This window comes from Oryza glaberrima, chromosome 3, assembly GCF_000147395.1.
Source record: "Oryza glaberrima chromosome 3, OglaRS2, whole genome shotgun sequence".
NCBI classification, from domain to species: domain Eukaryota; kingdom Viridiplantae; phylum Streptophyta; class Magnoliopsida; order Poales; family Poaceae; genus Oryza; species Oryza glaberrima.
In genome coordinates, this window is record NC_068328.1 from 33,442,236 (window position 1) to 33,713,674 (window position 271,439).

The 271,439-nt window shown below is 43.7% G+C and overlaps 39 protein-coding genes, 5 long non-coding RNA genes, 2 other non-coding genes and 3 pseudogenes across 63 annotated transcripts in view; 25 read left to right on the top strand and 24 right to left on the bottom strand.

Moving 5' to 3' along the window:
- Positions 1 to 4,039, bottom strand: part of LOC127767113 (transcription elongation factor TFIIS-like) — a 6,799-nt gene extending 2,760 nt beyond the window's left edge. The window contains exons 1-5 of the mRNA XM_052292337.1: positions 3,732 to 4,039; positions 3,267 to 3,519; positions 2,826 to 2,907; positions 2,303 to 2,360; positions 1,745 to 1,827 (exon numbers count right to left, since the gene is read on the bottom strand). Coding sequence (XP_052148297.1) covers positions 1,745 to 1,827; positions 2,303 to 2,360; positions 2,826 to 2,907; positions 3,267 to 3,519; positions 3,732 to 4,005 — 750 coding nt within the window. The 5' untranslated portion in view covers positions 4,006 to 4,039. The remainder of the gene's footprint in view (positions 1 to 1,744; positions 1,828 to 2,302; positions 2,361 to 2,825; positions 2,908 to 3,266; positions 3,520 to 3,731) is intronic.
- Positions 4,040 to 4,650: 611 nt separating this feature from the next.
- On the bottom strand, positions 4,651 to 8,477 carry LOC127768449 (serine/threonine/tyrosine-protein kinase HT1). Its single transcript, XM_052294028.1, has 6 exons — positions 7,831 to 8,477; positions 7,074 to 7,206; positions 6,723 to 6,918; positions 6,117 to 6,241; positions 5,686 to 5,844; positions 4,651 to 5,211 (listed from the first exon to the last, which is right to left on the bottom strand). The coding sequence occupies exons 1-6, from the start codon at positions 8,058 to 8,060 to the stop codon at positions 4,903 to 4,905; spliced, it is 1,152 nt and encodes a 383-aa protein (XP_052149988.1). The 5' UTR covers positions 8,061 to 8,477; the 3' UTR covers positions 4,651 to 4,902.
- Positions 8,478 to 16,861: 8,384 nt separating this feature from the next.
- On the top strand, positions 16,862 to 19,567 carry LOC127765635 (uncharacterized). Of its 4 annotated transcripts, none has more exons than XR_008016137.1 (4): positions 16,862 to 16,929; positions 17,018 to 17,129; positions 17,570 to 17,867; positions 19,055 to 19,567. It is a non-coding gene; the product is annotated as an uncharacterized LOC127765635 (long non-coding RNA). The 4 variants fall into 4 exon arrangements; XR_008016136.1 differs by having other exon boundaries at positions 17,570 to 17,874; positions 18,969 to 19,079; XR_008016138.1 differs by lacking the exon at positions 19,055 to 19,567 and adding an exon at positions 18,969 to 18,990.
- A 298-nt stretch (positions 19,568 to 19,865) lies between these two features.
- On the bottom strand, positions 19,866 to 27,074 carry LOC127765634 (uncharacterized). 2 transcript variants are annotated; one of them, XM_052290577.1, is made up of 11 exons: positions 23,603 to 27,074; positions 23,350 to 23,526; positions 23,100 to 23,282; positions 22,853 to 23,035; positions 22,620 to 22,787; positions 20,964 to 22,478; positions 20,825 to 20,878; positions 20,599 to 20,694; positions 20,441 to 20,519; positions 20,297 to 20,334; positions 19,866 to 20,187 (listed from the first exon to the last, which is right to left on the bottom strand). In XM_052290577.1, the coding sequence occupies exons 1-6, from the start codon at positions 27,008 to 27,010 to the stop codon at positions 21,504 to 21,506; spliced, it is 5,094 nt and encodes a 1,697-aa protein (XP_052146537.1). In that variant the 5' UTR covers positions 27,011 to 27,074; the 3' UTR covers positions 19,866 to 20,187; positions 20,297 to 20,334; positions 20,441 to 20,519; positions 20,599 to 20,694; positions 20,825 to 20,878; positions 20,964 to 21,503. The 2 variants fall into 2 exon arrangements, with proteins under 2 accessions (XP_052146537.1, XP_052146536.1); XM_052290576.1 differs by having other exon boundaries at positions 20,825 to 22,478.
- Positions 27,075 to 28,965: 1,891 nt separating this feature from the next.
- On the bottom strand, positions 28,966 to 34,480 carry LOC127765587 (uncharacterized). 2 transcript variants are annotated; one of them, XM_052290523.1, is made up of 11 exons: positions 34,415 to 34,480; positions 32,127 to 33,037; positions 31,473 to 31,591; positions 31,277 to 31,396; positions 31,015 to 31,102; positions 30,682 to 30,773; positions 30,481 to 30,585; positions 29,903 to 30,012; positions 29,598 to 29,685; positions 29,464 to 29,499; positions 28,966 to 29,358 (listed from the first exon to the last, which is right to left on the bottom strand). In XM_052290523.1, exons 2-11 carry the CDS (start codon positions 32,998 to 33,000, stop codon positions 29,275 to 29,277), a joined length of 1,716 nt encoding a protein of 571 aa, XP_052146483.1. In that variant the 5' UTR covers positions 33,001 to 33,037; positions 34,415 to 34,480; the 3' UTR covers positions 28,966 to 29,274. The 2 variants fall into 2 exon arrangements, with proteins under 2 accessions (XP_052146483.1, XP_052146482.1); XM_052290522.1 differs by lacking the exon at positions 34,415 to 34,480 and adding an exon at positions 33,477 to 33,574.
- A 1,271-nt stretch (positions 34,481 to 35,751) lies between these two features.
- On the top strand, positions 35,752 to 36,722 carry LOC127767819 (uncharacterized). The gene is made up of 2 exons (XM_052293269.1): positions 35,752 to 35,908; positions 36,074 to 36,722. Exon 2 carries the CDS (start codon positions 36,122 to 36,124, stop codon positions 36,605 to 36,607), a length of 486 nt encoding a protein of 161 aa, XP_052149229.1. The 5' UTR covers positions 35,752 to 35,908; positions 36,074 to 36,121; the 3' UTR covers positions 36,608 to 36,722.
- A 92-nt stretch (positions 36,723 to 36,814) lies between these two features.
- Positions 36,815 to 39,779, top strand: LOC127767818 (uncharacterized). Its single transcript, XM_052293268.1, has 4 exons — positions 36,815 to 37,010; positions 37,906 to 38,310; positions 38,655 to 38,999; positions 39,264 to 39,779. The coding sequence occupies exons 1-4, from the start codon at positions 36,927 to 36,929 to the stop codon at positions 39,537 to 39,539; spliced, it is 1,110 nt and encodes a 369-aa protein (XP_052149228.1). The 5' UTR covers positions 36,815 to 36,926; the 3' UTR covers positions 39,540 to 39,779.
- A 37-nt stretch (positions 39,780 to 39,816) lies between these two features.
- LOC127767817 (pentatricopeptide repeat-containing protein At2g41080) lies at positions 39,817 to 42,063 on the top strand. The gene has a single exon (XM_052293266.1). It carries the CDS (start codon positions 39,925 to 39,927, stop codon positions 42,061 to 42,063), a length of 2,139 nt encoding a protein of 712 aa, XP_052149226.1. The 5' UTR covers positions 39,817 to 39,924.
- Positions 42,064 to 42,344: 281 nt separating this feature from the next.
- On the top strand, positions 42,345 to 43,308 carry LOC127766448 (uncharacterized; annotated as a pseudogene).
- Positions 43,309 to 43,573: 265 nt separating this feature from the next.
- Positions 43,574 to 44,877, bottom strand: LOC127768462 (protein LURP-one-related 15-like). Its single transcript, XM_052294043.1, has 2 exons — positions 44,306 to 44,877; positions 43,574 to 43,867 (listed from the first exon to the last, which is right to left on the bottom strand). Exons 1-2 carry the CDS (start codon positions 44,864 to 44,866, stop codon positions 43,706 to 43,708), a joined length of 723 nt encoding a protein of 240 aa, XP_052150003.1. The 5' UTR covers positions 44,867 to 44,877; the 3' UTR covers positions 43,574 to 43,705.
- A 1,568-nt stretch (positions 44,878 to 46,445) lies between these two features.
- LOC127767786 (protein LURP-one-related 15-like) lies at positions 46,446 to 47,696 on the bottom strand. Its single transcript, XM_052293230.1, has 3 exons — positions 47,308 to 47,696; positions 46,981 to 47,214; positions 46,446 to 46,870 (listed from the first exon to the last, which is right to left on the bottom strand). Exons 1-3 carry the CDS (start codon positions 47,539 to 47,541, stop codon positions 46,736 to 46,738), a joined length of 603 nt encoding a protein of 200 aa, XP_052149190.1. The 5' UTR covers positions 47,542 to 47,696; the 3' UTR covers positions 46,446 to 46,735.
- Positions 47,697 to 52,575: 4,879 nt separating this feature from the next.
- On the top strand, positions 52,576 to 61,918 carry LOC127768552 (SCAR-like protein 1). Its single transcript, XM_052294158.1, has 11 exons — positions 52,576 to 52,940; positions 54,139 to 54,302; positions 54,409 to 54,532; positions 54,608 to 54,734; positions 55,262 to 55,323; positions 55,413 to 56,464; positions 56,607 to 56,996; positions 57,107 to 61,068; positions 61,150 to 61,236; positions 61,321 to 61,440; positions 61,532 to 61,918. Exons 1-11 carry the CDS (start codon positions 52,792 to 52,794, stop codon positions 61,586 to 61,588), a joined length of 6,294 nt encoding a protein of 2,097 aa, XP_052150118.1. The 5' UTR covers positions 52,576 to 52,791; the 3' UTR covers positions 61,589 to 61,918.
- A 127-nt stretch (positions 61,919 to 62,045) lies between these two features.
- LOC127768553 (CASP-like protein 4B3) lies at positions 62,046 to 63,231 on the bottom strand. The gene is made up of 3 exons (XM_052294159.1): positions 62,886 to 63,231; positions 62,670 to 62,808; positions 62,046 to 62,559 (listed from the first exon to the last, which is right to left on the bottom strand). The coding sequence occupies exons 1-3, from the start codon at positions 63,149 to 63,151 to the stop codon at positions 62,368 to 62,370; spliced, it is 597 nt and encodes a 198-aa protein (XP_052150119.1). The 5' UTR covers positions 63,152 to 63,231; the 3' UTR covers positions 62,046 to 62,367.
- Positions 63,232 to 65,769: 2,538 nt separating this feature from the next.
- Positions 65,770 to 67,665, top strand: LOC127765405 (amino acid transporter ANT1-like). The gene is made up of 3 exons (XM_052290305.1): positions 65,770 to 66,186; positions 66,296 to 66,982; positions 67,067 to 67,665. Exons 1-3 carry the CDS (start codon positions 65,986 to 65,988, stop codon positions 67,436 to 67,438), a joined length of 1,260 nt encoding a protein of 419 aa, XP_052146265.1. The 5' UTR covers positions 65,770 to 65,985; the 3' UTR covers positions 67,439 to 67,665.
- Positions 67,666 to 84,875: 17,210 nt separating this feature from the next.
- Positions 84,876 to 87,960, bottom strand: LOC127768480 (xylan O-acetyltransferase 14). Its single transcript, XM_052294068.1, has 4 exons — positions 87,344 to 87,960; positions 86,494 to 86,665; positions 86,191 to 86,387; positions 84,876 to 85,642 (listed from the first exon to the last, which is right to left on the bottom strand). Exons 1-4 carry the CDS (start codon positions 87,958 to 87,960, stop codon positions 85,078 to 85,080), a joined length of 1,551 nt encoding a protein of 516 aa, XP_052150028.1. The 3' UTR covers positions 84,876 to 85,077.
- Positions 87,961 to 93,673: 5,713 nt separating this feature from the next.
- Positions 93,674 to 95,288, top strand: LOC127768484 (uncharacterized; annotated as a pseudogene).
- A 934-nt stretch (positions 95,289 to 96,222) lies between these two features.
- Positions 96,223 to 99,939, bottom strand: LOC127768490 (uncharacterized). The gene is made up of 4 exons (XR_008016596.1): positions 99,258 to 99,939; positions 98,627 to 98,746; positions 97,824 to 97,920; positions 96,223 to 96,745 (listed from the first exon to the last, which is right to left on the bottom strand). It is a non-coding gene; the product is annotated as an uncharacterized LOC127768490 (long non-coding RNA).
- A 292-nt stretch (positions 99,940 to 100,231) lies between these two features.
- On the top strand, positions 100,232 to 105,220 carry LOC127768488 (uncharacterized). 6 transcript variants are annotated; one of them, XR_008016592.1, is made up of 7 exons: positions 100,232 to 100,977; positions 101,087 to 101,200; positions 101,267 to 101,369; positions 102,440 to 102,642; positions 103,545 to 103,622; positions 104,398 to 104,585; positions 104,722 to 105,220. It is a non-coding gene; the product is annotated as an uncharacterized LOC127768488 (long non-coding RNA). The 6 variants fall into 6 exon arrangements; XR_008016593.1 differs by having other exon boundaries at positions 102,440 to 102,523; positions 102,624 to 103,622; XR_008016594.1 differs by having other exon boundaries at positions 101,267 to 102,282; positions 102,440 to 103,622.
- A 1,190-nt stretch (positions 105,221 to 106,410) lies between these two features.
- Positions 106,411 to 109,974, bottom strand: LOC127768483 (probable xylan O-acetyltransferase 11). The gene is made up of 4 exons (XM_052294073.1): positions 109,775 to 109,974; positions 109,479 to 109,696; positions 107,522 to 107,896; positions 106,411 to 107,163 (listed from the first exon to the last, which is right to left on the bottom strand). The coding sequence occupies exons 1-4, from the start codon at positions 109,853 to 109,855 to the stop codon at positions 106,656 to 106,658; spliced, it is 1,182 nt and encodes a 393-aa protein (XP_052150033.1). The 5' UTR covers positions 109,856 to 109,974; the 3' UTR covers positions 106,411 to 106,655.
- A 5,682-nt stretch (positions 109,975 to 115,656) lies between these two features.
- On the bottom strand, positions 115,657 to 120,492 carry LOC127768482 (probable xylan O-acetyltransferase 10). The gene is made up of 6 exons (XM_052294071.1): positions 119,998 to 120,492; positions 119,687 to 119,910; positions 117,597 to 117,768; positions 117,119 to 117,318; positions 116,548 to 116,706; positions 115,657 to 116,400 (listed from the first exon to the last, which is right to left on the bottom strand). The coding sequence occupies exons 1-6, from the start codon at positions 120,226 to 120,228 to the stop codon at positions 116,061 to 116,063; spliced, it is 1,326 nt and encodes a 441-aa protein (XP_052150031.1). The 5' UTR covers positions 120,229 to 120,492; the 3' UTR covers positions 115,657 to 116,060.
- A 1,877-nt stretch (positions 120,493 to 122,369) lies between these two features.
- Positions 122,370 to 127,872, top strand: LOC127768485 (protein FLX-like 1). The gene is made up of 4 exons (XM_052294074.1): positions 122,370 to 123,029; positions 125,858 to 126,030; positions 126,613 to 126,797; positions 127,429 to 127,872. The coding sequence occupies exons 1-4, from the start codon at positions 122,443 to 122,445 to the stop codon at positions 127,519 to 127,521; spliced, it is 1,038 nt and encodes a 345-aa protein (XP_052150034.1). The 5' UTR covers positions 122,370 to 122,442; the 3' UTR covers positions 127,522 to 127,872.
- A 520-nt stretch (positions 127,873 to 128,392) lies between these two features.
- LOC127769177 (U1 spliceosomal RNA) lies at positions 128,393 to 128,552 on the top strand. The gene has a single exon (XR_008016742.1). It is a non-coding gene; the product is annotated as a U1 spliceosomal RNA (small nuclear RNA).
- A 1,025-nt stretch (positions 128,553 to 129,577) lies between these two features.
- Positions 129,578 to 134,780, top strand: LOC127768479 (uncharacterized). The gene is made up of 11 exons (XM_052294067.1): positions 129,578 to 129,808; positions 129,976 to 130,060; positions 130,377 to 130,676; positions 131,442 to 131,600; positions 132,100 to 132,240; positions 132,326 to 132,382; positions 132,782 to 132,920; positions 133,202 to 133,303; positions 133,404 to 133,621; positions 134,225 to 134,266; positions 134,381 to 134,780. Exons 1-11 carry the CDS (start codon positions 129,669 to 129,671, stop codon positions 134,552 to 134,554), a joined length of 1,557 nt encoding a protein of 518 aa, XP_052150027.1. The 5' UTR covers positions 129,578 to 129,668; the 3' UTR covers positions 134,555 to 134,780.
- A 148-nt stretch (positions 134,781 to 134,928) lies between these two features.
- Positions 134,929 to 138,052, top strand: LOC127768486 (phenylacetaldehyde reductase). The gene is made up of 6 exons (XM_052294075.1): positions 134,929 to 135,312; positions 135,396 to 135,580; positions 135,697 to 135,885; positions 136,562 to 136,724; positions 137,299 to 137,485; positions 137,720 to 138,052. The coding sequence occupies exons 1-6, from the start codon at positions 135,177 to 135,179 to the stop codon at positions 137,862 to 137,864; spliced, it is 1,005 nt and encodes a 334-aa protein (XP_052150035.1). The 5' UTR covers positions 134,929 to 135,176; the 3' UTR covers positions 137,865 to 138,052.
- Positions 138,053 to 138,096: 44 nt separating this feature from the next.
- Positions 138,097 to 142,010, bottom strand: LOC127768481 (PHD finger protein ALFIN-LIKE 3). Of its 2 annotated transcripts, none has more exons than XM_052294069.1 (5): positions 141,357 to 142,010; positions 141,199 to 141,281; positions 140,845 to 141,067; positions 138,672 to 138,792; positions 138,097 to 138,591 (listed from the first exon to the last, which is right to left on the bottom strand). In XM_052294069.1, the coding sequence occupies exons 1-5, from the start codon at positions 141,998 to 142,000 to the stop codon at positions 138,334 to 138,336; spliced, it is 1,329 nt and encodes a 442-aa protein (XP_052150029.1). In that variant the 5' UTR covers positions 142,001 to 142,010; the 3' UTR covers positions 138,097 to 138,333. The 2 variants fall into 2 exon arrangements, with proteins under 2 accessions (XP_052150029.1, XP_052150030.1); XM_052294070.1 differs by having other exon boundaries at positions 141,199 to 141,231; positions 141,357 to 141,582.
- A 146-nt stretch (positions 142,011 to 142,156) lies between these two features.
- Positions 142,157 to 144,246, bottom strand: LOC127768487 (40S ribosomal protein S23). The gene is made up of 4 exons (XM_052294076.1): positions 144,082 to 144,246; positions 142,809 to 142,964; positions 142,606 to 142,732; positions 142,157 to 142,529 (listed from the first exon to the last, which is right to left on the bottom strand). The coding sequence occupies exons 1-4, from the start codon at positions 144,084 to 144,086 to the stop codon at positions 142,389 to 142,391; spliced, it is 429 nt and encodes a 142-aa protein (XP_052150036.1). The 5' UTR covers positions 144,087 to 144,246; the 3' UTR covers positions 142,157 to 142,388.
- Positions 144,247 to 153,106: 8,860 nt separating this feature from the next.
- On the top strand, positions 153,107 to 157,540 carry LOC127768678 (APETALA2-like protein 2). 2 transcript variants are annotated; one of them, XM_052294305.1, is made up of 10 exons: positions 153,107 to 154,065; positions 154,166 to 154,191; positions 154,304 to 154,334; positions 154,467 to 154,554; positions 154,667 to 154,812; positions 155,198 to 155,242; positions 155,348 to 155,439; positions 155,531 to 155,667; positions 155,956 to 156,066; positions 156,760 to 157,540. In XM_052294305.1, exons 1-10 carry the CDS (start codon positions 153,659 to 153,661, stop codon positions 156,967 to 156,969), a joined length of 1,293 nt encoding a protein of 430 aa, XP_052150265.1. In that variant the 5' UTR covers positions 153,107 to 153,658; the 3' UTR covers positions 156,970 to 157,540. The 2 variants fall into 2 exon arrangements, with proteins under 2 accessions (XP_052150265.1, XP_052150264.1); XM_052294304.1 differs by having other exon boundaries at positions 153,108 to 154,065; positions 155,336 to 155,439; positions 156,760 to 157,537.
- A 14,916-nt stretch (positions 157,541 to 172,456) lies between these two features.
- Positions 172,457 to 176,637, top strand: LOC127765399 (leucine aminopeptidase). The gene is made up of 4 exons (XM_052290298.1): positions 172,457 to 173,552; positions 174,029 to 174,262; positions 174,374 to 174,700; positions 176,121 to 176,637. The coding sequence occupies exons 1-4, from the start codon at positions 172,569 to 172,571 to the stop codon at positions 176,409 to 176,411; spliced, it is 1,836 nt and encodes a 611-aa protein (XP_052146258.1). The 5' UTR covers positions 172,457 to 172,568; the 3' UTR covers positions 176,412 to 176,637.
- A 54-nt stretch (positions 176,638 to 176,691) lies between these two features.
- On the bottom strand, positions 176,692 to 176,764 carry TRNAE-CUC (transfer RNA glutamic acid (anticodon CUC)). The gene has a single exon. It is a non-coding gene; the product is annotated as a tRNA-Glu (tRNA).
- Positions 176,765 to 176,982: 218 nt separating this feature from the next.
- On the top strand, positions 176,983 to 178,146 carry LOC127765402 (glycine-rich protein A3-like). Of its 2 annotated transcripts, none has more exons than XM_052290300.1 (3): positions 176,983 to 177,153; positions 177,236 to 177,590; positions 177,818 to 178,146. In XM_052290300.1, exons 2-3 carry the CDS (start codon positions 177,260 to 177,262, stop codon positions 178,042 to 178,044), a joined length of 558 nt encoding a protein of 185 aa, XP_052146260.1. In that variant the 5' UTR covers positions 176,983 to 177,153; positions 177,236 to 177,259; the 3' UTR covers positions 178,045 to 178,146. The 2 variants fall into 2 exon arrangements, with proteins under 2 accessions (XP_052146260.1, XP_052146261.1); XM_052290301.1 differs by having other exon boundaries at positions 176,999 to 177,153; positions 177,833 to 178,146.
- Positions 178,147 to 180,639: 2,493 nt separating this feature from the next.
- LOC127765401 (protein SODIUM POTASSIUM ROOT DEFECTIVE 2-like) lies at positions 180,640 to 182,633 on the bottom strand. Its single transcript, XM_052290299.1, has 3 exons — positions 182,134 to 182,633; positions 181,494 to 181,569; positions 180,640 to 181,168 (listed from the first exon to the last, which is right to left on the bottom strand). Exons 1-3 carry the CDS (start codon positions 182,527 to 182,529, stop codon positions 181,029 to 181,031), a joined length of 612 nt encoding a protein of 203 aa, XP_052146259.1. The 5' UTR covers positions 182,530 to 182,633; the 3' UTR covers positions 180,640 to 181,028.
- Positions 182,634 to 183,669: 1,036 nt separating this feature from the next.
- On the bottom strand, positions 183,670 to 186,580 carry LOC127766449 (uncharacterized). Its single transcript, XM_052291489.1, has 2 exons — positions 186,278 to 186,580; positions 183,670 to 183,693 (listed from the first exon to the last, which is right to left on the bottom strand). Exons 1-2 carry the CDS (start codon positions 186,578 to 186,580, stop codon positions 183,670 to 183,672), a joined length of 327 nt encoding a protein of 108 aa, XP_052147449.1.
- A 303-nt stretch (positions 186,581 to 186,883) lies between these two features.
- On the bottom strand, positions 186,884 to 187,717 carry LOC127766450 (uncharacterized; annotated as a pseudogene).
- A 1,336-nt stretch (positions 187,718 to 189,053) lies between these two features.
- LOC127766109 (chalcone--flavanone isomerase) lies at positions 189,054 to 190,249 on the bottom strand. Its single transcript, XM_052291158.1, has 4 exons — positions 190,036 to 190,249; positions 189,777 to 189,938; positions 189,477 to 189,700; positions 189,054 to 189,395 (listed from the first exon to the last, which is right to left on the bottom strand). Exons 1-4 carry the CDS (start codon positions 190,130 to 190,132, stop codon positions 189,177 to 189,179), a joined length of 702 nt encoding a protein of 233 aa, XP_052147118.1. The 5' UTR covers positions 190,133 to 190,249; the 3' UTR covers positions 189,054 to 189,176.
- A 1,053-nt stretch (positions 190,250 to 191,302) lies between these two features.
- On the bottom strand, positions 191,303 to 195,008 carry LOC127766107 (uncharacterized). Its single transcript, XM_052291157.1, has 5 exons — positions 194,573 to 195,008; positions 193,876 to 193,967; positions 192,934 to 193,749; positions 192,618 to 192,750; positions 191,303 to 192,523 (listed from the first exon to the last, which is right to left on the bottom strand). Exons 1-5 carry the CDS (start codon positions 194,724 to 194,726, stop codon positions 191,865 to 191,867), a joined length of 1,854 nt encoding a protein of 617 aa, XP_052147117.1. The 5' UTR covers positions 194,727 to 195,008; the 3' UTR covers positions 191,303 to 191,864.
- A 2,131-nt stretch (positions 195,009 to 197,139) lies between these two features.
- Positions 197,140 to 200,431, top strand: LOC127766111 (ras-related protein RABE1c). Its single transcript, XM_052291160.1, has 9 exons — positions 197,140 to 197,316; positions 197,398 to 197,494; positions 198,885 to 198,957; positions 199,043 to 199,143; positions 199,229 to 199,294; positions 199,381 to 199,478; positions 199,795 to 199,857; positions 200,003 to 200,095; positions 200,166 to 200,431. Exons 2-9 carry the CDS (start codon positions 197,422 to 197,424, stop codon positions 200,241 to 200,243), a joined length of 645 nt encoding a protein of 214 aa, XP_052147120.1. The 5' UTR covers positions 197,140 to 197,316; positions 197,398 to 197,421; the 3' UTR covers positions 200,244 to 200,431.
- Positions 200,432 to 200,650: 219 nt separating this feature from the next.
- On the bottom strand, positions 200,651 to 201,842 carry LOC127766110 (zinc finger protein ZAT12-like). Its single transcript, XM_052291159.1, has one exon. It carries the CDS (start codon positions 201,562 to 201,564, stop codon positions 200,917 to 200,919), a length of 648 nt encoding a protein of 215 aa, XP_052147119.1. The 5' UTR covers positions 201,565 to 201,842; the 3' UTR covers positions 200,651 to 200,916.
- A 1,072-nt stretch (positions 201,843 to 202,914) lies between these two features.
- Positions 202,915 to 209,212, top strand: LOC127767996 (NEDD8-activating enzyme E1 regulatory subunit AXR1-like). Of its 2 annotated transcripts, none has more exons than XM_052293496.1 (14): positions 202,915 to 203,085; positions 203,714 to 203,886; positions 203,982 to 204,145; positions 204,454 to 204,564; positions 204,755 to 204,834; positions 204,936 to 205,086; positions 205,183 to 205,276; positions 205,866 to 205,954; positions 207,117 to 207,190; positions 207,304 to 207,466; positions 207,888 to 207,973; positions 208,495 to 208,578; positions 208,670 to 208,850; positions 208,934 to 209,212. In XM_052293496.1, the coding sequence occupies exons 1-14, from the start codon at positions 203,024 to 203,026 to the stop codon at positions 209,015 to 209,017; spliced, it is 1,596 nt and encodes a 531-aa protein (XP_052149456.1). In that variant the 5' UTR covers positions 202,915 to 203,023; the 3' UTR covers positions 209,018 to 209,212. The 2 variants fall into 2 exon arrangements, with proteins under 2 accessions (XP_052149456.1, XP_052149457.1); XM_052293497.1 differs by having other exon boundaries at positions 208,694 to 208,850.
- Positions 209,213 to 214,248: 5,036 nt separating this feature from the next.
- LOC127767985 (zinc finger protein ZAT12-like) lies at positions 214,249 to 215,096 on the top strand. The gene has a single exon (XM_052293482.1). It carries the CDS (start codon positions 214,310 to 214,312, stop codon positions 214,817 to 214,819), a length of 510 nt encoding a protein of 169 aa, XP_052149442.1. The 5' UTR covers positions 214,249 to 214,309; the 3' UTR covers positions 214,820 to 215,096.
- Positions 215,097 to 217,634: 2,538 nt separating this feature from the next.
- LOC127768093 (zinc finger protein ZAT12-like) lies at positions 217,635 to 218,325 on the top strand. The gene has a single exon (XM_052293616.1). It carries the CDS (start codon positions 217,752 to 217,754, stop codon positions 218,184 to 218,186), a length of 435 nt encoding a protein of 144 aa, XP_052149576.1. The 5' UTR covers positions 217,635 to 217,751; the 3' UTR covers positions 218,187 to 218,325.
- A 2,034-nt stretch (positions 218,326 to 220,359) lies between these two features.
- LOC127767899 (actin-depolymerizing factor 3) lies at positions 220,360 to 221,304 on the top strand. The gene is made up of 2 exons (XM_052293378.1): positions 220,360 to 220,508; positions 220,673 to 221,304. Exons 1-2 carry the CDS (start codon positions 220,506 to 220,508, stop codon positions 221,120 to 221,122), a joined length of 453 nt encoding a protein of 150 aa, XP_052149338.1. The 5' UTR covers positions 220,360 to 220,505; the 3' UTR covers positions 221,123 to 221,304.
- A 269-nt stretch (positions 221,305 to 221,573) lies between these two features.
- On the top strand, positions 221,574 to 224,128 carry LOC127767900 (actin-depolymerizing factor 4). The gene is made up of 3 exons (XM_052293379.1): positions 221,574 to 221,740; positions 223,394 to 223,659; positions 223,749 to 224,128. The coding sequence occupies exons 1-3, from the start codon at positions 221,738 to 221,740 to the stop codon at positions 223,897 to 223,899; spliced, it is 420 nt and encodes a 139-aa protein (XP_052149339.1). The 5' UTR covers positions 221,574 to 221,737; the 3' UTR covers positions 223,900 to 224,128.
- A 964-nt stretch (positions 224,129 to 225,092) lies between these two features.
- LOC127767897 (zinc finger protein GIS2-like) lies at positions 225,093 to 228,349 on the bottom strand. Its single transcript, XM_052293377.1, has 4 exons — positions 227,969 to 228,349; positions 227,527 to 227,793; positions 226,067 to 226,156; positions 225,093 to 225,866 (listed from the first exon to the last, which is right to left on the bottom strand). The coding sequence occupies exons 2-4, from the start codon at positions 227,751 to 227,753 to the stop codon at positions 225,359 to 225,361; spliced, it is 825 nt and encodes a 274-aa protein (XP_052149337.1). The 5' UTR covers positions 227,754 to 227,793; positions 227,969 to 228,349; the 3' UTR covers positions 225,093 to 225,358.
- Positions 228,350 to 229,287: 938 nt separating this feature from the next.
- Positions 229,288 to 234,333, bottom strand: LOC127767896 (phosphatidylinositol/phosphatidylcholine transfer protein SFH2). Of its 3 annotated transcripts, none has more exons than XM_052293374.1 (7): positions 234,047 to 234,333; positions 232,984 to 233,433; positions 232,002 to 232,147; positions 231,730 to 231,825; positions 231,019 to 231,275; positions 230,482 to 230,702; positions 229,288 to 230,206 (listed from the first exon to the last, which is right to left on the bottom strand). In XM_052293374.1, the coding sequence occupies exons 2-7, from the start codon at positions 233,317 to 233,319 to the stop codon at positions 229,838 to 229,840; spliced, it is 1,425 nt and encodes a 474-aa protein (XP_052149334.1). In that variant the 5' UTR covers positions 233,320 to 233,433; positions 234,047 to 234,333; the 3' UTR covers positions 229,288 to 229,837. The 3 variants fall into 3 exon arrangements, with proteins under 3 accessions (XP_052149334.1, XP_052149335.1, XP_052149336.1); XM_052293375.1 differs by having other exon boundaries at positions 234,043 to 234,333; XM_052293376.1 differs by having other exon boundaries at positions 234,002 to 234,333.
- A 1,917-nt stretch (positions 234,334 to 236,250) lies between these two features.
- LOC127766189 (heat shock cognate 70 kDa protein 2-like) lies at positions 236,251 to 240,712 on the top strand. The gene is made up of 2 exons (XM_052291259.1): positions 236,251 to 236,594; positions 238,674 to 240,712. The coding sequence occupies exons 1-2, from the start codon at positions 236,378 to 236,380 to the stop codon at positions 240,404 to 240,406; spliced, it is 1,950 nt and encodes a 649-aa protein (XP_052147219.1). The 5' UTR covers positions 236,251 to 236,377; the 3' UTR covers positions 240,407 to 240,712.
- Positions 240,713 to 244,192: 3,480 nt separating this feature from the next.
- Positions 244,193 to 247,260, top strand: LOC127765533 (dof zinc finger protein DOF2.4-like). 2 transcript variants are annotated; one of them, XM_052290449.1, is made up of 2 exons: positions 244,193 to 245,049; positions 245,350 to 247,260. In XM_052290449.1, exons 1-2 carry the CDS (start codon positions 244,993 to 244,995, stop codon positions 246,529 to 246,531), a joined length of 1,239 nt encoding a protein of 412 aa, XP_052146409.1. In that variant the 5' UTR covers positions 244,193 to 244,992; the 3' UTR covers positions 246,532 to 247,260. The 2 variants fall into 2 exon arrangements, with proteins under 2 accessions (XP_052146409.1, XP_052146408.1); XM_052290448.1 differs by having other exon boundaries at positions 245,344 to 247,257.
- Positions 247,261 to 253,966: 6,706 nt separating this feature from the next.
- Positions 253,967 to 254,805, top strand: LOC127767719 (uncharacterized). The gene is made up of 2 exons (XR_008016500.1): positions 253,967 to 254,354; positions 254,467 to 254,805. It is a non-coding gene; the product is annotated as an uncharacterized LOC127767719 (long non-coding RNA).
- Positions 254,806 to 259,094: 4,289 nt separating this feature from the next.
- On the bottom strand, positions 259,095 to 262,852 carry LOC127765183 (uncharacterized). The gene is made up of 4 exons (XR_008016083.1): positions 262,752 to 262,852; positions 261,299 to 262,660; positions 259,389 to 259,503; positions 259,095 to 259,236 (listed from the first exon to the last, which is right to left on the bottom strand). It is a non-coding gene; the product is annotated as an uncharacterized LOC127765183 (long non-coding RNA).
- Positions 262,853 to 264,768: 1,916 nt separating this feature from the next.
- Positions 264,769 to 268,409, bottom strand: LOC127768045 (protein phosphatase 2C 35). Its single transcript, XM_052293553.1, has 4 exons — positions 266,863 to 268,409; positions 266,656 to 266,769; positions 265,323 to 265,587; positions 264,769 to 265,185 (listed from the first exon to the last, which is right to left on the bottom strand). The coding sequence occupies exons 1-4, from the start codon at positions 268,285 to 268,287 to the stop codon at positions 265,070 to 265,072; spliced, it is 1,920 nt and encodes a 639-aa protein (XP_052149513.1). The 5' UTR covers positions 268,288 to 268,409; the 3' UTR covers positions 264,769 to 265,069.
- Positions 268,410 to 271,439: the final 3,030 nt, after the last annotated feature.

Here is a 271,439-nt window from a genome sequence, read left to right on the forward strand (position 1 = left end):
CGGCGCGTCGCCGGCGACAAATCAATCAAAACCCTAGTCGCCGCGGGCTCCCCGCCGCCGTCTTCTCCCGTGTGGCGTACGGAGGCGAGCGAGAAAAAGAGAAAAAGAGGTTGGATTTTGGGGGTAGACGAGGCTTTATAGGAGCGGGAGGCTGTCAGAAGCCGACACGGGTGGCCGTTGATTCGGAGGAGGATTCTTCTGGAACGAGTCCGATCGGACGGCTGGGAGGCGCGCCACGTGTCGAGTGTTTGAGCTGTTGTTGGGATCAGGTCCTCTCTGTTTTCTTCAGAAATGGCAGAGTACACGAAGCAGAGGTCAGTATTTGTATGGTACAGAAAGGGAAGGTGTTTTCAGGCTTTCTTTCAGGTGTTCTGATCTCACGTTGCCTATCTCTATCTCGTCACATTGCCTTCAGCTTCCGATGCCTCGCCAAAAATGAGAGGTGTTCCATAATTTTGTAAGGACATTGACGTCACAATGATATACTCCCTCCGTCCCAAAATGTAAGCATTTCTAACTATAAATCGACAACTGTGTGTTCGGATTCATAGCTAAAAGTTATTATATTTTGGAACGGATGTAGCAGAGAACTCATCACAACACAGAAAAAGTTTGTCATTCTTCCCAAAATGTTACTGCTACCAAGATGTGATGTTACCTATAATACTATACAAATATGGACCTAGACCTATCCAGATTTGTACTAGTACTAGTTAATGTCACGTCCTATTTTAGGTAGCAATATTTTTGGATGGATGTAGTAGTACTCTCTCCAATCCAAAATATAACAATTTTTAACCTTCAAAATATATTCCAAAATATAAACTTCACCTATATTCTTTTCACAACCAATCATAATCTTCCACCATTTAAATTATCTACTTACTTTCTTAATACCCGTATCCAGCTCTAAATCTTCTTATCTTTTGCCCTTTTGGGACGGAGGTGTACTAGAAAACCATTGATTAAAAAAGAGAGAACTTTGATGATTATGCTGAGTATAGGGACTATAAGATGGATGTGACATTGGGTTCTTTAATGCTTGACACATGAAACTGGTTTGTAAACAGCCAAATCTTCCTCAGATTCACCCTCTCCTGGTGATAGGGAAAAAAGGGAAGAAAGAAAAGTAATCTGAAGCACCATAGGAGATCCTTGGCAGCTACAAGCACTGTATGATGATCTGCTTTGGTACCTTACAACCAGTTTGCATTCTGGGCATTGTTTGCGACCATAGCAGAGGACTGGCCGCCATCAGTAAACTTAGCCAGAGAACGGTATTGCAACTTCACACTCTCTGCATTGTCTAAGGTCTTCACCACATACCTGGTGTGCAGGTACCGGGTAAGCACGGTGTTTGATATCAACGATGATCATATTAAAACTTGGGAACAAAATGTTTCTAACCATCCATTTAGACACTGTGCTGTCACAACTGCTACGCGTCCCACAAATCGTTCTGGGGTCCTTTTGTTGCCCTGAGAAATTCATTTTGCTTGTAACAAATATGGGGCAAACGGAAACAAAAGCGAGTGTCTACACAGATAAAATACCTTGATTATGACTCGGTCAAAGACAGCAAAAGGAAACTGGACACCTTTACCTCTAAAAATCTCAGTTGGATTTGGTTCATCATTGCCACATTTGTCCTCATTTCAGAGAGAACAGAGTTTAGAACACTAAATAACACACAAGAAGTGTTCAAATCCAAATATTAATAGAATAGATGAGAAAAGTTTGATACCTGCTCAAGGCGCTCTCTTCTTCTTTTTAGAGATTTAGCTGACTCTTCCTCGCGTTTAAATGCCTGAACTGCAAGGCGGAGAGCTGAAAATGTGCAAAATAAAATGATGTTAACAGCACAGAAAGAAGCCAAAATAAAAATCATGGGCATGGAAAAAACCAAAAGTCTGTGTACTTAACTAGCAAGGATAAAAAAAAAGGAAGATGTTGAATGGTACACGTTAGTAGAATGGCATAGATATCTGAACAGCTTGGCATCAACTATTGTTTGTTACCAAAATTTTACAAGAAATAAGAGTATTCAGCCTATGGGATTAAGTTGCAACAATTATGCAAATATCTCAACTTATATCCCCTAGAACAAACTAAGATTAGGAGATGGTAGGAAACTGTTGGTCCCCTTACAACTAAGCAGATGAAATGACAGTGTCGCACAATACCAATTTGGCAATTTGACAATTAAATCAGAATGTCCCCTTATAACTAAGCAGATGAAATGACAATGTCACACAACATCAATTTGGCAATTAAATCAGAATGAAAAAAAAAGGGTACATACCCAAGTTTGGTCGAATAGAGTCCTCGGTAATTGGCTGACCACATTTGCCACAAGCTTTCTGCAGAAACTATTCCATGTCACTTCCACATGCACTTGCAATGTCACATCCCCTCCCCTCCCTCTGTCAGTAGCACTGTAATATCAGGTTTTCCCGTTTCCAGGATTATTTCAGTAATGTTTTGCCTTGAAATTAAATATTAGTTGATGCATTGCTAGTGCAGACAAGATAATGTTCTTGGAACCCTCAGTTGATACATTTTTTTAAAAATCTGATGTCACTACCTTAGAAAAGCAAAGAGTATATGTCATGCTTCTCACTGGACATAAGCCATACCTATGGACATATGAGCAGAGCACAATAAAAAACACTATACTTTAAGACGAACAACCTCTACAAAAATATGAACAAAACAAAATTGGGGTAAGGAAGTCTCAGCACTATCAACGACTATATGCAGCAACAAGCAGGATGCAGATGCCAACACACAAAACACTATCACACGGTAAGGATCCTTTGACAAACCATTCTGTAGATATGCTGCATTCCATTACTTCCATAAGAGTGCCCACACGATAGAATCATTGCATCATCCATGAGTATACCTCTACAAATTAAGCCGCAAACAGTAAATGAATTAAGATGTTCAAATACTTTATCCCAATTTTTTATTTATATATTATCAGACCAAGGCATGATTTTGATGTGACAAACTCAAGTGTTACGCATATCTAGTACTCATAATCAGGATAGAGGCAAAGACTAGCATAGAAGCAAGCTCTTCCAATATAATTTAAAGAGTAACTAATATAGATAGCATGTTATAGCCTCAATCTGTACGCTCCATTGCTCAAGTACTACTACAAACTAATCAAGAAGGTGAAACAATAGCCAGGTAATCCTTGTTAATCAAACATTCAAACACTAAACTTTCCAAGAGAACAACAATCATTCGGAGATACCCACGTCAACGGATCGGAGAGGTGTGCTCTGAGTAGGTCCCAGTAGCTGGATGCAGGACCTCCCTCTCTTCTCCCAATAACTCCATATCCATTCTCCACCCTCATCTCCCTGGGGATGGTGCTGGGTTCATCCTCTCTAGACGAGGCATGCCCATACTGCTCGTTCCCACAGTTGTAGATGTGGCTGTGCTGCCATTGCTGCTCCTCTTCGATTTGCCTCATTCCATTCCCCCTGTTCATCCCTGCCCGCCCGATTCCTGGCGTGTCAATCAGCCAAGAAACAATTGATCAATTTCACATAATAGAAAAAGATTACCGAGATGTTTGTTTGCTCGAATGCCACATGAACCCAGCTCAATCCTGGATATTATTTCTTTTTCACAAATCGAAGCAATTCTACAAGCTTAATTTACGACCTTGCAAGAGCAAAAGCAGCTCGCGCTCGCGCTCGCGCGAACCCTGTGCTCACCTGGAGTGGAGGCGCACCGCTGCTGCGAGCTGCAGGGCGCTCCGTCCGCCAGCTCGGCCTCCTCCTCCTCGTCGTCTTCGTCGTCGTCGCCCTCGTCGACCTCCTCCACGGCGTTGTCGCCGTCGGAGTCGCCGCCGCCGCCGGGGTGGGGTTGCTGCCGGAGGAACGGGGCGGCGGCGCGTGAGGCGAAGTGGGCCGCCGCGGGGAAGGCCGCCGGCGCGAGCGCCCCACTCGAGGAGGCCGCGCGGTGGGCTCCCGGAGGAGGAGACGCCATGGCGGTCAGGGAGATCGAGAGAGAGAGAGAGAGAGAGAGAGAGAGCGCGAGTCTGCAACCACTGTGTTTCCTAGCGTAGTCCAGCTGAAACTGTGATGCATTTTAGCTGAGCTTAAGGAATTTGAATTTCACACAAACGAATTCTCGTAAGCTTTGATCGTTTGCTTGTTTGCTTCTCAGCCATAGCTAAGATTTGAATTTTAAAACTTAATTTTTTTAGAGTTTGTATCGAAGTTTATTTTGCGACATTAGCTTTTATATAGTTAAGAATGTAGATATAAAACTTTTACTTAGAAATTTTTTTTGGCTGCTTCATTTATTAGTCCACGGCTTATAAGCCGAATGTAGTGTTCCTATATTTAAAAATTCAAACGGGCTTGTTCTAACTGACATTACAATTTATTCGTATCTAATTCCATTTCAAAATTCAAATGGACTTGTATAACTGACGTTACAATTTGTTTATATCCAGTTCTAAGTTTAGATAATTCATCTTCAGATTCAAAGCATCCTTTTTACGTTGACAGGATATGAGATCCACCACCAGTGTTTTCAATCCAGGCCACTTTGTGCCTCCATGTTAAACCTGAAGTCAGTGATCAATGATCGGTAATCAACTGAAAATAGATCAAAGAGCACATGAAATAGTGGTAAAGCAGCTGCCAGCTATACATATAGCTTGCATGAGTTGCATTTCAACTTAATTTCCTTTGTGTCATCAATACAACAGCTATCCTACACTGAACAAGATCCCTCTTGTTTTACACATAACCTAAGCTAACTCTTTACAGCACCAAAGGGAAACCGTCTCAGGACATGCATCACATGTCCTCCCATTGCCTGCCTTCTTGAGGCGAAGAGATGGCGGACGACGACTGAGACCTCCGAGAGCTTTGTTTATGTCCTCCCATTCCCAGCCTTCTTTGAGGCAAAGAGATGGCGGACGACCGAGAGCTTGCTTGTCGCGCGAGAAACGATAGAAGAGACAGCAGAGTTCTTGCCATTCAGCGATGACGCTGTTTCTTCCGATTCCGCGTCTTCGTTTGATTCTGAAGGAGGTGGTGGAGGTATTGTCATGAGGAAAGCATCCAGCATGCGGATGATCTGGCTGAAGCTAGGCCTCATGGCAGGATCCTCGACCCAGCATGACTGCACAACGAACACAAGCTCCTGAGGGGTCTCCTCAGGAAGGGGTGGGCGCGCTTGCTGTCATTAGAGACGAGAGGGAAAATATCAGCTCAGTGCATAATGCAAGTGAAAAGATAGTGACCGTCAAGATAGCTAAAGTTCAAAGCACAGGTCAAAATAATTAAAGAAAGGTGATACAGTCATGTATACCAGTTGAATGGTGCTAAAAAAATCTTAAAATTACTTGTGTCAAAAATTGCCATGACCTTCTCTCTTCTGGAAGCCAAAAACGAGTCATTGAACTAAGTTGATAAAAATTCACAACATAAGAAATAGTACCAACTTGTTTAGGGGTTGTAACATTTTAGCCACAAAGGAGACGTTATTAGTAGTAATTTATCACCTGTCTGAACAAGAATGGTTTACAATTAAATAGCATAATTCATGAGGTGTGACAGGTTTATTATACCAGACAATTTTTGAGGCAGTGATATCATTTTTATAGCAAATAATAGTTTCATACCACAGTCTTGACTATTGCTTAACACTTACCTTGAAAGCAGCAGCATATGCAGCTTGTAGATTTGACATTCCTTCAAATGGCATTTTATTAGTCAACAGTTCCCACAGAACAATGCCAAAGCTGTACACATCCACTTTATTTGTGTAATGCTTCTTCTCACCACGTTGAAGAGTAACAGTGCTATATAGCTACAAGATAGAACAAAGAGAGATCTTAAGTCAGGCTTTGTAATCACACAGATCAGTGCTAGCGCAACAACTTTCTGTTTATACAGAAGGTCCTCACGATTTAGAATTACAGAACAGAAATTAAATCATAATAATATAGCCTTAGACTGAATTCTTGACCATTGCCTAGAACACTAAAGGTGTGAAAGTCTTTTTTTTAAAAAAAAAGAAATTGGCTTTAGGCAAAAGTTGTTAATTTAAATTATTTGTTGCATAAATTAATGGTTTACAACCTCTGGGGCCATCCAGCGGTATGTCCCTGTTTCAGCTGTCATCATTTCAGTCACAGTTTCTTCTCGTGCAAGACCAAAATCAGTAAGCTTCAGCTTCTTACGATTTGCAGTGAGCAACAAATTATCTGCACACAATAACTTTTATCAGAAAAGTACAAATAATTTGACTTAATGACTGATATGGAAAGTAAGAACTACTGGAGGAAACTATAAGATTAAGCAAGCAAAGCAGAAGAGTAAAAAACAGAAAATACAGCTGTCTCCATGGACATGGAGAAAGGAAATCAGTTTTTATGCTTATGTAAGTAGGAGAAATGACATTAATGCCCCTTACTAAAAATTTTGAATAATTAACTTGCCAAGATAGCTCTGTTGAAAAACGCAAGTTACCTAGGCCTAAAAGAATACATGATGTTCCAATATCATTGATTTTTACTTCTGAATTGAAAAATGGATCAGAAACACATGTGGAGATGTGTTAAAAAAATCTACATGTAACCATAAAATTTTATGTATATATGCAGAAAATTTGGTCAGAAATTATAACAATAGAACAAAAAAACAAATGAAGCACAAGTGCAAAAATAACAGCCCATGCATGCATACCAGGTTTCAGGTCTCTGTGTATTATTCCATTCGCATGCAAACATTCCATTGCATGAGCTATATCCAGTGCATAGCCAATTGCAGTATGGATATCTAACTGGCTGGGCCGAAGGCTGTTCAAGTAGTTTTTCAGTGACATCCCCGGCAATAACTCGCTGACAATAACCATTAATGGTTCCTTGCAAGCTCCAATAAACTGCACAGGTGTGAAAAAATGTTATGAAAATTTCCACAAAAAATTAATGATTAGCTAGCGATGGGTATGATGCGACTGAATTAAACGGGACAAATTAATGAAAAAAAAAATCAGATTTGTGACAGCAGTGTGTTACCCAAACAAGGATCTATTACCTTCACAAGATTGTCATGTTTCACTTTACACATCATATTTACTTCTCGAATGAAACGAGCTTCAAGGGTTGCCTTTTCCTCCGGAGTGGTGCCATTGTTAAGAACCTTTATTGCTACAATTTGGTCACCATACCTATTTCACAGAACACAAAGAAAGGCAATTAATTGCTGACATGAGATATCACAAGTATCCTAGTTGTACTTATATAATGAAGAGTAAGGCGGCAAAGTTTCCAAGGGACCAACAATATCAACTCAATCTGTAACAGCACAAACAGGCAGCACCAAAGGAAACTGGATTTTCAATTATCATGAGTGAGTTGCATGCTGGCTTGAACAATCTCTACTTGACCACAGCAGGAAATCGAAGATAACTGCAGCAGACTAGTATAGCTAAATTAAGTAAGCATAATTAGGGTATTTGGCAGTATATTGGCATTGATCGTGTGGAGATCCGGATGGATAGGACTGGATTATGAATTTATGACTAACATTTCATCGGGGGGCCAAAGTGAATCGAAGCACAAAATATCCAACCTAACTGATTTAACTTCCTGAACCTACATGGCCCCAGGAACTCATAAATAGAAGGCATAATTCATACCACATGCTCTGTTGATACATAAAACCTAAGTGATTGCACAGCTGCTTAACACTGCGACTAGATCGGAGTATTCGAATTTGGTGCAATTGAAGCCAAAACTAACGAGTTCGAGCACAAACTTAAAACAAAATCTTAAGAGGTTTCTTCACTTACTTCCCCTTGTAGACCTTGCCATGAGCTCCCTCCCCGATTTTGGATCCGATAAACAAATTCTTGGGGTCAACAAGCAGCTTCTTGTCAATCCAAGAAGCCGGCGATGCGGCGGCGTCCGAGCAGCGCGCCGGCTCCACCAAGTCCCCCGCCGCGACCTTGCTCGGCCGCGGCCGCCTGAACTCCTCGCTGCCACCACCATCCCTACACCCGCCATCGCTGCCGCAGCTCATCGCGCGCGCGCCGCCGCGGGGGAGGAAGCCCAGACGCCCGCTGGGGGTGGGTCAAGCGAGCTCGCGCTTGCAGCAGCCGAGGCAAGGGAGGGCGGACGCCTTCAACTCGATCCCCCCACCCGAGACGGGAGCCAGTTGGAAGGAGGTCAAAGCCGCTTCAAGAAACACCCGCTCTCTCCTCGCCGGCGAGGAGGAGGAGGAAGAGGCCGCGCGGCGGGGTAGGATCAGCACTGGGTCAGGGAGAGGGGGGAGGCTTCCCCACGCCGCGCGTTGCGGGGGTTCTCGCCGGCAGGCCGGCCGCCGAGGAGGTCCGGCGAGAGGAGAGCGCGAAGGAGAGAGGGAGGGAGGGTAGAGTAGAGGAGCGGCGAAGGGAGGAGAAGATGGAGGGGAAGGGGAGCAGGCAGCACTAGCAGCATCTTTGCTTCATTCGCCAATTTCTCACCATTTTTTTATTCGAAAGAAAAAATAAAGTAAAATCCCTCCTTTTTAGGGAGGAGAAAAATAAAGTTGGATGAAATTCCTCATGCTCAAAACCACTTACTAAAACGCTCTACCTCGAATAAGGCAAACGACATATTTATAAATAAAAAATAATTTATAAATAAAAATTTTATATACATTTTCTTAGCGATCTAAAACCAAATGATGAAATACAAACTTCGATGAAAAAACCCCAAAATCGACTTTAAATTTAAGATTGAAAATTCAAATTTTAGTTGATAAGTATAAGTATAAGCGAAAAGATGTGGAAGTGCATGAGATAAAAACTTAGGTTGTGTTCTTTAGTCTACTTTCTCAACTATATCTCTCTCGTTTTCTACACGTACATTTCCCAAACAGCTAACGGTACAATTTTTAAAAAATAAATCTATAAAAAAATACTCTTAAAAGCTCATGTAAAACAACCTATTTAAACTTGGAAACATTTTAATAAGAAAAAAAAAGATAAAATGGATTCAACGTGATAAAACTTTTGCGGATACCACTAGTCCACTACACACCTGATGTTGTAAATCCTATTATTACGTACTTATTTTCTACTCAATTCATAGTTAGATTGTAATGCAAATAGGGTCGCAGAGAGCCATACATACGGATATTCTGATGGACTTGTCAATATTGCTTAGATATATAGTATTGAGTTTCAATTTAAAATGTGTATTTTTAAGTTCTTTTTCTCGATATAGGAGTAATGATAAACATATATGTAAAAATTCTAATAAAAATACATATAGTCCTCAAAAGCATTTTAAGATTTTCGGTGAAGAAGATGGTTGGACCGTCGCGTGACCCTCGCGTCGCACTCACGCGGGCGGCTCGGGGGAGAAAACCCTAGCCGCCCGCGCCGCCACCTCGCCGGCCTCTAGCCGCCTCGCCGCCGCCGCCGGAGCCAGCCGCCGGAAACCGCACAGCCGGCCGGGAAGGTGGCGGCGGGGAGAACATCCTCGGGGAGCCCTTCCTCGGCGTTGGAGGTGGAGCATCGTCGACGGAGGCGGCGGTCGATGGAGGTGGCTGCGACGGATCCGGGCACGCCGGAGACGGATCCGACCCCCCCCCCCCGGGCGCGGATGTGGCCGGCGACGGTGCTTTGCGTCCAGCTGCCAGTGGAGGTGGGCAGCGCGTCGGCTGCGGCCGGCGAGCGGAGGTGGTGGCAGCTCGCGGCGACGGCGGCCGACGGAGGCGCGCGGAGGTGGCTTCCGCCGTGCAGCGGCGGAGCTCGTGCGGAGGTGGCTGGCCAGTGACGGCGGAGGCAGGTGGCTGCGGAGGCCAGCACCGTGGTAGAGGCGCTGCGGCGGCCGGCAGCACGCGTACAGCCAGGCGTGTGCGGGGTGGCTACCACCAGCGCTGAGCAATGCGGCTGAGCTCCCTCGTCGCCGTGGTGGCCTATGCATGGCTAGGTGGGCCAAGGAGGCCGGACAAAGGTGGCGCCGGAGCCGGAGCGGCAGCGTTTCCGGCGTCGGCGCAGGCCTAGATGGTAGTGCAAAGGGAGCTGGCGGCAGTGGGTCGTCTTTCTCGTTGCCGGTCGGTACCCTCGCCCTTCTTGGAGCTCCTCCCCTTCTTTGTGGGGAGTTTCTAGGTTGGATTGAGGCGGCAGCTTGTCAACGGGGGAAGCCCAGGTTGCTAAAGCAATGCCACCCAGTCCCAGGTTCTCCTTTGGCCCGATTTGGCGAGGAGACTGGCGGATGGTGGATCGGAAGGGTCCTGGGCCAGCTCTCAGGGATGGAGGTTCGTTGAAGTCAGCCAATGGCAGGGCGTCGGTGCGGTGTGGTGGCAGTCCTGTCGTTGGCAGGACTGGAAGCTGGCCGGCGGAGGGACGTCGGTCAAGTGTGGCGGAAGCCATGTGCCGCCGATGTTTAGATGGTGGTTTCGGATTGGGCGATGGACCACGGCGGTAGGGGGTTCCGAGCGAAAGCTTAGCCCAATTTCTTTGGGCCAACATTGACTTCGCCTTCGGGCGTGGTAACCCTCCTGAGGGCACTGTTGAGGTACCCCTCCTCCCTCGGCAAGGAGCTCGGGTGAAAAACTTGTCCAGTTCCTTGGACGGATGACGACGGCGTCTTTCGGCGTCGCAACCCTCGTGAGGGCGTCGTTTTAGAGTCTTCGTGTCGTGGTGGTGTTGTTGGCCCGGTGGCAATCGGTCTCGCATAGCGATGGCAGGTTCGGTGCTTGGCTTCCCTCTCTGTAGCGTGTGTTTGGGCGGTTGGCACATGGTTCGGGGCGTGTGCTCTGGTGCACATCCTTCCTCGACAGCCAGCTGTCGATGTAAAACTTTTCTTGTAACCTTTTTCTTCCTATCTTAATTACATTAATTACATTGAATGACCTCCTTCGGTCATTCCGGCAAAAAAAAAAAAAAAAGATTTTCAGTGAAGAAATTAGACGCGGTCCAGTTGAACCAACGCGTGAGGGTTTCACCGTGTGGTCGTGGGTCGTCGTCGTGGCGGTCTTGCGAGGGAAGGGGCCAAGGGGGCCAGCTTTTTTATAGGGAGTAGAGAGACTGGACGAAAGCAAAGCGAGAGAGGAGACGGGAAGTGGAAGCTTTTTTTTTTCTTGTTGAGAAAAGCTTCTACTCGTATTGGCTGCATGCCCCCTGCTTTGTACCATGGAATGCTCCCCACTCCCCAGTAGGCAAAAATAATACAGTAGCTTTCATGCTTTTTGCTCGTAGCATCAATAATAGTATATGCTTGTGTGGAATAGAGAGAAAGAAAAGTGAAGAATGTTAATAGTGAGCTATATGCTTGTGTGGAAAATAGAGAGAGAAAAGTGAAGAATGTTGGCTCTCGTGTAAGAGCTAACTCTACACATACTCTAAGAAATATTCATTAAATTCATACTTCATCCGCTTCAAAATGTAAGATTTTCTAGTATTGCCCACATACATCTAGGCACATATATATGTCTAGATTCATTAACATCTATATGAATGTGGGTAATACTAGAAAGTCTTATATTATGAAACGGAGGGATTAGTGAGAAAGAGAAAAGGAAAAAAAATAGAGCTAACCTTACCTCTATAATAAACTTATTGTAAGTAGTGAGTTCTATTATTAAATTTGCTCTCAACAGATTTATTATTATTTTTAGGTTTGGCTGTCCTTAGGTAGGCCAAATTAAATCCGACCAGATTAGTAGTAATGCTACAAGGTGTATACTTGCTTTTAGTGAGATAGGCTAATAGGAAACCAAACCCTAATTAAGAGTCTACATAGTTGCCAATACAGATAAATTGTATGCTCCTTGCTACGACTTAACCTAAGCAGCTAGAGTTGTAACTAATTTTAGCTTAGAAATTAAGCTTATACTACTAATTAACTTGGAGGTTTTTCCTTATTTTCGTCACTCATCAATTGTCAGTTGCTGAAGTGTACACACGTAAAAATATTACCTTATTTTCTGTTTCACTAACAATATATGTTTAGCACATAAGTTGCAACAGAAAAAATATCTTTCAATCAAACACTAGCTTCTTCTCATGTCAACTTTCTCTTGAATTGAGATAACCATGCATCTGTCGCATAGCCGCAGAAGCCGCGGCTCAACAAAAGGCCCAAGCTGGGGACACTTGCACGGTGGACCATTAGCCAAAATCATGCTCTGCAATTAAAATAGTAGTATTATTAAACTCCAGTGCAGTTCCGTTATCTAAAGCAGGCCGAGTGGGCGTATTTGACCGGGTGGAGCAAAATGGGGAGGGGACGTGGGGACCACGATTTCGATAGCAGCAGCACACACGCTCCCCTCACGGAGCTGTGGGGCCCACCATGATCCACGTGGTTTTAATGCTTTTTTCTCCCTCTTATTATATTTTATTAGTATATTGGTTTTTTGCATAATTTTTTTCCTGTATTGGCCTAGGAAAAAAATAGCACACCGTTCACGCGGAATCGTCCACTGGCCGCGATTCTTTATTCCCTCGCCCCCTCGGTTCGTCAGAATTCGTTAAGTGGGACCCACGCAACATTTCCTACTCTCCACTCCACATAGTGCACTAACCTCCCGGGCAGATAATAGAATGATGTTTATAGCATTAAATAAGTTGCCACCTAGGACAAAAAATGATGTGACAAGTGAATAAATGAGGAAAGAGAAGTAAACCATGTCTTGCATGAGACATGGTTTCTACACAACATGCAAGACATCATGTGAGATAAGTAGCATTAAATTGAAGTATGGAACAGTGGTGTTTGCATTGGAAGAGTAGTGTCTAGTACTATTTTCTTAATAATGTGGAGTTTATAAAAACCATGTCTAGTGTTATAGATTGGTACTGCCCTAATGGGGTGTTTGGGAGAGAGGCCCCTCTCACAACACCATAAGTGGACTTACGGTTTTGTCCCAAACACCCCCTAAGCCTTCTAATTTCTCTTCCAAATTCACTATTTAGGGGCAACTTCACTTCCTTGCAAAAATCAATTTTATTAAAATTTTAATGTTACTAATTTTTTTAAGTATTAGTGTTACCTGAACTTTTAGTGTTATGATATTTAACTTGAAGCTTTTTGTAAAATAAAATTGACAGTGTTTTTATGAGAGGAAAATTCTCAAAACTAATATTTTTCGTAAGGTAGCAACGATAATACTCCTTCCATCTACTTTTGATAGTCATATTTTCAAATCTGAAAAATTTATTTTTGATAGGCATATTTCAATCCAACAACTTATCATCTTAATGGCTTTCTTGATTAAATGCGTGACTCTCTATTCTTCCACACAAGATTGGCTACATGAGCATCGAGAAATGTAAATATTAATGAATCGTTTGTTTACGAGTAATGACTTATCCTTGGAAACGTATTTAAATGGATGATAAGTAGAACCACTTATCCTTAGTCTGTGTGCCAAGATGAAATATGACTATCAAAAATAGATGGAGGGAGTATTATGTTTAGTCCATTTCCCAATCAAAATTTGCCTTCCCAAAATTTAAGTAGGATTAATGAAAGTGGTAATAGAACGGACATGCACTTAAACTAAATCAAATCAACAATAAAGATGACACGATATTATAGTATAATTCATTCAATATAAATATACTTCCTCCGGTTATTTTTACAGTTGACTTTAACTATAAAGTTTAATCATTTATCTTATTTAAATATTTTATATGAATGTGCAAAGCTACAAGTTAATTATGCTTAAAGTATTTTAATAATAAAAGCAGTCATAACAAAACCAAAGATATTTACATAATTTTCCAATTAGACCAATTGTCATCAAAGTTAAATGCATCAAAATATTATGACATGAGAGGGTAAGATATTACTAGTAAATTTTATTATAGAAAAGATGAATATATTCTTCTAGTTGTAACTGTATAATAACTGTACTAGTCGATCGTGTTGCAAGATTTCCATGTACCGATGGCCGAACACGTGCCAGTGGTGGGGGCGTAGAGAAAACGATCCATATCCATCCGTCCGCGTGGAGATTTGTCACCTAAATCATGCGACGCTGTCGGTTGTTGCAACTATACATGGCTTTAAACTTCGTGCAGGATTGATCCAGCCATGGAGAAAAATAAAATCTGCATCTTTCTTTTCCAAGGTCCCAAGCGATGACTTCAGTTCATCAGTAGTAGTATAATTAATTAAGCTGTAAGTAATAATGGAGATTAGAGTTGCCGACGTCGACGATCGAATTCGAATCATCATGTACTTTTTAAAAAATTGCATGCTTCCAAACCGTCGTCCCTAAGTTTGTCCCAAGTGCTTGGGTGTGTGATAAAAAGTCTTAACTCTGAACTGAAGAACGCTTGCTGCTATATATACTAGTCTATAATAACAAAAGAAATTAAAAGTCTAACCTATCTTTACCTAACGCTTGAACAACGACCACCGCATCTAGAAACCCTACTACCCTATCAACAAGAAGCCTGATGACGTTCAAAACAAGCCCCTGATTATCATTTACCACTAGTCTATAATTAAGTCTCTTCTTTATTTACTAAGTACTCCAAACTGAGGTTGAATTGAAGTCACCCGGTGAGAATTTTAATTGAACTTATGTGTTCTCAATTTTCAAAAACGGCTAAGATCATTAATTTACACCGTGTACATCCCTAATTTGTGCAAAGGCCTTGTTATTAAAAAAAATGGTCATTATTGCACTATAGTTTGTAGTTGATGCAATGCATAATCAACGGCTCTACATGCACAGCCTACATGTCATTAGGGGATTTGGTAAATGTCCCTAGCTAGCTCAAGTAAGCAAAAATAAAAATTTCAACTCTCAACAAAAGAGGAGAAGAAAAAAAACACCTATCACCTAGCACACATCAGTCCTGTCATACGTACTAGCATATGCTTAATTACTTGTTCATATATACACACATATACATGATGTGAGTGACAAAGATCCAAAGATGCTTTGATGCAATTGCATGGGACCAGACATGACCTCATCACACACACACACACACACAAAAACACACCAAACAAAACCCAATAAGTGTGCTCCAAAAAAGCTTGCAATGAAAGGGAAAAAGAATGTGGAGCTCAAGCTATTGCATCTCCTTTTCTCTCATCGCCATCTTCAGAAACAAACACAACATGCATATGCGTGCACAAAGAGAGGCTCTGCATATATGATCTTTCATGGAATCAGACAAGGATGCCTCTGCATATATGCATTGTGTCTCATTGGCTGATGTGCCTGAACTTTTTCTCTCTTCCTCTGTGTGCTCCCCTTATGGCTTAAAAAAATTTCTTACACGGTGTGCACTCAACACAACAGCCACACGCTTACAAATACATCCTCTAACACTCGTTCAAAGAGACAAAAATCAACGATACATTTCTGATCTTACTAAATTCCTGTTAAAAACTCACTTGTCTATGCAAAGTATTCGTTAATTCGTAGATAATATGATTTGAATCTTAGTGGGTAAGACTAATGCACCAACGACTCCAGCGCCACACCACTAGTGCAGTAGTGCTCGTGCTTCCTCTTATGCCTACAAAATATGAGCATTGATCAATGGCTTTGGTTTCAAAGGGATATCAATGAAGGAAAAAAAAGGGCATTACATGTACTGTGCATGTGTGTTGATTTGTATATATATAAGCTTGTGGTTTAAACTTGCTGTCTGGTAAGAGGTCACTGTCGTTCACCATCTCTCTCTATCTCTATCTCATGGCGATCTTGTGTGTCATGCACTTGTTTTTTCACAGGGTAAGGTGCAAGTGCGACATCCACTGCTGCTCCTTTTTTCTACGAGGAGAGAGAAAAGATGGAGAGAGAGAGAGGGGAAGCTTCTTTGTTTATGTCTTCTGTTTTTTGTTTGAATATATTTCTTTCTGTCTGTCTCTTGTTAGAGTGGAGAGGAGGAAAGAGATTCGTTGATGTGTCAACTATCAAGCAAACATGCATGATGGTTCGGTGAAGGATATTCTTGACCTTTGGGATGATCAAGGCAGTAAATTCAACGTTGTGGTTTAGACTTATCGCTTGTTCGATGGCTGATAAGTCTTGAAAAAAAAAAGAATCAATAATATATATATATATATATATATATATATATATATATATATATATATATAAGTATACAACTTATATATATAGATGTGTTCATAGTGATTTAAAAATAAATTTAAAAAAATTAAATGCGGTGAAAAAGCTTTGAAATCAGCCCTAAATCTAAATTAACCTTTAAACTTTAAAATTTGATGGTTGTTGATAAGCCAATGAGTAAAAGATGGAGCTACATCAATGACAAACTCTCTTATGCTCCAACAAAGTCAAATGACCTAGTGGTGAGGAAGCCTTTTATTCAACCTCTTAGAGCAAGGATAATAATATAGCCTACTTCTTACTATTAGCCCATTCTAAAGACAACACATATAATAGATTAGCTATAAGATTGGCTATATTTTTTTTCTCATATCTCTATCTCTCACTTATACATTTAATGTATTTGTTTTGGAGCTTGTGTTAAGCTAGCTCTTGTATGAGAGCCAACAACATTCTCTTTTGTTTACCTCTCTTCTCCACATAAGCTTATAGTAAGCTTATAGCTTACTATTATACTTGCTCTTAACCCGCTAGGACTTTAATACTGGATTTAGCGTTGGTGTGTCTATGTTAAAAAAAAAAAAGAGTAAAGTCAAAAGAAATGCGAATAATTAACTGGCTAAACTGTTTGGGTGGCCACTGTCCACATGCCCACATCATCTTCAACTGGGCCTACATAGGCTTTACATGGTGCATATATCTCGGCCCATTAACTTGTTAGCCCATCTCGGCCCAATAAGCCCAACACAAGCGCTACAAAATCCCCATCGCTTCATTCTCCGCCGCTATCCCCCATCCCGCCGCCGCCGCCGCCGCTGCAAACCCTTGCTCGCGGCTCGGACCAACGGCAGCCATGGTGAGCTCCTGCAACCCTAGCGACCGACCTCCTCTGTTATTCTCTCCTCGCCGTTGTTGCCTCACTGATCTGGTTTGTTGGTGTGCAGACGTGGAAGCGGAGGAATGGCGGGCGCAACAAGCACGGCCGCGGCCACGTCAAGTAGATCCGCTGCTCCAAGGTGTTCTCCCAGAATCCATTCCTCTGCCACGAATCTAATGGTAATTGCTAGATCGTGTTGCTTCACTAGTAGCCTAAGCAGTGTGCGAGTGTTGAAGTTAATACTAGTATTACCTTGAAAGGGCTAGCTTTTCTCACCTGGGGTGGGGGTAGGCAAGGTGAATAAAAAGCGGTTGTGAAACTGATAATTATCGATGAGAAATGGCGACATTTGTGCCACTTAGATGGAAACGGAGCTCTGGAATGTGTGTTGTCACAATTGCTGTCTGAGATTCTGTGTCACTTTGTGTGGGATTTGTGAGTTCCCTCTAGCTAACGCGGTAGAACTTGTTGCTGTAAGCTTGGCTCGACAATTTCGTGAGCGGCTCAAATCATTCGTAGTTTGGCGGCTCTGTTGTGCTTGTATAAGAGATTCCAGGATAGTGACAGGTGCCTTGATTTTATAGGGTATGCCTAACGTTGAGGTCCCTTGTTTTTACAGGACAAGGCTATCAACCGTTTCTTGGTGAGGAATATTGTTGAGCAGGCTGCAGTCTTGAGATATGCAAGAGGCTTGTGTACATGATGGTTGAACATCTATGGCTATCTTTTTGTTTGATGATTGAATGCTGGTGGATGGTTAAACATGCAATCGTCATGTTTATTTGTCCAGGTCACGTTCTTCCTAAGCTGTATGCAAAGGTGCATCACTGCGTTTCATGGAATGCAATTCATGCTCACATTTTCAGTGTTCGCTCTTGCGAGAACAGGAGGAATTGTGAGCTTCCGCAGCATTTCAGGTGCAGGGTATACAATTGCTAGCGCTTGTTTTTTGAAATATGCACAAAATTTTCTGAAGTTTTTTGTCGAATAAATGTCATAATTAATTCATTTTTTCATTGATGATGGTTGTATCATGTTGAAGTCAACTACTTACTCTTAGTGCCATTTCTACATCGCTTTTATAGGCGTTGCATTCACTGTGTATATACTGCAATGGATGCGTCAACGAAAGCGTAAATGAACATGTGTTGGTGCATTGCAGGCTTAAATGTGATGACTGATGATTACTTCAGTCATTCATGAGTTCCTGTTTGCACACATTTGTGTAGGAAATCCCTAATGCAGATTTACAATGGATAGTAGAATTGGCAACTTTGAGTTTATGTTGTGTTTCAGATGCACTATATAAATCAGTAGCATCTTTTTTTGTCTTCATGTGGTATTTACTTTTTAAAGTTTTTGTTCAATAGATATTTTATAACAAGTAGCGTTCAAACACTTGCAATAATAGTACGTTATTACTGTCGCTTTTATAGGCGTTGCATTCACTGTGTATTGTACTGCAATGGATGCGTCAACGAAAGCATAAATGAACATGTGTTGGTGCATCGCAGGCTTATCTGTGATGACTGATGGTTACTTCAGTCAGTCATGAGTTCCCTGTCTGTACATATTTGTCGAAGAAATCCCTGATGTGCATTTACAACTGATAGTATACTGAATTGGCAATTTTGACTGTATGTTGTGTTTCGGACATAGGTTAAATAAGAAATAGCATATATTTTCTTCATAAGCTAGCTACCTTTTAAAGTTTTTTCTATGCATATTTCATAACAAGTACATTCAGATACTTGCATAATATATACTGTTTCTATCGCTTTTATAGGCGTTGCATTCTCTGTGTATGTTGCAGTGGATGCGTCAACGAAAGCGTAAATTAACATGTGTTGGTGCATTGCTGGCTTATGTGTGATTACTGATGTTAATTCAGTTGGTCATAGGTTCCTGATTGCACTCATTTGTCATAGCGTCTTGACATTCCTGTGCAATATATGCTAGAATTGATAGTTTTTTAGGTCAGATATGCAATATATTAACAATTCATCTTGTTTTTGCAGACCTTCACTGTTATTGGACGACCACCTACCGTTTAAAGAGTTTTTCTTTCAGCACACATAATGCAATTCTTTTGAAATGCATGCAGAACTGTACGGATCAGTCTTTTCGCTGATCATTGTGGATGACATATTTCAGATTGCACTGGAAAATATAGTTCTGCATGCTGTATCTGAGTTGTCCGAGAGCTGAAGCGTTCATCTGATGTTGTATCTTGGAATAACTTGATGTCTCCTTTGGTGGTATCAAAGACAAGCCAAGTATCCAAAAGCATGCTGATTTAACATCTGAAACTTGTGCAGGGAGGTGGTGGTGCGCCTCCTGCACCAGCTGCTGCCCGTGCCGGAGTTTCAGCTCTGCGCACCTTGAGCTTCTCTCCAGTTGTTTTTTGTAGCTGAGTTTAGGATTTTCTTTTTTTTTTTTTTGGGGGGGGGGGGGGTCAATCGATCCATGTTGGACTGTTTTGGTTCTTTTCTGCTGTAATTAGTTGTATTTAAGTTCTCAAATACACAATTTGTTGTTGTGTTTATTAACACAATTGCATTATCCACAATGGGAATAGGAAACTGTTGTTTTTTTACGTCTCAAGTCTGTTGTAGCTGATCGCCTCTAAGTCTCTGGGTTCAAAAAAATCTCAGATTTGTCTTGCACGCTAATATTCCAGAGCTTAGCTATGCTATACTACTCAAATTCAGCGTTGTCTGTTGCCTCGCTTTTACGGAGGTCATGGAACACATAACGTGTCTTTGGGTGTACTGCGTTCTGAAAAAACTGTTGCAATGCTCACCATCCATCCTGATCTAAGGCTAAAGTTGTCACGTTTGTCTTCCACACATCCAAAACTTCTACGCCTAGACCAACATGCCTAATAAGAAAGGACAAATGGGGTCTCCAAAATCCTAGCTCATGCTAGTATGCTACAACTACACGGTCTCAAATTCTAACCTAATTTGCAAACTGCTTAAGGCTAATCCCCAAGTGAAATTATTGTGGTGCGGATTGGAGGATATTTATTCCGCACCTATTGTGACGTGGAATTATTCTCCCTCAATCTCCTTCAATCCTATTCAATCCCCACTAAACTCCCCACTAAACCGAAGAAGGCCTAAGTTGAGAACTCTTCAAATATCCCGAATCTGTAGCCCCCAAACCAAGTTAAACCTGCTTCCAACCACTCCTCAGGTTGCGCACACCATCTCCAGTTTTAGAGCACATCATCATCTACAAAACGTGTCCATTTATATCAGGTAACAATGTAATGCACTTCATCAAAGAGCAAATAGCTCACATAGAACACAGGAGATGCAAATGCAATGATTCAAGAGCTCACCACCGGGTTGACCATTGATTTTTTTTCTTCTTCAGGCTCTGTAAATGAGAGTATATGTGATTCTGTCAGGTAAACAACTCAAGACACAAGAGGGTGCATGAGAGGGAAATATGGAGGGACTAGGGAGAAGAGAACTTCTTGGACCAGATCAGTCTTGTTCAATACAATCTGGTATGGAGTCTTCCATCTGCGGTAGTGTGTTTAGGCGCCTAAGACCTAGTAGCTGCAAAAAAGACAATATTATGTCACCAGAAATGCGGATTACATGGAGAAAGAAGAGTGAGGAGGTAATAGTGTTGTACATTGTCTTCCACATATGAAATGGTTGAGGAACTTGGCTGTATAGCACGAAATTTCTTCAGGTGAACTCTTTTCTGGAACCTTCTCTGTACTGCAAACTAAAAACAGAAGAAAGGAAGTTACAATACAGGAGTAGAAGATTGATGATGAGATGTATTCCTCATGAGACCAAAACTAAAATAAATAAATGCAGGTTAATTGACTCAGAAGTTCATAAAAAGCTCGTACCTTGTGAAGGGAATAAAACGAAAGACAGAGATAGGAAGTTTGTGGTGCTATCCGCTGAAAGAAGAGAGTGCTCCCTTCAACAATCATAGAGCATGTGCCAAGGTACTTAAAAGAGATGACATGAAGTGGCACTTCCCACCTTTAGCAGATGAAATCAAATCACCTACTCAACAGCACAAGAGACGATAACAAGTCATAACAAGCAGCACAGTGCTTCTTCACTTCTCCATCCCAGCGGCTGTTGGAGGCTGCTCTCCAACAGCCAGCTGCAATTGCTCGTTTTCAGTTTCAGTCTTGCAGCATTGAGCAGTCATCATGGCTAGAAAACAGAAGTCACACTGAACTAAGACTCACAACGTGTTAGAATACAGTTGCAAATCATTTATAATATGTCCACAACTTTGAGGAGAACCTGACAGTGCAATGTGGGATAGGTTTGATGTTTTCTATATCTCCTTGATTCTGAATGTAAAAGTTCCCATCATTTCCTAGTGTCGGTACTCTTAACTGAAAAAACAAAAAACATAACATAGGGAAAAGTGAATTCTGGCCTCCATGAATAGTCAACATGAGCAAACTGGCATGCTTTGATTTGATCTCACAAAGGGAGAGCAGTACAATTCTTCACCAAAATTTTGGTACGAAACAAACTCCTAAGCATGTAGAGACTATGGAAAGGTCAATGTCTTTTTGCTCTAGAAATTACATCACCAACACGATCCAAGTTCATCGCTTGTCTCTGCATGCTAGAAACCTGTGCCTTCAGTATTCTGATCTCCATCTCCATCCTAGTTTTCTCTGCAACGCGAGCATTTTGCACGTCTTCTAAAATTTGAAGTGCGTATTGTTCTTGTCGCCATCGAGAAGTCTCTTCTGGTGGACCTGTCACCACTAACTCTGGTCCACGATCTCTTCCAGAGGCCCTTGTACTGTCATACAACGGCACTTTGATTTCCCTGGTGACTGAAACTGGTTCAGGAACGGCATGTCGAGAATAGTACCCTGCACTGTTTATGTGTAATTTGTTTGATGTTTCAGAGCGAGTCCTTCCCTGTGATTCTTTGATGTCTCTCAGATAGATGGATCTGCCACTATGTGTTCTCCTAGACTCTTCCATACCTGGCTTGCCAAATTTGCTGGGCTGCCAAGATGTGTTTACTGGATCAGAAGCATACCTACCATAGGTTTGTACAGATTCTTCAGCCCATCCTTTGTTATTCTCGTCCTGGTCATCCATACCTGAAGGAGCAACGATACGTTCCTCTGTGGAGGTCTCTTGTTCAGATACTTCATCATTCTCTCTACCTATGGATATTTCTATCTTATTCTCCATATTTTCTTCTTTCTCTTCTTCCCGGTCTTCATGCTCTGGTGGAATAGCCCTTTCGGACTCCTTTGGTGCAGTTTGGTTTGATTCAGACACTTCAGCATCTGATTTGTTCTGGTCCTCCCAGGGTACATCGTTCTGCTCATTCTTCGAAGAAAATGTATCTCCTGATGTGCTAACAACTTGCGCTGTAGGAAAAGTCTCATGAGTAGTTTTCAGGGTCCCATGAGGTTCCACCCCACATTCAAACGAATCTGTGTTGACCAAATTTTGGTTTGTGTTCTCATTTTCTGTTCCCTGGTCCTGCTTCTCCTGAACTTCTAGCTCCTGTGAACAAGATTCATGAGATTTCGTTATAGTAAATATATATATATATATATATATATATATATATATATATATATATATATATATATATATATATATATATATATATATATATATATATATCTTCAAAACTACACCAACCTTCTCCGTGTTAAAAGCACACAGGATCTGAGTTCCTTCTGTTGATTCAGCCCCATTAACTACCGCATTAGTTGAATCACCAATATCAAGCGTACTTGCGTCTTCCAAAATCCTCTTCTCATCCACATTTTCAGCTCCATTGTTCAAATTGGTCTCCCCAGCCTGGAACTGTAAAACAACTTTGTCAGATTAAATAATAGTCGATCATATGGATATCCTGAAACTTCACTTGCCTCCTCTGTGCTGCGAATTTCCTGGTTTTGCATTTCTTTAATAGAATTTTCCTCATTAACATCCAAAGCAACACCAATGTTATCCACCCCAACATCACAACCACCAAATGTGTTGGCCTCTTCCAAGGGTCTTTCGTTTCCATATTTAATTTCACAATCTAACCTTCTGTCCATAATCAGTTCCTGCAAAAGAACATGATCAGATCCCATTAATCGAAGCAAAAGTCGCTTCTACAGGTAAACTTACTTCCTTGATGTCCAAATGTTCGTCGTTCTGCGTTCCTGTGGTGAACTCAACCTCATTAACATCTGTGCTATGTGGATCAGTTTGAATTTCACCACAGCTAAATGTACTGGCATCTTCTTCCGGTATTTTCATTTTGTTGTTTTCAATTGTTGTTCCTGGATTCTGTTCTTCCTCCATTTCTTGCTGCAAAAGACCAAATATCAGTATTCGGAAAAGTTATTAAAGGTGGGGATTCTGCAAGTCCATTCACCTTGTCCAATTCCATAGTTTCTTGGTTCTGAATTCCTTCTGTAGCTTGAGTTTCAATCTCCATAATATCGATATCCGATTTCACCCCGCTGTCCAGCTTACAGCCTTCTTGAAACATTTGTGTGTCCTTGTTCTCACATATGCTTCCACAGTCATGCGTATGTTTCCTAGTCGCTTCCTGCAAAAGAGATGGTAATATTAATATTTAATACCATGAAACCTTAACAGACAAAGACATTTGCAACCCCACCCACCTCATTCGTGTCCAAAGTTATGTGGTCATCTGCTCCTTCAAAAACCGTAGCAGCTGCATCAGACAATGAATCCCTCTCATCAATGGACTCAATATCCTGATTGCTTTGCTTCTCCGCCATACCTTTATCAAAAGCTTCCTTCTGCTCTCCTTCTGATTGTATACTAGCTGTACTACAAGGCATCGCACCATTGACTGAAACCTTTGAAGTTTCCATCACACCGTTATCAAATTCATTTTCTTGTTCTTGAGTGATTTCTGCATGCTTTTCCTCAACACCTGTCCTTGTGAGTCTCTCGCTTTGTCCATCCACCTGCTCCACTTCATGTATGCAGCTCTCTGTCAGTGCCTTGTCTTGTCTTTCTATCTGTTCTACTCCAAGAGCATTCTTGGCATTCTCCTCAGTGTCTTTCTCCCTTAAAACCTTGCCTTCATCGGGCTTCTCACCATCACACTGGCCATGTATATTTGGTTCTGCCAAGACTGGCTCTACTTCAGCAACTTCGTTGTGCTCATCTACAACTTCATGTGTTGAAGTAGTAAATTGATCCTGCTGTGAGCCCTCTGCTCCTACAACTTCCTTGGGCATGTCTTCAGAGTCTTTCTTTGCTAGGAACAGACGTTTATCCGTATCTGCATTCTCTGCTTCAGGAACACCTGAAAATACACTAGTCATATTGCTGTCCGAGATGGCATTCTCCAGTGGTTGAGGAATTTTATCATGCTCATCCTCATTGTCATTTTTCATGGGATTAATATCTTCTCCACATTCTACCATGTTAACCTGGTGAGCTTCGTGGGGCTTCTGCTTGCTAGCTTTCTCAACCATCTGGCTGTTTTCTCCTCCAATCTCTTCGATGCAACAGGCCTTCCTCTGTTCCTCAGTGACAAAATCACGACAAGTGGTTTCTCCATCATTTGGCTGCTGAACTGGAAGCACCTCATCAGGTAAAGTCACTGCATCATGAGAAATATTAATAACACCTGTATCGACTTCCTGTTTGCTCCCAGAGGCAACTTCAATAGAACAGATTGATCCCAATGCAGCTGTTCCTACATCTTCTGAAGTTCCATTTCCTTCATCCGCTTCATCAATGGCAACCTTTTCTTCTTTATCTCCTCCAACCGTTGCAGAAACTTCTTCAGGACTGTTTGACACACGACATGATTCATCAACTGAAAGGTTGGCTTCGTTCTCCAACTCCAGCATAATGGTGGTACCTTCTTCTGGCCTATCTGTGGCATCAAGAGACATGTCTAAAGAGACATTAAGCATTTTCTCCTCCGGCATTGCGGTAGCACCTCCTTCAGGTTCACTGGAGACATCTAGAGGTTTATCAACTGTTACAACTTCCTTAATGCTTTCATCATTACAAACAACATCACTCAAATGATATCTGGATTCTTCTTTCTCCATAGCCTCTGAAGGTACAGCCTCTTCATGCCAATTAGGGACATCAGGTGTTCTCCCCCTATCCAGTTCATTAACATTTGCCAAAACAATGCCACTTGATTCACCCTTAGTGATTTCTGTTGATGGGGCTGCTTTTGTCTCCTGACAATATGGTTGGTGCGTTGGATACTCTACATTACATGCCTGCTGGGCTTTTGGCATCTCATCCTTCTCCTCCATTCCAACCGGTGGTGTGGCTTCGAGGCTCCCTCTATCTCCTGTAGCCAGATTCATGTTATCCTTGATCAAATTTACATCAGGAGCTGCTGTCTGCTTCCTGGGCACAAGTAGCACAATATCATCATTGATAGTTTCAACATGAGACAACAAGGTCTTTTCTGATTCCATGTCAGATAATGGCAAGGACCCCCTATCACAGCTGCCAGCACCCTCATCCCTTGCAGCTGCAAGGCAATCTGACAGCTTCGCATCATACAACTCTTGCAGCTTGCGCTTTTTATCATTGTTACTAGGTAAGACTCGAGCCTTCTTCAGCTTCCGCTCCTTCTCCTCCTCGGCCTCAATGGCTACTAGTGTTTTCTTCACCTTACGCTTGGAAACCTTCGATTCCACCACCGTGCTCGCTGCACCAACATCAAGATGAGAATGTGGCAAGGGCTGCCTCCACCACTCTGCGTATCGCGCGGTGACCCCTGGCTCGGACTGGGGGATGAAGAAAGCTACATTCTTCCCCTCCAAATGGTAGGTCTCCCACGCAACCCTGCAATCGTCGTTGGCTCGTTGAACATCCCCGGGCACATCTTGATCCAGTCCAAACTGCATCGCGACACGGTGCGGGAGATACTGCTCAATGCAATCCATCCCCACAAGCTCGCAAGCACGCAAGCAATGTGCGAGTGATGTGAGCTCGTCGTTCCCGGAGACATGGCAGCCACGAACCCAGCCGCACGGCTGCACAGAGATTGTATACGGCTGCCACACAAAGCTGCTCCCGGAGTTGAGCGCCTTGCGGAGCACCGCTGGGTCGATCTTATTGCTGACATCATTCCAGCGAGCGGCCCTAGGCTCGCCGGCCTTGATGGGGTTCGCCTTTGCGGGCCTGATTGCCGGGAATCGCTCCCACGCCCAGAGCTGGAGAAGGTAGAATGGCGCGTAGACTGACAATGGCGAGAGCAATTCGCCGGTGGCGGCGGCGCTGGAGGATGACAGGAAGGCCTTCAGCTCGCGCAGGTCCCGGTAAATGGAGGCGAGCACGGCGGGCGCGAGCGCGACGCGGTCGCCGCGCGCCATGCGGACGGCGAGCGGGAAGAGCGACTGGCGCATGGTGGACTCCGGGTGCCCCGGGAGGACGAAGCGCGTGAGCCAGAGCGAGAGGAAGGCGGCGTGCTCGACGACGGGGTCGGCGGCCGGGCCGGTGAGGAAGTGGCTGATCCAGGCGGAGTGGTGCGCCTTCTTGCAGGCGCTGCGGTTGAAACCGAGGCGGACGGCGTTGAGCGCGGCCTCGTCGGCGCGCCAGTGGCTCGGCAGCGGCGCCGGGACCGGGCCGCCGTTCGCGGGGAGGCCGCCGAGGAGGGCGACGTCGAGGAGCGAGACGGTGGCCTCGCCCCACGGAAAGGCGAAGGAGCTGGTCGCCGGCGACCAGAAGGAGGCGAGGTGGAGGACGAGTGCGGCGTCCCGCTTGAACCTGTAGGTGGAGGCGACGATGGCGTCGAGGATCCCGAGGTGGCGCCAGAGGCGGTCGTGGAGGGGGCGGAGCTTGGCGACCCAGAGGTCCCAGTGGCGGGGGCCGCCGAGCCACCCGCGGAAGGAGACGCGGGCCTCGGCGTTGGAGGCGGCGGCGCGGAGAGGAGGCGGGCGGAAGGGGGGAGGCGGGGGCGGGGCGCCGGCGAGCGGGGGGAGGAGGTGGGCGGGGCGGCACGCGCCGTGGCCTTTGGCCATGTCCATGGGGAGGTAGAGGACGAGGCGGAGCTCGTCGGCGTCGGCGTCGGAGGCCATTGCTCCGGCGATGTCGAGTCGAGGGAGTGAAGGGGAATGGATCGATCCGTCCGATCTTCGTTACTTTTTGGGGTTGGGTTTTAGACGTCACGGTTTACATTTTGTCTAATGGACTGGCTCCGTTCTATACGGAGATTTCGCTGAGGAAAATGGGTTAGTGCAGGATTAATTGTGTATCAATTATTATTATATAGGCCGTGTTTAGTTACAAAATATTTCTTCAAACTTTCAACTTTTCCATCACATCAAAACTTTTCTACACACATAAACTTCCAACTTTTCCGTCATATAGTTCCAATTTCAACCAAACTTTTAATTTTGGTGTGAACTAAACACACCCATATTTAAAAATTAAACTTATCTAGTTTTATATACTCCACCCCTCTCAATTTAAGTGCAGTCATGATTTTACGTGCACAATTTTGATCGTCTGTCTTATTTGAAAAAAATTTAAAAACATAAGTCACGTAAAAATTACTATTCATGTCTTATCATCTCTTAACAATAAAAATATTAACTATAAAAAATTCAAATAAGATGGACGATTAAAGTTGAGCACGGAATTTATGGTTACACTTAAATTGGGACGGAGGGAGTAGAAAACTTTGGTACATAAATTATTTTTGTAGGTAAAATGACGGCCGATCGTTTGGCCAAATACGTATATGGCATATTAGCATAATAATAATAATTTATAGGCAAAAATTTTATATATTTTTTCTTAGCGATTTAAACGTCGATAATAAAAAATAAACTTCGATGAAAAACTTCAAATTTAAGTTGTAAAATTCAAATTTTGGCATTTGCTGATGCTGAATAGAGGAAACGACGGGGCCTGAGACGATGGAGAACGATTAATTACGTATTATTACTATATAATTGAAAAGTATACTTATTTCTTTTATAGAAAACTTTGTATGCTTGTGCAGGTGCATATCCAACTATCCAGTGCATTTTTTTTCCGCAACCAACTATCCGGTGCCTAAATGTCTGCTTGTGCAGGTGTGCCAGAGAATTGCAAATTGTGATGGCCTCATCGGTTGGCTATACGTGGAAAATACACCATTTGGCGTATTAGCGAAAAAAATTATTATTTGTAATTAAAACTTTTATACTTATGTTCGTAGCGACTTAAATAACAATATTGTAAAAAAACTATGATAAAAAAAACTCAAAAAACAACTTTGAAATTAAGTTAAAAATTTAAAAATTTAACATTGGCATATGTTGATTGGGCCAAAAGATGAGAGCCTCACCATTCAACGTTAACAATCCAAGACAGTGTATGCGCCTAAAGACCTAAGCCTGCCCTTAATTTTCACCATCTCCACTGGACTCGCACGTATCGGTGAGGATGCGACCAGGGTAGGGCATGGCCGGTACATGCTGCGACCGCAGGAGACAAATCCAAGATACTCCCTCTGCCTTATAATATAAGGTATTTTGATTTTTTCCTTATACTGTTTGATCACTTGTCTTATTTAAAGAATTTGTATAAATATAAAAAATAAAAAAATTATGCTTAAAATACTAAAGTAAGTCACAAATAAAATAAACAATAATTTTTTAAAAAATTAATAAGACGAATAGTCAAACAGTATATGTAAAAAATCAAAATCGTTTATATTATGGGACGGAGAGAGTACCTAGCTAGGACAAGGGAGAGGAGAGAGAGAAAGCGAAGATGGCCACCGGAGGGAAGAGCGCTGCGTCGCCGTCGCCACCGAGTCGCGCCGCCGCTGCTGCGCTGCGCCGTTGCCTCCTCGGGATTTCCCTTTCTTGTCCTTTTACTGGGCCGATGGCCCGATGAGAGGGGGAAACGCCTGGATGGGCCGGGTTAGCACCCAGACTGGGCTTCTCCTGCGGGCCGGGATTCAATCTCCTCCGGGTCCACGGGGCTCAAAGCCCAGTCCCGGCCTAACCGAACAAGGCCGTGGAAGGAAAACAAAATTTGGCAATGACAACTCTTTGTATTTCTGTGTATTGCGTTCTAAATTCAAATGTACTTCCAGGTTGCAGTGAGCCAGTGATCATGTTTGTCATATTACATCCATCCAAAATACGTAGGCCTAACATGCCATAAATTATGTAGAATCAGGATGTTTTTCTGTCTGCGCGACACAAACGTCTTAGATGGAAGACGCCTCCAAAATCCCAGAAACCTTTTGCTCATGCTACGATATGGCCTCAAGTTCTAAGCTAGCTTGAAAATTGCTTAAGAGCTAAAACTCTCCAAACTCCCCAAACTAATTTGAACCTTCTTGTTATGGTTTGATGAAGCGAGCAATCTTCCCAAGCACCCCTCTCAGGTTGCGCACACCAGCTCCCGTTTTAGAGCTCACCATCATCTGCAAAACGTGTCATTTTTATATCATGTATGATATTGCACATGAGATTCTTTTCAAATAAAGATATAGCACATGAGATATGAAGGAAATGATTCAAGAGCTCACCACCGGTCTGACCACTGACTTGTTCTTTTTCAGGCTCTGTAAAAGAGAGTGCAAGTGATTCTGTTAGGTAAAAACTCAAGAGGGTGCATGAGAAGGAGAGTAAGAGGGAAGGGGGGAACAGGGGGGAAGAGAACCTCTTGGATCTCCACAGCACGGCGAGCAACGTCAATAGGGAAAACCAAATCAGTCTTGGTCAATACAATCTGATATGGCGTCTTGGACCTACAGTGGTTTGATTAGAAACGTTACAGCAGAAACTGAAGTAAACATTACTCAATATATGTGATCAGAGGCCTATGAAATGCTCTGAGAAAATAAAGAATCATCAATGAATTTTCAATGAACTGACAGATGTATTTGCATCAATATCACAAAATGTTAACTAAAAATTTGAAAGAACCGTGAAACTTGAAACTAGGTGGTTTATTTGAAAGCAAACCTTTCCATTAGGTCTACAAGCTCGTAGTCCAATGGTTTCATTCCACGTTTAGTGTGCACAAGAAGGCACACTCTTTCTAGGCCGACCCTGGTTGAAACATACTCCTTCACCTACAAACCACCTTTAAAAGCTTAGTGTTCTAAACAACTCAAAGTATGATGAGAAATTGTGTTCCCATACAGATCCAGTGGGCATATGCAAATAGTACTAGACAGTTACCAGGATATTGTTTGTTTAATGTGCAAAAGTAAAAAAACAATCTGTTCAGTCATAAATGATGGCAATTAGATCCTTGATTTTAAAATTGTCCCCCAGCTGAATAACTAAAGTGGACGTGGATACCAAAGGAATGTACTAGAGGAAGAAAGAGATCAGAAAGTAACTCTCAGAAGGGTTGTGAAGTCTTGAGCTAAGGAAATTTCATCAGTTCTTAGCAAGTAAAATGTACAGAAGTTATTGAGCATATGATATACCAGTATACAATGGACGTGGGTTAGATATCCAATTTCATCAAATTGCACGATGTGAGGTGATATGATTCATTACAAGATTTTTTTTTCATGATTTAGGGTACTTACAAGTTCTTGCCATGAGTCTTTAACTTCATCCTTTGCATAAGCAAAACCATATCCAGGCAGATCGACAAGGCATAGCTTTGATGCAAGCCGGAAGAAATTTATTGTCTGAATAAGGAATAATAAGCATAAACAGATAGACTCGTGGATTGTTTGGATGCCCAAACTAATTACAATAAAACACACAAGCTTCATTCGACAAACCTGAGTAAGTCCTGGCTTATCCGATGTTCGCACAACACCCCATTGCCTTGTAAGTGCATTCAGTAGTGATGATTTCCCAACATTTGATACCCCTAAAATTTCAAAGTTAAGTTATTAGAAGGCAGGAAATAACTTTGTGGAAACACTACGATAGTTGAGAAAAAGATCATGCAGCTTTAAACACTCATCAACCATAATCCCTTCCAGAGAAAAATAAATACCAGCAAAGTCACATACATCAAACCTAAACGGTGTGCACAGGAAGATAATGTGATTAAACTAAATATCAAATTCAAAGATTCACCGTGCCAAACTTCATTTTTCTGATGTTACCTGCAAATGCTATCTCTGGGAGCGTAGGAGGAGGAAATGATGACGAAATTTTTGCTGCAGCAAAGAACTCCAACTTATTTCTGAACACCTGTTAATAGTTTTCTGTGAGATAACAATAAATACAAGTGGATCCCAACAATCTATGCAAAGAGATACTACACAGCTAGAAAAGCAACTCAAATAATGTAGAAACCAGGCATGCCCAGCTAAAACAAAAGCAGAAGAATATTTTCTAGTACTGATCATATTGTATGTTTCTTACATTTTCTTCTATGCGCTCACGTTCAGGGCTGGTTGAGAAGGGAACATTATCCAAAGGGGCAGAGAGCTTAACATTGTAGCCAGCATTTTTTATCTCATTTAGGCGCCTACGACCTAGGAGCTGCAAAAAGACTGCATTATGTCACCAGAAATGCATCCACATGGAGAAATAAGAGTGAGGAGGTAATAAAATGTACATTGTCTTCCACATATGAAATGATTGAGGAACTTGGCTGTATAGCACGGAATTTAGCATTTATAGACGTCTCAGTCTCTTCAGGCGGACTTTTTTCAGGAATCTTCTCTGGACTACAAACTAAAAACAAAAGAAAGGAAGTTACACCAAAAGGGCAGCAAATTGATTATCAAAATTTCCCTCATAAGGCCAAGACTAAAATAAATAAGACGAATTGGATGTGGGTGAGTTGATTCAGAAGTTCATGAACAGATTTTATATTGTTAAGAAAAAAAAAACAGACATAAGAATTTTGTGGTGCTATCTGCTGAAAGAGGAAGTTGTTGCCTTCAACAATCTTTATAATTCACAAAACATGCGCAGATAGTTCCAAGTTCTAATAGGGATAAATTATCTAGCTAAATAAAAACATACCTTGCAAGAGGTTAAAAGCATATGTATTCCTATACATATTTTCTTCCAAATTCCTGGTTCTTTCTTTTAAAAAAGAAAAGGGCCTTTCTTTTTATCATCATTTTCAATCTTAAAGGGGTGAATATCTAGCAATATAGATAGGACACACTACATTTACTTGATTCCTTACTTTTATGTACATAATTCTGTATTACAGAACATTCCAGACTCCTAAGTAAGAAAAGTAAGATAGCATTCGCACCATCCTGTTTGGCAGTAGAATCCTCAAGTCTTTTGTTTGATGTGTCATAGGGATCCAGTTTCATCCGCTTCCTCTTCTTGGGAGGAAGGGTTTCCTCAATGTCAGAAACTGGATCCTTCTTTGCAACCCTAATTTTTTTCCCAGTCTTGTCCAGAACTCGAGTACGACGAGGGCGGGGCTTCTCTTCAGCAATCTGGCCAGAATCATCCGACTTCTTGCTTTCGGCGCCATGATCATCCAAGTTGGCATCTGTAGCAGCCTCTTTTTGGCGACTGACTCTGGCAGGTGTATCAAACTTCTTCCCTTTGGATGATGCTTCTGCATTCCTACTGAACACTGATTGACTCTTTCCCTCTCTAGTTATACCAGAAACCATGCTGTTACTCCTTCCCCCTCTACTTACACTGGAAACCATACTGTTACTCCTTTTCCTTGAATGCAAATCATCCTCATCCAAAGTTTCAGACCTAAATCTATCACCTTTTCTAGCAGAAGCCTTTCCACGGGTCATGGTGGAAGGGCCATTTCTGGTCAGCTTTGATTTAGAATACGGCGTGTCACTGTGATCACCATTCCATGAGTCATGATCACCCTTCCTTTTCCTCCTCACAGCCTGTGATGCGTTCTTCTTCGCATCTGATTGACCATTTGTGTCGCTCCACCTCCTCCTCTGTCCGGCATTTCCCCGTGCCTCCTTGTGCTCTTCTCTCTTCTCACTCTTGTTCCTACCAGTTGTCCTGGTTCCTTTCGTTTTAGCACCTTCTCTTTTGCCACTCTTCTTTCCACCATCAACCCCACCACCACTCCAGTTCCTCCGGGAACTCAACAAACTCGCTATGCTCGTCTTCTCCCTTATGCGAACATGAAGCGGCATTTCCCAATCCCACCTTCAGCAGATGAAATCAAATCACCTACACAACATCACAAGAGACGATAACAAGTTAAGGACTCCTATAACAAGCAGAGCAGGTGCTTATGCATACAATGAACTGCAGAATGATGCGCAGGTAAGCAAGAACGACAAAATGAACTCAGGAAGTCCACCCCAGATGCAAACGCAAGCGATGCGCGCACGGCGGCGCACGCATTGCAAGAGCAACAGAAACGCCCAACACAAGCACACGCAAATGACGCAATGCGTTTGCTCAATCACGATACAGGGCAGGCTACTACTACCAACCCCTCCACGGAAGCGGGGGCGTGCTCGCCACAGCGGAGAAGAGACAAAAACGAAGAAACGCGCGGTAGCTGTTCGACGAAATGCCTCGCTGCGGACACAGGGAACCGCTGGCGATGGCACGGCCGGCGAGTCGAAGGGTGAGGAAAAAGGGGATCACGTCCCTCGCTTACCTGTCCGGCACGGCGGACGGCCGGTGGAGTCGGCGGCGCGCGGCGGCGGCGAGGAAGGAGCCCGAGCGCCGGCGGCGGCAGAGGCTGCGGTGTGCGGGTTGGAGAATGGCCGAACTCAACGAAACGACATGAACAGAATGCTTTGTGGGCCACTCTATTGGGCCGATCTAATGGCCATGGGCTTTCTGGTGCCATGATGGGCTGGGCCGTCAGATTTCTCTTTCCACTCTTGGGCTCTTTATTTTAAGCTGTTCAGATTAATGCCATTTTAAACCATATTTTTTTTAAAGTAAAGTTGCTAAAAATGTACATATATTTAGTTTCTTGCCAAACTTTAGTAAGTAGGCATACTAAAATTTGGTAAGGTTTATTTTAACTACAATCTGAACAGCCCCTTGATGCACAAATAAATGGTAGTAATGTAATAGTATACTGTTGTTTTTTTTTCCCACATGTTAAAAAAATACAACTCCCACCCAAAAATATATTAAACAATAAATTTTGAACCAAAGAAAAATTGTAGCCAACAATTCAATAAGAAAATCTATGGAGAAAGCGAAGGCTACGTGTGGGCAAAGTGAGATCTAACTGAACTATTGCTTTGGTCCTTCATTGATATGCAGTGACCTGTGAACCCCAACAATTCAGCTAGCATCAACCGAGAGGTCTCCTTCTTAATCAGCAGCAAAGTGATACTTATCCAATAGTTTACTACAGTATATATGTATACATCACACCGTCAATCAATCACAGCCGTTAAGAAATGCACATCAACTACTTGATCAACCTAGCAGGTAGCAGGAGGAGGCATGGCCCAGGATTTCTGAATTTTGTGCTGCTGGATTAGTTGGCAGGTTGTCTAGTTGCCTATGTACATATGGTCACACATGTTCCTATAAAGTCAGTACATTTGTTGCTGTTTATGTAACATAATTCACCTTTTTCAGGAACTGGAGCTTTTTGGAGTGGTTGGCTAATGAACTTTTGATCATAGATGCAGGCTTGGATCTGCTTGCTGTATCTGTCCTAAGTAGACCATAATCTTCTTGTCCTTGCTGCAATTCAGGCTTGGAAATTGCAAAGCTTCTCCCTGTCAGAAGGTGCAGTTAAACCTAACCACCAGCAGCAGCATGGACTAGCTTGATTACAGGAGCAAATTAAAATGCATCTTCTGTGTCCTTAAGTAGACAGTAGAACGATCTCAGTCTCGGCTAGGTGAGACGTTTTTGTCGTGGGTCAGTGACCATTGCGGATGGATACAAGCGCAGGCGGACAATTCAATTAATGACCTCCTTGTCTGTCTGAACGTGATCAGACTAGACGATCAGTGGCACCGTAAGAACAGCATATTCAGTAATTTAACATTGTAAAAAAAGGTGTCACGGTAATCAGGATAAGGCGCTGTGATAAGCTTAGCACTTTAGCAGTGATAACTTGTGTTGGGTCTTAGTGCTGACGATGCCGCAAGTTCTTTTTCACCCTCTGTGTTTATTATACCCGTTTTCCTTTAGCTAACTGTGCTGTATATGATTTTTAGTCCGATTTTCCTCGTAAGCAAACTTAACTTTTATTCTTTTAATATAAAACAGAAACTTCATTCCTCCTTGTCGAAGTTTACCTTGAAAAAAATAGTTTGATTAGCAGTCAGAAAGTTTTCTGCTTTTAACTGATTAACCTCTTGATGCAGCCTGTTTCTTTCAAGCTACACAGTGTTTAAGCATCATTAGGGGCAACTAATCTTTCTGCTCGGTATTCAGAAGCAGTAAGCTTCACTAATGCATAGCCACCATATGGCAGGAAATAGAATCACGAGATCATCATCTGTAGTTCTTTTGTTGTGCTTTTCATTTAGGTGAGATGACACTGTCAGAAAGAGATCGTCAGGAAACAACCCAACCACAGAGTCGACGCCTGCCTCGATCGAAGGACGGCTAACCGCGTTGCTCACTTGCTCTGCAGCTCACAGGTCATGGCAAACTAATTAAATTTCTCAACACCTAATTTTCCCAACGAATGCGATGGATTAGAAAAATTAAACCCTCCAATCGAATGCTGAAAAATGGATTAACGAAGCCATCATCCGTACCACGCGAAAGGCAAAAAAATTCAAATCAGTGGGCCAAGAACAACACTAATAGGTCATGTCCATTTCCATCCCATTTCCATTGAAGCCAACATAATTATCAATGCTCTCCATCATCAACTAACTCCTAATTATTCATTGATGCAGGCTTGTAATCGATGATTAAAAGCGAAAGCTTACAACTCACTCTCTCATGCTCTCTCATGTTCCTGCCACAATCTATATAAAAATCTTTTGCATGGCAACTTGACAATGCCATGGACAGAGGCTTAAACTCTGAATCCAGCCAAGCGACAAGTCAAATCCTGACTGGTTATAAAAACCTCATGTTCTGTAGAACAGAACCAAGGTTTGCTCACTTTGTCGCAGCATTTCAAGCTCTCCTAACCTCAGATAAATGATAGCCATTAGAACCCTAGAAGGATCATTATCATTATCCTGAAATAATTCCGGTGAAATTCCTGTGTTCCCAAATAGCAGAGCAAGATTTAATTTCTTGTTAATTATTTTTTAGAAGGAAAGGAGCATTGCGAGTTTTTGGCGCCAAGAAGCAAGAAAGGTCATGGACAGCAGCAAGCAGCAGCTCGCCGTTTGGCCGGTGTCCGCCGCCAAGAAGTACGCCGGCTTCGACGGCAAGGCGGCGGCGGCGAGGGAGCGGTCGGGCCTCGCGAACGCGTCGTTCCGGGTGTACTACAGCCTCCGCGCCGGCGCCGTGCCGTTCCTGTGGGAGTCGTCGCCGGGAACGCCCAAGGCGGCCGCCGTCTCGTCGCCGGCGAGGGAGTCATCATCGGCGGCGCGTGGCGCTCTGCCGCCCATCTCGCCGCCGCCGTCGTACCAGTCGGTCGAGATGAAGAAGGGGGGGAGGTGCCGGCCGAGGTCGTCGTGGCCGGCGGCGGCGGCGGCGGGCGACATCGTGAGGGCGCTGCTCGGCATGCTCGGGCTCGGGAAGTGGCGCCGCCGCCGCCACCACCACCACCGGTCGTCGTCGACGCGACGGCGCTCCGCCTCGGTCTCCGAGCTGCCGCCGTTCGCATCGCTCCCGTATTGACACGTGTACAATCAGATTAATTAATTAATTACAACTTTATTATGGACGGATGATTAATCACGGATGTTGCATGTAAATTACGGAGGCGGATGCCACTTTGCTCTGTGATTATCTCCTAATCTCTCGGGTTTTCGCGTCGTTAATTAGCAGAGTCTGAGTCGGTTTAGCGCACGGTTATAAAACGAGTGGGCACTAATCGATTTGAAACGAGTCGCGTCGCCGCTGCGTTTCCGAAGAGAAGGCGCCGCTCAAGGGAGAAAGCGTAAAGCCGTTTCCCGCTTTAGTTCTCGCATCCGCGCTAACCCTCGCGGCTTCGTCGATGGTCGGCGGCGGCGGCGGCCACGGGGTCAGGACGCCGGCGAACTTCCCCCCGCGGCAGAAGGCTCGCCTCCCTCGCGGACCGGTACGCGCCACCGTGCCCTAGTGTTTTTTTTTTTTTTGAAACCTCCGGGATTTTCTTCTTTCCGATGGATTCCGATTGCAACTGGTCGCGCCGCCACCTTGTTTCCGCCTCTACTAGAGTACTAGACTTGGGTTGCCATGACGCCGGTGCCGTGCTTTAAATTTCCTGAAATCACATATGTAATGCTGTATTGCTATTGTTTGCGGCGATGGTTAGGGTTCGACATTGGATCAGTCGTCAGTTAATGTTTAATTATTCTTTTGGTTTGGTGTGTGTGAAGTAGGAAACCTATAATCGTCTCTTTGGCAACTGGGCAATGGGGAAGTAGTAGATCCATGTGATTGCAAATGATACTGCATTCCTTTCTCTGTTTCTCAGTACATGATTCCTAATCGGGTTTGGTGTAATGATCTCGATAGGTTGAGGAACTGAACCTTATAATGTATATACTTTTACATGACGAGCAGCAGTCCGAAAATGTTCTTCAGGATTCTTGTTACTCTACAGCAGCTTGCCTATGCATATTCTTATTATTGCAATACAATTTGTATTGCTTTCTTGTATGACCTGTGTAGAACTGCAGGCTTCACCATTATTTATTTTTGCTGCCTCGTTTCGATTAGTACATCTACTGTTAGAGATAAAAGGAGATGCACTTGATAGTGCAGTGGCAAGGGGTGTGTGGTTTTAACCCCGATGTCCCGTGTTCAATCCTCAACATGCTCATAATTTCTTCTTTAAAATATTTGGAGTGACGTCTCTCCCTAATCTCCTTTTTTTTTCCTGTTAGAGATAAAAGCTTACACAAACTTGTTGCATGTTAGGTATATTTTAGCTTGTACCTTGTGAGGCCTTTTGTTTGTACTCTGCTTCTGACACACTCTGTGTTTTTCAGGTTCATGAGAAGTCGTTGGAACAGCAAAAGAAGGGGCCAAGTTCATCCTCTCCTTCAGTTAGCAGTAACAAGTCCCCACTCCAATTGGCTGCAGCAATTGTTCAACCACAGAAACCGCTAGAGTCACCACAGCACATGGTTACACCGGTTCGACTGCAAGAATCTCCAGGCCCAAGAACCATTCCATGCAGTTCTGGATCTGTAGGATCTGGTTCAGGAGCTGCCCCATTTGACATATGCATAAAAAGAGATGATAAGTGCTCCATCAAGTTAAGTCGTTCTTTACTGGAAATCAACAGAGAAAAAAGACGAGAAAGGGAGCAACTTTCCAAGGAGGCAGCTCCATTGCAATATTTGAGACCTGGGATGGTTCTGTTGAAAAAGTTCTTAAAGCATGATGATCAGGTATCTCAATATCAAACATGTTGCTCAATTTTACTACAGTTTCTGCCAGCATCAACATTTGTTTCAAAAGTACTATGGATAGCTGTTTTCCATTCATTTTGCTCTTTTTGTGTTGGAATCTGGAATCATGTGCACTCATGATTTTGAAGTTCTATGTCACTACTGTGACTCTCTCATTGGCACAGTTTGCTACAACTTTCGTAGAATTTTCAGAATTCCTCACATTAATATGCACTTTCTCAATTTATTTGATTATTGTGATTTTATTTAGGTTGTATTATAAATTCCCAATGTTTATTTAATTTTGAAAGTATATATCTAATCTCTTTTATCGCACATATCAGGTTGACATTATCAGACGCTGCCAGAAACTTGGTATTGGCTCAGGAGGATTTTATACTCCTGGCTACAGAGATGGTGGTAAATTAAGTTTGCAGATGATGTGCTTAGGGAAGAACTGGGATCCAAATTCACGTTCATATGGAGATACACGTCCATTTGATGGTGCTCAACCACCGAGTATACCAGAAGTATTCAGTAAGATAGTTAAAGATGCCATCCAAGCTTCCAATGAATTTTTGAGACAAAAAGCCAGACCTGCCAATGATGTTGAAGAACTTCCTCCACTGTCACCAGATATCTGCCTTGTTAACTTCTATACCAGCAGTGGGAAGTTAGGTCTTCACCAGGTACGAAAGATCCACAATCTTCAACGTTATACAATTATATTTCAAAGATTAGTATTACAAGTCTTCCTCAATAAATTACTCCAACAAAATCCTCACCTAGGTCAAAGCAGCTTTTCCTATGGTTATTTTCTTCAGAGTTTCTTGTACTTGCATTTGTATAGTATAATGCCTTCAGTTCCTGTGCTTTTCAATTGAAATGTTTATATTGCTGTGATCCTCTTTGGTGATTACTAACTGGACTGTGTGAATGTATCATTTTTACAGGACAAAGATGAAACGAAACCCAGCCTTCATAAGGGATTGCCTGTTGTTTCATTTTCGCTAGGTGACACTGCAGAATTCTTGTATGGTGACGTGAACGATGTGGATAAAGCTTCAAAGGTTGATCTGGAATCTGGTGATGTTCTCATATTTGGTGGTAAATCAAGGCTCATATTCCATGGGGTTTCCAGAATCAAACCAAAAACAGCACCAAATTGGCTGACCGATGAAGCAAAACTTCGACCTGGGCGTCTGAACCTCACATTCAGGCAGCATTAGCTTGCCCCGTATTAGATGTAGAGGGAAACCTTGTTCTGTTCTGTTGTAGTAGCTCAGTACCCACCCTATTAGCATGAGTTAGCTGGTAGTACATTCGATCTAACTACTGTAAAACTCGAGAAGGAGTCAGATCAAACTATGGAACATATATATATTTAGTGCAATTGATTTTCCTGTGATTATTATTTTTAGATATAATGGAAATCAATCCAGATTTGTGTTGTAGTTTGAAGAGGTGGCATTGCCAGATTTGTGTTCTAATGTAAATTCCTATCGTGACCACTCTTTCAAAATTAAAAGACAATATATACCAAGCCAATTTACCAAATCAAGTAAATTCTGTTCTTCAAACTTAATTTTCTGCTCTTTAAACTTCCAGGCATCAATGGCCCAGCCCAGTAGCCCACAGGAGAAGGTGAAGCACTCGCCGTCTCGCTCCCATCTCTTCACTTCGAACCGCACGGCGGCGCTGCGCCGCCGCTGGAGCACCGCTACTGCATTGCATCCGTCCGCCGGAATCTCACCGGCGACTGCGGGAGACGGCCGTGGCGCGGCCCCAGTCCGTGCCCTCTCCCTTCGATCGATGGTTGGACTGGTTGCGTTGTCACTGGACACGGTCGCCACCAAGGACGAGTTCGTCCGCCTCTGCGCCACCGGCCGCCTCAGGGACGCGCTGCGGCGACCCTTCCGCGGCGTGCTCTGGTCGGACGCTGCCCGCCTCTTCTCCCACCTCTTCCGGGCTTGCCGCGCCCTCCGGCCACTGCGCCAGCTCCACGCCTTCGCCGCCACGTCCGGCGCCGCCACCGACCGCTTTACGGCGAACCACCTCATGCTGGCGTATGCTGACCTGGGCGACCTCACCGCCGCCCGCGAACTGTTCGAGAGAATTCCCAGGAGGAACGTCATGTCCTGGAACATTCTGTTCGGGGGTTACATCAAGAATGGCGACCTGGGTGGCGCGCGGAAGCTGTTCGATGAAATGCCTGAGAGGAATGTGGCGACTTGGAATGCCATGGTAGCTGGGCTCACCAACCTAGGATTTGATGAGGAGAGCTTGGGCTTCTTCCTTGATATGAGGAGGGAGGGGATGCATCCTGATGAGTTTGGCCTCGGGAGCGTGTTCCGGTGCTGTGCCGGGCTTAGAGATGTTGTGACTGGGCGGCAGGTCCATGCGTATGTCGTGCGGTCTGGGCTGGACAGAGACATGTGTGTTGGGAGCTCGTTGGCTCACATGTACATGAGATGTGGGTGTCTTCAAGAAGGTGAGGCTGTGCTCCGAATGCTCCCTTCACTTAGCATTGTATCATGCAATACCATAATCGCTGGAAGGACACAGAATGGAGACTCAGAGGGAGCGCTAGAGTATTTCTGCATGATGAGAAGTGTCGGTGTTGCTGCTGATGTGGTCACCTTCGTAAGTGCTATTAGTTCTTGCTCAGATTTGGCAGCTCTTGCTCAAGGGCAGCAAATTCATGGGCAGGTTATGAAAGCTGGAGTTGACAAAGTTGTGCCAGTAATGACTTGTCTTGTGCATATGTATTCTCGTTGCGGGTGCTTAGGTGACTCAGAGAGAGTTTTCTTTGGTTATTGTGGTTCAGATACCTTCCTTCTCAGTGCAATGATCTCAGCTTATGGATTCCACGGGCATGGACAGAAAGCAATCGAGCTGTTCAAACAGATGATGAATGGAGGGGCAGAACCTAGTGATGTTACTTTCTTGGCCTTGCTATATGCTTGCAGCCATAGTGGTCTGAAAGAGGAGGGCATGGATTGCTTTGAGCTTATGACTAAGACTTATGGAATGCAACCAAGTGTGAAACACTACACTTGTGTTGTGGATCTTCTTGGGCGATCAGGTTGTCTGGACGAAGCAGAGGCCCTCATCTTGTCAATGCCTTTAACTCCTGATGGGGTCATATGGAAGACATTGTTGTCTGCTTGTAAGACCCAGAAGAATTTTGACATGGCAGAGCGGATAGCAAAACGTGTCATTGAGTTGGACCCTCATGACTCTGCCTCTTATGTTCTGCTATCAAATATTCGAGCTACCAGCAGGAGATGGGGAGATGTCAGTGAGGTAAGAAAAGCCATGAGAGATAACAATGTGAGGAAGGAGCCTGGTGTCAGCTGGGTGGAGCTTAAGGGTCACATACACCAATTCTGCACTGGAGATGAATCGCATCCAAGACAAAAGGAGATCGATGAATGTTTGGAAGAGATGATGGCCAAGATTAGGCAGTGTGGGTATTCACCGGACATGAGCATGGTGCTCCATGATATGGAGGATGAGGAGAAAGAAGTTAGTTTGTCTCACCACAGTGAGAAGTTGGCAATAGCATTTGCTTTTCTGAGCTTACCTGAAGGAGTTCCTATCCGAGTGATGAAGAATCTACGTGTATGTGATGACTGCCATCTAGCTATCAAGTTAATGTCCCAGGTAACTGGTCGGGAGATTGTGGTCAGAGATGTAAGCCGCTTTCACCATTTTAAAGATGGCAGATGCTCTTGTCGTGATTATTGGTGATTGGGAACAAAGCATGGTAGGAATTTCTTTTGCATCTTCTGAGGGGAACAACATCAACATACCTTACCTGGTTTTTGAACTATCTGAAGCAATCAGCTGCAGTTGATGCCCAGCAGTCATAACTAAGGCTCAACGGGTGCCAGCTGGCGGTGGTACAACTAACAACTCAGATCGGCTAGTATGCACACTTGAATGAACCCTAAGATGCGAATGCTCAATGGTGTTTGGTTTGTACTTGTCTAATGGCCCATGTACATACATGATGGCTTGGTTCCCATGTAATGCAATGCTATGGGAGAATTCATCTGTTTTCACCAGATATCTGCCTTATTAACTTCTAGACCAGCGATGGGAGATTGGGTCTTCACCAGGTACCAAAGAACCATGTTCCGATGTTATATTTCAAACAACAGTATCAATACTTTGCATTCTTGCTGATACCAATCTATTAAATGAACAGAGATACCACAAACTAATCTGGAAAGAGCGCAACTCGAGAATCTTTGAACACAAAGATTGCACTGCAGCGCAAGTTTACAGAGCCATTAGAGATGAAGTGCTGATTTGGAGGGAAGCTGGAGTGTTTAAGCATAGAGAGTAGTGTGTGGGAGTTTTCTCCTGGGTTCCTTGATCCCTAGGAGTTTGTTTTTCTTTTTTTGGGGGGCTTATGCCCTGCGACAGTACAATGTCATTCTGTACCTGGCTCATTTTTCTCTCTTCTTAATACAATTAGGTTGGTCGACAGCAAAGATACCACAAACTAATCCAACAAAATCCTGTTCTGGGAGCAGCTTTAGCCGTGGTGCTTTTCCTCTAGAGAACTTAGACATTTCTAGTATAATGTGTTCAGTTCATTTGCTTTCCAATTGAGATTTTTATAGGGTTGTAATCCTGTTCGGTGATTACTAACTGGGAGTCTGGGACTGTAAAACGTCCCAGTTGCCTGTTCGGTGATTACTAATTGGGACTGTAATCCTGTTCGCTGTTTTTTTCAGGACAAGGATGGTGAAAATAAACCCAAGCCTTAACAGGGATGGCCTGTTGTTGCAGAATTCTTGTACGATGGTGTGAGACAATGACAAGGCTTCAAAGTTGATCACGAATCTGTTGTTCTAATAATTGGTGGTAGAAACATTGTCATATTTCATAGCGTTTCCAGCATCAAGCCCATAAATGCACCGAAATGGCCGACCAATTAGACAAGTATTGAACCTGGCTGTCTGAATTTCACATTGAAATACTGCAACTGTCCCCTGCATCTTTTTTTTGGCTACTTGCAGTACAGTTGGGTGCTCCCGTTTGTTGTATATTCAGTGCTACTACCCTTTTATTTTAGCAAAGTCATCAGAGACGTCCTAATTCGAAGAAATATTTTACCGACCTCTCTTCTCTTGTAAAACTTGAGTTCGTTGTCATGCCCAATCTCTTTTCTCTTTCTTTCTTTTTTTCTGTTTAGCTTAATCGTGTATGCACTGACCGTGTCTTGAAATAAAGATAAAATATCTGGCCACAAGAAACCTCTCTTGACAATTTATTGGACGCAGTTGATTCATAGAAAAATGAGAGACATACATTTACTGATTTACATTTGATGAACCTGTACTGAAAAATAAAAGAAGAAAAAATGTCACAAGTTCAGAGTTCAAAGTCCCCAATTCCTACTACTAGTGTTGCAGTGATGCATCTCGCGCAGAATCACAACGAGAGACAGGATGAACGCCTGGTCTATCCCCGGGTTGATCCTAGCCGTATACACAGACCTCGTCAATCCCACCAATGTACCCGCCAAATTTGGACGAGTGATCTACAGCATCAAATTCAACAAACAAAAATGTTAATAAAATCGGATATGGATTTTCATCCCTCGAGGGGACATCCTTTCATTGTTTGCATGTTACCTAAATAGTTATAAAAAAAATTAAAAAAAATAAAAACATAGATTAATACAGAATATATCACTCCACAAGAAATGCAAGACCAAATTCAATTTCTACAAGTTGCAACAAAAATAACAAACTAAACTGAAAATAGTTATCGCACATTCGCAACTATATTAGTTATTTTTGTTAACTTGTAGAAGTTGAATTCAAACTTGTATGTTTGTGGAGTGATATATTTCATATCAATCTATGTTGCTAATTTTTCATATTGTTTGATGAGGGATGAGGGATGAAATTGCTTTCCCAATAAAATCGATCACCAATGATCTGCTTGATGAATTTTGAGATGTTAATTAGCTCACCTGAGCAATGGCGGCGTCGGCGTCGGAGTCGGAGTTGCCGGCGAAGACAGTGCATGCGCCGCCATAGTAGTTGCCGCCGATGACGAAGTCGGGGACCTGGTCGGCGGAGCGGTAGCCGCCGAGGTAGACGAAGATCTTGGTCCTGACCTGGACGACGGACTCCTTGACGACGCTGAAGAGGACGCTCCGGCGGCTGGTGCTGTCCCCTCTGAAGGCGTGCCACATCGAGCTCATCAGGTAGGTCGAGTCCGTCATGGTGAGCACCGGGCGGCGCGCCGCGTCGAGGAGGAGCGTCCGCTTCCGGAGGCTGAACACGGCGCCCTCCACGCGCATCACCACCGCGCCGGCGGCGTCCGTCACCGCGAAGTCGCGCTCCGTCGTGCCGATCACCCTCGCCACCGCGAACGCCGTCGCCTCCGCCGCGCAGTGCCGCGCGTCCACCACCACCACCGTCGGCGCCGCCGCCGCAGCCATCCTCGTCGTCGGCTTGCGTTCTGCTCGTCGACGCTGCGGAGAACGCGTGCTGAAATACACCTCGATGATGAAACGGGCGACGTCCATGTCGCCGGATGGCTGAATTTATCAAGAAGAGAAAGGAAGGCATGCGACATGATTGACACTCGCCGCCAGTAGGTCGCCGGTTTGACACCGGCGAAGACTGCCGCGTCGACGGCGACCGGTCGTCAACCACGGTCCGCAGCCGACGCAGTCGCCAGCTCGCCGCGGTTTTCTGATGTCAGTCTCAATCTACGTGCTTATCCCACTCGTACTTGCCATGCTTGTCGTGACTGGATTGCCTCACAGATTTTGACAATTTGACCCTTTGCAAAAACTATTTTTACAAATAAACCGTGGCCAAAACTTATTTTAAATCTGACCCTTTTGCTCAACGCCAAATCGTGTGGCGCTGAATTTAGACACCTCAGCACCAAATAGCATGGCACTGAATGTACATTGGCACGCTGACTTAGTCTCCCATTCGCCGTGGCACGGCATTCAGCGCCAGCTGACGTGACGCTGAGGTGTCTAAGTTCAGCGCCATACGATTTGGCGTTGAGCAAAAGGGTCATATTTGAAATAAGTTTTGGCAGCAGTTCATTTGTAAAAATAGTTTTTGCAAAGAGTCAAATTGTCAAAATTTATGGGATTGCCTCGCACTCTTGCAATTTGCGAGTATGTTATAGACTTCGCCTTTCCGTCTGGACTGCAAAATTGGTCTGTCGTCGTAAGTGTAACTTCTTTTTTTAGACAATGGATAAATATCTAACCTCTATATCCACATGTGGATTATACACAGCCAAACGTTGTAAACATGAGTACATAAAATCCACCAAAATTTGGACAAATTGTTTCAACAATAAACCGTGGCAAAAAAACTAAGTTTAGGAATAGAAACGATTCATTCATGAAATTAGTTTTTGATATGGTTTATTCTTAAAATAAGTTTTGTGTGAGGGTCAATTTGTAAAAATTTCTGTAAACTCCAAACCTCACAAATGAGAAACACAACAAAACAAGAAAGAAGACTAGCAAAGAAAACCAGAAGACTAAGCTTCAAATTTTTTCTACGTTTTTTCTTCAATCTTGCTTCATCCTTGCGCAAGTGTAACTTCTTGTTATTGATTTTGCTTGACATTGAAACGGAATTCAGCACGCGCCTATCAATTTTAATTTCGGATGCATTGTTTGATGGACGCAAATTTTGTTACCAAGTTAAACAACAAACGCACCAAAACAAAAATTGAGCAGAAAACCAAGAGAAATGGCATGTTCATTCAACCGTGCTCCCAACAAACATCAGCTGCAAATGCACATTCAGCACAGCATGTGGTAGGGCTGTTTGTACTGAATCTGTTTCATCTCTTGAAAGCGATACTAGTTCTGACAGCACATGAACTCAAATTGTACAGCAGTCAGCGTTTTCCAAACCGCCGGGCCGGGGTTACCGCACCCCTACGGTAAGCACGGTTTACCGCGCGGTAACCGTGAAAAATCGTACAAAACCGTGCAAAATTTATTAAAAATCTAAATTATTTTTTAAATTTATTTGAATTTAAGGAGGTTACCACGGTATTTATATTACCGTACCCCGCGGTAAATCCGGTAACCGCACGGTAAAGTGAACCCTGACAGCAGTACGGCACATTGAAAGCATCAAGTGATGCAACACACTTTCGTATTCCCTCTCCATGCTAAAATATAACAACTTCTAACCCTTAAGATTTATCGTAAAATATAACAACTTTTTCATCAACAATAATCAATTGCAATCATCCACCGTATAATTTTCTGAATTGTTTTCACTTCTCAACCAATTGCAACCTTCCTCTCGTCTATCAAGCCTGTATACAGAGCTAGCAAAACTGAAGGGTAAAAAAATCGTGTCTTTTTGAATCGATGGGAGCAGGGAGAGATTTGGTTTCGATCTTGTCATGGCTGGAAATGCATCTCGTCGAGGACGACGACGAGCGCGACGATGAAGGCGTAGTCGATGCCGGCGTTGACGGTGACGCTGTATGCGTTCTTCCCCAGCAGCGCGCTCGCCACGCTGAACCGCCGGTCGATCTGCGCGCGAAACAGTTTTTGCGTCAGGTCGAGCAGCACGCCCACCAGGTGTTCGATGAAATGACGGAAGTGGTTTGAGCAGGGGGAGAGAGAGGGGTTGCTTTGCTTGCCTTTGCGATGACGGTGTCGGAGTCGCCGAGGGAGACGGCGCAGGCGCCGTCGTGGTAGCTTCCGGTGACGCGGAAGTCGCTGGCCTGCTCGGCGTCGTTGCTGGCGAGGAACACGCTCACCTTGGTCGAACCCCATAGCTGGATCGCCGACGGCTTCACCACGGTGAAGAGCAGGTCACGCCGGCTCGTGCTCTCCCCCCGGAAAACCTTCCACCTCCTGTTCATCACCATCGCCTGCACCCACCGGAGCTCACCACCACCGATCAGATTGGCACGGTGGGGAAGAAGAGAAGAGAGTAGGGGAGGGGAGTCGAGTGTCGCGCGCACCGATTCTTGGACGGTGAGGACGGGGCGGCGGTCGGCGTCGGCGAGGAGGCAGCGGCGGCGGAGGCTGAAGAGCACGCCGTCGACGCGCAGCACGACGGCGCCCGTGGCGGCGTCGGTGACGGTGAAGTCGCTCCCGGACAGGCTCAGCGTCTTCGCCACGGACAGCGCCGCCGCGTCCCCCGCGACGAACCGCGCGTCCACCACCGCCAGCGCCGGCACCGCCTCCATCTCCATCTCCCTCCTCTCCGGCCGCCTCGCCGCCGCTGCGGGTGGGGATCGATCGGCGATGGCTTGGCCGCGCGGCGCACGCGTCTTCCTCCTCTGGCGTCCACGCCCACGCTGAAAGATTTGACCACTACAATGGCAGGAAGGTCGGTGACCGTGATCAGATTTGACAAAAACAAAGTGACGCTTTCAGTTTTATGCTTATGCTTATACTAATTATCAGCTAAAATTTAAATTTTTAACGTTAAATTTAAAGCTGATTTTAAGGTTTTTTCATTAAAGTTTATTTTTAGTTTTTGCTTTTATATCGCTAAGAATACGTAAATAAAAATTTTATTCACAAATACTTTTTATTTGTAAATATATCGTTTCGCTACTATGGCTCCTGTACTAAGCAGGATTCTTCTTGAGATCAGTATTAACGAAAAGGAAAAGAATTCTTCAGGCATAGGCAGTCTGAATGGACGTAAAGAAAATTCAGAAATCGATAAAGGAATCATCTTTAACGCGTATTCACACAATCACAGCTTCAGAGGTAGCTTTTCCCGCGTAAAATTATTTTTTTTCAGAAGTAGAGTGTGCTACGTGGAAACATGAGATTTGTTGTCTCTTCCTTCTTTGATCCTTTTCTACGTGATCACGGCGTGAGCTGCTGAATCATCATCAGCTGGTAGTAGTATAAAATTGCAAAAGAAGAATCCATTAGGCTCCCCTTTTTTTTTTTTAAGAAATCCATTAGGCTCCTAGCCGACGTATAACTGAGTAGTACTCACTCTGATTTACAATGTAAGTCATTCTAGCACTTCCCACGTTTATAATGATGTTAATTTAATATATATCTAGATTCATTAATATTAATATGAATATGGGAAGTGCTAAAATGACTTACATTGTGAAACGGAGGGAGTACTACATTGCTACTCCGTCTGTCCTAAAATGCAAGCATTTTTAGCTATGAATTTAGACAACTGTGTGTCCAATTTATAGCTAAAAGTTGTTATATTTTGAGATGGAGGTAGTATTTGTTACTCTCTTAAAAAAAACTAGGATAAGATGGGATATACTTTAGTATGTCTACCTTCGTTGTGTTAGATTATATTTTATCTCGTTTTATGTTTGGTTTTTTGTTTGATTGCTTCTATGTTTTACCCAGATTGGTTATAATTATATTATGCCTTTTTGAACTGAGACGGTAGGATGGAGGGTGTACGATTTGATCGATCCTTCATGCATTCATTCCTCATCTGGTTTGGTTTTGGTTTTGGTTTGGTTTGACAGTAATCCAATTCCATCAGCATGCCGACCACCGGGGAAGCGAGGTCACCGATCTGAAAAGGACCAGCCGCGATCTCTTCATCTCTTCCCGGTGTCGGTCAGCGACTTGGTACTCTGGAATTAAAGATTCCGTGTCCATCCCAGTGGCCACTGCAACCAGCGCACACGTATAGATCTGTGACCTCAGCTACAGTACCCCGGAATAAGCCAAATAACATATTTATAAACGTAAAATAATTTATTAATAAAACTTTTATATACATGTTCTTAACAATCTAAGAGCAAAGCCTTAAAAAATAAACTACGATGAAAAAACCCCAAAATCAACTCTAAATTTAAAGTTAAATATTCAAATTTTAATTGATAAGTATAAGCATAAGTGAAAAAATAAGACCTACATATCCCAACTCAACTAAGCACTGAAAAAAAAAACATGAAGAATTTACGTGCTAGTATTTGTTTAGCTGCTTGTTGGTTTGCTACCATTTCGAACCTTATAGGAAACAAATTAAACATGACTGATTCAATCGTCTAATTTTCTATTATATATGGTTCTATCACCTTAATATAGTTGTCCAAGTTCAATAAAAAACTTTCTTTATATATAAAAGATGAACATGCATGGATGATTTTCTGTCAGGCTGTTGATTTGCAACGGCTTCACCGGTATCAGGGGTTCAGTATGTATCTAGCCGCCATTTGAGAAAAATGGAAGCAAGCAGCATTGCAAATTTGTACCCCACTTACTAATTGAGGAGAGAAACATTCTACTGTGTAGCTGTTAATTTGGTTCTACTCCACTGTGCATCAGTGGCCAGAGGCGCAAACGCATGTGAGCAGCATGCAATGCAGCATGTGACCAGAATTCAGAGCCGTCAGTTTAAACAATTTACTACAATACTAGTCCTGTTTGGTCTGCAAACACCGGCCGATCTCAATAACGAGACGAGTGGCATCTGATCTGACCAGCTGACCTGTCTGGCTGGCTGTCTATACTCTCTTCTCCATCTGACCATCTCCATGCTGAGCTGAGGCTACTGCGTACTCAATTCCTGGCTAGTGGCTATGAACCGGTTCATTGCCAGGATTTGATTCATTTTTAGGCCTTGTTTAGTTCTAAATTTTTTTTTCAAACTTCTAACTTTTTTTTCACATCAAATCATTCCTACACACATAAACTTCCAATTTTTCCATCACATCGTTCCACTTTCAACTAAACTTTCAATTTTAACGTGAACTAAACACACTCTTAGTCGGAGGAAGTACAAAAGCATAGCAGGTGAAGAATAGATCTCATGTGTCAGCGAACAAAAAAAAATTGCCAGTTAAAATTCTTATATCTATGTCCTCAACCATTTAGAAGCAAATGATAAAAACAAAAGTGAAGTGTACTTTAGACCATGTTTATTGCTAAAACTTCACTTTGGACCATTATATACATAATATTTTTCACTTTGAACTAGGTAACTTTTATCTTTATTGCATAATGGACCATCTTAACTCTATTCACTAATTATGTCTAGCGTTTCCTTAGGCAAAGCTATGACATGCGTATATGTAGGAAAGTTGACCGGTATGTTGTTAACGATGTGCTCGAGATCATTGAAGTACTGAAGATGTGGTTTGAGACGGTCCATTATGCAAGAAAAGTAAAGTTACATAGTAAAATAGTTTTAAAAAAAGGATAAATGATGGTCTAAAATGAAACTTTAACAGCAAAATAAGATCCAAAGTGAAATTAACTCAAAAATCAAACTATGAAGAAGAAAAAAAAACATCAGAATTAATTCTAAAATCAACTTTTAAAATTTAAATGTTTACAACGGCTTAAAAGCTAGTATTCACTTTCGTACAAAGTTTGTTTTTCATGAGACAGGGAGAGTACGTGTAAACGACGGGCCTGGATCGTTCATGGAGTCTGGGGGTGTCGCCTCTTCCGGCGACGGCGTCCGTCGGCGACAAGGAGCTATCGGCCAACCCCATCGGGTGGATTGGCGCGCAATTATTCGGCTGACGCTGAATGCCAGAAATCCTGTGTGTCCTACCCGGCGTCCTCGCCTCTGCTCCCTTCCAACAACGCTCACGAACCCTCTGTAGCTACAGACACACACTGCACACATCTCATGGTCCTAATCTGCTAAAATTAGCTTTTTCTCCACCATTTTTCTCTCCGATTTCAAATCCCCAATGACGTAGGAATGGCCCACTTTTCCGATGTCATCCTGTCAACGTTTCCATAATCCGTGATTTGTTCGCAGGTTCAGCAAAAACTTCAGATAAACAAAATGAAGAGTTCAGAGTTTCAGGAAGTTCAGAGTTTCAGAAATATTTCCACCAGGAGACATGAAAACTTTAAGACCATTTGCAATCTCTGATGGAATGATGCATTGAGTCCATCAAATGGCTAGCTTAGCTAGAGCCTGTGACCGACATTGCCAGGACCAAGCAATGATCCAGTCTCGTGATTAGGGAATCAAGAACAGTTAAGCTCGAGATCCTGTAGTATGTATAGGCATTGCTCCAATAGATGCTGAATTGCTGATTGATATAGATCTCAACCAAAACCTAACTGGAAAGGTACAATACAGCCGTACGGGCCACATTAGTGATAAGAGTATTAGGTAGTACTACCTCTCCTTTAAGTACACTATACTTAGATGAACAGGGCAGCTAATTACTCTACTCCACTGTATGTGGAAAGTACTCCGAATTAGCAGCAAGATTACTCCAAATTAACAAGCCTTGACTGCAACTTATGCTTTGTTTCGTAGATTATAGCAGTATCTCATTGGGTTGTGCAGGGCACACACACCATAGCAAAAAGGTTAAGCAAACTTTAAGCAAAAGCAAAATATAACTTGACCTAGAACTGATAACAATCCCTTGTTTTATTTTTCCACTTCATTTTCGATCTCATGTTCCAAGTGATAGTAACTAGTCGTAATTTGAGAGCTAGTTTTCTTCAAGGGAAGTAAAGATCACCAACGAGACAAGCTAACAACTACTGCTGCTGCACAGCAATTGGTTGATCGGCAACATCAAATTCTAATCACTGAAAAGCTACACAATTAAGCGACAAGTGCAATGGCTAATGACAAATCAATGAACATACACAGATACACTACACATTTGTACAAGGAGTACTGTATTTGCCAATCTCATTCTGAACCCTGATTCGCCTTTACTTTTGGCTAATGATGACGATGTATCAATGTTGGAGCCTCACCAAACGCACTTAACTATGGTTAGTTGCTGCTTGCTTATCTGGTTTTTAAAGAAGTATAAACCAGATGATGAATAATAATAATTTATAAATTCAAGTACAACTATACGTATACGGCTCGCCATCACAAATAGCCTAATGTTTTTGTACTGAACTGAATTAAATATTTACCACCGGACCTGCCAGCTCAGCACGGTTCAACCTGGGACCCCCACCGTCAATGCCTAAACTAACCCCTCGGTTTAACCCCCCTACGATATCTGCACGGATTAATTAATTAATAAATAGCCCTACCATTTCGCTATCATGTTGTACTAGTACGTCACTGAAATCGTGGGCCCACCGTGCGGGTACCTGGTGGGGCTCACGTGGGCAGCGAGTGAGGCTGGTGGTGGGATCTCGAAGTGGGAGCAAATTGAATAATATCTCACGGGTTTGGGAGAGGGGTGTGGGGGGGGCCCACCCGTCAGTGACGCGCGTGATGCGCCGGGGGAAATAAGAATGTGTTCTCTGACGCGTACCCCGTATAAATCTCGTTACTCCCACCTCTCTCCTCCTCGTCTTCCTCACTTCCACTTAGATAGATGAATTTATATTTTATTTTTTTACGCGCTAAATCCACCCGCGAAATCTACCCGCGGATGCGAGCGAGCGGGCGCCGCTGAGGTGGTGGTGGTGGTGGAGGTGGCTCCAATGGCGGAATCGTGAGGGGGTTGAGGAAGGAGGAGGGAGGAGGAGGGAGAGAGAAGGGGGGAGCGGAGATGATACGGTACCAGATACGGAACGAGTACGGGCTGTCGGATCCGGAGCTGTACGCGCCGGGGGAGAAGGATGACCCGGAGGCGCTCCTCGAGGGGGTCGCCATGGCGGGGCTCGTCGGCGTGCTCCGCCAGCTCGGGGATCTCGCGGAGTGAGTACCACTGGCTTTGTTCTTTGTTCTTTTTCCTGTGTGGAGAGATGCTAGGGTTCGTGTTAGCGAATGAGCGAGTGAGTGAGTGGCCTCGCTGTGGAGTTTGCAAGTTTCTGGATGTGTTTTGGACTTATGGTACGGTCGATTGAGATGCGGTGTGTCGGTGTTGAATTTTTTTTTGTGTGTGTTCATCTGCTTTTGGGATGTTTCTATGTACTAGATAACTCGATGGTTTTGGAAACACTTTAATTCAACTTTGTTGCGCTCATTTACTCAATTTCATGGCATCAGTTGGTCTTAGAATTTGCTTCACCTGTTGAATTTGTTACAAATTTTGGGGAGACCACGAGGGATGTATTCTGAGTCCAGTTTGAGCATGTAATTGGATTTCCAAATTTGGGTTGAGTCATGACGTTTTTTTTCCTTCGCAAATGGGGGTTGTGAGTTACATTTGCATCCCTTTCGGGCTAGCAAGATGGGCCACTGCAGATATTGCTTTTTTTAGTCTTCATTGCACGCTTTGCGGATTTCAGGATAGTTCCTTCTTTTTCGTAGTGCAATTGATAGCTGTTTTAGTGAGTGAAGAGATTAGACATTAGACTAGAGGGTAAATTGTTGTATTTGGGAATAGAAGAGAAAATTAACACTGCAGCTAATTTCTGTAATTTGGGAAGGGTATTCAACCTTGTTAATTTTGTCTATTGCGGAGTGTTGGAAATGCTGCATAGTTTGGATTTTGTTAGATGAGGGACAAAGACATTTCATTGTGAACTTCATAATAGAGACGAAAGTTCTAGAGAGTCAGATGAGAGCGCCTTTCATATATATTTTCTTTTGAAGGAATAGTTGTAGTGTTTTCAACTCAATTCGGTCAGTATCTAAGTTCAACACTTCGTAAAATTTAAAGCATTTTGTTTTTTTTGAAAAGTTTCTATTATATACCGTGTCATCATTTGGAACTGGTGATTGCAAAACTTTTGCTGGCTTTTGACAGGCTCTTTGTTGGTGAGGTTTGTCTTATAAGCTTTGTTGTATGACATTTTAGTTGTACTGTCTGCAACAAAGATATGCCTGTTGTTGATTATTGATGTTTTCTTACAGATGTAGTAATATTCCTGTTGAAACATCTTGTAACACAGACCATGCCACTATTCCTCTTTTACTTAAGAACTTATGTATTTCCCTCTTGGAAACAAAGGTTTGCAGCTGAAATATTTCACGACCTGCATGAAGATGTGATGGCCACTGCTTCTAGAGGGCATGGTTTAATGCTTCGGTTGCGACAGTTAGAGGCAGAATTTCCTGCAGTTGAGAAGGCCATTATATCCCAGTCTGACCATTCAAATTACCCACATGATGACGGTTAGTTGAAATTTGAAAAAAAACAGAGACTATATGCCTGCCCTGCTTGTTGTTTTCTTTATGGTATGGTTCTTACTTGAAAAATTCTTGGTACATTCTCTTCTAGGTGTTGAGTGGCACACAAATCTTCAGATTGATCAAAATATGATTACTCAAGGAGATATGCCCCGTTTCATTTTGGATTCATATGAAGAATGCCGTGGCCCACCACGTTTATTCACATTGGATAAGTATGGAAATGCTGTTTTTTCATGAGGATTAACCAAATACGTTGTTGGTACTTACACGCTAGGGTTGTTCTTCAGGTTTGATGTTGCTGGTGCTGGGGCCTCCTTGAAACGATACTCAGACCCATCTTTCTTCAAGACAGAACATTCCTCGGACATGATAGAAACGGATGCTGTGATAGAAAAGAAGCCCCGCAAAATTAAGGTAATAATTAATCCTCTATTCTTGCCTGATTATTTTTCACTTTGCCTGGGAGCCTTCAGGAAGTACACCTAATAGATTCGTGTGCATGAAATGAACGCGATGCTAGCTGATGTTGTTTTGTATTAAATGTAATATTTTTGGTAGTCAGCAGTAATAAATATCTTTGCCTGACAGTATTGGTTTTTGCAATGGTAGGACTTACTAAAACGTTCTTTTTGCATGTCAAATAAAAATCGGGTTCAGTTAAATTGCACATGAAAAAATACAGCAGATGGAAAAGAAAAAGGCATGCTGACCTTATTATTTGAAATGTAAATCCAGACCTGATAAATTTTGGAAGGTTGTCCAAGTTAAAATGCCCATTTGTTTAGTTGCTAATATGTTATTATCACAACTTGCGTGAAATATAAGCCTGTCCTGGGAACACCCCTTGACCATTTGTGTTCATTGTTGTTTCTGAATATATATGGATCTTTGTGGTTTTAGTTTTCTTGGATTTACGAACTTATTGATACCTTTCATTTCAGAAAAAAGCTTTGCGTTGGAGGAAAGGAGAAACACTCGAATCATTGCTTATCGCAAACTCTGAGTAAGTCTAGTGCATTTTGATTGGTCATGTACATAATAATCACAAAAATCATGTAGTGATACAATATCGTTTTGTGTAAAAATCGGCAGATCCCACACTACCTCAAAGGATCGATCATCTAGAAAAGTTCCACCAAGGACAACAAAGTTGAAATACAGGTATCCTCGGGAGTCTGATCATAAGAACATTAGCAGAATATGCAGAGAGCATCTGCAAGAAATAATCTCATCACAACAAAAGATCTTCTCCAACTATTCTTCGAGGTACTACCATCCAAAGTTTAGATTAACTGACTCAAGTGAAACGGCATCCTCATTTGGAGAAATAGATAATTTCAGTGCTCGTGCTCAATCTTCTGCTAAACTTGAACTGACTAAGGTTGTTCCAATAAACGAGTTTGATACCAAGGGGATCGCACCTACACACATTAATGGTTCAGATTGCCTGGAGGCCCTGGAGGCAGATGATAGGCAATTACAGGCTACACAGCATGAACCTGACAAAGTGGAAGACGTCTGTAAGAGGTCTCTTGTGGAACAAAATGCCATGCTCTCCAACTCTGATAGGATGCAGTCAGTGCAGGAAGAGAATCTTCTATCAGCTATGGTCCCTGCTGATCAAAATGATGATCGCTGCAGACCTGATGACACTGGTAGTGATCAGGAGAACTTCGTGGATGCTCTTAATAACATGGAATCAGAGGGTGAAGCACATGCTGAGATGAAAATAAAAAAGGACCCTGGTGCCAAGATGGAATTGGATGAATTGAACTTTCACCGCGATGAAGGTGAAAATGAACGGCACACAGAGTTTTCAGAACTAGGTCATGTAATAGACTCATCACCATGGTTGAATGATTCATACAATGGTGGAGAACCAAACCATGCAATATCTTCTAATACAAATTTCAGTGGTGTTGATTGCACCAATGATGAAGAGCCTTCTAATGATGTTGACCTAATGGAAATGGATGTCAGCTCATCATCCAGTGTATTCTCTGACGACAATGATGTTTTTAGGACCAATGGTAATATGAATGGTTTTCAACAATACCAGGAGGCATCTTTGTCCAATGATCATCATGCTGTGATTGCCCATAGTTCTGATAAACAGTCATCCCAGAAATCTAGTGGCTTGGATGGTAATTCTTACATTCTAAGTATCTAGTTTTTTATACAAAAATATGATCCCTCTGTTGGAGGATGATAAAAACATCATTAGTTTTTTTATTTATTGTTCTTATATTTATTTTTACCTACATAGTTATTGTCATGTGATGTCAGGTTCCTCTATCGAAAGCAATGATTTTATTGAAAAACCATTTCACTCATTGGAGGATGATAAAAACTTTGCACCAGATGGTACTTCTGTGATATTGGGCAGACCTAATGATGTATCACAGTGTGAAGAAGAAATTGAAGTTGGAAATGCTGATGATTCATTGCTGCAACCTACCATTTCCAATCAAGAAGTACATAGGTCCAATAACCAACTTGAAGGCGTGGCTATGCACGCAAGCGTTTCATCTGGAAAAGTTGCATCTTTCCCTGATATGGATCCTGGTATGTGCACAAAGGACTTGGAGTTGGACAATGTTGTAGTTCCTAAAGAAACTGTTGCAAATACACCCCCAACAGGTTTAGGTACTGATCATATCCACGAGCATGTGGACGGTAAGCCATTTGTTTGTTTATCTGTCTTCAACATCTTACATTTTATTATATTTAAATGCTTTATTTAGTTGGGATATTTCATTTCATTAAATGAAACCTTATTATTGCAGAGCTTGATTCGGGAGTTGCACCAATCAATTCAAGCATTCAGAGTGATTCGACATATGAATCAGATGATGATGACATGGCTGAAGATTTGAACTCTCTACCAGAAGATGATCTATATAAGTATGACGTAGAGGACCTATATAAGCATGTTTTAGAGGATGATGGAATAATTGCGCTAGGAAAAGGGCCTTGTTCCACTAGGGCCAACACGCATCAAGAGGACCCTATGGAAATCTCTGATGTGCGTGGGGACTTCTCTAATGGTCAAGAGCTCCCAGTACTCACTGAAACTGCATCTCCTCAAGGAGAATTAGTAGGAGGAGGAGAGCTCCCATTACTCACTGAAACTGCATCTCCTCAAGGAGGAGAAGAAGATCTTGCAGATGAGGTGGTTGTGATTTCTTCTCGTGATCTGAATGATGAGAAGAAGCCATCGTTGGCTGAGGTCCCACTAGCTTGCGGTGATGCCTCTCTGCTTGACAGTAGTGCTTCCTGTTTGGAACATGACGAGTCTACTGAAACAGGAGAAATTGCAAAAAGTGATGAAGTTCTGGTCAATGTTGAGGTTGCAGAAGAATCCATCACTGGCAGGTTTACTGATGACATGACACCTTTTCAAGAGGATCTTCCTGATGGTGCCAAATATAGTGAGGATGCAGAATTTTTGGCTAATCCTAGGGTGGACAACTCTAGGCACGATGTGCAATTACAGTCTAGTTCCCCTTGCAGGGAAGAGTTGGAAACAGTGAAAGCTCCATGTGAAAATCTTTGTGCATTAGATGAATCAAGAGAGCATATATTCGAGAAAAGTGTGTTGCAGATAAACAATCTTCCCCAGCATATTGAAACAAAAAATACAGGTGAAGCATGTAGTGACATTGATGATATTCAACATCTTTCAGCATTGCATTGTCCGAAAAATCCTGTTTGTCAAAAGGAATTACCAGACGAGACCAATCTTAGTGCTGACGTTCAGTATCATTGTGATGTGGAGAAGGGTGGTGCAGTAATCTTGAATAGTAAAATGGTGGAAGAACAACCAGAAAATATTGATTTGGTGAGGGAGCCTCGTGCTCAAGATTCTTTTGGTACAAACCCATTCATGGATCCTGGTTACAAAGTGAATCATGCTCTAGCTGATCCGTGTCCTAGCTATCAACCATGTTTCTCTGAGGAAGAACAGGATTTTATTTCAGAACTATTAATCCCTCATGGTAATATGGGAATCGAAGACCTGAATCCGGTTCCGGTTGCTGATTCCCTCTGGGAACCTGCAACTCCACCTGATGAGGTGCCATTGCCATCAGAAGTTATGACTGAGGAGGACTTCAGATCGTTCTGCCATGAGTACCACGAGATGGATCTGACAGCAACGCCTGAAAGTATTGATGATAAACCAGCCTCAGATTCTAATGTCGTCTCAAGTAGTTTGGTGACCAGTGAGTCGGAGTTCCTCTATTGTGTCTCTGCAGTACGGACAGGAGTGGACCAGGAGGAATCCAGGGATGCTCCAGGTGATACATTGATGCACTTTTCTGCCAAAGCGGATCCTGATGACAAGGCAGCAAATTCTGACTTAAAATCCGATGAGCCCTTCATTGATGAGAAAATTCATGAATTAGGTGTCCCTTCTGTTCCAATGGAACTAGAGGTGGAACAACATGCCTTGCATGAGGTTGATTCTCATGGTGATTCCCAGTTGTTGGATAATGACATGATCGATGAAACATGTAGCTCTCCTTCAGGCAACAGTATTGCAGTGAAAGAAAAACAGGAAACCTGTGCCAATCTTGTTTCACGTGCTTTTATTAATGAAAGGACAGATGAACTAGAAGTTCCTGTGAGTAACTCCGTATTGTTGGAACCATCAGAAGAAGTTCATGACTCGGATGAATATAATTACCAAGATGTTCCATGGTCTTCAACTGATGAGGGGAGAGATGAAGTGGATGCCCATCCGTTGAGCAAACAAATTCAAACCCAGGGATCAGAAGCTCTTGTTTTAGGCGAACTTGATTCTCGAGCTGGTCCATCTTGCTCTGTTAATGAGATGGCAGATCATGTAGATGCCCCTCCTTTGAGTACTGTTCTTGAAGCAGAACAGGAACCAGAAGATTGTATATCAGGAGAGCATAATTCTCAAGTCACCAAATCTTCTTTGGTTGATGAGAAGATAGGTGAACTGGATGATGCCTCTCCATTGAGCAATACTCTCCTAGCGGAAATGGAGAGAGAAGTTTGTGTCCCAGGAAAATCTGCTTCTCAAATCGCTTCATGTTCTCCAACACCAAGTAATGAGAAAATAGATGAACTAAATGCCCCTCCGTTGAGCAGTTCTGGTTTAATAGAACTCGAGTCAGAAGACAGTGTCTCTGGTGATCTTGATTCCCAAATCATTCTGTGCTCTTCACCTAATGATAAGACTAATGAACCAGATGGTGCTACATCAACTCATGTTCTTCCAGTGGAGTTAGAGCAGGAAGTGTGTTCATTCCCAGAATTGGATTCTCTAGTTGCTCCATGTTCCTTGAATGATGATAAGGTTTGTGAGCTAGATGAACCTCCATGCAAGCAATTGGAATCAGAGAACGGATCTTATTGCTTGCCTCAAGTTGATTGCCAAATCGAACCATGTTATTCAGAATCAGTTGTACTATCTGAGGCATCGACAATGTCTTCTGCTAATGCCATGCCAAGTACTGAGGAAACATATCGGTTGTCGTCTCCTGATCCACCACCCAACAAACCGTTTTCAAATGTTTCCTATGAAGATCCTCAAAAACCACCACCTCTCCCTCCTCTTCTATGGAGGCTTGGAAAGCCTCGCTTAGGAATTGCAAGTACAAAAGGCCATATGCTTGAGCCTGAAAGAGGGAAAGGTCCTGTTTTGCATACTTCAGATGCAGGGATGGATAATATGCCAGGTTGCCTAAGTGGAATGACTGAATCAATAGAGCCGGTTTCCTCTCAAGAGATCAAAGAGAGGCATCTAGATCCTATATTAGACAATAATGAGCGAGGAGTAGAGTTCAGAAGATTGGCTACACCTCCGACAGCAAATGATGTTGCAGTGACTGAACATGTTCAGTTATTTTCAGATGCTTGTGAGAACATTAAACATCAGGAGCGTGTGTCTTCATCAGAAACAGAGGCTGAGGAACATCAGAATGGCACTGGGATCACAGATGTAATGGATTCACACCCACCAAAACCATTGTTTCTAGTTCCATCAATCAGCCAGCAGGGCCTTCAGGGGTCCGTTTTTCCTTCGGATACTTCAGACCATGGTGAGCATTCTAGTTATACTTCTCGAGCGGTATCAGAGGATGAAAAAACAGTGGATGACCACAATGCTGCATGTGCCATGGACTTGCACATAACAAGCTCTTCAGCATCAAGTCATGTTTCAGAGAATGGGTGTAACCAGCAATCTCATGGTGAATCGCTCCCAGTGACTTCAGTTGATAAAGTGCATACTTCAGATGCATCATGCGAGGACAACAAACTAAAAAACCATTTTATCACAAGCGAGGTGTGTTCAGACGCAACAAATCTTTCTGCATCAGGCTTGCTGACGGAAGAAGAAAATATCCATAATGTGGAGGATCAGTATGAAGGCCCATTACCTAGTGAAGAATCATCAGGATGTCTAGATTACCCACATGATGACCACAATTCGGAGAAAGAAGACATACACCAGCCAGATGGGTATGCAGCAAGCCCTGGCAATAATAACCACTTTGATAGCTCTCATGAAGGTGGCTATTTACATGCCGAGCAGCCACCAGTCATGGGCTGGACTGTGAGACCCCAGATGCTTCATCCAAATTACGGCATCTCAATGGAAGAGAACCAATTTGAACCAAAGGTTGAAGATCATCTACTAATCAAGAAACCAGTTTCAATTAGAAATATCCCAAGGAATCCACTGGTTGATGCTGTTGCTGCCCATGATAGAAGCACGGTAGGTGCCTTCATTGTGAGCGCCTACGTTTCATATGTTCCTGTATTTTCCCCTAACACCACTTGCTCTTTCTTTTTGTAGATGCGGAAGGTTTCAGAACTTGTGGCCCCAACTGATAAGTCAAAACCTAATGAAAGAAACCTGTTGCTAGAGCAGATAAGGAACAAGGTTGGCAATAAAATGCGCTCTCTCTCTGACCATCCTCTCTCCTCTCCACTCTCTAACTTGTTTGCTGTTTGCTCTCATAATCAGACCTTCAACCTGAAGCCGGTGAGTTCAGCTAAGCAGCCAACAATCAGAACCCCTCCTAGAGCCTCAACAAGGAACTTGAAAGTTGCTGCCATAATAGAGAAAGCGAACGCCATACGACAGGTTGTCCATCTCTGCAGTGAAATTCCATAGTTCCCATCTTGATATTGATATCTTCCATTTACTTATCTGTCATGGCTATCTTATGGAGCAGGCGGTTGGAAGCGACGATGAAGACGGAGATAATTGGAGTGAATCGAGTGACACATGAACGCGCACATTTTGCCCCATTTTTGTGGCTGGAAGGTGCCGAAACATCACGAAGCTCCTGCCTTCCTGGACAGGCTGCACAGCCAATCTCATCTTTTGGATAGCGTTGCTAGTCTTGTGTATAGTATATGCCCATACATCTTGTCTTTTTTTGCATTCTTTTAGCCCGCATTTGTATGTATACTTTCCTCTCCCAGCAGCAAAGGCTGCTGATGGTAGTCATGTTCCGAGGACTGTATTATTCAGGCCTATATGTAAATTATCAATCTGTTTGTTTCAGTTAAAGCTGATTTATCTAACATGACATTCATCTTTGTGTTTAGTTGTGATCTATATGTTGTACCCCTCCGTTTTTTAATAGATAACGTCGTTGACTTTTTCTCACATGTTTGACCATTCGTCTTATTCAAAAAATTTACATAATTATAATTTATTTTGTTATGAGTTGTTTTATTACTCATAGTATTTTAAGTGTGATTTATATCGATTTATATCTTATACATTTGCATAAAATTTTTGAATAAGACGAATAGTTAAACATGTGAGAAAAAGTCAACGGCGTCATCTATTAAAAAACGGAGGTAGTATAAATATTGTGCAGTTGCTTACATTTACAGGATACAGTCATACACCCGTTTGTTAACTGATTCAAAAACTGGGTGTATTCAGACGAATTCAGAACCGTGTTTCCCAAACTAGGTTTGAAATGAATCAAGGAACATGGTACAGTGCTGCAATGTGATGTGACACAGGGAATGGCTATGGAGATATACGCAGAAGCTATACAAGAACTTCCATGGCAAGGTTGTAACCGGAGACGAGAGCGGAAAGGCCGGCGGCCAAGAAGGCGAGGAACGCCATGCTGATGGCCGCCGCCGCGGAGTCGGTGAACAGGTTGTCGGCGGCCTGACGCATGTAGTCCGTCACCGGCGCCGCCGCCGACAACGCCGACATCAACAGGTAAGCGACGACCTGACGATGACATGATCCAAGTTGGTGGCGGTGGTTGGATCGGAGCATTGCAAATTCCAAGTAATAAAAAAAAATGAAGCTGTGCACATGTATATGTACGGTACACCTACCTGATCTCCGGCGAAGTCAACGACGGCCGCCGCCTTCCTCCCCGCGATGACGTCCCGTCCCCAGCTGAGCCGGTGAACGTCGCGCGTGACCTGCGCCGTGGTGTACAGCACGGCGATGATCGAGATGCCGAGGCAGTAGCTGCACGGGAAACGATCGATCGGAGGTTAGGTTGAGAAGACGGCGGAGAAACTGTGGAAATTGCAGGCGGAGAGGACGTGTATTCCGGGTAGTTGTCGAAGTCCTGGGCGCCGCCGTGGCCGTGCTTGTTGGACGCCATGACGACGAGGGCGAGGAGGGAGAAGAGCCACGCGACCGCCCGCAGCAGCAGCCGCGCCCGCGCCGCCGCGGGCTCCATCTTCCACCGCTCCACGATCGACCTCGACACCGGCACGCTGCCGTCGGCGGCGGCTGCGGCGCCGGCTGGTCCCGGACCCGACGCGTCATCACGGCCGTCGCCGGTAGGCGGGCCGGACGACGACATCGGCGTCGGCGACGGGCGGATCGTGTTCGTGTGGCGTACGCGTCGTCTTCCTCGGATGGTGACTTGCCGGCCAAAAGCTCGCCTCGTTGGCGGTGGGGACGCTACGGTTTTGAGCTTAGTTGGCTCAGTGGATGCGGAAGCAGTAGCACAGTGAGATAGGTAATGGGCCGCACCTAGGCATGGGCCATGGGCCACACGGTGAATTCAATGGGCCACGTGAGAGCGTAGAAACTGGGTAGATAACCTGTGAGAGTTTTTTTTTTGGAAAAAGTCTAATTTGACTCCCTTAATTGTACGCCGAATCTAACTCATACCCCTTAACCCGAAAACCAGATAGGACGACTCCCCGAACTAATGAAACTAGTGCAATTTGACTCCCTCAGCGGTTTTGGAGGGCGGTTTTGCTAACGTGGCGCTGACGTGGTAGTGTTGACCCGGTCTTCGTCCCACGTGGCGCTGACGTGGCATTAGAATTGAAAAAAAAAATCAGTGGAACCCATCTGTCATTCACACAAAAAATAATGTGAGACCAACTGACATGTGGGGTCCACATGTCATCTTCTCTCATTCCCTCCTTTCTTCTCCCTCTCTCCCCTCTCTCTTTCTCTCCCCCTCTCTTGGTCGGAGTGGCGACGGCGACGGCGGCATGCGGGCGAGGGCCACAGCGGTGTTGACGGTGGCATGCGGGCAAGGACCAGAGCGGTGGTGACAGCGGCATGTGGGTGAGGACCACAGCGGTGGCGACAGCGGCATGTGGGTGAGGACCACAGCGGTGGCGACAGCGGCATGCGGGCGAGGACCAAAGCGGCGGCGGCGGGCAGGAGGCGGGGGATCCAGACGGCGTTGTTGCTGGAACCACGCCCACGACGGCGTCGCCAGACGAGCACGGGGAGCTTGGCCTCGGCAATGGCGGCAAAGTAGTCGAGGCAGAGGAGCGTAAAGACGTTGGGGGAGATGGCGCGGTCATGGGAGGCGGCGTCGGTGGAGCGCAGCGCCGCCGAGCTCATGTGCGCCCTCCGCGCCATTGTGATACTCCTCTACCTCCATCGCCGCTAACCGAAGCGCCGCCGCCTTCCTAGGCTATCGCCGGTTGTGGAGAAGGGAAAGGGGAGAGGCAGCGCCGCCGAGATCTCGCTCACCCTCCGCCGCCGAGCTCGGGAGCGTCCTCCACGCTATCGAGCTACTCCTCTACCTCCGCCATCACCTGCCGAAGCGCCGCCGCTGTCCGAGAAGGGATAGGCAGCGCAGCGGAAGGGGGGAAGCAGACGCGGACGACGATGACGACATGGATATGGCGAGGTGGAGCTGGAGGGGGTGGTGGACGCTCTAGCGCCCGCCTCCCGTACGCCGCCGATCTGTCTCTAGCCCCGCGCGTATGCCGCCGTCGCCACTCCGGCAGTCCGGCCCCCGCTTGCCGCCGCCATCGATCCCCGCGTGCGTCCGGAGTGGGAGGGGGAGAGAAAAGAGAGAAGGGAGAGAGAGAGGGAGGAGGATGAAGGGAAGGAGAAGGATGACATGTGGGCCCCACAATATATTTTGTGTGAATAACAGATGGGTCGCACTGATTTTTTTTTCAATTCTAAAACCATGTCAGCGCCACGTGGGACGAAGTCCGGGTCAACACTGCCACGTCAGCGCCACGTCAGCAAAACCGCCGAGGGAGTCAAATTGCACTGGTTTCATTAGTTCGGGGAGTCGTTCTATCCGGTTTTCTGGTTAAGGGGTATGAATTAGATTCGGCGTACAATTAAGGGAGTCAAATTGGACTTTTTCCTTTTTTTTTTCTCCTTTCCTTTTTTTAGTAGGGTGTTCACTCATAGAATTTTATTATTTTTAAGAACTTTTTTTTTATTAATGGACCCTTTTAAAACTTATTTTAAAAATTTGAACATTTTGATCATGCTAGCTTGCTTGCGCGTGGTAATTTTATCATGCCACGTCAACCAGAGTGATGTAACAATATTGTTTTGTCATGTCCGGAATAGTCAGATCTTGAAAATAATTATTGGAAAGAATTATTTTTAAATTAAAAAAGTTCAAAAAAAAACCCTCACTCATATGGGTTGCAAGTGAATTAATCGAGAGCATCTCAAAAAAGGAGGAGAAAAGACCAGAAAGCACAGAATAGTTCTCTCCTTTGGCACGATTGGCTGCTGCAGCCAGTTCATCATGGTCGTCGGTGACACGCTGCCAGCAACATGCCAAAACCACAAACCCCAAAAAAGAACGGTGCATCGACCTGTTGCTCTCTATACTTGGCCTACTCATCTACTTCCTCCGTTCTATAATGTAAGTTATTTTAGCATTTTCTATATTAATATTGATGTTAATGAATCTAGATACATATATATGTCTAGATTCATTAATATCAATATAAATATGAAAAATGTTAGAATGACTTACATTATAAAATGGAGAAATGTTAGAATGACTTCCATTATGAAATGGAGAAATGGAGAGAATACTTGACTACTTGTGTCACTCTCCGATCTCCACCAATTCGCCGCGCCCACTCGAAAGCGCACGCCGCCGCCGCCGACGACGATCCTCCCAATCACACAACCCGATCACCAACGACAGTCGACAACAAGACCAGAATAATCCGGTGGAAAAAAAAAACACTTTCTTCGCCACCACACACGTTTTTTTGTCGCTGTCAACAGCATCAGCGTCCCCGCCACCTACCGATCATCATCCTCATCCTCGCGCCAAACCAAAACCTACGTGTCACTCGTCGTCAAGCTCTCCACGATTTTGCAACGTTTTTTTGAGCTCAAAAGATTGGTTGATTGATTGCTTTGGTTGTTGGTTGGGTAGAGTCGTCGCCGGAGTTCATGGGGGCTGAGGCGAAGGCGCCGCTGCTGGAGGGGAGGACGGGCGCGACGCCGGCGCAGACGCTGGGCAACATCGTCGTCTCCATCGTCGGCACCGGCGTGCTCGGCCTCCCCTACGCCTTCCGCACCTCCGGCTGGCTCGCCGGAGCTCTCGGCGTCGCCGGCGCCGGCGCCGCCACCTTCTACTGCATGCTCCTCCTTGTCAGTAATTACTCACACACGCGCTTTCCGCTGCTTAATTAAGTCGCTTCTAATCACGCGATTAAGTGTAATTAATTTTGTGTGTGTGTTTTTTTGGTTCGTTTTGTAGCTGGATTGCAGAGACAAGCTACGGGAGCAAGAAGAGGAGGTGGATCACGACGGCAACTACACCTATGGCGACCTCGGCGAGAAATGCTTCGGCGCCATTGGGAGATACTTCACCGAGGTCACCATCATCCTCTCCCAGACCGGCGGCTCCGTCGCCTACCTCGTCTTCATCGGCCAGAACATCTGCTCCGTCTTCCCCACCACCGCCGCCGGCGGCGAGGAGCCGCCGCGTCGCGTGTCGCCGGCAGCCGTCGTCCTCGCCGTGCTCCTGCCGGCCGAGGCGGCGCTCTCCTTCATCCGCTCGCTGTCGTCGCTGGCGCCGTTCAGCATCCTCGCCGACGCGTGCACCGTCCTCGCCGTGGCCACCGTCGTCAGGGAGGACGTCCAGCTCCTCGCCGGCCGCGGCGGGAGCCCATTCCAGGGGCGGAGCGCGCTCGCGGGGCTCTGGGGCGTCCCGTTCGCCTGCGGCGTCGCCGTGTTCTGCTTCGAGGGGTTCTGCCTGACGCTGGCGCTGGAGGCGTCCATGTCCGACCGGAGGAGGTTCCGCCCCGTGCTCCTCCACGCCATCGCCGGCGTCACCGCCGTCTACGTCTGCTTCGGCGTCTGCGGCTACCTCGCCTACGGCGACGTCACCAGAGACATCGTCACTCTCAATCTCCCCAACAACTGGTCCACCGCCGCCGTCAAGGTCACCACCAAATCAAACATAGATTCTTTTAGAGTTCTTTGATCAAGTTGGCCATCAAGCACGATTTGATTATCCGATTCGCAGATCGTGCTGTGCGTCGCGCTGGCACTCACGTTCCCGGTGATGATGCACCCGATCCACGAGATCGTGGAGGCGCGGCTGTTCCCGTCGGCGGGCGGGTGGGCGCGGAAGCGCGCGGCGGTGCAGGCGAGCCGCGTGGCGGTGGTGGGCGCGGTGACGGCGGTGGCGTGCTTCGTGCCGGCGTTCGGGGAGTTCGCGGCGTTCGTGGGGAGCACGGTGTGCGCGCTGCTCTCCTTCGTGCTCCCGGCGCTGTTCCACCTCCGCCTCGTCGGAGCGGCGGCGAGCGCGTGGCGGCGCGCGGTGGACGGCGGCTTCTTGCTCCTTGGGCTGGCCTTCGCGGCCCATGGGCTTTACACGGTTGTATCGGGCCTCTGAACTGGGCCGTAATGGGCTCTCCTCGCCGTCCAATCCCAATCCAGCAGCTTCTCTCTTCCAGTATATATTTTTCCAGACATTTTTCAAGACGTGTATAATGTACTACACTAGATTAGCATACTAGATTTTTTTTTTCTTCCAATAATGTAAAAGCGTTACACTTGCAGCTAATTTTTCATGTAGGAACACAATTTCCTTATATTTTTTACTACTTTTTCAATAGTTCACTTTTGGTGTCGATTTTTTTTAAAATAAAACAATAGAAATGGTTTAACCTTTTTGTCAATAGACACTGTCACTTTTGGTGTCAGTGATTGCTGCATTGTACGTACAAGACTATAAGGGCTCACGTGCTATAGCTTCGGTTAGCTGCACAAGTTGAGGTAGTGAAATGTGCAGGGCAGAGCATGCCAGGTTTGTTCTCAACTGAAACTTTCAATCGATGATCAGGAGCAGGCACACTGCTGATGATAGATGCATGGTCATATGGGCAGTGTGCACTGGGACACCTGCACATCCATCCATTTGACCTGCTCTGGACAAATAGTTAGATTTACCCCCTTTTTTTTCTACATGATAAACGGATTACTTTTTTTTTATCGATTTTGTCTTTTTTTTTTCTTTTTTGGAGCGTGCAGCAACAGTTTTTCTCTGTTTGGAGCGTGACTCGAGCAAGAGGAAGGATTGGAAAGAAGAACGACTTAGCCGTCTGCGTTCATATAGATAAGTATATGCGTGTTGTGAGTGTTTACGTTTTATTATGTTTCTAAAAAGGAAAGGAGCCGGATATATTTATACTCTAAAATGGGTAGAGTAAATATGAATTTTATGTTCTTCCAAGCAAAAAGGAAAATGATTAATTAATTACTCCGTGGCTTCGTGACGTGCACGGCAGTTTGTATGTAGTGTAAAATTTGTGCTAATTAGCTCGCGCCTCAAGATGATAACGTAGCTAATAAGGGACAGTAATTTGTCGAAGACTGAGAAATTACCATTAAAAAAAGAGCTCTGTCTCTTTTCTAATACTCTACCATATACTGGGCATCTAGTACACATAGCCTGTACAGATGTACTCTCTGCGCTATATTTACTGCGCAACATATCCTATGCACACAGGCCCTCACGTGTACACACGTGTACACCAACTAAAAAATGTCACTAAAAAATCTAGAAAAAATCATACACATACTTTCAATTGTATTACACTTAGGGTTAAAATCTTAACGTCAAATTCATTATATTTTAGCCGTAACAAAAAAAACAAAAAATCTGACAGTTTTAAGGTTGCAATTTTGTCAGAATTTTATCTTTTTTTTTATTCTCTATGTAGAATGAATTTGAAGATGCGACTTTGCACGTAGATGTAATACTATTGAAAGTATATGTATGAATTTTCCTAGAATTTTTTGTGATAATTTTTATTTGGTGTACACGGTGTGTACATGTGAGGGCCTGTGTGCATAGGATACGCTCCCTATTTACTGATACAACAAAAATATGTAGAAAAATATAGTACTAGTACCTGTACTCTATAAAGGTACGTAGTGTACAAACTTGCCATAGAAAAAAAGACGAAAAGAAAGAATCAGACGCTCCTCTGCTGTGCAGTGTACTGCATCTAGTTACAATAACTACTGTAGAAATTTTTCATGAGAAAAACCAATGGAAAACAGGGAGATCTTGGTACGTTATACTGCCCCAATAGTACACACTACGGTATGTATACTTGCCTACGTGGCGCATTCTGGGCCATTGAGTTATCAGCCATAGAGGATCGGACGGACCACCTGAAGTGGCAGCTAGCCATCAAATGCGCGCACAGGTAAATGAATGATAGGCCTTTTTTACAACCAATTTTGCAGGGAGAGGCAGCTATAGCTGTTGCATCATGTGCTAGCTCGTATGGGTCTCATCCTGCATTACACCCATCACTCGTAGCTGCACCTTCCCTGCAACTCAACTGAATATATGGAGTACACTTGTTGCAGAACTGAAACATGCACGCAAAGTTGCACAGACAATCACGCAAACCAGAGAACAACAACAACAACAATAATAACAATAAAAGTATGTGGTTTAGCGTCTGTGTTTATAATGTATATAAAAAAAATTTATGTGCGCATTTATTTTTAAAATCTAACTTATGAAAAAAGAGTTCAAAAGAAGTATTTGGCAGACTGCAGGATTATTGATATTTTGCATTATCATGGAACATGCTCATGAATTGGTTAGGTCAGCATTTACTTCGTTCTTGTAGGGTAGCAAGTTAAGGCCATGCCCATAACCTATCAATCAACGACATGCATGCATGCTGGTTCATGAATGAATACATTTATACATGCATGGTTTCATGCACATAGATGCATGGAGTATACAGTAAGCTAACCGAGAGAAGTCAGAAGAAGCAAAAGCTATAGTTAGCACCATGGCATGACCAGGTGCAAGAAAAGCAAAGAGGTAATCAAGCTAAGCTAGCTATAGAGTGCATGCCCATCTCATGGACAGAGTAGAACAGACAGCTATATGCAAATAGCTCACCTTTCGGTACTGAACTGTGGCAAGCAATGAAAACTTCAGAGGTGTGCGTGGAGACTGCAGATTTAATTGGTCGTGTGGTAAGAACAAACCATGGAGCTCAGGATAGATAGCGCCTAGTTTGATTTCGAGGCGCTATCCCTCCTGAGCTTCAAGGATTGTTCCATACCCTTCCTCAAAACATCTCTCCCTTTGAACGCCTAAAAGAGTCCTCACCTCCCTCGACAAGAGGTGGATGAAGAAGTGGAGAAGAAGAAGAAGAAGAAACAAAGGCCATGGGATCCTTCATGCATGGTGAAGAGAAGTGAGCTAGCTAGAGAAGTAATGAAGGTGTTGATGAGTGAGGTGATGATAGGGGAAGAAGTGAGGATGGATTGGCCCAGTGGTGCCTCTTGCTCTATTTATAGTGAGAGAATAATACTAGTAGCTGGAGTAGTATCAATCTCTCTCTCTCTCTCTCTTCTCTTCTCTTCTCTTCTCTTCTCTCTCTCTCATGTTTTTGTGAAATGTGAAAGGAGACAACTGTCACATTTCTTGAGGTATGGGGGAGGGAGAGGGGGAGGAGGAGGGGGAAGAGGGTCTTCTCTTTGATCTGTGTGTAAGTTCTCTCCATCTCCAGCTAGCTCTTGCTTTTAATTGAAGCAATGCATTGCAATTGCAAGCTGCCTATACTTACTGTTACTGCAATATATGCCAATACATGGGTGCCCATGGCCATCTATGCATGATGCATCATCAGATCAACTACTTGGATGGATCCTGCCCTAATAAAAGTGGCTAGTGTCACCACTTGGTACCACAACTCCAGGCCTCATTTCATCTTTCTCCATCCATGTACCATTTTTGATCCCGTATCAAGGACAAGGTGACAAATGCTAGAGACAAGGGCATTGGCCATATGCATCAAATGAAAAATCTGGTACAGTTGCTAGCTAGAGCTAGCTAGCATGCATGCAAAGATATCTGACACTAAATCATTCTCATCAATGTAATCCCTGTGACCTATCACCAACATGCATATATATACATACTTGTATATATAAACTCTTGTACTGACTGAATACATCAGTTGAATATTTTGCAAATTTCGGCCAAGTCTACGTCAAATTAACTGCTGCACTATATAGCAGTATACATCGAACAGTATGTGGCTATGTGCTACTGTGTTATCCAACATATCTAGTCAACATATATACTAGAAGCGATGTGCGTCCTTCAATTCATAGAAAAAAGAAAAAAGAAACTTCCAACAAGCAGGGAACTGTTCAAAAGAAACTGTACTGTATTATATACTAGTATTTCTGATTCTGAAAGTCTGAAACGCATTTGTAAAACCAGAAACTGTTTCTTTTTGTTTGTTTGTTTTCTCTGCTGCTTTTATTTGATGATTTGAATGGAGCTACCGCTATCCAGCTTTTCTTCTACAGAATCGTTTATCTCTACTCTGTGAGATTAGACAAGTGAGATAGCTTTTTGGTCAGGTATCATGGATCTAGCTTTTGGTTACTCTAAAAAAGGGATCTAGCTTTCGGTTGATTTGTCCATGATGTGAGATGGCCCTTGACCAATATAGATAGTCAATTGCCAATATAAGACAAGCAATGTACACACATTGCATATCCATTCCATGCTCAAATGATTATCCCATCATTACCTTCCTATAGCAACAGGTAAAAGGAAACAAGAAGCAAACATAAAATTCTTAAGCTCAGTTTGATTTTAGAGGAAGAGAATGTATGCTATGCATGAACTATATATACAGTATGTGTACTGCTTGTGCACTAGGCTCAACACACAACTCGTCCAATGTACATAGCTGTACACTGCTGGTAGCTTCTACAGGGAATCAACGGCTAGATGGAATTAAGAAGATTAAATTTATCATACATGCTTGGCAGGGAAAAACACATCAATCGATCGATCGACAGGGCATTTAAAACAATACATGGATGTGCCTAAATCATGTTCATCAATGTAGCATTCACGAACAATCCAGTGGATGTTTGTAGTACAGTCATAAAAAGAGACTGGCTCCCACAGCTGGAACTGCATGCCTTTAGAACATCATCGATCGTGCATTATGTACATATACGTGTTTCTTTTTCTTTATTGCCAAATGGTAGTACAGTACACATTGAGTAGCTTGTTGTGTGGCTTAAAATATCACTCAAATATTGAAATTTTACAATAGATACTTTGCAACCCTGGCCATGTGACTAACGATAGAGGTTACACTGGGAATGTAAATTCATTTATATTATCTAAATAGATGTTTTAAGGAGGTCTCCATTTATTGAATCCATCTAAGCATTTCTAAGCGTTAAATTTTCTAGTGTAATGGATCATATGTATATTACCACCTTAACTACTGGCAGTGGCGAAGCTATACTGTTCTTGGGGGGTGCACATGAACCCCCCAAATTTCTAATTTCTCACTCAAAAACAGTAGAATGTACAGTGTTGTTCTGAAATTTTCTAGATTCTCAATGGTAGTGCACCCCTCTTGTTTTGATGCTAGCTTCGCCCCTGTAGTAGCGAAGCTATACTGTTCTTGGGGGGTGCACATGAACCCCCCAAATTTCTAATTTCTCACTCAAAAACAGTAGAATGTATAGTGTTGTTTTGAAATTTTCTAGATTCTCAATGGTAGTGCACCCCTCTTGTTTTGATGCTAGCTTCACCCTTGACTACTGGTAGCTATATATATATATGGTACTCCCTCCGTACTCGTAAAGGAAGTCGTTTAGGATAATGTTTAAATCAAACCTTGGGAATATAAATCATGAATAACTCTAAAGTTGTTGAGTTTGAGAATGTAAAAATTATATGAATAGATTTGTCTTGAAAAATATTTTCATAAAAGTATACATATATTATTTTTTAATAAATATTTTTATAGAAACAAGAAGTCAATGTTATATTTTGGAGATCGTGTCACTGTCCAAAACGACTTCCTTTACGAGTACGGAGGGAGTACAATAAATTAACGATTCAGATAACTTGTACTCGTAATAATACCGACGTAGAATATAGACCACCACAAAGGTACCCTATCTAACAGAATTGCGGAAACATTGGTTTATACACCTATCTACGAGTCAATTATTAGAAAAAGAAAATGTGTTATGATGCTACACACATGAAGATCGAGATCAATCACAAATGCATTGTTAGCGCTAGGGTATGGCCACAGAGGTATGGATTCGCAAGAGATCTGATCTGAGTGGTTGGTACAAGATATCTCCTGATCAGGGGCACCTCTTCATGGCAAATGTCAGATGACGATCTCCAGCTTTCCGTGGGGAATTAAAGCTGGCTAACTGGCTGGCTATGGTGCATCCATCGTTGTTGGCTTCTTTTACTCGGCATCCATCTCATTCAAGGTATCCATCGTCGTACATACACTGCCTTAAGCCCAATGCTCAACCACACCTTGCATATATCTTCTGCATATTAATTACCTAGCTCTAGCAACAAGCTAGGTTAATTCATGTGTAGTTGTGGATTAATGTTCTTCACAGATTATCTGAATCCACGCAATGGCACCCTACCATATATACTTTGAAGCTACCCTGATGATAAAATGTATTTTTCTGACGGTTTCACACCCGCTGAGAAATTTGATGATCCTTGATAAAGTATTTGAAGATATTAAGATTTTACACTAAAAATTTTGATATCTCGAGATACTAAATTTTACACTAGAAAATATGGTACATCACGGTACTTCTCAAGATGATAAAATCACCCTAGCTCTTAAGTCCGATAGTGGTACATTAGCACGTACTAGCATGTAGAGTTTAGTTCCATTCACAGACGATCGATATAGATTTAATCTTTGATTAAGCTACTAGGGGATTAAGATTTGAGAGTATCATGTTTTGATCCGATGCATGCATGGAATTGGGAGGAGTCAACACAAAAGAAAGCACTACACTACTTTACTGGATGGTCCAGATTGGACATAAATTACACCCATGTGACATTTAAACACAGGGGATGGCCGGCCTCATGCATGTCCAGGTAGTACAAGCTCATACTCTCACTCACTACTCCCCCTCCTCATCACAGCAGCATTGCAGTCTTGCTTGCGCGCGCGCGCGCGCACACACAGAGAGAGAGAGAGAGAGAGAGTGCAGTAATAGAAAAGGCTGCACAGAGAGAGGGTGATGAGCTGAGCTGGTGTGGGGAGAATTCTCTGTCACTGAAAGCTCATTCCTGAATCCATCCATAAATAAATAGTGGGGGTATTGTTTATGCCCAACTCTGACTACCTACTGCTACCCAAGGCAGAGGCAGCCAGCCAGCGCCCCCCCCCCCCCCCCCCCCCCCTCCACGTACGGTTCTGGACTATACACTCGTACTGTGGTTAAAAAAACCTACTTTCTTCCCCGAAAAAAAAAACCCTACTTTCTTCCCTGCAAAAAAAAACCCTACTTTCTCCATTCCGTAATATACCAACCTACTCTGTCCCACAAAAAAATCTATTCCTATTATCACAAGATAGAATTATTAGAGAGTGAGAATGACTAAAATGTTCTTTATCATTGAAAAAAGTAGTAAGAGTGATAGGTAGATATATAAAGGGTATTGAAGGGATAAAACTTCTCGTTTTACGTGTTGATGATGGGTAGGATGATAGAAGTTGGTTTTTTGGAACAAAATTCAAATTCTAGAAGTTGATTTTGTTTGGGACGGAAGGAGTATACTATTATAGAATGGGACACCAAGGCATCATCTTTTCGCTTATGCTTATGCTTATCAGTCAACATTTGAATTTTCAACCTTAAATTTGGAGTTGATTTTGAGGGTTTTTTCATCGAAGTTTATTTTTCAGTCTTTGCTTTTAGATGGCTAAAAACACGTATATAAAAGTTTTATTTACAAATTACTTTTCGTTTGCAAATATGTCGTTTAGTTTATTCTACGAATAAGCGAAACGATGGCCATGGCAGTACTTTCCTCTCTCTCCGTTCACAAATACTACATGGGTACTACAGGATGGAACACATCCAGTACTATGTCTATTCTAAAAATACAAGAAGTTTTAGAGTTAAACATGGTATTAAAAAAGTTGATGAAATTTAATATTATAAAATAGAGTTTACGGGTGACAAATTTACTGTCACCACTATTGCTATATTTTATAAGATTATATGTACCACTATTATTTTCTTTTATAAGAGTATATATTCCACTATTCATCAGTCATTGACTAGACAAATATCCTATAAAAAATTAGTACTTGGTCATACCACACATGATAAGCTAGGCTGATAAAGTTTTGAACAATATATTGACTCTGATGAGAAATGAAGTTAAAGGATATTGTCACACTGTGGTTGATGACGATAACCTGCAAAGACTAATGGAGTCAGATGCGTGTTTTAGGTCATTCTTGGAGAGATGATCAGTACTTCCCTCACTGTGATGGCTCCATAACTCACTGTACCTTAGCAATGCTTCCTTTTTCAAGCCTGCTGTCAGTTCGGTAGATCGTGTTTTACTTTCGACTGGTACATTAACACACAATAAATTTTTGGATTTGCTAATATCATGCGACTGAAAATATTCAAAAAATGATCAAATCCTTATGGTTTTGTTGCCTTCGACTTTGCTTCACGATTCATGCTCCACAATCATCCCCTCTGGCTCCAGTAACCTAAATGCAGGGTGAGGAAGATGGGGAGAGGGTTGAGATGAAGGGACGCGAGGGCATTTGGGTAAATGGTTAGGTGATGAGAGACGTCAAGAAAAATAGTGACATAGAGAAATCTCCTTAGAGTGATACGGAAGCAGAAAAAGATGGGATAGCGCCATGACCATTTTTGTTGTGGCAACGATAGCCATGGCGGTCGCCAGCAACCTCGCGTGCGGACGTTGAGGGAGGAGGCGCATGCATACATGCAAAACAAACTAGGTAATCCCTTAGCCTTATAAAAAACCAACCTAGTACGAGATATATATAATACATTCTAATACTATAATTTTAAACCAATCTGTTCAGATTCGTAGTATTAAGGTGTGTCACATCCGATACTATGTTAAGTTTTTATGGGACAGAGGGAGTACGTTGCTCACGTGAGATGTGAAAGTGGTTGGGTGGGAGGTGGGGAGGAGTTGGGATTAATGTGTAGGAGTATATTGGAAGTGAGGTTAGATGTAACTTTTAACTAGAATTAGTGGCGGATCTAGAAAGAAATAGTAATGTGGTCTGAGCAATCTAGATAGAGTTACAGTCCCTCTTCCCATCTACATATGGTAAAAATTTTTAGTGGGAGCTCTCATAGTCTTTACGCTAATAGTGGGGGCTCGATACCCCGCCGCCTCTATGTTGGATCCACCCCACACCAGATGGATGGGAAAACGGCTAAAATAGATGGCAATCCTATGTTTTTTCTCGTTTATGCAAAAATGCTAATGAGATTGCATTTTACATTTGAAAATCCTCATTCAACTTCACTTCTCGTTCAATTCAGACGAAAAACTTTAAGTGTTTATATTTTTCGATCCAGAGAGAGTAGTTAGGAATTTATTACCCAACAACTTTAGGAGAAAGAAACTGTATATAGTATGTAAAATTAGTTTTATTATATTTTTTTAAGAAAATAAGGGATTTCTTTTGACTTTTCAAGGATTACAATCGTGGCCCTTTGTGCGGGGCACAGAAGGCTAGCTGGATCTGACGGCCGGGATACCATACGTGCATGCATGGAGATGGAGTACTCCTAGTACGTGACAGTGGGGTGATGGGCTTTTTGGGCCGCCGGACATGGGAACTTGCGCCTAGGTGGCCACTACTTCATGGGCTTCCGCGCCGCATCCCCCCATGCAACGCACGCACACCACTGACACCGTACCAGAGCAATTTCAATAGTATAGCCAACTACTAACTCTAATTCATCTATAGTCAATTTAATAGCTTATTCATACAATAGTTACATACTACACTATTAATACTTAGTCCCACCTATCATAGACACACTGCGTCTTGGAGTCCGTGCTACAGCTGGCTACAAATCTGTAGCCCGCTGCTCTTCTCTCTTCTGATTTATCTTCTTAAAATATGTTTGCAGCTGGCTTAGGGCAAGTACTATAATATCTCATATGTTGCCCCTAAGAATGCCACATTGAATTGGGTGATGAGGTGGAGGAGAGAAGTGGAGAGAGAGAAGATGAGTCACCCCTAAATCAAGAGGCAATCTCCACATAAATTTCAAGAAGTGTGTGAGAGTATTAGAGATATTGGTATTTGTGTGTTAGAGGTGATGCATTGTATGGGTTGACTCTTAGTTCATAAGTGAATAAAATAGATAAATCTGGAGGTGTTAGTCAGATCTACCATAACACTTGCCCTTATAGCATGCTATTGTTCCTGCTCCTATGGAGTTGTAGCTGCTGCCACCTCCGTTGACCACCTGTCCTAGTAAACCAGCCAGCTGTTTTCTTTTTTACTCCACAGCTAGTACGAGCAGTACACTGATAAAAGCATTAGCCAGCTAGTAGCAGTACTAGCTGCTGTACACCTGAACTGTTGAACAGCTCTCCATATGAAAAAATGGCTTCACTACAAATTTGTTTTAACGAATTTGCTGCTCCTATAGTTCTCAGCATCTCAGTTGACTAAGGGGTTGTTTTGTTCACATAGTAATATTGCCAAGGGTTAGTATAGTTTTTTTTTTCGGCTTGTCTAAGGTTAGGCGAACAAATTCGATACACTTTGGCTAGCAATCCACAACCTTGTCACACTTTCCTAAGACAATGATGTGTGAGACCAAAGTGCTAGAAAAAAAATCTCACCGCAAGTGTAGGAATGAACCAAATGCATAGCTAACTTAGTTAGAGCTACCTAAGTTGAGGTGTGGCAAAGCATAGCAACGTGTGGTTACGAACCAAACAACCCCTAAAGTTGCCATGTCTAAGGTAAGATAGTTACCGTATTTGTGACGGAACGCTATAAAATTTGGGGAAAAAAAAGACACAACGAGCATGCAGAAACATGCATATCAAGTTATAGCAAGCCTATGGTTAGTAGAAAAGCAAACTCCAAGTAACCTAAGTACTCGTTGTATGCCTAAGCTTAGGTTGGTAAAACGTGGCCAAGAACCAAACAAGCCCTAAGATCTCCAAAAATCTCGCTCACCTGCTCTCTAACCGTCAAGAAGTCATCTTTAAGCTCCAGCAAAAGAGACCATAGAAGGCAATAGATCTTTAAGCTCTAGAGAGAAAAGAGAGGGAAGGTCGGCCAGGACTTATAGTGACAATGTCTTCTCCGGTGATGGCGCAATAGGTGACTGCCGCACTAGGTTTAGAATTTAGGGTCTGAGGGTGGACGTCGGGGTGAGAGGAGGGCTAGGGGAGGGGGAGGGCGGCACCGGATCGTTTGAGCTCTCCCGCGCGAGCGGGAATGAGGGGAGGAGAAAAACAAATGAGCATATAAGGTTCACTCTTCACGTGTGAATCTCGATTTCGACCGTCTAAAAAGTGACTTAAATTTTAGGGGTTTTACTAGACTGAAAACTAGAAATTAACCCCCTTTTGTTTTTCTTTACTGAATTTTTGCTATCTACTCCCTCATCCTAATATATCGCTACTTGTACCTAATTTTGTTTTAAAATTGGCTACTTCTATAATAGCAATGTTTATAGGTAAAACGATCTCTTTTAAGAGTAGGGGGCCGGAGTACTTACGGGTTATTTGTTCGGTATTTTTTAGCACACTTATTATACTAGTAATGATGAGGTATTTCACGTAAATGCTTTCTATATTCTTTGTTCTCTAAAGAAATAAAGAAACATCCACTAGTCAATATCGTTTTACAAGGCACAAATAATAAGCATCAAAGCTCTCCATGGCGATCGATCACAGATTGCACTGCGAGCCTCGTCGGTAGGGAGGATGGATCGATTGGTTTTTCTTCTTGGCGTGGCATGGGATGGCCGCCTGGCTTGCTGCGCTGCTATGGCTAGTAGCTGCAGGATGCCTAGGTTCAGGGTACGCACTACGCAGGCTAGCTAGGGTAGGGTACCTGGCCGCCTTTACTGCACGCGAGATTGAGCCCTGCACTCGCAGTACCACTACTATGCGCCACGAGCACAGTCGATCGTCAGTCGGAGACGGAGACGGAGACGGATGGATCGATCGCCATGGCTGCTTTCAACTCCACCACTCTCTGCAATACCTGCAGCTGCAGCTGCGTGTGCGTGCTTGTCAGTCACTCGACTCTCCAGATCATATCTCCTCTTTCTTTCTGTGTGTTTGTGTGTGTGTGTGTGTAAAGGCATGGCAGTACAGGATCATTAGTTAAGCAGCCTGACATAGGGTCTCCCAAAGGCAGGACAAGGCAGCCGCCCAGGGTGGACGACGACGACGACGACGGACGGCCAGGTTGGTTGGTTTCTCTGCCAAAAGTTCCATTGCCTCGATGATCTCGCTTCCTATAGCTAGCTACTCCTAGACTACTCTCTCCCACACACTACTCCTCGACTTGAACAGTGTACTACTCCGGGCTCCGGCCACACACACGATCAAATGCAACGACGAAATAGACTTGGGCTAGCTAGCTCCGGCTACGTGTTGCAAAGTCTGATGGATGGATGGATGGATGCCTCTCCTGGAGCGGCCAAACTCGTCAGGTTTACTGATTCCTAGGGCCTCAACTTGCGAGTTTCTAGTGCATGCACGACTGATTCATTGCACATGCCACTAAATTTAGTTATTTGAGTGTAAAGGTTTTAAAGTATACGGATATACATTTGAAGTATTAAACGTAGACTAATAACAAAACAAATTACAAATTCCGCTTGTAAATTGCGAGACAAATCTATTAAGCCTAATTAATCCATCATTAGTACATGTTTACTGTAACACTATATTGTCAAATCATGGTGTAAATAGCTTTACATGCAAACTGTTTACTGTTTACTGTTTGGAGTAAACATTTGCTAATGATAGATTAATTAGATTTAATAAATTTGTCTCGCAGTTTATGAGCGGAATATGTAATTTGTTTTGTTATTACTGTGCGTTTAATACTTTAAATGTGTGTCCGTATACTTCAAAAACTGTACACCCAAAGAACTAAACACACTGTAATACTACTCCTAACACTATTACGTGTATACTACTCTACTCCCTCCGTCCCATAAAAAACGAATCTAGGACCGGATGTGACATATTATAGTACAATGAATCTATTGGACTATAATATGTCACATCCGGTCTTAGATTCGTTTTTTATGGGATGGAGGGAGTATCAGGTAAATTAACAGTCCAAATCAAGAAGTTCAACATCATGTTTGGTTTGAGAATAATATTGGTTGTATTGGACTCATCCCTTTTTTTGAGATAAGATAGTCTTGTCTATCCATTTAACATGAGAGATATGATGGCCGCATGTCACCCCGAAAGAAAATCAGGTTGGATTACTCCGATAGTGATACTAGTTTTTTAGGATCGGTCTAAACTAGATCTTAGAGTAATATTCCCTAACAAGAACCATCCCATTTCATCTACTCCCTCTGTCCCGAATATAATAAGTTTTAGAGTTAGACACGGTTATTAAGAAAATCGATAGAAGTGAATGATAGAGGGTTGTGATTGGATGAGTTATGAAGTTAGGTGGGAAAAATAAATGGTGGAGGGTTGTGATTGGTTGGGAAGAGAACGTAGACGAAGAAGTTATTATATTCTGGGACAAATCCTAAGAGCTAAAAATTGCTATATTTTAGGACGGAGGGTGTATGTCTAAACTAATTAAACATTGAAAAATAAGTTCGATCTAATCCAATTCATTCCATCCCTTTAACCAAATACACATCTAGAGTACTACTCCTATTCACAAAAGGTTTTTTTTTTTTTTGAACCAGTCACTGTCATGTGTTTTTTTGTGTGTGTTTCAGGCGTGCATAAACTACGGTGAGTCCCAAGAAGAAGAAGAGATCAGGCGTGACAATATCGCACGTGATAACTTGGCTCTTAATTTTGATGGATAAACATCCACGCACAAAAACCTGATAAAAATAGATAATGCAGCCGTCGAGATCAGTTCATTAACATTGACACATTGTGAAAAGAATATTATCTGAAACACTAGTTTGAAGTGCAAGCAATGGATGGAGGGATTGCATGCCTTGTATTCTAAGCTGCATCAATCTATATATTAGTTCTTGTTTACTCGCATCTAAAAGTAGGTACAATAGCCGGCCATAAGCCAACTATAAACATATTTTAAGATGATAAAAGATGAGAGAGAAAAGCAGTGACCTATAGATTTGTAGCCAGCTACAGTACGGACTCTAAAAGTACAATGTGAGTATGATAGGTGGGACCAGATATTAATATGTTTATAGGTAACTATTGTATGAATTGTCTATTAGATTGACTATAGATGATTTGGAGCTAATAGTTGGCTGGCAACATATCCTATGCACATAGGCCCTCACGTGTACACACGTGCACACCAACTAAAAAATGTCACCAAAAAATCTAGAAAAAATCATACACATACTTTCAATTGTATTACACTTAGGGTTAAAATCTTAACGTCAAATTCATTATATTTTAGCCGTAACAAAAAAAACAAAAAATCTGACAGTTTTAAGGTTGTAATTTTGTCAGAATTTTATCTTTTTTGTTATTCTCTATGTAGAATGAATTTGAAGATGCGACTTTGCACGTAGATGTAATACTATTGAAAGTACATGTATGAATTTTCCTAGAATTTTTTATGATAATTTTTAGTTGGTGTACATAGTGTGTACACGCGAGTGCCTGTGTGCATAGGATACGCTCCCTAGTTGGCTATCCTATTAAACTTGTTCTAGCCTCACCTCCAACTCTCATCAATGCAGGCTCCTCGAAAACAAAAGTCTGTTTCTATAGATCGAAGTGGTCGTTTCCACTAATCCGCAGTGATAGATTAATAATTACTGCAACTCGTACAGTTGACTACTGAACAGATCGAGAACGAGAAATTTAAGTGTACTCGCTCCTCAAAGGACACGTGATTAATTTCAAATGCGTACTGTACTATTTTCAAATCTTTGAATCTGCGCCGTACGTACCTGACTCGGAAAAAAAGTTGGATCAAATTTCATCTTCTTTTTATTGTGCTTGCTGGGTTGTACAGGATATATTGAGGGAATAAGTTCATATGAGGTCCCTTAACTTTACACCGAGTCCGATTTTCGTCCCTGAATCACAATACCAGATACCATGGGTCTCTTAACTGTCAAAACCGATGTAGATGAGGACCCTCAGCGGTTTAGATGGCGGTTTTGACTGATGTGGCGCTGATGTGGCTAGTTTGACTTAGTCCTCATCGTATGTGGCGGTGATGTGGCACTTGGAAGCAAAATAAAAGGTCGGACCCACGTGTCAGTCATTAAAAATAGTGGGACCCACCCTGCTCTCTATCTCCCCCGCGCCGTCGTCCTTGTCCCTTCTCCCTCCCGGCCATTCTTCATCCTTCCTCGAACTCCCTAGCCGGCCGGCGAGCGCGCGCGGAGAGGGAGAAGGGCGCCAGCCATCGGGTGGGGAGGCCGGCGAGCGTGCGTAGAGAGGGAGTAGGCGGGGAGGCCAACGAGCGAAACGGGTAGGCCGGCGAGCGCGCGGCGGCAGGCGAGAGAGCGGCGGCTGGAGCTGCACGACCTCGCCCCCCCTCCTTCGGCGCCGCCGCCTCGATCTGCACGAGTTGCGGCGACGGCGAGCTCACAGCCACGGGACACGGCCAGCGTGGCGCTGACGGGGCCCGGGACTCGAGCTCGCAGTCACAGCCGCCGCTGCCCACTTCCCCAATCCCCTCCATATAAGTCAAAGTTTTTGATATTCATGGCGTTCTGCTCTTGTTCTGGTGGATTGATTGATTGGTGTGCTTGTGCGGATGATTTGTGCGAAGGCGACGCGAAGAACGCCCACCTAATGTCTCTGGACGTTGCCGCGGAGAGGCTGCGGCTGTTCAAGGCCGACCTGCTCGACTACGGTAGCGTGGCGGCGGCCATCGTCGGCTACGACGACGTCTTCCATGTGGCCTGCCCCGTGTCCTCTCCGCCCCTAACCCAGGGGCACACATTTCTCTTTTTTCAGCAAAATAATTCCTTTTCTTCTCCATTGACTGGTTCAAACTGTAGACTGCAGTTACTGAAAATCGACAAAAATCAACAGTTTCTACTAAAAATGATTCGTCGAAAGTGTTGATTTCTCAACAACCAGTAGTAGCTGAAGTCTGCAGAGTTGTAATTAAATCGTCATGTTCTTGTAGCTAAATGAATTGATGTTGCTGTAGGTTCATACACTTGCTGCTGCTGTAACGGGAACGACGAATGTGCGGAAGGCTTGTTCAGAAGCAAGGTTGGGACTTGGGAGGGTTGTGGTGGTGTCATATGTCTCTGCTGCGATGGTAAATCCTAACTGGCCTGAAGGCAAGGCTGTAGATGAAGATTGCAACTCGTGCAGATCGATGCGGCGGCGCAGCAGGAGTCTTCGTCGGCGGCGAGGCCGAGGTCGTGCAGCTCTGGCCGCCGCTCCTTCCTCTCCTGTCGTGCGCACGCCGGCCTACCCTCCCCGCCCGATGGCTGGCGCCCTCCGCACTTCTCCCCACCGGCGCCCTTCTCCCTCTCCGCGCGCTCGTCGGCCGGCGAGGGAGCTCGAGGAAGGATGAAGAATGGCTGGGAGGGAGAAGGGAAAGGACGACGGCACGGTGGAGATAGAGAGCAGGGTGGGCCCACTGACATGTGGGTCCACTATTTTTTAGACTGACACATGGGTCCCACCTTTTATTTTGCTTCCAAGTACCACGTCACTGCCACATAGGACTAAGACTAAGTCAAACTAGCCACGTCAGCGCCACATCAGTTAAAACCGCCATCTAAACCGCTGAGGGACCTCATCTACACCGGTTTTGACAGTTGAGGGACCTATTATATCTGGTATTGTGATTCAGGGACGAATATCGAACTCAGTGTAAAGTTAAGGGACCTTAGATGAACTTATTCCTATATTGAGTGGCGATCTGCTTTGTGGCAGATCACCTACCTGGTCCAAGCGTGTGACCTCCATTCGGGCCTCAGGCCCATTCAAGACTGAAACCTTCAGTTTTGTCAGTGCTTATTACTACTCCGGTCACACAAATGCAGAATGATTCAGTGAATTTTGGGTATGTACGTGGTACTACCTCAGTTTCAAAATATAAACATTTCGATCTAGAATTCAAAATTGTATCAGAATATAAGCATTTGTAGGACATTGATTTCAATACACATAAATCTATACATTTTCCAACCAACCGGATGCTTGGGAGGAAAATGTAAGCAATTTAGAATTCAAATAATGTTTGACCACTTTGCGAAAAGGTTAACCCTTTTATACAAACTACATTTTGCACAAAGGAAAGAAATACGAATGTTGGTGAATTTTCAAGTCAAGCCTAAGGCTCTCCGCGCTAGAAAAAAATTAACTTCTAATTATAAATCTAGATATGGGAAACACTTCTAATCGCCTAGGTGGACATCCACCCATTTGTTGCATGTCAACTAAATGGGTATGAAAAAAATTCAAAAAATTTGACAAGATAGAATCATATGTAATATATCACCCCCACAAACATGCAAGTTCAAATTCGACTTCTACAAGTTGTAACAAAAATAAAAAATCAAACTCTGATTAGCATACGTATATTCGCAATTAATTTTGTTATTTTTGTTACAACTTATAAAAGTTGAATTTTAAGTTGCATGTTTGTGTAGTGATATATTATATATCAATCTATCTTGTAAATTTTTTTGAATTTTTTTCATGATCATTTAGTTGACATGCACTTAATGAGTGGACATCCACTTGAGTGTTTAGAATCCACCTTCGTCTAGATATATCTATTTCCAGATTTCGTGACTAAAAGTTGTTTTTTTTTCAGGGCAAAGAGATTACTATTAATTATTTTTTTTCTTAACCTTAGTAGTACTATACTAAACAATCTAGAAATGTTTATGTTTTGAAAGTGACGGAGTACTTATCAATTGTTGGAGGATTTACATTTGTTTTTTCGAAAGCATACAAGAAGAGAAAAAAATATATCAAAAAGGAGATGCGATATGAGGTCTCATGGCTCATGAGACGATGTGTGCGTAGAGGAGCTGGTTCCAGACGTCGGGGACGCCGGGGAGGCACCAGTGGATGCAGTCGGCGTAGCTGCTGGGGTTGCGCCGCTGCTCGTCGGTGACGGGGTCCCAGTACCGGCGGTGCACCGACGGGTGCGCGTCCTTGCGCCGCTCCGACAGCCGCGTCACGTTGATCAGCCGCACCGCCACGCCGCGCTCCCCGAGCCGCCGCGCCTCCGCCTCCACCGCCCTCGCGAACGCCATGTCCGTCCCGCTTGTCCCCCTGTACTCCTCCCACGCGATCGGCTCCGTCTCGCCGTAGCACCCGTGGTTTCCGCCGGCGGCGGCGGCGGCGGCGTCCTCCCACTCGTCGGAGCGGAGGTGCGTCGGCGACATGGTCATGAAGAAGAGCTGGGTGCGGGCGCGGTCGACGTGGAACTCCATCCAGTCGGCCCACGTCCTCACCGCCAGCTCGTACGCGCGCAGGCTGTCAATCACCTTGGACACCGCGTACTCGTCCCCTTCCTCCGCCGCCGCCGCCACCACCGCCGCCGGATTGTCAAACGACCCCCACCTGCAGCAAGAACGCGTCCGTCAGCGAGAGCGAGGTGATCAACTGCATCCATGGATCGATGCAAGCTTGCTACTAGCTACTCTCTCCCTTTCGTGTATGTAAAGTTTGACTAACTCTATAAAAAAAGTAGTACTCCCTCTGTTCTCTAATATAAGGGATTTTGATATTTTGATTGTACTGTTTGACCATTCATCTTATTAAAAAAATTTAGAATTATTATTTATTTTTTTACTTATTTTATTATCCAAAGTGCTTTAAGCACAATTTTTTATTTTTTATATTTATACAATTTTTTTAACCATATGAGTGGTCAAACATTACAAATAAAATGTCAAAATCTCTTATATTATAGGACGGATGAAGTAATATTTACAACACCAGCATAGTTTCATTAAATCTATAATTAAATAAATTTTCATAATATATTAGTTTTGGGTTAAAATTATTACTAGTTTTTTCTACAAAATTAGTTAAAATTAGAGTAGTTTAACTTTGACCAAAGACAAAACGTCTTATAATTTGAAACGGAGAGAGTAGCTAAAACTCACAGGACTTTCATGGCGGGACGCTGCCACCAGAGGTAGGAGTTGAAGACGAGGACGTCGGCGTTGGTCCAGTGGGCGGCGTGCTTGTTGATGGAGGCGGCGCGGACGGTCCGGTCGGCGACGCGGTGGCGCAGCGGGTGGTCGGAGTTGGACTCCACCAGCAACGGCGACCAGTAGAAATCCACCGACGCGTTGTACTCCTGCACGCGCGCCATTGTATTTTATCGTCTCAAATCACGCATATGAAACTCGTACATAATATGGGCAAAATTCAGTAGTATTTTGGAATCGTTCAGTTATATTTACGTGAATTTTGAAGGTGGTGAGAGATCGGGAGGAGTTGATTGAGGTGTGGAGTTCAGGGGCGCCGGTGTCGATGAGGCAGAGCATGGAAGCCCACTGGTTGCGGTTCAGCGAGTCGCCCACGAACACCAGCCGCTTGTTCCTTAGCTTCCCCAGAAACTTCTCCGCGTCAAACCTATAAGTTGAGTACGTATAATGCAGTTTAAGTCCAGTCTGTTTAAGATTTATATTTGGACACACACAGTAGTAAAAAAATGAATTCGGTCATAATTATCCAAACATGAAAATGATAGTTCTTGAGTAGTACTAGGACTGTAGGGGTTTCAGATTATTTCTACTGACTCACTAGTCATTACACAACCAATTAAACTAGTACTGCTACTATCTCCGTTCCAGATTAATAGTCGCTTTGACTTTTTTCTTGTAGCGTTTGACCATTCGTTTTATTTGAAAAATTAGAGCAAATATAAAAATGGAGAAGTGATACTTAAAGTACTTTTTTTAATAAAGCAAATCATAAAAAAATAAATAATAATTTCATAATTTCTTGAATAAGACGAAAGATCAAAATTATAAAAAAAACTCAAAGTGACAAGTATTCTGGGAAGTATATTTTAAGTTACGTGTATTTTAATTTACCCCAAATGAGCATCATCTCGATCTCTACGTACGTAATTAAATTTGAGTTGTTAGGAAACTGCAGTGTGCTTCTAGCTACCAACATGCATCTACATGATCCAGTTGATGAACAACCGGCAGACTATTTTTGTTCATCACGCCAAGATCTACTACAATGTACACACTACGTACGTATACGTACGATGTGTGCAACGTATAGTATACGTATACGTACCTAGGAAGGTCGCAGCCATGGGGTTGCCACCTCCAATGCTGGTACCGGAGGTCCGTCCTCCCGTACTTCTCGCACGCCGACTGCTCCGACATCACCCTGCACGCGCTCTCCCTGTACAGCGGGTACGCCGCCTCGTCGTACACCCACCTCCCGGAGAAGAGGTCGCACTCGCCGCCGCCGGACGACGACGACGACGGGAGCTTTATTGACGCCGGCGGTGGAAGCGGCGGCGCGTGAGGCGTCTCGGCGGGGTCGCCGTTCTTGGTGGTGGCGGAGACGGCGAGGGCGACGAGGAGGAGCAGCAGGAGCAGCACGAGCGAGCTGAAGTGGCTCCGGAGGCTGACGCTGACGCCCCACGCCCTCGTCGCCTTCTTCGCAGCTGCAGCCTCGCCCGCCGCCCGCCACGCGTACTCCTCGAGGCTCCCCCCCTCGCCGCCGGTGACATTGCTCCGGTTCTTCCGCGGCGGAGTGCTCCCGGTCGTCGTCATCGACGACGACGAGGACGAAGAAGAAACTAATTCAGTCGTGAATTCGATCGGTGGCGCGCGCGAACGGTTTGTTTGCTCACTGGCACGCGAGATCGCGATCAAATACAAATAGCTCGCGTGCAGCTGCATGCATGGGAGAGTGGGGGGTAGGTTCAGCTCAGTGGTCAGTGCAGTGTTTCAGCGTGCTGTCCATCGCTTACAGCACAAGTATCCCTTTGATTAGGTGAGAGAGTACGTTCTTGCTGCCTATACAACTGGCCTCGTTTTGGTGCACCTAAACTTCGTCAACGAATCAAATCAACGTAGAAATAGTTGCTATTGGGCATTGGCACATGGCATATTTGCACATTTGAAGAAATTATAGTACTAATATCGTACTGATGGAGAAGACCTGAGAAGTGATTCTGACGAATAAACAACTAGTGGATTGGATGGAGCCGGGAAACGATCGGAAAGCTAATTACTATTGGCACATCGCATATTTGTACATTTGAAGAAATTATAGTACTAATATCGTAGTGATGGAGAATAGCTGAGAAGTGATTCTGACGACTAAACAACTAGCGGATTGGATGGAGTCGGGATGAAAACGGTAGGAAACGATTGGAAAATCGTCTCAACCTTTTTTTTTTTGGAAATGGAATTAAAAATGGTAAAGTTAGAAACGAAAATAAAATCGGAAATATAAAAAAGGGAAAACAGAATAATATGAACGGAAACATGTCGGTACAAATCGAAAACTGGTAACAAATACGAAAACATTAAACTATAAAAAATATATTTAACTTTGTGTAACTATGTAATACATATAAATAACTTCAAGTTTATACTATATAAATTACAAATTAACTCTATTTTAACCATGCACTCAAGTTATGGATTTAATTAAAGAGTCAATTTGTCTCTAAATTGCGGGTAAAATAGCGACATACTCTATAATATCGACATATTTAGAAATACGGTAATTACTATATTATAAGAAACGGTAATCTCCACAAGAATACAGTAAATATGGAAATGATCGGTACAACAACAAAACCATTTTAATTTTTATTTATATTTTTTTACCATTTCTATTTTTATTTCGGTCGATTACCATTTCCATATGGCTCGGTTGGTACAAAATCAGAAACGAATATCGGTCGACCGAAAATTTTCATTACTGTTTTGGAATTCACATTACCGTTTTCACCCTTGGATGGAGGGTATTTAGCTTTCTGTCTGAAGAAAATCTGTTGATTACTACTACTGGTGTTGTACTTGATTTGTAAAGTGAAAATTAATTTCTTGATGTCTTGCAAGTAAAGGTTTTTGCGGGAATTGGGGCAAGTAGGAGTAGTACATATGTGGAGCAGATGACCAATTACCAACATCGTTTGGTGAAGGTTCCATGATTCTAACAAAGGTCAATAGTACACATACTTGCCCTACAAACTAGTGCTAACTACAGAGATTGATTAGATTAATAGAGCTACTAATGAAACTTTAAGTTTGGTTTTCAGGGATTATGTCTGTGGAGTGTCATATCCGACTAGTTAGAGGAACAGTTGGTCATGCCTTTTGTCAGGTACACACTAGTACCCTGAAAATGTGCTCTTTCAGTTCTTTCTTTCTTATCACTTTTGTAAGTTACTTTCATTAGCAAAACTGACAGTCTAATTTCAAATACTCCTTACGTATTTCTCTCTTCTGTTGATGTTGCTTAAAACTCTGAAGTTCCAAAGAAGTGTACGCATGTCAGCCTGAGTGCCCGATAGTCTGCACTTGGAACATTTTTTTTCTCAGAATGGATGACACCAATATGTTTCAATCTACCAGACTACCAGGCCTTATCTGTATTAATTCCGAGTTCTCAAGCAAAATTTTCAAGGTTGAACTTATGATAACTGATAGCACAAAACTTTTGGTATTGATCAGCACTAAAGCAAGCATGACAAATAGGCAACTCTTGCTTGACGATAGAACTGAAACCTTAATCAAATCAAACAATTTGATGTCTTACTTCGCTTCTAAGTCTGAGGAAAGAAAAACTTAACGAACACAAAAGTTCACGAGATGATATTGACCATCAAACCCATAGAGAGAGGGTGTATAACCTACCCGTTGCATAACATAGACCTGAACAGTTGTTCTTGTCTGCTGAAATCGACATTACTTGGGACTTGGACACTTGGTAGCAGATAGCACATAACTGTCGAATACTCAACTGAATTTCATGAGATAGAAGTTCCTTCTCCAGCCTGTAAGGTCATCTTTCTGCATACTACTAATTCTCGAAAAGTGATAGGAGCAGAGAATCAGACTCTTGAAACAGCCAGATATAGGTGTTTGTAAGTTGCAACTCCTTTTAGTTGTCCAGCACATAGTACTAAATTAAGGTTGGAAAAATGAAGCATAATACTTTTATCTGATTGAGGAAAAAAATGAGATAAATTTAACCTCCAAATCCAAGAATGAGCGTCTTAAACATTAACTGCATTTCAAAACGGCCCAAATAAAATCTATAGATTTGGGCCTCACAAAACCTATTTCATGAGCACACTATCCTCGCTTGACCTTACTGAAATCTAATTGGGTTTTCCTTTTCTGATAGCAATCCCTGGATTGCATTTGTTTAATTTACTTTAATTTCAGTAGCAAAACTCTGATCTGTTGGTGTTTGCTTAAACTCTGATGAATAAATTTGTCTTATCTGAAGGACTAACTATGGAGTTCTGAACTGGTATATCTGTATGCCAGCCTGACAGACTACGGTTGGAACAGGTTGTTTTCAGAATGGATGAATATGTTTTGGCCTATCTGTATTCCGACTTCTCAAGCAAATTTGTCAAGGTTGTACTTATGACATTGATCAGCACTAGAGCAAGCGCCCCACAAACAAACAATTCTAACTTGACTGCACAACTGAAACCTGAATCAAATAGAATAGATGGATATCTTCCTTTTCCTTCTAAATGGAGGCCAGAAAAACTTGCTGAACACAAAAGCTCAGAAGAAGGCATCCCGTTGTTCATATCATATCGATCTACTATACTCGATCTTAACTGAATCACATCACGAAATGATGGTGACAGTCAAACCCATAGAGAGGAGATGTAACCTACTACCGTTCATGCCATCGACCTAAACAGTTCTTGTTGTCTGCCCGAAGTCGGCATCAGTTTGGACTTTGGAGAAGAGATCATATAACTGTCGAATATCCGACTGAACAGCTTAAAATTCAGTGTCTTCATATAACCAGATAGGTGTCTGTAACTCATATAATTTGATGAGTTTTTTCCATCTCAAAAAACGAACATCTTTATCTGACGATACACTGAAGCAGCCACTAGACAACTGATTATATTTGCATCCGAGTAAAAAAAATATAGCGTGCATCCGAAGAAATTTGCATACTCTAGTGGCCTGCATGCACATCCGAAGAAAATTGACGTCGTTTGGAAAAAACGCCGATTGGGGGTTCGGAGTTTTATTTCATCCAACCCCTTGACAATGTATTCCAGCTGGGCCGAGTAAAAGAAGGGCCAACAAAATCACGGAAGGAATAAGTTCACATTCATCCCTCAACTTTACATCGAGTTGAGTTTAATTGACATTACTTATCCCCAATATCAAAAATCTTCACCATTAAACTATACAAAACTGTGTAATTTGGGGATTCTACAGTGATTACTAAACACATGGTAATTCTTGTGCTTCAGGTTTCCACAGTTCATGGTAATTCAGAACATTGAAAATTTTAGGGTTAATAGCCAAAGTGGTCCTCCAAGTTTTATCTGAGGCTTAGTTTAGTCCTTAAAGTTTCAATCTGTCCATATTAGTCCTTCAAGTTTTTATTTTAGTTCAAACTTACCCTTGAACCTACTTAGAAGTCACATGGCTAAATATAACCAACAACTTCTCTTGATAAATGAAACTTATACCCCTTATTCACATATATATGAAAAAAATGCGTGCAATGAATTTTTTTTATGAATAATGCATACTAATTTATGTAAAACGAAAATAAATTATATATTTTCAAGTATATACAATAGCCATTAGGCTCAAGTTTCATGTGCACATGTTGAAATAACAGGAAGTATATTTGCAATGTTGTTTATTCATCTTGGTTTCTCTTTTCTAGTGTATAATTGTATATAAATTAAAGGTAAAAAGGGAAATTTTTCTAACATAAATGTTGACTAGAAATACCCATATGGCATATTAAATAGGCCCAAGGATGATTTTAAGCCAAAACATATATTTAGAGGACATATATGGACAAAATAAAACTTGAAGTATCAAATTAAGCCTTGAGTAAAACTTGAGAGACTAAATTAACTATCCACCCAAAATTTTAACCAGACTCACTAGTGTTCAGATGTTTCTATAGTACTACTACTTGAGCAGATTTCAGATTAGTGAAATTTAGCACAAATTAATGGCACTTTCCCAGTCACCAAGAAAGATAAACGCAGAAGATGGAGCACTTTCACCAAGAAAGACAAATTAATTGAGCACGACGAGGGAGCCACTCTGGCGCCGTCGTCGGGGACGGTGGAGGAGACGGCGAATTTGCGAAAGTATTGCGAATTCGTTAGCCCACTCGTCTACCTTGACCTTTCATGTAATCTTAGGCAGTGTTCGGAATCCCCTTTCCTAACTCTCTACTCTCATTTTTCACGCGCATGCTTTTCAAACGGTTAAACGGTGTGTTTTTTTACAAAAAGTTTACATACAAAAGTTGCTTAAAAACATATTGATCCATTTTTTAAAAAAATAGCAAATACTTAATTAATTACGTGCTAATAGACCGTTTCGTTTTTCGTGCCCAAACTTGCAAACAAAGCCTTAGGCTTTTCTTTTTCTAATTTCGGCCCACTAAAATGCAACCTCCAATTCCTGGATCAGATCCAAAGTTCGCAAATACAAACTGCAACTCCAGGTTCTTGCTGAACAGAGTGATCCTGAACAGGTGATCACTTTGGTACTCAACAATCCAAGATTGATTTTCTCAAGATCACAGGATTTTAGTTAATCTTGATGCAGTTAGAAGCGCTTGCTATACACTACTCCTTTATGACACTACTATACTAGTGTCCGAATGCACCAAGCCACCGCCGCCAACCTCCCTCCCTGGCCTCCTCCGCCGGCGCCATGTCCGCCAACGTCTCCTCCCCGATCTGGCCGCGGGGGGCCTAGATCCGGCGACGGGAGAGAGGGATGTGATGGGCGGCGACGAGAGAGAGAGAGGGAGGTGGCCCTACTCATCGTCCTCGCGGCCACAGGCGACAGAGAGGCGATTGACGGCAGCGGTGAGAGGGAGAGAGAGAGAGGCGAAGAAAAAGAGAAGTGGAGGGGCGGCGGCGAAAAAAGAGAGATTTTGTGCGGGAGGGAGAGATTAGGGGTAGGGTAGTAAAAATATACATGGGTTTTGTGGCCTAGGATACCCGTTGTAGGCTGGAGTATCTCTTCCAACTTACTCTAGATTTTGAGGAGTCCATCTGGAGTGTCCGCCATTAAGAGATGAGTTTTCCGGAGATCATCCTCAATTAGCGTGAACACTCTAATTTAGTTTTGATTGTAGATGTCCTTAGGAGTATTTATTTTCTCCCAGTCCTATTCTGATTCCGTCGGCAGGGAACTCAAACAGAGAGTCGGAATCCACTGCGGAACGGATTGGCGGCCGCCACGCTGATGTCGGTGAGGGAGCGATGATGTCGATAAAATAGAGTGAACTTTTTTCAGGCGATAATCTGCCACGTCCTTCTTGGTTGATCTCTGCATCTCCCGTACCAAAGCATTTTCGCCGTCTCCACCACCCTTTGGCCGTCTCCACCGATTCATCAGGGCAGGGCAGATGGAATCAGGCGGCGCCAAGCGAGCAGCAGCGTAAGAAGAGCAAGGGGAGGAGGAGAAATCGCATATTTTTCGTGGTGGATGAGAAGAGGCTGGATACTGGTGGCAACGGCATATACTTCGTCTTCACCCTAAATCTCAAGCCCATGTTCGCCGACGCCGGCGACGACGACGATTGGGCAACGATGAGGGCCTTACCTCCTCCAATCGCGCGGTTCGATTCGCTGGAGCGGTGCGCCGAGCGCCTCGACTTCGCCCTCGTCGGATCCAACGTCGTCGCTGTCAGCACGCAGAAGCGCACCCTCCTCTACGACACCGCCGCCGCCGTGGTGTCGAACGGTCCGGAGCTCCGGCACGCGACGATCGGCGGCACGGCCCTCATCCCGCTGGGGACCCGACTGTACGCCACGGACAACCGCCCGTGCGAGCCCGACCCCTGCTTCCAGGTCCTCCTCCCGCCCGCCACCCCTGTCGCCGGGTCCGGCGGCCGGCGCCGGCGCCATTGGTCGTGGCGCGCGCTGCCCGATCCACCGGCCGACTTCTCCATGGTCCGTCCGGCCCCCGCGATGATCTTCTGCAACACCACGGCCTTCGTGGCCGCCGGCGCGCGCATCTGGGTGTCCGCGCCGGACAGGGGCACCTACTCCTTCGACACCACCGCCCATGGGAATGCCATGGCGTGGCGCAAGGTAGGCGACTGGGAGCTTCCATGGGTGCGGCGCGCCGTGTTCGTGCCCGAACTCAACCTTTGCTTCGCCATGTGCCGGACAAGGTACTGCCTCTGCGCCTTCGACGTCCCCTCCGCCGAGCCGGCGGCGGCGGCGCCGGTGACCAGGTACGCGTGGGTGGAGGAGACGTACCCTCGCGAGTGCCTGGAGCGGGGATATTTCCCGCATGGGCCGGCGAGCCTGGCCTACCTGGGAGATGGCAGGTTATGCATCGGCTGGACCATCATCGTCGAGTTCGGCGAGCAATACGGCTATTCTAATATGCCCACGCGCTTCGCCCTCCTCCTCATGGCTGTCCAAGTCGTCGCCGTCGCCGGAGAAGAAGGACAGCTGCGCCTTGTGAAGCACAAGGCGCGCTGCTACCTCATGTCAAACCGAGCACAAGAGATCTTCCTCCTCCAGCCCTCTTTGTGAGAAGAAGCTGCTGCTGCTGCTGCTTATTCTTCTTCTTGTGTTATTTATCTGCTGCTACTAGTATTTGTTCACCCATGATATCTCTTACTATTATGTTTGGTGTTGAAATGTACTCCTTCCATTACATGTCGTTTTCATATTGGTCAAATGTCTTGTTTAGTTTACGAAAAAAAATAGATGTCACATCAAATATTTAGACGCCTAGGAGAACTCGATGGTGACGTGGTAGTCCTTGGCCCTGAAGATGCTGAGCGAGTCCTGACCCCGGAGCAGCGAGTCTACTGCCCTAGGCCGCCGCGCCCGCGAGAGGAGGTAGGGAGCCCCGCCATCGTCATCATTGCGTCCCCGGCTTTGCTGGCGGCCGCTCGAGTGGCAGCAAGATGGAGGGGAGGAGAGGAAGAGGTTGGCGGTGGCGCGCTCGCCTGGTCGCCGCCCTGGGGATGAGCGGCACGAGGGCCAGCCCTCCGATTCGACCAGTTCTTCTTGTCTGTTGAAGTCGGCATCAATTTGGAGTAGAGATCATATAACTGTCAAATACCCGGCTGAACAGCTTAAACATCAGAGTCTTCAGATAACCAAGATAGGCGTCTGTAACTCCTCTAATTTCATGATATTTTTCCAGCATTAGTTCAGGAAACAAACATGTTTATCTCACTATCTGACGAGACACTGCAGCAGCCACTAGACAGTAGTAAGGTGGAGACTAGAGAGGGTAGCAGGGAGCTTGAATTGTTGTGTTGCCATCCTGACTCACTGACTATAATTTGGTGCTCAGTAGCTGTTGCAAGTAATAGTACTATTCTTCAGAAAAGATTTGCCGGTTATCAACATGTAATGCCAGATAAACTGGATAAAAAATCATCATAAATCTACCCTATAGTTCAACAAATGGTTTCACTCATCACTAGTAATATACCCGTGCTAACGCTACGTTGTCATAATTTTTTTTTAATAAATTGTTAAAATTTCATGTTTGAGAAAATAACTTTTCTAGAATCCATCCAATTAAGTTTTAATTCCATTCAGATCATATATAAATATATTTAAGGCACAACACAATACTATGATATCGAGGGCATCGACCATTATATCCAATCACTTTAATATACTCCCTCCGTTTTTAAATATTTGATGCCGTTGACTTTTTTAAATATGTTTAACCGTTCGTCTTATTCAAAAAATTTAAGTAACTATTAATCATTTTTCTATCATTTAATTCATTGTTAAATATACTTATATGTATACATATAGTTTTACATATTTCACAAAAGTTTTTGTATAAGATGAACGGTCAAACATGTACTATGAAATCAACGGTGTCAAATATGTAGAAATGGAGGGGGTACAATATAGAACAATATATGTCCACACACAAAAAATGAATGATAGAGTTATTCCATTAATTTGTTGTGGCTGTAAAACAAGTTCAAAAATAATATTGACTGTATGGCATATCTTAGTAACTTATTTCATTTGCTATAAAAATGGAAAGTAGGGATAGAGGAAAAAATCATCAAGATATATACTAACAAATGACCAGCAGCTTCCAGCTGGAAGTATTTCTATATTAGAAAAAGGGGAGCAGTTTTGCCTAGTCTGAATTTTATGCCTTTGGGTTTTCCTAACAGGGTTATACCCAAATAATATGGCCATACTAACTTTTTATTATACATATGGAGTAAGAAAAATTCAATCAAGGGAATATTCATTAAGCCTCCCTCTATTACTGTGACCTTGGCTCCTATCAGGTAACCAATTAATGGTAAGCAGAAGATTAAAAAATCTTTGACCATCTCATAGAGCTTGTTCAAAGCCAAAGGCGATCTGATGGATGACATTGTTATTCATTCTGATCACTCCATCTCCAGCATATTTATTTACAGGTTGTACAATCAAATGATGGTAGATTTTTGGCATGCCTACGTACCAACCTGCAAACAGAGAAGGAATGAATTCATAAAGTATGCAAATAAGATTACAGTTATGTCGTAGACTTTTATACTGGTCAAGCTTTGTGATAGCGGCCAGGGAGTAAGAAATGTGCACACTTAGAACATGCAAACTGGATGTACGATGTATCCCAATTCCAAATTGGTAGGATTACACCATTGATCAAAAGAAAACATTGGGATGATTAATTTTAGAATACTGTAGAACGTTGGTATTATACATGGCTGTTGAGATTCACTCTATTTTGACCAGGGGAAGAAACCTTTTAGCTGTTGCACTTGAATCTTGAATCATGTACAGAGGTAAATCAATTTGTTGCATTTATAACTTCTTATTGAGTTGTTATTTACTTATTTTTCATTCAGAGTGCAAATGAAATAATAACTCTGCTGTTTTCACCCTATGCTCATTTCTTTTCCAAATTAACTCGCGGTAACATATGAACAATCAATTCATCTTATAAACACACAAATAGGTACTAATCCACAGGTCAGGATCTACCTGCTTATTCAACAACTGAATTCCTTTATTAAGCTTAACAGCTCTTAAGTCTTTACCTGATGGTTCCAGCTAAGTACAAATTTCATGTGTAATGCACTGACGCACCTTCCACCTCAGGGGATGGAATCTGTCTTTTTTTCACCATTTTTTAATTTCACGTTGTTTCACAGAAGGAAAAAAAATGATGTGAGAAATTACAAAGTTAGTATTTTAATCCTCAAAGTCTGAGCAACTCCGGGATCTGTCCTGTTGGGATTGTGTGGCAAAATGGAATAATGGTTCTATCTTTCTGTTAACCGATATAATTGGAGAGAAGGTAGTATGGCTACAGCTCTTGCAAATTCCTTCCCTTGTATATGAGAGACAACCAAACGAGTCAGGATAGAAAACAGACATTATTCCCCTTTGCAAGGAATATATAGAAGTCAAAGTCTCAAGGGTATTTCAGATGAGTAAATCCACATGCACAGATGCAAAAGAAAAAAAAGAAAAAGAATATTTGCTCATATCAATCACTCAAGGAAAACAGGAAAAAAAAAGAGAAGAAACTGCTTTTACCTTCAATTAAGGTAATGATGAACTGAGGATGTCGATGGGAAACAGCAGGATATGGGCACAGGAGGTCTCCGATAGGCAAGTCACGCACGACGATCTCCTGAACTTGTGAAAATTAGCGAAATTTCTGAGAATTGAAAAGAAGCTAAAACATCTATTTTCAGTTATTTACTCAGAGGGTAAGAAGGAGAATGCAAATAAAAAATATATGAGCCTAGCATTTCATCCCAAAATATATAAACCTAAAATGTTCAAGACTTTGCCAATAAGAAGTCTAAAATGGATACCACTGAATCTTGTCTAGTAATTTGTTTTCTCAACCTTCTCCAATCCATGGCATTATTAAATGAAATTTATTTTCCAAAAAAAATATTGATCAGTAGTTAATTGGGCCGGCTTGTTAACATGATGAAGTATGCAGATTCATTGCCTTACTATTGAAACTAGGAATAAAATGATATGATTGGTGAAATGATCCATTTCCTATATGGCATTTCTCAAGAATACTAATCTATAATATGGCTGCTATTGCGATTAACCTTGCACGAATTAAGTCATATCCTACTTAGATAGCTCACAGATTATACTCGCTTAATCGCTGCATCTAAAAACTAACGTATAGCATTCCAAGAAAACAGAAGCACGTGGAGCCATTTATTTGTGAGGAGGAATTCTCATTGTGTAACACTATGTCACAATATATCTGAAAAACAAAATTTGGTTGAATCTGCCTAAGTGTGCAATTATGTGGAAGAAAGGGGAATAACAATCAAAGGAGTGGAGCAGGCAGCGGATTGGGATCAGACCTGAGTGGAGCACTGGGTGTCGATGGGAAACAGCAGATATGGGCACAGGATGTCTCTAATCGGCGGGGTCACGCACGGCAGATCACTGCTGCCGATGTCGCATAAATGTTGTTTTTTATCCTAACAAAGCAAGTTAATGTCTTATTGTAATTTTTCCTAACAAAGCAAGGCAATGTCTTACTGTAAATTTATAAAGAAATATTGAAATGTGTGAAGATAGTCTTTAATCGTCTCATATGCTTGACCCTCAAATATTATAATTGAGTTGAAGCTGCAAGATAATGAATCATCAAAATGTATATAGTGTACTATGCATATTATATGATTTGAAATTATAGTCTGTACAGGTTGTGGTCTATATTACATTGCATTATATTTGAATATTAGGACAATAAACTATACAATCAAAACAACTGTAAATTCCAATCGTGAGCCAGTCAGCAAAATGTAGACTCCTTGGATCAAGGAAAATTCTCAGAATATGGTACGGAGTCGGTGTTCCTTTTGTGTCGACAACTTTTGTGTTGCCAATTGTTGTCACAGACATTTGAAATATGTGTATATATAACAGCACTTGACATCACAGAATGAAGAAAAAGATATACTAAAAAAGAAGGGAGAAGTGTCTTACGTTGAGTGCTGTGATCTAAACAGCGAGCGCTTTTCGCCGTGATCTGGAGAGGATCGGTGCATTCAACTGCAGACAGAGTGATGGAGGATCAGCGTAGATGCTTTTGACTGCGGGGTTCTGGAGACAGGGGATCAGCGACGAGGCAGGAGCTTGGACTGGGGGTCGTCCGTGGACTGGCGGCGCTAGCCCGATGGAGATCTTGGCGGCGGCGCTGGGGACCGGGGAGACGCTGCGTCGGCCACGAATTCGGGCGGCGGCAACGGCCGGAGGACACCGCGAGGATGCGCAATGGTCGACAACCATCCGGTTGTGGGGAATCGACGACGGCGCCATTATAATTTTGAGCAATAAGCGGCTAGGTTTTGGAATGGGAGGGGGTGGAGAGGGGCTGAGGCACCAATACGTCGGCGACGGAGGAGAGATGGTTGAAGAGGTGGACAGCTGATGGCGGAGCGATTTCCGCCTTTCCGGCGTCAACGCGTGCAGGCGACGGGAGGACTTCGTGCGCCGGGGATCGGTGGAGCAGAACGGCGTGGAAGGCGTCAGCGGCGACGTGAATCCTGGCGGAGGACAGGCGATGGGGATCGGTGGAGGGCGAGCCGGCGGCGGTGGCAGATCGGTGAGGCAGAGGACGGCGCGACGGCTGATAGGGAGGGGAGCGCTGATGGCGGAGCGGTTTCCGGCGTCGCGCGTGCGGGAGCGGAATTTGTGAGAGGCGCGGGTGCGAGTGGGAGAGCGAGAGAGAGGGAGACGGACCGTGCGGCGCGAGGGAGGGGGCGTACGGGCACGGCGATTGAGGGAGGTGGGATCGATCTCGATCGTTGAGATTTCACCAAGATGATATGAACCGTTACACTCATTCTTTCATTTCTCATGGAACGGTCCAGATTAACTCGGTGAAATCCGAACGGCTGAGATCGATCCCACCTCCCACTTCCCTCAATCGCGGCGCACCCCTCCCCTCTCTCTCTCTCTCGCTCTCCCACTCGCACCTGCGCCAGCGCCGCATCCCCAATCCCGCTCCCGCACGCGCTGACGCCGGAAACTGCTCCGCCATCAGCGCTCCCCTCCCCAACAGCATCGCCGATCTGCCCCGCACGTCGTCAAGGGTGCCGGCTCGCCGCAGTCTACATCGCCGCCCACTCCGTCGTCATCGAATCCGTCCTCGGGCAGGAATCACGTCGCCGCCGATGCCCTCTGCGCCGATCTGTTCCTCACCGTCACCGATCCCCGCTGCCGGCTCGCCCTCCACCGACCCCCCGCCGGAAGCCCTTTTGTCGCCAGGTCTCCGCCAATGCATTCCACACCGAGCTGCTCCTCGCCGCCACCGATCCCTGCTGCCAGGTCGCTGCCGACGCCTTCCGCACCGAGCTGCTCCTCGCCGCGCCGCCACGACGACGACGATAGACTCCTCAGCAAGTCGCTCCTGCCGACCACCTAGCTAGCTAGCTAACGTCTTGACGATGTGTTTGTGGCTAGCTAGAGCTCTAATGCGGCAGCTTGTATGGTGTGGCTGGGAGACGACGACGCAGCGTGTGCGAGAGGATGGGAGTCACGAGCTCCAGCCTTAAGGGAGGGGAAGGAGCATAAAAAAAATTGAGGGATGGAAAGAGAAATAAAAAGTTAAAAACAGAGAGAAGACAAAATAGAAAAAAATTTGGAAGGTTGGAAGAGAGGTTCAGAAAATTTAATTCAGTGGCTCATGACCGTTGTTCTAAAGGTAAATAAGCATGATTTTCTACTTGTATATTGCAATTGTTAATCGGTTGATGAAAAGACTCCAAAATCTCAGTAGAAAGTTATACTAATAGCATCGCTGCATTTCAAAGGTCATGATCATGTAGATAGGCCTGCAGTTCGCTGCCGAGGTGCAGGATAGCTAGGAAGGAGATAACTGGAGCAGTACTTGTGTCATAGACTGATAGACAGTGCCGATCGACGAGGTGAGCTCTTAATTTGTAGTTTCATATGTAACTGCATTATCTGATTATTGTCAGTTCGTCATACAGTTGCATCGAGAACACTGGGCTTTTGGTCCCATAGCTTCAAACAAAAAGACTGCTTTGTAGTTTCAATCTGGAAATCCATTTTCGTTGGTCCCATGCAGTGATGGTAAAGACAGTTTGACCTATTGTTTCTGCTATTGTTAATATGTACAAGGTGTGCTATCGGTGTTTATATGAACATATGCTATCAGTCATGCATATCAACTATCTGTTTATTTTCGCTTTCCCAAATGGTGAATACTATATGTTCCATGGCATTTTACAGGCCACTTTTTGGGGAAACCATAGTAATACACTTGTATGTTTATTATTGTGGGTTAACTGCATAATTTACGTTCGGACTTGTTCCCTGTAAAGCCAACATAGCTGGACTTTGTATTCGAAATACCGATAGCCATCTAAAACTGGGCCAACATTGTTTCAGATTTATGGGCCAAATATTTTTCCATTTTTTCCAGCATTTGGTTGTTTCTTGTTGTTATTTGAGATTTATAGGACTGGTCTTGATCTGGGTGAAATGCTTAATTGATGTAAAATTTGACCTTAAATTGCAGCCATTATCCAGTCAATCTTACACAGAAGTACTGGCAGTACTGTTGAGCTATAAAATACAGCTCATAAGAAGTTTATTTTTTTTCACATTTCTCATAACTTTGTCGATTTGCTCAGTAATTGTGCATAAGACTGAAGACCCTTTCCCAGTAACTGGTCTACATGAACCTTTGTCAAAGCTGCTAAGCCTTTTCAACAAGTTGGATCTGCAAACTGATAATCATCTGAGAAAATATTAGGCACAATTATTAGACTCAAATAAGAGTGTCTCAGTTACCCATATTTGTTTATATGATTCAAGAATTCAAAATATTTGCAGCCACTGAATCCTTATTAATACTTTTCTATTCTTCTATGTAGACTTTACATATATATACTAACCCTCTACTGACTGGACGGGTGATTTGATCTTTGCATATAATGGCCCTGCACTGATTTGATTTGGACTAGCATAATTAGTATAAATGGTAATACTGTTCTAGCATATTTATATGCCTTTTCGCATGAAAATGTTGTGTTTTTTATTTAGGAGCTCCATAGCATTGGTGCTCTGAGCACTTAAATGCCAGCATAGAACTCAATTCAAGTACTTGAGTGATTTGATTGTATCTTGAATCTTATTAGAAAATTGGGCTCCACACTGCGCCGGCAACCCCGGCGGGCAACCTCTGCACCGCCACCTCCCCTGTCGTCTGGTTTCCACCGCCGGTAAGAAATTGCAGAACCCCACGTTTAATTTAATTAAAGATCTTTTCTGTTCAGAGCTGCAGATTAGGTGTTTAATTTCTTCATGGCACCCTTTGTGCAGAAGGAATTGCTCAAATCAGGTATGTCTCTATTCCTATTATTACCTACTCATGTACTCCTGTTCATATCTTCTGGCTGAATTCAGAATGTATTATCAGATCAATTACTTCAGTAAATTTTATGTTACATAACGAATTGAATGAAGTTTGTATCCATGTGGTGGAACCTGGGTTGTTCCAAGATGAATGACTGGGTTACTCGCTCAGAAAATTATCAACTGAAATTCTCACCAAACCACCATACTTAACATGGAGAAGCAAAATATTTTAATGCAGGCGGAATTTACATGCTTCACATTAATCTCTTCTGGTCAATGTGTTGTTGCAACCTATGCTGAAAATAATGTCCCTTCCCACCTTGATTCCTTTACTATATTGGGTTATTATTGCAAGGTGTACAACTTAAGGGGTCCAATCTGTATTGTGTCTTGTACATGTCATAAATTAGTAGGTTACAGCTTCCTGCAAATAGTCCTTTTCAATGGATGTTCCTGATAAATGCACTTAGTGATTCTCCTTAATAATTGAATGTGAGAGGTTTTTTATTTATTTAATGTGAAAATAGATTTATTTCCCATGTGACCTATTAACTGTGACAGTTTCAATGTTGAGACAAATTGCTGACTTTCTCAAAACAGCTATGCGATAGTAAGCTAAACACACGCATGGAGTATTGTTCTTTGTACATTTAGCTAGGATAGCAACCGATGCTAGCAGCTCTTACTCAAATCTGATATAACTTTCAGTATACTGTTAAACTTTGAGTCATTTATTTGCGTGGAGTGCAAACTTAAGTTTATTATTTATATGCCCTGGAGCGTATACTGAAATTTATTGTTTATATGCCCTTGCTTTTATATTCAGCCATCACGTTTTACTAATAATTGTTTTATATCCTTACTCGTACTGTTGGCTCATATCAGACACAAGTGAAGTTATTTGAGGGATCACTAGCTGTACCAATTTCTTTCCAGTCACATTGGTGAATAAAATTGGTATAGGTACTGCAACTGGATCAGTCGCACAGAACTTTCTCTAAATTGGATTGGCCTCATTCCTGATGACTACATAAACATCATGGAAAAAATTGTATGCGATGTGTGTTTGATCCTAGGAAGTATGTGATGTGGATTTGGGTGATCTTACCGTCTTGTTGGCTTTTACATGGCATGATTGACAGTGTGTAAATAAAATCATTTAGTGCTCTGTAAAAATATATGTTGCTTGTTGATGTCTTAATGGGCATGGATAACATTGTCATCTTACATAAATGCTATGATTTTTTTTTCACTAGTCTCTGGACAAATTTATATTCAGCAGCACAACATGCACACTTAAGTTCCACTTGAGCATATAGTTCTCTTTAATCCTTCTGGCACATCAATCTCATGGTCTGCTCTGTTTCATACTATATGTTAACACTTGTGTCTAAATATGTACTTTTGCCATTGGTAAATTTTAGTAGTCGTCCCGTGTAGATATTGAAGAAGATGTTAACGCGATGACCAACAATTGTTATATACATTATGAAACTATTACTTTGATATTTGTATCATATCAAACTGTTATTTGGATTTATATTCACGCCCTTATGTTATGTTCTCAATAGGCTGCGGTCGACGTGTGCCTTGTGTGACAAATTGAATTGCACCGTAGCGTTTAGCACGGGCATATTATATAAGCTGACATTACTGGTGCTATCTAAAATGATTTGTTGGCAACGTTCTCTTTGTTTGACCACTAAATTTGTCCTCACCTTACGCTTTGATTGATCAGGGCGGCGTATGAAGTTAGATATCATAATACTCCGAAGGAAGGATGAGATCCAAACACAACTGCAAGTTTGCAACTCCTGGTTCTTGTTCAATAGAATGATCCTGAATTTGTGCATTGATGATCACAATGGTGCTCAAGAACGATTACAAGATTTAATCAACCTTGATGCAAAATGATGCCTTTGTCAGGTATACACTAGTCCAAACGTCGAGTTACCTAGGAGCATGGGTGGCGATCTAGTCTACGGATTGATAGTCACTAATATCTATGTTTTCTGATGGGGTTTTTGTTTTGTCCTTTTATGGCTGTGTGCATTTTATGCAGAGGTCAGGGGTGAGCTCAGTTGGAATGTGTCGTCTTGGTGTATTTGATTGAGTCTTAATAAAGTTTCCATTATTTAAAAAGGTATACACTAGTACCTGAAACTGTGCCTTTCACATTTCCATCTGAAGAAAAATGCAAATAAAAGGAGGAAAAGAAAACGCCTTTGGAGGTTCGGAGTTCCCTTGACCTCAAGGCCTGATGTGATTAAACACTAAATAAATTTCGAAACGGCCCAATAATTTGAGCCCAACGAAAAGCCATTCCTGGATGAGATCCAACCACAACTGAACTCCATGTTGTTGCTCAACAGAGTGACGGTGATCAATTGGTACTCAATATCGTGTTGGAGAATAAAACTTGTGCAAAACTTTCACTAGCAAATCCTGGATTGTGATTGTTTAAGTTTCTTTCTGTAGCGAAACTTGACTGCCAACCTCCAAAGTACTCCTTACTACTCTCATCTGTTGATTTTGATTAAACTCTGATGAATAAAACTGTGCTATCAGAAGGAAGGACTAACTATGAAGTTATGAACTGGTCCCTCAAAAAAGGAAAAGAAAAAGAAGTTATGAACCAATATATGCATGTCAGCCTGTCAGTCTATGGTTGGAACATGGAACATGTTGTTTTCAGAATGGCTGAGGGTGTGTTTAGTTCACGCCAAAATTAGAAGTTTGATTGAAATTAGAACGATATGATGAAAAAGTTAAAAGTTTGTGTGTACGAAAGTTTTGATGTGATGGAAAAGTTGGAAGTTCGAATAAAAAGTTGGGAACTAAACCAGGCCTGAATATCTACTACCAGGCCTTATCTTTGTTCCGACTTCTCAAGAAAATTTGTCAAGGTTGTACTTATGAGTTATGACATTGATAAGCACTAGAGCAAGCGCCACAAACAAGCAATTCTAACTTGACAGCACAACTGAAACCTGAATCAAATAGATCTTCCTTTCCTTCCAAGACTGAGGCGAGAAAAGCTTGCTGAACACAAAAGTTCAGAAGAATGCATCCCGTTGTTCATATCATCAGTCTACTATATTCGATCTTAACCGAATCACATCACGAAATGATGGTGACAATAAAACCAACGGAGAGGAGGTGTAAACCTACTACCGTTCATGCCATCGACATGAACAGTTCTTCTTATCTGCTGAAGTCAGCATCAGTTTGGAGTAGAGATCATATAACTGTCGAATACCCGGCTGAACAGCTTAGAAATCAGAGTCTTCAGATAACCAGATAGGCGTCTGTAACTCCTCTAATTTCATGATATTTTTTTCCAGCATTAAACATGTTTATCTCATTATCTGACGAGACACTGCAGCAGCCACTAGACAGTAAGGTGGAGACTAGAGAGAGTTGGTGAGTTCTACCATGAATTGACCAGAGTTCTTGCTTCCCGCAATTAAGAAGCAACTGATAACAATTATTCCAAACAAAAAAAGTATGGCGTGAATAAAAAAAATTGCATCGATATAGTGGCACGCGCATTCGAAGAAAATTGACCTCGTTTATTAGGGATTCGGATTTTTAGTTTCCGACCCCTCCCGTTATGGCCCAAATAATCTCTATAATTGGGCCTCATAAGCCCGCCTTGTTTTTGTAATTTCGGCCCATCAAAAGGCAACCTCCAATTCTGGATGTGAGATCCAAAAACATCTGTGCAACTCCAGGTTCTTGCTCAACAGAGTGATCCTGAATTGGTGATCACATTAGTTAATCTTGATGCAAGATCGTGGATTTTGTACACATGCAAGCAAATAATGCTAGCTTCTGTATTTTCACTTCGTTCAAAAAGAGAAGAGAGAAGAGGAGCAAGTATAGAGAGATTTGATTACATCGATCGCCAAGAAAAGAAATGGCGGGAACGGAGCAGATTACACCGATTAGTGACGACGACGACGACGACGATGGCGGCGGCGTGACGTCATGAGGTCAGATCGCCTCGTCGCGCGCGGGGAAGAAGAGCTTCCAGTAGAGCAGCTCGTTCCACGCGTCGGGGACGCCGGGGAGGCACCAGTGGGTGCAGTCGGCGTAGCTCCTCGGGTCGGCGGCGAGCTGCTCCGCCGTCGGCTTCGCCCACCGCTGCTCCCTGTACACTTGCGTGTGCGCGTCGCGGCGGAGCTCCGACATCCGGGTGACGTTCACCACCCCGACGGGCACCCTCGACGCCGCCAGCACCTCGCCGGCGACCTGCACCATCCGCCGGCTCGTGCTCCCGCGGTACGACGCCGCGTCGGCCGCGCCCACCGGCGTCGTCTGGTCGTAGCACTCGCCGCCGGCGCCGGCGTGCGACGGCGACGCCGTGACGAAGAACACCCGCGCGCTCTTGGGGTCCACGTTGCCCTCCAGCCACCGCGTCACCTGGTGCAGCACCAGCCTGTACGCCTCCGCCGCCTCCATCTCCACGATGTCCTTGCTCATGTCCTCGTCCGCGCCTCTCCTGCCAACCAGATCACACAAACAATCTCACAAACGAATCCATCGATCGTTCACGCCATGGATGAATCCGTATTTGCTAGCTACTCCCTCCGTTTTATAGGTTATAATACGTTTTTTCCTTTAGTCAAAATCAAGCTACTTTAAATTCAATCATTTTTTTAAAAAAAGTAGTAACATTTTCAACCTAAGATAAATTTATTATAAAAATATATTCAATCATTGATTTGATGAAACTAATTTAATATTATAAATATTACTATATTTATCTATAAACTTAATCAAATTTAAAACAATTTGTTTTGACCAAAGTCAAAACGTTTTATAACCTGAAACCTGCAATGGAGGGAGTAGCAGCTTACAGGATCTGGATCTTGTCGCCGGTCATCCACCAGAGGTAGGAGTTGAAGACGAGGACGTCGGCGCCCTTCCAGAAGGAGGAGTGCTTGTTCATGGGGGCGCCGCGGATGAGGCGGTCGTCGGGGACGGCGGCGCCGTCGGAGTTGGACTCGGCGAGCATGGGCGCCCAGTAGAACTCGATGGTGGCGTCGTAGTCCTTGGCCCTGAAGATGCTGAGCGAGTCCACCGTCTCGAAGGATCTGGACCCGCCGCCGCCGCCGGGAGCGCTGCGGTGGAGGAGGCAGAGAAGCGACGTGTACTGCCCCCGGAGCAGCGAGTCCCCGACGAACAGCATCCGCTTCCCCCGCAGCATCTCCAGCATCCCCGTCGCGTTGAAGCTGCAAAAAAGTGCAGAGTGATCAGATCAGATGATGTTTTTTTCTTTCCCATGGAAACTTGAATTCAGATGACTCTTTGTAAAAAGAAATACTCTCTTCTATAATAATTTCATTCTTTTTTCATCAAAAAATAATTTCATTCTTTTTAGCTCTTTTCTAGCTCTTTTCATTTGTCTCAAAATAAATTTATTTTTAAGTAATCGTTACATCGAAGTTTGTGGAAGCAGGAAATAAATGTATTGTGAGTAAATAAAGTGGGAAATAATTGTATTGAGATTTAATAAAATAGGAGTATTCTATTTTTTATTTTTATTGGTATGCATGTGATGGGTAAAATTTAAATTTATTTTAAGACGGAATGAATACTTTTTTATAATGAAATTTGTTTGTACTAGCAGTCCACATAGCGGTTGAGAAAGACAAAAGGAAAACAATAAAAAAAACAAATCTTTGCATTGGAATTTTGCATCTGGTAACATGTTTACGTCTTTTTTAAAGATGATTATACAAAATTTGTGGTCAATTTTTAGTCCTTTTTTTTAGTGTTCTGACTCGACAAGGCTGGAGTCCACTGCATGATGGATACCTGACCGGCTGACCCACCAAAACAACCAATATCTGGCACGTATGAGGACCACACGGTGCATGTTTGTCTACTTCCTTCACTGAAACCTCCATTTTGAAACCAAACTTTCCAAGAGTGAATCATCACAAAATGAAATCTTTCCTCTAAAGAGAGGCATACGATGTGCAGACGCCAAGACATGCAGATAAAATAATCACCACGGGGAGAGTTGGTAGCATGGGTCATCTGCCTAATCTGCTAGAGCTAATGAAACTCATTTCATTTATGTGATTCTATTACTCCCTCCGTCTCTCTAATATAAGGGATTTTGATATTTTACTTATACGATTTAACCACTCGTCTTATTCAATAAAATTTGTGCAAATATGGGAAACGAAAAGTTATGCTTAAAATACTTTAGATAATAGAGTAAGTCATAAATAAAATAATAATAATTTTTAAATTATTTAAGGTACGGAGGGAGTATCAGTTACTGCAAATGTGCACTGATCATTGAGTGAGTGCAGTGAGTGCATGGATCTTGGAATGCTCACACCTATATGAACTGAAAATTGTACTCCTCCTCCTGTTGTTACTGCTAGTACTAGGAGGAAGTAAATTTACTTTTACAATTGTCATGGACATGACCAAACCTACCAGCTGTCCTTCCATGCAAGGCCCTACTACTGCACAATGCATTATTGGCGTCCTTCCTGGATGTCATCACAAACTAGCACGGCAGTCGAGATGCAGCCCATCTCCTTTCCTATACCACGGTTAAACCCGTTCTCTTTTTAACCCCTTTGTAAAAAAAAAAAAGCATAATTAAATCCCAGTAATAACTGCCCCTTCCCCCCTGCATCTCGTTGCAGTTGAGCAAAGCAAAGTCACAGTCACGGCCTGCTTCTTTGGGTAAAGCCGCGCATTGGATTCTATCCTTGTTCACGGAGCAAGCGAGGTGGTGGTCGCCGGCGGCGACAATGGCTGGCCGGAGGAGGAGGAGGTGGATGAGCTTACCTTGGGAGGGAGCAGTCGCGCGGCTGCCAGCGCCAGCGCTGGTAGGCGGCGTCGGGGCGGCCGTGAGCCTGGCAGGTGAGGTCGGGCTGGATGTAGGGGCACTCCTCCTCGGCGTACCACGGCCGCGCCGCCTCGTCGAACACCCACTCCCCTTCCCCGACGTCGCACCCCTCCGGCGCCGCCCCCACCGCGAACGGCAGCAACTCCGGCGACTCCCCCTGCATTGTTGCCCAAAGCATCAGCATGCATGCGTCCGGGAAAAGAACGTACACGAAGTTGACACTACGCGTGCGTACCTGGGCGGCGGCGATGGCGGCTGCGGCGGCGAGGAGGGCGACGACGGCGAGAGCCCGCTGCATTGTGGCTGGTTGGTGCATTGGGATCTGGGTGCGAGGTGAGCTGAGCTGAGCCGAGCTCGCGAGTGAGGGTGGTAGAGAAGGCTAGTGAAGGAGATGGAGGGTTGGTTCAGATATAACGCAGGGACAGCGGCTCTAACTCTGTCTATCCCCCAACAACCGCACCGTAGGGACGACGACATTGGACACACCTTCTCCTGCCCTACGAATTCAGGCCACCATTTTTAATTTCAAATCCAAAACTTTTACAAAACAAACAACATTTTTTTTCCTCCACAATTTACTGCTGCAGACCTGCAGTGTTCATCACTGTTCACTGTGCTAGCACCGTACGGCAGATGCGTCTTTTTTTCTTGACAACTTTTACGTTTTACTGCTGCTAGACTGAAGATTTGGTTAGAGTTAGCTAGACAGGATTCTCTTGGTTGGAATTCTGTTTTTGTGTGGATTAATTTTGTAAGCCAGGACGATTAATCCATCTTTTTCACGTCATGCCTGAAAATCTGGAGAGAATTTTTTAGCTGTTGTTACTTGTGACTACCTTTAAACTTCTTTTAGGTGAGGGTCGTTTACTCGTTTACTCCACGGTTCATATTGCCAGCATTTGGTGCACCTAAATTCTATCCACTAATTAAATCATCACTTTCAAGCATGTTCTCTAAAAGTGATAGACCAAACATACAGCAAATAGTTTTTTGTTTTACAATATTGTAGGACATGGTGTACTGAAAGCAATATCGTAAAGCAGAAAACATGTACTACCAACAAATTGAAAAGGAGACGTTTTTTTTTCTGTAGAGTCTAAGCAAAGGCTAAAGGGAAAGAATGAGGATTTGGACAGGCAAAAGGAGCAGGTGGCCAGTGAACAGGGACGGTACGTAGTGCTTGCCGTTTGGTGAGGTTTGGTGTTTCTGAAACAGGCAATGCAAGTAGATAGAGCAGCCGACGCTACTGAAAATCGGCTGAAAAAACAAATAGAAAAGGCTCTCAAATTCGTAAATACAACTAGCTTTTCTTTGTTTCTTCATAATAAGTTGATTTCAGGCCGTTATCTGAACTGCTTCTGAATTTCTGACAGGCCTTGGTTCAGAAATTTACAAGCATGCATCTCGGATCAAATTCAAAGGGGTTCGGAGATTAAAACTCCGAACCCCCTGACCTCTACAAAGATAATTCAGCCTTTGGTTTAGACTTCAGATCAAGCCCGTGGGAAACCATGGCCGTGATGATAATAAGAAGTGTCTAATCAGATCAAGCCCTAGGGGAAAATATTCGGGGTAAACATCTGTTGTTTCTGAGATCTTTGGACAGATGACAGCGGGAATTGCATGCATCTCTTCTTGCCACCAGATCGAGTGCAACGGGTTCCGAACCTACCTCGCTCGGGAGCAGACTGAAAGGAAAATACACTACCTTCGGAGACTACAACTCCGACCCCCCTTGACCTCGGTTCAGAACAAAACAGAATTGGTAATTCAGCTTCATGCGCTTCTGAAGAAGTGCAGCTGAATTACTGGAAGATTATAATTGAGGTTGCCTTTATCTTGCTAGCCGGAATCAAGCGGAAAGAAAATATATCCAACTTATTTTTTCTTCGTAATAAGTTGATTTCAGACCATTACCTGAAAACGCTTATGAATTTCGTAAATAAAGGCCGGTTCAGAAATTTATCTGAAACTGAATTACCATTTTGGCCGTTATCTCTTTTTGGCGACGAGACCAAATGCAAAGGGGCTCGGAGATTAAAACTCCAAACCTCCATGACCTCTGTTAAGAAGCACAAAGATAATTCAGGCTTTGGTTCAGACTTCAGATAAGTTGTTTCTGAAATGTTAATATAGTAGACACCATGGCCTCATGCATTTCTAACAGGCTTTGGTTCAGATGATTTGTTTCTGATTATCTAAAAAAGGAAGGTTTGTTTCTGAAATTTTTGGTCATTGACAGCGGTAATCGCATGCATCTCTTCTTGGCAACCAGATCAAGTTCAAGTGAGTCGGGGATTAAATTAAATTGCCGTCTCATGGGGGTTGGAGATTATAACTCCGAACCCCCTGACCTCGCTTGGAGAGAGACGGAAGCAAAATACACTACCTTTGAGGGTTTGGAGACTAAAACTCCGACCCCCCTTACCTCGGTTAATAAGAAAGCCAAAATGGGAATTCAGCTTCATGCACCTCTGAAGAAGTGCAGCTGGATTATAAATGGAAGATTATTCTTTAGTTTGCCTGTATCTTGGTCACCAAATACATACAGCTTTTTTTCCTCTTCGTAATAAGTTGATTTCAGGCAATTATCTGAAAAAATGCTTCTGAATTTCTGTCGTACTTAAGTAGGTTACATGTTGCTTCTGAAATGTGCCATCAGATCAAGCATTCAATCCCAAGGAAAAAAACATTCAGACATGATCTGCAGCCTGCAGGTGCATCCTCTCCTTTTATTAATATCAGGATCAGGCTCCACCCCAAAACGTGCAGATTTAGCAACGTTGATGAACGAACATCTCTCACCAGATCACCCAGACTGTGCAGGTCAAAAGCACTTGAAAAAACACACACACATGTACTACACTGCAAGATGCTTGCCGACTAGTAGCTATAGCTAACAGCCACACTTTGAGACCTGCAGAAACAGCAGAAGCAGTTAGGTAGCACGGCCCGGCCGGAGAGACACACATGACCGCCGGTGAGGGTGAGTGCATGCGGGCGTTACGCTGTCACTCGCCACCGGCCGTACGTAGGGTAGGGACGAAATGGCAAAAATTGTCTTGGTTTATTCATTCTCCTTTTGACAATGGAGTGCTCGAGGTCCAGATCGAGCTGATCTTATCTCATCTTTCCAAGAATCGGGTGGTGTCACCTGCTACACCACCAAACACAAGGATTTCACCACTGTTAGACACCACCTAACCACGAGTGATTTTATCATCTTTGAGAAGAGGCAACATACAGACTCGATGTACTTCTTTTCATTACAAATTTTACTGCCATTAAAAAGATACGTGTATAACATTTTCTAATATAAAGTTTGATATATCATAATACCCTAAGGCATCGAGAGGTATCAAAATTGTACCCTATCTCGGTGGACGATTTTGTCTTGCTTCATTTTGGATGCATGAGATTTTCACGATTTCATTGGGAGATTTTTTACCTTTTTTTTGCGAGGAAGAATTTTACACTGTTATTACGAAATTTTCATACGTTCTAGAACAGGATCCATTGCCTTTGGATGGATCTAGTACGGTCACGTACTCACCACGATGGAACAGTCTGAACTGCAACAGGTAGATCCGTATATCAGCATCAGCTCACTACTGTAGCTAATACTTCGTAGCATCGTACAGTGCCATTCAAAATTCAGATAGCCGAACCACCGGTTCAGACAGCAACCGCACCCAACAATCCAATTCTTTCTTTCTCGTGCAATTTTGGTCGTCCCAAAATGCTTCGATCCAGCAATGGTTCTCGGTAAACGCAGCGTCAACATCCTGTTTAAAGTGACTACTAATTTGTACGAGTTGCTACTGATAATCCTGCACCCTGCAAGTGTTTTTAGAGGGAGAAAATATGATGTCTTTGCAGACTTAATTACTACTAGTAGTAGTAGCAATTAAGCATCGATCTGCCTGCAGCACCAGCAGTGTAGTAGCAACCTCTCTTTTTCTTCTTTTATTGGTGGCGATCAAATCGGTGGTTTGGATTGGACGCGACGATAAGAGACGCGCACCAAACGGATTAGTAGTAAAAAAGCAACCAACGCAATTATGCTTGTGTTGCAATCAAAGCAAATAATCCTAGCTGGAATACCAGTTAGTTGATGTGCTGAATTAAATAATGGAGCAGCAGATTCGTTAATGATCTGAAACTTTTTGCACTGATGTGATGCATCTGAAATTCAGAAAACATGAAACTTTTTCTTTAACCCGAAAGGCTGAGAAACATGAAACTTAACTGCTACCTTTTCTTGTGAACACAAAGTATATTCATGCAATTATAAATTCATTTCATTCTCACATTAACTTTATTCTTTTATGTTTTGCTGCATAAATCAGGGTTAACAAAACTGTCACTCGTTTTTTTTTTAATCTTCAACCTGACATTTTATTACCGAGTTGGATCAGTTGTATCACAATCCACTAGAAGTTGAAAACTGTCGCTCGGTTTTCATGAAACCGTTGATGGTCAGTTTGTAAAAACTAAACAGTTTTAGCAGGTTTTGAACTTTTGATATGGATTTAACCATAAGATGCTGGTTTTTATCGACTAATTGCTCTGTCTTGGGTAAACCGGTGAGAGCTATTTTCACTTAAAACGGGAAGGTAAACCCTAACACCAATCACCTTGAGTAGGACTAGAAGCACTCCCTCCGTACTTAAAAAAATCTAACCTATTATAGAATAAGACATAATCTAGATTTGTTCCAATCTTATACTAGGTTGATTTTTTTAGAGAGTAATTATGAAATATCCCTCCATCCGAAAAAAATCTACTACTCCATCCGTCCCAAAATATAGCAATCTAGGATGGGATGAGACACATCGTCATGTCCAGATTCGTTGTTCTAGGATGTGTCTTATCCTGCCTCATGTCTAGATTCGTTGTTCTAGCATGTGTCTCATCCTGTCTTATGTCCAGATTTGTTGTTCTAGGATGTGTCTCGTCCCGCCTCATGCTGCCTCATGCTCAGATTCGTTGTTTTAGGATATGTCTCATCTCATTTTAGATTGTTATATTTTAAGACGGATGGACCAGTGACTCAATATTAGTGGCCATGCATCTTAAGGAGAGAGTAAGTGCTCCTACTACTCTTTCTCAATGCTTGCAGGAAATCTGTCTTTCAGGACAGGTAGGTTGGTGCCGAGTCGTGTCCTGTCCCAAGCTGAAAAGGAGTACTCCTACAACTACATGCCTGCACGGTAGGAGACGACGACTCGACGAGATACGCACACAGGCACGCAGTACTGTAGTAGTATAGGCACTGGTACCAGGCTAATATCAGCAAGAGAACAAAAGTCACACGAGATGCCTGTCGGTAGCCGTAGCGGGTAGTTTAAAACTTTTAATACTGCAAGAATCAAAAGTCAACCTACGAGTACTAGTACGATCTTTGTGTTGTCCACCGCTCTCATCTTCCAAGAAAGCTTTGCCTTTATCAACTCTTCTCCATGCATAATTAATTCAGTTCCATCTAGCAACATGCCAGTACAAAATGCAGGTGTTTGTTGATCCTGCCATTCATAGACCAAGTCTGATGATTGTTTATGCATAGATCAATCATACTATATAGTAGGCTCGTTAGATCAATCTTATACGGTTAGCAACTTTATAGCAGCAAAATCAAACCAAGTTTTGTTTAAAACAGGTTCTGTTGCTTCTGGGTTCAAAATAAGTTATGAGCTGGCCTAATCTTTTTCAGTCACTGTGTACCTCGTGCCCCCAGTGTCGGTGCTTACCAGTGTTGGGCACTTGGCTTTTTTGAGAAAAGCCACATGTTCTTTTTTTTTTCTATTTTATGTTCTTTTTTTTCTCTTTTATGAAAATACGATGACATGGACGATGACATGTACAAGGCATTTTCGTCTTTTCGACAAGGAAGAAAGAGAAAAAACAAGAAGAAGGGAGAAAAAAATAAAAAGATTCCATGTCATCATCCACATGGCGTGTCACATAGGTAAGACCATGGTCAAACGCGGCTTTGGACCGGGATGATACAATAAACCAAGTTTAAGGACCTCAATGTGTGCTTTGCAAGTTCGTGGATCTAAGTGAAACCTCCTGACAAGTTTAAGAACTGCCGGTGCATTTTACTCAAAAAAAGAATGTGCAGCAAAATCAACAGCATGTGATTAGCTTCCATTAACTCGGAAAGGCCACATAATATTCTCCATGCGACTGCAAGAATATTGTCGCCTCGATATTCATGTCCAACAAAATCAACAGCCATGTGATTAGTACAGTATGAGCATGTGGCTTTTCAACGAGCTCAGCATTTTCCATGATATTTCCATCTAGTGCTCCTTGTATATTTATGATTCAATCGTAATCTTCAGAATGTTTGGACCTATATGATGTTAAGACTGACTGACTCTCCTCCAGAAGGTCAGAAACTCCCCAGGTGATCTGATATACTCACAACTTGGACGTGGCATTCAGCAAAATTCTCTTCAGAGTTCAGACATAGGGATCAGTGCTCCAAACTCAAATATCAGAAACTGTTCTTTTGCTCAAGGAAAGAACAGCTTGGAGTAGAGCAGCTCATTCCATGTGTCCTGGAGACCTGGGAGGCACCAATGCGTGCAATCCGCGTAGCTCTTCGGGTTCGCGATCTGCTCCGGGGTTAGCGGGTTCCACTGCTTCTTGTATATCTGAGTGTGAGCATCTTTGCGGTACTCGGAAAGCTGGGTGATGTTGACGATCCCCACAGGGACCTTAGATGTGCTGAACACTTCTCCAATGACGCGCATCAAGCCCTTGCTAGTTCCTGGACCCCAGTATGACAAATCTCTGATCGGAGTAGTTTGGTTGTAGCAATTTCCATCCGAATCATCACCCCAATCTTTGCTCCTGAGGGCAAAAGATAGAAATACAACTCAAAACTTTGATATATAATCAGATACCTGTGCGGTTTCAGCATAGGATGATTCCAGTCTGGTGTAACTTGACAACTTAACTGTATAATCATGTTTTGTGTACGTGCATATGATGTTTTACCTGGTATGAGTGGGTGACATTGTGATGAAAAAGACCCTTGAATTTCTGGGGTTCATGTTGTTCTCCACCCACTTCACGACCGCATTCAGTACCATCCCATAGGCTTCCTCTGTTTCCATTTCTACAATATCCTTACTCTTATCTTCAAAAGAACCTTGCCTGGAAGTAATGTGTTCAGAATTAACATTAGTATCTGATCAACTCCAGCTTAAATAAGTAATCTTGTGGTCTAGACAATCTACAACTTCTGCATTTCATGAATTCAATAATCATGCACCTCTGAATTTAAATAAATCAATTAGCAATGCAATGCTGGTCTGGAAAAAAGCAATGCAATGTTCAACAAAATATGATCTTCTCTGCTGAAAATTTCCACATCCTCTCAAATTTTATCTATCCAAAGACAGTGCATTTGAAGTGTAGGAGAACAAGAAATATGAGAAATGTTCTGAACCATACCACATATAATGATATAAATGGAAGGATAAATGAATATTAATGTGCTCTTCAAATATAATGTAAGCTTTAGCCTTCATGTGAGTAATAACTTGTAACAATAGAAGATACTTACAGAATTTTCATCTTTTGTCCAGTCATCCACCAAAGGTAGCTGTTGAATACCAAGATGTCAGCTCCCTTCCAAAACCTGGCATGCTTTTCAAGGGCTGTCCCCCTTACAATTCTATCCGCAATACGGTGAACAACAGCATCATCAGAATTTGATTCAGCTAGAAAGGGAGCCCAGTAGAACTCAATGGTGGCATTATAGTTCTAGCAAAAAGAGAAAAACCAAAAGCATATTCAGTGTGAATGAGACTATTCAGCAAGCTATTAGGATGGAAAACTCATTATATAATTAAAAAATAGATGTAAAATATTTCTAAATTTGGATCCTGTTGCTCTCTTTGTGTCTGCTCTAGCAATGTTTTGAGAAACATTTTTAAATTTCGCAGTAGGTTCAGTAATCATGAACACATTTTAAGTTACAATTTGTCCTGTAAGCTTCCATTAGAAAAAGAAAACCATAAAACAAAACAAACAAGGGATACCTTTGCTCTGAAAACCGTAAGCGAGTCAAAAGTTTCCATGGACTTTGAGCTCTCAGGGATGGACCGGTGTAGGAGGCACACCAATGACACATACTGTCCACGGTTCAGAGAATCTCCAACAAACATCATGCGCTTCCCCCGCAGCATCTCCAACATAAGAGTTGCATTAAAGCTGCAATGCATGCCATTATTAGGCATTAGAATGGGATAAGCAGAACCAACTGAAGAGCTTGATCAACAATTTAGCATTTCGGTTGTGGTTCAACTGCCGCTTTCATGTACAGCACTAAACTGCTACCATGTTGAGATTCGTTTAACTATTTAAGAGCACCTGATATTCTTTCATAAATATTTTTTTCAACATTATTTAAGAGCTGTCTAGCGAGTTCAGTGCCACATAGTATCTGTCCAGGCCCAGATGGTGACCCAAGACCTGGGCCAGCTGCCAGCCCATTGCATTTTGTGCTGGGCCATGTCAATTACATGGTGGAAAAAAAGCACATTAAAGTGGGCTTTGAATCCCAGGCCTTGGGCCATGGCCCGTAGTATGACCCACATATGAGCCAAAATTTTTTGAGGAGCTGTGCACAAGGAAAAAATTACAAACAAGTTGGTAAGTTCAGGCAGGCAGTTGGGGGAAAGAATCCATCTACATGCATATCTGGATGCTCATGCACCATGGCATATATTTAAAGCGCACTACAATTTGTGCTTAGAACTTAGAAGAATAGGGCATTTGTTTTGTTTAAATTTGAAAACTTGTAGCAACCTCAAGGTACATTAAATGGACAAAATGGTGCATGAACATCCAGTCCTCCATATGTGTACAGACTATAGATGCGCCAAAACTGCATGAATTATCAAATGCACATTTAAATTGAACCAAATGATAGTCTAAGGCAAAGATTAGGATGAGGCCAGACAGCAACAGTACACCAACCGGCCCCCCCTCATCATCAGAACTATCGCTGAATCAAGACCAGATCCGCAGAAAGAGAAGTATAATAAAGGAACCCCCCCAAACCTTGCAAGATGGAGATGGGTCCATGCCTCCATGCCATTGCATTAACATTAAGCCAATGCAGAGCACACGCAAAGGAGTTCCCTTGCCATGGCCGGCCGGCCCTCATCCTCCTCTCCCTCAAACCCCCATGCTCTCCCATGTGACACCTGCTCCCTCAATGTCACACAGCTGCGACAAACTGGAGCCCTCATGTGATTATGCAAATGCAGCGAGATGCCCACGTGAGTTTGGCACTTTCACTTGTTTCACCGTGACCCAGTGAGTATGGTTGAACCAGTCAGCAGCCACGGCTGGCTGCCAGCGGCGAACGGCTGCACGGTGCACGGTGCTCCGTCGGCCGGGCCGGCCATGGCTGTACCGGTTCAACGAGGCTGGCCTGTTCTACAGTAGACGCCATGTTAGGCAAGGCCCGCCATTGCAGCCAAGAAGAGCAGCAAGAATCATCAATGCGCATTGCTACGCGGCTACACCAGGTTGCTGCCGCGCGTCGAGCCGTGGCGCCCTCGCCGCACGAACACGTCTCGCTGTCTCGCACCAAGCCCACCGCCCACCGCCCACCGCCACCCATGCCGTACCGCTCACCTCACCTCACCTACACCCACCCACCCGCCTGAGCCGACACCCGACAGCCCGAGACACGCGCCGCGCTACTCGGCCGCTCGCCCACGCAACGCGCGGTCAGGTCTCCCGGCAAAATCTCGCCGGAGTTTCTACCGTTTCGCGGCGATTCCGCCTGAACGGCTGAACCTGAAACCATGGCCAGGCAGGAGACCCACGTGACACGTCGATTTTTATTCAGGGATAATATTGAGTAGTAACTAATCTACTCAACATCAAATCTTTTTTTTGGAACATGCGTGCTCTCTTCGCTCGATCTAGTTGGTGCGCGTTCAACAACTCGATTTCTTTACCAAATGTTCTTCTTCTTCTTCTTCTTTTTACAGTTCTTTAATGCAAAAGATCGAACTAAATCAGGAGGGAATTTACTGCCATTGTTCGCGACGCCGACGCCGACGAGAAGGTGACCGGAGAAGGAAAGAAGGGGGGGGGGGGGGGGGGGGGTTACCTGGGGAGCGAGCAGCCGCGCGGCTGCCACCGCCAGTGCTGGTACGCCGTGTCGGGGCGGCCGTGCGCCTGGCACGTCAGCTGCGGCTGGATGTAGGGGCACTCCTCCTCCTCGTACCACGGCCGCGCCGCCTCGTCGTACACCCACTCCCCCACCCCGACGTCGCACCCCGCCGCCGCCGCCGCCCCCACCGCGAACGGCGGCACCACATCGCCGCCACCGGACTGGGCAAAGAACCCGAGTTATCAGCACGCATTGGCAGATAGAGGATTGATACACTGATACAGAGGGAGCTAGCTAGCGAAGCTTACGCTGCTGCCGCCGCCATGGTGGTGGCTCGGGGCGCGGGGGCGGGCGATCTGGCGGCGGTGGGGAGGAGGGCGGGTGAGGAAGGGTTGGTGGAGCGTGGAGGAGAAGTCCTTGAAGTAGAGGACGGAGACGAAGGTGATGAAGGCGAGCGTGAGCGCGTACGACGTCAGGAAGGGGCTCCTCGTCCTTCCTCCTCCATGCCCCGCCATGCCGCCGTGCTGCGGCTTCATCATCTCCTCCCCGCCGCCGCCGCCCCGCGCATCGAGCTACCTCCTCTTGCTCTGATCTGATGATCTCGGTGAGGATCTGATGGGATCTGGAGCAATGGGAGAAGGAGAAGATGGATGTGTTCTTGGCTCTGCAGTCTGCACTGAGAGGAGAGGAGGAGAGGCTTTTGGTGATGGGGCCTCCCCCTTTCTTGCACTTTGGTGGAGTAGGCTTGAAAATGGTTGAATGGCGTGGCCGACTACTGGTTACTGGTAGTGGGTAGAGAAGTGCAGAAGTGGGTGGCTCCAGCTGAAAACCTCAAAGTAGTAGTAGATGAGAGAATTGGAACAATTAACAAATACTCCTCCTCTACTTTTTTTTTTCGGTTAGAGGAAACAAATTGGATATTTATTAATTGTATTATAATGATTTGATAATGAACTGGAGTAATTGGATGGTCATTTATTGTATTGTAATCATCTGATAATAACAGCTGTCACTATGAAGAGAAAACCACCAAGTTAAAATAACCCTCTACCTTTTCAGTTAACAAATTGGTTGTTCATTAATTGTATTATAATTATCTGATAATAACAGCTCTCTCTGTCAAGAGAAAATCACCAAGCTAAAATAACACTCTACCTTTTTGTTAACAACTTAACAAATTGGATGTCATTAATTGTATTGTAGTTACCTCCTAACAACAGTTGTATCTGTGAAGAGAAAATCACCAAGATGAAATACTCCTATACCTTTTTTCAGTTAACAAACTGGATGGTCATTAATAGTATTATAATTATCTGATAAGAACACTCCTACCTCTTAAGTTAGGAAATTGGAATCTCTCTAATTGTATTATAATCATCTGATAGTAACAGCTGACTCGAATTGAAAACCACCAAGTTAAGGTAACTGCTAGCAAGAGGTAATCTTGATATCATTTGCTACTTGCAACTAGTAGTACAAAAATACTCGAGATTCATTTTTTTTGTACGGAAGTGGTTTTGTCTGAACAATGGTCGTTTTCAGAGGTTGCTAAACACCTGTTTAATAGTACTAGTACTTCTACTTGTGTAGCCAAGCAACATCATCCTGCCCTCCTTGGCACGGAGAGCTTCCCTTCCACGTGTTCTGGGTAGCTAGGGCCACATCAGACGAAAAACAATATCCTGAATTTGCTGGTCCATTGCTCTGGACCATTTGGTTGGTCCTTTCAGTTTATGAGAACGATTCTTTGCAAAGTTGCAAGAAGATTGATGGTGATTAATGAAGTATAGCACTAGTGATTGGAACAATATTAATTTCAGAAACATTGCTGCTTTTATGTCCCCAACGCCCCAACTACTATCGGTTGCAGTATCTTCATACTCCAAAATAGTTGTGGTGGGGTAGTGAGCAATAACATTTTTCATAATTCAGATCAGAAAGCCTAGCGTTTTATCAAAATAGCTGTGTTTCTTGAACACAAGTTCGTCAGTTCTCACAATCTCACTTGCATGTGAAAATTCAGACAATCTTTTCCTTTCTGCTTGTGCAGAATGCATGGAGGCTAATTTCATTTGACTACTGACGACCTAAATTTGATGGATATGTCTGAACTTTTTTGGCTGATGAATCATTTGCTGAGTTCTAATCATTCAGGCAGATGCCTCTTTCAGTCTTGTAGTTGCTGACACGCCTCACTCAACAGCGTCGTAGCTTAGCCACTGCATGTCTGTTAGTACTAATAATAATTTGTTTTCTAACACCAAATGGCACATTGGCACCACATGATTGGTCAGAAAACGAAGTTGAAATTCCCCAAACCTGATGCCTACTTGTTCCAAAAATATTCAGACACTCCCGGGCTCTGGCGGAGGGACGACCAATGTCAACGCGCTGCGCTAATCACGCGCGGTCAGACGTTGACTACCATGAAAATGCCACGCCAGCTGACACGTCACCCACAGGCAAGTAGGCCCACTGGACTTTATCAGTGGGCCGAGATATGGGCCTTCGTCGACCGACAGAGAGATAGTGGGCCAAGAAAAAGTAAGTAGCCAGAGTTATGGGCTTAATGGAATTATGGGCCGTGTAGGCGATGAGGCCCACTAGAGCCCAAAAAAGCCCAAGAGGAAGGCCCCGTGTCCCCGTCTCGTCTTCCCCTTCCTTCCTCTCGTTCCCCTTCGCTTTGCCCTCGTGCGACCCAACCAATCAGGCGGCGCTAATCCTCGCCGCCGCCGCCGCCGCCGCCGCCTGCCATGGCCGCCCGCCGCGGCCCGCACGTAATCAAGCTGCACGACTCCGCCCCGGCGCTGCTCGGCCGCGCGCCGATGCCGCCGCCGCCTGGCGCCCGAGACGAGCTCCCGCCGCCGTCGGCCGTACTGGTCCACCACCCGCGAGGGGGGCTCGCGCCCCACCCCGCCGTCGCGGCGCTCGAGGACCGGCTCGCCGTCCGCGACCGCGACATCCAGGAGCTCCTCGTCGACAACCAGCGGTTCGCGGCCACCCACGTCGCGCTCCAGCAGCAGCTCATCGCGGCCCAGCACGAGCTCCGGGCGGTGTCCATCGCCGCCACGAGGGCGCGTGCCGAGCGCGAGGATGAGGTCCGCGCCCTTGCGGAGCAGGCCGCGCGCATAGAGGCCGAGGCTCGGGCCGCCGTCGCCGCGCGCGCGGAGGTCGACCAGGTCCACGCGGACGTTCAGGTGCTCGCCGGCGCGCGCACTGAACTCGTGGACCGGTTGCAGGACCTCCGCGGGCAGCTCGCGCGCTTCCAGGCCGAGGCGGGTAAGACTGAGTCCGTCCGTGCCCAGGTTGAAACCATGCGCCGGGAGATCCAGAAGGGCAGGTATTCTGTTGGTTTATCTCAACCCCCAGTTTTAATGCTACCATTTCAACACTAAATGTCTGCTTGGATTATTCGTGATTTCGTGTTTACATTTTGTGAATGCACATGAGTGTTCCATCTCATGCATTAAGGAAGAAATTGTGCACTTCATAGCTTAACTTTAGGCCTGATGAGGATAATGTTTCACAGAGTTGGCGTGAGCCCGTGACTTGAGCACATTGCTTAAGCGAGTTGTGTTCTTTGTTAGTCAATCGAGCTGCTTAGAGCTTCTACATTTTAGCAAGTCAGTTTGTGTTTAGTTAGAGTAGGTTGATGATGCCTCAGAATTTCACTTAGACATGTAGCCTGTTTAGATGCTAGTATATTTGATCAATCTGGTTTTCCAGAACCTTTCGATTTCTGCTTGCTTATGTTTGTATGAGTCCAAACCTGTGGCCTATACATGATCACAGTACTGTGTTTCTTTGTCCAGCAAATTGCTAGCTCTATATGGCACTGTTGTCGTTTTAAGCATAATTGAAGTGTATTAGATAGGATGTCCAGGGTGAGTTGTTGAACATGCTTTGCTCATGATTTAGCTGGAGACTAGGAATCACTTCTATTTCGCATGTTATCAGCAGTAGTTATTTTCACAAAAAATATTCACATATACCTGACTAAGTCCAGATAGTCTAGGCCTAGGAATAGGATTCTTGCTAAGGGTGTTAATTCTGATAAGCCTAGTTTCCATGGATATGCCACTGCATCGGCGCTTCCACTCACAATTCTTAACTCTTAGTCACAACACTTTCAAGTTCGAAATTACTAAAATGAGCTTTGCTCATCATAAGGCATAAATTATAATATTGTATGCTGGCAGATGATTCTTTGATGATTGGAGTGGTAATGTACTGCCCTTGAAAGATGAAGGTGGTGAGAACTACCTATTGCTTTCAAGCACTCCCAGCTAGTGTTCTAAAAAGTGGTCGTGCAGCCGCTTAAATATGGATGGCCATATCCCATCCATGCATGACCATGAACCAAACACACCCTAAGTGTACAAGGTTGCCAAACCTTTCTGAGTATTGTAACCGCTTCGTTTTCAAGGCTTATGATGTTAAGTGGGCAGCACATGCGGATATGCAACCCATTTACCGCATACAAGGCCGATTAAGGATGTATTTGGTTGGAGGGAATAGAGTGTATAGGATGCGATAGTACATGATACAACTCAGTTATTTGCTTAGAGGTATGGAAACGTACAACAGTTTGTCTGGTTACTTGTATGATATGGGATGGTATCGTACGGGAATTCGTTTGGTAGGATGAATGAATTTGATTTGGTAATACAAATTAACCCCATACAGTAATGAGCTCCATCTTTTGCCTTTCAGCTTATTAGCCGTTGCCAAAATTTGAATTTTAAAACTTAATTTGAGAGTTTATTTTGAGGTTTTTTCATCGTAGTTTATTTTTCAGCATTGGTTTTAAATCGCTAAGGACACACATATAAAAGTTTTACCCACAAAATTATTTTTGATTGCTGATAAGCCATTATGGCTTATAATCAGCATATGCCAAACGATGGGACTGATTATTTCCTTTTCATCTATCTTGTCATTGCATTTTTTTTCCTTTTTTTTCTTAAGCTTCAGAGATCAGCTATTAATGATGTGTTGGGTTTTCACTTTTGATTAGTCCAGATGTCTGCCTCCTCCTCCTAGGCAATGCAGCTAGTCCACCAGCGAATGTTTGGGTGAACACTGTCCCGTACGGCATTATTTTTGATTTTTTGTCGAACAAGACCATCCAGGATTTTGAGATAATATTCTCTAAAGTTGGATCCTACCATCCCAGACGGATTGATTTGGTTAATCCAACCAAACACTGCGATCAGCCGAATCCTTGATTGATCCTATCCATCTTGACCTTCACGTATCAAATGGCCCATGTACTTTTGTATGACTTTCATCCTATAAACCTATGTTCATTGTTCACACAGAAAGATGGGTTAGATGGTAATATTGTATTGTATTAGTGTATAAAAATGCATATGTATGTTCAATATATGTGTGTGTATATACTTCACATTTTAGATTAAAAAAACCCTTAAAACCGCTTACAAGGTCGCTTTCCGCTTAAGCACTACAAGTTGTAGTGACCGCACCACACCGCTTACCGCTTTTAGAACCTTTCTCCCAGCTGATGCAGAATTCTGGTGTAGGGTTGTTGGATCATTTAGGACGTGTCTTGAGCCCCAATTCTGGTACTACCTTTTCACACATTCACAAAGCTCACCAGTCAGCAAGCTTTCTCTGAGATATTTTATGTCATTTGAACAATGCCAATGCATTCTGATGGTTCTCAAATAAATACACCGGAAGTTCTGAGTTTAAGAAAAGAAAAAGAAAACCCTCTAGTCTAGATAATTTCCCAAATGGCCTCGGTTAGGGGATTTCCAGGTAAGGATCATAGTGTGTAGCTGAGGCTGGTGGGATGGGAGGGAGGGAGTCCTGCTCTCAAGCTTGTGGAGAAGCCATGATGGCTGGCACACCAGCCGTGTGGGGCACACCCTTTGCTGTGCGCCTACCACTGTAGGTGTGGACCCACATGACGCAAATATAGATATATCATATTAATCAGCGACTACATCTGCACATGTGCAAATAAGGCAGTACTTTACCAAAAGATCCCAATTAACACATACAGGTCTATATAAATCCACCCACAAATTATCCTAATTGACTGGCATAGAATGCGCCATCACCACCACCAACTCCTTTTTAAGCAGTACAGGTCCAGATCTATGGATAAGCTATTTTCTCTAAGGATCTTTTAAATTTTGGCAGGGCTGCGGTTGAATTTGAAAAGAAGGCACATGCTGATAACCTTGAACAAAGTAAAGCAATGGAGAAAAATATGATTGCTGTAGCCAGTGAGATTGAGAAGCTAAGAGGAGATCTTGCAAATGCTGAAAAGCGGGCCACTGCTGTCACCGCAACAGCACCTGTAGCTAATCCTGGTATTGCACTGGATCTCAGGAGTCTATTGTCACTTCCCTTTTCTGTGTAATCGGGGTGGGTAGCCTTAAATTATTATATTCCCAGTTTTTTGCATAGCCTTTTTTAATAGATTACAATTACTGAACCCAATGGCAAATGTGAAAGTTTCGTTCATAAAATTGCTAGTTAGGGAGACATCATGGGATTGCAGCATTTGCTTTTAGTAGTCAATTAGTCAATTTGCAGTTGATGCCCTCCATTCTGAAATATAGGTACTTAGTTACTTGTGGGAATCTATACCCAGTCCAATTAGACAATTTCCTGCCATGGCTAACAAAGCTCCTTTCAACCATATAGAAACCTGTAAAGGCATTGGTATTTGGTAAGAGTGTTAACTTGCAAGGGTGACTGGTTGGGAGAGGTTTAGAAGCATAGCATAAAAGCCACTATCCATGTCTCTTAGCTTCTTTCAATAGGTAGGCTTGAACTTCTCAAAAAGTTGTATGGAGATATTTGGCTGGACACTATTGAATTGTCACTCTGAATTGCATTGATTTGATTGTATCATTATTTTGAATTGGTCCTTTCATATCCTATTTCAGGGTTCCCTACAACGTATGGCAATTCTGAGGCAACATATCCAGCACCTGCAGCATATGGTAACTCTGAGACAACATATGCACCAACGTATGGTAATACTGAGGCAGCATATGCATCAACATATGGAAGTTCTGAGGCAGCATATGCAGCAGCATATGGAAATTCTGATGCTTATAGCACTAATCAGGTTGGTTACATTCCCTTATCATTGTTCTCTTGTTTCATTTCTGGTGTCAAGTATATCTTTTTGCTTTCATTGTTATGCATGTCAAAGGATACACACTCAAGGACTGAAATCCATTATTACTTGAACAGATGTATTTTAGTTAGTAGTTTGAATATTTGCTCCTCTTTTTATTTCACTGTTGGTCTTGAAATGATTCGTTGTGCCATGTATTGTTTCTGAAGTTTTCCACCCCTCCATAAGGAATTCAACGAAATATGTCTTTTTAGTGAAGGAAAACATGGATGGTAGCCCATTGTATTCTATAACCTATAGGTGTAACTCTTTTACATCTTCCCCTGTCAACGTCAACAGCATTAGGTATTTACAAGCTAAATTTTGTGGTCTATGCTATAGGTTAATTAGTATGGGTACCACTTGCTCTAAACTGTAAAGTGTAAACATATGCTCTGTTCTATTAGGGACTAATAGTTCCTGGTGAGGGAAAACCATTAAAGCTTCTCTCCCTTAATTGTTGGATCATGGGTGTATTTTGAATTTGGTTTCTGTTCCAGGCTTGAAAATACCAAATTATGCTCCAACTTCCTAGTGCCTCTATATATTATTAGTGATTGCTGTGTCTTCTTTATCACAGGCTCATACCCGCACCGATGGCAATCCTCATTACATGGCTCCACCTGTTCATTATGCGCAGTATGACAGCCAGCACACCAATGTGCAAAGATGAATGATGAGTCAGGGTAGCTTTGACCTTGGGTGTAATCCTGGCATTTGTCAATGTAGTTGCAGGGTTCACCAAATTTAAGGTTATCTGCAGGAATTCATTCCATGGAAGTGATGGATACACTGTTTTTCCCCTATCTTTTCATTAACCAGTTCCGGAATGCTCGAGCCAGTTGCCTGAAGTCAAAATCTTTCTGCAAATTGTCGATGTATCACCCTGATGAACCATGGATTAGTGAGACCGCAGCTCAGTCTTTTTAGTCAGGGATTGTGATTATTCGCAAATGTAGTGCTGCAGCATTTTCCTTTGTAAATATATAGTGGATAATGGTCCAATGGTAACAAGCCGTTCTCATGCATGATGCGTTACATTTTGTTTGCCTATGAAATATGCAAACCTGTTCATGCTCTGAAGTCTGAACAAGAGTAGTTGCCTATCTATTTGATTAGATGGTTTACTGATTACTGGAATTCTGCCAATTCAAAAGCTTATCAACTGGAGTAGTGTTTTTGCACGAACGTTGTAAATTATTTGTCGCAATAAAAGGGCAGATGATTATCAGGGAAATGATATCTGGCTCAAAATAAATAAATAAACAACCAATAACACCATGACCGGCCCAGTGGCCCGCCCAATAGACTAGGCCCCTTCTTCGATGGCCCATTACCACCTCCTTGCTTGTCAGCCCATGAGGCTGAAAGCTAGCCCAACCAACGACCGTCACGAACTCCAACTCTGAGTCAGAGTCAGAGAGCGGGGAAGCAGAGCGAAGGGGAAGGACTCCGCTCCCTCGGTTTAGTACCACCTCGCGGAGTCGAGGAGGTGCGGGTGGGAGAGATGGGTATAAGTAGAGAGCCCCGTGCAACGTTGCTCCATACTTACCTGGACGGGGTCAACGGGCGATCAAGAAGGCTCGTGGCCTAGGCCAATGGCCCACATTGCACTTGGTGGGCGCGTTGGCTTACCATCTCCCCAAGTGGGAGAGTGGACGTCATAATTTGTGGTAGAGGGGGTACGCGTCCGCGCGGCCCCTGCCAAGTTTCAAAATTAAATTTTGGTACTTTGCTAGCGTTGGCTTGCAATTGGAAAATTATGTAGTCAAGTCCCTGCTAAAATTGATATTGTCGCTTCTTGAACTCTTAATAGGAAGTAGTAATAAATTTCTGAAACTTTACTCAATTTTCTGACTGAAAAATTGTGTGGTGTTTAGATTAAGTTTTCAAAAAAAATATGTGGTGGTTTTTGTCCTTCTAACAATTATTAGTAAGTCCAACAAAAATAAACGTTCAAAAGTGAATTTAAATGTGTCCTTCCTATAAACATTCTAGTCCTCCAAATACATTTTAGTGTCCAAAGCTAAATTTAAATTTCTGTCCTCCTTAAAGTATTTATGTCCAAACCTATAATTAAAATTTTGTCCTACTTAAGCCCTCCATAATTATTTTATTGTGCGATGCTGTGCTGTTTTTCAAATCAGGGGACTCTTGGGGACTCTTAAGGTTTTCTAAAAATCAGGAGAGGCTTAGGGCCCATTTGAATCGTAGGGTAGAAAAAACGGAGGAATAGGAAAAACACAGGATTCTGACAGGAATTGAAGTGAAGTGTAAAACAAAGGATTGCAAAACACAGAAAAAACACAAGAATGATCGTTTGATTGGAGCGCAGGAAAAACGCAGGAATTAGATGAGAGAGATAGACTCAAAGGAAATTTTCCAAGAGGTTGGAGCTCTTGCTAAATTTCCTCCAAAATCCACATGCAATATGCCAATCCATAGGAATTTCATAAGATTTGGAAAGCTTCAATCCTTTGAATCAAAAGGCCAAATAGAAAAATTTCCTATAAGATTTAAATCCTATGAAATTTCTAAATAAATCCTTTGACTCAAATGGGCCCTTAGATTTCGTTGGTCGGTTTGAGCCGTTTCAAATCTGGCCGTCCAGCGCGACGCTGCCCGCCTCGCCATCGACCTCCACGTGGCGGGGTGACGTGTCACTCCGACCCTTTATCAAAAGTCGCCATCCGATATTTCCGATGTACTATCAAAACTCGAATCGTCTCTTCCCACTTCGCACCCACACAAGTAAAGCTCCCAAAATCAAATTAAATTAAAGAGAAAAAAAAAAAGAAGAGAAGGGCAAATCGATTCGCCATGGCTGCTCCCCGCACGCCTCTCCCCCTCGTCCTCCTCCTTGTCTCCGCCGCGCTCCTCGCGGCGGCTCCCCTCTCGCCGGCGGCCGAGACCGGTGCCGCCGCGTTCGACGTCCGCCGCCACCTCTCCACCGTCACCAGGTACGCAGCTGCTTCGATCGCTGATCTGAGCATTTGTCATGTGGTGGTGGTGGGATTTTTGTTAGTTTTGGATGATACGGTGTTTGCATCCTTTTACTGAGTCTGGGACCGTGGAGCTAGGGTTTGGCGGGGATGGAAAAGGGTTTAATCCCTTTGTGATTTTGCAGGTACGATGTGGCGAGGGGATCCAATAGTGTGTCCTCCGCGCCGTCTATGTCGGATGAGTGCCGCGTGATCCACCTCAATCTCGTGGTAATTACCATTCCTGCATTTTTCATTTTGCTTTCGCCACACAGTTTTAGTAAATTCACCCATGTTAGTTCAGTGTTGTGTGAAGGAGATAGAGATTGCAGTAATAGCCATCATGAACGGTTCTAAGGGCTTAACTTAGTTTGCCAGAATTTCTCTGAACGATTAGCAGTCCAAAAACTAATTTAAATAGAACAATGTGCACTGCTGTATATGTTTAGTCTTTTCACTGTTGGTTACATTTCCTCTCCAAAATGCTGAAATGTACTTCAGCCATGATAAAAAAATGGCAGTTGATTTGGTGATTTTTGTTCTCCAGGCAAGACATGGGACTCGCGCACCTACCAAAAAGAGAATCAAAGAGCTGGATAGACTGGCGGTTCGGTTGAAGGCTCTTATCGATGAAGCAAAACAAGGGCCTGAAAGTGACTCCCTGAAAAAAATTCCTTCATGGATGAAAGGGTGGGAGTCACCCTGGAAAGGTAGGGTGAAAGGTGGTGAGCTGGTCAGTGAAGGGGAGGAAGAGCTATACAACCTTGCTATCAGAGTCAAGGAGAGGTTTCAAGGCCTATTTGATGAGGAATATCACCCTGATGTGTATTCAATAAGAGCAACTCAGGTCAGCTCAATGAGGTTTATTGCATTTGCTTAATAAATTATTATTTTTCAAAATACTAAGGAATCATGGGTTCATGGCTTTACAATCTTATCATCAGACAAAATACCACGAAATATGGAGCCTTAGTATAAGCCCAGTTTACTGTGAGTCAGATGTGGCTGGAACATAGTAACTTTTAATCCCAGCTTTGCTATGCGATTAATCATAGTTAAACAATTTTGTTTACTTTTACATCTACTCGCGCTACACTTTCTTTTGACAACTCCTCTGCTCTCTGCCGCCATTATCTGCTTTAGAACTTGGAACAAGAAAGCTGAAAACCAGTAAAACTAAAAGCCTCTCCTGCAGCTATTTTGTCTTCTTTATTGTGTACACTGAACTATCTTATTTAAATTAATTTTAATCATGATTTGTGGGGCCTCTTCTTGTATAATGCCTTAAATTGATGCTATACCCCAGTTTTCAGAAGCTCCCAACTTCACATGCGATGGCTTTGGGCTATAATACACACATTTTTTGCACACTTGAGCCAAAATGCCTACATTAGAGGGCTATTTTGGCTTGCTGTTTTTTATTTATTTTAGAAAGTAAACATAATATGGTTGATCTTCATAAGAGTGAATCCTACTGCCTGAAATGCACATATAGTTTCAACATGTAGCACAATTCTCTGTTGACTTTGTTTAATGATCTTAAGCTGATAAATGCTGTTAAAACTACTTCAGTGCAGTACGGTTAACTATTGCTCTCTGTTTGAGAATGCAGGTTCCTCGGGCATCAGCTAGTGCAGTAGCATTTGGTTTGGGTCTACTTTCTGGGAAAGGGAAGCTTGGACCTGTGAAAAACCGTGCCTTTTCTGTTCTGAGTGAGAGTCGTGCAAGTGATATTTGTCTGCGATTCTTTGATAGCTGTGAAACATACAAGGTACTATTGATGAACTATGGTAACACTGAGATAAAATAATAAACATATTTGGAGAAGAATAATGTGATCTTGTATCTCGACATATTTGTTCCCTTCTCTTTGGATGCAGACATTTTATATTTATATGACATGCAAATGTTGGATGGATATCTTAATTACCAATTTTGAACAGATCTGTTCAGCTAATCAAACATACTGCTACATGCACTTGTGTGATCACTCTGTACTCTATACTCTGTACTCTGTACTCTGTACATGCATTTGACGGGTTTTTCATGTACTGTTTTATGCATGGTGCATTCATACTTCTGCTTATGTCTGTTGGCTATTCTCTCTGGACTTCTTGTTTTGCCATGTGATTATCAATCTCTATTCAGTCAGTGATAGTAAAATGTTCTTTTTAGTTCGATATGCTGTATAAGATAACTTTCCTCTGTTCATACAACTGCTATTGAATTGTTACTTTGACAAAGGATTGTAACTACAATACTATTTTCAGGACTACAGGAAAAGAAAGGAGCCTGATGTTGAAAAGCAAAAGGAACCAATTTTAGAACACGTCACATCGGCATTAGTTAACCGTTATCATCTCAATTTTACACCAAAAGATGTTTCTTCCCTCTGGTTCCTTTGCAAGCAGGTAACAACTTGCCTGAGGACACTAGTGTTCGATTCAGTAATACCTATGGATATTCAATAAGTTGAATTAATGGTTCATTTTGCAGGAAGCATCTTTAATGAATATAACCAATCAAGCTTGTCAACTTTTTAATGAAGCTGAGGTAGGTTGCTTTTGGATTTCAGTTTTTCTCAATTATACCACTATTGATGACTATACTTAACTAGCTTGTGTCCAGTAATATGAAAATGTTATGAGCCTGACATGCTATGCCTCCTTAGCAGTTATCAGTTCAGTGATAAGATTACTCAGACAGACCTATTTCTCAACTGCACTATGTACTTTCTGTTCTCTGGTTGTTGTAGAACAGTAGTATTTACACTGGATAACATCTGGAAACTATATACACTGCACATGAATGCTTCTAGAGCATTAATCATCATAATACTTTTTAGCTCGTAGGTAGCTCGTAGGTTCTTTTTGGATAATTGTGTGCAAGTTACCAAAACATTAGTGTGCCTCGACTGATTTTGATTAATGACTAACACATTTGTTTGGTCAGGTTTATTTTCTAGAGTGGACAGATGATCTGGAGGGCTTTGTGCTAAAAGGTTATGGTGAGTCAATAAACTATCGGATGGGACTGCCATTGCTCAAGGACGTTGTCCAGTCAATGGAAGAAGCAATCGTTGCTAAAGAAGGTAGTGGTTCCTCCCAAGTTTAAGTTTATCAAATAAGTTCGTTGATACTACCGCCTCTGCCTTCCTACATTCTATGCCTTTGTCTTCAACTGATATTGAAATTCTTGTCGTATCAGATGATTATTTGCATGACGGTTTCCTTAGCGTGTGCTAAATGTTTAGTTAGAGCTTGCAAATTTGCAATGCCAAATTGTAAACAGTACTTGAGATATACAGCCTTATTACAGGTAACATTGAGGTGTAAAATCTAAAATCGACATTTTCAATTCTTGAAATTGTAGAACACCCTGATGGTACATATGAGAAGGCAAGGCTCCGATTTGCACATGCTGAAACTGTTGTCCCTTTCTCATGTCTTCTTGGTCTTTTTCTTGAAGGATCAGGTATCTTTCGTTATTGAGAAAATTCCATTCACACATAATCATTCTCCATGAATAATGTAGCATGTAACTAATTGCCCATTTCCTTGTCTTTCATATGTAGATTTTGCGAAGATACAACGGGAGGAATCATTGGACATACCTCCTGTGCCACCACAGGGAAGAAATTGGAAGGGCAGTGTTGTTGCACCTTTTGCTGGTAACAATATGTTGGCTTTATACCAGTGCCCAGGAAAAACTGATGGTGGTAAGATTTCTCGGGATCAGAAGAGCTCATACTTCGTGCAGGTTATACACAATGAAGCTCCAGTTTCAATGCCGGTAAGATTATAGCTTCTAATTTGTGGTTTATTTTTATGTGTTCTTCCCAATTTCTGGGGACTGGTCACTCGGACAACATCCTGCATTATTACACCCCTTTTATGCCCAAAATCGTTGGATTTGTTTGATGATATAAGATTACAAGTTCTGTAGTTCATGTTATGCCCAAAATGCTCTTGTGAGCCCTTTGCTTGAGCTTGAACCCTCATAATTTTGGGCTTTGATACTTTCTTAGTTCATGCCGTGGTAACAGAATAAATGGCTCAAGGAGAATTCACGTCTAATATCTTTTGGCATCGGACAGGCTTTATTAACTTTAAGGACTTTATCCAACAATTGTTCCTTTCCATTTTTAATGTAGTAATTTATATAACAACAAAAACAAACTGACATTATCGCATAGTAAGTGCCATTAACAAACACTTTCAAAAAGTTGTGTATAGGTTTTACATATAACTTGTTTTTGCCTGGCCGGCCAAAGAGTAGGTCGGCCAAATTTCATTAAGAAAGAGTATTTATAAGCATGCCGGCATAGTCATCTGAGTTTTTTTGTAAGCTAATTTATGAAGAACCTCCTAATCAGGCTTTTTTTTTTTCCTCCAGGGATGCGGGAACAAAGATTTCTGCCCATTTGAAGAGTTCAAGGTAAATAAAATTGCCTGGTGCTAATGTTCAGGCATCGTATTCAAGAAACAAACATGAATCCCCTTAGCAGTTACCTGCTGAGCATCTCTCGTTAACGCCAGTCTACATTTACAGGAGAAGATAGTTGAACCCCACCTGAAGCATGACTACGACGCCCTATGCAAGATAAGGCCGGTGGCAAGAGAGGAGCCTTCCTCCTTCAGTTCCAGGATGTCCAATTTCTTCCTAGGTTTGTTCTCGCAGAAAGGATACCGTGTTAGTGCTCAGGATGTGAAGTCGGAGCTGTAGGTTTATACTAGGCAGATGGTGCATCTTCTACCTTTCGCACTAAGCTGCTACTATCCATCTACCATGGATAACCAAGGGACTGACTCGTGGACTAACCTACGGTGTTTCTGTACTTGCAACCCTCAGTTTGATGAGCGAGTCCAATGTGTAACAACACGCTATCACTGGTGCCCCTCTTCTTTCAGATAGAAGACGTTTGTTGATCAATGTAATCTTTGTTTTAATCTGGACTTTCTCTAGTGCTCAACTGCTGACTCTGTTGAGATCAAACTGAAAGTACTAGCACACGGTTGTGATTGTGGCCCTTGTGGTAGGTTGAGATCATGTACTACTACTTGGACAATCCGTTTCAAGCTTTCAGCTCAATCAATCCAGATTCGGGAGATCCCCAATTCGAGATGAATCATGACAAATCATCCGTGTGACTGTCACTTGTGAGGCTGTGAAAGATCCAAAAAGTTGGCTGCTTCTGCATCTGCTTCTGCTTCTGTCAGTCAAGCTTTGTACTGTACTGTGCTACAGTGCTACTAGTAGGTACCAGCCACATCGACAATAAAAGCTCCAGGCTCACAAGCCACAGCTCTCTCACACGAGAGCTCGAGTCTCACTCTCGTCGGCGACAATGGCGAGCGGCGGCGGCGGAGGAGGGGAGGGGGAGACGGTGCTGGTCACCGGCGCGAGCGGCTTCATCGGCTCGTGTCTCGTTCGCCGCCTCCTCGCCCGCGGCTACTCCGTCCACGCCGCCGTCCTCAACCCCGGTCAGTGCGAAGCCGCCATTACTGCTGCTTGTTTGCTTGCAAGGCGGAGGAGGTGATGAAGACAATGGTGTTGTGCTGTGCAGATGACAAGGCCGAGACGGACCACCTCCACGCGCTCGCCGCCGCCGCCGGCGGCGAGGGCCGCCGCCTCCGCGTGTTCCCGGGCGACCTCCTCGACGGCGCCGCCCTCCTCGCCGCCGCGCGGGGCTGCTCCGGCGTCTTCCACCTCGCCTCCCCCTGCATCGTGGACCGCGTCCTCGACCCCCAGGTACACCGGCCGGCGACTCTTCTCCTCTCGACGTCCGTACCGGCCTCGTCGGCGTCGGCGTCGGCGTCGGCGGGCTCCAGGCTCACCGCCTCCGGCCGTGTTCCCGTTGTTTGCAGGCGCAGCTGATGGTGCCGGCGGTGGAGGGGACGCTGAACGTGCTGCGCGCGGCCAAGGACGCCGGCGGAGTGCGGCGGGTGGTGGTGACCTCGTCCATCTCCGCCATCGTGCCCAGCCCCGGCTGGCCGGCCGGCGAGGTGCGCGACGAGCGCTGCTGGACTGACCTTGACTACTGCGAGAAGAACGGGGTGAGCAGTCTTGTGTCTTGGCATCTCCATTTTTCTTCCATTCTCATTGGAATTATTTGACAGTGTGCGAAGTGCAAATTGATGATGATATTATAACGAGTAAATTTCACAAAACTGCAACTGTTTGGTTAAAACTATCATTTTGCTGGGACTTTAGCAACGTGTTTCACAAAACTGCAATAATAGCAAACATTTTTAGCATAATGCTACAACTTTATCCCCTCGTGTGTGTATGGCATGCGGGTCTAAAATTGTCGAGCAAATAAAGTTATAGTTCTATGATAAAATCGGACACTATTGTTGCAGTTCTCTGAAATGCTTAGCTAAAATTAAAATTGTAGCAAATTGATACTTTTGACAAAATAGTTGTAGTTTTCTGAAATTTACTCTATTATTATTATCAGTTTAGAGGGGGGAAATAAGTTTCTAGCAAGACAAGAAAAGGCTGCACTCTCCATGCATGCCAGTGCTGTTTGGTGAGATGAAAATGATATCAATAATTTCTTTTACATGTTGCTTTCTGCATTTGATTCTCCTAGACCCAATGGGAACAAAATTCAGTCAATGATAACATGGAAAAGGACTGCAGAATTTACATCATGCAGCCCACACATCGCTGCAATTATATGAACCTTTTCGCTGGTTTCTGAGGCACGCTTTGGTTGGTTGTGCATAGGTTTGGTACCCTGCTTCAAAAACATTGGCAGAGAAGGCAGCATGGAAGTTTGCAGAGGAGAATGGATTGGATGTGGTTGTGGTTAACCCAGGAACTGTCATGGGCCTGGTAATCCCACCGACGATCAATGCTAGCATGGCCATGCTTGTTCGCCTACTCGAAGGTATGCATTTTGGATCAATCATGTAGCTGATCTTAACCATAGTTAAGTCTGAATAGTACTATTCTAGGACAAGTGATATTGTTTCCAATCAATGTGATTAATGTGTGGAAGAGGGAAGCTGATTCATGTGCTTGCACAAACTAGGAACTTATAACCCTCAGAAAGTATCAAGTATGTTAAGATTGATTGCTCTAGGTAAATTACCACAAATACTTGTTCCAAAAAAAAAATTACCACAAATACTGAGAATACTAGGAAGCTGATAGTGCTGCACTGAATATGTCACAGTGATTAGTATCACCAGAGAGTGAAACCGCATGTTTTGCTATCCCTCAACACTTGATGTAATGACATGAAAAATAGGCTTCTTCAGTTCAGTTGGCATAAAAGAGAACCGTTGATTCCTAAATGACCATGCATGTGCTACTCAAAAACTTCTCTTGTTTGATTCAGTGTGAGGGATAGAATGGCAATTTTGTGTGCCTAGAAATTCTTGATTGAATGGTTGCCTCTTCCAGCTGTGATTGCTACTGCAAGGAAACACCTAAACATGCTCACCATTGTGACAATGCAGGTTGCACAGAGGAGTATGCGGATTTTTACATGGGGCCAGTCCATGTGGAAGACGTTGCTCTTGCCCATATTCTGCTGTACGAGAACCCATCTGCATCCGGGAGGCACCTCTGCGTGCAGTCCATTGCTCACTGGAGCGATTTCGCTTCCAAAGTCGCCGAGCTCTACCCCGAGTACAAAGTGCCAAAGTGAGTTTAGTGGACTGTAGGGCCTGTTTGGTTCGCAGCCAAAGGTTGCCACGCCAAACCTTAGACGTACCTTCTTAATACATTCGGATGGCCTCCTTCGGCCTTCCCGGCAAAAACCTTAGACGTACCACATAAATCTCCAAATGCTTCCATGACTATATCAAACTGTGAATGATGCAGCTGCAATTGCAAATATCACTAACTGATAAATTATTTTTGGTTTTTGTGTGGCAGATTACCCAAGGAAACGCAGCCTGGGCTGGTGAGAGCAGAGGCTGCGTCGAAGAAGCTGATCGCGCTGGGTTTGCAGTTCAGTCCCATGGAGAAGATCATCAGGGATTCAGTGGAAAGCCTCAAGAGCAGAGGCTTCATCTCTTGATCCTTCTATGCATTAATCCTTCTGCCTGAGTAGATTACTCGTGTGTTAATGTGTTATTATGCCATTTTCAGCAAGCACTCTGTGTTTATGAATAATGGAAATGTGCAGAGACGCTATGATTGGGAATGCTCCAGTTGTTGAGCACTTGACAAATATATCATGAAATGCATGCAGCTACAATACAACAACGATACCCATGCTCTGAAGTCTGAAAAAACCCAAAGCACATCGGTGACAATGAAGAAAACATTTATAAAACAAAGCTAAAGATCGAATACGTTTTTCCCGTCTTTTCAGTTCACTCTTTTGCCTCATCTACAACACAGCACAATGTCTAGATGACTTCACATCTAGCTAAGCTACGACATTGGACCGAAGAACAGCTTCACCATCTTTTTTTTCCTAGTGGCAGGACAGATTGTCGTTTGATCAGATTGGTCAGAGGAGATTGCACACACCACAATTTAACCTATAGCCTGGTTTTCTTGGAGGAGCTGCTGCTGCAGTCAGGGCACTTGTAGTGCTTGATGTGCTCCGCCTTAGCCGGGGTTATCCTGACGCATTTGCCGTGGAACCACCGCTCACAGATGTCGCACCCGATCCAGAACTCGTTCGCGTTGTAGAGGCCACCGCAAGTTCCGCAGAATGTCTCGTTGTGTTCTTCGTCGTCGTCCTCGTACTCCTCTGCGACAACCCTGGAGCGCTTTACCTGCCCTTCGCCTGTTCTCTGTGTATTGTAGCTTAGGTTACAAAATCTGAAGTAACTGCATTTGAAGTTTCTGAATTTTGGGGGAGGGAAATACTAACCTTTGTTGAATGTTTGGATTTTCCGCTGCTATCGACACCAGACCTATCCCTGACGTGCTTCCTGTCAACCAATGCTTCATATACAGTAGGTAGATCATTGATCATGTTGAAGAGCCGCTTCCTGAGAAACAAAAGGAGCAATATTGTAACTCCCTCCAAGCGCATGGTCTCCAAAAAGTAACTTTAGCAACTATTTTCTATTATAATATATATAGAAATATCAACAAATATATAATTTTATTGAAGTATTTTTTAAGACTAATCTACACATATATTTCCATATTTTTAAGATAAATATTTTAGATAGTCAAAGATTTTAAAGTTTGACTTTACCCTTGTTCAAAATGACTAATATTATTAGCCCGGGAGAGTATTCAGTAACAGCCTAAAGTCAACATACAGTCAGCAGCAAAGAAACTACTCGTAAGCATTGCGGAACTTTTTTTTTTTTTGGCAAACATTGAATTTTAAGGTGATGGGGCAGATACATGTACATGAGAATAGTAACACACCATCATGGATAGCATGCCAAAGACGAGACTAAGTGACTAACATGTAGTATAATAGAGTAGCTCAGTAGCATAAACAGAAATACTATACATCATTTCTTCAGTTAAAATACACATCTAATCCTGAAAAATAAGAAGAAAAAAATGAATAACATAAAACTAAACTAGTACAGAGAAATACATTGATGTGGAAAACACGAGATTCTGGATTACGACCCTAATAGCATACCAGGACATAGCATACGCAGACTTCTTAAACTAAGAAGAAACAAGTTATCGCTTTTATCAACAGAACACCTCTGCCACAAACTATATGCGCAGAGTTGAACAATAAGTAAAGCCTAAATATGTTGCCTAATCCCTTTGATTGCATTGTCGACATACCAGCAGTAGACTATATTGGAATAAAAGTGGTAGGATTATGTCTAGCAGAAAATGTCATTATGTGCTCCTAAGTTCTAGATATAACATCCCATACCCGCAATTAGCTACAACTGTCTGTAGACAAATGAACAACGATGGGATGAACAAGAAAGCTGAAATAAGGGGCATTTTGATGCTTAACATCGATGCGAGCATCAAGTACTCCTTTTGTCATGACCTCATTGATTTATTCACCTTAGTAAAGAAAATTTAACTTCAGCACAGATACATCATGAAGTACATAAGTAGATGGAAAGCATATTTTTCTGGCATGCATTGTGTGCTAAACTCCACTTCTAATCTAAAATTTCTGGTAACAAATGCTACGAAAATCTTAGAATAATTTGGTCATATATGATATATCATGCCAGCTAAAATGCCAAAAGCTCTAAGAGGAGAATAATAGAGACCTACTTGCATAGCACTTGACCAAGGAATCAAGTAATGGCTTGCTACCTCTGTCCCAAAATAAGTGTCTAGATTTATGTATAAAAGTGAACTTATTTTAAGACGGGAATAGTACTATGTAGGCATATACACGTATTGTCATATTTGCTCCGTATACACATTACTCCTATATCAACTAGTACTAGTAAATGTACACCTTCTCCAACCACAATGAAATGGAGTAAGTTATGGCGCAGTTGACATGCCAGAAAAATGCAGAAATGAATGGCCCTTCATTTAATATAAGAGTCTTGTAGGTGCTACTTCAATCTTTAAAGCCTGCATTTGCTAGACTCTGCGACTCATTAAATCAAGTTCTGGAAAAGTTTTTCAATTCAAAAACTAAAATGGGATAGGATAGGCACTAAATTCTTACGAGCAGCTACCATGAATCAATATGAACCCTAGAGTATGAATTGATAATTCTATCATGAAAGAAGGGTAAGGATGTAAAACTCACATAGAACGGGCAGTACACTACAGCCAGCACATCCAGACGCATGACTCCAATTCACTCAAAGCAAAGAAAGGAAACAAAAAGAAGAGCACGGGATACATGTGCACATGCAGACACATGCGCCAACTGAAACAAAAATTAGACCATGAAATCGATCACGCGAATCCTCCTTCACCTAACAATCAAGCAAACTACTGTACCGAAAGGCAGCTTTGAACTGCACAAATCTTTCTGTCAGGAAAGAGACACTGAAAATTTTACTGACTTTCTTTTTTTTCCAGCCAAGAAATTGAATTCGGGGAAGGTATGCGGAATTGCGGATGCGAGCGAGTAGTACCGTTCGTTTCCGTTGAGCCGCGCGGCGAAGAAGAAGGCGACGGAGACGAGCCACGAGTCGGAGTGGACGGCGACGAGGGAGAGCCAGTCCCGGCGGTTCATCCCGTCGCGGGCGAAGTTGATGCCGAGCGCCGGCTCGGGCAGCTCCGGCGGCACCTCCTCCGCCGGCAGCGCCACCTCCCAGCTCCCGTTGGCGAGGCCGTACAGGCACAAATTCTCCTTATCTACAAAAGGCAAATCCGATCCGCTCAGTCCCCCCACCACCACCACCACCCGGATCCACCGCCGCCCACACGCACCCGGACGAACACCTCGCCGCGAGCGGAAATCGAATCCACCCCCTCACTCAACTCACCTGGGTCGCAGAGCCCGAAGAACTCGTCCACATCTGCACGGCAGCACACGAGAGACAGACAGACGCGAAGCCTAGCGTTAGATCTGCGCAGGGAGTCAGTGCCGCACGAACTGGAGGAGGCGGAGGCGGACGCGGACGCGGACGCGGGGAGACCTTACCTGAGGTGAGCGCGCGGACGAGCGCGCCGCGCCGCGCCGAGTAATCCTTGAAGATGTCCTCCACCGTCCGCGGGTTCGACGCCACCTGCGCCGCGGGGGCCATTTCCATCAAACCGCACCGACAAGCACTCTATCCCTCCTCCGGCGGCGAGCGGCGGCGGAGGAGCGCCGGTGAGCGGCGACGGTGCGAGGCGTCGCCGACGAGCCGAGCCGGACACAGAAAACTGGATTCCGGCTGCTTCCTTCGCTTCTTTATTACACCGGGCCGATGTAAAAGGGGCCCGGTTTTGTTTGGTCCCGACTCGCGGCTCTACCCGGCAGGCGAGATGAGGCTGACATGGTGGGCCCACAACCTGCGGCGAGTCATGGGACCCACGTGGAAGTGGGTGGGGTTGGGTAAAAGTATTGGTGTGAGTTGATGGGTAGGGGGAGCTATGTCCTATGCGTGTGGGCCCGGATAGGCTGCTGACCTGGCACAGATCGGGATGGCCCGTGGGGTTTTCAACCGGGTCCAATGGGGACGGAGGCCCGGGTTTATCCGGTTCGTTGCGGCCGCGAGGCCTTTCTTGGGCCGTCCGATCTCGCCGCCAACGGCTCAGATGAACCCGCACGTGGATCAGATCAGATCCGTTCCGTTTCAGCATAGAGGGAGAGATTTCAAAATGACGACTTCATTCAAGATTCAAACCGCGCCACAAGAAAACAACAAAATAGGCTGCTTGCAACTTGCAGAGATTCACAAGCATATGATGATACTACTTCACTCCACGACATTCCAGGTTTGAATTTTAAAATCGCGCTGAAGGAAACCAAATCCGCTGCTACTTCTATATGGAATTTGAATTCAGGTGATTAGGGGGGGTAAAAATACGATTGACATGTTCACCACAACATCGAGTCTGAATTTCAGAGAGAGATTAGCTGCCAGAAGCAGAAAAGGAAGGCCCCAGAATTCATTAGCTGAATGTAGCTAATTGTACTCCTTATAGCCGCCATGCCGCTCCAGCTGCTTGCAATGGAGGGGAATAGGATTTAAGATCTTGGCTTCTCCTTCTTCTCCTTGAAGAGGGCGAGGAGAGAGACGCCGGAGACCTTCACCACCTTGAAACGGACACCGGGAATGTCTCCCACAGCATGTCCCTTACGACCAAACCCAGCGATGAGCACCTCGTCCTGCATATCCCGAACGGAAAATGGTAAGAACATGATAAGCAACAAGAAAGCTCTGTATGGCAGCAGTTGAACATACATTTTCCTCGATGAAGTTCAAGCAACCATCGTTCGGCACAAAGGCAGCTATCTTCTTCCCATTCTTCACCAACTGAACACGAGCACACTTACGGATAGCAGAGTTTGGCTGCTTAGCTTCAATGCCACTGCAGATAAAGTAATGCATGTTGGTTATTGAATGTTCTTCAGAGCAAATAATTGCTCTACGTTTATTGCACTTACATCTTTTCAAGGACAATGCCCTTTGCATGAGATGAACCAGCAAAGGGTTTCTTCCATTCATTGCCAAGATGGCTCTTCTTGTATGCTTTGTCGGCCCACCTCTGGTTTCTCCTGTGGGTCTTGAGCTTGCGCCCAGCTCCCATACCACGTGTCTTACTGCAATTGCATCCAAGAAATATATGTAAACACCAAGTGCATCAATAAAGTTCTAAAGCTATACGTCAAACAGTTTCAACATGAGCATCAAAGGAACTAGAAATATTAGCACAGTGGTATATTAAGATGAGTGTAATTGCTTTTGTTCTAAAAGTACATAGGTACAACTCTGTCTGACAGATCACTCCATTGAAGAAGATTCAACTACCCAAAAGTATGAGACGAATTTTGAGGACTCAACAACCAGTTTACTGCAAGCATCACTCATGAACAACCAATTTGCTAAAGGGAAAGCAGGAAAAGAGATTCGACAGTGCAATTTAAGTTCGATCAGGCTAAGGGCAAACGCAAATGTCCCACCACCTCTAATAGTCGCCTCCAATTGGAAAACATTTCCCAAGGGAAACACTATGCGTCTAATATGCATCCACTATGCAATACTCCTACAAGGCAATAGCATAACAAACAGATGTATGCAACTAGATATGGTTGTGGTGACTACTACTTAAATCAGTAGAGCACAATCCAGCAGACAGAAAATGTTAACAAGCCTGCTATATTTACACTCCAGTGGAGTCTAGCCATGGAAATATTGAATTAGGGGTGAATGCTATGCTGATTGCTTAAGCCAGTGAATTGAGAGCATTTCATCAGAAAGAGTTACTACACCCATGAGATTATGATCCATATTTCAGCATATAGTGTACACTGCCGTAGCAAAACGTAAAAATGTATAGATTGCTAATGACTAGGGAGACCTGGAGGGTAATTCATAATTTCGAACAGCAACTAAATCAGCTCCAGCCACAAGAGGCATCTTATAGCTCATGGACACTATATCTCTCAATATGCCACTAAATTATTTGAAACTACATCAAACAAAGTCTCTGGAATGGAATCAGACAAGTAAAATCACAACAGCACATCGTTAGATGAACGAAATAGAATAAAACAGAAGGAAAAATCCGTTCTGGTTGGACAAATTGGATGGGACTCCTAACTTCGCGCTTGTAGACCTGAATACCCCAAAACACTATTCCTACAGATCTGACGAACGCTAGAAATCGCAAGGGATAGAGCGACGGCGATTAGATGCAGAGAATAGAGGATCCATTACCCCATGTTGGATCGGCGACGGCGGTGACGGGCCTGGAGCGGGAGTAGGGCGGCCGGCGGCGAGCGCGCTGGAGCAGGCGACGGCGACGGCGGCGGCGGAAGGGTTTGGGGGAGGAGGGGGCGGAGGGTTTTATATCCCTCCTGCTCGTTGATGCGGGCTTGCGACGACCGGTGGATTTTCCTTACGATACGTGCTCAAGTATAAGTGGCTTAGCTTAGGAGAGAATCTTATGGACCTGTTTTTTATGAGCTAAATGACCAGATATTTTCGGAATAAGTCCACTTGGACTCCCTTAAAAGTGACCCGAATCTAATCCATAACCCTAAACCGCAAAACCAGATATTTCGACGCCCGAACTATTGAAACCGGTGCAGTTTGACTCCCTTCGTGGTTTTGAAGGGCGGTTTCACTGACGTGGCGCTGACATGGCGGTGTTGACCTAGTATGTTTAGTTAACGTAGCGCTTAGGTGGCATTTGAATTAAAAACATATACGTGGGATCCGTGTCATTCACACACATTAAAACATTGTGGGACACACTGACATGTGGCCTCACATGTCATCATCTCTTTCTTCTTCCCCAACATGATCTCGTAGTTCTTGGTCTGTGAAGATGCGTTGTTAGGTGCTATATTTTCCCATCGAGGACGAACCTCAACCTGTGCTCGAGAGATAGCTCTCCATACATTGATAAGGGATGTATGGATTCTCGAGAAGAGAGGAGCCGTAGTGCCCCCGGACCGCCCGGATCCCACGAGTGAATAGAAAGTTAGATCTACATGGGATCTCACCTGAATTGCCCCATCTATCCTCCTGAGGAGAAGTTTGTTTGGTTTCAAACTCCGATTCAAACAGGAGGAGTACGCCATGCTAATGTGCCTTGGATGATCCACATATTCGTGTCGGGCACTGATGAGCACATTGAACTATCCATGTGGCTGAGAGCCCTCACAGCCATGGCACAACGACGCAATTATCAGGGGCGCGCTCTACCACTGAGCTAATAGCCCGTCGCGCAGGCCTCCCATCCCCTCTTCCTCCCTTCTCTCTTTCTTTCTCTTTCTCAGTCCTTCGGCCGGCTGCGGGGAGCCAGGGAGCACGGGCAGGAGCTGAAGCGGCAGCGGCGGCGGGAGCTAAAGTGGCGATGGCGAGTATGAGACGTCCACATCGCTAATCACCCACGCCGCCATTAGAGCAGCTCGAGGAAGGAGGAGGAGGAAATCATTTGGATATGGGGGTGGAAGCAGAGTGTGATAGAATAAAGGGGCCATGAAGTCCCGAGGAGGATGAGGCGCTGTGGCGGCTAGTGGAGCGGCATGGGGCGAGGGATTGGACAACGAGGAATTGGACGGTGACCGCCTCGGCAACTGGTGGGCCACCATCATGTGGCTCCTCCCCGGCCGCACCAACAACACCGTCAAGAATCACTAGAACTCCTCCCTCAAGCGGAAGCTCGCCACTGCCACCACCATGGAGGTCGGTGCCCACGTCGACGGCGGCGAGATCAACCAACCGTGCAAGTACGTGAGCCCCGGGCCCGAGAGCCCAACGGGATTGAACCGTAGCGAGCTCAGCCATGGCAGCTGCGGAAGCAGCGGGCAGGTGTTCCGTCCCGTGCCATGCCCCGGTGGTTTCAATGCCATCAGCGCCGCATGTCAGTGGCAGGGAGAAGAAGTATGACATGTGGGGCCCACATGTCTGTGGGCCCCACAATTTTTTATGTGTGTGAATGACAAACGGGTCCCACGTATACGTTTTTAACTCAAATGCCACCTAAGCGCCACGTCAACCCCGAAGACTAGATCAACACCACCACATAAGCGTCACGTCAGCTAAACCGCCCTCCAAAACCACCAAAGGAGTCAAATTGCACCGGTTTCAACAGTTTGGGTGGTCAAGACATCCGGTTTTGCAGTTTAGGGTTATGAATTAGATTTTGCAGTTTAGGGTTATGAATTAGATTCGGGTCACTTTTAAAGGTGGACTTATTCTGATATTTTCTTATGTTTTGAGGCCATAAGCATTAGGCCCAGTAAGACACTTCGATTGTGTGGACTGGCAGCCCATATACATGGGCCTTTTGCTGCCCAAAAAAGGCCCATAAACCATCCCTTCCATATAAGGCAGTTGCTTTCCAATCGGATTATGTAGGCATGACCGATTTTAAAAAGGAAAAAGTACAGCCCAGGTCCCTCAACTTGTCATCGAGATACAAAATCGTCCCCCAATTGCAAAACCAGATATCGGGCGTCCCTCAACTAACAAAACCGTTCGCATTAGGTCCCTCGGTGGTTTTGACCCCGGTTTTGTCTGACGTGGCGGCTGAGTCAGCGTGGGACCCACGTGGGCCCCACATGTCAAACAATCCACATCAGCCTCCTTTCTCTTCCCCCTTCTCTCTCTCCCCTCCTCTTTCTCACCCTTCTCTGCCTCTGACTAGGCCGGCCGGTGGGCGCGAGGCGAGAGAGGAGGAGGGCGGCGCCGTGGCGGCGGCAGCGACGGGGGCGGTGACGGGGGAGAAGGGAGGGCGTCGGCATCAGCGGCGGCGGCGACGTGGGAGAAGGAGAGGGCGTCGTCGTGCGGGCGAGGTCGAGGACGGAGACACCGGCAGCAGCCCGGCGGAGCGTCGGCGGTGACGAAGATGGGCCCGGGGAGGCGTAGCGAGGCGGGAACGACGTGGGCGTGCAGCGGCCGGGCGCGTGCGTCGTGGGCGAGCGCTGGGTGGCGGAGCTCGAGGAAGGCGAGGGCGCACCCGCCACCGCCTCGTCGCCCGGCGCCACGTCGCCGGGCGCCGGATCTCCTCTCCCGCCTCGCAGCCACCGCCGCCACCCGCCACCGCCTTTGCCTCCTCTTCCGCCTCGCCGCTTCCACATCGTCGACCTCCTCCGCTGGGACCTCGGCCTGTATGATTGTGTACTTGGATGCATCCAAGAATCCATGATTGGCAGACTGCGCAACTGATGGATAAACAAATTGAGTAAATGTCAATGGCGAACTTCAGACTAAGATAGCATAGCAAGTACCAAACGTCCATGTACCCAGTCGCCCTCATCTGCTCCCGCCGCTCCTATGATGGTGCCCGCGATGACGGTACCAATTCCAGAAGGTTGTCGCCGGCGGCAGCGACGACGGAGACGCACCGACGCGCTACAGCCGCCGCCGCCGACGGAGCTGCTCCAGGGTAGACGCGCTACCCCCGCCGCCACCGACGCGCGGACGCGCTATAGTCGTCGCCGCCGACGGAGCTCTCCTAGTCAGACGTGCTACCTCCACCGCCACCGACACGCAGACGCGCTACAGTTGTCGCTGCCGACGGAGCCGCTCCTAGTCAAACGTGCTACCGCCACCGCCGCCGCCGCCGATGCTCCGCCGGGCTGCCGCCAGGGTCTCCGTCCTCGACCTCGCCCGCACGGCGACGCCCTCTCCTTCTCCCACGTCGCCGTCATCACCGCCGCCGATGCCGACGCCCTCCCTTCTCTCCTGTCACCGCCCCCGCCGCTGCCGTCGCCGCCAACCGTCGCCGCTGTGCCGCCTTCCTCCTCTCTCGCCTCGCGCCCACTGACCAGCCTAGTCAGAGGCAGAGAAGGGTGAGAAAGAGGAGGAACTGAGGAGGGGAGAGAAAGAGAGGAGGGGAAGAGAGAGGAGGCTGACGTGGATTGTCTGACATGTGGAGTTCACGTGGGGCCCACGCTGACTCAACCACCATGTCGGACAAAACCAGGATCAAAACCACCGAGGGACCTAAAACGAATGGTTTTGTTAGTTGGGGAACGCCCAGTATCTGGTTTTGTGATTGAGGGACGATTTTGTATCTCGATAACAAGTTGAGGGACCTTGGGTGTACTTTTTCCTTTTAAAAAACACTCGTCTCCGTCGATAAAAAAAGAGAGCAAATTTTCTATATTATAAAGAGAGTCAGAGGGCAACTCAATGATAACACTAAGGGCCTGTTTGGCACAGCTCTAGCTCCAGCTCCATCCCTCCTGGAGCTGGAGCTCAGCCAAACAGTTTTAGCTCCACTAAAATTAGGAATGGAGCTGGGTGGAGCTCTCTCACAAAATGAACTAGAGTTGTGGAGCTGAGTTTAGACAGCTCCACAACTCCACTCCAGACCCAACTCCTGGAGCTAAATTTAGGAGTTAGAGCTCTACCAAACAAGCCGTAAGCTAATGATAAATTTGGTATTAAACACAAACTTAAAAATTCACTATTTTATATAATCAGCGTGCAACTGGTAATAATACCGAGCTAATTACAAATTTTGTAGCAAACACAACGTTGCAAATTTAAAACAAGATTTGGAGGGAGACACATCCCTCCAAACTTTTCTAAAAAGAAATTGTGAGAGCTCCAAACTTTTTTAAGAAGAAATTATAAGCATGTTAGGGATTGAACATAAACCTCAGGATTAAAACCATGCACCGTTTGCTATTGCACTCTGAAGTTTATCTCCGACCTTGCAAATTAACTATTATTTTATTGAGTGATAGTCATAGTGCAGTTGAATGGATAATACTAAGGTAATGACACATTTGGCTGCAAATCCTTCTTTCCATTGGTGCACGGCACCACAACTTCGACAGCAAAATTGACTTGAAAAACCGGGACTATTGGCACACATGGAGCACGCTAAAAATAGTATATGTGGTACGCTAACATGTACTCTAACATGAGTAACAGCGAACCAAACACTTGTTTAAAAACAGTACTTCCTCGTAATATAAGTCATTTTAGTATTGTCCATATACATATAGATATTAATAAATCGATACATATATTTATATCTAGATTTATTAATATATATATATATGAATATAAGCAATGCTAAAATGACTTACATTATGAAATGATATATCGACGTGTGGCCACGAACCAAGTACTAGTGCTATTCATGAATGATAATGGTCATTAGCTAATCCCGAACAGTTGTCCATTCTTTTTCGAGGACCAGGATAAGGTGGTTGAATAGCAATCCCCACAGTGAACTAGACCACGACGTCGTAAGGACGATGGCGATGGCCAGTGGTGGAGAAACCTTCTTTATTCCTGGTTGGTAACCCCTTTTAATCCCGGATTTTTAACCGGGAGTAGTAATTCGGGACTAAAGATAGGTATCTTTAGTCCCGGTTGATAACAACAACCGGGAGTAAAAAAGAGGGATCTTTAGTCCCGGTTGTTCTTATCAACCAGGACTAAAGAGAGAGTAGCGGGCAGTCCAGATGGTCCCTTTTCTTTTATTTTCTTTTTTATTTTCTCCCGAATCGAGTGGCATGCACATCCCCAAATCCCCAAATCAAATAACATCTCAACTCCACATCACAAATCTTAAAGTTACTCATACACACAAATCAAATACATCCTAAATCCTAAACAATACAAAAGAAATCAAATACATCACAGATTATACATCTCAAATCTATACAAATGTCCAATGAATCACAAAATTATACATCTCAATAATCACAGATTATAAAAAAAAAACGGCCGCTCGCTGCCGCCGGGCACGGCCCAACCGGCCGTCGACCGCCTGCCCGCCGCCGCGGGGCGCCGCCGCCGGGAGGCGTGGCCCCGCCGGCCGCCTGCCCGTCGCCGCGGGGCATGGCCCCGCCGGCCGCCGCCGCCGCGCGCGGCCCCCTACCCGCGAGGCCGCCCGGGCCGCCGCGCCGCTGCACCGCCTAGCGCCGTGCTGCCCGAGAGGCTGCCCGGGCCGCTGTGCCGCCGCACCGCCTAGCGCCACACCGCCCGCGAGGCCGCCCGGGCCTCCGCGCCGGCACGCCGCCGGCCACAAGGCCCTCCGCCCGTCGGCGCTCGTAGAGGAGAAAGAGGAAAAGGAGGAGAGAAGTTAGAGGAGAGAAGTTAAAAGGAGAGGAGGAAGAGGAAGAGATATGGAGGAGGAAGAGATAAGGCCAGGGAGGAGATAGAATATATTAACTGCTCCTCCTCCTCTTCGATCTGGCCTCGTACTCTCCGCCGCCCATGTTGCGCATGCCGATCTTTTATTCCGGTTGGTGTTATCAACCGGGACTATAAATAGATCTTTAGTGCTGGTTGGTAACACCAACCGGGACTAAAGATCCCGGGGAGGCCTGACAAGCCCTGACAACATTTGAACTGGGACTAAAGATGATCTTTAATCCCGGTTGGTGTTACCAACTGGGACTAAAGATCAAATATACCTGTTACCCTTTTTAACCGGGACTAAAGATCATCTTTAGTCTCGGTTTTTATTGCAACCGAGACTATTGTGGAAATAGCCCGACCGACGAAAGATGGTTTCTCCACCAGTGGGCAATTTTAACCATGGGATCTTATTAAAATTTTCTGTCATATATTTATTAGAAGAGGGATATAATTTTATATAGTTTATTTAAGCCCTCTTATTTATTAATTAAACCTTTCTAGATCCGTCCCTGTTTAAGTTTATATGTAATTATTAAGTTGACGTCGACTAAAGTGATTAAAAGAGTTTCACGCGCGAGTCGTTCGTGCGCACGGCACAAAACGCCGCTTATCCAGCTACCGAGCTACGTATTCGCTCACTTCTCACGTCAAACCTGTACATACGCTATACGGGTCGCCCTACGCCAATAAAAGCTTTTTCTAGAAACGAATAGCGTTTCCCCGCTTGGATCGATCGATCGATCGTGCACGTACGGCGGCCTCTGCACTGTCCAGGATCGGAGAGCCGGTACACCGTACGGCCATGGCACGCCATGGGCCGGCCGGGTACATAGCATAATTTTCGCCCATGTACACAGCTATACACGGGCCCAGTTATTAGACTATAGTAACAGTTGGCCTAACGTGTTGAGTTCATCAACGCGACGTAAACTTAGCCGATCGATCCATATCGTACACACATCCATCGATCTGTTACGAGTTACTACGAGTTATAATTTCGGCGCCGCAAAGCAGCATGCGCCGCGCGGCCGCGGTGAAACGAAGAAACGTGCGCCGTGCGCGCCGCGAGACCGCGCGCGGCGTAACCGAGGCCAGCGTACAGCCAGCCACGCGCCGCGCGCCGCGCGCGGCGACGGCACGAGCGGGCGGCTGCGCGGTGGCGCACGGGCGGTTTGACCTCCACGCTCGCGGCGCGGGCAGCGACTGCCACTGCACGGCCCGCCGCGGCTAAGTCCACTCACCGTGCCGTGCGTGATGGATGGATATACTCCACTTTGCCTGTACAAATGCGGCTAAGGCCATTCTCAACCCATGACACTAGAGATAATTTCTGTAAACTCCACATCATCAAGAAACTACTATTCCAATGTAAACATCACTAATCCATACTTCAATTAATGCTACTTATCTCACATGATGTCTTGAATGTTGTGTAGAAACCATGTCTCATGCAAGACATGTTTTCCTTCTCTTTCCTCATTTATTCACTTGCCACATCATTTTTCATCCTAGGTGATAGCTTATTTAATGCTATGGACACCATTCTAGTCATTGAGTTGAGAATGGCCTAAGGCCTTGTTTAGGGCCTGTTTAGTTTATGAAAAGAAAAATTTTGGATGTCACATCGGATGTCTGAAGGGTTTTTTCGGACACGAATGAAAAAAAAATAATTTCATAACTTGCATGGAAACCGCGAAACGAATCTTTTGAGCCTAATTAATCCGTTATTAGCACATGTGGGTTACTATAGCACTTATAGCTAATCATGGACTAATTAGGCTCAAAATATTCGTCTCGCGATTTCCTCCCTAACTATGCAATTAATTTTTTTATTTATCTATATTTAATGCTTCATGCATGTGTTCAAAGATTCGATGTGATGTTTTTGGGAAAAAATTTTGGGGAACTAAACAGGGCCTTAGTTCCAAACTTTTTCTTCAAACTTTCAACTTTTTCATCACATCAAAACTTTTCTACACACGTAAACTTTTAACTTTTCCATCACATCGTTTCAATTTTAACCAAACTTTCAATTTTTACGTCAACTGAACACATCCGAAATCGGCTGCGCCCGAGGCTGTACGGCGTTCGGCGCTTTCAGCGTGTTGGATGCCACAGGAGTTTTGATGCTGCCTGCCATTATGGCTGTCGCGCGCGGTGCCGTGAAAAATGAAAAAAAGTTGAAGTGGAGGGAAATGGAATTGTCTGGTGCACGCCAGTGTGCATGCAATGCACATATGGTTCGTTGCTGATTGGCCACTGGTGTAACGTAGCCTAACTAATCTTACCCGGTGCACTTTTCCGCGTTGTTGTTGCTGTTGTTGATTCCTGATTGTGGCTGTCAAATCCAACGTGCACGGTCTGGACCGTGCTCCCTCTCCCGGCTGCGCGCTTGGCTGGTGGCCTCAAATGGCTAAACTATCCAACAAGAGGGTACGGTTGTTCCCTTTTTTACGATAAAGAAAACCTGTTCTGCGATGAAGATATTTATAAGTTTATTTGGTTTTAGCTACTAGTACGATAAGATATGAATGGCCATGTGTCCCATACACTATACACTGTCTGTTTTAGGAATACATCTTATAATACTTATTATATGGTGTTAAATATTGCTATGTATATTATAAAAAGGTTTCATTATTGTTCAATAGACTTATACTTTGACTTTTTTTATATGGTTCACTTTACTTTACCCTACCACCATGTAATAACATATCGGAAGCTCTAAAGAACGTTTAGAATATTCCACATGTAGTCTTTGGTTTACATGATTTGTAAATCACATCACTCACTTATACTTTTATACTTTTATAGTACATTCACGAATAAAGTAATATCGCACGAGTCATATAACCACCTTGACAACGTCCTTCATTTTATAATAACAATTCACCTGACACAACTAGTACACAACAAATCTAGCCTATGACTATATATAAAGTAACGTCTTAAAAAAAAACTCAACCCAAAGCCTAACTATCATCCGGATTATTAATATGCTATAATTAACGTCAGAATCTGCCGACTTTGAATAAACTAACACCCATGTGGTGTCCTATTTGTCGCATACAAAATCGCCCCAATTGGGTACAGTAGTTCTTTATCGAGTATAAGCGCCTAGAAAAACCCACGCAAATGCAAGCCCGCTCATCATCGTCTCTCTCCCAAAGGACCAGAGGTTGGGGACTTGGGAGTGGAGACCGGCCATCTCCGGCGAGCCGATCGCCGTGCGACACGTTAGCCACCGCCGCCGTCCCTACCACCGGAGGCGTCCGCTGCGCGTGTGGCCGTAGCGAAATTCTAATCCCCTGTGCGATAGTTTCTCATCTCCTCCCTGAGATACCCTCCTCCGCCACTTCGACGTCCCATCCATCTCTCTCTATTTCCTTTTCTCCCACTGCTCCCCACCTCTCTCTCTCCTCCTCCTCTTCTTCTTCATCCAACCCCCCATGGCGACCACCACCTGGTGCTGTGGTTGCTGCTGCTCCTGCCTCGCCACCGCTCGAAGCCGGTGAGTGAGTCGTCGTCAGTCGAGGCGCCAACGATCGAGCTGAGCTATAGCCAGGGTGAAGCAGAAGGCGAGGAGAGTTGGTGGTGAGTTGAACTCGATCGAAGTCGGAAGAGCGAGAGAGGGTGGAAGTGTTTGGTTGGGTTGCCGGTGTGGTGAGGATTGGAGATGGTGTTGGATCTCAATGTGGAGTCGCCGGAACGGTCCGGCACGTCGAGCTCCTCGGTGCTAAACTCCGGGGACGCCGGAGGCGGCGGTGGCGGTGGCGGTGGCGGAGGATTATTCCGGTTCGACCTCCTTGCGAGCAGCCCCGACGACGACGAGTGCTCCGGGGAGCAGCATCAGTTGCCGGCCGCCTCGGGGATCGTGACGCGTCAGCTCCTCCCGCCTCCGCCTCCCGCGGCGCCGTCGCCGGCGCCGGCGTGGCAGCCGCCGCGCCGCGCGGCGGAGGATGCCGCCCTCGCGCAGCGGCCGGTGGTCGCGAAGAAGACGCGGCGCGGGCCGAGGTCGCGGAGCTCGCAGTACAGGGGCGTCACCTTCTACAGGAGGACCGGCCGCTGGGAGTCGCACATATGGTAATTAATCAATCAACTAATCATCAACTGATTAATCCACATCCGTGTCTAGCTGATTACCGCCATTAATCCCTCGCTTTCTTCCTCCTAATCTCTGCAGGGATTGCGGGAAGCAAGTCTACCTAGGTGATGAGCAATTCAACTAATTATCAGTTTCATTAGTTGCTGTGAATTCGATTGCTGGCTATATCTCTCTATCTTGTAGTATTGTGCTAACGCTGATGAAATTTATCATCAGGTGGTTTCGACACGGCGCACGCGGCAGCAAGGTGATGTATTAATTAAGCTCGATCGCGTGAATGGAATTAATTAACCTTGTTGGATTAACTGGTAATCATATTGATTCATCGAGGTTGATGTACTTGTTGCTAAATTTGCATCGATCGATCATGTTTACGCAGGGCTTACGATCGCGCTGCGATCAAGTTCCGGGGCCTGGAGGCTGACATCAACTTCAACCTGAGCGACTACGAAGACGATCTGAAGCAGGTGATCTAGATATATGATTACATACTAATCGTAGTATGATACTCCATGCTAGCTAGCTAGCTCGTCTCGACCTTTCGATCTCATGTGAGTGAACTGAGCTGGGTTGCTGCAGATGAGGAACTGGACCAAGGAGGAGTTCGTGCACATACTCCGGCGACAGAGCACGGGATTCGCGAGGGGGAGCTCCAAGTTCCGCGGCGTCACGCTGCACAAGTGCGGCCGCTGGGAGGCACGCATGGGCCAACTTCTTGGCAAGAAGTAAGCTTAATTAGCTAGCTAGCTAGTGATCCCCCTTCATCAATACTTCAATTTCACAACCGTATAATTAGGAGTGACAAACGAAAGTACAGATGTGAGATGTTCAGGTTAGGAATGATAATGAGTTTAAGCTAATTAATTGAGTCCATGGCCATGCTAGTGTGACACAAGTTGTTTCCGGTTGGGGCGTCTTAATATGATTCGGGTGAGAGGTCCACATCTCCAATTCTCAGTGCATCAATTCGCAGCCAATATTGGGGAAAACACATGTACTTTCTCAGCTGGAGAGACAGTATTGTCATCAAAGAGTCTAGCTAGCAGTTAGGCATGTACTACGCTTTTCTGATCTGAAGTGGTCTCAGAATTCAGAAATATCTTCTTGCAGGTACATATACCTTGGGCTCTTTGACACCGAAGTTGAAGCTGCAAGGTACTATTCCTTTGATGAAGTGACATGCATGACGAGTCATGAACTTCCTGGTTTCTCGCTCACTTTCGATTCATGTCTGGTTGAATTTGGTAGAGCATATGACAGGGCAGCTATTCGCTTCAATGGGAGGGAAGCTGTTACCAACTTCGAGCCTGCATCCTACAATGTGGATGCTTTACCAGACGCCGGAAATGAGGGTACTACAATCAGTCTCACCATCGAATTTTCCGTTTCAGCTGAAGCACACCAAACACCATTTCTCATAGCCATCACTGTTTTTTTCTTTAGCAATTGTTGATGGCGATCTTGATTTGGATTTGCGGATTTCGCAACCTAATGCGCGTGACTCCAAAAGCGATGTCGCCACAACTGGCCTCCAGTTAACTTGTGATTCCCCTGAATCTTCAAATATTACAGTCCACCAGGTAATGCCGTAATGCTTATAGAAAGTAATAAATTCTCAATTCTGTTTTTAGTTTCAATTTTTTTTCCTGTTTTTATGATTTTCTCTGCAAGTATATATCTGTCGAAAAAAAGTGCATGCAAAAAAAAAAAATGGTAGTAGAATGGAAACAACTGTAGCTTTCTCTTATCCATGTAACCTCCTATAAAGATGGACTGTACTTCTTGTTTTTATCGGTACGTTGTCGATGATCCAAGTTCTGAAAGACCGGATATTATAACGTTTGTTTAACCTTTTGGCGTTGCTGTAGCCAATGGGCTCGTCTCCCCAATGGACTGTGCATCACCAAAGCACACCACTGCCCCCTCAGCATCAACGTTTGTACCCATCTCATTGTCTTGGCTTCCTCCCGAACCTACAGGTATTATTATCAACACCCCTTGCTTACCAATTCTAATGGGTTTGTCAAATAAATTATCGTTAACGAGCTTAGGATTCTATAACTGAATACTATGCTTTCTGCCTTAAGAACAGTCATCTAGCAAGTTCAAACATTACTTTTTACTACCTTTGTTAGTACTTCTACCTCGAGTACAGGTATTTATCTGCAGCTATTAGTTGTTAGATACCGTTTCCCTTGTGAATTCTGATGGGTAGATAAATACCTGAGTATTTCGTCAGGTGGTTCTGTCAGCATGATTTTTTCTTTGAAAAAGCATTCCAGTATTACAGTTCTGATATAACTTCAAGTTAGTACACTGATCACCTGGCGCAGCTTTTAACCCTCAAGATGCTCTAGATTCAGATACTGTTTAAAAGCTTGCACGGCTCTGAGTGATCTACTATATCTTGCTTTTCCATCCTTTATATTGCTGGCTGCTGGCACACTGCACGCATGCATAACTAAGGTTAATGTAACGAACAACCAATCAATTGTGCCATCTGTTCCTTTTGAAATTTTTATTTAGTTAGAATATGTACTGTTCCAACTGCAGGAGAAGCATTATAGCATTAAGAATCCTATGCTGTGATAGCATGAAAGATACAGTGCAATGTGAAAAAAAAAAAGCTCATATAGATGATTGCTCTGTTGCAAATTGCAATGGAACTGCAGGAGAGGCCAATGGACAGAAGGCCTGAGCTGGGTCCCATGCCGTTCCCAACACAGGCTTGGCAAATGCAGGCCCCTTCTCACTTGCCATTGCTCCACGCTGCAGCATCATCAGGATTCTCTGCCGGCGCCGGCGCCGGCGTCGCCGCCGCCACCCGCCGGCAGCCGCCGTTCCCGGCGGATCACCCCTTCTACTTCCCGCCAACCGCCTGACAGACCATCGCGGTTCACGTGTTTGCACGGCGTTCGACTTCGGATCGATCGCCTTGCCGGTGAAACACCATTAACTGTTCTTGCAAATTTATATACAGTATTAAGGCAGTGAGGTAGTACTAGCCAGGTGCATTGACACCCACAGCTCATTGATCTCTCTGTCTTCTCCGTGTTAATACTGCTGCTACTGTACGTATCGTGCCATGAATATAATTAATGAATTCATCATGGGCATGGAGCTTGACAAGTTGTGCTCATTCATGTGTGACTGACATGTTTGGCCGGGTGAAACCGAGTACTCCGTCGGTCCCAGAATATAATAAATTTTAGAATTAGACATGGTTATTAAGAAAATAGATAAAAGTAAGTGGTGGAGGATTATGATTGGATGGGTAGTGGAGGTAGGTGAGAAAAGTGAATGGTTGAAGGTTGTGATTGGATGGGAATATAATGTTGGTAGAGAAATTATTATATTTCAGGACAAATTTTAAGATTTAAAAGTTACTCTCTTCGTCCCATAATATAAGGGATTTTGAGTTTTTGTTTGCAACGTTTGACTACTTGTCTTATTCAAGTTTTTTTGAAATTATTATTTATTCTATTTGTGACTTACTTTATTATCTACAGTATTTTAAGCATAAATTTTTGTTTTGTATATTTATAAAAAAATTGAATAAGATGAGTGGTCAAATATTACAAACAAAAATTTAAAATCCCTTATATTATAGGACGGAGGGAGTAGTTGTTATATTTTGACACGTACAGAGCACTCTCCAGCTACCAGCTGACGGAGATTGTTTGGTTTAGGGGAGAAAGGAGAAAGAACTCTGATTGATGGGGCTGTGAAACGCAGCGCTACTGTCAGAGTTAAGTCAGCACAGTGCAGTGAAAGCTCTTCGGGTATCATCGTCGTCTTGCGCAGCTAGCACTAGGAGCCTAGGACAGCGCTGTTGCATCGTCGCCGCTGGCAATGGCCTATACTCGGCCTACTAGACGCCTACTGACTGGTAGTGTAGCACACGGTGCGTTCTCCGCAACTCCCTCATTTTTTAATGAACATGTTTTCGTGCGTTTTCTAATATATTCTCTCCCTTTTTTTAATGTTTTTAAGTTTCTTAAAAAAGAAATCAAATAAATCTGTTTTTCAAGTTTAATCATATTTCTCGTACTGCGGTGGTAAAAGAGCAAAAGTTAAATGAGATATCAAAACGGAGCATAAGCATGTGTTATTTGGATACCTTTCCTAACTTCACTCACTCGTCTTTTGAGCATAGGTTTTCCAAATTATTAAATATTTTTCTATAAAAAATTATATATATATTTTAAAATAATCGTATTAATTTATTTTTCAAGTTTTTTAAAATTAATATTTAATTAATCGTGTGCTAATAAGGTATGTGGAAAATAATCAGTTCCCAACAAAAAAAACGAACACAACTAAGGTGTGTTCTATGTTGGAAATTTTCTCTCTTATTTTTATTTTTAAAAAGAAAATCTTTTATAAAAAAAGTACTTGTAAAAATTATATTTATCCATTCTCTTATTTTTATGACTAATATTTAATCAAACATGCGTTAATAAAACCATCCCATGCATGCTGCTCTCGCTCGCCGCTGCTTTTATCGGCCAATGACTGGGGAGAGCACCACAGTACTGCGGCCAGCCGGCGTCGACGTCGGCGCCCTCCTCCCCGGCCGGCTTTCTCTTCGGCATATGCTCCGGCCTCCGGCTACGCGTGCATGCATGCATGGGATTCCCGCACTACTCCTACTCGGTCCCGACTTCCGAGGCGCGCGACAATGGCGAGGGCTAGTAGCTGGGCGTCCAGTCCAACGGCGAGCTCAGCTGCAGGAGACGTGTACCACTCTGCTGGCAAATCCACCTCTTTTGGTGATCCGTGCATATGCTACTACTACCACTACATTACTCTGCTAGTACTTCTACCAGGGGTGTTTTGACGCAGGAGTGTAAAGATTTATCGTGTCACATAAAATATTATATAAGATGTCATATAAGAGTATTTGGGTATTAATAAAAAAATAATTATAGAATCCGTCAGTAAACCGAGACGAATTTATTAAGCCTAATTAATATATCATTAGCAAATATTTACTGTAGCACCACATTATCAAATCTTGGAGCAATTAGGCTTAAAAGATTCGTCTCGTAAATTAGTCGTAATCTGTACAATTAGTTATTTTTTTAACCTATATTTAATACTTTAGGTGTTCAATAATTCAAACGTTTGATATGATATGATGAAAAATTTTAGGTGGTATTTAAACAGGGCCGAACTCCATATGCTTGTTTGGAGTGGCAAGTGACTGACAGTGTGAGTGACACAGACTGATGACAGAGTGAGAGAGTGACAGACGGTGGTGGTGTCCATATGGCTGATGGCTCACCGGCCGGCAACCTTTTCCGCGGCTGTCTGTCCGGGTCGATCCCCTGCCTTGCCGCTGGATGGGTGTGGTGGGTAAAGGTGGCTCTCACGGCCGCTGTTCCAACTGCAGTCGATCGACGGCCGGCCGGGGCCCTCCCGCCGCTAGCAGCAGCATATGCCCAAGCAGCATTTGACCATGACCACCATGCAGTCATACCTCGATCGATCCGGTGCCTTTTCATCGACGACGACGACGACGACTTTTGTGTTTTTTCGCTGCAACGAATGTTTCATCGGATCGGCAGGGGAATCAGATGCTGTGCTGGGATGCTTGCTTTGTTGCTCAGCAGTGCTGTCTCTCCATGCTGATCCCGGCCTCTGGATTCACTCCCAATATACCCCCAAAATCTCGAACCCTAGCATGTCAAAGTAATATGAAGGAGAGAAAAAAACCCCCACAATATCCTTATTTAATGTAAATATTGTATGCTAGTATTAGTTGGTACGTAAGGGATATTGAAGTAATAAATTTTCTCGACTTACGAAGGTAAGAGTTAATTTATTTTCGGATGGATAGAGTGAGGGCCTGTTTAGTTCCCAAACAAAATTTTCTGTCACATCGAATGTTTGGACACATGCATAGAGTATTAAATGTAGACAAAAAAAAATAATTACACAATTCACCAGGAAATTGCGAGACAAATCTTTTAAGTCTAATTGTGTCATGATTTGATAATATGGTGCTACAGTAAACATTTGCTAATGATGGATTAATTATACTTAATTTGTTTTGTTATTAGACTATGTTTAATATTTTAAATGTGCGTCCGTATATCCGATGTGACATGCAACGGTAATTTTTTTTCCAACTAAACGAGCCCTGACTTTCTCCTTTTGACCCCCTTAATTGTACTCCTAATCCAACGATTTCCATGCATGACTATACAGCCTATACTATACTGTAGCTGTTGATTTGTGGTGGAAGTGGTACACTGGTACTGTACCATTTTGGTCGTTGGCCGGCATGACATCCAGTGCTGTAGCACGAGTACTAGTAGCGTTAGCTATTGGAGGAGTAGTACTGTACCATTTTGCTCATTGCTGGTCCTACTACTCGTACCAGCAGCAACACAACAGGTGACAGTTCGTTTCAGTGCATATATTATTGCCATGGATCGATTGGAGTTGGAGAGGGGAGATGAGTAGTAGTACGTGGAGCCACCTTATTCATTCCGAGGACGACATGTGCATGTAGGAGTAAAACTCAAGACAAACGTGCTAGATCGATGGATCGATCGATGTGTGCTCGATGATCACCTCTCCTAGGATAGGAGGACCATACTCCATGCCTAGCTGACCATGCATCTAGCTACTCCTATGCTAGTTCTGGTTTGGCGATTCGTCCCGTGCACTGTACCATCATAGTGCCAATTTGCACATGTAGTAATTCTATACCAGGACACATACTTTATACTAGTACCATGCTGCTAGGTAGTACTGTAGTAGTACTAGTACTACTACTAGTAGTGAGAATTCCTATATGTGCAGCGTCAATGGAAAGGATTTTAACCGGGGAATAACTAGCTGATCAATAGCATCAACAACTCGAGCGACCATCGCGGCAAGAGGGAAAACATATGTTGAGGTGAGACCGTGAGAGTGAGACCAGTAGCTTTGATCTGGTTTTGGGCACAGTGAGAGAGGCAGGAAGAGTGGAGGCCGTGGCCCGTGGCCCTCGCGAGCACAGTACCAGTCAAACTCGGCTTTTGAGACCAAGCCCACCGCCAGTAAAAAATTTGCCCATGAACATACGCGGCCCGTCCCATGGCACTGGCTCCGATCCGGAGCACCTCCTATCCGGTGTGCCGCGATGACGGCGGCAGCGGTTGTGGTTGGAGAAAGCAACGCATCGGACGTCTCCGGACGATGTTTCACTGTATGTTGAATGAACGTTGCAATGTTTTATCGTTCAAAAAAAATGTTTCAACATAAAATCTCTAGACAATGTTTCATAGTATGTTGAATGAATGTTGCAATGTTTCACCGCTCGGAAAAAATGTTTCAACAAAAATTGTTTCTTGATATTTCATCTTTCATTGAATGTTTCACCGCTCGAAAAAAAAATGTTTCACCACTTTATCGAAGATGTTTCAATCGAATGCAACACTCGATAACGTTGTCTGCAACAAAAAAAACCAATATATGTAACATCCGAAGAAACCAAATGCAACATCCACTACCGATTTAAGAAACATCAGAAAAAACGGATTGCAACATTAGGAATACACTATGTGCAACAAAAAACATGTAGTGTGCAGCCTCCTCACCTTCGTCGCCGAGCTCAGAACCCTCTCAGGTGATGGCGTCTCAAGCATTTCCGTCGTGCTGCCCCGTTGCCGCCAACGTGGTTGCCGGCGCTCACCGCATCCCGCCGCCGGAACTGCTGCACCGGCCACCGCTCGAGCGCATGGTAGTCCTCGCTGGCGACGAGCACCACCCCACGCTTCCTCTTCCATCCGTCGTCGGGGAGAAGGTGAAGAACAGCGGCGCGCGGTCGTCGCCGTTCGCCGCCGCCCGGCGCCTCCATTACCAGTGCCGCCCGGAACATGGCCACCGCGCCTGCCACACGACGCCGCTGACGAACGTCGCCGGCGGCGCCAGAATCCGGCCATCCGCGACGGCAGCCCCGCCGTCTGCGGCGGCGGTGGCGGCACCGGCACCGGCTGATGACGCCGCGGCCGCGTGTGCAGCATGGAGACGATGAGAAGAAGTTGAACGAGAGGTTGGGGATGAGAAGGAAGAGGATAAGATGGGGGAAAGGTGGGCCCCATTGACCGTCCGGAGTTTGTCTCGTATCGGACACTCGATACGAAGCGTTTTCATTGTGGTTGTGGTCTGAAATGCTTTGCCTTGCTTCGTGTGCTTTCGACTTCCGAGATGCCAACGAATAGCCTCGTCTTTTCCTTTACCTTATACTCCCTCCGTCCTACTTCCTCCGTTTCACAATGTAAGATTTTTTAGCATTACCCATAATCATATAGATGTTAATGAATCTAAACGCATATATGTGTTTAGATTCATTAACATCTACATGAATATGGGTCATGCTAGAAAGTCTTACATTGTGAAACGGAGAGAGTAGAATATAACACCCTAGAACCGGATGGGACGTATCATATTACTACGAATCTGGACAGGGGACATGTCTAGCTTTGTAGTATTAGGATATATCCCATCTGGTTCTAGATTGCTATATTCTGGGACGGAGGGAGTACTTAGGCCCTATTTAGTTCCAAAAACTTTTTCCTAAAAACATCATATCGAATCTTTAGACACATACATGGAGTATTAAATATAGATAAATTAAAAAAAATAATTTCATAGTTGTTGACAGAAAACACGAGGCCTGGGAGATCTGCTTAACTCCAATGCAGGTCCAAAGCTCACCTTCGAATGTATGAGCGTGCCAGTTGATTTGATCCTATAATCAACAAGAAATAGGGACAAAGAATTCGTGGTTAAATCTATAAATGATAGCCGATCGGCTAGGTGCCGATGACATATCATTTATCTTTGAGCTGATGTCATATATGAATCGATCGGCGGTTATAAATAGATAGTAAGGAACTAAATCTATTCGATCGGCTGTAGATATTAACGATATATATTTCTTATATTAATATATACTTAAATCAAGTGATTGGGATAGATCGGTCACCATGCCGAGACAGTATAAATCACTTAGATCGAAATATATATTAATAACAGGATTATATATGTTTATAGCATAGCCGATCAGATAGATCTAGCATGTATCGGCTAATACTCCAACACTACTTTATATAAAGATATCAAAACAAATATAATATACCAAACAAAAGCTTAATATACTTAAATGCAATAAGATCCTAACATAAAGGGCGGATTTATCATGTCATTGAAGCATATAGATCGAATATGGTTAAATCAGATAAGATCGGCTGAAACTCCGATACTACCCTAATCGGCAACTAGAGGACAGGGTAGAGATTGATGTTCTAAGCACGACTTAATAGATCAAACTCAACTGATGCAGCATTAAGTATGAAAAGAAGAACAATATCTAGACAATCAAGCCGTTGGGTGTTTCATAAAGTGGTAGATATCTTATATAATCTAGGACAACGTCGCTATTTAACCTAATTGGCTGCCTTCTATTAACAGATGTTAGCCGATTGTAGGTTAGATGACGATATTGCCAAAGATTATGTAGGATATATGATAACTTGATGAATTATATAGACAAGATTAGAGTGTTATAAAGATGGAAGCACTAATTTCGAGAACACAAGTCGTCATAACAAGTTTTACCTCTTGTTGAAGATCGAAACCGATGCAGCTCAACCCGAAAGCAAGAACTCGTCGAAACAAAACTAAAGCAAAAAGGTGGCGATGCGCCGAAATTATATTGAACGTGTGTGTTCTAAAATTACATAGGGCTCGGGGTCTATTTATACCCGAGAATTACAAGATATGTCCATACCGGACACGACCACTATCTCTAACAAACTCTAAGATACCATAAGTCTTTGCGGCAGACTTTTGCCCAAACATATCTCTAAGGAAGTTACATAAAACATCCTAATTAATAGATACAATTGTCTTCTCAGGACTCTATCCATGTGCGGCAATCATCTTGAAGCACCTCAATTCAACCCAATGTCATACACCAAATTATACTGTCAGAATCAGCCGCATCGGCTCACCTAGTCCGACTCAGACCCAGCCGATCCTAATCGTAGCCGATCTGGACTTCAGCCGATTCTTGCTCAGTTCTCGGATCAATCTCCGCCTTCGACTCCACCTTGATCTAATCTCCTTTTCCGATGCTGATATTACCAAATTTGGTCGTTAACAATAGTTAGAGGAGAAATCGCGAGACGAATATTTTGAGCCTAATTAGTCCATAATTAGCCATAAGTGCTATAGTAACCCATATGTGCTAATGACGGATTAATTAAGCTCAAAAGATTCGTCTCGGGTTTCCAGACAAGTTATGAAATTAGTTTTTTCTTTCGTGTACGAAAACTCCTTTCGACATCCGGTCAAATGTCCGACGTGACACCCAAAAATTTCCTTTTCGCGAACTAAACAGACCCTTATTAGCTAAATTTTAATTTTTTTAGTCCTAAATTTAAATTTAAGTTGATTTTAAACTTTTTTTATTGTAGTTTATTTTTAACCTTTGCTTTTAGTATATTGGAGGAAAAAACGAAATAGCATATTTAAAAATAAAAAATAAAATTCTTACATACATGTTCTAACAATCTAATGGTTCTTGTCCGCTAATGGTTGTCGTGCCGGTTCTTGTTTGTGGTCAGATACGAGGTTCTGGATGAAGCTAGGTGGAAACCCCAAAATTTTAGAGATTAAAAGGTTTGAGTATTAACCGTGATATGCATATGAGAACAAAGGAAACATATAAGATTTTTTAAATAATTTGAATCCAGTAGAAAAAAATCCCTATGATTTACTTTGAAACAAAGGATCGAGTCACTATAATTCCTTTAAAAATTATATGGAATTATATGTTTCATAGAAATTTTGAACGATTCCTATTGTCAGCTAAAACGCTAAATTTTTTTCCTTCGTGTATAGCTTTTTCTTCTAAAAATCTTGTGTTTTTTCTATGCTCCAACCAACTGTTTCATGTGAGATTTTCATTTCCGTACGTGTTTTCAAAAATCCCGCTGCCCAAACTTAGCATTAGCTAGAAAATGTAATCCTGGAAAAGCAAACTATCAAGAGGGAGCAAGTTATCAGTGCAGTGAGTTAGTGTACGATCCATCTCTAAGAATATATGAGCAAAATAACATCTTGGATCAAATTCATCAAACCAAATCTGAGTCGATATCTTGGGAAACAGGGTGCTGGATGAAGAAATTCGCAGCTTGACACTTTCGTTCTTCTTCTGAAGGAGCTGTTTTTTCACTGGACAAATGTGTTGAAGTCTGCACGAGACAGGAAAACAAAACCAGAAGAGTACCATTCGACGAGAGGAAAGGTACATCTTGTTTGGCCTTCGGTTGTGCGTATAAAACAAATCTAACCCATGTCATGAACAACTTTTCGGAAAGATAACGCTCGGGGGACCTTGAAGATGAAGCTGACCCCCCTAGTGGCCTAGTATTTTTTCTTTAACAAGTGAAGGACAAAAGATAGCATCTTCTAAGAAAGAGATAATATAGAGCAATTTGATTTGAACTCAAAGGAGTGCATCTCATAATTAAGAGATTAAATAGATCAATTTGATTGTTTGACGACAAAGAGAACATTGCTTTGGACCGGAAGGAGAGCACCCCATAATGATAAAACACTAAAACAGGGAAATGCGTGTACACTCTCATCTTTTTTTTTAAAAAAAATATAAATACATATGTCAGGGTTATGGATACCACATACCTAATAGTAGTTAACTAAATCTCAGCAGGACCCACCACATACCATGTCCTATACGGAAATTGACTTTGGATATGGAGGGAGTTCCGAATAAGGAAAGACAACCAGAGTTCTACATGGAAACGACAAGGACTACTCGGATTGTATCCATATTGGTTTCCCTAGTTCTACTTGGACAAGAGGACACCTATGGATATAAATACAAGACCCCCTAGGAGGAGAGGGGAGGACACACACGACCACACAATCAACACCCACCACAATCAACAGACAACAGGGACAATACACACCCATCACAATCAACATACACGGAATATAGATCAACATACAAGCCAACATACGCCAAGACAAGACGCCGAATATCGACTTCAGGGATAAGCACGGCTAGTCCCCTACGGTGTCTCCGGATACTGTCAGGAGAGACGAAAGCATTATCTCTGATCTTGCCGGGCACGAACTCGAGGAGGAAGACTACCCTGTTGTCGACTACGAGTCAGACCTTCAGACCACCATGTCGACAACAGTTAGATAGGTTACCCCAAATATTGTACTGGTGTGATTATGGTGAATAAGAGCAATACCGGCTTCGGCCAACAGGATGTAGGGTTATTACCTGACAATTGAGGGGCCCGAACCTGTATAAAAATCCCCGTCTTTGTCACTTTTACCTTAGTCTCGCGTATACCCTAGTACCAACGATTCACATACTATGCAAATACCGGAATCGCGACATCAAACATCGACAGTGGCGCGCCAGGTAGGGGACTTTGGGGCTCTAGGATTTCAACGAGATGGGTTCAAAAGATAGATTCTTCGACAACAAGATACTCGACGACTTCGCTGTGGGAAGATCTAACCTGACCGGAGTATGTCCCCCGACGAGATCGGAATCATTGTCATCAACAATTTGATCTACCGAGATCATCCAAGCTTCAAGACGTCAACGCCACGGAGAATCAACTGGCAAGACCTCCGCCTACGACATCAGTTGGTATGGCTGCTGCGCAAGCACCGGCTGACCGAGTCCAGATCCAACATGCCACCATGTCCAAGCCGAGCACAATGCAACGCCGCACCGCCGGGATTCATCCGAGTACCAGTGCAGTTGTGCTATCACGTGTTTTGCCTGGAGATGGTCAACAAAGCATATTGGCCTAGACATGTCACGTGCACAAACACACACGTGTAAGCATATGACAGGTCGGCATGTTTTTCAGGACCAACAAAGTAATCACGTCCAACTCTACTGCATGCTTGTCGACTGTAGCAGGCATAAACAAAGGTAATTAGGAGATTGATTTTTTAAATTGATCTACTAATTTCGTAGATACATCCGGCATGTATATACAAAGGTACGTAATATTTTATACGCAATTTATCGTACCTATTCAGATCATACAGCATTGTCAGATCTATAATTTATTATGTTTACCTAGAGCATGTTTTTTATACAATATCTATTGCGCGAATGTTTCCGACGTAAAACCGACTACGCTCTGTTCTCTTCTGTATAAATCATGCTTGTTTACGGTTTACATAATGCCTGATATTTACATCTGCTTGTTATATCCTGATAATACTAGAAGATCCATGCAGTTTTTTGAGTACATACTCGATATTCTCTGCTATATATCTTGCCTTCTAGAAAATATTTTTCAGGAACAATTGAGCACTCGATTAGGTCGTGGTCGAGTACACTGCATTATCGAGAACGATCTCGACAAATGCAGAGTCGTCGCGCCGAACCTATCAACGAAGACCGACGACCTATCTCATAGCACCGGCCGTGGCTGGACTACTCGAGAAAAGGTTGTTAACGGATAATTCCTCGCGAACGCCGTCGGCTTGATCACCCGACATGATCGCGAACGGACATCCGGATATGCTACAAGTTGGGTGTGCGAGTCATGCTGGCCACATGAGACGCACATGTAATAAACCAACTCTAGCACCTCCATTGGTTTTCAAGAGATAATTCTACACGTTCGCTGGTCCTCGAACCAGTGCGTAGCAATCTCTTGCACCGCAACCTCCATTGGTGTCCGAGAGATAATTCTACTCGCTCGCTGGTTCTCGAACTAGTACGTAGCAATCTCTCGCACCGCAAACTTCCATTGGTGTTCGAGAGATGATTCTACTCGCTCGCTGGTTCCCGAACTAGTACGTAGCAATCTCTCGCACTGCAACACCTCTATTGGTGTCCGAGAGATAATTCTACACGTTCGCTGGTCCTCGAACCAGTGCGTAGAAATCTCTCGCACCGCAACCTCCATTGGTGTTCGAGAGATAATTCTGCTCGCTCGCTGGTTCTCGAACCAGTACGTAGCAATCTCTCACACCAAAACTTCCATTGGTGTTCGAGAGATAATTCTGCTCGCTCGCTGGTTCCCGAACCAGTACGTAGCAATCTCTCGCACCACAGCTTCCATTGGTGTTCGAGAGATAATTCTACTCGCTCGCTGGTTCCCGAACCAGTACGTAGCAATCTCTCGCACCGCAGCTTCCATTGGTGTTCGAGAGATAATTCTGCTCGCTCGCTGGTTCTCGAACTAGTACGTAGCAATCTCTCGCACCACAGCACCTCTATTGGTGTCCGAGAGATAATTCTACACGTTCGCTGGTCCTCGAACCAGTACATAGCAATCTCTCACACCGCAGCACCTCTATTGGTGTCCGAGAGATAATTCTACACGTTCACTGGTCCTCGAACTAGTACGTAGCAATCTCTCGCACCGCAGCACCTCTATTGGTGTCCGAGAGATAATTCTACACATTCGTTGATCCTCGAACCAGTGCGTAGCAATCTCTCGCACCGCGACCTCCATTGGTGTCCGAGAGATAATTCGACTCGCTCGCTGGTTCCCGAACCAGTACGTAGCAATCTCTCGCACCGCAGCTTTCATTGGTGTTCGAGAGATAATTCTGCTCGCTCGCTGGTTCCCGAACCTGTACGTAGCAATCTCTCGCACCGCAGCTTCCAATGGTGTTCGAGAGATAATTTTGCTCGCTCGCTGGTTCCCGAACCAGTACATAGCAATCTCTCGCACCGTAACTCCCATTGGCGTTCGAGAGATAATTCAACTCGCTGGTTCCCGAACCATTCGACAGCAGCAATCTCTCACACCGCAACTTCCATTGGCGTTCGAGAGATAATTCTATTCGCTCACTGGTTCTCAAACCAGTAAATCATAGCAATCTCTCGCGCCTTAACTTCAGATGGTCGAGGTATGACTATGACTGGTCTTTGATCGGCAGCAGAGTAGCGGTCCTAGCACCACGATTTCAGATGACTTTAGACGGTTGAGGTACGACTATGACTGGTCTTCGACCAGCAGAGTAGCGGTCCTTGCACTATGACTTCAGACGACTTCAAATGATCGAGAGACACCTACTCACTAGTTCTCAACCAGTCAATCGTAGCGATCTCTCGTACAATTACTTCTAGTGGTCGAGTTTAGACTACACCAGGTTCTCGACCAGCGGTGTAGCGATTCTCCCACTACCCTTACTTCTAGTGGTCGGGTTTAGACTACACCAGGTCCTCGACCAGCGGTGTAGCGATTCTCCCACTATTTCCACTTCAAGTGGTTGAGTTACGACTACTACCTAGTCCCCGACCAGAGGTGTAGCGATTCTCCCATTACCTCTACTCCAACAAAGTTGATATCAGGTACACAAGATCGCCAAGTGTTTTACCCAGAGATCCCTTACCACGATGACACCTAGCGTTGAAACCTATCCTACTGTCCCTTGACGCCGTCTTGACAAGGCCTCCGAGGAACCTAAGGGAACTTCGGCTGGGGACGCCCAGAGCCGATAAGGCCTTGTCGGATCCTGTAGAGATAAAAGACCATGTAAGATCTGGTCGTGTAAGAGTTCTCGCCGTGCGTATTAACCAAGCCGTGTAATCGGAAATTGAGTTTTCCAACTTCACGGCTGGGGGCTAGGATTAGTGCTTGTTCAACCGAGGCAGGTCAAAGGTCCAAGAGCCTTATCATCCGAGAACGATTCTCCAACGACAAGGCTAGGGGCTAGGGAGAGTGTATGACTCTACAAACTGACTGATCGGAGTCAGTAAGAGAGAAGACGCTCATATACAAAACACTGGTCTGTCCATTCAATTCACTAGTCTGTCATATTATAACATGTCACCCTTTGAGCATTCGCTCGGGGGCTATTTCTATCTAATATTCTTTTCTGAGTATTGATTTCAGGAAAATTCTATTCGACATTATCGAAGACTCCATGTCTCTATGGTTCCACACCAAGATCGACTAAGGCGAGTATGACAAATGTTGACAAGGCTCCGTCGCAGACTCTACGCCTTCTCGATCACTCGAGAATGGTTTGGTGGATCTCGACAAGGAATACGGAATGAAGAGATGGTGTACCCGCCGAGATAAAATTTCTTGACTTCAATCCAAATTCTCGATTACAGCAAGACGTGAGACTTAGTCGTATGTTCTGTACTTTCTTGGTTGACGTCGAAGATTGACTCAGACAAACCCTTTAGGTGCCCGCACGAGGCTGATAAAGGAAGTCTAACGTTATCTCTGAACTCACCGAGAACGGTCACTTGAGCTCGATAACAGTTACTCCATGGTCTGCGGTCGAGAATATGAATTCGTTCATTTGCATTGAAGTCGGGGGCTACTGTCAAGGTTATGGATACCACATACCTAATAGTATTTGACTAAATCTCGGCAGGACCCACCATATACCATATCCTATACGGAAACTGACTTCAAACGTCGACAATATATGCTTATCACCCAACACTACATACGCTCAAACTTAGACATTTTCTATTAATAAATCTTGAGATAGTTGAAAATATATCCTATTTACCAAAACATGCTATCTTAGTTTTAAAATAGATGAGACGTTGCCTTTTTTTAATATGATGTTTGATTATTCGTCTTATTTAAAAAAATTAAGTGTTCCGTATATCGATCACCACATAAAATAGGGGTATCAAGATCAAGGAGAACAAATAACTTCCCATTATTGAAGGAACTACAAGGTTGTACTCACTCGCACGATTATGGGTTGCTCATATCGACATCATTTCAAACCATCCTATTTTTAAAAAAGTTGTTAAATGTATGCAAACATTTAGTTTTTTTTATCAAACTTTGATAAATACATAAGAAATCTTGGTAAAACCTAGCAATATTATTAAATTACTAAAATTTTGACAATCTTGTAGTAATTTTGACTAAAATTACTACAATGTGAACAATCTCTATGCCCAAGCACATTGCATCCTATTGAGAAAAAAAGGCCTCTCAACGTTACACGCCGATCATTTTCCCTTTTGTTTCTTTTTTGGTGATCAAATTTGGATTACGAAAGTATCACTTATTTCTTTTTGACTTAGTGCGAGTATGTGTTGTATGATCTCGGACCTACACGTAGGAAAAACGTGTACACATTACTTATGTCGACGTTTGATGTCGCGATTCCGGTATTTGCATAGTACGGGGATCGTTGGTACTAGGATATATGCGAGACTTAGGTAAAAGAGATGGAAACGAGGATTTTTATACAAGTTCGGGCCCCTGAATTGTCAGGTAATAACCCTACATCCTGTTGGCCGAAGCCGTCATTGCTCTTATTCACCATAATCACACCAGTATAATATTTGGGATAGCCTATCTAACTGTTGTCGACATGGCGGTCTGAAGGTTTGACTCGTAGTCGACAACAGGGTAGTCTTTCTCCTCGAATCCGCATCCGGCAAGATCAGAGACAACGCTATATCTCTCCTGACAGTAGCCATAGGCACCGTAGGGGATCAGCCATGCCTATCTCTGAAGTCGATATCCGGCGTCTTGTCCTGACGTATGTTGGCTTGTATGTTGATCTTGTGTCTTGATCTATTGTTCTGTCTCCCCCTTCCTCCTAGGGGGCCTTGTATTTATACCCATAGGTGTACCCTTGTCCAAGTAGAACTAGGGAAACCAATATGGATACAATCCGAGTAGTCCTTGTCGTTTCCATGTATAACTCTATTCATCCTTCCTTATGCGGAACTCCTCCTATATCTGAAGGTTGTTTCCGTATAAGACATGGTATGTGGTGGGTCTTGTCGAGATTTAGTCAACTACTATTAGGTATGTGGTATCCATAACCCTGACAACTTACGATCAATCTATTAGTATATTGTTTTGACTTAGTGCGAGTATAGGATATGTTGTATGATCTCGGACCGACACGTAGGAAAAACGTATACACATTATTTACGATCAATCTACTAGTATATTAAAGAAACTAATAATGTACTATATATAGATATAGTGTGAGTATATAATTTAAAAGTTAATAATGTACTTCCTCCATTCTAAAATATAATAACTTTTAGCATTTTTAATTTGTCCTAAAATATAACAACTTCTTCACTAACATTTTTTTCTTAACCAATCACAACCCTCCACCATTTAATTTCCCCACCTACCTTCACTTCTCAACCAATCACAATCTTTTACCATTTAATTATTCATACTTTCTTAATAGCCGTGTCAACTCTAAATCTTCTTATATTCTGGACGGATGGAGTACTGTATTCTTTTTTTTAAAAAAAAAAAGTTAAGCATGTGATTTGCTTCTTTCAATTCGAAGTTTGAAGCTCCTTTTCCCTGAAGAGGTGTTGCATTGCTTCTTTCAATCCTGTCTCGATTCGAGTTCGACCAAACCCACACAGGCCAAAGCCAAACCCTGTCCCTCCCTCCCTACCCTCCACTCCGATCTCCTCCTCCTCCGCCGCTGCAGCTCAGCCATGCCGCCGGTGGATCCCCACTCGTACACCGATGGCGACCACCCGGTCACCGCCAAGGCCGCCCTCGCCTTCTACCTCGACTTCGCCGCCTCCACCATCCACGCCTCCGCGCTGCTCACCCTCTCCGCCCCGCACTCCGGCGACCTCCTTCTCGACACCCGCGCCCTCGCCGTCCACTCCGCCTCCACCGCCTCCGACCCGCCCTCCCCCATCCCCTTCTCCCTCGCCGACGCCGCCGACCCCGTCCTCGGCTCCGCCCTCACGCTCACCCTGCCCCCCGACACCACCTCCTTCCTCCTCACCTTCTCCACCTCCCCCTCCGCCTCCGCGCTGCAGTGGCTCTCGCCGCAGCAGACCGCCTCCTCGCTCCCCTTCGTCTTCTCCCAGTGCCAGTCCATCCACGCCCGCTCCGTCTTCCCCTGCCACGACACCCCCGCCGCGCGCATCACCTTCGACCTCCTCCTCAACGTCCCCACCCAGCTCTCCGCGGTCGCCGCCGCGCGCCACGTCTCCCGCCGCGACCCCCTGCCCTCCGACCACCGGGGCGCCTGCGACGACGCGCTGTGGTGCGCGCCGGGCCGCATCGTGGAGGAGTTCCAGATGGAGCAGTCCGTGCCGCCCTACCTCTTCGCGTTCGCCGCAGGCGGGATCGGGTTCAGGGACCTCGGCCCGAGGACGCGGGTGTATGCCGAGGGAGGGGACAAGGTTCTCGACGAGGCGGCGAGGGAGTTCGCCGGCGTCGAGGAGATGGTCAAGGTTGGGGAGTCGCTTTTTGGGCCGTATGAGTGGGAGAGGTTTGATCTGCTGGTGTTGCCGCCCAGTTTCCCCTACGGTGGCATGGAGAACCCTAGAATGGTGTTCCTCACGCCCACGGTGATCAAGGGGGACGCTGCTGGGGCGCAGGTGGTGGCGCATGAGCTCGCGCACAGCTGGACTGGCAACCTGATCACTAACAAGACCAATGAAGATTTCTGGCTAAATGAGGTGAAGTGATGAACCCTCCATTTGTTCTAGTTGTCGTCTAGATGTGCTTTTAGGTACTTAGATGATTGTTAAAGCCGGTGAAATTTGAAATTGTGTCTATGTACTTTGCATTCACATGCCAATTTAACAATAGGGTAGAACAAATATTTGGAACGAACTCTGTCACTACTACCTGTTAACCTGTGCATAAACCCTGGGGGTACACTTTGCATGGTCAAAGGTCTCAAGGATTAGTATAAAACATCAATTAGAAAAAAAAAGGCACCAAGCTACAATGCCAACTATTACTTAGGGTGAATGCCTTAAGCGATATAACTTTCAGTTACATCAGATTACCTCACTTGCAATTTCATTCAGCTAAAAGTGTTTTATAATAGTTTGACATCCTCTTTGTCCCAACTGTTAGAAATGAGGCACACGCGTTCAGCTAAAACTCTCTTGCTGTCATGTAACCATACTATTGTTTTCGCGCACAGGGTTTCACAACATATGCGGAGCGGAGGATTGTTGAGGTGGTGCAAGGGGAGGAGCGGGCAGCCTTAAACATGGGAATTGGATGGCGGGGTTTGAACAGAATGATGGAGAGGTTTAAAGATAACATGGAGTTTACTAAGCTGAAGCCAAAGATGGCAGGGATTGACCCTGATGATGTGTACTCAGAAGTTCCCTATGAGAAAGGCTTCCAATTCCTTTGGCGCATTGAGCGTCAGGTGAGTGCAAAATTGCGACTATTTGTTTCAACTGTTTTGCAACGTTCTTTAATCAAAATCAATGAGTTTTTCATGACTTGTCGTGATGTTTCATTCTTTTTCCCCTGTTAGATTGGTCGACCTGCATTTGATGAATTCCTGAAGAATTACATATCCACATTTAAGTTCAAGTCGATAGACACAGAGACATTCCTTGAATTCCTGAAAACCAATGTATCTGGAATAGAAAACCAAATTGACCTTCAACTGTGGATCGAGGGGACTGGTATCCCTCCGGATGCCATGGAACCAGAGTCAGCTATTTATAAAAAGATTTGCTCCCTAGCTGCAGAGTTTAAGTCTGGAAAACTTCCAAGTGAAGATGAGGTAGCAGACTGGAGTGGACAGGAATGGGAACTTTACTTGGAAAACTTACCCACAGATGTTGAAGCTTCACAGGTATGAATTCTCGTCTATTCTCAGTTCTCACACTTCTTTTTCATACCTCCAGTCTATAATTGTTGATTTGTTCCATGTTCGTATAAGCTTACTGCATATTTTTACTTACCCACTGTTTAGTTCTGGTTTTGTGGTTTCTAGATCAGCTAAGCTGAAACTGAAATTGGTTGCCTGTCATGTAGACTTATACATTGAATTTTCTCTGTTCCCTTTGATGGTTTAGTTCAGCACCAGTGATTTGTAGGTTGCAATTTGCTATTTCACCCAATCACAAATCTCAAGCATAGCAGAATGTTGCATCACCCGTGCTGATCAGTTTAGATGGTTGGGTTTTCTGCTTCCATGTGTTTGTAAAATAAGGACTATCCTTACATTCTGCTGTGATTTTGTCTTTATATTATTATTATACTATTACATATATGGATCAGGCCAATAGTATTAAGCAATACTTCTACGGACGTATAATCCATGTTTAATTTACCAGTCTTTATATGATCTTAGTTCTGTTGCATGAAGTTTGGTTAGGTGCATCTGGCCTGAGACCAATGATGGTGTATCCATTGTCAAATTATGAATTCCCCTACATGTCATAGTCATGCTTTTTAAGAAATGCTGGCCACAAAAAAAAAATTAAATCTGGAGACTTTTGTTTACCGAGGAAAGTGGACCCTGAATCAGATGTAAATTACACTGTACAAAGTGGCAAAAGTGTGCAGTCATAATCTTAAGTGCATTATGCTTCACTCATGAACGATACTAGAACCAGGTTCTGCTTATTAGTTGGATTTGAAATGAATTGAATGGATTTATCGCATAGTCAATTAGTCTCTAGCTCAAACATCACTTGTTCGGAGGGGGACATTATATGGACGTGGTGGACACTTTTTGCCATCATAGAAGGGTGGGGCAGACTAGCAGTAGTTTGGACATTCTCCTATCTGCAGGTACAGATCAGTATTGCATTTACAGCCCTAGTACATTTCAGTGTACTTTGCAACCCAATATTTCAGTGTTCATATGATAACCATGGGCCTTGTCAGAAGAGATGGTGACATACATGAAAATCATCTTTGGACTCAATAATCAGTTAATCACTAATTAGTAACACATCGCTGCTTTTCCTGATTGAGCATCTACAATGAAAGATGGGCTATCATTTGTGGCTGTCATCTTTGGAGTACAAATGAAAGTTGAAAACTGTCTACTGACTATAAGATGTTGAAAGGAAATCTGTAGCTATTTATGCTTGGGAGTTGTTCAGGGCTATTAGCCGATCATTTGTAGTTTTCAATCAACACTGTTTGTGGTCAGTATTTGCCATTTTTGTTATTACATGGTATACTGTGGGAGCTTGGTGTGTAACACATTTGTATGTCTTTAACTTAACTGCTTCCATGGCCATTCATTGTTCCTTATACAGGTCACTTCTCTCGATGAGCGGTACAAGCTATCAGAAAGCCGTGACTACGAGGTCAAAGTCGCGTTTCTCCAGCTTGCAATTCCCACCGGCTGCAGATGCTACTTCAACGAGGTTGAGAAATGCTTGAAGCAAGTGGGGAGGATGAAGTACCTTCGCCCACTCTACAGCTCGCTGGCTCGATGCTCCGGGGAGGAGAAGATGCTTGCCCATAGGATCTTCTCAGAGGCGCATGAATTCTATCATCCCATCGCTCGTAGCGTCGCAGAGAGCATCCTCTCGAAGCATGGCTAAGCCGAAACCTATCCTTTTATATATCCTATATATTGCTGAACCTAAAGTAGGAAGAACATTTGATGTTTGTCGACTTGTTGCTCACTAGTAGTTTCATAAATTATCGCTCTCTGGAGTAACCCTGGGAAAAACTGGGAGCTCAAAACTGTGTCCTGACGGTATACAATTGTGAATTGTGACTGCGCATCAAAATTTCCTGGTCCTATGAGTTGTTGTGCCTTCCCAATGCAATTTTCTGTGTACATCTATGTGTAAAAATGAAAGTGCTAGGAAAAAAATTTTCCGTTGCCAGGACTTGAACCCGGGTCTCTCCGGTGAGAGCCGAGTATCCTAACCAGCTAGACTACAACGGATTTTGCTAGGTATATTTCTTAGACATTTATTGATTATATTTTGCTGTGTGTTATGGAGCTTATTTAGCCCAAAATTACAAATGACCATGCAAAGAACCGAAGGGTGCGGGGGCCGGGAAGAAGAAGCCTTTCCTATCTTCATGTACAACCACACCAAACAAATAGCTTAGCACTTCTAAACATAGCAGCTCGTGGTAATCTGGTTTTGGTAGGAGGCTTGCTTTAGTGTCCACCTCATGTGTGTATGTATACAAGCCCATGGCATGAGAGGAGAAGCCATAGGTCAACTTGAATCTTGTTCAAAAATTCTTTTCAAGTCTTAGGTAGGTCACTGTTGGTGCCACCTTCTTGAGAAGTTTATGATCTGCATGTTCACCTAAGATATCCAGGTACTCTCTGTCTCTGCAAATCTTATATATATTTTGCACGACAAAATGGTCATGGTGTAATCTTGATTTCCCTATGTTTCAGTCAAGTGCTAAAAAGGTCACAAAAATGGGAGGCGGAAAGGACAATCATGACTCCTCAAATGCCGACAAAGGGTTCCATGGAGCGTATCCAAGCGGTTACCCTGGTACATATCCCCTAATGCAAGGATACCCTAATTCACCTGGACAATATCCGACTCCTGGTGGATACCCTAGTGCACCACCGGGACAATACCCACCAGCCGGTGGGTACCCTGGTGCACAATATCCACCAGGCGGTTACCCTCCATCACAAGGTGGGTACCCTCCAGGAGCGTATCCACCATCAGGGTATCCACAACAACCAGGCTACCCGCCAGCTGGTTACCCAGGTCATGGCCATGGTCCACCCATGCAAGGTATGCTCTCTCGCATTTCCTGTGTAACTATCATGTATCCTGGTGAATGATGCAAAGCACTACTCCCTCCATTCAAAAAAAACTCAACCTTACGAATTTGGACTATCATTTGTCCAAATTCATTGTACTAGGAGATATCACATCCCTCTTCTAGGTTGAGTTTTTTTTAGACGGAGGGAGTATATGCAATTGAATTTATCCCACTTCCAAGTTCCATATTGTAATAGGTGGTGGTATGTTAGGAGGTGGGCATGGTGCAGGCGCATCTGGCTATGGAGCGCTGCTCGCCGGAGGCGCCGCGGTGGCGGCTGCAGCGGTGGGAGCTCACATGGTACGACCCGGCGGCGGTGGCGGCCACGGGATGTTCGGCCACCATGGTGGCAAGTTCAAGAAAGGAAAGTTCAAGCATGGCAAGTACGGCAAGCACAAGAAGTTTGGGCGCAAGTGGAAGTGATAAGCAAACTAAATTGCACTGCAGTTTGCCTCCGGTTTCTTGTTTGGTTGAAGTGCTATAGCATGATGGGATTAGTAGTGTCCATTTATCATATATATATATATATATATATATATATATATATATATATATATATATATATATATATATATATATATATATATATATATATATATATATATATATATATATATATATATATATATATATATATATATATATATATATATATATTCATCGAAATATAACCATACGAGATCTTATTTTAAAGATAATTGTAATAAATATAATGGTGTAATGGATCATAAATTGGAAAAAAGGTTTAGGAGAAAAAACATTTTAAGCTTGCTAACAGAAAATTAAACCCACCATAAGCAATCAGAATAGGCCACATGTGAATGGCTATATCCGGTTAAATCCGCCGAATCCAATCATCGAACTCTTATTTCCCACAAACCAAACTCATCCAGCCTCATGCACCTAACTAATCACATCCATCCTTAGACGATGCATGCCTGTGGACATTCTTGCCAAAACCAACAATTAGCCGTGAGAGCCCAAACAACTGAGTACTCCAGCCTACGATTGTCAAGATATTTTCTCATCTAACTTATTCTAGTATTAGGAGTTATGAAGATATGAAAAGCCATTTTAGTTCAGAAAATTGTACGATAAATCATGTAACCTGTTTCTGAAATGGAAATAAAATATGAGAAAAAGGTACTATCAACAACTGCAGGCCTGGCTCTGAGGCAGGGCAAAGAGGGCGATGGCCTAGGGCCCGTCCTGGCTAGGGGCTATGTCTAAATATGTATGAGTACTGTATGAGCTAAAGTGGTATTTAAGACTAGTGAATAATTCCGTACTATCTACTACTCCTGGCTTATCTACTAGTATCTACATAATATTCCCTCCATTCCAAATTGATCTGCATATAGTTTTTTTGAGGTTATTCTTCCTAAATGATATATATATTTGTGTTTATTCATTAATTCTATTCGTTATTTGTGCATTGGAGTAAATGGACATTGATGCATGCATCCATGCATACAAGTATTTATAACCCACATGCAATATCTTGATTTACTATTGGCTAGGAAATAGTGGGGATGGTGCATGCATTGAGTTTGTTGTTAGAGTAAATATAGTATGAGAGAGCTATTAGCTTTTCTTGATCTTGGTGTACCTATAAAATATGTAGATAAATTTGGAACGGAGGGAGTAGTGATTAGTGAATTAATAAAGATTGTAGATTCAATAATCAAAATTGTATGTATAGATAGATTCTTGTTGATAATATATATTTCCTCTATAATTTTAGGTACTGAAAAGTTGTAATTTTACTCCAGAAGCCTTTTTTTCGCTAAGTAAAGGGGAAAATAAATAAGGTCAGTTTAAGTGTCGATTTTTTTTCTATTTCTAACAACATATATATGAAATGTTATATATGTTCATTTCTTTCATGATTAGATTTGAAAACACACTTTAAAAATGAAAGGGGTTGTTCAGATTGTAACCAAAATAAATTTTACCAAATTTTGACAATTTAGTCATATTGTCAAGTTTTGGCAGGATTTCTTATATATTTACTAAAGTTTGGTAAAAAAACTAAATGAATATACATCTTTGACAATTTTACTAAAAATTGGTATGGTTTGAAATGACATCAATCTGAACAACTCTAAAAAGTGTGAATATGTATATAACACGTCTCTCCGTAGGGGAGAGCGTGTTAAGGGTCATGCTGTCAAGTTTGCCCTAGAGCCCTCAAAATTATAGAACCGGCCCTGACAACACAACTACATCGTCCCGGGCTCCCGGCCCGCGTCGAGCTTTAGCTCCGTGAACCCCATTACATCATTCAGGCTTAGCTTCGTCTGCAGCCGCGGGCAGCACGCCGACGACAGGAGGCGGCCTAAGGAGGTCACCACCACTGCCTGTATATGCCGGAGCGAAGGATCCATTAGCGAATTGAATTCTACGGTTGTTGGGAGCTTGAGGGTGGCACAGTTTAGTGGCAAGATCGTTGAGGCTCATCCAAAATCAGTTCGCGAAAACACTCTCCTACCACTATCATGTTTAAGGGCCAACTCAAATGGGCTATATGCAAGTCACTATCCCGTTCAGACCTCATTTAAATGGGCCGCATCTCCCAAGTCAGATGTGTCGTTGGAGTCCTCTCCGACGGCATCGATCTTCAGAGTTCAGAAGGCTGTTACTTCGGCATATGTGTTCATCATCTCCCGGTTGGCTCAAAGTTTCTTCCAGCAGTACACATACAAGCATTTTATTGTACTAGGGATAAATCATTATTTTCCATTTGAGAGTTCTGCTACTACATGTTATTGATCTAAAAAATGTTATTGACCTTGCAAGCAAATTAAGCTGATGCTGCTGTTTACTCACCACCTCAACGGATCATGTTCCTCTACCTTCAAATGTACATGTCTTTATTGACATATGAACTGACATGTAAACTCGATGAATCATAGGTTCACCTTTCAGTGATAAAAGTATGGTGTTTTGAAGGCAGAGGATCTCGATCCCACCTCAACCTACGCGATCACCACCTACAGTTGCAGTACGACACAACAATAATGCAGTATTGCAGACTTGCAGTGAAACGTTTATATTACAGAAAGAGCATGCAAAAGAACACCACCACCACTTACACTTAGAGCAGATATATAGTCACAAACACTCTCATCAGTCTACGGAAGAAGAAGCACAGTGACGGGCATGTAGCTCAGCATGGTGCCAACCACAAGAAACCAAAAGGATCACACTAAGAAGCAAAGCTGCATCTGCATGCTTTGCTTCAGGATCAGTCAGGACGACGCACACACACACGCATGCTCTCATCGATCTAGGAGACACCACCACCACCATCACACAGACAGCAGAGCGAGCTGGTCCAGCATCAGTGACCCACATGCTTCCGCACCTAATTAACCAGAGAGGATCCTATGCGTTTTCATCTCTCATCAGGCGGCTATCGCCGGCGGCGCCGCCCAGAACTGGGCGTTCTTCACCTTGGACACGCTGTTCAGCACCCCCAGCGGCGTCACGTCGCCGACCACCGTCACCTTCTTCGCCGCGAAGTCTATGTTGAAAGATGTCACTCCTATTCATGCATACATATAAAAGACGCAGATATTAGTACTCTATATCCAGATTCGGAGTAATAGGATGTGTCACATTCAACCAAAATATCTTATATTATGTGACGGAGAGAGTAATTATAAAGGGTGAGGCTTTGAATCCAGATCGTCTAGCCCATCCCGTTGTAGAGCTAGTCAGAAAACCTCTAGGGGTTTCTCTGTTCATGCATACATATTACAATGGGCATCTTTAATTTATCTTCAGTGTTTCTGAAGAGAAAGCGTCAGATCTTGATTTCTGTGTGTTTGGTTGCTCCGAGATACTAGCAGATAGATAGATAGGCTCACCTTCCATCTTGGCGAGGTGCTTCTTCACTTTGCCCGCGCACGCTTTGCAGTGCAGTGATACCTTCAGTACAACCACCTGAAAAAGATACCCAATGCAAATGCCGGTGGTTAATTAATTCAAAGCAACTATGTGTTGGCTTTTTGAAATTTAAAACAGAAACGATGCAGATGTGCAGTGCTGTCATGTTTGTAGCAAGTTGTCATGTTGTAGTCTTAAAATACTGTCATGTTCTGAATCTCTCTTTGTTTAAGGGATACGTGCTGAATCTCCTCTTTTTTCTATGGATTGGTCTGAATCTCTCATGCTTAGTTACGAGCCTACGAGTCAGTTATCCAGCAATTTTAATATACGTACAAATCTCACTGAAATCAAGAAGGTAGCATGTATGTCAATTCGTCATCATGATATTTGCCTTTCTTTAGGTGGAAGTTCCACAGTATCTAATAGAAAATCATAGCATACAAATCCTGATATGAGTACTAATGATTTGCATCATCTATTGAGTAGTACTTTTGTACAACTTAATTTATCTTCTCCTTTTATGAACAAAACTTGGTATCTTCGCAAAAGGAAAAGAAAATGAAGTGCATATTAAACCTTGAAAAATCAAAACACAAACTCTGTGTAGTAATTACTCACCTGCTCCTGCGTCAGAGTGTTCTTCACATCACTACCAGCTTGCTCTTCCCTGACCACCTTGGCATCGACGGCCGGAGCAGCCGAAGCCTCCACCTCCTGGATCTCCTCGGCGGCGGCGGCGCGGCTGCTGAGCAGGTACCTGGATGAGCCGGCGGGGCTGACGAGCTCGCCGCCATTCGCGGCAGCCGCCTTGTGCTGATGCTGCTGCCCTCTCCTGCAGTCTTGCCTGTGAACCGTTCTTGGCTCACCGGGGACCTGGCAGAGAGGGCTCGCAGCAATGGCGCCGCCCTTGTGTGGCCGGACCATCGGCTGCCGCTCCAAGCTCGGGCATATCGCCGTGGACGCCGGCGACGAGCACGAGAGGCTCTTCATGTCCTTGAACAGCAAAGGCGCCATGCTGCAACTGCAGTGAGTGGTGAGTTCTAGCTCAGCTAGTGTGAGTGGTAAACTGGCTGAGCTTGTGTTGGGTGGTGTAATACTGATGGAGCAAGGAAGAGTGGAAGAGTATCTTAGCTTATATAGGAGAAGACAACTTTGCTATCCATGGTTAGCACTACGGTAGGGTAGAAGCTGTGCTAACTGCTAAAAAATGCTCTTATTTTCGGGGCTTTTAACTATTTGCCACTCTTACAAATGGTGCTTAACGATTTGGCACTAAACCCACATGTCACAGACACATGAGGGCCCACATATCATTGACAGGGGTTGGCAAATCGTTAATTGCCATGTCACAAGAGTGGCAAATAGTTAAATTTCCCCTTATTTTCCCATTTAGCGCTTGTTTAGTTACTACTCCCTCTGTTTCACAATGTAAAACTTTCTAGCATTATTCATATTCATATATATGTGAATGAATATAGACGCATATATGTGTCTAGATTCATTAACATCAATATAAATATGAGCGATGCTAAAAAGTCTTACATTGTGAAACGGAGGAAATAGTAACTTTTTCTTCAAACTTTCAACTTTTCCATCATATTAAAATTTTCCTATACACATAAACTTTCAACTTTTTTTTCTTCAAACTTTTAATTTTAGTTAAATTTCTAGTGTTGGTGTGAAACTAAACACACCCTTGCTACCAAGAGAAACAAAAACATATGGAGGCTAAAATAAACAAGAAGTCATGAATGCGGTTTCTGGGCAAAGTTAGGCATAATGCGGTTTCAAAAAAAAAAAAGTTAGGCATAATAGCTAGGGTGTGTACGATTTTTTATATCACAAGAAAAAAAAAAGAAGAGTTGGTACACATGTTGGCTTCAGAGAAACGGCTCGTTTTTAGCTTTACTGCTAAGTTGCCAGATTACCGTGATGGTCCTGGCGTGTTCAGGCTTTCCTGGTTTCAGCCACGTTGTCGTATGGTTCACTTCTTCAGTTGCTTATCTCTAGCTGCATGATGACTCTTGTGTTTCCACCACAGAAAGCCCTGTCAAGAAATTAATATAGTAGTTGAGATTGATGTAACAAGCACTAATGGATTACTTCCTCCGTCGTCTTAAAATGTTGCTACCTAATAAATCTGGTTTGATGGATTTAACACATCCTAGAATAACGAATCTGAACAGAACACCGAATCATCAAACAGGTTCAGATTTTATAGTACTAATCGTAGCATCAAACAGGTTATCTGATCCTCAGTTAAGCTAGTGGTTCAAGTTGAAGAAACATGGATTGTTCCAATCTTTCTTCTAGATATATCCTCCTTGCTCTTTCATGAACAGCTTCTAAAAGTGTAGAAGGATTCTCCATTTCTTTTCCTCGACAAAGGATGAGGCAGGATTGCTAAGGTGGCTGAAACGGTACAACTCCGAATAATTCAAGGAATGTCTACACGTCCAAAAGAAAAATAAAGCCTTGGACGAAAGCTAGCTATCCGATAGCAATCCATGGCCAGGAGTATCAAAACCTGTCAAGAAACCAGCATATTGGTAGACAGAACAAAGGCATGCCGAATTTCTTAATGATGAAGAGTCAACAGTTTTCCTTTCACAATAATTCGAACGGAAATCAGGAGGACATGGAGAGTGAGACGGTTGCAGCGCAATGTTTGCAAGTTACTGTACTTGTTGTTCTCGTTTGAATCCATGAATCATCATTTTGCATGGCTAGAGTCTACCACAGATGTACACAAATCATGGTAGTACCTTCTTGTCTCTGGTAATAAGAAAGCATTCAGCAGCTGTATGTACCATGCATGTATGATTGTAAATGTGGCCTAAAGCGAGGAGTATCTGTGTGTGCGCGCGCACAGCCACAGACACAGTGGCCGGCCTCTCGCGATCGATCGCCTGCACGCGCAAAGCAGCATCAGATTCTTCTCCCAACTTCTCCACCCCTTTTCACCGGGGGGGAACAGTTGCCGAGTCGGCGTCACGGATTCCGCCCGCGAGAGCGAGCGAGACGCACGTACGCCGAGAGAGAGCCGCGAGACGCCGTGATTTTTAGCGATAGATGAGGCAGGTTTTGACGCGGTCGCGCGCGCGAGCACAAGCACAAGTGCACAACCGGCTTTGGCTTGGCTCGCGAGGTGAAAACCGTGAAACCACTCGGCTACTTGGATTTGGCTACTGGACGAGATGGCGGCAGCAGCGAGCGAGCCGTTGCTAGCGGTGCGTGCGTGTCAGTGGCGCGCACGTGATGGGAGGGCTCGTCGTGTTGTACGTGAGTGGCGCTGGCCGTGTCGGGGTAAAAACCGCGGGTGCCGCCTGCGCGAGCTGCTCGTCCCAAACTGTGCGTCCCGTACGCCACCAACGGCTCGTTGCAGTAACCTCACGAGAAGATCCAAGGGTCCCAGGTAAAACTGGGTCGCAGTCGCGAAGGTAAGGTATTAAATGCCGGTGAGTGAGTCAGGAGATCTCTCTATACGGCACATAATCTTCCGTGCAAGCCGAACAACAACTAGTTCTGCCCATCTGAATGGCTGGATGCAGCGGTAACATGAAGCCTAGAACGTTTTTTTTTCTATTTCTTCCAACGAAAGAGTGTGCTCCGATTGGAATGTGTACTGTATACAGGGCAGTTTGTAGTGTATTGGGCAGTTTATGTTGTTTTATTGGTGACCAATCATCAACGAATAAGATCATGTTTAGATGGGACTAAAACTTTTAAGTCCCTATCACATCGAATGTTTAGACACTAATTATAAATATTAAACGTAGACTATTAATAAAACCCATTCATAATCTTGGACTAATTCGCGAGACGAATCTATTGAGCCTAATTAATCTATGATTAGCCTATGTGATGCTACAGTAAACATTATCTAATTATAGATTAATTATGTTTAAAAAATTTGTCTCGCGAATTAGCTTTTATTTATGTAATTAGTTTTGTAAGCAGTATATATTTAATACTCAAAATGCAGGGACTAAGTTCATGGATCCAAACACCACGTAAGTACAGCTCGGTTCAGGCATGCAGCATCCAGCATACAGGAATTTGGACAGCAGAGGATGAAACCCATGGGACATGGACTCAAAGGCTTACCTGAGCTTCGTTTTGGAAGAAGTACACCGAAGGTCCCTCAACTTGTTATCGAGTTACAAAATCGTCCCTCAACCGCAAAACCAGATACCGGACGTCCCTCAACTAATAAAACCGTTCAATTTAGATCCTCCGGTGATTTTGACCTCGATTTTATCTGAGGTGACGGCTGAGTTAGCGTGAAACCCACGTGGACCCCGTATATCAGAATGACATGTCATCTCTCCCTCCTCTTCTCTCCCTTCCTCATCTCTCCCTCTCATTTCTCTCCTCTCTGCAGGGCCGCTGGCGGGTAGGGAGGAGGTCCGGCAGCCGGCGGCGGCGCATGCGACCTCGGGGTCGGACCGTCGGAGAGGCCCGGGAGGCGGCGGCGGCGGCGACGACGACGACACGGGATAAGGGAGGCGGCGGCGGCGGCGACGCTTGAGAAGGGAGAGGCGGCCGGTGGCGCCGGCGCGGGAAGAAGCTGTCTTCGGCGTCGTGCCCGCTCTGCCCCCGCCTGCTTTGCCCACCGCTGCCCCGCGCTCACACACTCCCGCCGGCGACGCCGCTGACGGCGCGGGCGCGAGAACTGCGGCCATGGATGACGACGGCGGCGACGTCCTCGCTCCCCCCGCCCCGCTCCCCGTCGGCGCCCTCTTCCTCTCCCGCAGCGCGCCTGCCCGCCGCTCGTCTGCTCCGTCGGCCGGCCGCTCCCCGCGCAGTCGGCGGTGGCGAAGGTGACCGTGCCGGCGTCGAGGTCGTAGCCGACGTGGATGTTCTGCTGCGCCAGGTTCCCGAGGATGGACACCGGCTGCTGCTTCGTCGTCGCCACGATTACCAGGCACAGCGTCCCCTCCTGCACCGTCACGGACGCGTTCTCCGGCTTCAGCGCCACCGCCGCGCGGCCGCCGCCGCCGCCGAACTCCAGCGTCAAGTCCGGACTCGCCTGTTCGGTTTGCTTCCTGCTGGATGTACACATGAGGTCATTCAAGATCAGTAACTTATACTCTATTCTAGCAAGCTGGCTGTTAGTGAGAATTCTGAATTCTCATTGCATCGCCCAACGAAGATAGAAGATCGGAGTGTTATACATCAATCAATTTCTTAGCTGGGAGTGTTACTCCTGCATTGCTCTACAATTTATGGGTCATGTAATTTGATCTCTCACAGAATCTATAGCGAGGTAAGAAAGCGAAACCGGCGCCACAAAATATCTTGAAATTCTGCTTGTTCATATACTGTTCTTCTGATTAAAGAACAACTTAGCTTGAGATTGTTTTGTTCACTTGCAATTTGCAGGAGTAACAAAGCTTATTTTTGCATTGCCGGAGTCCACGATGATGCGGGAGCTCGCCGCCGATGCACCGTCTTGTTGCCGACCTTGACAAAGTCGAGGACCACGGTGTAGTACGTGTCCACGTCCCCGGCGACGAGCGGCGTGCTCGCTGCGCCGAGCTCGGTGACGTTGGCGAGGGTGCCGAAGTTGAACGCCGACGATGTGTTGACGGAGTGCGGGACGAGGCAGTAGGAGAATCTCCGGCCGAGCGACGCCTCGCCGCGGAGCTGCGTCACGAGGGAGACCGCGTCGCCGCTGAGCCAGACCAGCCCGTCGGCCGGGAACGAGCCGGCCGTCGTGGTGGAGCAGCCGAACTTGACGCTGCACACGCCGCCTCGTGGTCGTGGGCCTCGTGGGTGGCGGCCGGGGGGGAGCCCGCGCGCCGCTCCTACCCCCGCCGCCCCTCCACCGCCCGCAGGTCCTCCCCCCACTGCTGCTGCGTCGCCCGTCGCCGCCACCACCGCAGCCGCGTCGCCATCAAATCGGGGAGAAGTCAGATAGACATGAGGAAAGGAGAGAAGAGGGGAGGAGAGAGATGAACTGGCATTCTGAGACGTGGGGCCCACGTGGGTCCCACGCTGACTCAACCGCCAGCCACACAAAACCGGGATAAAAACCACCGAAGGATCTAAAGTGAACGGTTTTGTTAGTTGAGGGACGTCAGTATCTGGTTTTATGGTTGAGGGACGATCTTGTAACTCGATGATAAGTTAAGGGACCTTCGGTGTACTTTTTCCCTTCGTTTTCGGCACCGGTGTAAAGGTCGGCCCAAGCAGACATCCTCCCTTGCCTTGCCCACACTGCTCCAGTTGGGCCGGACCATATTAGCAGAAACAGTGCCCGCTTTCGCTTCGGAAAGGCTAAGGGGCGATTGATCGCCCCCAGCGATCGCCCCGGCGCGCTCCCCCTTCTCTTCATATGGTTTCCTTTTTCGGCACCAAATTACTTTCCTATTTTATTAAATTTATACACCTAAATTTTATACACATCAAGTTTACACATATAAAGTTTAGAGACCCAAAGTTTATAAGTCAAAAGTTTATATATCCGATTCAAATTTAAATTTGAATTCAAATATTTTTTATATATAGTATTTCTATACATCTAAAGTTTATACACCTAAAGTTTGTAGACCCAAAGTTTATAAGTCAAAAGTTTATATACCCGATTTCAAATTTGAATTTGAATTATATTTCAAATTCAAATTTGAATTTGAATTCAAATATTTTTTATATATAGTATTTCTATGCATGTAAAGTTTATACACCTAAAGTTTATAGACCCAAAGTTTATAGGTCAAAAGTTTACATACAGTTTCAAATTTGAATTTGAATTCAAATATTTTTTATACATAGTATTTCTATACATAAATTTTTACAATTTTGTTTTTTTATTTTTTAAAAAATATATAGTGTAGTAGGAAGAGAAGAGGGGAGGAGGAAGTGAGAGAGTAGCTTATCACCCGCCCATTAGCTGCCCCCCTTTCGCTTGCTTCGTGTAACTGCATAGTCGTTCACATCTGCCATAGTCATGTGTCTTCATTTTGTAGACATTATGAAACCCTACAAAGAGCATTAGTTGAGGGTGGAAGATGGACTTCTTACGGTTTCAGCACCGTTGTTAATGCCGGCCCAACCAAAGATCCTCCCTTGACTGGCCCACCCTATCTACTTACGCCAATTGGGCCGGGCCCCATTAACGGAAAGCCGTGTTTCGCATTCGCTCGCTTCGCATAATTGCGTGGCCACTCACATCAGCCATTCGCGTCTACCTAATCGCAGAAAATATCCCGTACTCACCGGTCGTATAAGTGAAAACGATCTGAATTGGTAGCATATTTTGAAAACGACGTTCGATCAGGATAATTAACCATATTTATTATTTAAACTACTTAATGTTTATATTAATTAATACTATAATATATAAAAAATTATAAATAGCTAAAAATAATTTGATGTTTATATTAATTAATACTATAATGTATAAAAAATTATAAATAGCTAAAAATAATAAGATCGAAAACAGTACCCATTATACAGAAATGGCGTCGATCGAGAATTTTCGTAACCATTTTCACCCCTACCGTGGCGAGCCGTGCACAGGCAATTCAGAGATGGAACGGAAGAACAGCCGCGATTTCTCCTTTCCTTTTATTTCATTGTCAAACACGAGGGCAGTAGAAGTGTACAAGAAGTGTAGGAGGAGCTCTTCGATGCGCGGTTAATTCGCAGCTCGATTTTCACGCGGACACCGGCGCGGGCTCCGCCGCCGCCACGTCGCCGGTGGATTCCGCCTTCAGGAGCTGCGAGACGCGGGCCGCTATGCTCCGCTTCGCCGCCGGCGAGACCCCGTGCTCGCCGATGATGGAATCCAGCACCGCCTCGCAGAGCGCCCTGTTCTCGATCGCCGCCGCCGCCACGGCGCCCTCTGGCACCGACGAGTCCTTGGAGAACGCGACCTGCAAATCGAATCAAACGGAGTCCAAATCACGAAGCAAATCACGCATCGGAGTAATCGGCAACAACGGATTGGTGCTCACGGTGAGGACGCCGGGCGGGGAGTGGGTGAAGAGGATGGACGCGCCCGGAGGGAAGCTGTGGGGCTTGAAGGCCTCCTTGAACTTGTCCGCGGCCGCGCCCTCGGCGTCCGTGTACACGCCGGCGGCCTTCCACACCGCGACGCAGTTCTCCGTCACCTTGTCCGAGTACTGCTCGCCGGTGAGCGGCAGGATCATCGTCACCCTCGTGAACTTCTCGAAATCGCCTGCAACGCGAGACGACGCCCATGTCATGTCGCGCCGCCCGTCGACACGAGCAACAAATTTAGCGAGATGAGTTACCGGTGACGACGTCGCGGAAGAAGGCGGCGTCGGCGGCGAGCTCGTCGGCGGACTTGCCGGCCCACTTCTTGGCCAGCGCCGGCACGGCCGCGCCCTCCTCCAGGTACACGCCGATGGCCGTGAACTTGATGAAGTTGCCGGCGATCTCCACTCCCCTCACACCTGCACGACGGATCGATCAAACCAGCAAGCAAGTTCGCTTGCACGGCATTTCCACTTCTCCACTGACACGGAACACACAACGCAAACACAAACAAACCTGCGCCGGCGAGGAAGTGGGCGTGGCCGGAGCCCGGCGGGCGGGCCACCGGCGGGAACACGACGCCGTCGACCTCCACCTCCGACACGGCCGCCATGGATACAGGATCGGGTGAGCAACTAACTATCCAAGAAAACGTGGAGACAAATTTTGTATATAGACAAATTTGTAGTTGCAAATATCAAGGCGCGGGGGTAGTTGAATCCAAGGGCCACGAGCGCACGAGATGGTGTTAGCTGGGTGGCTATAATGAATAGTTGTGGTGGTGACATCGCAGCTGCTAAATTGATGGGATGGGCAACAACACCGCCACACCGGTCCGTAATTGCAACGCTGCCACTGATCGTTGCTGCGTTCTTTTGTGCTGCTGGTGAACGGGGATGTCTTGTCTCTATCTCTGGCCTGCAAGCCTTCTTGCACTTTTACAAGCAATGTTTTGTTTAGAATTTTACAGGTAAGAATGATTCTAATGTCGACTGTGAGAAATCGGTGATGTTTGTTCATTTTGATGATATCTTTGGCCAAGATGATGCTATCACTGTGTAGTCGGAGCTGCCGTGCTGTTTGGTGGCAAGTTTGACAACAACAACATGTGTTCGTGAAATTAGAGCTATCATGCCACTTTTATGTCAAGTTGATTTTTGCGTTGGACTCTGTTACTGTTTATTGTTACTACTATATCCATCCCAAAATAAATGTAGCCGAGGGTATCTGTATCCAACGTTTGACCGTCTGTCTTATTTAAAAAAAATTTATAAAAAAATTTAAAAATATTAGTCACACATAAAATACTATTTATAATTTATCATCTAATAACAATAAAAATACTAATCATAAAAAAATTTAATTAAGATGAAATGTTAAACATTAGATAAGAACAGTGCGAAATTACATTTGTTTTGGAACGGAGGAGTAGTTGGCTAGAGTTGAGTATTGTTTTGTGTGCTATAAGAAGGTACTGGTATTTTCCTTGAGATTCTTGGCGAGTGTCTTCACTTTGGAAGGCTGTTTTTTTTTTATTACGGTCCACACGAAGCATGGTTAGGATGGTTGGGAGCAATTGGGATGTGGAAATTAGTCATTTTATAAGGTGGATTTATACAAAAGCTTCCTTTTAGTATATCACAAATTAAGTCAAACATAATTAATTATTCCTACAGGTTAGGCTTGTGGAAATGACGAGTGATAGCATTCAATCAGTAAAGATTCTACGACACCACACAATTCATTCAACAACCAGAGGAATTAGGGATGCAGCCATGCAGGATCTATTTTTCAATAGAGACATGCCCATCATCTAAACAGCTCTATGTTACATATACTAAACTACAATAATCACATTCAAGCAGACTATTTTTTACTCTTACCCGATATGTTTCTCTCAACCAAAACTCAGAAGTACACACTTCATTTATTCTCCAATGAACAATACAAATGTTGGCAGGGTAATATTTCCCCGATTTACAGACTTAAATGCCTTCAACTGAGAAAATCCAACAAATAGAGAGCGACTATACTCCTTATACATTCCGCCAAAGACTTACAACCTATGGGATGCCCTTTCTCGTTCTAAAAGAATTTAATCTACGGACCTGATCTAAACTAACAAAATTTACAACTTGCTCTATACCTCAAGCACGGCGACTCAACTAAAAAACTCGTCAACCACTGCTTCAACAAACCAAAAAAAAAAAAAAAACTTTTGACCTTATGAACCAACGAAGAAACATTACAAGCTGAGAAGTACCTAAGAAAAATCAAAAACTAAATAAGGGGGAAGCAAGTGTATTGTGCCATGGAAACCTGAAACTCTGAAAGCAGCCAACAGCCTAACTGAACAGATCCAAAAGCATCTCTTCCAAAAGATCATCTTTTATCATGTCCTCCACATCCCTCCCTACCCTGTCAATGCAATCCGATAAATCTGGCCACTTCCGATCTAACGCTTTCTTCTCAGGCTTAGTCTTACTTAGCCCAAGTTCTTCCCGTCTCTGAACCAACATCTGCAAAATCTTCTCCAGGAGACCCTCTGAACCCCATACTGGTGCCATTTTTCTAGCAGATTTCACCCACGGGTGCATGTCCAAACATGGTGCAAGAATTTCTGATAATATGGTGTTAACCATATCAAAGATAAGCTTCCTGTCTGATCTTGACCATTCAGCAACTTTCATGTACTTCTTTTCAAGCTTCTCAAACACATCATAGCCTGCGGGACAATCAAGAGATTGGCATACCTTGTACAGCTGATCCTCCGCGGTGCCATGAATGCCAGAAACAATCAGTATATCCAGCACGTAAGAAAATTCTCTTTCCTCTTCATCTCCAAATTCTTCAAAGATATCTTCAACAAGCTGTATTGCTTCACCGTTCAGACTAGCATCTAGTCCATCCACCCCCAAAGCATAATCACTGATTCCAATTTCTCCTACCTCAGCTGTACTCTCAACAGATGGACATCTAACAAGTTCACTTTCTGGATGGAGATCTGCAATACAGAGGTAGAAAATAAAGTTAACTACAATAAAAGGAAAGTGTAACATAGGAAGTGAACAGTATCAGATCAAGAGGATCTTCTGTACCTAGCTTGATGCTTTTAGTGACAGAGAAATCCTCATCTGGAATTTCAAGAACAGATACTGGACTTGGCTGCTCTAGCTCCTTGTGGTTAGTGACATACATAGAGTCTAAATTTGCAGCAAGGGCACAGTGTACCTGACACATAACATTTGAGAAGCTCAACATAACTAGCAGATTTGAAGGAAAGCAATAATAAAAGCTAAATAAATATGGCTATTTGAATAGAGAAGACAAATACAAATACTAGCTAAACTTTTCCTGTCGAGAATGTTATCACAATTGGAGAGTTCTTCTAAAAGAACATTTTCCAATATTTACCTTCTTAAAAGTCATCTTCCATCGATCATTTACTGATAGGCACGAAGATGACATAGAGTGGTCACTTGAGTCACTGGTGTCAGTTGAAACCGATGCATGCAAATCAGCAATGCTGCCACTGGAGGAAAAGCACACAGCCTTCTCAGACTCACTGTCTGTAGAGCTCCATGATTGTTCAGTTGATTCTTCATTGCGTGGCTCTGAACAGTACAATTTATTCTGTCGGATTAATGAGTTATCCAATAAAGTCTGCCAATGTCTTCCCTCTGATGGGGTGGCCTTCTTATGAACCTCATTTTTCAAAAGCTTGTTGATTGCTCCTCCAAAATGTGCAATATTATGACGCCTCTTTAAAGCACCAACAGTGAAGTTTCCATTCTGATGACTGCTACTATTAGGTGGTTTTAGTAAGTGTGACATTTTCTCTGATAGGGAATATTTTGCATTCTTTGGACTTTCAGCACTTCTAACCAATTGATAACTGAAATTACTCATCAGTGCGGAGTTCTTTAATGGTGGAGGTGGCTTCGGATTAGTACTGTGTTTGCTGAGGTTGAACATAGGATGACAGGGTGATCCATAACTTGAGGTAGTACTACTTCCATGAAGCGATTTCCAATTGTAAGAGAATTTGCTCCGTCTTGAACTCGAAAAGGAAGTTTCTGCCTTTGCTGTATCAAAATGCATTAATTCTGCCAACACAGAAGGCTGTGAATGACAACTTCCCATTCCATTTTTCAGTTGTTCACTGGCAGAACATCTTGTAGAAGTGCCACTAGAATTTCTGTAATTGAATACCCTAGAGTCTGAACAGATCTGTAGCAACAAATATGTTTCAGAAACAAGAAACGGCATAGAAAATTTCCAAGTTTGTAGTGTACTAATAGTATTAATATTTCTCATAGGAGATCACTGAACGATTTGAAGTTATGAATAACTTACATAATCATTTTCGGTTGTGGATCCAGTGTTGCTACTGAAATTTGATACTCCACGGATACATCGTTGTTTGCCCACAAGCGAAAGTCCTGTTCCTGATAACAAGAAATGGCAGCACAGGAAATAAGTCAACCCCAAAGCAAATAGTCCTCTTTTTCAGTTCCATAACAAGAACCATTCAAAGATGCTATAAGCCTATAAGATGTAACATTAACGACGTCACAAATTCACAAAGCTTCCATAAATATAGTTTGTTCTATAGGACACTTGAGAATTCGAAACACTAATCTCACCCGCAACGCATAGCAGGACACCCCGTTTTGTTTTGATTTTCATGATTTTTCTACCCTTTTGTGTTCATAGGAGTTTCTGTCTCTCGGATAAACACAGAAACAAAACGGAAAGGAGCTTCGATTTTCACTATTTGCATTATTTCAAACTAATTTTGTTCCTGCAAGCAACCCAACAAAATGCAAGGAAGACGTAAGCAAAGCCCCTCGCTTCAACGATCCTAATTCCTACTAACAAACTTCCATTCCTGGAAGCAAGCACTAACCCACCATGCGAAATCAGCCGCGAAATCGACGGAAAACGTGAACACGCGGTCGCAACTCCCAAGCAGTGAAATCAACCACATAACCATGAACAAATTCAAACGCCACGCCAAAAACAACCATAGTAACGAGCAACTGGCGCTAACCTTCCGCACGCCGCGGGACTGCGGCCGCGGCCGTGGCCCCTTGCTCCTTCGCCAGCGCCGCCACCGTCCGCCTGACGACCCCGCCCCCTCCCGTACGGCAGGGCCGCTGCGTCCACCTCCGCCCGCCGCCCCCGCCCGCGCCCTGCCCGCCCATCCAAGCCCTCCGACTCCGCCGCGGTAACCGCCCAAAACAAGCCTCGGATGATGATGATTCTCCGAGCGCCGAGCGGGATTGCGCGCGAAATCAGCCGAGCAGATATAGGCGGGCAGGGGGGCTGGATCGGCCGCGGCGAGAGCGGCGCGGGCGTCGCGTCGCGTCGCCTCGGCGCGAGGAGGCGGGGGGGCGCGTTCGGTGGCGGCGCTTGCGCTGCGCGGCAGCGGCCGCGTGGGATTCGGCGCCTGCCTTTTCAACCCACCACCCTGCCTGCCTGCCTTCTTGGCTGCTTGCTTGCGTTGCCTCCGTGGAATTGCACTTGCGTTTCAGTTTCGTTTTATTTATTTATTTTCGCATGTTTCTGTCTGTTCTCAGAAAGATGCGTATAGTAGTTTCGTACATTTATTTATATTATGGCCGCGTATATTTGAATATTTTTGGCGAAGAAGTGTGCTGTTTGACCGATATATTGACTGAATTAAAACTTGTGATACGTGTTCACTTAAACGGATAATTATTAATGTGTGTGTACGCGCTTAACTGAACAAGCAATGTATTGGTTGGTCCGGCGCGCAATAAACAAGAAATAAATTAGTACTCCCTCCCTCTTACTCGTAAAAAAAATCGTTTAGAATAATGTTTAAGTTAATTCTTGAGAATATAAATCACAAATATCTCTAAAGTTGTTGAGTTTAAAAATGTAAAAATTATATGAATAGATTTGTCTTGAAAAATGTTTTCATGAAAGTATATATATATATATATATATAATATTTTAATAAATATTTTTATAGAAACAAAAAGTCAAAGTTGTATTTTAGAGACCGCGTCGCTGTACTAAACGACTTACTTTACGAGTAAAGATTTTACAGCTGAGATTTAATGTATAATCTTGTGTGCGAACTATAGCTTGTCAGCGTCAATGTTAGTACTAGTAGTGTGTATGTGCTGGATTTGTACCATTGTGGTGTAATATTTAGGCTATCTGAAGCAACGGCGGTCGTGCAATGCAAGTATCAACTAGCATCCGATTATCAAAATCGTGCCGGGTCGTCGTGGAAGGTGGTCGGAAAAAAATTGTTAGATGACATATACTCCAGTATTTAATATGGTACTATTGGATAGTGTGGAGTTAAAATTGAACATATTGATAAGTACAGTACTAAAGGACATCGGAAACGAGCAATCAGTGCAGTAAAAACCAAATCATGCGGTACGGTATTATTTAGTATACTCCATGTTAGTATTTTCATGGATCATGGATCATGGAGTATTTTCATGTGTGTGGTTAAATTGATCCAAGTACCGCTACGTACGTGCGGTTGAGTGCTTAGCACGGTTAATCCTTGTGATCGATGTCAGCAGAACAATGATAATTATTACTAGAAGTAGTTGGGCAGGCCGGCAACGTACGCATGTTGGGCACGCACATTAATTATGTCCATGGAGGAGGCGAGCTTGCATAAACAAATTGAGCTAGTTTGATTAGGACCAAATGATTTGGTTTTTTCCTAATTATTACTCCCTCCGTCTCACGATATAAGGGATTTTGAGTTTTGGCTTGTAACGTTTGACCACTCGTCTTATTCAAATTCTTTTTGTAAATACAAAAAATGAAAAGTTGTGCTTAAAGTACGGTAGATAATAAAGTAAATCACAAATAAAATAAATAATAATTTTAAAAAAAAATTTAAATAAGACAAGTGGTCGAACATTGAAAAAAAACTTAAAATCCCATATATTATGGTACTGAGGGAGTATACGGACTAAATAGACTGTCATTCAATAGTTGGCGCGTGTATGTAGGCAAGCAAGCATGAAAGACAACACACCGAATATGCTAGATATTTGTTGGTTAGCTGCATTTGCACCGAAAAATGCGCGGGACAGACATCAAAACTGTAAGTCTAAATATTTCGAAATTCGAATTGCAAATGGCGTAATCGAGAAGACTTGAAATTTCGTGTTGTGGTTCACTAGGATAAAGACAGTGCTTACGCAAAGCGCGCAACGTTTGCTGATAAGCAAATTAAGTCGACTATCGACCGCGACCGCAGACCTACTCGCGCGCCGCGAAATTTAAATAGTTTCGGCCCCCCTGACAAGTGGAGATTTTCTATGTCTAAAATGTTTATTTGCTCAAATCCACACATGGTTTGGCATTTAGTTAAACAAAAAATCCGAATTCATTTTTGAAATAAAAAAACTAAAATCCATCATGTTTCATCGGGCCAGACAGCCCACACAGCATTCAGGCCTCGTTCTTCGCACTGGGCCCTTATCCTAATGGGCCTGAATGGGCCGGGCCTAGGACCCAGTCGGGCGCACGCGCGCGACACCTGTGAAAAGTCAGACGAGTGGACCGGTTCCACCACGACGCTTCCGACCGAGCCAACCCAACCCAAGTAGACGACCACCCAACCCAGGCTGGCGCGGTGCTTCGATCCCCCTCTCCGCCTCGCGAATCTCCTCCCCTCCCCCACGCAACTCGCCGCCTGCGCTGCCGCTGCTCGTGAGGGGGAGACGACGCCGGAGGAGATCGCCGCCGCCGCCTCGGACGGCCGCGCCCCCCCGCCGCGCGTGTACCACGGTATTGCGGCTCGCCATTGCTCGTTTTCGGCTTGCTGTTTCGTTGCTTGATCCGATCTGATCGATGTTGATTGTGTGTTAGGGCTTGGGGGATTGATTGGTAGCGATGGCGGCGCCGCCGGCTAGGGCTCGGGCCGACTACGATTATCTCATCAAGCTACTCCTCATTGGCGACAGCGGTGAGTAGCCGCGGGCCCCTCCTCTCTCTCTCACTCCCTCGATCTACGCGCGCGAGATCTGGTTCCTCCGGCGTGAAGTGTGTTGTTTCGTTTGATCCGAGGATTCGAGCGGGATCTGTTATCTGGATCAGTTTGTGGGGATTTTTTTTTTTGTGTGTGTGTGAAACTTGAATGGGTGAATGAATCGAAGCATGCGAAACCGTTGGCAACAATTGTTTCAGTTTTCTACGCATAAGTGTTTTGTAATAGCGATTCTGTTCCTGCTTGCGACAATCATGTGATTATGACCTGATATATTCTCAAACTGAGACACACATTAAAATGCTGGTATTGTTAGATTGATCGCCATATGAAGTCATGAATAGTTTATTGGTGAAACTAACGCCTGTAAGTAGCTGTTGTGGTTACTTTTGTTTGTTGTAAGGGTTCTCATTAAGTCATTATAAGAGAACTGACAATGGTTTCAACACTTTCACCTGATGACCTGACGTGCACTGTTGGAACCTCGCTCTGTGTTTTTTTTAGCCGTTGAGGCAAGCCAAGTTCAAGGCTGTGGTTCGTCTCAGGCCTGGGAGCTGCTGAGATTCATATGTTTTAGAATTTTGCGCAGGCTTAGGCTCCAAGTATATTCTATGATATTTTCACCCAGCCCAGCCCTCCCACCACAGTATTTTGAGGCTCGAATAATATTTGTACCACATAAAAGTTTACTAAAGGGTTTCTGTAATCATGCTGTTTGTTTTCTACTATGTGAAAGCATTGTTCATTTTCATCCTTGAAAGAGTAAATATTTGAGGATATGTGTAAAAATCATACAATAACATTTCCTTCCCACTCACTAGCAGCTTTGCAAGCAGAGTTCAACTAAACTATCTTCCTTGTGCTTATGTGGCCTGGTCCATATTTACGGTATGGTGGTCTTCTAGTTTGACAATAAAATGAAACTGGTACCTCCATTTCATAATATAAGTCACTTTGATTTTCTTTTCCTAGTCAAACTTAATTAAGTTTGGCCAAGTTTATAGAAAAATATAACAACATTTTCAATACAAAACAAACATACTATCAAAATATATTTAATTTTAGTTCTGATGAAACTAATTTGGTGCAGTAGATATTGTTAAATTTTTCTATAGACTTGGTCAAACTTAAGGAAGTTTGGCTAGAAAAAAAGTCAAAGCGACTTATAATATGAAGCGGAGGGAGTAAATAGCATCTGTCTGGTTCTGTGTACCTAGGGGAGCCCTTTAACTCATGTTGATTTTGTTTCCACATCAATGTTTTTTCTTGTATTTGTATTTCCTTTTGTGGCCTTACTTGATATTCATACTATGTTTCAGTGTTTAGTGGCACGTACATTCTATTTAAAAGGTTTATATACATTATACAGGTGTAGGAAAAAGTTGTCTCCTCCTACGGTTCTCAGATGGCTCTTTCACGACTAGTTTCATTACCACAATTGGGTATGTCCTGTAAAAAGTCCCCAAAGGAAACATCTGAATGATAGCATCACCTTATATATTGTCCTCACTGAATTCTCTGAAACAGTATTGACTTCAAGATAAGGACCGTTGAGTTGGATGGTAAACGGATTAAATTGCAAATCTGGGATACTGCTGGCCAAGAACGCTTTCGAACTATTACCACTGGTATGTTTGTTTACTTTCAGCAAAGCTAAGTTTGCTTCTGGCAATTGCATTGATCAAGCTTCTGAAATGGGCTTCATTGTTTCAGCTTACTACAGGGGAGCAATGGGCATTTTACTCGTTTATGATGTCACCGATGAGTCTTCATTCAACAGTATTGACCACTTTACTTCAGATGCTTTGTTTGATAGTACTTAAGCTCAAAAATTTCTGAATATTTCCATTGTTGCTGGATTTCAGACATAAGAAATTGGATCAGAAACATCGAACAACATGCCTCTGATAATGTGAACAAAATTTTGGTGGGGAACAAAGCTGATATGGATGAAAGCAAAAGGGTATAATCTACTTGGCTTAGCTGTTTCCACATGTTTATTCTGTCATCTCATTTTTATTTCATGCTCTGGAATGGTTAGTTTCATATGCAGTATGAAAAACATTTCGTGAATAAGATTTGCATCCTGTGGTGTTACTCTGATCCATCTAGCATGGTCATCACTAGATATATTTATGTTGTGTCAAAGCGTAAACATAATAGAAAACATGTTTGACATTATGCACCTACCATTACAGTTCCCAATGACCTTCTCAAATTGTATATTTGGAATATTTCTTAGCTCTCTTATTCATATCGGCTGAATTTCATTCGTGCAGGCTGTACCCACTTCAAAGGGACAGGCTCTTGCTGATGAATACGGAATCAAGTTCTTTGAAACGGTTAGTGCGAAGTCACAACTTCTGTTCTGGTATTCCTTCATCGTAACTTGTTGGTGACAATAAATGTTGCTTTCTCCTAAGCATTGATGCCCGAACCTCTGTAGCCAATCCCATGCATAATTTCGTTTCATTATGACTACTGCAGAGTGCAAAGACAAACCTGAATGTTGAGCAGGTTTTCTTTTCTATAGCAAGAGATATCAAACAAAGACTCTCAGAGACTGATTCCAAGCCTGAGGTATGAATTAACTGGTTTGACATACTTTTTTTCAATAACGCCTTTCCTTATTGTGTTCTTTTGATTGCAGGACCGAACCATCAAGATCAAATCGGAAGGGGAAGCCGAGGCAGCGGCGGCTCAGAAATCAGCTTGCTGTGGATCTTAGAAGGGTTCTCACTACATGGATAAAATGGTGGTGAAATGGTGCTTGTAATTTTTATCATTTCATTCTTTGTCAGCTACTCTCTTTGTGCGTTATTTAACTTATTGCAATTGTCTTGATTTGGACAAATGGGTGTTAAGTGAGAACAATTACTTTGAATATTGGTGGAAAGTAACTCTTGCTCTTGATAATGATGAGCGCATATAGAATTGGGTTGGCTGTGCTGATGTTGAGGCTACAGCCAGTAGATAACATAGAAGTATGCAAATTTTTTTATGTAGTTAATTGCGTTTCTGCAGTGTTCAACTACAGTTACTTGCGACACTGGGTTACTGATCACGTAGAACGTAGAAGAAATCGAAGACCACGACCTATAACATAATCAACTCCAGAATTTGTCTATTGGCCGATGCCCGCTGCAAGCCCAGTATCACCCATAGTATTTATTTTATTTTATTTTATTACAAAGAAAGAATGATCTTGCACGATTCATGCAAGAAAGGCAAACTACAATTCTGTAATTACAAGTCTGTAATCAAATCGTATTCATGTTGTATTTTGAACTATTGATCCTACTGTTTTTTTGGAGAACAGCTGCCAATTTTTCAAATTTACAAAACCAAAAAAAACGATAAAAAGAAGAAACGATCACATGGTTAGGTAGTGCAGAATGCCATTACAGGCAGTCTACCAGCAGGAGGCCTGTGTCGTCGGCGGGAGCAGCGTTCAGGTCCAAGCCAACCACACCCCTCGCCTCGCGTGGATTCCGCTCGGGCGCCGGCTCGCCGCCGCGGGCGCTCACCGCCTCGTCGGCCTCGGCGCCGGCGACGCGGTGCCGCCGCATGTGGCCGCCGAGCGCCTGCCCGAGCGCGAACTCCACGCCGCACACCGCGCACCCGTGCGCGCGTGAGGCCTTCACGGCCGGCGTCCCCGCCGCGAGCGAGAGCGCGACACCCGCCTCCCCCTCGCCCGCCGCCGCGGCGACGGCGGCGGCCGCGCCACCACCGCCACCACCCCGCGGCCGCTTGTGGCTCGCGCGGTGGCCGCCGAGCGCCTGGAACGACGGGAACCGGCGCCTGCACGTCTTGCACTCGAAGACGCGCGGAGCCTCGCCGCCGTGGCCGACGACATAGCCGGCGCCGCCGCCGCCGCTCCGCTCGAGGAGCAGCATGACCTCCTGAGCTATGCTTGCGCTGTCCACCATCTCCGGCTCCGCGCCGAATGTCAGCCTCTTCATCGTGCCGCGCCTCGAGACGAAATGCTTCAATTCGTTGCGATCGTGGGAGAGGTAGGTGTTCCATCTATTTATATAAGATTCTTCCATGGCCAATGAGATTTCGGTGATGACCAAGCTCGCAAAAATGGATTTCTTGGGTGCGAAGAGAACGAAGAGTGGTGTTCGACTTTGGCTGTGCGCTACTAGTTGACTTGCTGCTTCATCTAGTTGTACTAATAATAAACTAGGTACAAGTAGACTTCTGTTACTGGTTGTTCGATTAAAATTTCAGAAAGATGGACTTTTAAACTAGAGAAAAGCTGGTTTGCTAGCCATGAAATCTAAGTCGAGCTCACGTGTACATTGACAACGATTAGTTGATTACGCTAGTGCTAATTAAGTTCTGTTTCAATCTCAGTTTGTTGAAGAGCATTAGCGTGTAACCGCGGCATTCCGGGGGTTGATGTATTTTTCTTTCAGCAAGGAAATCAAATTTGTCTTTAATTACTAGCTATGTTGCTGTTTAGTAAAATATTGGTGTTTATCTTATCTAGTTAGGAGTAGTTATTAGTCGGATAAACTTCATCATAGAGCAATGAATTGTTAATTTTGCAAGCTGAACTTCTCATGTTTGGTCGAGGTGGATTATTTTATATCGTTTGACTCACTAATTTCCGAATTGGTACTGTCTAACAATTCTGACTTTTGAGTTTGGACTCGCATAATTAACATTTAACAAGCGCTGAAATCCGTTTTTCAACTATAAGCATCTGCAACCACCTCATTGATCCAGTTTAATAAACAAGAAATGGCGAAAAAAAGATCACCTTAATGGCTGAACCGATCAACCTTAACTGTAAGCCATAATCGAGCAGTTAGTTCAAATTGAAAACCAGGTTAAGTTTATGCACTGTTTATTAAAAAGAAAAGGAGTGCTGAGAAAGAAAGGACAGCACGTAAATGTTCGACTCAATCGATCGTAAGCCATGACTAATTAGCTCAAATTAAAATTCAAAAGCGGAGCTATTATGTGTAGTTTTCTCCTTGCGTGGAACCAATCAGAGCAAGAGCTCCAATTGCGTATATCTTCAATATCCAGCAACGCTTATTCAGTAGTATCGTGCTGTACTGCTGTCTGGTAATGGCCCAATTGGTACAATGAATCTAGCCATGTCTGGTCGTCTCCCCCAACGACTAACGAACCTTCCTAATCCTTAATTATCTTCCACTAATAACACTTTAAGTCAAACAAGTAAGATCATGTCGCTAATCCCACTTGTTTATGGCAAGTGCAGTTGTTTAGTTGGTGTAGAGATGGTAGATGCTAACTAAACTGGATCGGCCCAATAGGCCCAAGTAGCTACAATATTGGGCCGTACGATTAGGCCCATGTCATTGGCCTCCAAAGCCCACGATCCCCTTCTCCTTGCTCCGCCTCCACTTAGCTTGAGACCGCTTTATTCCTCGCTCAGGGAGGAGAAGGCGAAGGCGAAGCAAAGCAAAACCTCGGAAGAGCGGCAGAGCCCACTCCACACGCGGAGAGGAGACCACGCCGCCGCCGGAAGCCATGGCCGCCGCCACCGCCGCCGCCTTCGCGGAGCCCAAGACCAAGTACGATCGCCAGCTCAGGTAACGCAACCGGCGCGCATCTGCGCTCTCCCATCTCCGACGGGTAGATTCCGGGCGCTTGCCGTTCGATCCTAGGGTTTAGCGCTCTTCGCGGTGGTGGAATTCCGGCACCGCTGTTCGGGTGCGGTTCGAGTGGGCGCGGTCTCTGATCTAGGGTTTTGGAGCTCCTTCTGTTCGGGTGACGGGTGGTCAAGAGCTGGAGGGATTTTCTCTGACAGAAATTGTTTCGAACGCTGCCGGTCATGCATTGGAGCTTGGTTGGTTGAAATATTGTTTACGTTGTTCACATGTAGTTGGGGATACCGACTGATAGCACTTTGCTGATTACTAAGACCCTAGTGGATTATGTTAGGGGTCCATAATTGGTGTTGGTGGTCTAGTCTGTGGCTTAATTGGGTGTTTTCTTATGTGCATCTGATTATCTGAGCTGTAGTTGTGCTTCACATGGGTAGTTCAGTTGCATATATAAATAGCACAGTTCAGTTTTACTTTATAAAATTTGACCTTCATTTTTCCAGCCTGCGACTTGTGTATTCTTCTTATTCTCTGCTTATTTTGCATCCGAGTAGGAAGAAGCAACCCATATACTAAAAACTACCTGTTATGATTCTGTTAATGCAAAGTACAGGATATGGGGTGATCAAGGACAGGCTGCACTGGAGAAGGCTAGCATATGCTTGCTTACCTGTGGCCCTACAGGAACTGAAGCGATGAAGAACCTTGTGCTTGGAGGAGTAGGGAGTGTTACTGTTGTTGATGGTTCCAAAGTTGAACAATCTGACATGGGAAACAATTTCCTGTGTAATTTCTGTGCTCCGCGTTTATTCCTGTTCCATTTCAATAAATTTCCAGTAAAGCAATGGAACTCATGTTCCGAGTACTCTGTTTATGTTCAGTGGATGCAGAATGCTTGGGGCAATCAAGAGCAAAATCTGTATGTTCGTTCCTGCAAGAGCTGAATGATGCTGTAAATGCCAAGTTTGTCGAGGAGTCTCCTCTGGCTCTCATAGACACAAACCCTTCATTCTTTTCCCAATTTACCGTAGTCATTGCTACTCAGGTGTGTGTTTACTCTTATGGTAAGATGCAAAATCAGTGATTGATTTTCTTGACTTCTCTGCGTAGCCAGAACATTTAACAAGAAGATTTAAAAGTCAAGGAAATGAGAATTGGCAAGTTTTTATAATCGCACAGGCGCATTAGATATTCATAGATATACTCCCTCTAGTAAGAGATACTTTTTTAGTGTGGACAGTCAAACTTTTATTATTTTAGCTATTTACTACACATGGATTGTTAGGAACAATGTGCACGTAGTTTTTCCTCTCGCGGCCAAATTTTGCTGATACCCAGTTTTTTCTACTGCAGCTTCCAGAGAGATCTTTACTGAAACTAGATGATATCTGCAGGAAAGCAAATATTGTGTTGGTTGCTGCACGTTCATATGGTCTAACTGGTCTAGTCAGGATCAGCGTTAAGGTACCTTTATTGATCTGTGCAAGAGTTTCTGAGTTGTTCTTTATTTGACTTTTAGCGGTGGACTGCATCTTGTTTCCTGACCTCATTATTTAGGACTTATTAATGTTGCTTGGCGGTTTTCATTTCCACAGTAGTCATGAGCCAAAGCATTTTCACCAGACTGAAAACTGTTTCCCTAACTATTGAGCAGGAGCACAATGTTATAGAATCAAAACCGGACCACTTCCTGGATGATTTACGCCTTCACAATCCATGGGTTGAACTCAAGCAGTAAGAGTTATTTGTACCTACATTGTTGGCATAGCAAGTTGCATGATCCTTTTCTCATTCTAGATGAAATCACTGTTGATCTTAATGCTTATGTTTTTCAGATTTGCAAAGTCAATTGATATAAATGATAAAGATCCTGTTGTGCACAAGCACACTCCCTACATTGTTATCCTTGTGAGGCTTGCAGAAAAATGGGCAGATGCACATGATGGGCGCTTACCTTCGACTAGGCAAGAGAAAAATGAATTCAAGGTACGTGTTTTGGGTTGTTGCCCCAATCAGTAAAAAGTGGTTGCTAATGTGTTTTGGGGACTGTCAGGTTATTGACTAATCTAATATCTTCTTCAGGCACTGATTCGAGAACATATGCTTAATTTAGATGAAGAAAACTACAAAGAAGCAGTGGAGTCCTCGTATAAAGTCTCTGTTACTCCAGGGATCAGTAAGTTTATTTTTAAATGTTCTTCTATCAGTATAATTTTACTTGCAGACATAATTTTGTGTGCTTGACTATTTCCTTTCTTAAATACCACTAGTAAAAACTACTTGAATTAACTTGAAGTTGTCACTCTAGTTTACATAATGAATGAATGTGGCCTATGTGTTAACAAACACCTCCTGGGTCTTGTACTTACATGTAGGCTGTGTTCTAACATCAGGGTTGGGAACACTTATCCTGCGCACGGAAAACGGAATGGTCCATTAACACATGATTAATTAAGTATTATGTAATTTTTTTTTCAAAAATGGATTAATATGATTTTTTAAGCAACTTTCGTATAGAAGCTTTTTTTAAAAAAAGCATGGTTTAGCAGTTTGAAAAGCGTGCGTGCGGAACACGAGGAAGAGGTGTTGGGAACTAAGGATACCGAACACAGCCGTAGTCTCTTTTTGAACCCATAAATATTTAACTTATTTATAAATATCTGTTGTATTCTTGTTGTATGTTCCTGCAGCCATGCACGTGTACACAATATAACATAGCTTCTGTGCAGAACTGCAAGTTCTAATTAGTGGTTAATTTCTTCTAGGTGATGAGATCCGTCAGATAATTGATGATAGCTCCGCTGAAGTGAATTCATCTTCTTCAGATTTCTGGGTTTTAGTGGCTGCTTTGAAGGTAGTTATAATTGTGATTTACAATTATGGAATGCCAACTTCTATTGTCTGATATGCCATACCACTGAGCTGTTATCTGAGGTTCCAGGCACTCTTGATAAAGTTTGTTGTTGAAACCAAATTGGAAAGTATCATACGTTGTTGAGGTGTCAGCAATATTCAATGATACTTTTCTTTTTTAAAAAAGTGTATCATACGTTGTTGAGGTCTCTCGGCGCTATTCAATGATTCTTTGTTTTAAAAAAGTGAATCATATGTTAGTTGAGGTGTCTCTGCGATATTCAATGAACCTGCATGATCTAGACACCCAGTTCTAGTTTTATTTTTTGGGCTAAAAAAACAAGTCAGATCCAAAAGGTTAATCTTCTCTCTAGCCAGATGCCTCATATAACCTGAAGCAAATGTCAGGTAGCTTTGGAATTTTGATACTTATGCTAAAGCTGCATATGAGTTCTCTCCCTGGAGAATGCTCATTTAGAACAAAAAAGCTCTAGAAGCTTTGTGTGTCTGAAGCTGCTTTCATAATGAATGTATATTAAAAAGCCTGAAATAATGTGTTGTTTATGAACTATCTTCACACTTACCATCTGTAAAGTTGCACCATATATCCCTTTAGGAATGTTTCCATTTTACATCCCTCAGCTTAGCAAGAAGTCTACTAAACGCACCTCAACTTCTCAGGAAATATATCGAACACTGACAAGTACAAAATTGATTATCGAGCACCAAAAATTTAGTAAACCTGGTAAATTTTCAACCCAAAGTGTTTTTGGAGGAGCCGCAGTTGCTGGCATGAATCCAACTCAAGGTGTTCTTTCTGATTAAAAAAAACTCTGTTCTTTTGCTATATCGACAGTAACATCATGGGTATAATTCAAAAGGTTAGCTTGCTTAGTTGTCTAAACCATCCAAACAAGAAAAAGAAATACAGCATTGACATTTCCAATGGTAGTGAGTCTGACTCTTGAGTGCCACCGGAAGAAAGCGTATATAGCTTCTGAATATATGATATTATTTTGGAGGGTATTAAATTTCTTTGAGAGTTCAGGGGTGTAACATGGACTTACTCATACTTTATGCTTTCTTTTTTTGGTTGAAATTATTGTTTTTTATTAGCATTCATGTCTCAATTTGGATTTCTTTCTCTCACTTGCTACTTACAGGAATTTATTGCAAATGAGGGCAACGGTGAGCTACCTCTTGAGGGGACGATACCTGATATGACTTCACTTACTGAGTTAGTGCCCTGCAGTCATCTAGCTTTGCAATGATCTCAGATTCAGTCAACTTCTGCCGAACTATTTTCTTCTATCACATGAATGCAGCTGTTTCTCTTTTATAACCTTACAGGTACTATGTTAGCCTGCAAAAGATTTACCAAGCTAAGGCTGAATCTGACTGCCTTGCCTTGGAGCATCATGTAAAGGATATCTTGAAGCGAATTGATAGAGACCCTGATTCTATTTCACGGGCATACATAAAAACATTTTGCAAAAATGCTAGAAAACTCAGAGTAAGCTGCTTTCTTTAAATATACATTGTAACACCTGTTTGGGATGGCTACAATGATGTGCTTGATAATCATTTGATCTAACTAGTTTTAATTGAGAAGAACCTTGTAGTATTTTGTACCCTATCCATATTCCATATATTTGATAAAGACAAAGCTGATTGTATGTGTATGGTATACTAGCTACTAGCTAGTACTGATCATTGCTTTTGCACTTGTTTCAAAAGAATTAAATTGTACAAGAGGTGCAATTGTCCCTTTTAAACTATGCCACTCCTGATTTATTTTCCTCCACTGGAATGCATGTGTTCAATTTTCTATTTGATATAACATGCTAATTCTTATCTCACTTTAAATATCATGATTGATAAATATTGTTGAACTATACCTGATAGTTATTGAGTAAGTGATATCTGCTGTCTAGGTCTGTAGGTACCGCAGTATGGAGGAAGAGTTTAGCTCTCCTGTTCTTTCTGAAGTTCAAAAATACTTCACCGATGAAGACTACTGGTCAGTACCTTTTACTCCTTTGTGCTTGTCATTTTTTTAATGTTATGGAACTTTCTCTGTTCATATACTTTGGCATCTTTACTTTAGTTTTCAAGCTCCATGCAGCTGTTACAAAGGTAGTACTGCTGTTGCTGCATCCTAGAATATCAGCCTATCCTAAATCATAGAAATTGAAAATACCTGTTAAACTGAATTGTAATGCAATACCAGGATTACAAGATGCCTTGATTGAACCTATTGAAGACTTTTTCTGCTTCGAATTGTGGTTTCATCGTCTTGTTGCAAACACAAGTTTTCTTTCAAACCAATAGTTGGTCACACTGTAGCATGCAGTGCAACTTTGGAGTAGGTGGAGAAGTCAGCTATTGTTTCTTCCTTTGCTTTGTATGTTGCCGGAACTGTTGTTAGAATGACTAGCCATTGTTATCTATTCTCCTATTTTCTATCTCCATGAATTCTCAACCGGTTATTGTTCTTATTGATTTATTTGTTATTCAAATGACAAGCAAATTTGGCTGCAGCTTTGCAATGAACTTCTATGTTCTGCTACGTGCTGTTGATCGACTTGCAGCCAACTATAACAGATTCCCTGGAATCTTTGAAAGGTAAGCATGAGTAAAATGTTCATTCACTTTCGGTGAACATTATAACATCGTACATGTATTTATAATACTAATAATACACTGGATTCGGTAGTGAGATTGATGAGGATGTGCCTAGGCTGAAGACAGCTGCTGTTTCAGTAATGAGTGAGATGGGTATGAACGGGGCACCTTTGTCTGAAGACCTGATTACTGAAATGTGCCGGTTTGGGGGTGCAGAGATTCATCCCGTGGCTGCCTTCATTGGCGGAGTAGCATCCCAAGAAGTAATTAAGGTGTGTTTTGATCTCGTGACGGTAATTTGTGGACAACCATTTATTGTTCTTTCATCGCACTAACTACTCATTCCCTTTTCCAGCTGGTCACCAAACAGTTTGTGCCTTTGCTGGGAACATTTATATTCAACGGGATTGATCACAAATCTCAAGTTTTGGCGTTATAACATCAATCTGGTATAGAGCTTTTCGGAACCTCACCCAATTAATTACATTAGAGTTGCCCCAGATTTTGTATTATGGCCTTCCGGTGCAATGAAAATCACTTGTCCATATAAATGATCATTGTCAGATTTGGAATTATCATCGTATTTACATGGGAAAAGGTCCAAATACCCCTTGAAACAGTATGAATTTTGTGAGATCTCCGTGTTCTTCTCTACCAATATAGCGTGCTGTGTTTCTGTAGGTAGATTTAGGTCCTAATAGAGAAGAAATTTCTTGTTCGATGCTGTTTTTAATTTTGCCAGGAACTTATTAAACAATCAAAAATTGACCGTCTGCCTAGAGAAATGTTTTGATCAGGGGAGCCTTAAACCAGGCTAGGCAGTTTGTGGCTTTCAAGAGTGAGTGAAATGAGGAAAAGTATCCCAAGGAGCTGATGATGGCATGACGCATCTTCAAGGTGCGGTAGGAGCTTGCATCTGAAACGTAGTCATGTGTTATTCTGTTCGGACGAACACCAGTAAATAACGTAGTCAAACCCTGCAAGGCACGCGGATTATGAATTTTGATTGTTTACAGTGGATTAACCTGTCATCAGGCTGACGAAAACGTGTACTGCTTCAGGTTGTTTGCCTCTAATAAAAGTACGACACGTAACGTGAAGCATGTCGGCTGAGCTCTATCTCTTCGTGTACAGGAGAACACGTCATCACCGACGTCGTTTTCATGGGACAAAACGTCAGTACGCTGTGAGCTCAACCGTGTATGCTAACCGACTAAAAGCCAGATGGCCGCAATGGAAGTATGCTAAGCAGTCTGGAGTCTGCGTTAGAGCAGGTACAATACTATTAGCCAGCTATAAACATATTTTAATAAGATAAAAGATGAGAGAAAAGCAGCGGGCTACAAATCTGTAGCCAGCTGCAGCATGGACTTCAAGACACAATGTGTGTATAACAGGTGAGACCATATGTTAATAGTATAGTAAGCAACTATTGTATGAATTGGCTATTAGATCGGCTATAGATAAATTAGAGCTAGTAGTACACTATACTATTGAACTTGCTCTTAGCATACCAAAATCACCGGACTAACAACAGTGGACAGCAGTTGGTCGGTGTCCTTTCTATTTGTGGCTCACTTATTATCGTCAGATTTTTCTAACAATCAGTTTCTTCGTTGCTATAAATTGTAATGTTTATTAGCAGCTTAAAAATAATTTATGAGTAAAAACTTATATATATTTGTTCCTAGCTACTTAAGAGTTAACGTAAAAAAAAATCTCGGATAAAACAAACATAAAAAATCCACTACTACAAAATTAAGTGTTAAAATTTAAATTTAACCATGGTTGATAAGCTAGATTAAAGATAAATGGGTTGACGCGCAGCCAGTTATGGAGTAAATAAGTGTATACGATTACCCACTCCTTGAGTTCGTCGATCGACCCTGCTGAACTAACAAAACGGAGTAAAATACAAGTATAGCTTCTGGTTCCTATTAACCTAACGACACAAATAGCCATGTTTGTGATATTATTATTTTTCTAGATAATATTTAGATGCAAGTAACACGCTCACACCGCATATACGTACACGGTACACACGTATACACGTCGTTCTTATCACTACAAGTTTCATGTTACAATCATGTCCTGACTCCATATCAATTGTCAGCCTATGTACTGCAGGGATATTAAGTGCAACGCGTTTTCAAGTTTTGGTTTTTAAGGGTGTGTTTAGTTCTTCAGATGTAAAAACTTTGAGGTATATAGACACACATGTGAAGTATTAAACGTAGACTAATAATAAAATAAATTACATATTTCACCTGTAAACTGCGAGACGAATTTATTAAGCCTAATTAATCTATCATTAGCAAATGTTTACTGTAGTATCACATTGTCAAATCATGGCGTAATTAGGCTTAAAAAGATTTGTCTTATAATTTACATACAAACTGTTCAATTGGTTTTTTCCCTATATTTAAAGCTCCAAGCCTGTGACCAAATATTTGATGTGATGTTTTTGGCTAAAGTTTTTTGAATCTATACAAGGCCTTAACTCAGGCCCTGTTTCTTTCAACTTAAGATTATTATAATGTAGATTATTGAGTCAGATTACTGTAAGCTAGATTATTATAATCTGTAGTAGAATAAGCGGTTAGTTGTTTCTTTCCTAGATTATTAGAGTCTAAATTATTGGGTTTGCAAGTCTAAAGAAGGAGTGGGGTGGCATGGTGGGTAATTTTTCACCTAATAATCTAGAAAAAGCTCACCTAAATGAGCTTATCAGATTATAATAAGCTAGGCTCTATATTATAATAAGCTACTTCAATAAGTTGTCTGTTTTTTAGCTTACTTCTAATAATCTGGATTATAATAATCTTAGGCTGAAATAAACAGGGCCTCAGTAGGCAGGGAAGCTGTTGATGTCGGCAACCCAAGTAGGAGTATACATGATTGATCCACCATATATACAGCTCACAGGCTCACAGCAGTAAGCTAGCTCACTGTTCACACGAAGAACAGAGGCGCATGTAGAAACCTATTGCAGGTGATCAGCTCAAGCTGTCACGCAGCAAGCGGCGCCCGGTAAGGAACTTCAGATTTAAGGAAAACACGCCGCCTAATTTGCACCGTACCATATGGAGCTCAATCAACGAAACTCATGCGAAATCCATCCAAGAACTACCGTCCAAGTATGGGTCAGGACTCGTTCAGGACTACTCCGTACTGCACTACTCGTCTCTGATTCGACGACCAGGTATCATGTCGTCGATGACATGTATATATACTCCCTCCGTTTTATATTATAAGTCGTTTAACTTTTTTTTCTAATAAAATATTTTTAAATTTAATTAAATTTATAAAAAATAATATTCAACACAAAATAAATATATTATTAAAATATATTTAATGAAACTAATTAGATATTCAACTTGATGAAGTTCTACTGCAAAGAATATCAAGCGACTTATAATATAAAACGGAGTATGGAGGGAGTAGAAATTATTAGCCTTTTGCGCAAGAACAGACCGACCTGCTTAACCGCGTAGACACTTGACGATGTAAGAGCAAGTTCAATAGCATAGCCAACTACTAGCTCCAATTTATCTATAGCCAATCTAATAGCTCATTCATACAATAGTTACATACTACACTATTAATACATAGTCCCACATGTCATAAATACACCGCGTCTTAGAGTCCGTGCTATAGCTGGCTACAAATCTGTAGCCCGCTACTATTCTCTCTTCTGATTTATCTTTTTAAAATATGTTTGTAGTTGGTTTATAGTCTGTTACTGTACTGCTCAATGGACAGATAGAGACGCCGATGCTGATCCATGTGATGTCCTTATCCATTTATCTAGTTTCTGTAGTTACGATCATGAAGCTCATGTCCGGCACCTAAGAATTTTTAGTACGCGTTCAGACTCCTGCCCACTTGGGGCACACGTAAATTTGAGCAAAAGAAAGCACTAACAACCGTTGCCATGACATCACTGCAAATCTAATGCTCCCTCTAGAGGTTGTTGCCGGTTCGTTCTTCGAAGTACTGTTGACCAAGGCAGGCGGCCTCCCGGAACCAGCATAAACAAAACCAGAGATCGATGTCCTGTATTCCCAGAAAAAAAAAGAAAAAAAGGCCAGGTTCTCCGTACCCAACCCCCAACTCTCTAGAAATTCAATGCAGGGAAAAAAAAGATAAAAAGTCGTGGCATCAGATACGAACCAACATGATGCAACCGAGTAGTACTGGTAGCCAGTAGGACCAAACTCCGCTGACTAGTACGAGCAGTTTCCACTAGCAAGCGGCAACACCGGTTACACATCATCGCGCAACGCGCACGCGACGCAACGACAGGAACCACCGCTCCTTGCGCGCGAGGCAAACGGAAGCCGCGCGCCCGTGCGGCTTGGACTAGTACGCTTGTGGGGAAAATGGAGAACGTGAGAATATCGCGGTAGATTCTGCCATTTTTCCTCACGATTCGGCCGTGCTGCCAATCTCATCGCCGCGTCGCAGCGCGCCGCGCTGGGGTTAAGCCGGCCTGATGCCCGCCTGCCGTTGATGGGCGTAAGCCGCTAGCTGTCACCGACCGGGGGCGTACGTAATTACGTGCGTGCGTGGAGTGGAGCGCGCGGCGGCCGGCCTCCGCGAAAGGCGCGGCTCGGTTAATCGCACGCGCCCTCCCGTTCCGACTTCCCGTACGTGTGTGGCGGGACGGAATGCACATCACGGTCACAGGTCATACGTACAGTTTCTACACAGCTCTACAGGTCTGAGAGGAAATCGAGACTGTACATGCATCGCGATGTATATACGTTTGACTATCCCCGGCCGCACAAAACGGAGACAGGTTTACAACTGTGTCTATGGTCTGGATTCACGGTTCACCGTAACAAATAGCAAAACCAATACTAGTACTCCATAAAAGTACTGCAGTAGACCGGGTTCAAATGTTCTGGATGGTCACGGTCGATTGACCACTATAGTTGCTTTAATTAATTAGGGCAGGTTTGGTTTGTGACCTAAATTGGTCTTACCAATTTTCGTCGATACTAAATTTTAGCAAGTTTTGGCATGGTTAGGTCTGGATTAGAGCCAAAATAGCCTAAGTTAACTATTAAAATGAACTATTTTCTTAGGTATACCCAAATTTGGTTTCAAACAAAATAAACAGTAAACACTATTAAAATTGATAAATGTTAGTAAGGCTAATTTAGACCTCAAACCAAACCAGCCCTTAATCCCACCATCATAGACACAATCCATCGCTCAGCAAATCGAGCTCGAGAACGTTCTAGGCCCTTCCAGCAACCCCAAGCAGGGCCCAACTAGTGCTAATATAATCGATCGGAATAAATAATTGAGTGGATTATCCGCCGCGGGCGGTGGCGGCGCGGGCGACGACGTTGCCCCCGCGGCTAAGCAACCAGCAGCCGCCACGCGCCATGGTTTGCCTTGCCGTGCCAGCTGATGAGGTCACTGCCCACCCACACGTCCGTCTCGCCCGCATCCCACTCCCCCCGACCCCATCCAAATCCAAGCCGTCCACCTCGCCGCTCGTCGCGTTGGCCGCACGCGATTGGCGCAGCCACGCCACCTCGCCACTATGTCGGTCGCTTCCCCCTCACCTCCTTGGCAAACACGTAAGCCCCCACCGCCTCGTCTCCAAAACCTATATATAAGCGCGGCGCGCGCCACCAACCCATCCATCGATCTCCCCCCAACCAAAAATCTCTCTCAATCCATCGATCCATTAATTCACAAGCTTATCGAATCGGAGATGAAGCACCCGAGGCAGGAGGAGGTGTCGCTGGCGCTGGCGCTGAGCACGGACTGCTCGTCGACGGCGTCGGACTCGTCGGCGGCGGCGGCGGGCGGCGCGGCGAGGAGGAAGAGGGCGCGGCGGAGGAGCGTGGTGGCGACGTCGGGGGAAGGGGAGTTCGTGTGCAAGACTTGCAGCCGCGCGTTCCCGACCTTCCAGGCGCTCGGGGGCCACCGGACCAGCCACCTCCGCGGCCGGAGCAACGGGCTTGACCTCGGCGCCATCGGCGACAAGGCGATCAGGCTGCACAGGGCGGCCGACAAGGAGCACATGGACAAGCACGAGTGCCACATCTGCGGCCTCGGCTTCGAGATGGGCCAGGCGCTCGGCGGACACATGCGGCGCCACCGCGAGGAGATGGCCGCCGCCGGCGGTGGATCCTCCGCCGACGACTGGGTCTGGCGCTGCGACGCGCGGCCGGAGGGGATCGCCGCCGAGCCACCGGTGTTGCTGGAGTTGTTCGCCTAGTTACCGCTGGTCTCCATTAGTTTCGTCCAAGTTTTAACTGACGCAGTGTGTGTCACCATTAATTAGTTCATGTACATGTCTAGAAAAAAAAAAGTCAGGTTCATCGATCTTGTAACTATGATAGGGGTTTAATTTTTTTTTTCATTAGCGTTTGGGTTGTTCGGTTTTGAATCGGTCAGTTTTTGAACCGTTTGGTGGAGATTTGTTGAGTTCAGATGTATATACACACACAGATGTAATATAATTCTTTCATTCATAGCTATACCTCTTGTAAATATATGCAACATTTATGTTTGTGCCAGAAATAAATTCAGCGCGCTGTTCCTCCTGATCATTATTTCCGAAATTTTATCCCCAGATTATTCTTCAAGCAAAAAAGATATTTAAATTTCCCAGTCCCTGATTGCAAATTTGCAGTCCAAGTTCAACTGAGCTTCGATATGCGTAATAACAGTGTTGCACTGTTGCGTGCAGAATCTGACGGAGACACACATATATCTGTGAATTTGTTCCTTATACGTGTAGCCACGTCATATCCCTTTCAACCTCTAAATGTGATCTGACTAGATCCTTACTGGGTGGACATATCTGATACTTCGTCCTAGTAAAATTGACGTTTTAAGGTTAGCATCCAAAATTAGCTGTTGTGCAAAATTACCAAATTGTCCCCATGATTTGATTCAGCTGTCATTTCCAGCATTTATACATGCATTCCGAATATTCTAGAGAATGTTTCCAGCAGTAATGAAGTAACCACAACTCACTACCACGTGTTACGGGGAGTACACAAATTGGCGCCTTGGCCACACGTTTGATAAAGGGGCAAAGCCATCATTAACATATTTAAAAATTTGGATCAACAATTAAACTTGCTTTGGCGTCTAGGAGTGCCTCTTCTCTGTGTAGCGACACATTTTTTGGGACAAGCCTGGGGCGTTGAAACGTCAATTTTACTGGGACGGAGGAAGTATGTACATATATCCACTCTCTGTTAATTTACCTCAAGTACTCCGAAATTACATAATACAGGCTAGACAAATCTCGCCCTTGTTCTTAAGAAAAAAAAAAGAAATCAAGATTAGCCACCACTGTATAGGTACGATCATGTGTGATTCTTCCATACTCTCATCCATTAATTAAGTGCCTACCCAAACATTTGAGAGAAAACAACAGAAAATTGTCCCTAGCTAGCTGGATAGAAACTATAATGCAATTGATCTCATCCACGAGGGACATTTGTCAAACAGAGAGAAACTGCTTCAGCAATATTAGCATAGGGCAACACTTGGCAGAAAACAACACTCTCTTTGAATTATCATTTTTCTTCAATTATTGACGCTAGTTGGGGGAAATTAACACATTTGGACCTCTTCAAGCTGATCAAGGAGAAGGATTTCAGGGATTTACGACCGAAGACGCGCCCGTCAGTTCACTAATTAATTGATTCCCTAGCAAACAGATCACCGACTAAACGATCACATAGTAGATATTAATTTACACAGTTTTTGAGCACATGCTTGTAGACGTAGTCACAGCAGGAGCAAGCACACACACATGCATACATATGCATGTCCATCGAAAGGAGCTGTAAATTAAACTAATCAAGCTAGAGCTAATCAATCCCCTTCGGATACTTCGCAGTATTAGTATTACTATATACTAGTATAATTGTTTCGTAAGGATGGAACAGGGAAAGTGACAGGAAGCTAGGACCGAACCTGAAACTGAAACGAGTCTTTGTTCGTAAGAAACAGCAAGCCAATATTCAGCACTTCTCTTCAGGTATGAATTGAATGGTCTCACATAGGAGTACCGAGTACGGGTGAATAATCTTGAGCGCGTTAGTTGCTTATATGTGCTACGTATACTTCACGGGAAAGTACGTAGTATCATACAATTGACAGCACAAACACCTTACATGTTCCGTTTGTTTTATCCACAATCTTGTTTGGAGAACACGCGCGGATCCAAATCTGGAAGTGGTAGGTTGCTAGTACCTGATATTTCCTGCCAAGTACTTCTACTACTAGTACTGACCTCACGTGAGTACGCATGACGATATCAATCCAACGCGAAGGCACCAAATAACGGAAATTTACTCACGTTCTTCTTCGGGTGCAAGACTAGCACTCTGACCGGTCAAAACCAAACGTTGTTCAAACTTTAGTACTTTTCCATCACATCAATCTGTAATACACATACAACTTTTCAGTCACATCATCTCTAATTTCAACCAAAATCTAAACTTTACGCTGAACTAAACACAACCTTCGTCCCAATTTGAGTGATACAAGTTTCCGTGTCAAATATTTTACCATCCGTTTTATTTAAAAAATTTATAAAAAATTTTAAAAATTAGTGATATATAAAGTATTATTTATATTTTATCATCTAATAAAAATACTAATTATAAAAAATTTAAATAAGATAGACAGTTAAACGTTGGATGTAAACAATATAAAACTACACTCTTTTTTATACGGAGTTCTAACGTAACCCCCACCGTTTATGTTAACGCCCACTTGACTATTTCGTGGACCCTTCCTGTCTTGTCCGCGGGCCGCGCGGTCGGTGTGAGGCCAGCGCACACGCACATCTGAGCCAAGCCAAGCCAGCCGGCCCAAGGTAGTAAACGCGTCCCACCCAAAGCGTACGTACAGAAGGTTCCGACGTTTCAGACGATTCGCCGACTGCGACCGACGCGCTCGCCATGGCGTCCTCCACCGCGCCTGCGCCGTGGCGTGCACGTGACAATCTCATCTCCTTTCGTACCGTATATAAGAGCCACCCCATGCATAACACCCGGTCCCAACACCAGCACAGCAATATTAACCATTCTCTCGATCGAGTCAGAAGCTAGCTAGCTAAAACTCGTCTCGTCGATCATCTTGTGTTCGATCGATCTCCAGTTCGTTCGGTTTCTTTCTTGACCATGACCAAGCATCCGAGGGACGGCGAGGTGATCAGCCTCTCGCTGTCGCTCATGCTCGGCGCTGCCGCGGATAGCGGCGAGCGGAAGAAGCCGCGGCGCGGGTCGTCGCCGGCGGCGTCCGGGAGTGGGGACTTCGTCTGCAAGACGTGCAGCCGCGCGTTCCCGTCGTTCCAGGCGCTGGGCGGCCACCGGACCAGCCACCTGCGCGGCCGCCACGGGCTCGCGCTCGGCCTCGCCGCCGCCACGGCCAAGGAGACCACCAAGAAGGTGCAGGAGAAGCCGGCGGCGGCGGCGACCCACGAGTGCCACATCTGCGGCCAAGGCTTCGAGATGGGCCAGGCGCTCGGCGGCCACATGCGCCGCCACCGCGAGGAGGCCGCCGCCGCCGCCGCGGCGGTGCACGCGCCGCCCGTTCTGCTCGAGCTCTTCGTTTAGATTCGTGCGATTGCTGCCTGTACATATTGGTGCACGATTGTGGCTATTGCATTCATTATTTTTCTTTTTTCAGATAGAGATTTTACCATTGTAGGAATTGCTTTACGCTGGATATACTAATTCATTCATTCATTCATTCATTCATTAGTCAATTCTCCAATCGAATTTTATCTGTGTCAGACTGTTCGATCGAATCGGCTGTGTTCTACGTCCATTGTTCCCTGTTTTCAAATATTGATTTATATATGTACCACACATGTACATGCCAGAATAATTTAGATAACAGAGATCTTACTCACATGATGGAAGCGTAGTTTGTTTTGTGTACGTACACATAATCTACACCATACCACTGTTATAGAAAGCACCATCGGTGTCTATTGCGAAATCCCCATAGGTGCCGAATTTTTCAACCGGGATTACGGGTGGCGTAGATGACTCCGAGTCATTGGTGCCAGTTCCATAACCAGCACATTTAAGGCTCAATTGAGAAATCGAGCTGATACATTGAGTTACTCGTTACCCCAAATCCAATTCAAATCTCAAATCCAAATTAGATCGTCACCAAGATCGATTGAAAATCACATAACGTGGGCATACACATAATCAAAAACAACAAATTTTTTTTCGCAAATCAGCAAATTAAACCCGTCGACCATTCACTTCACGACGTCTAAGGAAGGCCGTTGGCCACCGAGCATCGACCGAGGCAAGGCGGTTGTCGAGGAAAGATTGCTATTGAGGTCATCGAGAGCAGATCTGGTGGAGGGCACCGCGCGGGGCCTAATCTGGAGGTCTTCGAGCTCGGACATGTTAGATCTGGCATTGGAGCCACCACCCATGCCGTCACTGAAGAATCCGACACAAGAGGGTTGGGGATAGACGGGGCCTCTAGCTGCCAAACACTAGAGGGGGGGTGCGAGGCCGACCACTGGTCGCTGGGGAGAGGCGCGGATGGAGAGAGAGAGAAGAGAGCTGGAGCGGGAGAAGCTGAGGATAAGGGCATAAGGAGAACCTAATATATTTGGCTCCCACGCCACACGTCGTTTTTTCCCCCACGTGGCACGCTTAGCTTGTAGTGATGACATCTATGATATATTATAAGTATCATATTTTAAAAAATGTATTAATATTATAGGCAGACTTTTATCTAAAATTGGTACCTCTATGTGCTTAAAAATATAGTCTTTTTTTTTCCTCAGTGGAGGTGGGAAATGGTTAATAAGTGCCGTTTTTAATTTTTTTCGCCCTGGGAATTACAGTTCTTGTGTACGTTTGAGGTGCTGAACAAAAATGACCGTCCGTTATTAGCTAATCCGATGGTTCCCATTCCATTCTATGGTCTGTCAGACATCACAGGCTCACAGCTAGTAACGCCTAACAGCGGTGAATTGACCGTACATGATATTACCACTTTACCAGGCGTCACACATCAGAAAAGCTCATATACGCAAGCTATCAGAAGGAAACGCGGCTAGTCGTTCGAGTCTGTGTACGTGGCACTGTCAAGCCAGTGCATAGTACAGACATGCCAAGCTGGGGGCATTTCAGTTGAGTTTCTTCCCTTGATAAAAAGAAAACACGGTGGCGACGAGCAACTGGTGCGCCGGTGCCGTCCTGGAAAGTCACCGGACGGCCGATTTGTTTCGGTGGATTTGGTCCATTCGCACAGCAAAGTGTGACGGGGCAGCTACCTTGCACAGGTCAGACGATTAGTGCGCAACAGCTGCGAATTCTGAAGCTTTTTCAGTTGTTTACTGTCATGGTGTCATATTTCTCGCATCGATCCTCAACATATGCATGACAACGTGGACTCATCATGAATTCGCTGTAACGGTATTAGAGCTAATTATTATCATTTCTGATCGCATATGGAAAGCTTCAACGTCATGACTAGTTCAGTCAGCAAGACGTAGCTGATTTGAATTAAGAGAAGCTTGTGAGAGAAACGACGCACAAGCGGAATTTGGAGTTTTGTAGTTTCAGTTTTGGCTGGGAGAGTGTTTGTGGCTTGAGTTAGGCTTCCTGCTGCCACGTCAAGACACCATCTGGAAGACTGGAACCATCTATCCCAGAGCAAAACTAACAAAGCCACAGTATGCTCACACGTGTACACATCTCCCTCTAAATTATTTCTTCGAAAAGGACTCGGACATCCTATTAAAGGATCCAATATTCTGATAAAACACTCACAAGCTACTGAGTGCAAATCTTCAATTGCAACTACTTTCTGCGAACTTCTGATCGACCATTGCAGAATCCAATTAATTGTTTCTTCAGACTTCTTCAGAGCATTCTCCAGGACACTTCGAACGAAACATGGTAAGCATGATAAAGCTGCTCACTGCTTCAGAATTCAGGTTGTTGTCTTGCCAACTGAATTTGCCAAGAATTCAGTGATCAGTTCTTCACTGATTTGGTCATAATTCAGTGATCAGTTTGTTCGAAGTTTCAGAATTCAGAACTTTATGCGTGTGTTTGTGCAGGCGAACGCGACGTCGGGTGTGGCGGTGAGCGAGGAGTGCAAGGCGAGGTTCCAGGAGCTGAGGGCGGGGCGGGCCCACAGGTTCGTGGTGTTCAAGATCGACGACGCGATGCGGCAGGTGGTGGTCGACAGGGTGGGCCCACGCGACGCCGGCTTCGACGAGCTCACCGCCAGCCTCCCCGCCGACGGCTGCCGCTACGCTGTGTACGACCACGACTTCACCGTCAGCGACGCCACGGCCACGGCGGCCGCCGGCGAGGGCGGCGAGGCGCCGCGCAGCAAGATCTTCTTCGTGTCGTGGTCGCCGGCGGCGGCGGACGTGAGGAGCAAGATGGTGTACGCGAGCTCCAACGAAGGGTTCAAGAAGGAGCTCGACGGCGTCCAGATCGACCTGCAGGCCACCGACCCCAGCGAGCTCACCCTCGACGTGCTAAAGGACCACACCTCCTAATTAATCACGCCATTAATTACCTCGATTTTCAAGTAATTACGTTGGCATTGCAGCCCATGTGTATGTGTGGTTTGTACGGCTTGCTTGGTGTTTGGATTGTGTACGTGTGTGGTTAATTTACATTACGCGAATAATAAAGAGACGATTAAACCGGTGATCGGTCGATCGCGCTTGCACCTTAATTTCGTCCATGGAACAGATCAGCACAAGCATATAACGACGTGTCCTCTATAAAAGGGTAAAATAAAATATAAAAATAAATAAATAAAATACGGGGGAAAAAATCTCGCTTGTAGCAAGGGCATTTCGCCTGGACAACTTTTCTCGGCAGCAATGATAGTCCGTCACGCCTCATCTCAGCCGTCCATCCGGGAATCCGACGACCGCGGAGGCGTGTAGAGGTAGGCCAACCACTTGGGTTGGGAACTTGGGAGCAGTGGACGCCGCGGCGACTCCATCAAACACAGCACAAAGACACGAGAACAAAAGCCCGAGCTCGCTGCAGTAGCAGAAGCGTCTCGCTTTCCCCTTTGCTGCTGCTGCTGCTGCTGCGCCGCCGCCTCCGCCGCCGCCGCCGCCGATTCCGCTCCCCTCCCTTCCCCTCCGAGCTCAGCAATGGTACGTACGCCTTCCTTCTCCTCTTCCTCCTCCTCCCCCTCCCCCGTGTGTCTGCGATGTTTTGCGTCGGTTTCGGTAGATGTGTTTCAGATCGGTTCCGGGGTTCGTGGCTGTGTTCCTTTGGTTGATTTTTGGTGGAGTTTGGGGGCGTGTAGAAGCGGGATAGTAGGTGTGGTGGTCGTGAATCGAGGTGGATCGAGGGGGATTTGGGGCCCTTCCGGTTGTGGATCGGCTGTTCCTTTATGTTGCGGCGGGGTAAGGCGGGGTAAGGTTTGATGTTTTTCTCATCGCCGCCGACTGGATCGTGAGGAATTTTGGATGTTGTCTTCTCGTCGATCGGTGAGGTCTTCGCTTGGGTTGTTGGAGTGACACTGTCCGGTCTTGAGATTAGCGGAACCAAGTCAAAGCACACATGCGGGGGCGGTGTGATGAGATTCGCGTGGATGTAGATTTAAGCCTGGGAATCTGGCAGCTTCTAGCTGATGAGCTCCAGATTGTTAGATTCAGATCGTCAGACGTCGAGTAGTCGTGGAATTTAAGTTGATCTGTATCTGGATCACATGCTGACTGAGGTTAGACCGCTGCAATATGTCCAGATATGATGAGATAGCTGCCAGCTAGCCTTTCTGGAATTAGCAGCGAAAAGAGTGTGTTGCTGCATGTTGTTTCTCATCAGGATTCTTCAGTTTATTCAGATCCCACTGATTCTATTGATCTTATGGGGATATCTCTGGTATAAGACAGCTAAATGTGGTTTAATGCGATCCCTATGGACGTGTGCCATTAACAAGGGAATGGTTAGTGCAATGACTACACCTTCCAATTGGCACTGATGAAACCACCAGCAACAAGTGACCGTGCACAAAACGTAGACTATATGATACAGTACGTCAGCATCCATACTTTTGTAGTCCATATCCTTGCATGATAGTCATAGCTTGTAAAAATTATTTCATACAATCCTTTTTATGTGCTTTTGCTGCCAATTTGCAACTTTGTATGTGGCACTTGGTGTAATATCTGTTGCAAAAATAACAGTGAATGTGCATGAAAAGGATTGCATAGAACAGGATTCACCTTTGAATCGAACATCTTCATGCACACTGTATCACTCGATCTTTTTTTTCTGTTGTGACCTTCGCCTGCAGATATGGATACTGGAGTGTGTGTTGATGGTTTAGATATTATCATTTGGTCTCATATGGCACACACCTCTTTGCCTATTACTGGCTGGATATTTTCTCATTGGTCTTTTCGACCATGCCAATTGAATTGCATAGTGTTTAATGAACATTCCTATTAATCCCTAAATTGTTTAATTTGGGGGCACATCTGTTGAGGTAGCAGTAGCACGGTAGCACCACCAGTCTAGTTTTATATTGAGACTCCCCATCAGGTTTGAGAGAACAAATAACTACAGCGGATTAACTAATTAAAAACGATAAAGCTCTACCTGAATAAACTGAAGAACAGTCTGATTTTAGGATGTAAATTATAATTGGCAACGCTATAAGAGGTGAAGCAACTGCATGCATATGTTGAATGCTAAGTTCACACGAGTTTATATTGTTTGAAGGAAAAGGTCAAGGTTGAATTACTCGAGTAACTATGAACTGACATAGATTTCCTTACATGATGTTACATTACACACAGGCAAATTCATCATCTGGAGTTGCAATTCATGATGATTGCAAGCTGAAGTTCAATGAGCTACAGTCCAAAAGGATGCACCGCTTCATAACTTTCATGATGGATAACAAGGGGAAAGAGATCATTGTGGACAAGATTGGGGATCGCACAACAAGCTATGAGGATTTCACTAGCAGCCTGCCTGAAGGGGACTGCCGGTTTGCAATCTATGACTTTGACTTCCTTACTGCAGAGGATGTGCCAAAGAGCAGGATATTCTATATCTTATGGTATTGCTTCTGTGCCCCATCTATTCCATAGTTACTTTACTGTAGGCCTACCCTTACCGCTTATGAGATATGTTGTGATTGAATTGAAGGTCCCCAGACAATGCAAAAGTGAGGAGCAAGATGCTTTATGCTAGCTCCAACGAAAGATTCAAGAAGGAGCTGAATGGCATTCAGTTGGAAGTGCAGGCTACTGACGCCGGCGAAATCAGTCTCGATGCGCTCAAAGATCGTGTGAAATAAGCATTGCCATGCCTTTCATGATCTTGCAATATGGACTTGTCTATTATGGATTTGTGTGTCACTATAAATTTGGTAGTGTGAGACTGCTTGATGGTTTGTGGGTTTGTTCATGGAACCATGGAGATATGGCTCTATCCTGTATTTCGTTGTTGCGCTCAGAATGTATGGGCCTGTGATGCACTGTTCCAAGTTTAATTGAGATGTGTCAATGTTCAAGTTACAGAATAAATTGCTGATATGTTCTCAGTTCTCATGGACACCTTGGGAGGATTGTATGGTTCTGACTACTCATGGAGGTTGAGTAATGCAGCGTTTCCGTTCGTTTGCTCTTTATTTGATAAAAGTATAAAATGCTTCGGGAGGATTGTGTGGTTTATGTTAGCTCATCGAGGTTAAGCAATACAGCATTTCAGTTCGTTTGCTCTTTATTTTGATAAATATCAAATGTTTTGGATGATTTGTGTGGTTCTATGTTATTCATCAAGGTTGAGTGATGTAGCGTTTCGGTTCGTTTGCTTCTTTGTTGGATAAAATATGAAACTGCGGTTTGGGCAAATGCACTTGTGGGACAAAATTAAAAGATAAAGATAGTTCCCCTCTTTTTGTTGGATACAACGTGACTTTGGCTTTGGCCAAATGCACTTGTGGGACTAAATTAAAAGATAACCTCTTTGGGCAAATTCACTTGTGGGAAAATATGGTGTGATTTTGGGAAAATGCGCTTGTGGGACAAAATAAAAACATAATCAAAATATGAAGTGCTAATTTTCTTTGGCAAAATGCAGAAAATAATAATAATCTAAATATGAAGTGTAAATTTTCTTTGGGCAAATGCATAAAAATTGGGAAAAGACAAAAAAATAAAACATAATCAAAATATGAACTGGAAAAGGTTTAAAAAAAATACAAAACACATAATCAAAATATGCAAATATGAACTATAAATTTTCTTTGGGCAAACGCAATGTTTTTAGGAAGATGTGAGCTTTTTTTCCCTAACCAAATCAGCCTAAAGGCAAAGACCATCAGAGAACTGTCATAATCTGATTATCCTGATCTCACTCGTCAACTTATCTTCCAGGAAGATAATATGAGAATACAGAACAATGAGGACAACTCGACGCAACAGTCAGGGGGGAGGAGCAAGCTTGGAGGAGTCAAATAGCTCAAACAGTCATGCACAATACTTGATATGGCCTGGTCTACCAAAGCAGTTTTTCTGGATGTCTCTCTTGGGAAGATACATCATTTTGTTCCCCCACGAAAGGCTACAACACCCTGATTAACACAAGCAAAAGTTTCACCCAAATACATCCTACAGAATCATTCCTCAACTCCCAGAGAGCAAAAGGTATAAAAGAACCGTTTCGGTATAGTCAAGCAAGCTATCTAAGCAGAATCAATGGAACAATGCGAAATTCCGAGCATCAGAACCAGCAGTGCGTATGGATGGCTGTCATCAGAACCTGCGGAGCCCACGATCAAACATCCTTGCAGATGGGCACTCATATGACATATGACCCCTCCCACCGCAGGTGCCACAGATCATGGTTGTCATGCAGTTGCGACTGATGTGCCCTGGCTTGCCACACAAGCGGCAGGTAATGTCACGGAAAGGGCCGCCCTGTATCTCTGAAGAAATGGTCGTTTTTCGACAGTTCCGAGCAAGATGCCCAGAGACATTGCACAGGTTGCAAACAGGCTCGTTCGTGCACTCCCGAGCTATGTGCCCAGGCTGACGACAGTTGTTGCAAGCCCGCTCGTTGGTGCAGTCAACAGCAATGTGGCCTGGCTTAAAACATTTGTTGCATAGCTTACTAGATCCTGAACTTGGGCAATCACGTGCCAGATGACCTGTCTTGCTGCAGGTGTGACACAGGGCGTCATTCTTGCATTCGGTAGCAATGTGGCCAGACTGCTTGCAGTTCCAACAAACAGTTTCAGAAGTGCATTCTGCTGCGAAGTGTCTGTTTAAAATAACGCCCAAAAAGAAGTTAGCGCACTTTCTTCAATATATTTCCAAGACTAAAAGATGGCAGCAGAAAATGGAACACAAGAGCAAGTTAACAGTACTAGGCCCGAAACACTTAATGATAACAACATCTAGATTCCCCCCAAAATGAAGCAGATGCAGCTACATTAAGTGAGTGTTTCATCTCATTTTTACCCTGGAAGATTGCATCTGTTGCATGTAGCAGTAGATTGGCAATCCCTAGCAAAGTGACCAGGCCTCCTGCAATTCTTGCATATAAGATCCCTGGAAAATCATTCATATTAACATGGTTATTCCCTTGAGGGTTCGACAGATTGTACTCCAATATACAGAAAAAAAAACACATTTGGCATAACTAGATTCAAAGGGCATGTGTCTTCTTAATTGAGAGCATAGATTTATAAATGACACGAGTAATTGACACTTTCTAGTGGATATACATGGTGTATCTGCACTAAGTAAATTTGTGCTCAGGTCTTTAATGTGATTGGAATTTGAAAAGTGGATCATGGATTACAAATGCACACCATTATACATAATACATGTAGTGGGACAACTGCCAAGGGCTCATACTGATGGGGGAAAACATCATTGCATTTGCTTCAGAATAGCATTGTCTGATTTGAAATACTTTCAATAATGTGCTAGTTATCACAAATATAACACAGTTCAGTGAGGGCGCTGTTAAGGCATTGTAACAGAGTTGCGGTTATTACATTCCATACTTCCTGATACTGAGTTAGCCTTGTTTCTCAAATTTGTACCAGAGAACTACAGATGACAACGTCAGGCCCTGATGAATAATAGTTTTTTTTCTTAAAATTTCTCAACATTTATCCCACTAGTTAAGCCCTACCATTTAGATTTTTTTTTCATGCTATATTTGTTGATGGAAACAGTAAAGGCCCCTCCAGAATCCATACCACAGATTCTAAAAACTGGTTACATGACCAATTCAACGTCTAATAGGTCTGAATAATGGTTGGATCATTGAACCAGCAGTTCAAAGATATTATGCTTTAATAAGTTTAAACTTACTTCATAGTTATAGCTTAATAGGACTGAACCCTGAAACAAGCTTTATAATACCTTGGGGGTTGAGGTGGGTCAAGTCTGGGGGATTGGCAGAACAACTAAATAAATTAACATATTTCTCTTTCTTCCTCTGGGCTTTTCGCCAACCCTACCATACATTTGCCATGCAATTATCCTGACACCTCCGTGACCAGTTGACCACAAGCCAAATTTTGGTTAACAATCCATTTCCCTCAATGGAGCTAACGTATGTCCATGACCAAAATGTAGTGAAGAGCAGACAATGAACACAATAATGGAGGCAAACAAAAATTGTGTCAACTCAATGTTATTATTGGATGTACCATTCAGGTAATATAAACACCCCGTGCAGGGGCGGAGCCAGATTTAGCTCTCACCTAGGGCTGGGCTAGTATAATTTTACACAAGTGGGCTTTTAGTTCCTAATTTTTTAGAACTTAGCAGGGTAATCTACATGGTATTTGAGCTTCGCAATAGAGATGAAGCCTTTAGCTACCCTACTCCGGCATCTGCTCCTAGAACTACGCAAATATACAACTCAATGTAGCATCACTTGCAAGCAAGATTTGGAGACACACCTGTGGCCGCGATGTTCTCTTCTACGAATTGGGCTACGGCTACGGCTATGGCTGCGGCTGCGGCTGCGACGTGATACACGCTCACTACGCAGCCTTTCTCGCCGAGGGCTTCGGCTTCGGCTCCTGCTCCTGCTGCGACTCCTGCTCTTGCTCTTGCTCTTGCTCTTGCTCCTGCTTCTGCTTCTGCTTCTGCTCCTGCTGTTGCTCCTGCTCCTTGATGGACTCATTGTAACAGCGGCAGACCTAAAGTGAGGCTTGGGGATTCAGCTGAACCACAAATAAATAAATAAAATGGAAACGAATTGCTATTAGTAAATCAAATCGGGACGAAACTGGATGAATTAATTCGACAGGAGAAACATCAATCGAATTCCAAATGGATCCCTAATCTGTCCATGCCGGCTCATGAAATGGATTACAATTTTTTGGGTTCGAAACTGACCTGCTCCATTTCATACTGGTCGACGCAGCGAGGGTGCTGGGCGACATCGCCGGCGCGCCGTAGACCTTCCGGGCTGCTCCGCCGGCGGCCGGCCACCAGCAAATCAGGATCGAGGAACAGCGGCGGCCGGGGAAGAGGACAAGAGGCGGCGGCGGGGGCGGATGCGGATCTCGAAGAGGACGCGGTGTGGGGGCCCGGGGGTTGGAGGTCGACGCGGTGGGCGCTCGGGGAGGGGAGGGGAGGGGAGGGAGGCCGACGCGGTGGCGCCGGGGAGGAGGACGCCCGGCGGCGCTATCGAGCCGCGGTCATGCGGCGGGTGACCGCGTGAGATTGCGAGGTGACTGGCGTCTGCTGCTGCTGCTGCTGGGGTGGGGAATGGCGTTAGGGTAGGGTTCGAGGAAATTGCTCCTTTGCCACTTTCACTCAACCCAAGTTTAAAGTTGGTTTGGATTTGTCTGTGGTACAATGGGTGAAAAAACCTTTCACTACATATACTGTATGGGAGTAGTAGAGTAAAATCCCTCTACTTTTATTACAGAGTAAGTGGGCTATAATATCATTTCAAATAAAAAATAATTACTTATTTCGTTTTTAAATATATGACTATGTTGACTTTTAAGCATTGGGAGGTTCGGCGGTGCTTTCTTGTACATTTTCTACACCGGACAACCTAGCCGTTCAATTGGAGTGTGTTAGATTGAGCAAATAATACCAATTAAAAGAAAATGCTACCGCGGGAAACTATACCTTACCATTGGCTTGCTCACACAATCCATCGACAGCGAACATTCCTACGTTGTTATCCATATACCTAGTTTCATCACCGACTGTTTGACTTCGACTGTATCAATTTTTACAACTGCCCAGCTATATTGCGAGAAATGATATGCGTCTCATTTTATTTATGTAAGTTATCAAACAGGTTCTTAAAAAGTTTGGATATATGATAAAGTACAGTGTTTATATTTTTATACTCTCCTTCCTAAAATATTTTTCCGGATCCTAAATATTTGACATTTTAGAACAAAATTCGATCAAAAACTTTGATGATAAGGACACTGGCGAGTTATACAAGAGACTATACGACTACTTCCTCCGTCCTAAAATAAACCAACGGAACCTTAAGCTTCTTGGTAATCGTGACCAAATAAACCAACGGAACCTTAAGCTTCTTGGTAATCGTGACCGTCCACACATGATCTGACGGCCGTGTTCTTGAGCTGAATATCTGAATAGCCCAAGGATACGTGATAATTATTTAAGGTACAAATAAACAAATAACTATTATAATGTTAAAAATAGATTTAGAACAGATTACAAGAAAATCATATGTAGAAAGATTTTATTTAAAAAAGATATTATTTAGGAGTTCGACAAGCACGTGCATTAATTCATTAGTAGTTCAGCACCAGACTGGATTCTCCATTCACCCATACATAGCACAGGGACCTGGCTTCTCAGATGAGAAATTCCAGTTTTCAAGTAGCGTTCGTAGAATTTTCCAGAGTATTAAGTGTAAGAACCATCTTCTAGATACTATATAGCCACCCACGATAAACTGACAAGTCGGCAAACTTACAGACAAACTAATACTACTATATATACTAAGATGGCACCAAAACAAAACAAGGAATTGTCTTGTTCTAACTGACTATTTCAAGGTAATGCTGAATCGCACACCTCATATGACCTCCCAGTGAGCGACTCGAAGATACTCTTTTGATGCTTTAGCATGTGGCGCACATAGTACAGACCACGAAAATCTGCTATGAAAAACGCCTCTAGCAACCACAGATGCAAATGGAAGACAACTGACAGCTCAGGTGGTTCTGTGGATCCTGATTGACATGGCAAAAAATGCAAGGCGCTTTAGGGGGCATGGGACGAGATGGACTCTGGGTCGTTCATCCCAGCGAGAAATGCAATGAAGACCCACAGCATTAGAACACCAATGATGGCAGCCCTTATGGCATTCTCGCAGCTATAAGGAGATGGAAGCTCCGCCTCATCAAAGTTCATGCTTGCGACAGGTGATCCATCATCAATGGTTATCTGGCGAGGTTGGCTCTTGCTGCCTTCCCCTGCCTGTATTACTGAAATATTACGCGGCTTCTCACATTGCGGGCAGCTGCATTTGCCACCAAGAAAAGTTGGCACAATCTGCAAGAACTCAGCTAATGTCTTCTTATATGATTCTCCCTCAAAACGCAACTTCTGCTTTGTGGATGGTTTCAGAACCTAGGTAGATTAGAAAGAACATATAAGTAACATTAGATGTGGTGAGGAAGCAGGACACAATTGTTTGTCATCTCACAGTCATAACTAATGCTAGTTCTGATTTGTAGCCATCCTTGTTTAGGCAGATAGTCCAAGTAGTCAAAACTCAAGCAATTGTGCTCATGAATGAACTATGCCCCCCCTAACAAATGTCTGTGGGGCATGCTCTTGTTCATTTGTGGTCAGTGGGGACAGTTAAATAGTTATTGAGATGACATGTAGGTGGAGAAAGTTACCTGAATAAGAGTCTGCGCAATTACTCTGACAACAGGAGGAAGACGCACAATAAATAGTACCCCAAGACGATTTGGATAGTTTTCTTGAACTATAGTGATAAACGACCTCATCATTTGCATTGGAAATCTGAATGGAGAAATCCCATGACAATCCAGCAAAACAGTTATTCTCGGATCTTCTTTGTTGGTCAAGTATACAGTACCATTGTCGATTTGAGAAACTGAAAAGAAAATGTTAGTGATTACTATTAGTGATCCTCTTGGTAAATCAGCCGGACAGAATCCTATTATCTGCTCAAAACTTGGATAGACAATGTTGTTAAAGAAAGATGGCCTTCTTTCTGTCAAACTAACTGCTGATGGACAGTATCTTGCTAGATGAACCATATTTATTGAAAAAGAAAATATCTTACTGCAAGCAACAAAGCAATTTCCCACACTATATGTTCCTTCCCAGTTCAAAGATGATAAAAACTATCACATGAAGACAATCTAGGACATAAATGAATGGGTGTATAGAGCAGGCTGAGAAGTTACCTACTGCTTGCCCAAACCGAGGTCTATCAGAAGGGGCTAGACTAGAGCATGCAAGACCAAGACGGACTATTAAACAGGGCCGAAGCATAGTATCGAATCCATGCCAAAAAACTAAATGGGACCACTTCTCGAGTTCGTGCAATGTAAGTATATGGAAGGTTTCCCTCCAACGAATTGTCTTCTTAACTGAAGAGAGCAAACTTGAAAAGTCACCATTGGCTGCAATGTAAAATCTGCGTAGTTCATCCTCATTGAACCTGAAATGTCCATAAGGTAAATTCTCTCAGCTATATGTCATTTTTGCAGCTCAGGGCACTGGTGTGTATATACAACTATAACAAGACTTCAGAATCGCACAGAAAGACATGTTTGAACACTAAGCTCAATGCAAATAAGCTCAACACCAGCTCATACACCAAACTAGGCTTACATAGCCTGAAACCCTCAGCTATACCCACAAGATACAACTCATGAAATTCAAAATATATAAAGCTTTATTTGACCTATATCACACTTCTGTACACATCTGTGCACTTCCCACTCTTATATGTAAGTTGGCACTTTTAGTACTGGATACATCACAATAACAAGAGCTGCATTAGAAAATCCATTTCAAGATGTTGTATTTTTTTAATCCTGCACCCTGGATGGGAATAATTGATACATATAGAAATGTATCGTTCATAAAAACAAACAAACTTTTAGATTTACCTTTCAGGCAAAGTGATGCCTTGTTTCTCAAGTTCCTTGAACAGTGATATGAGCCAGTTCTCTGGCTCGGTATCCTTTGTGCCATCAGCAACATCCCTAAAACAAGAAATAAAACACTAGATGAAAATTTAGCCCTCTTTCCGTAAGTTTATTTCATTATTGTGATGTGATATGGTCAGAACTAGAACGCTATGATTCAATGAAAAGAAGCTAGCAACACATTCCTCAGCTAAGAGATACTTCTAGTATTTCTTTCTTTAGTCTTAACCAACCTTATACCAGAAGTTGATGCTGTTTCATCTGATTCAGAAGGTACATCAGGAGCTTCTGTATTGCTACCCAATTCATCATTGCGCTTAGAGGACCGGTCACATAATGTTGTTGTGACAGAAAGAAACAACAGTGGTGTCGATAATTTCTGTATAGGAGAAAAATATTCAGAAAGAAATTATTAAAGAAACAAGTGAAACAGCATAGCAGAAGTGTCACAGTGCACCAATTCATCAAACTAGTAAAAACCCACAACCATGTTCAAAACGAGGATTGAAGCAGGTTTAGTCTAGCATAGATGGACATATCCATCATATTATTCACATGAATTGATCTGGGATTCACTATGTTAACTCAGTAAGTAGCTAACATACGTCGCAAGAAATTGTAAGACATGGTCATTTCTAGTTTCTTAATCTTTAACTAAGTGGAAGCCCAGAACATGCTTCAAAAAGCCCAACATGCATGATAAATAGATAGCCTATGCCAAAACAAACTCCAAGCCAAATGGAATCGTTCATATGTAAAAACCTGTAATACAATGGTCTAGTGTTGCTGTCAGCAAAGAATATAGTAATGGTGAAAAGAAAATTATAGCAGCCTAAAAGCCTATGTGAAGAATAATAGTGCTGGACCTATATTCATTTCTCCGTGAAAATTTAAGTCCAGGTTGAGCATGATTAAGTGGACAGAGTGTGTGGCTTGCATCTGAACCTGGTGCATGTTATGGTTGCAACCAGAAGTGTCAAAAGTGGAATATAAAATGCTACAATCAACATAAGTGACAGTTCTTCTTGGTAATTGCTACTTAGTTGAGAGGCAACAAGAGAAATATATCTCATTTAAGCAAGCAATTTTCAAAAGCACAAGCTGATAGAAGAAAAAGAATTGTGTGTATCGAGGAAATCAAGAGAATCAAGGTCTTTACTTCCATTATCTAAAAAAAGAGAGTTAAGGCCTTGAAGGACCGAGAGGTAAAACAACCTGAATGCCTTGCACAATAAATTTGAGTGGCGCCCACTGTTGAATCCACCTAAATGGAGGGTACCCAAGAACTTGCAATGCTTGAATAGAATTCCATATAAAAGGGCATCTTGCTTTTGAAAATCTTCTTACTACTTCCAAGGCAATAACCTTTACCAAAAAAGATGCCAGATGACTTGTAGACTCCCCGCTCAAGATTAAATGTTTTCCTGGCACGATCTGCTTGACTGTCTTGGGTGAAATGGCTTTTGCTGGAGAAGCAACCAATGCACCCTGGTACTTCCTGTCACTGCCTGGTTTGCTTGATGACTGGAAGTTTTTGCTTGAACTGGCCATCGTTATGATTTATGAAGCATAGGCATAAACAGAATCTAATCCCTGGTTTTGAAATGTATCACCACATCAATCAACAGTTACAAAGCAGTTGCATCGAACCAGCAGGAAATGGAGCTGAAAAAACAAACAAGAAGTGAATCCCATCAGCATGAGGTGTTAGAAAAGTAAACAAAAAAAATACTGATACTAACTTTTTAAGAATCAAACCAGCAAACAGAACAGTCTTCATTGACTATTCCTAACTATATGGTGAAATGAGATATGGATATATTGTCTGATATGAATGTCACTTCTCTTGGTTCTATAACTGATCTTTATCTAGCTACAATGGAAGCATACGGTCCAGCACTATCATACATATAAATCTCCCAGCAAAAACAATAATAATACTAAAAATGATCCAAGCACATAGGGGGACTCTAATTATCCAGTTCTCCCAATTTATGACGAAAAATCTCCATCTATACTACCACCAAGTCCAAACAATATGGCACCTAGCTACTAATCAAACACAATCAGAGTATCTCCCACTAATCGTCGGAAACCCGACCCAAAGCAGGTTATGTACTTTCCCCCAAAATTTTGGGAAACAAGCTGGTATGAGAGCAATCCAACAAAACCCACAAATAGCAGGATGGATTGGACAGGACAAATTAGATTGGTTGCTCAAACAACAAATTACCCTACGAGCAATCCAAGCATGCTGCATTAGGGCTTCCGTACCAACCACAAATGAAATCACGCTGCAGAATCCATCCCCCGCCTGTCAACTCCTTCGAGGTGGTGGTGGTGGAGCCGCTCCTCCTCCGTCGCCGGTTAGGGTTCGATCTTGCCTTCCACCTTGCGCATCCAGGGATGGGAGGGAGATCGATGGTGGAGACGGATCTAGGCAGAGGTGGGTGGGTGCGGGGCGGTGGCGGTGGGCAAGAGAAGGGAAGGGAGCGAGGCGAGATGGGGAGAAGGGAAGGGGCAGAGGACACGCGCACGGCGCACACGCCTCTCGCGGTCTCGCACGACCTCCTCCTTGTCTCTGTCTCTGCCTGTCAACTGACGGGGAAAATAATCGAGAGCACCCAATAAGTAAATTAAATTTTTTAAATTTGATTTCGTAGTTGATTTTTAGATATTTTTAACCTATTTTTATTAGTATTGATGGATAGATATATAAAAGTTTTACTTCTAAAATGATTTTTATTCTTGATAAGCCGTTTTGATTTATTAGTGAATATGGGCAACCGATGAGGCTCCGAGACATTAGATGCTAACTGTAGCGTGATTCACCGGTGAAAAGTATTTGCTTTTGTCCTATTTTTAGGAATAGGGAGATATAATTTTTTTGAAATTTTTTAAAACATAAATGAATTTGAATTTTTTTTCTCATAAACATAAACTAATATCTATTATAAATCGGTCGAAAATTTTTCAAAAAAAATCTCACAATTCCAAAAAAAATGCCAATGTACCAAACACTAACTTGGTCCAACCCAAATAATATAGCCTAGATATGTGATATGTAGTTGTACCTGCACGAACGATCGTCAAACCACCATCTTAACAAATAAAAGGAAAGTGAGTACATTTCATTTTAGTTACTTTATTATCATTGTCTTGTTTTGATAATTATTTAACCAATATTTTACCTTTCGCACTTCAAAAACCACTCTAATTTATACATGAAGAAAATGAGCACACAATACAGTTGAAAATATTGGCGTCACGAATCCCAAGACATCAATGCATTAAACTTCCCTACTTCCAACTCTTGCTAGTATCGTCCGTATCATTGGTAGCCTCTAATAACCAGTCACGAGACACGACACTAGTCAAAGGGTTTCATCGATTACGCAGAAGGTGACTATAAGCCACAACGTCTATTAAAAAACAAAACTGCATGTAAAACTTTTTTATATGCATTCTTAGCGATTTAAAAGATACTCCATCCTTTTCAGTTTTTAAGACGTTTTGACTTCAGTCAAAGACAAACTATTTCAAGTTTGACTAAGTTTGTAGACAAATATAGTAATATTTATAATACTAACTTAGTTTCATCAAATCAATAATTGAATATATTTTCATAGTAAATTTGTCTTGGATTAAAAATGTTACTACTTTTTTCTACAAATTTAGTCAAATTTAAAGCAGTTTGACTTTGACTAAATCAAAACATAAATAACCTGAAACGGAGGGAGTATGTTGAAAAAGAAACTATGTTAAAAAGATCTTAAAATTTAAATTTAAAATTTAACTTTGGCTTATTCTTTTTAGGGCAGCTGATGGGTCCGAAGACCTTTGGAACTTTGACTGTAACCCCAACATAGCTTATTGGATGATCCATACCAGCATTGTTCAGTTGTTGTGTGATAACTCAAGCTGCGTGAGTCGTCCGGTTAATCCAAACCCTTCGATCGCGATCAAATGGTTTTAGCGACATCAAAGAGTGCTTCATGCGCATATTACTGATCCTGTCCACAAAAAAGCCCCTGTCCGTAGAAACTTCTTCCCCAAATATTGGCACCCACTCCCTGACCAAACGACTCGTTCCCACAAGTCCGCCACACGTAACGAAAGCTCACCTCTCAGAGGCTGTACGTGGGACCCACTGGTGTACACGAATGTTCGGGACCCCACCTGCAGTGAGAAACCATGCTCGATACGCGTGAAAAATACCCCTACTACATCGACACTTGACCTGTGGGAGCCCAACTGGGACCCCACCTGCAGAGAGAGAAACTATGCTCGATACGCGTGAAAAATGGAGTACTCCTACTCCTACTACATGGACATTTGACCTGTGGGGGCCCAACTTGCAGTAACAATAGTTTAATGTACGAACTGGGCCTGGATGGGCCACGCCCCCGCGATTCCGGGAGGGGAAGAGGCCGACCGTGCCCGCCACTATAAAAGCACCGCCTCGCCGCCGCACACGGAGGCCGCAGCCGCACTCGCCTCCTCTCCTCCACTCCTCCTCCCGCATCCGCGGAAACCCTAGCCTCCTCTCTCTCTCTCCTCGTTCACTCGTTCCTCGCGCCGCCGCCGCGACCCGCGAGCGGGAGGAGCCATGGCGCCGACCAAGGGGGAGGGGCCAGCGATCGGCATCGACCTCGGAACGACCTACTCATGCGTGGGGGTGTGGCAGCACGACCGCGTCGAGATCATCGCCAACGACCAGGGGAACCGCACCACCCCCTCCTACGTCGGGTTCACGGACACCGAGCGCCTCATCGGGGATGCCGCCAAGAACCAGGTCGCCATGAACCCCATCAACACCGTCTTCGGTGAGTAACGCCACGACGCTTTTGCCCTGTTTCTGATTCGATCTGTGTACTGTTGCGACTGGATGTGTGATCTGTGTTTCGCGTAATGTGATGCCCGATTTGCTAGATCCGTCAAGTCTAGTACATGTTTAGCACTGCTCCAATGCGAGAGACGCAATGCTTGATGTGCTAGCCGGTAGGCGGAATAAGATCTGCATTATGATATTGTAGGTGAAAATAGGCGATGTTTTTAACAGAAAACGACTGGTGATTTGGTATCACAGTTTTTTCGTTGGGCTGGGGAAGAGCACGCGCTGAAATTTTTTAAGATTACACACTGATTTTATCACCATCATTATTATATAATTTCATAGTGACGTCTGAATATATTCAGTACAAGGTAGATCTATATAGCAGGAGCATAGTCGATTAATTTCTATGGCTCTGTGTTGTTGATTTGTTGGCCACGTAGGAACTTGCCGGTAGAAAATAATCACTCTAGTTTCAATCAGAACTGTTGGATAGAAGAATCAGTTGTTTGTAATCATGTACAGTTCTTTCATGTACGGTTCTTTCTTTGTCTCCCTATAAAATTGTGCTGTCACTTTTGGACTGAACTGCTATTTGCATATGTTGATGTTATGGAAGGGAAAGATTGAATCAGTCGGCGTGTGGCAACTTGCACTTATTTTTACATTGCATTGCTATGGTGCTGTTAGGGCCTAGTGTGAATTAGAATTAATGAAACAGAGAGGCCTTTACATGAAAGTGCTTTCTGAATCATGCTTAGGATGTCAAAAAAATGGAACTAAAGTTGGCTGTTATTCCTGATAAATGAGAGTCAAACTTTCCTTTTGTGACTGAAAAGCTGCATGTCAATTATCTTAGTAATCCATTCTGTATTAGGTGTGCAACTCGTCATATTCAATAGTTCTCTTCATGCTTTATTGAATGGTTTGCTATGCTCAGTTGCTCACTACCAACAGCCAGCCACTTGGAATGGATCCAGCCGCTTGGAATGTATCTGTTTTTTCTTTGTTTAAATTGATTATTGCACAGCTATAAATTATATTAGATTATTTTTTGCTGCTCTGTTTCTCATTGCTCTTGATTATACTTTCTTTTCTCATGTAAGTAGGCTATATATACATTTTAGTTTCTGCATATGCTGAAGATTGTTATTCAACAGGTTTATTTCCCAAAAGTAACTGACGCCATTGCACAACCTGTTTTGATCCACAGGAATTTAGTTAGTAGATTACTTGCAAATGTCCGGGCATTAAATATAATTAAGTTTCACCCATACACCTTAAGCTATATTATGTGTTTGTAAAAGCGCCAATAAACGTTGTATATTTTCGCATTTATGCTTATACCCTCAATTTTCAACGTTTTATTGCTCATAAATTAGAATTGTTATGAAAGCAGGCTGGTGTATTGAAAGTAAATACTGTTCTTGAGAAATAATTTAGGATATCTGCTTTTGTTTGTATTGTTTGGTTATTTGCTTTTGTTGGTATTATTTAATTTTTTTATTTGTTGTTTTAATGCTCTATTTTAAGGTACCTGCTGATTAAAGTAGGCTACTATTACCATGAAAACCAGGATAGTCACAATGGGCTTATTTTTAATTTATCTATAAAGTTTTAAACTAGACTTTTTATTGAATTCAGATAATGTTATCTTGCATGTTGTTAGATTTAAAACTATTCCACCAACACTTTTTACTTGACGATTTCTTGTTTGCGAGCTGTAATTGTTATGATCATTGCAGCTTCATTCAGCATCTGTGATGTTCTTGAACTTGTGCTTCGTTCCTGTTTTGAAAAAAATCTAGCTGATATGTGGCAGGTGGCTCTTCTTAGCTTATAAATGCAAAACCTTTGTGATGAACAATAAGATTAGCAGTCTCTTTCGTCCGCTACTATAATGGTTCACTATCTTTTCTCGTGCAACTCAAAGCAAGGACATGAATAATATTTTGCAATCATCTTTATTATCTTAACTTCTTTATCTTTTATTCATGTTAACAATTACCTTTTCTTGATTAATGCCAATATATCCAATTTGAGATTTCTGAATACATCTTTCACTTTGCAGATGCCAAGCGTCTTATTGGCAGACGGTTTTCTGATGCCTCTGTCCAGAGCGATATCAAGATGTGGCCTTACAAGGTTATTCCTGGCCCAGGGGATAAGCCTATGATTGTAGTGCAGTACAAGGGTGAGGAGAAGCAATTCTCTGCCGAAGAAATTTCATCCATGGTTCTTATCAAGATGCGTGAGATCGCTGAAGCTTACCTAGGGTCAACTGTGAAGAATGCTGTTGTCACTGTTCCTGCATACTTCAATGATTCCCAGAGGCAGGCAACTAAAGATGCAGGTGTTATTGCGGGTCTTAATGTTATGCGTATCATCAATGAGCCAACAGCTGCTGCAATTGCTTATGGTCTTGACAAGAAGGCGACTAGTGTTGGTGAGAAGAACGTGCTCATTTTTGACCTTGGTGGTGGTACTTTTGATGTCTCCCTCCTTACCATTGAGGAGGGTATTTTTGAGGTGAAAGCAACAGCTGGTGACACTCACCTTGGTGGGGAGGACTTTGACAACCGCCTGGTGAACCACTTTGTCCAAGAGTTCAAGAGAAAGCATAAGAAGGATATCAGCGGGAACCCCAGGGCTTTGAGGAGGCTCAGAACATCATGTGAAAGGGCAAAGAGGACCCTCTCCTCCACTGCCCAAACTACTATTGAAATTGATTCCCTCTTTGAGGGTGTTGATTTCTATTCCACCATCACCAGAGCCAGGTTTGAGGAGCTTAACATGGACCTCTTCAGGAAATGTATGGAGCCTGTGGAGAAGTGCCTGAGGGATGCAAAGATGGACAAGAGCACTGTCCATGATGTTGTCCTTGTTGGTGGTTCAACTAGAATCCCTAGGGTTCAGCAGCTTCTGCAGGATTTCTTCAATGGGAAGGAACTCTGCAAGAGCATTAACCCTGATGAAGCTGTGGCATACGGTGCTGCCGTCCAGGCTGCTATCCTTAGTGGAGAGGGGAACGAGAAGGTGCAGGATCTTCTTCTCCTTGATGTGACTCCACTGTCTCTTGGTCTCGAGACAGCGGGAGGTGTGATGACAGTGCTCATCCCAAGGAACACCACCATTCCTACCAAGAAGGAGCAGGTCTTCTCCACCTACTCCGATAACCAGCCTGGTGTGTTGATTCAGGTCTATGAGGGTGAGAGGACACGGACCAGGGACAACAATCTCCTTGGCAAATTTGAGCTGTCTGGAATCCCTCCTGCCCCTAGGGGAGTCCCTCAGATCACTGTCTGCTTTGACATTGACGCCAACGGTATCCTGAATGTGTCTGCCGAAGACAAGACAACTGGCCAGAAGAACAAGATAACCATCACAAATGACAAGGGAAGGCTGAGCAAAGAGGAGATAGAGAAGATGGTTCAGGACGCCGAGAAGTACAAGTCCGAGGATGAAGAGCACAAAAAGAAAGTTGACGCCAAGAATTCCCTGGAGAACTATGCTTACAACATGAGGAACACTATCCAAGACGAGAAGATTGCTTCCAAGCTGCCAGCTGACGACAAGAAAAAGATTGAGGACGCGGTCGAGCAGGCGATCCAGTGGCTGGACAACAACCAGCTCGCCGAGGTTGAAGAGTTCGAAGACAAGATGAAGGAGCTGGAGGGCCTGTGCAACCCAATTATTGCCAAGATGTACCAGGGTGCTGGTGCCGACATGGGTGGTGGAATGGATGATGATGCTCCGGCTGCTGCTGGGAGTGGTGCTGGCCCTAAGATTGAGGAGGTCGACTAAATCAATACACCTTCGTATATGTGATGAGAAAAATATTGATCATACACCTTTTGTTTTCAAATCCCAGTTGGCAATCATACCACTTGGGCTACTCGTACTTTCTGTTAACTAAAGACTTATTATCACCTGATGCTTGAGTTTGGACTTCTAGTCTCAGATTCGAACAGACATTCAGTAATGTGATGATGTTTCAGTTTTTACCAGGTGGCCGCGGCAGAATTACCCCTTTTGTTTTACTGCTGTATTACAATTGCAATTGATTATGCTAGGTGGGTTTGGCCCCCGGTTACTTAAATATGTTTTAAATGTTTAATATGCTTATGTTTTGTTAGTGAAACAGCATTATTTGCTGATCTGTTGATGAGAATGTTGCACTGTCCAGTTTATCTTGAACCGGGGTGGAAACACATGTAATAGCTAGACCAGGCCTGTGCTTTTCATAATGCTGCTAGCTAATGCTATCCTTGATAGTCCTATATGTCTTGTTACTTAGTGCCGTGCCGCTGTGATTAATTAACCCCTGGCTCCAAACATGCTGCCCCCGTTGCTGTTGCGATGCAATTATCATCGTCGTCAGTCGTCACGCACTCACGCAGGTAGGTTAAGCTGTGTACTCAGCTTAGCTCGACCGACGATAAACCTAAAGGTGCTCGGATTAGTCCGACGATAAAGCTCTTACTAGTACATGTGTTGCATGTCCCGGAATCTCGCTCACATCCTGCGATGTCGGGAGAAGAAAAGGAAAGTCACACACAATGTGATCTCGCTGGGGACATACACACTACGAGGGACTATACTGCTGCGTCTTTCGCTTTAATCAGCAGGCCCAATGAGTCATAAGCAATAATAATGCAGGCCAAAGCGACCACTCCCTGGTCCTACCCGCCCAAAGAACCCACACCCAGTATCTCTGCCTTAATCATCATTACGTGCATCACCTCACCTCTTTAATCCTGTGTTCCCAACACATGATTTGCTCAGGTGATCTCTGGCTTGTACTACCAGGAGCAAGTTAGAAAGTTAATACTAAACATCACTGTACATTCATGATGACCATCATATCAGCCAGGTACAAAGCCAGAAATTACCAAAGCCTAATGCTCACCTGGAGCTCTGCTAATAAATTGTAGGTTTTTTTCTATTTTTCAGTGGTGAATTCAGAGGATATAAACATGGTTATAGAGGAAGCCTGCGTCTAAAGCCCTAGCTGCGTTAGGCTTGTATCTGCCCTGATATCAGCCGGTGTAGAGGCTTAGATGCCTTCATTGATGAGCGAAAACTTCTATTATCCTAAAGAATATTACCAATTCGCTACACAATCTAACTGCTCAATATTGATTTCATCTGCAATTCAGCACCAGTAGTAATACTGCACTTGTTCTGCAGACTGCAGCAGAGAACAGTGTGATGGACTGTCAGTATTAAAAAGGAGAAAATAAAGGAAACAAAAGCAGGGCGAGCGTTTATCACTTTATCGGCATTCTGGGGTTGCGCTTTTCACCAGCAGTTGGAAATCCAGTCCTGACGTATGCCTGATTGACGTAAAATTCCTCCATTTTGAGCACTTGCTGATCAGCCCATCAGCCTGTGCCTCAATCACTTGTATGTGTGTTCTAGAGTTCCACATGTTCGACATGGATGGCAGGATGGCTAGCTGCTCATGCAAACCGGCAAGATCGACTTTGAGATTGAGATATATATTTTTTATAATAAAAATGATTTACATCTTCGACATATGCTGTGTATACACAGTCAAGTAAGATGAAATTACAATTCCTTTTCTTTACATAGAGTTTCGGTGATTCTAACGAGCTTACATGTTCGTGAGCTAATTAAGTTAGTTAATTACCTGCCACTGATGATTCCATGATACTATCTAGAATTCCTTCTAAATTAATACCTCAAGGGTCATGTTTTTAACAAAAGGTGATGCTGTTCTCTCGGTCCAAGAGGAATCCAGACCTTATCTAATGGGTTAATTATTTTGTCAGTGTTGAGGCTTCACTGCGCCACGTACAATCTCCAAAGCAGAAATGAGCAGTTGCAGTAGTGCGCACACAATGATACAAATTATCAGAGGAAGCAAAAGCGGAGCAGAATCTTAACTGCTAAAGCAATTCGCCACAAAGTCGAATGATGAAAGATTACTTGAGTATAGCCAAGCAACATCGCCCATCTGAACTTTCCTGTCGACATTTTGAACATAAACAGCATAAGAACCTTATAGCATAAATATACAGCTGCAGGTGTGGCACCTTCAAAATATATGCAGTTTACTATACTAGTTAATCCGGATTGAATATACATGCATGAACAATGAAGGGTTTGCAGACATGATTGAGAAATTTGACTCCATAGATCAGCAAATTTAATATAAAATAATTTGACACCCTAGTTTATCAGGTAGCGAGCAAGGACACACAGATATCTAGCTAGCAGTGTGTATACTGTAAATGGGGCAGCACTAGATGGTAGCCGCTTATACATCATGCTCCAATCAGCTGCACTCTGGAACGCATTACCTGAATCTTTTGGAGTCCTCCATGTCTGATCGATCAATCACTTGTACAACTACGTACTACTCTATCTAGCTAGTTAATTTGTCTCTGTATCTGATTTCTCATCGATCCCCATATGACTGAATGTCTGAATGAGAGCTCATCGGTACATGAGCTGGGCACACTTGTTAGATCCTATTGTTAATCAAAATTGTTATCTTCTGTCCAATCTCTCTAATCAGTCATGGACAAGGAAAAGTGGGGTCTATTCTGCTCGATTAAGTTAACCGGTAGCTAGCTACCTATCTAAACTAGGGAGAATAATAATAACCTAATTATAAGCGCTAATGAGCACTGATCCTAGCTAGCTTGCATTTGTTCTCTCATCATTTGCAGAAAAATAATCAGTATATGTGATATTGTGGTGGCAAAAGCAGAATATTTGACAGGAAAGATTCTGCCCATGTATTATATTAAGAGAATGCCATGCATGAAAGTCAGTTAAATTTTAGTTATCGGACGACCAGAACAGAATAAGAATATGGACTGTGATCTTTTCAGATCTTGCACAATTCAAATGTGTAAAGCTTTACGATCGTTAGTGTATTCAAATGCCATGTTTGCTTAGTTTGTACAATGTGGAGGAGGGAGGAAAAAAAAGAACAAAAGGCAACAAAGCTTGCATAGATCTATTCATCTATGTAGCCTATCATCCATGAGGCCATGAATTGATGCATGTCCTGAAGTTTCCCAGTACTTGCACACTGAACTACCAGTATCACATATTCTGCACACAGACATGTCAAGCTACAGGAGCTAGAAAGACTTGGATGAAATTAATAACCATGTAGTATTATATATATATTGTGAATACAGACCAAAGAATTCAATTAACATGCATATATCTATATGCACATAAAGCTAATTACCTACTCATATATATTACCACATGAGACTACTGTACGTCAGCTAGCTATAGCTAGCCATATACTATATACTTGTTAATTAGTAGTACTTAGCAGTATAAACTTTGTTTAGAGAAAGAAGGAGAAGGAGAATTCTACACCACAACCTGCTGCACCACTGGCCAAAGAGTCCAAGAGGACTAAGACTAGCAAGACCAGCTTTACTGATTGATCTCTTTCATCAAAATGGACGTAAAGTTGAACACCCTGCAAAATACACACTAGAATGCCACCCCTAGACACCTGTAGCTGCTAGCTCACATCATTTTGATAACCTCTAGCTAGCTCTGCCTGATCCAGTACTGTTAAACACCAAGATAGATATATAGATCAGCTGGTTGATAATTAACTAATAACCAGCCAAGCTAGAACAGCAAACAAACAAATCCAGCAGAGACTTCCAATAAACAGTGCATGCAGCTAGCAGCCAAGGCCACCTCTCCTTCTCCTAGAAATCTAGGGTTTTCATCAGCTTTCTCCCTGCATAAAACCCCATTCTCTGATGATCTCTCATACTGATCCCTAGCTAGCTGGCTAGCCATGCCACATCCATTATATATCCATGCATCACACACACACACATGCTTATGAGCTAAGGAAACATCACTCTTCACCATTCAACTCCTCCCATGCATATGTTTCACAACCCAATATATATAATGCAAGCACACCACTAAGACACAAAAAAATAAAGGAAAAGAAAGGGGTGGCAAGCCCCCCTTCTCCCTTTTATTCCCTCTCCCTTTCATTCCCTCTCACCCCAATCTCTTTCCCTTTCTCTAGCTTCTCTCCTCTCTTCATTCTCCTCCTCCTCCTCCTCCTCTCCTTGTACCAGCTAACTCATCAGCACGCAGGCCAGAGTAGTAGTAGTAGTGGTATAGTTTCTCTCTTCTCACAAGCAGCTCAGCTCAGCTAGATTAGATAGAGCTCACACACAATTTCCAGCTTGCTAGTGGGTGTGTTATTCGCCGCCTTTTATCGATCCGCCTCCCCATCCTTGCATGATCCTGGGCCTAAAGCAGCTATATACCCTTATCTCACAAAGAAGAGAGGAGAGGAACAAACAAAACCCAAAAAAGAAGGCCCCAAGTAGGAAAAGATCAAAAGAAATCAATTCTATACCATGGTCTTTTCTTCGGTTCCGGCCGTCTATCTTGATCCACCCAATTGGAACCAGCAGGTGAAATTTTTTCTTGCTTGGCCAAGATCTTTTTTTGCTCTCTCCTTTCTTTCTTTTTTATGTAGGATGATGGCCATATATGTATGTATGTATGGCTTCTTCATGAAAAAAGCAAAACCAAATAAAATGCGCTGAGGAAATATTCCTACGCTCTTTTGAGAATTAAATCGATCTCTTGTTGAATATACCGTCTCGTCTTTTAGTTTGTGATCTTGATTTCTCGTCGCCTTTAATTCTCTTTCTTTGGTGCATGTGTGTACGTGTTTGATTTGGAATTAATGGTGGTGCTTTCAGCAACAGCAAGCTCACCACGGTCAGCTTCCAAGTGGCGGCAACGGCGGCGGCGGCGGCGGCGGAGGTGGAGTGGACGCGCACCACCACCACCACCACCACCACCAGCTGCCGCCGATGCCGCCGCATCACGGTGGCCTCATGGCGCCTCGGCCTGACATGGTAGCAGCGGCCGTCGCGGCGAGCGGCGGCGGCGGTGGCGGCGGCGGCGGCGGCCCGACCGGCGGCACCGCGGTGCGGCCGGGCTCGATGACGGAACGGGCTCGGCTGGCGAAGATCCCGCAGCCGGAGCCGGGGCTCAAGTGCCCGCGCTGCGAGTCCACCAACACCAAGTTCTGCTACTTCAACAACTACTCGCTCTCGCAGCCGCGCCACTTCTGCAAGACGTGCCGCCGCTACTGGACGCGCGGCGGCGCGCTCCGCAACGTCCCCGTCGGCGGCGGGTGCCGCCGCAACAAGCGCACCAAGTCGTCCAAGTCGTCCTCGTCGACGTCGGCCGCCGGCTCGGCCTCCGCCACCGGCGGCACGTCGTCGTCCACATCGTCGACCGCCACGGGTGGCAGCAGCAGCGCCGCGGCGGCCGCGGCGATGATGCCGCCGCAGGCGCAGCTGCCGTTCCTGGCCTCGTTGCACCACCCGCTCGGCGGCGGCGATCACTACAGCTCCGGTGCGTCCAGGCTAGGGTTTCCCGGATTGAGCTCGCTGGATCCCGTCGACTACCAGCTCGGCGGCGGCGGCGCCGCCGCCGCCGCCATCGGGCTAGAGCAGTGGCGCCTCCCGCAGATACAGCAATTCCCCTTCTTGAGCCGCAACGACGCCATGCCGCCGCCAATGTCCGGCATTTACCCGTTCGACGCGGAGGCCGCCGCCGACGCCGCCGGCTTCGCCGGCCAGTTGCTGGCCGGCACCAAGGTGCCCGGCTCGTCGGGCCTGATCACGCAGCTCGCATCCGTCAAGATGGAGGACAGCAACGCTCAGTCCGCGGCGATGAACAGCTCGCCGAGGGAGTTCTTGGGCCTCCCCGGCAACCTCCAATTCTGGGGCGGTGGCAACGGCGCGGGACCCGGCGGCAATGGAGACGGCGCCACCGGCGGCAGCGGCGCCGGTGTCGCTCCGGGAGGCGGCGGCAGCGGCGGCGGATGGGCTGATCTCTCCGGATTCAACTCCTCGTCGTCGGGGAACATACTGTGACACGACGCATTTGCCGGCGAAATGGATGATGGAATGGATCAATGCTGCAAAAGAGGTAGAACCCTAACGAGCCCTGAAGCTTAATTTTAGTCATGGCTTCTCTGAGAAAGATCAAAGGAGAATTAAGGAGTTGTGTGTGGTGCAAGTACAAGATTAGGGCTGCATTGATATATATCTCCATATATATTGTTCGTGATCGATCGAGCTGCTTAAAACCCAATTTGTCTAGAGAAATGCTAGGCGATGCTAGTTTTTGCTTTTGAGTTTTTCCTCTCGCTGTTCTTATCTCTTTCTGCTTCTCTTGTTGGTTCTTGTACTTGTCGCGTATAAGATGGTGGGATTATATTTCTCCTCTCTATATTGTTCTCCATTTTCAATATGTGTTGTAAACTTGCTATATATGCTGTTGCTAGGTAAGGTTTACTAGATTGGTGCAATGTGTTCATGGTGGAATTAAGGTGATATATATTTATCTACAAGACTACGAGAGTACTCAATGGGAGTTAGTTAATTTAATTTGGTTCACATATATATAATGATGCATGCAATCTCTTCATATGTGTGAGCTAGCTGAATTGCATTTTGATATATGGTTGTCGGTTACTTGATGTAATGCATATAATAATGCATGCGTGTATGCGATGTTTTTTACTTCACCAAAGTATTATTAATGTATATGCATAGTTGAGAAGAAGTTTCCAAACATACACACACATCAGTGATGATGTTGCATTGAATTACACACTTATCATTTCAGAATGAATAAGGTCGTGATTGGCAATGCTCCAATTCTGCAAACATTTGCCAAAAAAAAGAGAAGAGATTATGCACATTTAGGAAACCATGATCACTTTCAGTGTCTTGTGGAGACTAGATGATATGTGCATCTATACATATATATAGGTGCACATAGACTCCATTTGTAGTACTTGTTAACACACAAATTAAGCTAGCTAGCTAGCTAGGTCATGCATACAAGAATGATCCTTTGCTAATCATCTTCTGCACCCACTCTCGCCGGCATACGCATACAGTACTTTGATGAATAACCAACATCGAATATTCACACATATATTTGCAAGTACTGAACACAAGACATCATCCATGCAACTACTATATTATGCAGACACATGTTGAATATAATGTATGTGTTCCTTTAGCTATCCAGATGAATCTTTGCAAATGCGGCTCAACTATAACCAACGTAAAGAATGGAGCATGAGGGATCCATAGAAGCTCTAAACTAGTGGTTCCATTTTCTCATCTTTTGAGAGATCACACAGACTTCTGACGGCACACAAACACACACACACATACACACATAGTATAAGCAGTATCAGTGATCATGCATGCACTATAGTGACCCAGTTCTCCATGCATGCATATATGGTCCTAGCTAGTAGCATTAGCCACATCTCTCCTCACTCTCTATCTCTCTTCTATGTGAGATGGGAATGAGATAGTGTAGGTTTCTAGGTTTCCAAGCACCAATCTCCATTCAAAGCCTTTTTTTTCCCCTGACCACGGTAATCATGGCAAATGTCCCCACAGTGCAGGCAGAGAGACAGACATTTATTCATGTGCATGCACACCCCAAGGAAGAATGAATTGAAGGGGCCAGCCGGCCAGTAACCAAGCTAGCTAGTGTACTGACTGCAATTCAGAAGTGTGCAGGAAATGGCGAGCAATCTGCTTAGTTGTGCTCAAAGAATTTGTTCTTTTGCTTCTTTTGGCCCCCCATTTGCCATCTTTTTACCTTTAGCTACTCGATCGAGGAGAGGAGATGGGAGTCATGGCAACGGCCGGCCGTCAGTAGCTTTGCATTTCTAGAGGTTTGAAGCCAACCGGCCGGCCATTGACTGAATGCCACATCAAAGTGTGCATATTCATCCTGCTCAACCTGCAGCAGCAGATATATTGTATCGTAATTAATTCGATTATTTTCATTTGTCTGTTGATTCCAGAATACTCGATCAATAATATATATAAATCTAGCTATCTGTTTCAATGTATGGGTAAGCTTGCAGCATATACCATGTGTTGCCTATGCCACTACCAGAATGCAGAAATTCCCCGACAGCTAACAACCATACCATATGCATCAGGAATGAGCATAAACTGTCCATCAAGAGAAACCAGTCAGGGTTAAATCATATACTTGACCTAATTTGATCGATGATCATATGAAAACTTGAAATGATATAATCAAATTATTGATCGTGGATGACATTAATTGTTGACATATAGCTACTAACTCCGATCGATAGAGCATCGACGAACTGAAAAAATTAAGGAGATGGTCGACTCACGAATCACGATGAATCGATAGTGTTCGCGCGCGCGCTAAAATTGATGCGTATGCCGTGGTTTGCCTACCACTTTAGGAGATAAATCTACGATATCGATGCTAGCTGCTGCTAGCAAGGCTCTGAATTTCTGATCTCTGAAGTCTGAAAGCGTAATAGACAACGCAATGTGGAAAGCAAAAGATTGTTTGTCTGTTTATGTAGAAGCTAAGCTGATTACTTCATGCAGGAGAAGCTAGCTAGCACACCGGCCACACAGTGCAGTGCAGCTCATATAGCGCAGCAGAGAGAGAGCCTTGTTAATGTACAGTAACTAAAAGAGAGAGCTAACTAGCTAGTGCCACCTAGTGGTCATTGACGATGAAAATTAAAATTTCGTAATTAAATTTATCCTGGCACTCCAATTAATTAATTAGTGTTAAGCTCAGTGCTGGATGTATAGCCTCAATCTCAATCTCTCTCTCGTTTGTTTGCCTGTCGCTGTCTGAGGGAATCTAAGTTTTCGTCTGCTTTCGCGCAGTCCAATGCAGTACTCTTCCCCTCTTGGAGAGGGAATAAAGGCTACGACCTCACCTTGACCCCATGTGTTTATATGTTTGGATTTCATCAAATTAATTACAAGACCATCACTGATGATCCTATGTAAATTAATAGTATTGAAGTTCCAATGCAATCACAAAACTAATCAGCCGCACTTCTTCTTTGCATCCTTATCATTTTTCAAGGTCTATATAAATACTCCCTCCGGTTTCATTTTAATTGACGTTTTGGACAATGACACGGTCTAAAAGATACATCTTTGACCTTATTTTTCTATTATAATATATATAATAAATAAATGCATGTTTACTTTTATTATAGTACTTTAAAAGACAAATCTATATATATTGTTCTAGTTTCTTTAAACTAAATATTTTTAAAGTTATTAATAGTCTAAGTTATAAAAGTTTGACCTCAACCTTATCCGAAACGTCAATTAATATAGAACCGGAGGGAGTAGCTCATTGGAATAACTAGCTAGGGGGAAATTAAATGAAAATTTCTTTTCAGGTTTATATATATACATATTTTCAAGCAAAGGAAGTATAAATCAACAAGCAGATTCTCATTGAATTCCAACATTATATGTCAAAAACACTCGAGTCACAATGATTTTATCGACTGTGAGAGAGAACAATATATATTCCTTTCACCATCTTGGCACGCATATTAATTTGTTATACCAGTTTCCGCTGAGCCCGGCAAAAATAGAATATGATTCCTTATATTGACAAAATACAACAGAGACCTAGCTAATTATCGAATACACACTGTAACTAGAAAGGGATATAACAATGTATAATGGAGAAAGGAATAAGGATGTTCGCCTATTTTGTTCTCCGACGATTAGCTACCGTAGATATATACTCCCTCTGTCCCCAAAAAAAATCTAATATTGAATATGATATATTCTAATACAATGAATCTGGACAAATGTATGTCTAGATTCATAGTACTAGGATGTGTCACATTTAATACTGGGTTGGTTTTTTATGGGACGGATGGAGTATACGACTTCATATAAAGAAAGGTACAGGTGAAGACTAGTGGACTTGTGCATAAAATTCTCTCAAGACTCTCTCTAGTTATTGTAGGTCAAGGAATATTTTGAGTAAGAAATGAGGAGACTAAATCGAAATAGGGTAATCCAAGTGGCATAAAATAAATAAAATTAGGTCAGAAATTACTTCCATAGCATATCTGTATTCCACTTTTCCATCTTATTTGGATTTACCTGTTATTTAAATTTTGTACCTATGATTTCTCACTGCACTAACATCGAAGCATGATTTTTGTTCGTTAATTAGAGTTTATTATGTACCGACCATTTCAGTCCTCTTGTTGCCTCCCCATGAGCCCCAAATTTCACAGAGCTTAATTCGGGCTGAACTTAAATTAAGATGTAGATTTTTAGCGTAAAAGATATTAGTAGTTAGTAGAAAATTCATGTTTAGAATCAGACATCAATATATGCATGATAGCAAAAAATTCAATGCAGACAAACCAGACAAATTAACATTTGATGTGTAACTTATACAAGTTAGATTATATTATTTGATGAAGATGTAAGATATATCGATTGATTACATATGAATGATATGACAGACTACATCACTATACACCGTACCAAAGATCAGTGTAGTGTGCATGCACTTACAACCATCCATTTCAACTGTTACACCAGCTAGTCAGATCTAACCTCTTGGGCGCTCGCCCTGCGCTTTAATTTGTCGTCGACACAGATCTGTATCGATATTGGTGGATCAATCAAATGGCGCTCGATTATCCTCTAGCTTTCCGCCGTTGTCGCGGCCTCTCTCATCTCGCTTGGCGCAACATCGCATGTGGCCTTAGACACTTGCATTTTTTTCTCCTGCAATCGAGAAATTCCCAGTAGTGTGCTACTGTGCCTTTCAGAACAACACAAATTCATTTCAGAGCTGGAAGCAGAAATAGTATAGACATCAAATTCATGCTAGTTAATTTTCATACGCGTGTATGCAGTGTCAGAGAGTGTGTGTACATGTGTGGGTGAGAGTGGAGAGAGAGATGATTGAGGTGGTGATCTTCAAATGGGAGGTACTAGCACAGGACAGCAGGCCAGGGGTATCAGATTCCTGTCAGACTGTACTACAAATCACACGCATAGAGAGAGGGATCAGAAAAAATGGCAGCTTTAGCTTTATACACCAGGCCCCTCCCTCCCAAGCTCCAGAGACCCTTACTTTTTTTCTCCTCTGCTTGGGTCCTATGCTACGGCCCTCTACCTGTATGGATTGAAATGTGAACGACAAATACACAATTGAATTGTAATTTTTGTACTTCAATTCCTCCGGTTTCGAATAACTATCTCCAGCTGTTGAACAATATAATTTTAACTTTGGTCATCAATAGATTTTAAATAATGGTTATGCCACGATATACAAAAGTTCATGACCATACTATGGCATGGTTTAGTTCCGAACTTTTTCTTCAAACTTCCAACTTTTCCATCACATCAAAACTTTCCTACACACACAAACTTCCAACTTTTCCATCACATCGTTCCAATTTTAATCAAACTTTCAATTTTGGCGTGAACTAAACACACCCTATATATTTAGCAGGGGCGGAGGCAGCTCTAAGACAGCTAGAGTTTGAGCCGTAGGCTCTGCCTCCAAAATCATGATTAAATTATCTTAAATCACCATGCATGTAAATTTGAGAAAATTAACAACTCATTAGTTAAGTCCTACCTTAGCCCTCCCTCTTCAATAATTTATGGTTCCGTCGCTGATATTTAGGATACAATACATTTCATTAATATGGAACACTTGAGTATAAGCATATTTTCTTTAAAAGAAGATAAGTGCAAAGTTTAAAGATACTGTAAATAATATCTGGCGATCGACAAGTATTTGAAGGTAGCTAGAGGGAGTATAATTTACTCGCATGGTTACTCATCTTCTTGCTAGTAGCTAGCTACTACCTCCGTCGCAGAGAGGTTCTGTTCAGATTCGTTGTCCTTTAGGTAGCAACATTTTGGGACGGAGGAAGTAGATCCGTGTCGTCTCTAGTGCGCGGCAACAACAGTAGTTTATCTAGTTTTACAACTTATAATTGTGCAGTATATATCTGCATACATGTGTGTGTATGCGAGTCTAAGACAGAGAGATACTGTGGTTGGGCTCACGTTGCATCACATGAGCACAATCATACATTGCAAGTTGTAAGCTTGCACCCCATGACCCATGCACATGCATTATGTATAAGTGTATAATACAGTGATGGCAAACTGGGAAACTCTATACATTCTAGGAGAGTATTACTAATTGGTTTTGGCCCAGGGAAGGTGCCAAGGAATGTATGTTCTAAATTATAGGTTAATCAGGAGCGGCTTGGCGTGTACATGAATGCAGAGATCCCAATGCTCAAGAATCTGATGCCACTGCATTGGCTTGTACTTGTGTGTGTATCTATAGTAAAGCTACTCGATCAATTTTAATTTCCTTCGATTAATTTGCGAATGTTTAGGTCTCTGTATATTTAAGTAAATCAAGAGAGATCTAGCTAGGCATTGGGTTGCATATGCTTCAATTAATTCTCTCCTACAAGAGTAGTAGTACAACGTTGTTCCCATATATTAAGATCCTGCGCACTCGCACTTTCAGAGAAAAAGGTTAAGATCCAGACCGTATCATCTAGGATAATCTACATTAGCATATGCACTGGTGGTCGATCTTTATACCTGTTTAACATAAGTGCTACTACTTACTACTAACAAATTAAGAATACAATGACATATACTGTACTGATATAATACATCCTACCTGCATAAAATAACCAAGGTACACGATAGCTAGCTAGCTAGCGGGGCCGACAAGGATCTCTGTTCTGTGATGATCTTGTAGCTAGATGGAATTCATAGAAAACAAATTAATCATGCAGGCCACTTCTCAATGGGGGACCAGAATGTGTCTGCCCATATTTACCAAAGGACTAGCTAGGTGGCATGTCGTTACACATATACTCACCGATATACGTGCATCGATCCAAACGTACTACTGCACACACGCAGACAGTAGTACGACGTATATATGCATGACAACCTGATGACACGTACGAAACAACGACATAAATTGATGTTTGCATTGGTCAATTGCGACCTGATAGAGTTACACAGATCGATGCTTATAGTATATATATACTACCAACTACGTGCCTCCGTCTCAACATACATTTATTTTTCACCCATCTCACACGTACCAATATAGAAACAAAAGACTAGAATACACCTACTTTATCAAATCCAAATGCAAATATTCCTTACTTTATCTACTCTCGATACAATTATTCTCTATTTTTGCAAACTATAATACACTACTAGAATTCAATGGGTTCCCTAGAGTTTAAAATGTTCCCTAGGTTGTTAAAGCAATCCAAGGGAAACCAAAATGATCCCTAGGGTGCAAACTAAAAACTCAAGGGAAAGAAGTATTCCTAGGGAACTTTGGCTGAAAAGGATACACAGCTGCTCCACATCAGCATTGTGGTCTGATTACTCCCAATATATTTTTTCTTCAATTTTTTTCCTTGCTGCGATTGGGAACGTGCCCTCGACATACAAAATTTGTGCCCAGTAAAGTTTGGGCCCACCTTATCTTCTCCACAACTCAAGCAAACCACATCCTCTCGTTTTTCTTCTTCCCAGCGGCCGGCCGGCGCGCGGCGGCGGCCCCTTCCCTTTCCTCAACCAAAGCTCGAGCTCCAGCAACCGGTCGCCAGCAAGCACCCAACAGCTACCGCTCTCGACGAGCTCGACGGAGCCTCCTCTCTCACCGCACGCCGTTGTCTCCGTCTTGCATTAGTTGTTCTGATCCAACTTTCTCATCTCCTTTCCTCTACTTTCTTTCTTCATAGCGTGCAGCACAAGAGCCCACTCCGGCAAGCAGTGAGCACCACAAGATTGCTGTTGCTCCAGCCTCCATCATGATCCAAGTAAGTGTTGTTCCAACTGAGCTCGAACTGAAGTTTCTTTCATATACATGCCCATTTGCATATTATCTTGACCTGGGCTGTGAGCATGCTATTCGGGTTTTCTTTTCAAGAGGCAAGGGCAGGAAGCATTGGAGAACAAAGAAGATTAGTTCAACTTCAGTTCTTTGCGGATGCAATTTTTCAAGTTTCCAGCTTTCCACTGTTGTTGCAGAAGCAAGCTGGAATCAAGTGGTTTAGATTTGCTTTCAAGAACGTGTGTTGTATTTTATTTTATTATCGTTTGGATCTGAGCGATGATAGAATCAGTTCATCAGCACATCTGAAGTGTCCATCATATGTTTGTGAGAGGAATATTTTCAGCTCCATTGTCGTAGAATCAATGTAATGTAAAATGAAGAATCAATGTAATTGAGTATTTTCTATTAATAATAGAATGGCATTTTTATTTCAACTAGTAATATTTTAGCTTTGATGTTGAGGCAAAGGAAGACCGTAAAATAAAGAAACCAAATAAAACAATGAAATAAATATTTTATTTAAATGCCAATATTTTCCCCAAATTTGGCTGAAAACCAAAAGAAATCCACTTTACACGTCAGATTCAGATGCCACATGTACAACTGTCCCTAGGGAGTGAAACTATAGGGAACGAAGTCTTTCCCTGGATCCCTAGAGCGAAATCCCTAGGGTTTACCCTAGGGAAACCTGTTCCCTAGAGTTTTTCCCCTTATCCCTAGTGTATTTGGCTCTAGGAAAGTTGGTGGATTCTAGTAGTGAATGCAATATGATCACTCTAAAATAAACTTATTTTGGGACAAATAGAGAGAGAGAGCTGAAGATAAACTTAATATGGGACGAATGAAGTATATGCATGTTTTGAGTTATAGGGCAGTTCAGAGTCAGTTATAGTAGATGCAACCCACAACCACTATAATATATACTACTCCCTTCGTTTCATATTATAAAACTTTCTAGCATTGCCCATATTCATATATATATATAGATGTTAATGTCTAGATTTATTAATATATATATGAATGTGAGCAATGCTAGAAAGTCTTATAATATGAAACGGAGGAAGTACTACTGTATATATAGAAGAAAGAAGTTTGATTACAACTTTGACACAAAAGTAATGGTTATGGAGGGGATGAGGACCAAGCAAAAAAAAGCATGCTAACTAAACAGGAACAGACTCCAAAAAGGAAAAGGGCCGAGGAAGAGTTAGCTAGTTAAAGAGAACAAGTGGGAAAAAAAAACTACTAGAGACGCGAATGTTTCGCCTCAAGTCAGAGTCGCCTCTTTGCAATATCATGTCCACCACCGTGTCTACTTGGAAAATAACGTTATCGAAAACATGAGAATTTCACTCCAACCAAAGCTGCCAAGTAACCATAGTCGTCGAACCCCTTTCTGAGGTGCTCGTGCATCCAACCACAAGATTGCTTCCACCAAGGATGGAATACCGCTTATTGCTGATCAGGAAAGAGGTTATGCAAACCTACCAAGCGCAGGCAACCTGTTCCACACCCGCCTGAGGAAAAAACACACTTCATTAGAATGCAAACCTACCAAGCGCAGATAGCTTGTTCCACACCCGCCTGACGAAAACACAGTTCATTAGAATTTGTCTGTTTAAGAGAATGTACATATGTATTATTTGCATGTATTTCTCACAAATTAATTACTTCCTCAATTTTAAATTATTGTAACTTAGCTAGTACTTCTCCTATTTAGATTCGTAGTAATATATTGTATCTAATCTAGTATCTATTTGCTACTCCCTCCGTCCTGCTTGTGCAAATTCGCTGTACTAGAAAATATCCCGTCTGTTCTTATATTTTGAGACAGATAGAGTATATTTTAAAACACAAGGTGCTACGTAGATCCTAGTATGGTTTATTTCGATTTTACTAGTTGTACGTATAAGAGGGTACATTTATTTAGTCAGCTAGCTAGAGCTAAGCTAGCCGGCCGGCCGGGCTCCCATCAAACAAAACCAATATAATACGATACGATATGCATGATCGATTGACTGAATTAATACAGGGTACGTACAACCAGCAGGCGAAGACCGGTACGATATTGAATGGTACCAGCTGCCGCACGTACAATTAAATTTGACTGCCTCGTCCAGAGTACTACTCCATATATATATGCATGGTACGTACGTACACTCGCCCGCGTGGCAATGCAAACAATCTGGGCCCATCATATCGTATGGAGTGCATTGCATGGACGACGTACTTACTACAGTACTACTCCTGCAAGTGCGTGCGTACGAACGTGCATGCATTTTGGTGCCCAGTCTGACAACACCCACACGTACGCGTACAACGACGAACGCTGCGCGCAGAGACGCTACATCCATCGATCGAGTCATCACCACGCAATGCAAGACCATCAAATCGATCGAACTGCTTGGCATTATTGACTAGTAGCAGTGGGCAACGCATCGCGCGCGACACAGCACGTCTCGTAGGAGTACGTACCATCTGCGCCCGGCGCCCGTGTACACGGCCGCGCGGACGAGTTCTGTGGGATACAACGATCGATCCACCGCGCGCGAGATGGATCGGGATCGCATGCGGGGTGAAATTCCTTCGCGTTTCTCGGCAGGTCGCTTCGCTTTGGGCCGGCCGTCGGATTAGCTTAGCTTTATTCCGCCAGATCGAGAGTAGTAGTGCTCCCTCAGTTTCACAATATAAGACTTTCTAACAATACCCACATATATATAGATGTTAATAAATTCAAACACATACATATGTCTAGATTCATTAACATCTAAATGAATGTGGGTAATATAGAAAGTCTTAGGCCCCGTTTAGTTCCCAAAAACATCACATCGAATCTTTAGACACATGTATGAAGTATTAAATGTAGATTAAAAGAAAAACTAATTACACAGTTGGGGAGGAAATGACGAGACGAATCTTTTGAGCTTAATTAGTCCATGATTAGCCATAAGTGCTACAGTAATCCACATGTGCTAATGACGGATTAATTAGACTCAAAAGATTCGTCTCGCGGTTTCGAGGCGAGTTATGAAATTAGTTTTTTTATTCGTATCCGAAAACCCCTTCTGACATCCGATCAAACGTTCGATATGACAACCAAAAATTTTTATTTCGCGAACTAAACATGACCTTATATTATAAAACGGAGTAAGTAGCTGTGGTTTTACGGGGTGGTGATCGATCGACACTGCGATTTGACCGTGGAATCTCTGGGTCGCGAGGCCGGCGGCAAGCGTCCTTGTCATGCATGCGCACATGAGCCGCTTTTTATCATGCGCCCAGGATGATCGATCGAGGAAGCGTCAAGGAGAAGCCTCCGCTGCCCAAACTTTAACTGCACTGCAGATTCGGATCGGTCCCTGTCCCTGCACTGCAGCTGCACCCTCCTCGATTCTCGTCCACCGTCCCCCCACCCGCCCGGGGATAACGTACGATACTCTCTCTCGACGTCGCGGTCTCTATGGGAAATGGGATATCCCGTCCAATCCGCCCACCACCTTTGCATTGTCTCCCCCTTTGCTTTGGGCCTCCATGGATGACATGTGCCCTCTACTCTACCAGCTGCTTCACCTTCACACTCGCACTATCACTATCAGCATTCAGCAACTCGCTGTGTCGTACGATTACTGTATATATCATGATTATGTGATCTGTAAAAAATCATGAGGTTTAGGCTGTGTTTAGTTCCACGCTAAAATTGAAAGTTTGAAGAAATTGAAACGATATGACGGAAAAGTTTAAAGTTTGTGTGTAGAAAAGTTCGATATGAAAAAAAAAAGTTAAAAGTTTGATGAGAACAGTTGAATGCGAATGTGCGATTGAGCGATTCCATTCCACCACGCGGCGCCCGGGAGAATCGGGCCGATTGCACGGTATTTTGGCGTTTTTTCCCGGCGCGCGCGTAGGTACGTAATAGCAGCGAGCTCGAGCGCTCGTACAGGCAGGCAAGGTGGTGCCCGCGCGCGTAGTACGGCACACGGAATCTCTCCGCGCGAGCGCATGTCGCGTTGGCGCGCACAACAACAAACACAGGTCGCCTCGATCCATCGCTTGCCTGGCCGCCTCTGCAAACAGGTGAGGTGAAATGACCACCTCGAGTTTGGAATTTTCGCCGGATTGTATGTGTGACGTCTTCGTTCATTTCCAGCCGCTAGTGCTACGACGGATTGGATGGCGAGGCAGGAGCTTACGCCCCTGTCTAATAAATAAATTTCTAGGTACGAATCTTATTTATATTCATAACCAGAAATTATCATTTTTGAAATGGAGAGAGCATGTACGCTACGGGCAAGCAAAACTTCTAGCTACAAATCTTATTTATATTCGTAACCAGAAATTATCCTTTTTGAGATGGAGAGAGTATGTGCGCTGCAGGGAAGCACTCCACAACTCCGTCGTGACAGAAATCCAGCGTCATAGCAGATAGTACTCCCTCTGTTTCATATTATAAAAGATTTTGGATACATATAACACATCTTAGTATTAAGATGTGTCGCATAATCTAAAAAGCCTTATAATATAGGACGGAGGGAGTAGTATGGAGTAGGCAACAGAATGTTGATTAGAAATGGCGAGTGGACGAGACGAGCCACTGACCGTGTTCTGTTTGTTCCAGGATCGATAACCGCACTCCTTACAACATGCCAATGCCAAAGTGCCAAATGCATTCGGAGGTAGTACTAATAAGGGCAGAAGTTAGCTTAATTTCTATCATGCAGCTCCGGAATACTAAAGTACACTGCTGGGGGTTAACCATACAATGTTTTGACAAAAATCAGTCCCTTTAATTAAATTCCATGAGTGTAAACATGTGGGTTCATGCAATTTCCAAAAACTAATACTGATGCGTCATGCCTTTCGATTTCCTGCAGTTAAATCAATGGTTGAAATCATTGTTAGTACGTAAGAGAATTTAGTAAGTGTAGCAGTGCTCATGAACTATAAAGGGCATGGTCGAACATTCGAACATCAACACTAAGTCTAACTGAAAAACAGTAATATCTTATACTGAACACACCTGGTTACCGAAGTTCAATGTCTTTTTTTCAACCATAGTGGTCGCATCTCGCATGTCTTCACACGAAGTTGCACTGTTTCATTTTTCTTGTCAGAAGCTCCAGCAGATCTGCAGACTTTCAGATGGAGTATATTGTGAATACCAATAAGAAAGTGTTCAAGGGTGGCACAACATCAACATTGTATTTCAAAGTTTGGTCTCAATCCCTGCACTATAAATTTGTTGGTTTCGGTAGCTTAGTACTACATAGAGGATATTCAGGCAAGAGTGCAACTATTACTGTCAGATTTTTCCTGCTATACCAATATGAAACATTGCATCGTGTCTGTTTCAAAAAAAAATTACTGGCAGATTTTGACAGGAACAATTCAGATGTATGCTGGATCCCAAGACCCAAAATAGTTCTCTCACCTCCCTATTATTAGTCTATATCCTACAGGATATACAAGCATCTCTTTGGACAATAATTGGATAGCTTCCATGTGGGATGCCAAACACCACAGCATATATCATGAAAAGTAGAGTCATGGACATATATAACAGGAAAGTAAATTCATCCCTCGAGGGGATATCCCCTCGTTTCGTGCATGTCACCTAAATAGTCATCAAAAAATATGAAAAAAAAAATTGGCAACATAGATTAATATGAAATATATCACTCCACAAACATGCAACTTTAAATTTAACTTCTACAAATTGTAACAAAAACAACAAATATAGCTGCGAATGTGCGATAACTATTTTCACTTTAATTTGTTATTTTTGTTGCAATTTATAGAAGTTAAATTTGGTCTTGCATGTTTGTGGAGTGATATATTTCATATTAATCTATGTTGTCATTTTTTCTTTCAATTTTTTTTATAACTATTTAGATGACATGCAAACAAAGAGGGAATGTCCCCTCAAGGGATGAAAATCCACATCCATATATAACATGACCTAAACCTCCATTTGCACATAAATGGATGACAACAGTAGAGGGTAGCAGACTAGGTAACCTCTTTATGACAATAATTTTATCCCAAGGCATTCTCGTTTTCCTTGTGCTATACAATGATGATTTCAATTGTAGGAAAAGCATGCAGTTTATAATTGGTTCAATGTATATGACTTATGACTGTTATGAATCTGTTTACGTGTACAGAATATTGCAATGCAACTATCTTTAAGTGTTAGCACACACATCTTAAATAAATCTCAGTTCTGAAACTAATCAACAACTGCCAAAGATTCTGAAAATATATACGTTACATAACAGACAGCATGTCTGACACATTGTTGAAGTGGAGGGAAAATTAATGGCATGATCGTTAGTCAATCAATAGCAATAGCTGGTATACTCACTGATTTAGTGAAAGAGAAGCTTTGCCACAATTTCGAGTCTAGGAATCGATGATTCTTTTAAAAGGATTCTTTTCAAGAATTACATTGTCCCAAAACAGAAAAACTGCCACCAAATTAACCTCACATTGGCAGACAAAGTCCAGCAGCAAAAAAATTTAGGAACATCATCTTGTAGCATACAAAGAGACAAAAATGAAAATATAAATTTTAACTTGCACCAATTGTCAATTCTTCAGAAATTGCAGTTAAGAATTCAAGTAGGCAAAGAATGAAAACAACTGATAGTATTGATGCAATAATGATCCTACACTATCATCCACATGACCGTTTTTTGAATGAGATATATATAGCGATGTATGGATAGCACTGCTGCACAGCTCAATTCTAAAGGGCTAAGCCAAAGGTGGCCTGTGTTCAAGTTGGTCCAACTTTAGATGATTAGTTAGAGTCATAACAGCTCTGATACTTAAACTTTATGGCCTTCGAACAAAAGCAGGTTCTCTTTAGAAATTTGGCAACATTCTCTTCGCCACCAAAAAGAGAGAGATAGATAGGAGGAAACGTACCTCATCTTCCTAACAACGTTGGCCATCTCCTCACGCTTCGTCTTAGCTCTCTAGCTAGTGTGCTTTTTGCTACCTTCAGCGCACGACTGCACGTTTTTCTTTCTTTTCTGGCTTTCAGAAGCGCGGTGATATGTTTCTCATGTGGTGCTAACCCGGCTACTTGCCTAGGCAAGTAGGAACAAAAAGGACCCTCTTGTTAGTTTTCTGAAACAAAATTCAATATTACACTCATAATGCAACTGTATCTTTTCATATGGAAAATGAAAGCTCGTTGCTTTCATTAATGCTGTTCAAAAAATTACAAGATAACAATATAGATTAAGAAAATCCAATAACTTCTTTAATGAACAGCATAAGTACACTGCGGGAAAGCCACTCAATCATGCATGCATCATGTTTATTACACATGGCAACAGTGTAACATATGCAAAACAAAAAGAAAAAGAAAAGAGGATAAGCTTCTAAGACAAGTGACTCGCCACCAATTTTATACTGAAAAGCTGAGGACTGGAAATAAGACACAAAATAAATGAGCTAAACCTAACAGTAGAATTCCCTTAGGGCACTTGGTTCAGCGTTTCTTACTTAAACGCTTTAGCAAATTTTGGTTTTTAAAATTTGATCATTGAATCAACTAATTTTCATCCTGGAGATCAAGATCTCAACAACATATATGCAAAATAAAATCCTCCTTTTTTGCAAGTGTGTAAATAAATTTCAAGGACATGGTTAATCATAGCACCTGCAAGTCACCACAAGTCTAGCTAAAGGTATAGAAAGCACTGAAGCCAGCATACCATGTTCTCATACATGCAGTAGTAGATCAACAGATAGTCACATAGTCATTGGAATTTCCACAGACAATATGTGCTTCACACGGCACATCCAAGTTCATCAAGTAAGAACCATCAAGGGAAAAACTATCTTCAGGGATCGTGCAATCCTAGTATACAATTATACACAAATATACTTCAGAAAGCAAAGCGGTATCTAGATTGTTAACTGATTCAGCATCGTGGCTAATGTGACCAAAAGATAACGCGGCGATCAAGCACAATCGCAGAAGTACAGTGACATCTTCGGATTCTGAAAATGTCTCTATCTGATCAAGCACAGCCGCAGCACAATCGTACTAGTATGATTTGCTAGCATTTCAAAGACTTACGGTACTAATTAACACTGCAGTCGAGCTCGAGCATAGCAATTTCAATTTTCAACACAAGAAATAAACAATCAGGTTGGCGGCGGGCAACCTTACTCATTTACAGATCCCAATAGTCATAGCCATTAAGCCGTAGCCGATGGATCTCAGACCAACAAACAGCGCCGCCCTTCGCCGGCGGCGGCGCCATCTTACCGTCCCTGCACAAACAAAAGCTTCCCATTGAATCCCGTAGGCGCAAAAGTTGAACACACGAACTCACCAGAAGCAAGTCGTCATCGTGGGGAGTACCTGTGAGCTTACGCCGACGGAGTGTGAGAACGGCGACGGCGACGGCGGCGGCGGCGGCGCTAGGGTTTAGGCGGCGGAGAGGGGTTGCTGCTAAGTAGGAGTGGCGGCCCGGGGGCACAGAAGGGCTATGGCCCATAGTTTTATGGGTCAAAGGGAACAATATTGGTGCGCTTGGCCTTTTTAGCTAGGCCCGTCTAAAATGCAAATTTTGCCCCCCTTCTCTCTCTCTTTTTTGCACTACTGATTTTGCAAATTAGCAGCATGTTTTGCCTTTGAAAAAAATGAATTTATCCTCTAAGGAACTGTGTTCATGTAAAAGGAAAAGGAAACCACATGCTGAAATATTTCCTCTATGCCGTATGATACTTTCCAAGAATTTAGGGCATGTTTAGCACAGCTCTTTGGAGCTGAAGCTCAGTCAAACAGTTTTAGCTCCACCTAAAATGGGAGCAGTGGCGAAGCCAGGATTTAGAGATGGGGGGTGCCATCTACGAGACGTGGTAATTCACTTAAGGTTCAGTGAACAGTGATTTTGTAGTGTTGATGCATGATCGGTAACTCGATATCATACATGTTACAGCGATTAGCTACAAGAGAGAACAAGAACCCATATATCATGATTCGCCAATTTAAAATTCAGTAATATTTTTAATATATGGATGATTGAACAGTTTGTTCCATTAATTGGAGTCTTGCAATCACTTCTAAAATGATAAATCAGTTAGCTAAGTCATTTCATAAGTCAGTTGTCCTATATCCTATATAGTTAGTCTCATCTGTAACTAATGATATAATTAATAGCTAGATTATAAGTGCTAATCATCCTTGGGAGAAGAGAGGGGAGGGGAGGTCACATAGGGGTTAGGGGGGTGTTGGCCCTCCCTGGCCCCTACGGTGGCTTCGCCACTGAATGGGAGCAGAGCTGGGTGGAGTTCTCTCACAAAATTAGCTAGAGAGATGGAGCTGGATTTAAGCAGCTCCACAACTCCACTAGAAATCCAACTCTTGGAGCTAAATTTAAAAGTTGGAGCTATACCAAACAGATCCTTAATGTGGTAAGCTCCATGACCAACTATGTTTCTGTGTGACTGTGTACCTAAAAAACCGTAAAGAAAATTCTGTGTACCTAAAAGGACCCCCTCTACAACCGTATAAAAAAAGCGTCGCTTGCTTGGAAAATAACAGTTCTAACTTTGCAGTGCAGAAATGGAACTCAACGTCAGTATGCATAGTGGTGGGAGGGAGAGACATGACCAGGAAAATGCCCTCGCACGATCGCCTTTCTTTTCGCTCTAGCAACCAATCGGAAAAAAAAAACATACATTTTTTAAAGAAAAGCACCTGTTCCTACTTTCTCTTGCTTAACAATAGTGTTATCTATTTAAAACATTCGAAGATGACTATGTCTCACTTTTAAGATTATGGGGAAAAAATTCAAAGCTATATACGCCTATACGCGCCGGTTTGTCATCCTTTATTGCATAGAAATATATTTCTTTTAACATAAGCTTTGTTCATCATTTGATATCAATTCTGTTGAAACCAAGGAGTGCATGCAAGCAAGTGGGAAATAATCTACAATTCCACTTGCAGACATGGCCAGAAATGTCAATTATTGGTGAGGAGCAATCAGCCACCTGATCTTTGAGCCAATCAGAAGAGGAGGTGCTGAATCCAAGACACAAAATTAATTTCACAAGGGCACATTGATTGTATGTAGTAAATAGATCAGAGGTCAACTTAGGTTCATTCATGGCAAGGATAACCCAGGGATCATCGTGTTAACTGATAAGGCAGGCAACCTGGCAGTGCCTGCTGAATTGTTCAAGATGGTGTGCCTTAAAAAAAGGTCAAATTGGGGTAGCTCTGGTGCTATCATCAGTTAAGAGGTCAACACAGCAAACGGTTCCTGACCAAAAGGAACCCTTTCTCTAGAATCATCAAAGTCCAACTTAGAATCAGTCTCCCATGCACATGCAAATTCTCACCCCCCAAATGCATGAACAAAAACACATGCAAAATGTCAAAGAAAGTTGACCAATTGGTCGGTTTTATAAATTATTAATAATTGAACAAATCCTCATTTACATCAACATATTATACCACGCGGCCAGCCCTGCGGGCGATTCATGGCGATTCAGCTGGATGTGCCGAGAGCCCAAGCCGAATCCAACCCCCCACAGTGCTTGGTTGATATTGTACAGTAGCAACTGGGGGAAGGGGAGTAGAGTAGCCGCAAGAACACCTCTCAGCTCAAGGAAGGCATGGGAAGAACCCCCTCTATACGTTTTGTTTCACTAGCCTACTATTGTTTCTATTTACACGCAGGATCTCCAAATCCTGCCCTCCAAAGAGATGACGATGACAGATACATCGTCATGGTATCGCCGACGATCACCATGTGGTATCTCGATCAGTTCATGAAAGTCCATTCCTGCAACAGCAATAGATGTAAAAATGAGGTCAGGTCATTGACTGACAAAATTCAGCATCATGTTCTAGAAGTTCAAAAGTTACTGCAAAATGAGGTCGACACATTTGACATGTATGGTGACTTCTTTGCAAACACACCTGCTTTGTTGGCAGCACGGAAAAGAACTTCCTCCACAAGATGTTGAGCAGGGTCGCCTTCAGGGGTTGTTGCGATGAACATTTCGACCTGAGCAACTGCCTCCTCGTTGGTGAAATATTGGTAAAGTCCATCTGAAGATAATATCAAGAATCTATCCCTTGTGCTGAGCTTATGATGAAAAAGGGATGGATTGCATGATATGTATGGGGAGGACCCAACGTAATCAATTCTGAACATCTCCAGGAGTGCATCATTCCACTTGGGCTGTTAAAAAAAGAGAGAATTGTGAGATCAAAATGCTAAGGAATTATGATATAAGGTGCAGACAGAGAGCAAAAACAAATGATGCATGTATTGTTCGCTATGGATTTGCTTGTAAAATTAACTATTTGCAACTTCCAACCAGGCTATCTGAAAAATGTACCGACAACTAAATCAGTAGAAAGGGCTGCCTCATGCACTTGTTCAATTCTCTGTGCTGCTTAACTTTGGGGGATTTCTTCATTGACAAAATATCGCAGATCGCCATGTCTGTCTCATCAGATAGCTCACTTTATGTCCAAGAAAGAGACTTCCCTCTTGCATAGCAGCAAGATAGATTTGTGCAGTTGACAATAGAGAATAGTTCTTCACATGGGAGGAGAAACGTACCTTCCTTCAAAGCCACTCAACTCACTCTTTTCTGGCCACATTTTAGTACTGCACAAGCAGATTCTTTGTACTTGGACAGAAGCAAAAGAAACTTCATTTTCTCTTGGAGCAGCTTCTCATTCAAATTTTTGAACTGGCTATACACGCGGTGACTCAAGAATTTAACTAATTAGTTTTCATGCGTTGAAGTTTTTGCCCATTGAAATTAGCATATGGTTTATGATGTCCCCGTCAGACATGGTCAGTTTCAGTGTAGGATGGTCATATTTCTCACCCCAAAGAAGTGAGAATTTAGAGTGGCTCACTTTACTTTTCAAACTTTGGACCAATTAGACCAGATCCAGTTTTCCTTTTTCTGACCTAGCTCAATTATGACCTTAATTATGTGTTTGACTCAGGATAGCAGCAAAACTGACCTTAATTATTCCGCTCCTGGTATAATCAAGTTTGGACCGTATGCTTTATCATCAATACAGATCCCAAATTCAAGGAAGGAAGTCAGGTCACATACTTAATTCATACATTGACTAATTGTGTCATTCTGAAATTGCATATTACTTGCCAAAAAATAAATCCACATACGCAACTTTGAAACTTGGCCAATGGCAAAACGCTTAATCATAACGGAGCACAAAAAAATGTCTTTCTGCAAAAAAAAAGGGCATATTCAAATGAACTAACCTGTTTCAAAAAACCAGCACCAAATGCTCTGGTCACCTTCAGCGAGCCCTTCACGCGATCCTTGGAGATGGCAGATGGATCATCAGGATGCTCGTTTCGTATTCTGATTACTTCCTGTATTCAGGCAGAAACAAATATGAGACTTAAGCAACATTAAGAACAGCAATTCCAATAGGATTGAACCATGATATGAGTCGATTCAATCACCTCTTCCACTGAAGTGCTGTGATCCGACGTGAGCTGCACGGCCGACAAGCATGGCAGGCAATCCCCGACTGATCCATCGAATGAACCCTGGCTGATCTGCTCGAGATCGACGCTGTCCATTGTTGCCAACACAGCCCGGCTATCGCCAACATTCATGATGTACATGTCCTCTCCTTTCATGAGCATGGCAAGAACACAAGAGCCCATGAGCGCAAGCTCAGGGAACTCGCCGACCATCTTGTCGGCGATGTCCAGGTAAGCCTCCTCGGTCCTGTGCAGCGCACGGGTCAGCGCCTTGAGCACGGCGACGTGGTCGTTCTCGCTGTTGCAACGAAGACGCTGCTGCGTTGGTGGCTTCAGGTTGGAGCAATCCCGCTCCTGCTCCCACTCGCACTTCCACCGCCGCTGGTCGTCGTCGGCGCCACGCGGCGGTCTTGAGCGGCGGGTGCGGCGGCGGCGACCCCACTGGTCTTGGTTATCTGAGGCCGTGGTGCTTGGGGCTGAGCCGGGTTGGTCGGGGCGCTGGTCGTGCTGCACGTTCTGCTCCCGCTGATCCCAGAGGAGGCCGCGGAGCTCGCGGTGGACGGCGGCGTAGAGGTTGGATACCAGGAAGTCGGTGGCGTCGGGGCCGTTGAACCCATCGTAGATGCCGACGAACACCCAGCCTCGCTCCTCCGACACGACGACGTGGACGCGGTCCTCGCCGGCTTTCCCCTGCGCCCACTGCAGACCACAGGGATCGCCCCCACAGGCGGCGACGGCGGCGGCGGCGGCGTCCGGCGAGCCTAGATCCGCAGAATCCTGAAACTTCTCGGTGCGCGCGAGGAGCGCGCGGGTGAAATTGCGGAGGCGGCGGCCACCGTGGGAGAGGCTCCGGCGGAGCGCAGGGACGGCGCCACCCATACGACCGGAGGTGGCGGCGCCAGGGAGAGGGCCCGAGAGGAGCGCGGCGTCGAGTGGCCCAGATTGGAACCCCCTCTCCAAGGGCCCCGACATGAACCCGCCGGAGAAGGGCGCGGAGATCGGCCCGGACGAGAACCTCGGCACCGGCTGCAGCGGCACAGCAGCGAAAGACTCCGAGCTCTCAAACCCCGACGACGCGGTGGCGGACGCCGACGACTCCTCCGGCATCAGCAGCAGCACGGACGTGGACAGCGGCGTGGACACGTTGGCACTGAGCGCCGCCCCGGATATCGCCCGGAACGTGGTCGCCTCCCCCTCCGCCGCCGCGGCCGCCTTCGCGTCAGCCACCAAATCATCCGCGGAGAAGGGAACCACGAACTTGTCGGGGCGGACGTAGCAGAACGAGTGGCCCAGGCCCTCGTCGTAGGCCGGGTCGGAGGGGAGCGCGGCGGGGGCGACGTGGCGGCCGCCTCGGCCGCCGGCGCCGCCGCCGCAGCAGAAGCAGGCGAGGGAGTTGCCCATGGCTGGGAAGCGTAGCGGTGGAGATGGAGATAGAGAGAGAGGAGGTGGGGGGAGGAGGAGAGGTGGGTGGTTATAATGCGGAGAGCATTAAGCACGGAGGAGGAAGGAAGAGAGTTGACTTGCGGGGGTGCGGAGTGGGTGGGGTTGAAATGCCGGAATATTTTAAGAGGGACTAGGCGACTACCTATATATTGGACATACTCCTGCTCTCTCTCTCTCTCCCTCCCAAAATATAATACACATTTTAAGCAAAGCTATAATTTTTCGTGTCCAGTTTTAATCATCTGTTTTATTTAAAAATATTTGAAAAAATTTTAAAAACAGAAGTCATGCATAAAGTATTATTCATGTTTTATCATGTAATAAAAATAAAAATATTAATCATAAAAAAATTCAAATAAGACGGGAGATTAAAGTTGGATTTAAAAACTCATGGTTGTACATATTTGATATGGAGGTAGAATCTAGATGGGCTGTCTGTCCAAATTCGCAATACGAAATGTTCTATCCGATTATCTGATTCCATGTTTTTATATTTTGGGACGGAGAAAGTATGTAAATATAATAAAATTGAGATGTAATTATAGCGTAACTTATATGTAACTTTTAAAAATTCCTAGGTGATATGTTTTCTTTGTGAAAATGAATGTATAATGGTGCTAAGGTCGCATTCATTTCTCCAACAAGAGTTAGATGAAGATAAAGATTTTTTGAGGCAAAGCTTTTCAAACTGCTAAACGATGTGTTTCGTGCGAAAACTTTCTAAATGAAAGTTACTCTAAAATATCATATTAATATATTTTTCAAGTGTGTAATAATTAAAACTCAACCAATCATACGTTAATACCACCTCGTTTTACGTAAAAAAAATTTAATCTTCATCTTTATCTTTAGAAGAAAAGAACACCACCTAAAATCCCCTCGCATGTGTGGGTTGTGATTATTTTCTCTCTTGCACGAATTACATTGCAATTATGTACAAGTTATATTATAGTCATATAGATGTTACAATATAATTGTACTATGATTGTAGTATTGTACAATATTTACATCTATTATTTTTTTAAAAAAATTGACTATAAATATATACTCTATCCGTTTCACAATGTAAGTCATTCTAGCATTTCCCATATTCATATTGATGTTAATGAATTTAGATAAATATATGTTTAGATTTATTAGCATCAATATTAATGTGAGAAATATTAAAATGACTTACATCTAGATTTATTAGCATCAATATTAATGTGAAAAATACTAGAATGATTTACATTGTGAAATGGAAGTAGCAAAATCGTTTTAAGGTGGTTTCCACCTCTAGGCGTTGACCGTGTGGGCGTCCGAGCCCGCCAAAGGCGAGGCGAGGCAGCAGCCGCGGGGCCTGGGAGGTGGGTCCGGGCGGGCGCCTCGGTGCGGGAAACCTGATGCGACCTTCTGCGCCCCGCGTCCGTGTGGCCCACACTGTGAAGGAGGCGCACCTTGTCTTGCCAGTTGCCATTGCTTGGATCGGTTGGTTTCCTTTGTCAACCATCGAGAAAGAAAATAGCATGTTCTTCTTTTTCACCTTTTGTTTTCTATACTTTTTAAAATGGTCTTTTATGTTGTAATAATAATGCAGATAGTTTGACTAAATTTGTACGCACCAATGGAAAGCAATTTGGCCACTATATTATGTTTATATATGGATGTAATTTTGTTTTATTTTCTTCTTCACCATGATGCATTCATGTGCTTTGACAAATCTTATAATATAGAAAATATAAAGGTGCCTATAAGAAAAGGTGAAGAAGAGCATACCGTAAATTTATATTGATAAAAAAATCAACTTTACAGCTTAAAAAAGGATTTTATTTTTCTTTCGTAGAAAGGAGTACATTTGAGTAGAAACAATCTATATATAGCTATAGTTTGTGAAAGTAATAAATTTATAGAAGCAAAACCTAGCAATCGAAGTAATTTGAAAAAAAATAAAAATTGTTTTGTAAAATTACATATAGTAACAAAACTAAGAATTTAGCGTCAAAATTATTATAATATCGTAAAACCACATATTAACACCAAAATAGTATCATGAAAAACACATATTCTAGAGTATTTCTATCTATATAGCATTGTACACCCTCTGTCATATAAAAATGATTTTCTGACTACGAATTTAGACATAGGAATAAAAATGAATTTCTAACATGAATCTGTATATACTCTATCTACATATTGCTAGAAGATTTCTTTTAGAGACGAAGGGAGTATGTCCCAGAGAATTATTAACTCAATTGGCTACAGTGATCATGTGGCAACTTAAATTTATAGTTTTGTTACAAAACGACAATAATCCATAATGTAGCTATAGTTTTGTGAAATCGCAACTCGCAAGTAGTAGTATTACGTTGCGCCATTTACACCCCATTACTCCCCAACGGCACAAGTTGCTCGGCGCCGGAGACATCAGCCTGGAAAACGGGTCGTAGTGGCCTACTGTACGTGGGCGTCGCGACTCGCGAGCCGCGGCGCCGAAGAGGACTCCTCCATGCATGCGTAGCCGCCAGTGGACGCGTTCCCCGTTTACCCCAAGTCCCCAACCCCAACGCCCGCGTAGCCGATCGTCGCGCCGCGCCCGCGGCCACGCACTCACGCGGTGTCCATCCGCGCGCGCCCCCCACGCTGCCACGCAGTTTGGATGACCGAATCGATCGGCCGTGCAGGCGCAGCCGCGGGTGTGGCTGGGGTGTACTAGACTGTAGAGAGCCGTGGCGCCCTCGGTTCACGTGGGCGCCGCGCCAACGCGAGCATCCCGACTGCTCCTGCTTCAGCACGGCGCGCGCGTGGGCGTGGGCCGTGGCTCACCTCACGGCTCACGCCCACTGCTGCTGCTGCTGCTGCTGCTACGTAACGTACGTACGCTTTCTGCTATCCACACACCGCAAGTCAGCGGGACGGTTAGATCTTTTTTCCCCCCTCTTCTCCTAGTACTAATTGTCGGGGGTCAGTGATGATGAGGTCCACAATAGATGATTTCAGGATCCGTTGTTTGAGTCGGTCAGAGTCTTCTCGCACGTACGCTCGCGTGTGGCCGGCGTTGGATGATCGGAGGCTTTTGGAACTCGCCGGTTGGTTGCTGCTCGATATATATCAAATCTAACGCTACTAGTACC

Excerpts from the sequence above, each read along its gene's own strand:
- LOC127765587 (XM_052290523.1), bottom strand. The coding sequence starts at position 33,000 with ATGCCGCTTCATGTTCGCATAAGGGAGAAGACGAGCATAGCGAGTTTG. Across the intron at positions 31,397-31,472 it reads TTTCATATGTGGAAGACAAT|CTCCTAGGTCGTAGGCGCCT; the intron begins GTACATTTTATT and ends GTCTTTTTGCAG. Across the intron at positions 29,500-29,597 it reads GTGCTGTGGAGATCCAAGAG|AGCCTGAAAAAGAACAAGTC; the intron begins GTTCTCTTCCCC and ends TCTCTTTTACAG.
- LOC127768482 (XM_052294071.1), bottom strand. The coding sequence starts at position 120,228 with ATGATGAAGCCGCAGCACGGCGGCATGGCGGGGCATGGAGGAGGAAGG. Across the intron at positions 117,319-117,596 it reads TTACGGTTTTCAGAGCAAAG|AACTATAATGCCACCATTGA; the intron begins GTATCCCTTGTT and ends TCTTTTTGCTAG. Across the intron at positions 116,401-116,547 it reads ATGTCACCCACTCATACCAG|GAGCAAAGATTGGGGTGATG; the intron begins GTAAAACATCAT and ends TTTTGCCCTCAG.
- LOC127766111 (XM_052291160.1), top strand. The coding sequence starts at position 197,422 with ATGGCGGCGCCGCCGGCTAGGGCTCGGGCCGACTACGATTATCTCATC. Across the intron at positions 198,958-199,042 it reads AGTTTCATTACCACAATTGG|TATTGACTTCAAGATAAGGA; the intron begins GTATGTCCTGTA and ends TCTCTGAAACAG. Across the intron at positions 199,295-199,380 it reads CGATGAGTCTTCATTCAACA|ACATAAGAAATTGGATCAGA; the intron begins GTATTGACCACT and ends GCTGGATTTCAG.
- LOC127768479 (XM_052294067.1), top strand. The coding sequence starts at position 129,669 with ATGGCTGCTCCCCGCACGCCTCTCCCCCTCGTCCTCCTCCTTGTCTCC. Across the intron at positions 131,601-132,099 it reads ATAGCTGTGAAACATACAAG|GACTACAGGAAAAGAAAGGA; the intron begins GTACTATTGATG and ends TACTATTTTCAG. Across the intron at positions 132,383-132,781 it reads AACTTTTTAATGAAGCTGAG|GTTTATTTTCTAGAGTGGAC; the intron begins GTAGGTTGCTTT and ends TTGTTTGGTCAG.
- LOC127765634 (XM_052290577.1), bottom strand. The coding sequence starts at position 27,010 with ATGGCCTCCGACGCCGACGCCGACGAGCTCCGCCTCGTCCTCTACCTC. Across the intron at positions 23,036-23,099 it reads AACATTTGGACATCAAGGAA|GAACTGATTATGGACAGAAG; the intron begins GTAAGTTTACCT and ends GTTCTTTTGCAG. Across the intron at positions 22,479-22,619 it reads GTGCTTTTAACACGGAGAAG|GAGCTAGAAGTTCAGGAGAA; the intron begins GTTGGTGTAGTT and ends TCTTGTTCACAG.
- LOC127767996 (XM_052293496.1), top strand. The coding sequence starts at position 203,024 with ATGGCCGCCGCCACCGCCGCCGCCTTCGCGGAGCCCAAGACCAAGTAC. Across the intron at positions 203,086-203,713 it reads AAGTACGATCGCCAGCTCAG|GATATGGGGTGATCAAGGAC; the intron begins GTAACGCAACCG and ends TGCAAAGTACAG. Across the intron at positions 208,579-208,669 it reads TTCCCTGGAATCTTTGAAAG|TGAGATTGATGAGGATGTGC; the intron begins GTAAGCATGAGT and ends TGGATTCGGTAG.
- LOC127768678 (XM_052294304.1), top strand. The coding sequence starts at position 153,659 with ATGGTGTTGGATCTCAATGTGGAGTCGCCGGAACGGTCCGGCACGTCG. Across the intron at positions 154,555-154,666 it reads ACGAAGACGATCTGAAGCAG|ATGAGGAACTGGACCAAGGA; the intron begins GTGATCTAGATA and ends GGGTTGCTGCAG. Across the intron at positions 154,813-155,197 it reads GGCCAACTTCTTGGCAAGAA|GTACATATACCTTGGGCTCT; the intron begins GTAAGCTTAATT and ends ATCTTCTTGCAG.
- LOC127768486 (XM_052294075.1), top strand. The coding sequence starts at position 135,177 with ATGGCGAGCGGCGGCGGCGGAGGAGGGGAGGGGGAGACGGTGCTGGTC. Across the intron at positions 135,886-136,561 it reads ACTACTGCGAGAAGAACGGG|GTTTGGTACCCTGCTTCAAA; the intron begins GTGAGCAGTCTT and ends GGTTGTGCATAG. Across the intron at positions 136,725-137,298 it reads GCTTGTTCGCCTACTCGAAG|GTTGCACAGAGGAGTATGCG; the intron begins GTATGCATTTTG and ends GTGACAATGCAG.
- LOC127767817 (XM_052293266.1), top strand. The coding sequence starts at position 39,925 with ATGGCCCAGCCCAGTAGCCCACAGGAGAAGGTGAAGCACTCGCCGTCT.
- LOC127768480 (XM_052294068.1), bottom strand. The coding sequence starts at position 87,960 with ATGCAGCTGCACGCGAGCTATTTGTATTTGATCGCGATCTCGCGTGCC. Across the intron at positions 86,388-86,493 it reads TCACCACCTTCAAAATTCAC|GAGTACAACGCGTCGGTGGA; the intron begins GTAAATATAACT and ends GCGCGCGTGCAG. Across the intron at positions 85,643-86,190 it reads CGTCCCGCCATGAAAGTCCT|GTGGGGGTCGTTTGACAATC; the intron begins GTGAGTTTTAGC and ends TTCTTGCTGCAG.
- LOC127768449 (XM_052294028.1), bottom strand. The coding sequence starts at position 8,060 with ATGAGCTGCGGCAGCGATGGCGGGTGTAGGGATGGTGGTGGCAGCGAG. Across the intron at positions 6,919-7,073 it reads AACATGACAATCTTGTGAAG|TTTATTGGAGCTTGCAAGGA; the intron begins GTAATAGATCCT and ends ACACCTGTGCAG. Across the intron at positions 6,242-6,722 it reads ACACAGAGACCTGAAACCTG|ATAATTTGTTGCTCACTGCA; the intron begins GTATGCATGCAT and ends TATTGTGTGCAG.
- LOC127765401 (XM_052290299.1), bottom strand. The coding sequence starts at position 182,529 with ATGGCGCCTTTGCTGTTCAAGGACATGAAGAGCCTCTCGTGCTCGTCG. Across the intron at positions 181,570-182,133 it reads ACACTCTGACGCAGGAGCAG|GTGGTTGTACTGAAGGTATC; the intron begins GTGAGTAATTAC and ends TATCTTTTTCAG. Across the intron at positions 181,169-181,493 it reads GCACCTCGCCAAGATGGAAG|GAGTGACATCTTTCAACATA; the intron begins GTGAGCCTATCT and ends ATGCATGAATAG.
- LOC127765399 (XM_052290298.1), top strand. The coding sequence starts at position 172,569 with ATGCCGCCGGTGGATCCCCACTCGTACACCGATGGCGACCACCCGGTC. Across the intron at positions 174,263-174,373 it reads TTTGGCGCATTGAGCGTCAG|ATTGGTCGACCTGCATTTGA; the intron begins GTGAGTGCAAAA and ends TTCCCCTGTTAG. Across the intron at positions 174,701-176,120 it reads CAGATGTTGAAGCTTCACAG|GTCACTTCTCTCGATGAGCG; the intron begins GTATGAATTCTC and ends TTCCTTATACAG.
- LOC127765405 (XM_052290305.1), top strand. The coding sequence starts at position 65,986 with ATGGGGGCTGAGGCGAAGGCGCCGCTGCTGGAGGGGAGGACGGGCGCG. Across the intron at positions 66,187-66,295 it reads TCTACTGCATGCTCCTCCTT|CTGGATTGCAGAGACAAGCT; the intron begins GTCAGTAATTAC and ends TTCGTTTTGTAG. Across the intron at positions 66,983-67,066 it reads GGTCCACCGCCGCCGTCAAG|ATCGTGCTGTGCGTCGCGCT; the intron begins GTCACCACCAAA and ends TCCGATTCGCAG.
- LOC127768045 (XM_052293553.1), bottom strand. The coding sequence starts at position 268,287 with ATGGGCAACTCCCTCGCCTGCTTCTGCTGCGGCGGCGGCGCCGGCGGC. Across the intron at positions 265,588-266,655 it reads GTGCTGGTTTTTTGAAACAG|CCCAAGTGGAATGATGCACT; the intron begins GTTAGTTCATTT and ends TTTTTTTAACAG. Across the intron at positions 265,186-265,322 it reads CCGTGCTGCCAACAAAGCAG|GAATGGACTTTCATGAACTG; the intron begins GTGTGTTTGCAA and ends TTGCTGTTGCAG.
- LOC127768485 (XM_052294074.1), top strand. The coding sequence starts at position 122,443 with ATGGCCGCCCGCCGCGGCCCGCACGTAATCAAGCTGCACGACTCCGCC. Across the intron at positions 126,031-126,612 it reads AGCACCTGTAGCTAATCCTG|GGTTCCCTACAACGTATGGC; the intron begins GTATTGCACTGG and ends ATCCTATTTCAG. Across the intron at positions 126,798-127,428 it reads ATGCTTATAGCACTAATCAG|GCTCATACCCGCACCGATGG; the intron begins GTTGGTTACATT and ends TCTTTATCACAG.
- LOC127768483 (XM_052294073.1), bottom strand. The coding sequence starts at position 109,855 with ATGCACCAACCAGCCACAATGCAGCGGGCTCTCGCCGTCGTCGCCCTC. Across the intron at positions 109,697-109,774 it reads CCGCCATCGCCGCCGCCCAG|GGGGAGTCGCCGGAGTTGCT; the intron begins GTACGCACGCGT and ends GCAACAATGCAG. Across the intron at positions 107,897-109,478 it reads CGCGACTGCTCCCTCCCAAG|CTTCAACGCGACGGGGATGC; the intron begins GTAAGCTCATCC and ends ACTTTTTTGCAG.
- LOC127768552 (XM_052294158.1), top strand. The coding sequence starts at position 52,792 with ATGATACGGTACCAGATACGGAACGAGTACGGGCTGTCGGATCCGGAG. Across the intron at positions 56,465-56,606 it reads GAAATCTAGTGGCTTGGATG|GTTCCTCTATCGAAAGCAAT; the intron begins GTAATTCTTACA and ends ATGTGATGTCAG. Across the intron at positions 61,441-61,531 it reads AAGCGAACGCCATACGACAG|GCGGTTGGAAGCGACGATGA; the intron begins GTTGTCCATCTC and ends CTTATGGAGCAG.
- LOC127766189 (XM_052291259.1), top strand. The coding sequence starts at position 236,378 with ATGGCGCCGACCAAGGGGGAGGGGCCAGCGATCGGCATCGACCTCGGA. Across the intron at positions 236,595-238,673 it reads CCCCATCAACACCGTCTTCG|ATGCCAAGCGTCTTATTGGC; the intron begins GTGAGTAACGCC and ends TTCACTTTGCAG.
- LOC127766110 (XM_052291159.1), bottom strand. The coding sequence starts at position 201,564 with ATGGAAGAATCTTATATAAATAGATGGAACACCTACCTCTCCCACGAT.
- LOC127766109 (XM_052291158.1), bottom strand. The coding sequence starts at position 190,132 with ATGGCGGCCGTGTCGGAGGTGGAGGTCGACGGCGTCGTGTTCCCGCCG. Across the intron at positions 189,939-190,035 it reads CCACTTCCTCGCCGGCGCAG|GTGTGAGGGGAGTGGAGATC; the intron begins GTTTGTTTGTGT and ends TCCGTCGTGCAG. Across the intron at positions 189,701-189,776 it reads CTTCCGCGACGTCGTCACCG|GCGATTTCGAGAAGTTCACG; the intron begins GTAACTCATCTC and ends CTCGCGTTGCAG.
- LOC127767985 (XM_052293482.1), top strand. The coding sequence starts at position 214,310 with ATGAAGCACCCGAGGCAGGAGGAGGTGTCGCTGGCGCTGGCGCTGAGC.
- LOC127767900 (XM_052293379.1), top strand. Across the intron at positions 223,660-223,748 it reads AGGATATTCTATATCTTATG|GTCCCCAGACAATGCAAAAG; the intron begins GTATTGCTTCTG and ends ATTGAATTGAAG.
- LOC127768093 (XM_052293616.1), top strand. The coding sequence starts at position 217,752 with ATGACCAAGCATCCGAGGGACGGCGAGGTGATCAGCCTCTCGCTGTCG.
- LOC127767786 (XM_052293230.1), bottom strand. The coding sequence starts at position 47,541 with ATGGAGATGGAGGCGGTGCCGGCGCTGGCGGTGGTGGACGCGCGGTTC. Across the intron at positions 47,215-47,307 it reads TCCTCACCGTCCAAGAATCG|GCGATGGTGATGAACAGGAG; the intron begins GTGCGCGCGACA and ends CGGTGGGTGCAG. Across the intron at positions 46,871-46,980 it reads CCGACACCGTCATCGCAAAG|ATCGACCGGCGGTTCAGCGT; the intron begins GCAAGCAAAGCA and ends TTTCGCGCGCAG.
- LOC127767896 (XM_052293374.1), bottom strand. The coding sequence starts at position 233,319 with ATGGCCAGTTCAAGCAAAAACTTCCAGTCATCAAGCAAACCAGGCAGT. Across the intron at positions 230,703-231,018 it reads TCGGTTTGGGCAAGCAGTAG|TTTCTCAAATCGACAATGGT; the intron begins GTAACTTCTCAG and ends TTTTCTTTTCAG. Across the intron at positions 230,207-230,481 it reads TTGCGCAGACTCTTATTCAG|GTTCTGAAACCATCCACAAA; the intron begins GTAACTTTCTCC and ends TAATCTACCTAG.
- LOC127768481 (XM_052294069.1), bottom strand. The coding sequence starts at position 142,000 with ATGCTGAAACGGAACGGATCTGATCTGATCCACGTGCGGGTTCATCTG. Across the intron at positions 138,793-140,844 it reads CGGCTCAACGGAAACGAACG|GAAGCGGCTCTTCAACATGA; the intron begins GTACTACTCGCT and ends TTTGTTTCTCAG. Across the intron at positions 138,592-138,671 it reads AATCCAAACATTCAACAAAG|AGAACAGGCGAAGGGCAGGT; the intron begins GTTAGTATTTCC and ends TACAATACACAG.
- LOC127765402 (XM_052290300.1), top strand. The coding sequence starts at position 177,260 with ATGGGAGGCGGAAAGGACAATCATGACTCCTCAAATGCCGACAAAGGG. Across the intron at positions 177,591-177,817 it reads CCATGGTCCACCCATGCAAG|GTGGTGGTATGTTAGGAGGT; the intron begins GTATGCTCTCTC and ends ATATTGTAATAG.
- LOC127768553 (XM_052294159.1), bottom strand. The coding sequence starts at position 63,151 with ATGTCGTCGTCCGGCCCGCCTACCGGCGACGGCCGTGATGACGCGTCG. Across the intron at positions 62,809-62,885 it reads GACAACTACCCGGAATACAC|CTACTGCCTCGGCATCTCGA; the intron begins GTCCTCTCCGCC and ends TTTCCCGTGCAG. Across the intron at positions 62,560-62,669 it reads TTGACTTCGCCGGAGATCAG|GTCGTCGCTTACCTGTTGAT; the intron begins GTAGGTGTACCG and ends TGTCATCGTCAG.
- LOC127768462 (XM_052294043.1), bottom strand. The coding sequence starts at position 44,866 with ATGGACGTCGCCCGTTTCATCATCGAGGTGTATTTCAGCACGCGTTCT. Across the intron at positions 43,868-44,305 it reads CCGACGCCGCCATTGCTCAG|ATCACTCGTCCAAATTTGGC; the intron begins GTGAGCTAATTA and ends TTGATGCTGTAG.
- LOC127767897 (XM_052293377.1), bottom strand. The coding sequence starts at position 227,753 with ATGAGTCCATCAAGGAGCAGGAGCAACAGCAGGAGCAGAAGCAGAAGC. Across the intron at positions 226,157-227,526 it reads AGAGAACATCGCGGCCACAG|GGATCTTATATGCAAGAATT; the intron begins GTGTGTCTCCAA and ends ATGATTTTCCAG. Across the intron at positions 225,867-226,066 it reads AACAGATGCAATCTTCCAGG|ACACTTCGCAGCAGAATGCA; the intron begins GTAAAAATGAGA and ends TATTTTAAACAG.
- LOC127768487 (XM_052294076.1), bottom strand. Across the intron at positions 142,733-142,808 it reads GGCATTGTCCTTGAAAAGAT|TGGCATTGAAGCTAAGCAGC; the intron begins GTAAGTGCAATA and ends CTTTATCTGCAG. Across the intron at positions 142,530-142,605 it reads TGAACTTCATCGAGGAAAAT|GACGAGGTGCTCATCGCTGG; the intron begins GTATGTTCAACT and ends CGGGATATGCAG.
- LOC127765533 (XM_052290448.1), top strand. The coding sequence starts at position 244,993 with ATGGTCTTTTCTTCGGTTCCGGCCGTCTATCTTGATCCACCCAATTGG. Across the intron at positions 245,050-245,343 it reads CACCCAATTGGAACCAGCAG|CAACAGCAAGCTCACCACGG; the intron begins GTGAAATTTTTT and ends TGGTGCTTTCAG.
- LOC127767818 (XM_052293268.1), top strand. The coding sequence starts at position 36,927 with ATGGTCGGCGGCGGCGGCGGCCACGGGGTCAGGACGCCGGCGAACTTC. Across the intron at positions 37,011-37,905 it reads CTCGCCTCCCTCGCGGACCG|GTTCATGAGAAGTCGTTGGA; the intron begins GTACGCGCCACC and ends TGTGTTTTTCAG. Across the intron at positions 38,311-38,654 it reads TCTTAAAGCATGATGATCAG|GTTGACATTATCAGACGCTG; the intron begins GTATCTCAATAT and ends CGCACATATCAG.
- LOC127766449 (XM_052291489.1), bottom strand. The coding sequence starts at position 186,580 with ATGTGTACATCCAGCAGGAAGCAAACCGAACAGGCGAGTCCGGACTTG. Across the intron at positions 183,694-186,277 it reads AGCAGACGAGCGGCGGGCAG|ATTCGTTATTCTAGGATGTG; the intron begins GCGCGCTGCGGG and ends TGTTCTGTTCAG.
- LOC127766107 (XM_052291157.1), bottom strand. The coding sequence starts at position 194,726 with ATGGGCGGGCAGGGCGCGGGCGGGGGCGGCGGGCGGAGGTGGACGCAG. Across the intron at positions 193,750-193,875 it reads CCACAACCGAAAATGATTAT|ATCTGTTCAGACTCTAGGGT; the intron begins GTAAGTTATTCA and ends TTGTTGCTACAG. Across the intron at positions 192,524-192,617 it reads CACTAAAAGCATCAAGCTAG|ATCTCCATCCAGAAAGTGAA; the intron begins GTACAGAAGATC and ends TCTGTATTGCAG.
- LOC127767819 (XM_052293269.1), top strand. The coding sequence starts at position 36,122 with ATGGACAGCAGCAAGCAGCAGCTCGCCGTTTGGCCGGTGTCCGCCGCC.